This window comes from Dendropsophus ebraccatus, chromosome 11 (assembly GCF_027789765.1).
Source record: "Dendropsophus ebraccatus isolate aDenEbr1 chromosome 11, aDenEbr1.pat, whole genome shotgun sequence".
NCBI lineage: Eukaryota > Metazoa > Chordata > Amphibia > Anura > Hylidae > Dendropsophus > Dendropsophus ebraccatus.
In genome coordinates, this window is record NC_091464.1 from 99,083,528 (window position 1) to 99,371,885 (window position 288,358).

General features: G+C 49.9%; 2 protein-coding genes across 6 annotated transcripts; both read left to right on the forward strand.

Annotated features, from left to right (window-relative positions):
* The first annotated feature begins 30,797 nt into the window (after positions 1-30,797).
* Positions 30,798-164,894, forward strand: LOC138767448 (uncharacterized). Its single transcript, XM_069944950.1, has 7 exons — positions 30,798-31,086; positions 71,019-71,363; positions 119,522-119,791; positions 130,261-130,512; positions 139,197-139,448; positions 142,683-142,934; positions 163,228-164,894. The coding sequence occupies exons 1-7, from the start codon at positions 30,798-30,800 to the stop codon at positions 163,356-163,358; spliced, it is 1,791 nt and encodes a 596-aa protein (XP_069801051.1). The 3' UTR covers positions 163,359-164,894.
* A 9,910-nt stretch (positions 164,895-174,804) lies between these two features.
* On the forward strand, positions 174,805-265,999 carry LOC138767873 (uncharacterized). Of its 5 annotated transcripts, none has more exons than XM_069945722.1 (6): positions 174,805-174,861; positions 185,528-185,671; positions 189,808-190,164; positions 199,274-199,522; positions 249,065-249,316; positions 262,628-263,885. In XM_069945722.1, exons 2-6 carry the CDS (start codon positions 185,560-185,562, stop codon positions 262,738-262,740), a joined length of 1,083 nt encoding a protein of 360 aa, XP_069801823.1. In that variant the 5' UTR covers positions 174,805-174,861; positions 185,528-185,559; the 3' UTR covers positions 262,741-263,885. The 5 variants fall into 5 exon arrangements, with proteins under 5 accessions (XP_069801823.1, XP_069801825.1, XP_069801826.1 ...); XM_069945724.1 differs by lacking the exon at positions 262,628-263,885 and adding an exon at positions 259,809-260,580 and having other exon boundaries at positions 174,806-174,861; XM_069945725.1 differs by lacking the exon at positions 262,628-263,885 and adding an exon at positions 264,812-265,999 and having other exon boundaries at positions 174,808-174,861.
* The last annotated feature ends 22,359 nt before the right edge of the window (positions 266,000-288,358 follow it).

Below are 288,358 nucleotides of genomic sequence, written 5' to 3' on the forward strand. Positions count from 1 at the left end.
TTGATCTCACCTCCCATCCTGGCCTACCCTGACTATAGTCAGCCTTTTCATCTCTACACAGACGCCAGCTTCCAAGGCCTAGGGGCTGTCCTGTCTCAAGTCCAGGGTAATCAAGAAAGGGTTATTGCCTATGCCAGCCGAAGTTTAAGAGGCGCAGAAAAGAACGATAGCAACTACAGCTCATTCAAATTGGAGTTGCTTGCTTGTGGGCCGTTACTGAAAAATTGAAAGATTACCTTGCGGCTACACCGTTCACTGTCTATACTGATAACAACCCGCTAGCTCACCTCAATACCGTGTGGCTGGGCGCTCTGGAACAGCGTTGGGCCTCTAGGTTAGCCAACTTCAACTTCGAAATCAAGTATCGAAGCGGCAAGGCCAATGTGAATGCTGACCTGCTGTCTCGACTGCCTAGAGGTGAGGAAGCCCCAGAGGATGACGACTGGGAAGATGTAGAGATGCCCCCTTTTTATCAGACATTCGCTACCCAGAGTACTACCACGGTGGTCGAAGAGAGTGAGACGTCCCCTGACTCGGGCCCCTATCAAGATTTGTCCAGATGGAAGACCATCCAGAATGAATCTAGAGTCCTGGGAGAGATCTATGACATTTTGTCTACTGGGAGTGTCCCCATGAGAATCAAGAGGCCTTATCCAGACGTTGAACTGAGACGTCTCTGGAGACAGCGGAATCGGCTCTTCCTTCATAGGGACCTACTTCTAAGAAATTCGTTGGACCCCGTCTCTGGAGAACGATTCCATCAGATCTTGATTCCCTGGCGAGACGCCAAATTGGTGTTAGATGCCTACCATAACCGTTCCGGCCATTTCGGGGTCCATAAGACTAAAGCGACCATCCGTCAACGTTTCTATTGGATCGGAATGCGGGCTGACACTGAGAACTGGTGTGCTGAATGCCCCGCCTGTAAGGCCCGAGCTCCCTTGCATTCCATTGTGTCCCACCGGTCAAATCAGCCTTGGACCATGTGAAGTTGGCCCCGACAAGATGTGGATACACATATGCCCTGACCATGGTCGATCACTACTCCAAGTGGGTAGCCGTGGTATCCGTCCGAGACTTGACTGCGAGGACTACAGCCATCACTTTCTACAAAGAATATGTGAAACACTACGGCTGTCCTGAGTCCCTGCTCACAGACCGAGGCCCGGCTTTCGAATATGAACTCTTCCATGAGCTATGCACTTACCACGAGTGCAAGAAGCTTCGTATCACGGCCTATCACCCGCAAGGTAATGGTCTCTGTGAGAAAGTCAACCAGGTCTTCATCAACATGCTAAAAACAGCTTCGGTGGCAAAGCGGGTTGAATGACCTCACCTGTTGGATGAGCTGGTGGAAATCTATAACAACACCACCAATTGCTCTACTGGCTACTCTCCTTTCTATCTGATGTTTGGGCGCCAAGGTCAGCTTCCTCAAGACCGCACACTTGGAGTTCAAGTAACTGACACTGTCCACCCTCTGCCTGATACCGACTGGGTCCAAGAGCATCAGAGGAGGATTCAAGACGCCCGAGAGATAGTTGACCAGAGGATGGGAGAGGCCCACCAGCGTCAGGAAGATGCTTATAATCAGGGGGCACATGCCACACCACTAAGAGTCTGGCTCACTGCACCCACAAGTTGGAAAGTCTATGGGAGCCTGAACCCTATATCATTTCCGCTATTCCCTATCCGGAGACTGACGTGTATGAGGTCAAAAAGCCAGGTCTGGCCCCTCAAACTACACTGGAATAGGATAAAGCGCTGTGTGAGGGAGGATCTGCAAGACCTCACAGCATCCTGTCCAGCACCTGTACAGGCACCTCTGCCAGTCCCAGAGGCTCCATCTAAACCACCCTCTCTTGAGGATATGTTCCAAACTGAGCCATTCCTCATGGCCATTGGCTATCAGGGAGTTACTATGAACACTCCAGTCATTCCGCCTCCTGCGGCTCTGCATCCTGCGGTTCTTCCTCCTCAACCAGCTGCTGTCAATGATCCCCAATCTGTTCCAGAGCAAGCTGCTAATGGAGCCAACCTCATGCTGAGACGGTCTGAGCGCTCAACTCGGGGAACACTACCAATTCGCTATAGAGACCAAAGACCTTAACCCCTTAAGGACAGAGCCAATTTCGATTTTTGCGTTTTAGTTTTTTCCTCCTTGTGCTTAAAAGGTCATGGCACTTGCATTTTTCCACCTAGAAACCCACATGAGCCCTTATATTTTGCGTCACTAATTGTACTTTGCAATGACAGGCTGAATTTTTGCATAAAGTACACTGCAAAACCAGAAAAAAATTCAAAGTGTGGTGAAATTGAAAAAAAAAAGCATTTTGTTTATTTGGGGGAAATGTGTTTTTACGCCATTCGACCTGGGGTAAAACCATTGTCAACAAATATACGTCACTTAAAACCGCTCCATTCCCAGGCTTATAGCGCTTTTATCCTTTGGTCTATGGGGCTGTTTCAGGTGTCATTCTTTGCGCCATGATGTGTTCTTTCTATCGGTACCTTGATTGCGCATATACGACTTTTTGATCGCTTTTTATAAAATTTTTCAGGATTTGATGCAACCAAAAATGCGCAATTTTGCACTTTGGGATTTTTTGGGCGCTGGCGCCGTTTACCATGCGAGATCAGGAATGTGATTAATTAATAGTTCGGGCGATTACGCACGCGGCGATAGTAAATATGTTTATTTATTTGTTTACTTTTATTTAAAACCTGGGAAAAGGGGGGTGATTCAGACTTTTAGTGGGGGAGGGGGCTTTTTACTATTAACAACACTTTTTTTTTTTACTTCAACACTTATACTAGAAGCCCCCCTGGGGTTAGGGTTATTCCTCCCCTGGGGTTAGGGTTATTCTCCCCTGGGGTTAGGGTTATTCCTCCCCTAGGGGACTTCTAGTATAAGTGATCTGATCTCTCATAGAAATCTCTGCAGCATAGATATGCTGCAGAGATCCATGAGATCGGCACTGGTTTGCTTTCGGCTGCTGCAGCCGGAAGTAAACGAGTGCCGAGCCGGGGACGGTGCCATCTTGGAGCGGTCCCCGGCCGGCTTCAGAAACGGAGATCGCTCCTCCGGGATAACATCCCGGGGGAGCGATCTCCGCCACTAGACACCAAGGAACAGCTGAATCCGGTAATCGGATGCAGCTGTCATGTTTGACAGCTGCATCTGATTACTGTATTAGCGGGCACGGCGATCGGACCATGCCCGCTAATACCTACGGTCCCGGGCTACACGCGGCACCCGGGACCGCCGCGGTTCAGAGCGGGGTCGGTCGCCGCGCGGCCCCGCTCTGAACATCCTTACCGGCATCAGGGCGTAAATATACGGCCGATGTCGTTAAGGGGTTAAACTGTTCCTGTTTTGTTTGTTGTTCTCGTATGATTAAGAAGTTCTATGCAACGTTCAAGGTTCGCACCTGGTCCTCCTGACCAAGAACTTTGTCTATTACCCAGCTATGTGCTGATGGACACTCAGATTGTTGTATTGTTCTCTAGTGCCTGTCCCAGAGCCTTTACATGGACAATGGTGTATATTGCTTAAAGAGACTCTACCACACAGAGACACTTACCCAATTCTTCCTAAAGCACTTTCATACTTATGTGATTGTCAGAAGTTTGTTATTGCACTCTATTATTGCATTTCAGTATTCAAAAGTATATTTTCATATCAGTCTTATATATATTTCCTTCCTCTGAGTAAGCAGAAAAGTCATTTAGATAGTCTCAGAGTAAAGTGTGTCTTTTGAAAAAGTATATCTTCTTATCGAGTATATGTTCATGTCAGAGTCAGATGTTCTTCCTCCTCCTCTGAGTAAGAAGTCAGTATGTATCTATAGCCTCAGAGAAAGTCTATTTTCTAAAAAGTATATTTTCTAACGAGTGTATTTTCTCAGAGGGGTATTGTATTTCCTTCATATATTGTATTATGGTATTTTCAACTGGAAAGGTTATGGGAACCAGTATTATTTGATCCAGTACTCCTCAGGACGTCACAGTATTTGTGGTCTTCTGTGTTTTTCCCTTCCTTGTGTCTCCATTGTTTGTTTATCCCTGTCTTGTCCCAACACAGTAGTTGCTACACATAGTCATACTCAACACTTACATTTGTCCATACATATTGCACCTTGGATACCTTTTTCATGTGTTTGGCCTGAGGAGTGTTTGGGTTGCCTGATAGTTTGTATGTATGAGGGATCCCAAGTGTATGTTTGCTTTTGTTATTTTATTCTTTCTCTTCCAGGTGTCCAAGTCATTTCACACAGACACCCAAGGCAATACACAGGTCTTCACATTCTTTTTCCAGTAGGGCAACGTATTTCATTGGAAACCTACTGTCCAAACTGTCTGGAATTTGAGGGTCGCCCGCCAGCAGTTGAGTAGCCCTGACTTCCATGTCAGATGGTCCACGCACTAACTACCTGTAACCAGAGTATGTTAGGCACCCCTAGGTGAAGTCCTGCCACTTGGGTTTTCTTCCTCTTCATATTTTCTCTTGTCACCTGTGCCTTCTACATACTCACTCACACTAACATTCCTTCCTCTTGTCTTGTTGTCCTGGTCCTTTATGTTCATTCGGCCACATCTACCTCAACGTGTGGTTCGCCGAGGTCGGCTCATTTCTAGTAGGGAGGTATGCAGTGTCCCAGAACAGGCCCTCTTATCCTCACACTTTTATTATGACCATTCCTGTTCTGGAAAGCTATAATTTACTGCAAACTGCGTGTATTGTGTCACCCCTCTCAGTATTCAGGTCTGCTATTCCATTCATTTCTTGTATGCATATTCAGGTATCAGTGCCTTAGAATATTATGTCGCCCCCCCCCAGTGTTCAAGTATGGTACTTCTCATGTATATTTCTCTGTATGTGCCTAAAGGTGTGATGATGCAAAGGCTGGTGTATCACGTGACACTGTGCCCCTGCTTCCATGGTAACTCCAATGCCCATCGAGCTTTGGCTGGGGATACCATGTGACTTCCTGTTCTACCTCAGTCTTGTCTTCCACCTTCAGGGAGACAAGTGTGTCTGTCCTCTCTCCCTGCTAAGAGAGAGGTCTGCGTGTGCTCTGCTGCTCCAGTCCACTGGCTGTGTTCCTGTCTCAAGTCTCAAGATTCTCATCTATTCTCCAGAACTGGGTGCCGTTCTTCAGTCATTCCTCTCATCATCTTCTCTAATCATCAACAGCAAGTATTTCATTCAAGTCTCATTCCACCAAGCATCTTATCCTCAGTATCACTACTACTCCCATCATTCAGCACGCTACTCTCACAGCCTATTGCAGCATCACCCATTACTCTGCCTTATACCCGGTTGCATCCAGAGAGACTGTTACTACTAGTTACCACCGTTACAATAAATATACAACTACCGTTGTTTCTGAACCTTGGCATTGGTGTGATCATTGGTGCCCTGACTAAGGACAACGAAGAATCGCATGCCCAGTATTCCCGCATGGTCAGGAGCCCGGTATCCAGCTGTATCACCCTCGTGCCTACACCGTGACCACATTATCCTACAGCTGCCCCGGTTCCTGCCTGTTAGCACCATCTATACTGCGGAGTGGCCCCTAGGGGCCTGGGGCATCGCACATCCACCCTATTAGATAGCCGCTATGTAGACATCCCCCCTGTTAGATAGCCGCTATGTAGGCATCCCCCCTGTTAGATAGCCGCTATGTAGGCATCCCCCCTGTTAGATAGCCGCTATGTAGACATCCCCCCCGTTAGATAGCCGCTATGTAGACATCCCCCGTTAGATAGCCGCTATGTAGGCATCCCCCCTGTTAGATAGCCGCTATGTAGGCATCCCCCCTGTTAGATAGCCGCTATGTAGGCATCCCCCCTGTTAAATAGACGCTATGTAGGCATCCCCCCCGTTAGATAGCCGCTATGTAGGCATCCCCCCTGTTAGATAGCCGCTATGTAGGCATCCCCCCTGTTAAATAGCCCCTATGTGGTCATCCATTCTGTTAGTTAGCCGCTATGTAGACATCCCCCCTGTTAGATAGCCGCTATGTAGGCATCCCCCCTGTTGGATAGCCGCTATGTAGACATCCCCCCTGTTAGATAGCAGCTATGTAGACATCCCCTGTTAGATAGCTGCTATGTAGGCATCCATCCTGTTAGATAGCAGCTATGTAGACATCCCCTGTTAGATAGCTGCTATGTAGGCATCCATCCTGTTAGATAGCCGCTATGTAGGCATCCCCCCTGTTAGATAGCCGCTATGTGGGCATCCATTCTGTTAGTTAGCCGCTATGTAGACATCCCCCCTGTTAGATAGCCGCTATGTAGACATCCCCCCTGTTAGATAGCCGCTATGTAGGCATCCCCCCTGTTAGATAGCCGCTATGTAGACATCCCCCCCGTTAGATAGCCGCTATGTAGGCATGCCCCCTGTTAGATAGCTGCTATGTAGGCATCCCCCCTGTTAGATAGCCGCTATGTAGGCATCCCCCCTGTTAGATAGCCGCTATGTAGGCATCCCCCCTGTTAGATAGCCGCTATGTAGGCATCCCCCCTGTTAGATAGCCGCTATGTAGGCATCCCCCCTGTTAGATAGCCGCTATGTAGACATCCCCCCTGTTAGATAGCCGCTATGTAGGCATCCCCCCTGTTGGATAGCCGCTATGTAGACATCCCCCCTGTTAGATAGCAGCTATGTAGACATCCCCTGTTAGATAGCCGCTATGTAGGCATCCCCCCTGTTAAATAGCCCCTATGTGGGCATCCATTCTGTTAGTTAGCCGCTATGTAGACATCCCCCCTGTTAGATAGCCGCTATGTAGACATCCCCCCGTTAGATAGCGGCTATGTAGGCATCCCCCCTGTTAGATAGCGGCTATGTAGACATCCATCCTGTTAGATAGCTGCTATGTAGGCATCCCCCCTGTTGGATAGCCGCTATGTAGACATCCCCCCGTTAGATAGCCGCTATGTAGGCATCCCCCCTGTTAGATAGCCGCTATGTAGGCATCCCCCCTGTTAGATAGCCGCTATGTAGGCATCCCCCCTGTTAGATAGCACCCATGTAGACATCCCCTCTGTTAGCTAGCCCCTATGGCACTCCTCAGTTTAAGTTAAAGGGCTTTCACAGTTAAAGGGCATCACTTGTAGCACCCGGTGCTGATGCCAGAAGAGGGGTGTAAGACACATGCGGGCGTCCGGGGATGGAAGAACATCACACCAATATTGGTAATCTCCAGACGGATGTGAGATGGTTGGGAGGTATGGAACCACAGGGGCCGAGCTGACATCTGGTGGCTGTCAGGGGTCACTGCATCTTGGGTTATGTTGGTGGAAATTGTGATGACTATTACTGACTGACTCTCTGATGCTGTCGCCTGCACTGACAGTCCCAGATATCATATCCTAGATTTGTGGTTTACTGTACTGGAGGAGGAAATAATTATTGTTCAGCAGCTGCCCTGGCAAGACCCTGAAATTACCAGGAGTGACCACTAGATGGCAGAAGAACTTCAGAAATACTAGAATCAGGCAGCTGAGGAGCCAGGGATGACTCCAGCAGTGAATGATAGAGACAGGAATGGGGGCCCGGTGTATGATAGAGAGAGGAATGGGGGCCCGGTGTATGATAGAGATAGGAATGGGGGCCCGGTGTATGATAGAGATAGGAATGGGGGCCCGGTGTACGATAGAGACAGGAATAGGGGGCCTACTGTAGGGGCCGGGATGTGTGTGGGGGAGGTGTAGGGGCTGGGATGTGTGTGAGGGAGGTGTAGGGGCCGGGATGTGTGTGAGGGAGGTGTAGGGGCAGGGATGTGTGTAAGGATAGTGTAGGGGCCGGGATGTGTGTGAGGGCGGTGTAGGGGCCGGGATGTGTGTGAGGGCGGTGTAGGGGCCGGGATGTGTGTGAGGGCGGTGTAGGGGCCGGGATGTGTGTGAGGGCGGTGTAGGGGCCGGGATGTGTGTGAGGGAGGTGTAGGGGCCGGGATGTGTGTGAGGGCGGTGTAGGGGCCGGGATGTGTGTGAGGGCGGTGTAGGGGCCGGGATGTGTGTGAGGGAGGTGTAGGGGCCGGGATGTGTGTGAGGGCGGTGTAGGGGCCGGGATGTGTGTGAGGGAGGTGTAGGGGCCGGGATGTGTGTGAGGGAGGTGTAGGGGCCGGGATGTGTGTGAGGGCGGTGTAGGGGCCGGGATGTGTGTGAGGGCGGTGTAGGGGCTGGGATGTGTGTGAGGGAGGTGTAGGGGCCGGGATGTGTGTGAGGGCGGTGTAGGGGCTGGGATGTGTGTGAGGGAGGTGTAGGGGCCGGGATGTGTGTGAGGGCGGTGTAGGGGCCGGGATGTGTGTGAGGGCGGTGTAGGGGCCGGGATGTGTGTGAGGGCGGTGTAGGGGCTGGGATGTGTGTGAGGGAGGTGTAGGGGCCGGGATGTGTGTGAGGATAGTGTAGGGGCCGGGATGTGTGTGAGGGCGGTGTAGGGGCCGGGATGTGTGTGAGGGCGGTGTAGGGGCCGGGATGTGTGTGAGGGCGGTGTAGGGGCCGGGATGTGTGTGAGGATAGTGTAGGGGCCGGGATGTGTGTGAGGATAGTGTAGGGGCCGGGATGTGTGTGACGGTGGTGTAGGGGCCGGGATGTGTGTGAGGGCGGTGTAGGGGCCGGGATGTGTGTGAGGGAGGTGTAGGGGCCGGGATGTGTGTGAGGGCGGTGTAGGGGCCGGGATGTGTGTGAGGGAGGTGTAGGGGCCGGGATGTGTGTGAGGGGAGTGTAGGGGCCGGGATGTGTGTGAGGGGAGTGTAGGGGCCGGGATGTGTGTGAGGGGAGTGTAGGGGCCGGGATGTGTGTGAGGATAGTGTAGGGGCCGGGATGTGTGTAAGGATAGTGTAGGGGCCGGGATGTGTGTGAGGATAGTGTAGGGGCCGGGATGTGTGTGAGGGCGGTGTAGGGGCCGGGATGTGTTAGGGCGGTGTAGGGACCGGGATGTGTGTGAGGGCGGTGTAGGGGCCGGGATGTGTGTGAGGGAGGTGTAGGGGCCGGGATGTGTGTGAGGGAGGTGTAGGGGCCGGGATGTGTGTGAGGGAGGTGTAGGGGCCGGGATGTGTGTGAGGGGAGTGTAGGGGCCGGGATGTGTGTGAGGGGAGTGTAGGGGCCGGGATGTGTGTGAGGATAGTGTAGGGGCCGGGATGTGTGTGAGGGCGGTGTAGGGGCCGGGATGTGTGTGAGGGCGGTGTAGGGGCCGGGATGTGTGTGAGGGAGGTGTAGGGGCCGGGATGTGTGTGAGGGCGGTGTAGGGGCCGGGATGTGTGTGAGGGCGGTGTAGGGGCCGGGATGTGTGTGAGGATAGTGTAGGGGCCGGGATGTGTGTGAGGGAGGTGTAGGGGCAGGGATGTGTGTGAGGGAGGTGTAGGGGCCGGGATGTGTGTGAGGGAGGTGTAGGGGCCGGGATGTGTGTGAGGGCGGTGTAGGGGCCGGGAGGTGTGTGGGGGAGGTGTAGGGGCCGGGATGTGTGTGAGGAAGGTGTAGGGGCAGGGAGGTGTGTGGGGGAGGTGTAGGGGCCGGGATGTGTGTGAGGAAGGTGTAGGGGCAGGGATGTGTGTGAGGGCGGTGTAGGGGCCGGGATGTGTGTGAGGATAGTGTAGGGGTCGGGATGTGTGTGAGGGAGGTGTAGGGGCCGGGATGTGTATGAGGGCGGTGTAGGGGCCGGGAGGTGTATGGGGGAGGTGTAGGGGCCGGGATGTGTGTGAGGAAGGTGTAGGGGCAGGGATGTGTGTGAGGGCGGTGTAGGGGCCGGGATGTGTGTGAGGGGAGTGTAGGGGCCGGGATGTGTGTGAGGGCGGTGTAGGGGCCGGGATGTGTGTGAGGGGAGTGTAGGGGCCGGGATGTGTGTGAGGGCGGTGTAGGGGCCGGGATGTGTGTGAGGGCGGTGTAGGGGCCGGGATGTGTGTGAGGGCGGTGTAGGGGCCGGGATGTGTGTGAGGGCGGTGTAGGGGCTGGGATGTGTGTGAGGATAGTGTAGGGGCCGGGATGTGTGTGAGGATAGTGTAGGGGCCGGGATGTGTGTAAGGATAGTGTAGGGGCCGGGATGTGTGTGAGGGCGGTGTAGGGGCCGGGATGTGTGTGAGGGAGGTGTAGGGGCCGGGATGTGTGTGAGGGCGGTGTAGGGGCCGGGATGTGTGTGAGGATAGTGTAGGGGCCGGGATGTGTGTAAGGATAGTGTAGGGGCTGGGATGTGTGTGAGGGAGGTGTAGGGGCCGGGATGTGTGTGAGGGAGGTGTAGGGGCCGGGATGTGTGTGAGGGCGGTGTAGGGGCCGGGATGTGTGTGAGGGCGATGTAGGGGCTGAGATGTGTGTGAGGGGAGTGTAGGGGCTGGGCAGGGGCCCATGTCTAAGTAGTAACAGTACTCTGCCGGGAAAGGTGCTGTATATCGTGTACTGGGTGGGAGAATGCTCATAATCACATTTAGATATACTCTGGATACATGACCGCCTGCACAGTCTCGGAGACCGCCCTGTGTGAGGGCGGTGTAGGGGCCGGGATGTGTGTGAGGGAGGTGTAGGGCCGGGATGTGTGTGAGGGAGGTGTAGGGGCCGGGATGTGTGTGAGGATAGTGCGATGCCCTGGCCCCTGGGGGCCACTTCCGCAGTGCTGGTGTTATGAGCGGGCAATGACCGGGGCAGCTGCAGGGGTTATACTTGTCACGGTATAGGCCTGAGGGCGGCACAGCTGTAGAGCCGGTCTGTGGAATCTGCGGGTGATGATGGGCATGCGATTCTTCGCTGCACCTACTCAGGGCACCAGTTAGTGGACACCAATGCCAGGGTTCAGTAACAGCGGTTTTATTATAGATGAGGTAACTAGTAGCAACAGTTCTGTCCGGATGCAACCGGGTATATAGCAGGCTTTGACAAATAAGGCAGGAGTGGTGCTGCATAGGCTGTGAGAATACGTGCCGGATGATGGGAGTAGGAGTATGAGAGAAATAGCGTTGCTGGGTGGATTAGCTTGAGAATAATACTTGCTGTGAATCCTTGTAGCGATGAGGAGAGATAACAGAATGACACCCAGATGAGAGAGAAGACTCCGGACACTTGAGCAGGCAGATACAGCCGAAGACTTGAATATAGCAGAGCACTCGATCCACAACTCCTCTGAGGTAGGAGAGGGACGACACACACAACCTCCTTGCTCAGCAGCAAGGGGAAGACTAACTTGTTAGGAGGAAGTGGGAGGTCACATGGTTGCTCCTGGCCAGAGCTAGTCGGCCATTGGAGGAACCATGGTTACAGGTCACGTGATCAACAGCCTTGCATACCACTGTACAATGTAATAATACACAGGAATACATGAGAACACACATGAGAATGCACATTACTAGAGAATACTAGGGGAAAACCAGCAGCAGTTGCAGTGCAAACACTTACCAGAACAGGCATTGACACAGAAACAGAAATGGCCATAATAGGAGTAGTAGTCTGCATGTTCTGGGACACTGCATACCTCCCTAGCAAGTTTGAGCCGACCTCGCCGAATCTAGAAGGCAGCAAACATGAATAGACTGGACAATCAAACAACAGGAATGAATGATGAGAGTGAGTGTGATGAGGTGTGTGTTTCCCACGCCCAAGGCACAGGTGAGAAGAGAGAGAGGATGAGAAACCCTAGTGGCAGGACTTCACCTAGGGGTGCCTAACGTACTCTGGCGACCAGGTAGCTAGTGCGTGAACCATCTGACGTGTAAGCCAGGACAACTTAACTGCTGGTGGGTGACCCTCAATATTCCAGCCAGTTAGACAGTAGGTTTTCTGTTAAATGTGTTACCCTACTGGAGGAGAACGTGAAGACCTGTGTACTATCTTGGCGTGTTTGTGAAATGTCTTGGATACCTCAAAGAGAATAGAACAAAATAATAAAAGCAAGCATACATCTGGGCGCCCATGCATACGGGTCAATCATACAACACAATTACTCAATAGGCCAAACACACGAAAGGGTATAAAGGTGCAATATGTATGGACCAGTGTGAATGTTAAGTAAGACTATGTGTGATAACTACTGTGTTGGGACAAGACAGAGGTGAACAAATACTGGAAACAAAAGGAAAGGAAAAACAAAGGACAACAAATACTGCGAGGTCCTGAGGAGAACTGGCTCACATGAATCTGAATGAAACCTGAGAAAAATCTGAATGAAAATCTGAGGAAAATCTGCATACGAACTGGCTCAACTAAATCTTTCCAGCTATAGATATGATAATAATACACAATAATGAGACTGGATGAGAAAATACACTCCTACATAAACTGGACTTTCTCTGAGGTATATGTATACTGACTTCTCTTACTCAGAGGAGGAGCTATCTGACTCAGACACTGGAAAATATACTGTTTTACAAAAGAGGCACTCTACTCTGAGGCTATCTATGTAACCTTGTGCTTACTCAGAGGAGGAAATACAAAGACTTTGATAACACTGGAATACAATAGTAGAAAAAGTGCAATAATACCCTGTGTGGAACACACAATCACAGGAAAGTGCATTAGGAAGGAATGGATTAAGTGTCTCTGTTAGGTAGAGTCTCTTTTAGGCAATTAGAACATCGTCCATGTAAAAGGCTCTGGGACAGGCACTAGAGAACTTTTTGTTATGGTAAGTGTCCATCAGCTCATGGCTGGTTAGTACAGGGAACTTGGTCAGGAGGACCAGGCACGAACCTTGAACGTTGCATAGCAGGAACCTGAAACAATTAAACAGTTAGACAACAGAAACAGTTAAGGACTCATCTCTGAAGCGGAGTGGAGGAATTCCTCTGGTAGAGCGCTCAGACCGTCTCAGCAGAGGATCCTCTTCAACAGTGATTGGTGCAGGTACAGGTGGAAGATCACCCCCAGTGTCTGGTTGTAGAGATGGAGTTGTTGGAGGCACAATTGGAAGTGGAGGGGCCACTGGAATGTGTACAGGGACCGCTGGATAGCCTATGGCCATGAGGAACGGTTCAACTTGGAACATTTCTTCCAGAGAGAGAGGTTTAGCTGGAGCTGCTGGGGGAGCCGGAGGTGTGGATGCAGGTACCGGACACGGTACTGTAAGGCCCTGTAGGTCCTCCTTAGTGCAACGTTTTATCCTATTCCGGTGCATCGTCTGTGGGGCTAGCCCTGGTTTTTTTACTTCATACACATCAGTCTCTGGGTAAGGGATAGAAGAGATGACATAGGGCTCAGGCTCCCAAAGGCTTTCAAGTTTGTGAGAGCGATGATATTTCTTTAGCCAAACTTTATCTCCCACTTGTAGTGGTGTGGCATTCGCCCTTTGGTTGTAGGCATCCTCGCTGCTGAGCTTCCCCCATCCTCCGGTCAACAATTTCCTGGGCATCCTGGATTCTCCTCTGATGCTCCCGAACCCAGTCAGTTTCAGGTAGGGGGTTGAAGGTGTCAGGTGCTTGGACTCCAAGAGCACGGTCCTGAGGAAGTTGGCCTTGGCGGCCGAACATCAGGTAGAACGGGGAGTAGCCAGTGGAACAATGAGTGGTATTGTTATAGATCTCCACCAGTTCATCCAACAAGTGGGGCCACTCTACTCTCTTCGTCACTGAAGCCGTTCGGAGCATGTTGATAAAGACCTGGTTAACTTTTTCACACAGACCATTCCCTTGAGGGTGATAGGCCGTGGTACGGAGCTTCTTACATTCGTGGTAGGCACACAGCTCCTGGAAAAGTTGCGACTCGAAGGCCGGACCCCGGTCCGTCAGCAGAGTCTCTGGGCACCCATAGTGCTTTACATACTCCTTGTAAAAAGTAAGGGCGGTGGTCTTGGCGGTCAAGTCTCTGACAGGTACCACGACTACCCACTTGGAGTAATGGTCGACCATGGTGAGGGCGTAGGTATACCCGCATCTTGTAGGGGCCAGCTTCACATGGTCCAGGGCGACTAGCTGATTCGGCCGGTGGGAGATGATTGAATGCAAAGGGGCCCTGACCTCTCTTCCCCCAGCTTTGGAGATATTACAGGCAGGGCACTCAGCACACCAGTTCTCGATGTCAGCCCTCATCCCGATCCAGTAGAACCGCTGTCGGATAGTGGCCTCCGTCTTGTGTACCCCGAAATGACCGGACCGGTCATGGTAGGCATCTAGCACCATCTTAGCGTCTCGTCGGGGAATGAGGATCTGGTGGCACCTCTCCCCAGAGACCGGGTCAAGAGAGTTCCGCAGGATCAGTCCCTTCTGTAGGAAGAGCCTCTTTCTTTGCCTCCAGAGTCGCCTTAGCTCGACATCAGGATAGGGCCTCTTTATCCGCATGGGGACCCGACCATTAGAGAGGTAGTCATAGATCTCCCCCAGGACACGGGACTCTTCCTGGATGGTCTGCCACCTTGCCAAGTCTTGCGAGGCCCTAGGTGGAGGCGAAGGCGTTTCAGGCCTAGCTGCATCAATAGCACTCTGGGTAGCGAACCTTTGATAGAAGGGAGGCATTTCTACATCTTCCCAATCGCTGTCCTCTGGGGCCTCTTCGCCCTTGGGTAGTCGGGACAGGAGGTCTGCATTGACGTTAGCCTTGCCACTGCGGTACTTAATTTCAAACTGGAAATTGGCCAGTCGAGAAGCCCACCGCTGTTCCAGGGCGCCCAGCCGAGCAGTGTTGAGATGCGCCAACGGGTTGTTATCCGTATAGATGGTAACAGGGGTGGCAGCCAGGTAGTCCTTGAACTTTTCGGTGACGGCCCACACTAGGGCTAGTAACTCCAACTTGAAGGAGCTATAATTGTTGTCGTTCTTTTCAGCGCCCCGAAGACTCCGGCTGGCATAAGCTACAACTCTCTCTTGGCCATTTTGAACCTGGGACAGCACAGCTCCCAGGCCTTGGAAGCTGGCGTCCGTGTAGAGCCGGAAAGGAAGGTTATAGTCCGGGTAGGCCAGGATAGGAGGCGTAGTCAACAGGCGTTTCAGGGTTTGAAAGGCAACCTCCTGCCGTTCGGACCACTCGACGGGGAGCCGTCGGTTGTAGCTTTCTCGAGGGCAACCCCGGAGTAACTCATTGAGGGGCTCGGCCACTTGGGCAAAGTGGGGAATGAAGCGGCGGTAATAGCCGGCAAATCCCAGAAAACTTCTCACCTCCTTGACGGTCTTAGGGGTATCCCAGTGTTCCACAGCCGAGATCTTCTCTGGATCGGGTTGTATCCCCTCAGCACTCACAACATGCCCCAGATAGTTCACTTGGGGTTTGAGAAGGTGGCACTTGGAAGGCTTGATTTTCAGGCCGTGATCGATTAGGACCTGGAACACTTCAGCCAGATGATGGACGTGATCTTCGTAGGTACGTGAATAGACAATCACATCATCTAGGTAGAGCAGGACACTCTGAAAGTTGAGATGGCCGAGACACCTTTCCATCAACCGCTGGAAGGTAGTGGGGGCGTTGCACAGACCGAAGGGCATGCTGGTGAATTCAAAGAGCCCCATGGGGGTGGTGAAGGCCGTCTTCTCACGGTCTTCGGGTGCCATGGGCACCTGCCAGTACCCACTGGTGAGGTCCAAGGTGGAGAAGTAGGCGGCTGACCCCAAAGCAGCAATAGACTCTTCGATCCGGGGCAAAGGATAGGCATCCTTGTGGGTGATTGTGTTTATCTTCCTATAATCCACGCAGAACCGGATGTTACCGTCTTTCTTTTTCACAAGGACAATAGGGGCAGCCCATGGACTCTGACTTTCTTGGATAACGTTAGAGTCTTTCATCTCCTTGAGCAGTTTCTTGACCTGCTGATAGCTGGCAGGGGGGATTGGCCGATGTTTCTCTTTGATAGGCAAATGGTCCCCAGTGTTGATCCGATGCTGGACCAGATTGGTCTTCCCGAAATCGAGGGAGTGTTTGCTGAAGGCCTCGTGATACCTTTTGGCCACCTTGAGGATGCCGTGGAGGTATTCAAGTGGGGTATTGGCATCTCCAATATGGAGCTCGTCCCACCAAGGGGCGAGAGCCCTGTTTGAGTCCCTTTGAGTGCCACAGATGGATCTCTGATAGGCGATGGTCTCCTCACAGACGATGTCCTCAGGATCGAGTTGGTATAGCATGGCCACGGTGGTGAACTTGGGTAGGTCAGCTGGGGAGTCTCCAAGGTTCACCAGACGGACAGGGACCTGACCATTGGAGACGGTCACCAGGCTTCTAGCGGCCCTGACAAGAGGTTGCCCCTCAATTTCAATAGCATCCAGAAGGGCCACATAGTCAGCATTGTTAAGGCCCAGACGGACCCTGCACCAGATGAGGAACTCACTGTTAGCTGGGATGGTGATCGGACGAGCATCTCTAGTGTGGACACGGCAGATTTCTCCTCGAGGATTGGCAAACTTCCGCTGAGCGGTGAGCACTTTAATGGTCTTCTGGACGGCTTGCCTGTACTGAGGAGAAGCACAAGACATAGAGGCATTCAAGGCATCCAACACTTCAGTGAATACATGACGGATAATATTCATGCCTAATACCACGGTCCCACTATCTCCCTGAGCCTCAGTAACAATGATACCCTGACGTGCTAGCTCTTGCTTCCCTATGCAGACAGTGGGTTCCCAGTAACCTAGTTGCACAATAGGACGACCATTACTAGCAATAAGTTTCAGACGGTATTTCTCAACTGGACCTAGGGTTCTCAGATCCCAATGTTCTTCAAACACATGCCTCGGGATAGTGGTAACCTGGGAACCTGTATCTACCAGAGCCTCCAGGGGGACTCCGTCCACCCAGAGAGTCACATGCGGGCATTGTGAGAGGAACCTTGAGAACCACTGTGCTTCCTGCGGGCATGGATCTCGACCTCCTGGGTGTTGGCCCTCGGACCCAGGGGTAGCCCGTTTAACTGATAGCATTGGGAGCGGTAGTGTCCATGTCGCCTACAGTGGCGGCAATAGGGGCGCTCAGGGGATCTAAGTCTCTGTGGAGGAGGCCGATCGGGAACTGCATACTCAGGGCAGGGGTCCTGTGGTGGTGGAGGTGTTGGATAGGCCCCTTGTAGCCCCCTTAGGGCTTGGCAGAGAGAGTCAACCACTTGCGTAAGGAGAGCAGGGATCGCTGGTGAGCTAGCCGGGATAGACTGTTGGGCAGCTTGTATAGCGGAAACCGGCGGAACCATAGTGGGCACTGGAGGTGAGGGTATAGATCCCACCGGGTCTGGGCAATCTGAACCTGGAGTACAGCCGTCACAGGGATTGTCAATGCCAACCACCCTCAGAGCCAGAGTCTTGAAGTCCAGGAAAGGCATTGTAGGGTTTTGGGAAGCTAGCATACGCAATTGGCTCTGGATGAGTCTAGAGTCCACCCCCTCTATGAAGCGGTCAGTGATCATACTCTCCACAGCCGAGGGGTCTATGGTATCAACCTGTCTCAGGGCCCGGTAGGCAGATTGGAGTGCTAGTGCATAGTCTCTGAGGGTCTCACCTGGCCTTTGTCGTCTGTCATAAAACTTAAAGCGGACCTCCGTGGGTGACTGTACCTCAAATTCTTTACTCAGCCGGGCCAGGATCTGTTGTACATTAGCTTTCTCCGTAGCTGGCCATGACCGCACCTCCTCTGCAGCGGGACCCTCCAGTTGTCCTAGCAGCAACTGCACCTGCTGAGTGGGAGAGAGTGAGACAAGTTCAAGGGTGCGGGAAATTTTTTCCTTGAAATCAGCCAACGTGTGGGGTTCTCCTTTATAACAGGGAAGGTTGTTGGGCCCAATGAAGAACGGAACCGCTGCGGTAGCCATAGCAACGGGAGCCGCGGGTGGCGCCCGGGCCATCGGCGGACTGCCGGACCCGTCAGAGTCACTGTGATGGCCGGTGGACATGATGAGGGGTTCTGGTGCAAAGCGCCTGGAAGAAAGCAGAGGCGAGGAGAGCTTGCGGGAACAGCAGGCACCGATAGGCAGGGTGTCCGGGGCCGGGGAGGGATAGGCCGGAAGTCAGCACCAACACTTCCGGTGGTCCGGGCACAATCTCCTTCCTTCCTGCAACAGAGGCTTGGATACTGCAGGGCCGGGGCGGAGCTGGGGCGGAGCTTGAGCGGAGCGCGCGCGCGCAAAGACGGTGCGTCACCAGCTGACTTGACCCCTTAGCAGGCCACAGCGTGGCAATAGCAGAGTCTCTGAGGATGATGAGAGGTAGCAAATATGAACACCGCGGGGTGTACGTATCCTGTTCGTGACGCCAAAAATGCGATGCCCTGGCCCCTGGGGGCCACTTCCGCAGTGCTGGTGTTATGAGCGGGCAATGACTGGGGCAGCTGCAGGGGTTATACTTGTCACGGTATAGGCCTGAGGGCAGCACAGCTGTAGGGACGGTCTGTGGAATCTGCGGGTGATGATGGGCATGCGATTCTTCGCTGCACTTAGTCAGGGCACCAGTTAGTGGACACCAATGCCAGGGTTCAGTAACAGCGGTTTTATTATAGATGAGGTAACTAGTAGCAACAGTTCTGTCCGGATGCAACCGGGTATATAGCAGGCTTTGACAAATAAGGCAGGAGTGGTGCTGCATAGGCTGTGAGAATACGTGCCGGATGATGGGAGTAGGAGTATGAGAGAAATAGCGTTGCTGGGTGGATTAGCTTGAGAATAATACTTGCTGTGAATCCTTGTAGCGATGAGAAGAGATAACGGAATGACACCCAGATGAGAGAAAAGAATCCGGACACTTGAGCAGGCAGATACAGCCGAAGACTTGAATACAGCAGAGCACTCGATCCACAACTCCTCTGAGGCAGGAGAGGGACGACACACAACCTCCTTGCTCAGCAGCAAGGGGAAGACTAACTTGTTAGGAGGAAGTGGGAGGTCACATGGTTGCTCCTGGCCAGAGCTAGTCGGCCATTGGAGGAACCATGGTTACAGGTCACGTGATCAACAGCCTTGCATACCACTGTACAATGTAATAATACACAGGAATACATGAGAACACACATGAGAATGCACATTACTAGAGAATACCAGGGGAAAACCAGCAGCAGTTGCAGTGCAAACACTTACCAGAACAGGCATTGACACAGCAAGAGAAATGGCCATAATAGGAGTAGTAGTCTGCATGTTCTGGGACACTGCAATAGTGTAAGGGCCGGGATGTGTGTGAGGGAGGTGTAGGGGCTGGGATGTGTGTGAGGGAGGTGTAGGGGCCGGGATGTGTGTGAGGGCAGTGTAGGGGCCGGGATGTGTGTGAGGATAGTGTAGGGGCCGGGATGTGTGTGAGGATAGTGTAGGGGCCGGGATGTGTGTAAGGATAGTGTAGGGGCCGGGATGTGTGTGAGGGCGGTGTAGGGGCCGGGATGTGTGTGAGGGAGGTGTAGGGGCCGGGATGTGTGTGAAGGCGGTGTAGGGGCCGGGATGTGTGTGAGGGAGGTGTAGGGGCCGGGATGTGTGTGAGGGAGGTGTAGGGGCCGGGATGTGTGTGAGGGAGGTGTAGGGGCCGGGATGTGTGTGAGGGAGGTGTAGGGGCCGGGATGTGTGTGAGGGAGGTGTAGGGGCCGGGATGTGTGTGAGGGAGGTGTAGGGGCTGGGATGTGTGTGAGGGCGGTGTAGGGGCCGGGATGTGTGTGACGGTGGTGTAGGGGCTGGGATGTGTGTGAGGGCGGTGTAGGGGCCGGGATGTGTGTGAGGGCGGTGTAGGGGCTGGGATGTAAGTGCGGGCGGTGTAGGGGCCGGGATGTGTGTGAGGGCGGTGTAGGGGCCGTGATGTGTGTGAGGGCGGTGTAGGGGCTGGGATGTGTGTGAGGGGAGTGTAGGGGCTGGGCAGGGGCCCATGTCTATGTAGTAACAGTATTCTGCCGGAAAAGGTGCTGTATATCGTGTACTGGGTGGGAGAATGCTCATACTCACATTTAGATATACATGACCGCCTGCACAGTCTCGGAGACCGCCCTGTGTGGTAGTACAAGTCCTAGGTCTCTGTCTCTGGCTGGAGCTGACTAGTGAAGGTTTCCCCACGTAGTTAAGTGTAGTGTCAGTAAAGTACTCCAGCTTAGCGCACTTTTACTTTCCTCTTCCTTTCCTTTGGGGATGACTGTCCTGACTTAGAAGTTCCCTGGTGTAGACAAGGGTGGTTCTAGTTTCTGGGGACCTCATCTTTAGTGTCCAGCAGCAAAAAACTGCTGTAGTCTCTCACTACAACTGCAACTCTCCTGATTGGAGTAAAACCAAAACCCCCAACTGAACAGGAAGCCCCTTACCTTATATAGGGTCACGTGACAGGAAGTGCAAATGAGAGAGTGTAGTGGTGTACAGAGCATAGACACAGTTAACGAATAGAACATAGCTTAAAGGGAACCTGTCACCCTCCCCCCCCTAGTCTATGTGGTAAGGTTAAAGGGAACCTGTCTCCCCCTTTGCCCCGGGTAGTACTTACCCCATCTCGCCAAGTCCCTCTCCTGGAGCCGGTCCTGGGACAGAGATACCATTGTCGGAAGCCCGGCACACGCGCTGCATAGAAGAGTCCGATATCCATAGAGAATGAATTGAGCCGTAATTTTGTATGAGCGTCAGACTTATCTCTGCAGCGTGCGCTGGGCTTCAGACAAGGATATCTACGTCCCGGGACCAGCTCCAGGAGCAGGACTTGGCGAGATGGGGTAAGTATACAGGGCTCTAGCAGGGGGTCGGGCGTCTTTCACCCTGGCACGGGGGGTGACAGGTTCCCTTTAACCTTACCACATAGCCACATAGACTGCAGCCGTGCACAGGGGGAAGGAGACACCTAGTGGCTGCAGTGGAGATTGCAGCTGACATCACTTGGTGTCACACCTGTGAGAATTACTTTACCTGGGTTGTAGACGACTTGGGGAACCACCTGTGGTGGGACACTACACCTGCACCCACCACTTCTGCACCCGTTGTGGTGTCCTATCACGGGTGTTACTATTGGTTACACCCTTTATAAAAGCCTGTACTTATTGCTCACAAGTGGTAATAAGTAGTGATAAGGTTTCGCAACTAGATGTCACTGTCTTAGATGTATGTGTTTAGATGCTGAAGTATGCAAAGGGTTATTGTTTGTTCATATGTCACATGGATCTGTACACCAATGGAAATCTTTTCTTCTCCTCTCACCTCTCTTTTTACTTTCTCTATTGCACTCTTCACCCACTCACAGTGCACTTTAGATACGCTGAGGAAGGAAGTCACATGGGTAGAGGAAGTGTGTAAGTCTTACGTGTTGGACATTGTAGAGGAAGGACGCAAGCTAGACAGCTCTCTTACAGTGGTCCTCTCTGGGCCCTGGCCCTCTGCAGGTCCCCTTGCTTAGATCAGTCTTAGCTAGAACCCTGTATGGGTAGGAAGCAAGACCCAGCTCACCGTTTTAATTTAGTAACGCTACACGACACTAACATCCCGGCAGAGCACAGTACTACTTGGGCTGGGACTCTCACGACATCCTCCTTTCTGCTACTCTGCTTTTTTGTATTCTTCAACATGTTACTCAGTCAGCACGACTGTACTCCTCACTCTATTTCTATTGCAGATCTGGTTACTGCACATCAAGTGTCTTATCAAGTGCTTTATCAAGGGAACTGTCAAGTGTATTCTACCCTTTTAAAGAAAAGCTGTCTAACTTGCTGCACTCAAGTACCTTTCAAGTAAAACGAGATTATCTATGTTAAAGAGACTTTGTGATTCTTCATCTCACACAGACACAGTGTACACTACAGCCTTGGGACACTTCCCCTTTCTGTGGGTGGCAGTTCCGATAGTCCGGGAGGGTCACTACACCACTCTTGCCATCCATAACTACACTAACCCAAGGGACCCGGTAGCAGCCCGGCAGGACACTGACCACAGGGGAAAAGGGTACAACCGGCCTTCTAAGTTAAAAGCAGGCGTGCCCCCATACCTGTGTGCCCAACCGACACTGGCGTCACAAAGTATTATCTTAAGGTCCAGCTGTATCTCGGCCAACCACCTCCGGAGTGGCGTCACACATCACCATCTAGGGATGTTGTGTCCGATCCTCTGACACAACATCCCAGGGGGTCACCACACCATTACCTCTGCACCCCTCACCTCTGCACCCGTCACCTCTGTACCAGTCACCTCTGCATCCATCACCTCTGCACACATCCAGTACACAGTAGCCTGTCTCTCTTTTGGTCCTGATGCAAAAGCCTGTACTTATTGTAAGTAAGTGGTGATAAAGTAGTGATAAAGTTTCGCCACTAGATGTCGGTATTATAGGTATGTGTACTCAGTTGTTGCACAGCTCAAGTACGTAAAGGGTTATTGTTTATTTGTGTGTCACATGGATCTGTGAATCTATAGGACCAGTGGCGTAGCTACCATGGTTGCAGTGGTTACCGCTGCAACCTGGCCCGCCACCAGGGGGTGTCTGCGAGGCCTGGCTGATGCGGCTGCCAGGGGTGTTCCGTCCTATCCCCGGCATCGCACGCATCAGAGAGCTCACTGTGCACATGTGGCTGTGACTTCCGGCAAAGGGAGCGCATGTTAGAGACGCATGATGCGTGCAATGCCGGAAATAGGACGGAACACCCCCGGCAACCGCGCATCAGCCGTGGGACAGTCCAGGAGAGGAGAGGCTCGACGGGGGAGAGTGTTGTTAGGTGAGGTTTTTTTTTCTGCTTTGCCATCTAGGGGACAACATGGGAGGGGAGGAGGGGGGGGGCATCTATAAGGGGGAGCTATATAGGGGGTATCTATAAGGGGACTACATGGGAGGGGGCCATCTATAAGGGGAAGCTACATGGGGGCATCTCTAAGGGGACAACATGTCAGGGGGGCCATCTATAAGGGGACAAGATGGGAGGGAAGGAGGGGGGCATCTATAAGGGGGAGCTACATAGGTGGCATCTATAAGGGGACTACATGGGGGGCATCTATAAAGGGACAACATGGGAGGGGGGCATCTATAAGGGGACAACATAGGAGGGGGACATCTATAAAGGGAAAACATGGGAGGGGGCATCCATAAGGGGATGGGAGGGGGCATCCATAAGGGGATGAGAGGGGGGCTATCTATAAGGAGCCGACATGGGAGGGGGGCCATCTATAAGGGGGAGCTACATAGGGGGCATCTATAAGGGGACTACATGGAAGGGGGGCATCTATAAGGGGGAGCTACATAGGGGGCATCTATAAGAGGACAACATGAGAGGGCGGGCCATCTATAAGGGGACAACATGGGGGGAGGGCATCTATAAGGAGAGCTACATAGGGGACATCTATAAGGGGACAACATGGTAGGGGGGCATCTATAAAGGGGCAACATGAGAGGGGGGCATCTATAAGGGGACAACATGAGAGGGGGGGCATCTATAAAAAGACAACATGGGAGGGGGCATCTATAAGGGGACAGCATGGGAGGGGGGCCATCTATAAGGGGACAACATGGGAGGGGGGCCATCTATAAGGGGACAACATGGGAGGGGGTCATCTATAAGGGGAGTGACATAGGTGGCCATTTATAAGGGGGACAACATGGTGGCCATCTATAAGGGGGCAACATGGGGGCCATCTATATATAGGGGGACAACATCGTTTTGCATCTATAAGTGGGACAACATGGGGGGCATCTATAAGGGGGACAACATGGGGGGCCATCTATAAGGGGGGACAACACAGGTGGAGCCATCTATAAGGGGACTACACGGGGGGTATAATAGGAGATGCACAGTGGGGGGTATTTACTATAGGGGACCACATATGGGGCTGCACACTGGGCCATCTATATGGAAGACTGAACAAGGGGCCACCTATAAAGGTGGCTACACAGAGGGGGGCGAATACTATAGGGGGATCACATAGTGTCAGCCTACCTACTAAACGAGGGTGTAAAGGGGCCAATACAGATGTGCAGTGTGTAGAGAGATGAGGATGGTGCGGAGTGTGGAGCCTAATATGTCTTGCAGATTCTGTGCATTTGTGGCTCGGAGAAGTTCTCACAACGGCCCAGGGCAGATGGAGGGAAATGAAAAGGGAAGAACTCCTATGAAAGAAGACGTCCCCTGTGAGTCACTTGATATAACTGCACTGTGATGTATATGGAGTACAGAACCTGTGTACAGCTGGAGCAGCCTCTATATTACTGTATGAGGTGATAGTGATCTTTGTACAGTGGATGTTGTTCAGTAGCAGCGGTGGTGTTAGTCAGTATGTGGTGGTATTAGTCAGTATGTGGTGGTGTTGTTTGTTACTTGTTATCTGCTACTGTGTTTTATTGGTTGATGGTAGTGGTTGTGGTGTGGCGGTAATATTTCCCCGTTGGATACTGGTAATATTGATGTCAATAACAGAAAAAATAATAATAAAACAGCGCACTTTAGATACGCTGGAGATAGGAAGTCACATGGGTGACAGGAAGTGTAAGTCAGTCTTAGTCAGGTTCCTGTATGGTGAGGAAGCAAGACAAGACACAGCTCTCAGTTTCTCTTCAAGTCACTCTACACAACACTATGCAATGTTAGACCCCTTACAGGAGAGGACAAGTCAGAGATCATCTCAACCCACACCGTGGACTAGAAGAGTCATAGTGCAGGACAGTATCCACAACTGCAAAAACTAGGAACTGATCCGGTTAGAGCAAAGTTGCTTAGAGACTAGGAACTCTATCACACAGCGCGGTTGTCAGCAGGGAACCGTCAGCATTCCGCTCATCCCAGGTAGGTCTGGGGCCTTGTGTCACCCTCAAGGACGAGTCCCCCGACACTGGTAGGGCAACAGGTGGTTAATTCCGACCAAGTTCGATGCACAGGCACAAGTATTCTCTTTCAAGTCTTCTTATCTCTCTACCTCATCCTCCGACATCCCAGCAGAGCACAGTACTACTTGGGTTGGGACTCTCACGACATCCTCCTCTCTGCTCCTCTGATTCTTCTATATACAGCTCAACACACAACCCAGTAAGCGCGACTGTACTCTTTGCTATACTCCTAGCCTAGATCTGGATCCTGTATTATCAGGTATATTATCAAGTGTAACGTATCCTGTCAGTGCACAGCTGTATGTTCTGCTGCACAAAAGGACTTTCAGAGTAAACGAGAGATTATTTATGGTAAAGAGACTCTGTGATTCTTCGCCCCGCACCATCACAGTACACACAGTCCTTGGGACATTTCCCCTTTCTGTGGGTGGCAGTACCAATAGTCCGGGTGGGTCACTACTCCACTCCGGACCACCGTGATAACAACCCAAGGGACCCCGTAGCAGCCCGGCAGGACACTGACCACAGGGGAACAAGGTACAACCGACTTTCTAAAATAAAAGCAGGTGTGCCACTGTCACAACATAACATCACTGGGCTCGGCTGTATCTTGGCCAACCACCACAGGAGTTGCGTCATACTCTACTATCTGGCAATAAACCACACTGATCCCACTGCTGCCCTCTGCTGGTTGATACAGGACACAGGATAGTGGTGGCAGCAGCTACTGATGGGATGATGATGAGGGCCGTGTACCTAGGATCTCCCTGATATAAGGGAATAGAACAAAGTGTTACAATGGCCTCATCCTGCAGAAGATTATATGTAACAGAGGGGCAGGAAGTGCGGCCGCTCGATATCTTCTTCTTCCGCTTCTCACTTCTCTCTGTAACTTCCCCTTTCTGTTGTCAGTGAGAACAGCAGGAATATGTGGTCGCTGTGTGTCCTGTGTGTCCTGCTGTCCCCGGTACAAGGTACGTGATGACAGAGACCCCACCAGCATACATGTCCCGGTGTGTATAGGTATAGCCGTGTGTGTGTGTGTGTGTGTATATATATGTGTGGTGTATAAGAGTATGTATGGTGTGTATGGGTATGTTTATGTGTGTGAATGAGTATGTATATGTGTGTGTATGAGTATGTATATGTGTGTGTATGAGTATGTATATGTGTGTATGAGTATGCATGGTGTGTATAGGTATGTATATGTGTGTGTATGAGTATGTATATGTGTGTGTGTATGAGTATGTATATGTGTGTGTATGGGGTGTGTGTGAGTATGTATATGTATGGTGTGTATGAGTATGTATATGTGTGGTGTGTATGAGTATGTATATGTATGGTGTGTATGAGTATGTATATGTGTGGTGTGTATGAGTATGTATATGTATGGTGTGTAAGTATGTATATGTGTAGTGTGTATGTGTATGAGTATGTATGTGTAGTGTGTATGAGTATGTATATGTATGGAATAATGAGTAGGTATATGTGTATGTGTATGAGTATGTATATGTGTAGTGTGTATGTATATGTGTAGTGTGTATGAGTATGTATATGTATGGTATGTATGAGTATGTATGTGTAGTGTGTATAAGTATGTATATGTGTAGAGTGTATGAGTATGTTTATGTGTAAAGTGTATAAGTATGTATATGTATGGTATGTATGTATATGTGTAGTGAGTATGAGTATGTATGTGTGTGTGTGTATGAGTATGTATGTGTGTGTGTATGAGTATGTATATGTGTGTGTGTATGAGTATGTATATGTGTGTATGAGTATGTAAATGTGTAGTGTGTATGAGTATGTATATGTGTGGTGTGTATGAGTATGTATATGTGTGGTGTGTATGAGTATGTATATGTATATGTGTGGTGTGTATGAGTATGTATATGTGTGGTGTGTATGAGTATGTATATGTGTGGTGTGTATGAGTATGTGTTTATGAGTATGTATGTGTGTGTGTATGAGTATGTGTATATATATATGTGTGTGTATGAGTATGTATTTGTGCGTGTATGAGTATGTATATGTGTAGTGTGTATGAGTATGTGTATATATATATGTGTGTGTATGAGTATGTATGTGTGTGTGTATGAGTATGTGTATATATATATGTGTGTGTATGAGCATGTATATGTGTGTGTGTATGAGTATGTATATGTGTGGTGTGTATGAGTATGTATATCAATGGTGCGTATGAGTATGTATATGTGTAGTGTGTATATATATGTGTGTGTATTTGTGGTGTGTATGAGTATGTATTTGTGCGTGTATGAGTATGTATAGTTGTAGTGTGTATGAGTATGTACAGTGTGTGTATATGATTATGTATATGTAGAGTGGTGTCAGGTAGGGGGGTCTGGGAAGATAAAAGACAAGTGCAGCCCTAGAACTGATACCCGCCCTAGCTGACCCTACCTACTTGACACAACAGCTCTAAACAGCTGTGGACAACTGGGCGGCGTTCCCTATACTGTAGCAGGTGCAAACATAAAACAAGACAATACAAAAACTCACACAATAATAGAATGGTCAGCGGTTGGCAACGTACGGGAAGCTAAAGTACAAAATCAGAATCCATATAAGCGGGGTCGAGGTCACAAAAGCCAAAGGTCAGAATTCACAGAGTACACCCAGTCAGTCACAGGCGAGGGATGGACACCAGGGACGGACACTTATAGGGATCAGGAAGTAAGTGCTGACTGCTAACTGGCCATGTCAGCTGTCAGTCACAACCATTTTATTAGAAACACCTAATGCTGATCGAAGAAAAGCGCTGCAGCGCTAGAACCGCAGGCTGGCTGCCAGGGATGCCATCGCCGCACCCTAGCAACCGGCCCCGCTTGTCACTAAGGACGCTCCGGGCGAGCAGGTGTGTGTGTGGGGGGGTGGTCACAGGCTCTGGACAGACAGGTTTGGGCGGGTGCAGTCAGAGGCTCCGGGCGAGCAGGTGTGTGTGTGTGGGGGGGTGCAGTCAGAGGCTCCGGGCGAGCAGGTGTGTGTGTGGGGGGTGCAGTCAGAGGCTCCGGGCGAGCAGGTGTGTGTGTGGGGGGGGTGCAGTCAGAGGCTCCGGGCGAGCAGGTGTGTGTGTGGGGGGGTGCAGTCAGAGGCTCCGGTCGAGCAGGTGTGTGTGGGGGGGTCAGTCAGAGGCTCCGGGCGAGCAGGTGTGTGTGTGGGGGGTGCAGTCAGAGGCTCCGGGCGAGCAGGTGTGTGTGGGGGGGGTGCAGTCAGAGGCTCCGGGCGAGCAGGTGTGTGTGGGGGGGGGGGGGGGGGGGGGGTGCAGTCAGAGTCTCCGGGCGAAGCAGGTGGTGTGTGGGGGGGGGCAGTCAGAGGCTCCGGGCGAGCAGGTGTGTGTGTGGGGGTGCAGTCAGAGGCTCCGGGCGAGCAGGTGTGTGTGTGGGGGTGCAGTCAGAGGCTCCGGGCGAGCAGGTGTGTGTGGGGGGGTGCAGTCAGAGGCTCCGGGCGAGCAGGTGTGTGTGTGGGGGTGCAGTCAGAGGCTCCGGGCGAGCAGGTGTGTGTGTGGGGGGGGGGGTGCAGTCAGAGTCTCCGGGCGAGCAGGTGTGTGTGGGGGGTTGCAGTCAGAGGCTCCGGGCGAGCAGGTGTGTGTGGGGGGGTTGTGTGTGGGGGGGTGCAGTCAGAGGCTCCTGGCGAGCAGGTGTGTGTGTAGGGGGGGGGGGGTGCAGTCAGAGTCTCCGGGCGAGCAGGTGTGTGTGGGGGGGTGCAGGCAGAGGCTCCGGGCGAGCAGGTGTGTGGGGGGGGGGTGCGGTCAGAGTCTCCGGGCGAGCAGGTGTGTGTGGGGGGGTGCAGTCAGAGGCTCCGGGCGAGCAGGTGTGTGTGGGGGGTTGCAGTCAGAGGCTCCGGGCGAGCAGGTGTGTGTGGGGGGGGGGGTGCAGTCAGAGGCTCCGGGCAAGCAGGTGTGTGTGGGGGGGGGGTGCAGTCAGAGGCTCCGGGTGAGCAGGTGTGTGTGGGGGGGGTGCAGTCAGAGGCTCCGGGTGAGCAGGTGTGTGTGGGGGGGTGCAGTCAGAGGCTCCGGGCGAGCAGGTGTGTGTGGGGGGTGCAGTCAGAGGCTCCGGGTGAGCAGGTGTGTGTGGGGGGGTGCAGTCAGAGGCTCCGGGCGAGCAGGTGTGTGTGGGGGGGTGCAGTCAGAGGCTCCGGGCGAGCAGGTGTGTGTGGGGGGTGCAGTCAGAGGCTCCGGGCAAGCAGGTGTGTGTGTGTGTGCGGGGGGGTGCAGTCAGAGGCTCCGGGCGATCAGGTGTGTGTGTGTGTGGGGGGGGGGGGGTCACAGGCTCTGGACAGACAGGTTTGGGGTGGTGCGGTCAGAGTCTCCAGGCGAGCAGGTGTGTGTGTGTGTGCGGGTGCAGTCAGAGGCTCTGGGCGACCAGGTGTGTGTATGTGGGGGGGGTGCGGTCAGAAGCTCTAGACAGACAGGTGTGGGGTGGTGCGGTCAGAGTCTCCGGGCAGGGGGGTGGTGGTGCGGTCAAAGGCTCTGGGTGGGCAGGTGTGGGGGGAGCGGTCAGAGGCTCTGGGTGGGCAGGTGTGGGGGGAGCGGTCAGAGGCTCTGGGTGGGCAGGCGGGTATGGGGGGGGCAATCAGAGGCTCCGGGCATGCAGGTGTGTGTGTGTGGGGGTGCAGTCAGAGGCTCCGGGCGAGCAGGTGTGTGTGTGTGGGGGGGGTGGTCACAGGCTCTGGACAGACAGGTTTGGGGTAGTGCGGTCAGAGTCTCCGGGCGAGCAGGTGTGTGTGTGTGTGTGTATGTATGTGCAGTGTCCCAGAACAGGCTGTCTGTTTCTCACTTTAAGTTTACTTTTATTACTATAGCCATGCCTGTCCTGGAAACTATATGCACTGCAACGGTTTACTGTGTAGTCCCTATTACTCTCAGGTTCATGTGTATCTTGTGTGCATAACTATGTGCAATGTTATGCAAAGGCTGGTGATCACGTGATCGTGCCCCGTAACCATGGTTCCTTCAATGGCCGTCTAGTTTTGGCCAGGGGGTACCATATGACTTCCTCTTGCTGCGCAGTTCCGGCCCCTGCTCCCAAGCAAGGAGGTTGTGTGTGTGTGTGTCTCTCCTCACCTTCAGAAGAGTGGACTCGGTGCTCTGCTGTAACAGTTCCTGGCTGTCCGCCTGCTCAAGTGCCTGGAGTATCCTCTCATCTGGGTGTCGTTCCTGTTCTCTATCTCCTCATCAACTCAAGATATTCACCGCAAGTATTATAATCCAACCAGCCTCTCTATTCTTCTATCATTACTACTCCCATCATCCGGCACGCTTCACCTCAGCCTATGCAGCACCACCTTTGCTCTGTCTGTTCAAACCTGCTATATACCCAGTTGCATCCGGAAGAGACTGTTGCTACCAGTTACCTCAGTTACAATAAACTTGTAACCACCGCTGTTACTGAACCCTGGCATTGGTGTCCCTTATCTGGTGCCCTGACTAGGTACAGTGAAGAATCGCATGCCCAGTGTCCCGCATAGTACCGCAGACCGGTCCCTAGCTGTGCCACCCTCGTGCCAGTACCGTGACAACTCTATACCCTGCAGCTGCCCCGGTTCCTGCCTGCTAGTAACACCTGCACTGCAGAGTGGCCCCCACAGGTTAGGGCATCGCATTTTTGGCGTCACGAACAGGATACACCACGCGGTGTCGATCATTCTACTGTCTGCAAGCTACTTATCACCCCCCCCCCCCCCCCCCCAGAGACTTTGCTATTGCCGCGCTGCGGCCTATGAAGGGGTTAACCCAGTGGGCTGACGTATTGTCTCCCGCGCGCCACTCAAGTCCCGCCCCTGGCCCTGCATTGTTCCGGCCTCCGTTGCAGGGGGGTAGAAGATCATGACCGGACCGCCGGAAGCTCTGGACTCGACTTCCGCTCTCTCTCCCCAGGCCTGGTCGCCTTGTACCGCTGTGTCTACTGTTCCTACAGCCTCAACTCTATCATCGCTGCTCACCGCTGGGTCGCCTGCTGTCCCTGTGCACTCTCACCCTCCTGGCTGCGTTCTGGGTGCTCCAGCGGAACCTCACTCTCCTAAAGGCGCATTACCCCGCATTCCACCACCATGTCTACCGGCCACGGCAGTGACTCTGATGGGTCAGGCAGTCCGCCTGCAGCGCGTGCTACTCTCCCTGCTCCTGCCACTATAGTCACAGCAGCCATGCCGTTCTTCATCGGGCCCTCCAATCTCCCCAGCTATAAAGGGGAACCCCACACGTTGGCTGCTTTCAAGGAAAAGATATCACGCACCCTTGAACTTGTCTCACTCTCTCCCACCCAGCAGGTGCAGTTGCTGCTAGGACAACTTGAGGGTCCCGCTGCAGAGGAGATGCGATCATGGCCAGCTACGGAGAAGGCCGATGTGCAACAGATCCTGGCCCGGCTGAGTAAAGAGTTTGAGGTACAGTCACCCACAGAGGTCCGCCTTAAGTTCTACGACCGACGACCAGGTGAGACCCTAAGAGACTATGCCCTAGCACTCCAATCTGCCTACAGGGCCCTGAGAAAAGTTGACACCATAGACCCCTCGGCTGGGGAGAGTATGATCACTGACCGCTTCATAGAGGGGGTGGACTCTAGACTCATCCAGAGCCAACTGCGTATGCTAGCCGCCCAAAACTCTACCATGCCTTTCCTGGATTTTAAGACTCTGGCCCTAAGGGTGGTTGGCATTGATACTCCTTGCGCTGGCTGTATCCCAGGTCCGGATTCCCCAGAACCAGTTGGACCTACACCCTCACCTCCAGCCTCAGTGTTGGCCCCACCTGTTCCCGCTATCCAGGCTGCACAACAGCCTACCTTTGCTAATCCACCAGTGGCTCCTGACCTCCTCACTCAGGTAGTTGACTCTCTCTGCCAAGCCCTAAGTGGGCTACAAGGGGCCTTCCCTACCCCTTCACCACAGGACTCCTGTCCTGAGTATCCGAGTCCTGACAGGCCGCCACCACTAAGACTTTGAAACCCTGAACGACCCTATTGCAATCATTGTAGGCGGCATGGCCACTACCGGTCCCAGTGCTATCAGTTAAACAGGCTACCCCTGGGTCCGAGGTCCAACACCCAGGAGGTCGAGCTCCAGGCCCGCAGGAAGCGCAATGGTTCTCCAGGTTCCTTTCGCCATGCCCACATGTGACTTTCTGGGTGGATGGAGTACCCCTGGAAGCTCTGGTGGATACGGGTTCCCAGGTTACCACTTTTCCCCGACGTATTTTTGAGGAACATTGGGACCTAAAGGCCTTAGGCCCGGTTGAGAAGCACCGCCTGAAACTTATTGCCAGTAATGGTCGTCCTATTGTGCAACTAGGTTACTGGGAACCCACCATTTGTATAGGGGATCGAGAGCTAGCCCGTCAGGGTATCATTGTCACTGAAGCTCAGGGAGATAGTGGAACTGTTGTGTTAGGCATGAATGTTATCCGTCGTGGAAATCTGCTGTGTCCACACTAGAGATGCTCGCCCGATCACCATCCCAGGTAACAGTGAGTTCCCCATCTGGTGCAGGGTTCGCCCGGGTCTCGACAATGCAGACTATGCCGCTCTTCTGGATGCTATCGAGATTAAATGGCAACCTCTCGTCAGAGCTGCTAGGAGCCTGGTGACCGTCTCCAATGGTCAGGTCCCTGTACGTCTGGTGAACCTTGGAGACTCCTCCCCTCACCACCGTAGCCATGCTGTAGCCAGCCCTCGATCCTGAGGACATTGTCTGTGAAGAAACCATTGCCTATCAGAGGTCCATCTGTGGTACTCGAAGAGATGCAAACAGACCTCCTGTTCCTTGGTGGGATGAACTCCACATTGGCGATGCCAATACCCCACTTGAGTACCTTCACGGCATTCTTAAAGTGGCCAAACTGCACCACAAAGCCTTTAGCAAACACCCCCTCGACTTTGAAAAGACTAGCCTGGTTCAGCATTAAATCAACACTGGCGACGATTTGCCTATCAAGGAGAAGCATCGGCCAATCCCTCCTGCCAGCTATCAGCAGGTCAAGAAACTGCTCAGGGAGATGAGAGACTCTAATGTCATCCAAGAAAGTCAGAGTCCGTGGGCCGCCCTATTGTCCTCGTAGAAAAAAAAAAAGATGGCAACATCCGGTTCTGCGTGGATTATAGGAAGTTGAACACAATCACACGCAAGGATGCCTATCCTTTACCCCGGATTGAAGAGTCTATTGCCGCCCTGGGATCAACCGCCTACTTCTCCACCTTGGATCTCACCAGTGGGTATTGGCAAGTACCCATGGCACTGGAAGACCGCGAGAAGACGGCCTTCACCACCCCCATGGGGCTCTTTGAGTTCACCAGTATGCCCTTCGGTCTGTGCAACGCCCCTGCTACCTTCCAACAGTTGATGGAAAGATGTCTTGGTCACCTCAATTTCCAGAGCGTTCTGCTGTACTTAGACAATGTGATTGTCTATTCCCGTACCTACGAGGACCACATCCGTCATCTTGCTGAAGTGTTCCAGGTCCTCATCGATCACGGTCTGAAGATCAAAGCTTCTAAATGCCATCTCCTAGAAACCCCGGGTGAACTATTTGGGGCACGTTGTGAGCGCTGAGGGGATACGTCCTGACCCAGAAAAGATCTTGGCTGTGGAACCGTGAAGGAAGTTAGAAGTTTCCTCGGATTTGCTGGCTTTTACCTCCGCTTCATTCCCCACTTTGCGCAAGTGGCCGAGCCCCTCACCGAACTGCTTCGGGGATGTCCTCGGGAGAGCTACAATCGACGACTCCCCGTTGAGTGGACCGAATGACAGGAGAGTGCCTTCCAAACATTGAAACGTCTGTTGACCATGCCTCCCATCCTGGCCTATTCAGACTATAACCTTCCCTTCCGGCTCTACACCGATGCCAGTTTCCAAGGCCTTGGAGCTGTGTTATCCCAGGTCCAAGATGGTCAAGAGAGGGTTGTGGCCTACGCCAGCTGGAGCCTGCGGGGCGCTGAGAAGAATGACAACAACTATAGCTCCTTCAAGTTGGAGTTACTCGCCCTAGTGTGGGTCGTCACGGAGAAGTTCCAGGACTATCTCGCTGCTTCCCCTGTCACCATTTATACGGATAACAACCCGCTAGCACATCTCAACACTGCCCGGCTAGGCGCCCTGGAACAACGGTGGGCCTCTAGATTGGCCAATTTCAGATTCGAAATCAAATACCGCAGTGGCAAGGCTAACGTCAATGCTAACGTCAAGGCTAACGTCAATGCTAACGTCTATCAAAGGTTCGCTTCCCAGAGTGCTATCGAGGCCGCTAGGCCTGAAGCGTCCCCGTCTCCAACAGGGGCCCCCAAGACCTGGCCAGGTGTTCAAACTGTCCAGGAGGAGTCCAGAGTTCTAGGGGAGATCTATGACTACCTCTCCACCGGGCGGGTTCCCATGCGGATCAAGAGGCCTTACCCTGATGTTGAACTAAGGCGACTTTGGAGACAGAGAAAGAGACTGTTCCTACAGAAGGGACTAATCCTCTGGAACTCCCTCGACCCTGTCTCTGGAGAGAGGTGCCACCAGATCCTAATTCCCCGGAGAGATGCTAAGATGGTGCTCGACGCCTATCATGACCAGTCCGGTCATTTCTGGGTGCATAAAACGGAGGCCACCATCCGACAGCGGTTCTATTGGATTGGAATGAGAGCTGACATTCAGAACTGGTGTGCTGAGTGCCCTGCCTGTAACATCTTCAAGGCTGGGGGAAGAGAAGTCAGAGCCCCCTTGCATCCTATCAACTCCCACAGGCCTAATCAACTTGTTGCTCTAGACCATGTAAAGTTGGCCCCAATAAGATGCGGATACACCTATGCCCTAACCATGGTCGATCACTACTCCAAGTGGGTAGTCGTGGTACCTGTCAGAGACCTGACCGCTAAGACCACCGCTAGCACCTTCTGCAGGGAGTACGTAAAGCACTATGGATGTCCAGAGTCTTTGCTGACAGACATGGACCCGGCCTTCGAGTCACAACTGTTCCAGGAATTGTGTGCCTACCACGAGTGCAAGAAGCTCCGCACTACGGCCTATCACCCTCAAGGGAATGGCTTATGTGAGAAAATCAATCAAGTGTTCATCAATATGCTGCGGACGGCTTCAGTGACCAAAAGGGTAGAGTAGCCTCATCTACTTGATGAGCTGGTGGAGATCTACAACAATACCACCCATTGCTTCACGGGCTACTCCCCGTTCTACTTGATGTTTGGGCACCAGGGTCAACTCCCTCAGGACCGCGCCCTCGGGGTCCAAGCTCTTGACCTTCCGAACCCTCTGCCTGAGACCGACTGGGTTCAGGAGCATCAGAGAAGAATACAGGATGCGCGGGAAATTGTGGATCAAAGGATGGGAGAAGCTCATCAGGAGGAGGCCTATAATCGTAGTGCGACTGCTGCACCCCAACAAGTGGGGGATAAAGTCTGGCTAAAAAAGTATCATCGCTCTCATAAACTCGAAAGCCTCTGGGAGCCTGAGCCCTATGTTATCTCCTCGATCCCTCATCCAGAGACTGATGTCTATGAGGTTAAAAAGCCTGGTCTAGCTCCTCAGACTGTGCACCGAAATCGGATAAAGCGTTGTGCCAAGGAGGATCTACCAGGCCTTGCCGTGCCATGTCCAGTGTCTACGCCAGCAGCTCTGGCCATTCCAACAGCTCCACCTAAACTTCTCTCTCTGGAAGAAATGTTCCAATCCGAACCATTCCTCATGCCCATCGGCTATTCAGGGGTCCCGGTGCACGTTCCAGTTGTTCCCCCTCTTCCAATCATACCCTCAACAGCTCCACCTCCGCAGCCACGTATGGGAGAATCTCGTCACCCTGCACCCGAACCAGTCACTGTTGAAAATGCCCTTCCGCTGAGACGGTCTGAGCGCTCAACCAGAGGAATTCCACCGGCACGCTACAGAGAGCTAAGCCCTTAGAGGGTTATACTGTTTTTGTTGTTTGGTGTTCTGCTCTGTTCAGGTACTTGTGTGATTAAAGTTGCTGCAACGTTCATGGTTTGTGCCTGGTCCTTCTGACCAAGAACTTTGTCTATTAACCAGCTATGTGCTGATGGACACTCACATTACTAAAAAGTTTTCCAGTGCCTGTCCCAGAGCCTTTTACATGGATGATGGTCTTATTGCCTAAAAGAGACTCTACCTAACAGAGACACTTATCCAGTTCTTCCTAAAGCACTTTCATTATGTGATTATGTGATTGCCAGAAGGTTATTATTGCACTTATTTCTAGTATCATACTTCAGTGTTATCAAGGGGATAGCCTCAGAGTAGAGCGCCTCTTTTGAAAAAACAGTATATATTTTTCTGGTGTCAGAGTCAGATAGCTCCTCCTCTGAGTAAGAGAAGTTAGTTTATATACATCTCAGAGAAAGTATAGTTTTGTAGGAGTGCATTTTCTTATCAAGTCTTATGTTTTCCATTGCAGTATTATTATATCTACAACTGGGAAGATTATTTGAGCCAGTTTTCTTCAGATTTCTTCAGATCTATATGAGCCAGTTCACCTCAAGACCTCGCAGTATTTGCTGTATTTTGTCTTTCCCTTCCTTGTGTTTCCGGTGTTTGTTCACCTCTGTCTTGTCCCCACATAGTAGTTATCACACATAGTCATACCCAACAGTTACACTTGTCCATACACATCGCACCCTGGATACCTTTTCGTGTGTTCGGCCTATGGAGTGCTTGTGCGGTATGATTGAGTGGTGTGTATGAGGGTATCCAGATGTATGTTTGCTTTTATTATTTTCTTCTTTCTCTTTCAGGTGTCCAGGACACTTCACACAGACACCCAAGGTAATACACAGGTCTTCACAGTTCTTTCTCCAGTAGGGTAACACATTTCACTAAAAACCTACTATCTAACTGGCTGGAATATTGAGGGTCACCCACCAGCAGTTAAAGGGAACCAATCACTTAAAAAACGCATGTAAAGCAATGGGAATGTGCTGTAGCAGCACCCAGCACACTTCCCAAACCTGCTTTTATACCCCCCGTCCCTGCAATGTACAAGCCAAAAACATACTTTATAAACTCGGCGCCCTGTATGTAAATTACCCCCAAGTAGTCCTCTGGGCGGGGAGCTGCGGGCAAGTAGTCACGGTCCCTGGGCGTTCTGCAGTGCTAATCACGCCCCTCTGGGCGTGATTAGCCTGCATAATTGTGGCGGCGTCATCGGAGGCGCGCTGTCTCTAACGTTAGCACGCCTACGTTCTTGCTGTGCCGCTCATGCGCAGTACAGCGGGTCCGGTCTGCGCCGTACTGCGCAGGTGCAAAATAGCCTCGAACTCATTGCCGGATCTCCAGCAATGAGTTTGAGGCTTTCTGCACGTGCGCAGTACGGCGCAGACCGGACCCGCTGTACTGTGCATGAGCGGCACAGCAAGAACGTTTGTGGCTTGTACATTGCAGGGACGGGGGGTATAAAAGCATGTTTGGGAAGTGTGCTGGGTGCTGCTACAGCACATTCCCATAGCTTTACATGCGTTTTTTAAGTGATTGGTTCCCTTTAAGTTGTCCTGGCTTACATGTCAGATGGTTTACGCACTAACTACCTGTAACCAGAGTACGTTTGGCACCCCTAGGTGAAGTCCTGCCACTAGGGTTCTTCTTCTTCTTTACTCTCTCGGTTGTCACCTGTGCCTTGAGCGTGGGAAACACACACTTCAACACTCACAGTCACCATTCATTCCTGTTGTCTAATTGTCCAGTCCATTCATGTACCCCTCCAGATTCGCCGAGGTCGGCTCAAACTTGCTAGGGAGGTATGCAGTGTCCCAGAACAGGCTGTCTGTTTCTCACTTTAAGTTTACTTTTATTATTATAGCCATGCCTGTCCTGGAAACTATATGCACTGCAACGGTTTACTGTGTAGTCCCTATTACTCTCAGGTTCATGTGTATATCTTGTGTGCATAACTATGTGCAGTGGTATGCAAAGGCTGGTGATCACGTGACCATGCCCCGTAACCATGGTTCCTCCAATGGCCGTCTAGTTTTGGCCAGGGGGTACCATGTGACTTCCTCTTGCTGCGCAGTTCCGGCCCCTGCTCCCAAGCAAGGAGGTCGTGTGTGTGTGTCTCTCTTCACCTTCAGAAGAGTGGACTCGGTGCTCTGCTGTAACAGTTCCTGGCTGTCCGCCTGCTCAAGTGCCTGGAGTATCCTCTCATCTGGGTGTCGTTCCTGTTCTCTATCTCCTCATCAACTCAAGATATTCACCACAAGTACTCTTATCCACCCAGCCTCTCTATTCCTTTATCACTACTACTCCTATCATAATCGTACGCTTCACCTCAGCCTATGCAGCACCACCTTTGCTCTGTCTGTTCAAACCTGCTATATTCCCGGTTGCATCCGGAAGAGACTGTTGCTACCAGTTACCTCAGTTACAATAAAACTGTAACCACCGCTGTTACTGAACCCTGGCATTGGTGTCCCTTATCTGGTGCCCCGACTAGGTACAGCGAAGAATCGCATGCCCAGTGTCCCGCATAGTACCGCAGACCGGTCCCCAGCTGTGCCACCCTCGTGCCATTACCATGACAACTCTATACCCTGCAGCTGCCTGGTTCCTGCCTGATAGTAACACCTGCATTGCGGAGTGGCCCCCACGGGTCAGGGCATCGCAGGTGCAGTCAGAGGCTCCGGGCGACCAGGTGTGTGTGTGTGGGGGGGGGTGCGGTCAGAGGCTCTGGACAGACAGGTTTGGGGTGGTGCGGTCAGAGTCTCCGGACAGGGGGGTGGTGGTGTGGTTAGAGGCTCCGAGTGGGCAGGTGTGGGAAAAGCGGTCAGAGGCTCTGGGTGGGCAGGTGTGGGGGGAGCGGTCAGAGGCTCTGGGTAGGCAGGTGGGGGGGGTGCAGTCAGAGGCTCCAGGCAGGCAGGTGTGTGTGTGTGGGGGGGGGGGTCAGAAGGTCCGGGCGGGGGTTGGTGGTCAGAGGCTCCGGGCGGGCAGGTGTGTGTGTGGGGGTGGGGTCAGAGGCTCCAGATTGGGGGGGGGGGGGCTGCGGTTACAGATACAGATTCTGTAGAACTACAGGTCCTAGATAGCTGCTATCCATCCCCATCAGAAGCTCTGTAATGTGATATACTGTGATGTGGACAGAGAGTATTTGTAGAAGCACTGCATGATGGGAAATGTAGTTACCTGGCTGGCGCCATCTTGGCTTTTAAAAGAACTTGTAACTCAGTGTTAGGGCCACGGCGGCGTCCCGTGCTCCGGACCGCCGCCGCACCCTCTCTCCCGCATCTGCAGCAGCCGGTGTCCCTAGGCAGGGACCCGGCGCCGCTGTTGCTTCGGCCCCTCACCTCACCGCGCTCCTGTCCATCGCTGCGCCGGCCGGTGCGCGCGTCCCCGCCTCCTAGGGCGCGCGCGCGCCGGCTGTCTCAGGTTTAAAGGAACAGTGCACTCCTAATTGGCCTGTATGTCAATCACTCCTCTATAAGTTCCAGTCCAGCCCGCTTCCAGGTGTTGGAGCCTCTACATGCTTCCCATAGCGTTTGGCCCAGCTCCCTGTTGTTCCTGATTCCTGTCCGCTACCTGGTCCCTAGTCCTTGTTCCTGGTTCCTGCTCCTCTGTTATACTATTGCTCCTGTGTTCCGCCTGTCACCCGCGGTTACGCCTACAGGCCTCTGCCAGCACCATCTCCTGCCTACTACTCCTGCCACACCTCGCCTGCCGTCACTAGCAACCAAGCCAGGGGTAGCGACCTGGGGGTCGCCTGCCGCAGCAAGTCCGTCCCGCCTTGCGGCGGGCTCTGGTGAAAACCAGCGGCCCCTTAGACTCCGCTCCCTGGTGAGGTCAGTGCCATCGCTAGTGACGGTCCAGTGGATCCACTACTCCAGGCGTTACACTCAGGAACGGCGGCAGCTAGAAAGGCTGGAGATGGCTCAATACACTCAGGGGAGCTTGGTAAGTAAGACCAGCTAGGATTGGGAGCATTTAATTTTTAAGCTTTTGGGGACAATACCCTTTTAATGAATCCTGTGCAAGGGGGGCACTGCCAGACTCCGTGAGAGAAGCACATATCATATTATGAAGGAAGAAGGGGAAAGACCCTGAAGAGCTCAGTTCCTACCGTCCTATCTCATCACTAAACACTAACATACAATTATTTGCAGAAATATCTACCAGGAGGATGGGCAAAATGGTGACACAATTGGTTGGGGAGGAGCCGAGCGGCGTCATTCTGGGTTGAGTCGTGTGTGGTGACCGATCATGCTTGGCTATCTACAGGTGCTGATAACCCTTGACAACCCTTCCGGGTTGTTGTGAGTCCCTTGGGCTCTTGTCATGGCAACCTGGAGTGGCCACTGACCCACCCGGATTTTCAGTGCCACCACCCACAGAAGGGGGAAAATAACCCAAGGTGTGCGGTGGTGTGTGTGTAGGTGCGAGTGGAGATAGACAGAGTCCTGTGCATTTGATATGAAGATAAATCAACTTTGCTGTAAAGCTTTGTCAGGTTACAGCACACGTTTCACAGACAGTAGAAATCTTGACACACACTTGAGTGCTAGACTTAGTGCTTGAGGTAGGTGCTTGAGAAGAGCAGAAGAAGTAGTGCTTTGTAGAAAGTAGAGAGAAGAGGAGTTTGCCAGAGGAGGCCTTCACCCAATGTAGCCTTGTACTGTGCCGAAACCTTGGTAGATATCTTTAGTAGTTAAGTTATACTCGTACTCACGTTTAGACTGTGTCTGACCACCTTCTGCCCTACAGTTGCAAGCTACTTGTCCTGTCAAGGTAGCATGAGCCCCAGTCATGGTTATATGGGTGTAGCTAGGTGTCCTAGTTATCTGCACCACGCAGTAGGATACATAGACCTTTATTTTATGGTAGCTTTGTCCTACTGAGACCAGCTTCTCTTGTATCAGGAGTCTGTCCTGCACTTTTTAGACGTGTTCCTGGCGTGGGCTAGGGTGTTCCTTAGTGGCTACTCTCCCTTACTTGTGCTTAGCACTGCAAAGTGTAAGTAATAGTTTTTGTAGAAGAACTCTCTGTGAGAGCTAGGCTCTCCTGCATATGTTCAAACTGGAGACTAATCTGAACTGACCTGACTCACTTCCTCCCACACAGAGCTAAGTCCTCCTACAGGGTGTATAGAAAACAAGGACAGCGAGGATAGGTAGAAAAGAAAGAGCACCTTCTTGTGGTTGTTAGCACATAACACATGGTACACATAAACATTAACCCATTGCTTCCTTCAGCTGTGCATAGAAAGCAATAAAAATATAAGAAACACTCACCCCTCCCAGGTCTCTCTGATGGCTGCCAACTGTAATTTTCGTCTGGTATCCAAATCGTCAGCCGTCTACCATCTGCTAGTTCATGACCCGGGTGATTGTTCCCTCAGCCAGTGGTGTCTTATCCCAGTCACTGATTGGCTGAGCTGGCAATCCATCAGCTGGGTACACAATGATACAGCTATCAGTGAGACCTGGGAGCGGCACTTCCGGGTACAAGGACAGGTAAGTATACATTGTTTGTTATGTTTTCACACCCCCTGCCTGCCTATCATTTATTAGCTTAATGGGACTTATAAGAACCCCGAGGACGTCACTGCCCCCACCAAGCATAGAAAAGATTTCACATATATAATAACAGCTCCTGAGGAAGCAATAGACGCGAAACGTGCGTTGAGGGGGACCCGGTGGCAGTGGCAATTGTTTACATCTACATAGGTGAGCATTTATGATGTTAACTACTTCCTTGTTAGGAAGATGATATGAATAATCCCAGTAGGGGTGACAGCAAGATAGGGATAGCAACCCATGCATAGTATCTGAGTGCCCCCCCCCCCCCCCCACCCAGCGTTATCAGAATTGGAGCTCCCCCCCCCCCCCCCCAACCCAGCGTTATCAGAATTGGAGCTCCCCCCCCCCCCAACCCAGCATTATCAGAATTGGAGCTCCCCCCCCCCAACCCAGCATTATCAGAATTGGAGCTCCCCCCCCCCCCCCCCAACCCAGCATTATCAGAATTGGAGCTCCCCCCCCCCAACCCAGCATTATGAGAATTGGAGCTCCACCCACAGTATAATGCCCTGAAAATGCCCCCATACTGTATTAAGAGCCCCAATACATAAGTAAGTCACCTTATAACCTTGTAAAGATATCACCAATTAAACCGTTACATAATACCGCCACACCTCTCTCCAGAATCTGCCAGAGAAACATTTTAGGCTCCAACACATACAGTAGTAAGGTCCCCTGTACCCCTATATAGCAGTTACCCCCCTATGCACCCCTGCGATGCCCTGGCCCCTGGGGGCCACTTCCGCAGTGCTGGTGTTATGAGCGGGCAATGACCGGTGCAGCTGCAGGGGTTATACTTGTCACGGTATAGGCCTGAGGGCGGCACAGCTGTAGGGCCGGTCTGTGGAATCTGCGGGTGATGATGGGCATGCGATTCTTCGCTGCACTTAGTCAGGGCACCAGTTAGTGGACACCAATGCAAGGGTTCAGTAACAGCGGTTTTATTATAGATGAGGTAACTAGTAGTAACAGTTCTGTCCGGATGCAACCGGGTATATAGCAGGCTTTGACAAATAAGGCAGGAGTGGTGCTGCATAGGCTGTGAGAATACGTGCCGGATGATGGGAGTAGGAGTATGAGAGAAATAGCGTTGCTGGGTGGATTAGCTTGAGAATAATACTTGCTGTGAATCCTTGTAGCGATGATGAGAGATAACAGAATGACACCCAGATGAGAGAGAAGACTCCGGACACTTGAGCAGGCAGATACAGCCGAAGACTTGAACACAGCAGAGCACTCGATCCACACTTCTAGTGGTGAAGTGGGAGCTGCAAAGAAGAAGTCCAACTCCTCTGAGGTAGGAGAGAGATGACACACACCCTCCTTGCTTGGAAGCAGGGGGAAGACTAACTTGTTAGGAGGAAGTGGGAGGTCACATGGTTGCTCCTGGCCAGAGCTAGTCGGCCATTGGAGGAACCATAGTTACAGGGCACTGGCACGGTCACGTGATCAACAGCCTTGCATACCACTGTACAGTGTAATAATACACAGGAATACATGAGAATACACATGAGAATGCACATTACCAGAGAATACCAGGGGAAAACCAGCAGCAGTTGCAGTGCAAACACTTACCAGAACAGGCATGGACACAGCAATAGAAATGGCCATAATAGGAGTAGTAGTCCTTGCATGTTCTGGGACACTGCATACCTCCCTAGCAAGTTTGAGCCGACCTCGGCGAATCTAGAAGGCAGCAGACATGAATAGACTGGACAATCAAACAACAGGAATGAATGACGAGAGTGAGTGTGATGAGGTGTGTGTTTCCCACGCCCAAGGCACAGGTGAGAAGAGAGAGAGAATGAGAAACCCTAGTGGCAGGACTTCACCTAGGGGTGCCTAACGTACTCTGGCGACCAGGTAGTTAGTGCGTGAACCATCTGACGTGTAAGCCAGGACAACTTAACTGCTGGCGGGTGACCCTCCATATTCCAGCCAGTTAGACAGTAGGTTTTCTGTTAAACGTGTTACCCTTCTGGAGGAGAACGTGAAGACCTGTGTACTACCTTGGCGTGTCTGTATAGTGTATTGGGTACCTGGAAGAGAAAAGAACAAAATAATAAAAGCAAACATACATGGGGGCCCCTTACATATCGGTCAATCATACAACACAATTATCCAATAGGCCAAACACACGAAAAGATATCCAGGGTGCGATATGTATGGACAAGTGTGAAGGTTAGGTATGACTATGTGTGATTACTACTATGTTGGGACAAGATAGAGGTGAACAAATACTGGAAACAAAAGGAAGGGAAACACAAGGGACAACAAATACTGCGAGGTCTTGAGGAGAACTGGCTCACATGAATCTGAATGAAACCTGAGAGAAATCTGAATGAAAATCTGAGAAAAATCTACATACGAACTGGCTCAACTAAATCTTTCCAGCTATAGATACGATAATAATACACAATAATGAGACTGGATGAGAAAATACACTCCAACATAAACTGGACTTTCTCTGAGGTATATATATACTGACTTCTCTTACTCAGAGGAGGAGCTATCTGACTCTACTCTGAGGCAATCTATGTAACCTTGTGCTTACTCAGAGGAGGAAATACAAAGACTTTGATAACACTGGAATGCAATAGTAGAAAAAGTGCAATAATGAAATAAGTGCAATAATACCCTGTGTGGAACACACAATCACAGGAAAGTGCATTAGGAAGTAATGGGTTAAGTGTCTCTGTTAGGTAGAGTTTCTTTTAGGCAATTGGAACATCGTCCATGTAAAAGGCTCTGGGACAGGCACTAGAGAACCTTTTGTTATGGTAAGTGTCCATCAGCTCATGGCTGGTTAGTACAGGGAACTTGGTCAGGAGGACCAGGCACAAACCTTAAACGTTGCAGAAACTGGAACAAAACAGTTAAACAACAAAAACAGTTTAAGGACTCTGGTCTCTGTAGCGGAGTGGAGGAATTCCTCGGGTAGAGCGCTCAGACCGTCTCAGCGGAGGATCCTCTTCAACAGTGATTGGTGCAGGTACAGGTCGAAGATCACCCCCAGTGTCTGGTTGTAGAGATTGAGTTGTTGGAGGCACAATTGGAAGTGGAGGGGCCACTGGAATGTGTACAGGGACCGCTGGATAGCCTATGGGCATGAGGAACGGTTCAACTTGGAACATTTCTTCCAGAGAGAGAGGTTTAGCTGGAGCTGCTGGGGGAGCCGGAGGTGTGGATGCAGGTACCGGACACGGTACTGTATGGCCCTGTAGGTCCTCCTTAGTGCAACGTTTTATCCTATTTCGGTGCACCGTCTGTGGGGCTAGCCCTGGCTTTTTGACCTCATACACATCAGTCTCTGGGTAAGGGATAGAAGAGAAGACATAGGGCTCAGGCTCCCAAAGGCTTTCAAGTTTGTGAGAGCGATGATATTTCTTTAGCCAAACTTTATCTCCCACTTGTAGTGGTGTGGCATTCGCCCTTTGGTTGTAGGCATCCTCTTGGCGCTGCTGAGCTTCCCCCATCCTCCGGTCAACAATTTCCCGGGCATCCTGGATTCTCCTCTGATGCTCCCGAACCCAGTCAGTTTCAGGTAGGGGGTTGAAGGTGTCAGGAGCTTGGACTCCAAGAGCACGGTCCTGAGGAAGTTGACCTTGGCGGCCGAACATCAGGTAGAACGGGGAGTAGCCAGTGGAACAATGAGTGGTATTGTTATAGATCTCCACCAGTTCATCCAACAAGTGGGGCCACTCTACTCTCTTCGTCACTGAAGCCGTTCGGAGCATGTTGATAAAGACCTGGTTAACTTTTTCACACAGACCATTCCCTTGAGGGTGATAGGCCGTGGTACGGAGCTTCTTACATTCGTGGTAGGCACACAGATCCTGGAAAAGTTGCGACTCGAAGGCCGGACCCCGGTCCGTCAGCAGAGACTCTGGGCACCCATAGTGCTTTACATACTCCTTGTAAAAAGTAAGGGCGGTGGTCTTGGCGGTCAAGTCTCTGACAGGTACCACGACTACCCACTTGGAGTAATGGTCGACCATGGTGAGGGCGTAGGTATACCCGCATCTTGTAGGGGCCAGCTTCACATGGTCCAGGGCGACTAGCTGATTCGGCCGGTGGGAGGTGATTGGATGCAAAGGGGCCCTGACTTCTCTTCCCCCAGCTTTGGAGATATTACAGGCAGGGCACTCAGCACACCAGTTCTCGATGTCAGCCCTCATTCCGATCCAGTAGAACCGCTGTCGGATAGTGGCCTCCGTCTTGTGTACCCCGAAATGACCGGACCGATTATGGTAGGCATCTAGCACCATCTTAGCGTCTCGTCGGGGAATGAGGATCTGGTGGCACCTCTCCCCAGAGACCGGGTCAAGAGAGTTCCGCAGGATCAGTTCCTTCTGTAGGAAGAGCCTCTTTCTTTGCCTCCAGAGTCGCCTTAGTTCGACATCAGGATAGGGCCTCTTTATCCGCATGGGGACCCGACCATTAGAGAGGTAGTCATAGATCTCCCCCAGGACACGGGACTCTTCCTGGATGGTCTGCCACCTGGCCAAGTCTTGCGGGGCCCTAGGTGGAGGCGAAGGCGTTTCAGGCCTAGCTGCATCAATAGCACTCTGGGTAGCGAACCTTTGATAGAAGGGAGGCATTTCTACATCTTCCCAATCGCTGTCCTCTGGGGCCTCTTCGCCCTTGGGTAGTCGGGACAGGAGGTCTGCATTGACGTTAGCCTTGCCACTGCGGTACTTAATTTCAAACTGGAAATTGGCCATTCGAGAAGCCCACCGCTGTTCCAGGGCGCCCAGCCGAGCAGTGTTGAGATGCGCCAACGGGTTGTTATCCGTATAGATGGTAACAGGGGTGGCAGCCAGGTAGTCCTTGAACTTTTCGGTGACGGCCCACACTAGGGCTAGTAACTCCAACTTGAAGGAGCTATAATTGTTGTTGTTCTTTTCAGCGCCCCGAAGACTCCGGCTGGCATAAGCTACAACTCTCTCTTGGCCATCTTGAACCTGGGACAGCACAGCTCCCAGGCCTTGGAAGCTTGCGTCCTTGTAGAGCCGGAAAGGAAGGTTATAGTCCGGGTAGGCCAGGATAGGAGGCGTGGTCAACAGGCGTTTCAGGGTTTGAAAGGCAACCTCCTGCCGTTCGGACCACTCGATGGGGAGTCGTCGGTTGTAGCTTTCTCGAGGGCAACCCCGGAGTAACTCATTGAGGGGCTCGGCCACTTGGGCAAAGTGGGGAATGAAGCGGCGGTAATAGCCGGCAAATCCCAGAAAGCTTCTCACCTCCTTGACGGTCTTAGGGGTATCCCAGTGTTCCACAGCCGAGATCTTCTCTGGATTGGGTCGTATCCCCTCAGCACTCACAACATGCCCCAGATAGTTCACTTGCGGTTTGAGAAGGTGGCACTTGGAAGGCTTGATTTTCAGGCCGTGATCGATTAGGACCTGGAACACTTCATCCAGATGATGGACGTGATCTTCGTAGGTACGTGAATAGACAATCACATCATCCAGGTATAGCAGGACACTCTGAAAGTTGAGACGGCCGAGACACCTTTCCATCAACCGCTGGAAGGTAGCGGGGGCGTTGCACAGACTGAAGGGCATGCTGGTGAATTCAAAGAGCCCCATGGGGGTGGTGAAGGCCATCTTCTCACGGTCTTCGGGTGCCATGGGCACCTGCCAGTACCCACTGGTGAGGTCCAAGGTGGAGAAGTAGGCGGCTGACCCCAAAGCAGCAATAGACTCTTCGATCCGGGGCAAAGGATAGGCATCCTTGTGGGTGATTGTGTTTATCTTCCTATAATCCACGCAGAACCGGATGTTACCGTCTTTCTTTTTTACGAGGACAATAGGGGCAGCCCACGGACTCTGACTTTCTTGGATAACGTTAGAGTCTTTCATCTCCTTGAGCAGTTTCTTGACCTGCTGATAGCTGGCAGGAGGGATTGGCCGATGCTTCTCTTTGATAGGCAAATGGTCGCCAGTGTTGATCCGATGCTGGACCAGATTGGTCTTTCCGAAATCGAGGGAGTGTTTGCTGAAGGCCTCGAGATACCTTTTGGCCACCTTGCGGATGCCGTGGAGGCATTCAAGTGGGGTATTGGCATCGCCAATATGGAGTTCGTCCCACCAAGGGGCGGGAGCCCTGTTTGAGTCCCTTTGAGTGCCACGGATGGATCTCTGATAGCCGATGGTTTCCTCACAGACGATGTCCTCAGGATCGAGTTGGTATAGCATGGCCACGGTGGTGAACTTGGGTAGGTCAGCTGGGGAGTCTCCAAGGTTCACCAGACGGACAGGGACCTGACCATTGGGGACGGTCACCAGGCTTCAAGCGGCCCTGACAAGAGGTTGCCCCTCAATTTCAATAACATCCAGAAGGGCCACATAGTCAGCATTGTTGAGGCCCGGACGGACCCTGCACCAGATGAGGAACTCACTGTTAGCTGGGATGGGGATCGGACGAGCATCTCTAGTGCGGACACGGCAGATTTCCCCTCGAGGGTTGGCAAACCTCTGCTGAACGGTGAGCACTTTAATGGTCTTCTGGACGGCTTGCCTGTACTGAGGGGAAGCACGAGACATAGAAGCATTCAAGGCATCCAACACTTCAGTGAATACATGACGGATAATATTCATGCCTAATACCACGGTCCCACTATCTCCCTGAGCCTCAGTAACAATAATACCCTGACGTGCTAGCTCTCGATTACCTATACAGACAGTGGGTTCCCAGTAACCTAGTTGCACAATAGGACGACCATTACTAGCAATAAGTTGCAGACGGTATCTCTCAACTGGCCCTAAGGCCCTCAGGTCCCAATGTTCTTCAAACACATGTCTGGGAATAGTGGTAACCTGGGAACCTGTATCTATCAAAGCTTCCAGGGGGACTCCGTCCACCCAGAGAGTCACATGCGGGCATTGCGAGAGGAACCTTGAGAACCACTGTGCTTCCTGCGGGCCTGGAACTCGACCTCCTGGGTGTTGGCCCTCGGACCCAGGGGTAGCCCGTTTAACTGGTAGCACTTGGAGCGGTAGTGTCCATGTCGCCTACAATGTTTGCAATAAGGGCGCTCAGGGGATCTAGGTCTTGGTGGAGGAGGCCGATCGGGGCCCGAGTACTCTGAGCATGAGTCCTGCGGTGGAGGTGTAGGATAGGCCCCTTGTAGCCCCCTTAGGGCTTGACAGAGAGAGTCAACCACTTGAGTAAGGAGGTCGGGAGACACTGAGGAGTTAGCCGGGATAGACTGTTGTGTGGCCTGAATAGCGGAAACAGGTGGGGCCACAACTGACACAGGAGGTGAGGGGGTAAGTCCCACGGGCTCGGGAGTACTTGGACCCGTGGTGCAACCAGCACAGGGGGAGTCAATGCCAACCACCCGTAGAGCCAGAGTCTTGAAGTCCAGGAAAGGCATGGTAGGGTTTTGGGCAGCTAGCATACGCAGTTGGCTCTGGATGAGTCTGGAGTCCACCCCCTCTATGAAGCGGTCAGTGATTATGCTCTCCACAGCGCAGGGTCTATGGTGTCCACTTGTCTCAAAGCCCTGTAGGCAGATTGTAGGGCTAGTGCATAGTCTCTGAGAGTCTCACCTGGCCTCTGTCGTCGGTCGTAGAATTTAAGACGGACCTCCGTAGGGGACTGTACATCAAACTCCTTACTCAGCCGGGCCAGGATCTGTTGTACATCAGCCTTCTCCGTAGCGGGCCATGACCACACCTCCTCTGCAGCGGGTCCTTCAAGTTGTCCTAGCAGCAACTGCACCTGCTGAGGGGGTGAGAGTGAGACTAGTTCAAGGGTGCAGGAGATTTTTTCTTTAAATGCAGCCAGCGTGTGGGGTTCCCCTTTATAGCTGGGGAGATTGGCGAGCCCAATGAAGAACGGAACAGCTGCGGTAGCCATAGCAACAGGAGCCGCAGGCACAGCCCGGGCCATGGGCGGACTGCCGGACCTGTCGGAGTCGCTGTGGTGGCCGGTGGACATGCTGAGGAGTTCTGGGGTACTGTGTCGGGGAGAGAGCAGAGGTGGCGAGAGGCCGCAAAATCAGCAGACACCGACAGACAGGGTGTCCCGAACCGGATGTGGACAGGCCGGAAGTCAGATCCGGTGCTTCCGGCTGTCCGGCCACAATTTTCTTCCCCCCTGCAACAGAGGCTTGGAAGACGCAGGGCCGGGGGTGGGACTTGCACGAAGCGCGCACGTGGAGGCCGTACGTCACCAGCTGGCTTAACCCCTTAGTAGGCCGCAGCGTGGCAATGGCAGAGTCTTTTAAGGGGATAACAGTACAGTTCTGGGGGCACTGACAGTTGGCACAACACAGTCTGTATCCTGTTCGTGACGCCAAAAATGCAATGCCCTGGCCCCTGGGGGCCACTTCCACAGTGTTGGTGTTATGAGCGGACAATGACCGGGGCAGCTGCAGGGGTTATACTTGTCACGGTATAGGCCTGAGGGCGGCACAGCTGTAGGGCCGGTCTGTGGAATCTGCGGGTGATGATGGGCATGCGATTCTTCGCTGCACTTAGTCAGGGCACCAGTTAGTGGACACCAATGCCAGGGTTCAGTAACAGCGGTTTTATTATAGATGAGGTAACTAGTAGCAACAGTTCTGTCCGGATGCAACCGGGTATATAGCAGGCTCTGACAAATAAAGCAGGAGTGGTGCTGCATAGGCTGTGAGAATACGTGCCGGATGATGGGAGTAGGAGTATGAGAGAAATAGCGTTGCTGGGTGGATTAGCTTGAGAATAATACTTGCTGTGAATCCTTGTAGCGATGATGAGAGATAACAGAATGACACCCAGATGAGAGAGAAGACTCCGGACACTTGAGCAGGCAGATACAGCCGAAGACTTGAACACAGCAGAGCACTCGATCCACACTTCTAGTGGTGAAGTGGGAGCTGCAAAGAAGAAGTCCAACTCCTCTGAGGTAGGAGAGAGATGACACACACCCTCCTTGCTTGGAAGCAGGGGGAAGACTAACTTGTTAGGAGGAAGTGGGAGGTCACATGGTTGCTCCTGGCCAGAGCTAGTCGGCCATTGGAGGAACCATGGTTACAGGTCACGTGATCAACAGCCTTGCATACCACTGTACAATGTAATTATACAAAGGAATACATGAGAATACACATGAGAATGCACATTACCAGAGAATACTAGGGGAAAACCAGCAGCAGTTGCAGTGCAAACACTTACCAGAACAGGCATGGACACAGCAATAGAAATGGCCATAATAGGAGTAGTAGTCCTTGCGTGTTCTGGGACACTGCACCCCTATATAGTAGTTACCCCCCTCTGTGCCCCTATTTAGTAGTTACACCCAGGGGCGTAGCTAGAGGCTCATGGGCCCTGGTGCAAAAGTTTAACCTGGGCCCCAGGTTAAAGATGCACAAGACAAGGGAGGCACACTAGGGGCGGCTGTTCTTCTGCTGTAGCTCTGTCCCTCCTCCTCCTCCTCCTCCTCTCCGTCCACAGACACATTGGAAATTAGTGGCTGCCGCTTAATAAGTAAGGGTGCGTTTACACAGACAGATTTATCTGACAGATCTTTGAAGCCAAAACCAGGAACAGACTATGAACACGGATCAGGTCATAAAGGAAAGACTGGGATCTATCCTCTTTTCAAATCCATTCCTGGCTTTGGCTTCCAAAATCTGTCAGATAAATCTGTCTGTGTAAACGCACCCTAAGGCTATGTTCACACTATGTATGTGTGTGGCTGTATTTTTTATGCGGCTGTAAATGTGCGGATGAAACTCCGGCCGTGGGAAAAAATAGACATGCGGCTGAAAACATACGGTCATTTACTTGGAAATCTGGTTCAACTAAAAATTACAAATAAAATCTTAAGAAAGTGATGCAAACACCTCGGGATGCATCTGGGAAAGCAGAGAACACAGTTTACATGAATTGCTATTACCGGGGTTTGCGATCCTCTGCAGTAATGCCGATGTCTCTCATGGTTAATATATTAAAATAATAAAACACATTTTCGTTGTAATAAAGTCCCTTTCATTGTTCAATAATTAAATTTAAACGAATCCATCATTGTGCAATTAAATATACTGTTAAAATAAATATATATATAAATAAATGTATATTTATATTTATATTTATTTTTTAACAGTATATTTAATTGCACAATGATGGATTCGTTAGAATTAAATTATTGAACAACAAAACTGATTTTATTTCAACGAAAATGTGTTTTATTAATTAAATATTAATTAGTACAGGAAGCTCCATAAGCCGTTAATTCATATGCCGGCAATAGAGCTTTCTGTACTAATCATCACTTTACTTTAATGAAAACATCAAATGTTTCTTCTAATTATGTTATCACAATAGCATTATTAGAAGAAACATTTAGAATTATATGTGCGCTCAGCTAATTGGCTGATCGGCTGAGCGCACATATAATAAGCCGGTCCGCAGCACAGTGACTTCATTGTGCTGCGGACCAGCGAAGAGGACACATCGGGGTGAGTATAGAGCTCTCCCCACCCCCTCCCCAGCACTGCACCCCTCCCAGCAAGGAAGGGGGGTCACTTAACCCCTTCCTTGCTGGGATGGGTGCAGTCTGACATCAGTCTGGCCACCAAGGGGTTAAGGGGGATGCAATGCATCCTACCTTAACCCCTTGGGGGCCAGACTGTAAGCAGCGATCTGTAAAGATGCTGGATACTGTAAGGTGCACAACACCGCTCAAAATGATGGGTGTTGTGCTCCTGTTTGTGTGTTTTTTGTGTGTTTCTCCCTTTTTGTTTTTCAAATATCGGTATAATGGGGATTACGTCGGATTCCGTGGACTACGTCGATGACCAGCGGTTGTTTGGTGTTTTTTTTTTTATAAAATGGTCAATGAGAGGTGTGGGGGTGTTTTTATTTGAATAAAAAAATTTTAAACTTGTGTCTTGTCTTTATTTCTTTACTTTATAGACTTAGTAGTGGAAGCCGTCTATTAGACGGCTTCCACTACTAAGTTGGGGCCTAGTGTTAGCCGGTATAAAATGGCTAACACTAACCCCCCATTATTACCCCAGTACCCAATGCCACCAGGGGTACTGGGAAGAGCCGGGTGCCATTGGTCCCGGAGCGTCAAAATTGGCGCTCCTGGACCGGGCGGCAGCAGGCTGGTAAGATTTAGGCTGGGGAGGGCCTAAACCAATGGCTCTTCCCACCCTGGTGTTACCAGGCTGCTGTCGTATGGTTTTTAACCATGGTTATAAAAATAGGGGGGACCCTATGCGTTTTTTTTAAAAATAAATAATTAAAAAAAAATGCATAGGGTCCCCCCTATTTTTATAACCAGCCGGGTTAAAAACCAAACGACAGCAGCCTGGTAACAGCAGGGTGGGAAGAGCCATTGGTTTAGGCCCTCCCCAGCCTAAATCTTACCAGCCTGCTGCCGCCCGCTCCAGGAGTGCCAATTTTGACGCTCCGGGACCACTGGCACCCGGCTCTTCCCAGTACCCCTGGTGGCATTGGGTACTGGGGTAATAATGGGGGGTTAGTGTTAGCCATTTTATACCGGCTAACACTAGGCCCCGACTTAGTAATGGATTCCGTCTATTAGACGGCTTCCACTACTAAGTCTATAAAGTAAAGAAATAAAGACAAGACACAAGTTAAAAAATTTTTTTATTCAAATAAAAACACCCCCACACCCCTCATTGACCATTTTATTAAAAAAAAAACAACAAACAACCGCTGGTCATCGACGTAGTCCACGGAATCCGACGTAATCCACAGGATACCGATATCTGAAAAACAAAAAGGGAGAAACACACAAAAAACACACAAACAGGAGCACAACACCCATCATTGTGAGCGGTGTTGTGCACCTTACAGTATGCAGCATCTTTACAGATCGCTGCTTACAGTCATCCTCCCTTAACCCCTTGGGGGCCAGACTGATGTCAGACTGCACCCATCCCAGCAAGGAAGGGGTTAAGTGACCCCCCTTCCTTGTTGGGAGGGGTGCAGTGCTGGGGAGGGGGTGGGGAGAGCTCTATACTCACCCCGATGTTGTCTCTTCGCTGGTCCGCAGCACAATGAAGTCACTGTACTGCGGACCGGCTCATTATATGTGCGCTCAGCCGATCAGCCAATCAGCTGAGCGCACATATAATTCTAAATGTTTCTTCTAATAATACTATTGTGATAACATAATTAGAAGAAACATTTGATGTTATCATTAAAGTAAAGTGATGATTAGTACAGAAAGCTCTATTACCGGCAATATGAATTAACGGCTTACTGGAGCTTCCTGTACTAATTAATATTTAATTAATAAAACACATTTTTGTTGAAATAAAATCAGTTTCGTTGTTCAATAATTAAATTCTAACGAATCCATCATTGTGCAATTAAATATACTGTCAAAAAATAAATATATATATAAATATACATTTATTTATATATATATTTATTTTAACAGTATATTTAATTGCAAAATGATGGATTCGTTAGAATTAAATTATTGACCAACGAAACTGATTTTATTTCAACGAAAATGTGTTTTATTAATTTAATATATTAACTATTAGAGGCATCGGCATTCGGCATCATTGTACGTACGGACCGCCTGTCAATCCACGGCCGCATTTCCAGCCGCAAACAATGGTCTTGTTCATTTTTTACGGGTCCGTTTACGATCGGGCCGTAGATTCATACATAGTGTGCACTGTGCAGCCGTATATCGTATACTTTCCAGCGTACGCATGAACCACCAAAAATACCGCCGCACAATTACAGCCGCAAATACAGCCGCACAGTTACATAGTCTGAACCTAGTCTAAGGGTGCATTTACACAGAAAGATTTATCTGTCAGATCTTTGAAGCCAAAGCCAGGAACAGACTATAAACAGGAAACAGGTCATAAAGGAAAAATTTAGATTTCTCTTCTCTTCAAATCCATTCCTGGCTTTGGCTTCCAAAATCTGTCAGATAAATCTTTCTGTGTAAACGCACCCTTAGTGTGCTGCTGAGGCAGATAGTGACTCCCCTGCCCCAACTCTCCTCTCCTCCCCCCTCCTTACAGATGAAAATCTCCCCTGTGGGCCCCCCTTGATAATGGGCCGGGTCGCAAGTGTGACCTCTATAGCTACGCCACTGCTTACACCCCTCTGTGCTCCCACTTAATAATTATAGTGCTTGAAAATTCCTATATTGTAATCCCTATTCTTCTTCTTCTTCTTCCAGCCATTTTTCTGCGCGTAATACAGCCCGAACCGCTTTGCGCACAGACTCCGTTCAAACTGCGTTTCGAAGCCCTGTGAGGTGTGCTATCTATTTTTCGTTTCGATTGGATTTGTCGTTTTTAAGAAATTTACGTTTAAAGACCCCGAATTTCCCATAGAAAATAATGGCCCATTGGAAATAATGGCCACACTCTAACCGCTAACAGCCAATCACAGCACATATGCAAATAGCTGCAATATAGCAGCCAATAGGAACTCTAAGGTCTTGTCAGGCAACTTGATGGACATGTGTCTTTTTTCAACCGTATTAACTATGTAACTATGTAACTATGTAATGTATCACACCATCCACAGTCACATGTCCACTATTGGCCAATAGAAGATGTAATATATGGAAGGTCCTTAACGATTTTGTCTCACTGACATGAGTAAGATTGTCATGGTAACCGAGCAATGATCTTTACCATTATAAGTAGCAGAGGTCAGTCAGTAGAATAGCAGAGCTGAGGCAGCCATGTAGCAGGGACGGTACACAAGCCGCTCGTAAAGAGACAGTACCCAAGCCACTCTTAAAGGGACGGTACCCAAGACGCTCTTAAAGGGGCGGTACCCAAGCTGCTCTTAAAGGGACGGTACCCAAGACGCTCTTAAAAGGACGGTACCCAAGACGCTCTTAAAGCGGCGGTACCCTAGCAGCTCTTAAAGGGACGGTACCCAAGCCGCTGTGTAAGAGGAATTACATAAGTCGCTCTTACAGGGACAGTACAATAGGCGCTCTTAAAGGGACGGTAACCAAGTCACTCTTACAGGGACGGTACCCAAGTCGCTCTTAAAGGGATGGTACCCAAGTCGCTCTAAATGGGTCCCTTTAAGAGCGACGCGGGTCCCTTTAAGAGCGACCTGGGTCCCTTTAAGAGCGACCTGGGTCCCTTTAAGAGCAAAATATGTCCCTTTAAGAGCAAAATATGTCCCTTTAAGAGCAAAATATGTCCCTTTAAGAGCGACCTGGGTCCCTTTAAGAGCGAAATATGTCCCTTTAAGAGCAAAATGGGTCTCTTTAAGAGCGAAATGGGTCCCTTTAAGAGCGACCTGGGTCCCTTTAAGAGCGAATTGGGTCTCTTTAAGAGCGAAATGGGTCCCTTTAAGAGCGACCTGGATCCCTTTAAGAGCTAAATGGGTCTCTTTAACCCTTTAAGGACGGGGCCCATTTTCGTTTTTGCGTTTTCGGTTTTTCGGTTTGCATTTTTCCACCTAGAAACCCACATGAGCCCTTATTGTTTGCGTCACTAATTGTACTTTGCAATGACAGGCTGAATTTTTGCATTTGGTACACTGCGAAACCAGAAAAAAATTAAATGTGTGGTGAAATTGACAAAACAACCGCATTTCTTTTATTTGGGGGGACTGTGTTTTTACGCCATTCGCCCTGGAGTAAAACTGACTTGTTATGCATGTTCCTCAAGTCGTTACGATTACTATGATATATAACATGTATAACTTATATTGTATCTGATGGCCGGTAAAAAATTCAAACTATTGTTAACCAATATACATTCCTTACAATCGCTCCATTCCAGGCTTATAGCGCTTTTATCCTTTGGTCTATGGGGCTGTGTCAGGTGTCAGTTTTTGCGCCATGATGTGATCTTTCTATCGGTACCTTGATTGCGCATATACGACTTTTTGATCGTTTTTATTACATTTTTTCTGGATTTGATGCGACCAAAAATGCGCAATTTTGCACTTTGGGATTTTTTTTGCGCTGACGCTGTTTACCGTGCGAGATCAGGAATGTGATTAATTAATAGTTCGGGCGATTACGCACGCGGCGATAGCAAACATGTTTATGTATTTATTTACTTTTATTTAAAACCTGGGAAAAGGGGGGTGATTCAGACTTTTATTAGGGGAGGGGGCTTTTTACTATAAACAACACTTTTTTTTTTTTTACACATATACTAGAAGCCCCCCTGGGGTTGGGGTTATTCCTCCCCTGGGGTTGGGGTTATTCCCCCCCCTGGGGTTGGGGTTATTCCCCCCCTGGGGTTGGGGTTATTCCCCCCCTGGGGTTAGGGTTATTCCCCCCCTGGGGTTAGGGTTATTCCCCCCCTGCGATTAGGGTTATTCCCCCCTGGGATTAGGGTTATTCCCCCTAGGGGACTTCTAGTATATACACTTTGATCTCTCATTGAGATCTTTGCTGTATAGATATACAGCAAAGATCAATGAGATAGGCACTCGTTTGCTTTCGGCTGCTGCAGCCGGAAACAAACGAGTGCCGACGAGTGATGACGCCATCTTGGATGAGTCCCCGGCTGGCATCAGACAGGGATCTCCCCCACTAGACCCCAGGGAAAGGTTGCCTCCGGTAATCGGAGGCAGCTGTCAACTTTGACAGCTGCCTCCGATTAGCTAATTAGCGGGCACGGTGATCAGACTGACGATCAGACGGGTACGTCATATGTCCTTAAGAGGTTAAGAGCTAAATGGGTCCCTTTAAGAGCGACCTGGGTCCCTTTAAGAGCGAAATGGGTCCCATTAAGCGTGAAATTGGTCCCTTTAGGAGTGAAATTGGTCCCTTTAAGAGCGACCTGGGTGCCTTTAAGAGCGACCTAGGTCCCTTTAAGAGCCATCTGGGTCCCTTTAAGAGCAAAATATGTCCCTTTAAGAGCAACCTGGGTCCCTTTAAGAGCGACCTGGGTCCATTTAAGAGCCAAATGGGACCATTTAAGAGCGACCTGGGTCCCTTTAAGAGCGACCTGGGTCCCTTTAAGAGCGACCTGGGTCCCTTTAAGAGCGAAATGGGTCACTTTAAGAGTGAAATTGGTCCCTTTTGGAGCGACCTGGGTCCCTTTAAGAGCAAAATATGCCCCTTTAAGAGCAAAATGGGTCCCTTTAAGAACGACCTGGGTCCCTTTAAGAGTGAAATTGGTCCCTTTAAGAGTGAAATTGGTCCCTTTAAGAGTGAAATGGGTCCCTTTAAGAGTGAAATGGGTCCCTTTAAGAGCAACCTGGGTCCCTTTAAGAGCGACCTGGGTCCCTTTAAGAGCGATCTGGGTCCCTTTAAGAGCAAAATATGTCCCTTTAAAAGCGAAATGGTTCCTTTTAAGAGCAAAATATGTCCCTTTAAGAGCAAAATGTGTCCCTTTAAGAGCAACCTGGGTCCCTTTAAGAGCGACCTGGGTACCTTTAAGAGCGAAATGGGTCCCTTTAAGAGTGAAATGGGTCCCTTTAAGAGTGAAATTGGTTCCTTTAAGAGCGACCTGGGTCCCTTTAAGAGCAAAATATGCCCCTTTAAGAGCAAAAATGGGTCCCTTTAAGAGCGACCTGGGTCCCTTTAAGAGTGAAATTGGTCCCTTTAAGAGTGAAATGGGTCCATTTAAGAGCTACCTGGGTCCCTTTAAGAGCAACCTGGGTCCCTTTAAGAGCGACCTGGGTCCCTTTAAGAGCGACCTGGGTCCCTTTAAGAGCGACCTGGGTCCCTTTAAGAGCGATCTGGGTTGCTTTAATAGCGACCTGGGTCCCTTTAAGAGCGAAATATGTCCCTTTAAGAGCTAAATGGTTCCTTTTAAGAGCGACCTGGGTCCCTTTAAGAGAGAAATTGGTCCCTTTAAGAGTGAAATGGGTCCCTTTAAGAGCAACCTGGGTCCCTTTAACAGCGACCTGGGTCCCTTTAAGAGCGATCTGGGTCCCTTTAAGAGCGAAATATGTCCCTTTAAGAGCGAAATGGTTCCTTTTAAGAGCGAAATGGTTCCTTTTAAGAGCAAAAATATGTCCCTTTAAGAGCAAAATGTGTCCCTTTAAGAGCAACCTGGGTCCCTTTAAGAGCGACCTGGGTACCTTTAAGAGCTAAATGGGTCCCTTTAAGAGTGAAATGGGTCCCTTTAAGAGTGAAATTGGTCCCTTTAAGAGCGACCTGGGTCCCTTCAAGAGCAAAATATGCCCCTTTAAGAGCAAAATGGGTCCCTTTAAGAGCGACCTGGGTCCCTTTAAGAGTGAAATTGTTCCCTTTAAGAGTGAAATTGGTCCCTTTAAGAGTGAAATGGGTCCATTTAAGAGCAACCTGGTCCCTTTAAGAGCAACCTGGGTCCCTTTAAGAGCGACCTGGGTCCCTTTAAGAGCAACCTGGGTCCCTTTAAGAGCGACCTGGGTCCCTTTAAGAGCGATCTGGGTTGCTTTAATAGCGACCTGGGTCCCTTTAAGAGCGAAATATGTCCTTTAAAAGCGAAATGGTTCCATTTAAGAGCAAAATATGTCCCTTTAAGAGCAAAATGTGTCCCTTTAAGAGCAACCTGGGTCCCTTTAAGAGCGACCTGGGTACCTTTAAGAGCGAAATGGGTCCCTTTAAGAGTGAAATGGGTCCCTTTAAGAGTGAAATGGGTCCCTTTAAGAGCAACCTGGGTCCCTTTAAGAGCGACCTGGGTCCCTTTAAGAGCGATCTGGGTCCCTTTAAGAGCAAAATATGTCCCTTTAAAAGCGAAATGGTTCCTTTTAAGAGCAAAATATGTCCCTTTAAGAGCAAAATGTGTCCCTTTAAGAGCAACCTGGGTCCCTTTAAGAGCGACCTGGGTACCTTTAAGAGCGAAATGGGTCCCTTTAAGAGTGAAATGGGTCCCTTTAAGAGTGAAATTGGTTCCTTTAAGAGCGACCTGGGTCCCTTTAAGAGCAAAATATGCCCCTTTAAGAGCAAAATGGGTCCCTTTAAGAGCGACCTGGGTCCCTTTAAGAGTGAAATTGGTCCCTTTAAGAGTGAAATGGGTCCATTTAAGAGCAACCTGGGTCCCTTTAAGAGCAACCTGGGTCCCTTTAAGAGCGACCTGGGTCCCTTTAAGAGCGACCTGGGTCCCTTTAAGAGCGACCTGGGTCCCTTTAAGAGCGATCTGGGTTGCTTTAATAGCGACCTGGGTCCCTTTAAGAGCGAAATATGTCCCTTTAAGAGCTAAATGGTTCCTTTTAAGAGCGACCTGGGTCCCTTTAAGAGTGAAATTGGTCCCTTTAAGAGTGAAATGGGTCCCTTTAAGAGCAACCTGGGTCCCTTTAAAAGCGACCTGGGTCCCTTTAAGAGCGATCTGGGTCCCTTTAAGAGCGAAATATGTCCCTTTAAGAGCGAAATGGTTCCTTTTAAGAGCGAAATGGTTCCTTTTAAGAGCAAAATATGTCCCTTTAAGAGCAAAATGTGTCCCTTTAAGAGCAACCTGGGTCCCTTTAAGAGCGACCTGGGTACCTTTAAGAGCTAAATGGGTCCCTTTAAGAGTGAAATGGGTCCCTTTAAGAGTGAAATTGGTCCCTTTAAGAGCGACCTGGGTCCCTTCAAGAGCAAAATATGCCCCTTTAAGAGCAAAATGGGTCCCTTTAAGAGCGACCTGGGTCCCTTTAAGAGTGAAATTGTTCCCTTTAAGAGTGAAATTGGTCCCTTTAAGAGTGAAATGGGTCCATTTAAGAGCAACCTGGGTCCCTTTAAGAGCAACCTGGGTCCCTTTAAGAGCGACCTGGGTCCCTTTAAGAGCGACCTGGGTCCCTTTAAGAGCGACCTGGGTCCCTTTAAGAGCGATCTGGGTTGCTTTAATAGCGACCTGGGTCCCTTTAAGAGCGAAATATGTCCCTTTAAGAGCTAAATGGTTCCTTTTAAGAGCGACCTGGGTCCCTTTAAGAGTGAAATTGGTCCCTTTAAGAGTGAAATGGGTCCCTTTAAGAGCAACCTGGGTCCCTTTAAAAGCGACCTGGGTCCCTTTAAGAGCGATCTGGGTCCCTTTAAGAGCGAAATATGTCCCTTTAAGAGCGAAATGGTTCCTTTTAAGAGCGAAATGGTTCCTTTTAAGAGCAAAATATGTCCCTTTAAGAGCAAAATGTGTCCCTTTAAGAGCAACCTGGGTCCCTTTAAGAGCGACCTGGGTACCTTTAAGAGCTAAATGGGTCCCTTTAAGAGTGAAATGGGTCCCTTTAAGAGTGAAATTGGTCCCTTTAAGAGCGACCTGGGTCCCTTTAAGAGCAAAATATGCCCCTTTAAGAGCAAAATGGGTCCCTTTAAGAGCGACCTGGGTCCCTTTAAGAGTGAAATTGGTCCCTTTAAGAGTGAAATGGGTCCCTTTAAGAGCAACCTGGGTCCCTTTAAGAGCAAAATATGTCCCTTTAAGAGCAAAATGTGTCCCTTTAATAGCGACCTGGGTCCCTTTAAGAGCGAAATATGTCCCTTTAAGAGCGAAATATGTCCCTTTAAGAGCAAAATGTGTCCCTTTAAGAGCGACCTGGGTCCCTTTAAGAGCGATCTGGGTTCCTTTAATAGCGACCTGGGTCCCTTTAAGAGCGAAATGGTTCCTTTTAAGAGCACACAACCAAAGAAACTGCACAAATAATCTAGAAGTATAACAAATTCTTTATTTCCATATACATCATATACATAATATTAAAAACTCAAAATTTCCATGGGGAATGACACAGATAACACTAAGGCCAGAGGGGGAGAAAGATCTCAGTGTGGTAAACCAACCGAAAATATATATATATGCTGAAGTGCTATAGCGTAATATGTGCCAATTACAACGCTGCCATCTGGTGGTCACTAATAGTAAAGTACAGGCAGCGATGTTGAACTAGAACACCCTAACATAGAAGTGGACAGCTAAACCAGTACTATATAATCTATAGAGGAAAACAGGTACGTCATTTCTCAGCTGGCCACCAACTAACAGAGGAGCGCCAAAAGTAAAACGCCATATACAATTTCAGTTCATATGTGACCACACACCAGCGTCCAGGAACCGCACACACACTGAGAGCTTACCCCCGTCTGGCCCACAAGCCCAACGCACGTTTCGCTCACTTCATCAGGAGCTAGCTGGGTGAAATTGGTCCCTTTAAGAGTGAAATGGGTCCCTTTAGGAGCAACCCGGGTCCCTTTAAGAGCGACCCGGGTCCCTTTAAGAGCAACCCGGGTCCCTTTAAGAGCAACCTGGGTCCCTTTAAGAGCGACCTGGGTCCCTTTAAGAGCGACCTGGGTCCCTTTAAGAGCGACCTGGGTCCCTTTAAGAGCAAAATATGTCCCTTTAAGAGCAAAGTGGGTCCCTTTAAGAGCGACCTGGGTCCCTTTAAGAGCGAAATGGGTCCCTTTAAGAGCGAAATGGGTCCCTTTAAGAGCGACCTGGGTCCCTGTAAGAGCCAAATGGGTCCCTTTAAGAGTGAAATTGGTTCCTTTAAGAGCGACCTGGGTCCCTTTAAGAGCGACTCAGAGCGATCTGGGTTACTTTAAGAGTGAAATGGCTCCCTTTAAGAGCAACCTGGGTCCCTTTAGAAGCGATATGGGTCCCTTTAAGAGCGACCTTGGTCCCTTTAAGAGCACAATGGGTCCCTTTAAGAGCAACCTGGGTCCCTTTAAGAGCGACCTGGGGCCCTTTAAGAGCGAAATATGTCCCTTTAAAAGCAAAATGTGTCCCTTTAAGAGCACAATGGATCCTTTTAAGAGTGACCTGGGTCCCTTTAAGAGCGATCTGGGTACCTTTAAGAATGAAATTGGTCCCTTTAAGAGCGACCTGGGTCCCTTTAAGAGCGACCTGGGTCCCTTTAAGAGCGACCTGGGTCCCTTTAGGAGCGAAGGGACCTAGGTCGCTCTTAAAGCGACCCAGGTCGCTCCTAAAGAGACCCAAGTCGCTCTTAAAGGGACGGCACCCAGGATTAAAGTTTCTCTTAAAAGGATGTCACTGGTAAAGGGGCGCTCTGGAAGTCACTGGTAAAGGGGCGCTCTGGAAGTCACTGGTAAAGGGGCGCTCTGGAAGTCACTGGTAAAGGGGCGCTCTGGAAGTCACTGGTAAAGGGGCGCTCTGGAAGTCACTGGTAAGGGGGCGCTCTGGGAGTCACTGGTAAAGGGGCGCTCTGGAAGTCACTGGTAAAGGGTCACTCTGGAAGTCAGTAGTAAAGGGGCGCTCTGGAAGTCACTGGTAAAGGGGCGCTCTGGAAGTCACTGGTAAAGGGGCGCTCTGGAAGTCACTGGTAAAGGGGCGCTCTGGAAGTCACTGGTAAATGGGCGCTCTGGGAGTCACTGGTAAAGGGGCGCTCTGGAGGTCACTGGTAAAGGGGCGCTCTGGGAGTCATTGGTAAAGGGGCGCTCTGGGAGTCATTGGTAAAGGGGCGCTCTGGGAGTCACTGGTAAAGGGGCGCTCTGGGAGTCACTGGTAAAGGGGCGCTCTGGGAGTCACTGGTAAAGGGGCGCTCTGGGAGTCACTGGTAAAGGGGCGCTCTGGGAGTCACTGGTAAAGGGGCGCTCTGGGAGTCACTGGTAAAGGGGCGCTCTGGAAGTCACTGGTAAAGGGGCGCTCTTTTCAAGCACTATGTATTTCCCTGGAAATGCAAATCTAGTTAGGTATGCTCTGTGCCCCAATTTAGTAGTAAGGTCCAGTGGCGGATTATAATGTGGGCGGTTTGAGCGGCTGCCCGGGGCCCGAGGCTCCGGGGGGGCCCATGCCACGCCGCCCACATTATAATCCGCCACTGACTCTCTTGTACTGTCCCTTGGCTGATGTGCAGCTGCCGGGGTTGTCCCGTCCTGTCCCCGGCAGCGCGCATCAAAGAGCTCCCCGTGGGCCTGTGGCTGGGACTTCCGGCGCACGGGGAGCTCTCTGATGCGCGCGCTGCTGGGGATAGGACGGGACACCCCCGGCAGCCGCGCATCAGCCGGGGACAGACCAGGAGGCAAGAGGCTCGACGGGGGAACGGATGGCAGGTGAGTTGTGTTGTGGTTTTTTTTTTTGTGTGTTATCTGCTGACTGCTGTGCACAGAGGGGGAAGAGGGTGACCATCTATAAGGGGGGGAAGAGGGGGACCATCTATAAGGGGGGGGGGAAAGAGGGGGACCATCTATAAGGGGGGGAGAGGGTGACCATCTATAAGTGGGGGGAGAGGGTGACCATCTATAAGGGGGGGGGGGAAAGAGGGGGACCATCTATAAGGGGGGGGAAAGAGGGGGACCATCTATAAGGGGGGGAAGAGGGGGACCATCTATAAGGGGGGGGGGGGAAGAGGGGGACCATCTATAAGGGGGGGAAGAGGGGGACCATCTATAAGGGGGGGGGAAAGAGGGGGACCATCTATAAGGGGGGGAGAGGGTGACCATCTATAAGTGGGGGGAGAGGGTGACCATCTATAAGGGGGGGAGGGGGGACCATCTATAAGGGGGGGAAGAGGGGGACCATCTATAAGGGGGGGGAGAGGGGGACCATCTATAAGGGGGGGAAAGAGGGGGACCATCTATAAGGGGGGGAAAGAGGGGGACCATCTATAAGGGGGGGGAAGAGGAAAACCATCTATAAGTGGGGGGAGAGGGTGACCATCTATAAGGGGGGGGGAGGGGGACCATCTATAAGGGGGGGGAAGAGGGGGACCATCTATAAGGGGGGGAGAGGGTGACCATCTATAAGGGGGGGGGGAGGGGGACCATCTATAAGGGGGGGGGAAGAGGGGGACCATCTATAAGGGGGGGGGGAGAGGGTGACCATCTATAAGGGGGGGAAGAGGGGGACCATCTATAAGGGGGGGAAGAGGGGGACCATCTATAAGGGGGGGGGGAAGAGGGACCATCTATAAGAGGGGGGGGAGAGAGGGACCATCTATAAGGGGGGGGGAAGAGAGGGACCATCTATAAGGGGGGGGGGGAAGAGAGGGACCATCTATAAGGTGGGGGGGGGAAAGGGGGACCATCTATAAGGGGGGGAAAGAGGAAAACCATCTATAAGTGGGGGGGAAGAGGGGGACCATCTATAAGGGGGGAAAGAGGGGGACCATCTATAAGGGGGGGGGGAAGAGGGTTACCATCTATAAGGGGGGGAAGAGGGGGACCATCTATAAGGGGGGGGAGAGGGGGACCATCTATAAGGGGGGAAGAGGGGGGACCATCTATAAGAGGGGGAAGAGGGGGACCATCTATAAGAGGGGGGGAGAGAGGGACCATCTATAAGAGGGGGGGGGAGAGGGACCATCTATAAGGGGGGGGGAAGAGAGGGACCATCTATAAGGGGGGGGGGGAAGAGAGGGACCATCTATAAGGGGGGGGGGGAAGAGAGGGACCATCTATAAGGGGGGGGGAAGAGGGGGACCATCTATAAGGGGGGGGGGGGGAAGAGAGGGACCATCTATAAGGTGGGGGGGGGGAAAGGGGGACCATCTATAAGGGGGGGAAAGAGGAAAACCATCTATAAGTGGGGGGGGAGAGGGGGACCATCTATAAGAGGGGGAAGAGGGGGACCATCAATAAGAGGGGGGGAAGAGGAAGACCATCTATAAGGGGGGAAGAGAGGAAGACCATCTATAAGGGGGGGGGGAAGAGGGGGACCATCTATAAGGGGGGGAAGAGGGGGACCATCTATAAGGGGGTGGGGAAGAGGGGGACCATCTATAAGGGGGGGGGGGAGAGGGGGACCATCTATAAGGGGAGGGGGAAGAGGGGGACCATCTATAAGGGGGGGGGGAAGAGGGGGACCATCTATAAGGGGGGAAGAGGGGGGACCATCTATAAGGGAGGGGGAAGAGGGGGACCATCTATAAGGGGGGGGAAGAGGGGGACCATCTATAAAGGGGGGGGGGAAAGAGGGGGACCATCTATAAGGGGGGGAGAGGGGGACCATCTACAAGGGGGGGGAAGAGGGGGACAATCTATAAGGGGGGGAAGAGGGGGACCATCTATAAGGGGGGGAAGAGGGGGACCATCTATAAGGGGGGGAAAGAGGGGGACCACCTATAAGGGGGGGGGGAGAGGGGGACCATCTATAAGGGGGGGAGAGGGGGACCATCTATAAGGGGAGGGAAAGAGGGGGAACATCTATAAGGTGGGGGGGGGAAAGGGGGACCATCTATAAGGGGGGGAAAGAGGAAAACCATCTATAAGTGGGGGGGGAAGAGGGGGACCATCTATAAGAGGGGGAAGAGGGGGACCATCAATAAGAGGGGGGGGAAGAGGAAGACCATCTATAAGGGGGGAAGAGAGGAAGACCATCTATAAGGGGGGGGGGGGGAGAGGGGGACCATCTATAAGGGGGGGAAGAGGGGGACCATCTATAAGGGGGGGGGGAAAGAGGGGGACCATCTATAAGGGGGGGGGGAGAGGGGGACCATCTATAAGGGGAGGGGGAAGAGGGGGACCATCTATAAGGGGGGGGGAAGAGGGGGACCATCTATAAGGGGGGAAGAGGGGGACCATCTATAAGGGAGGGGAAGAGGGGGACCATCTATAAGGGGGGGGAAGAGGGGGACCATCTATAAAGGGGGGGGGGAAAGAGGGGGACCATCTATAAGGGGGGGAGAGGGGGACCATCTACAAGGGGGGGAAGAGGGGGACCATCTATAAGGGGGGGAAGAGGGGGACCATCTATAAGGGGGGGAAGAGGGGGACCATCTATAAGGGGGAAGAGGGGGACCATCTATAAGGGGGGGAAAGAGGGGGACCATCTATAAGGGGGGGGGGAGAGGGGACCATCTATAAGGGGGGAGAGGGGGACCATCTATAAGGGGAGGGAAAGAGGGGAACATCTATAAGGGTGGGGAAGAGGGGGACCATCTATAAGGGTGGGGGAAGAGGGGGACCATCTATAAGGGGGGGAAGAGGGGGACCATCTATAAGGGGGGGGAAGAGGGTTACCATCTATAAGGGGGGGGGGAGAGGGGGACCATCTATAAGGGGGGGGGAAGAGGGGGACCATCTATAAGGGGGGGGAGAGGGGGACCATCTATAAGGGGGGGAAGAGGGGGGACCATCTATAAGGGGGGGGGGAGAGGGGGACCATCTATAAGGAAGGGGAGAGGGGGACCATCTATAAGGGGGGGAAGAGGGGGACCATCTATAAGAGGGGGGGAGAGGGGGACCATCTATAAGGGGGGGGAAGAGGAAAACCATCTATAAGGGGGGGGGGAAAGAGGGGGACCATCTATAAGAGGGGGAAGAGGGGGACCATCAATAAGAGGGGGGGAAGATGAAGACCATCTATAAGGGGGGGGAAAGAGGGGGACCATCTATAAGGGGGGAAGAGAGGAAGACCATCTATAAGGGGGGGGGGAAGAGGGGGACCATCTATAAGGGGGGGAAGAGGGGGACCATCTATAAGGGGGGAAGAGGGGGACCATCTATAAGGGGGCGGGGAAGAGGGGGGCCATCTATAAGGGGGGGGGAGAGGGGGACCATCTATAAGGGGAGGGGAAAGAGGGGGACCATCTATAAGGGGGGGGAAAGAGGGGGACCATCTATAAGGGGGGAAGAGGGGGACCATCTATAAGGGGGGGAAAGAGGGGGACCATCTATAAGAGGGGGAAGAGGGGGACCATCAATAAGAGGGGGGGAAGAGGAAGACCATCTATAAGGGGGGAAGAGAGGAAGACCATCTATAAGGGGGGGGGGGAAGAGGGGGACCATCTATAAGGGGGGGAAGAGGGGGACCATCTATAAGGGGGTGGGGAAGAGGGGGACCATCTATAAGGGGGGGGGGAGAGGGGGACCATCTATAAGGGGAGGGGGAAGAGGGGGACCATCTATAAGGGGGGGGGAAGAGGGGGACCATCTATAAGGGGGGAAGAGGGGGACCATCTATAAGGGAGGGGGAAGAGGGGGACCATCTATAAGGGGGGGGAAGAGGGGGACCATCTATAAAGGGGGGGGGAAAGAGGGGGACCATCTATAAGGGGGGGAGAGGGGGACCATCTACAAGGGGGGGGAAGAGGGGGACCATCTATAAGGGGGGGAAGAGGGGGACCATCTATAAGGGGGGGAAGAGGGGGACCATCTATAAGGGGGGGGAAGAGGGGGACCATCTATAAGGGGGGGAAAGAGGGGGACCATCTATAAGGGGGGGGGGGAGAGGGGGACCATCTATAAGGGGGGGAGAGGGGGACCATCTATAAGGGGAGGGAAAGAGGGGGAACATCTATAAGGGTGGGGGAAGAGGGGGACCATCTATAAGGGTGGGGGAAGAGGGGGACCATCTATAAGGGGGGGAAGAGGGGGACCATCTATAAGGGGGGGGAGAGGGGGACCATCTATAAGGGGGGGAAGAGGGGGACCATCTATAAGGGGGGGAGAGGGGGACCATCTATAAGGGGGGGAAGAGGGGGACCATCTATAAGAGGGGGGGAGAGGGGGACCATCTATAAGGGGGGGGAAAGAGGGGGACCATCTATAAGGGGGGGGAAAGAGGGGGACCATCTATAAGGGGGGGAAAGAGGAAAACCATCTATAAGGGGGGGGGAAGAGGGGGACCATCTATAAGAGGGGGAAGAGGGGGACCATCTATAAGAGGGGGGGAGAGGGGGACCATCTATAAGGGGGGGGGGAAGAGGAAAACCATCTATAAGGGGGGGGGAAAGAGGGGGACCATCTATAAGAGGGGGAAGAGGGGGACCATCAATAAGAGGGGGGGAAGATGAAGACCATCTATAAGGGGGGGGGAAAGAGGGGGACCATCTGTAAGGGGGGGGGGGGAAGAGGGGGGACCATCTATAAGGGGGGAAGAGGGGGACCATCTATAAGGGGGCGGGAAGAGGGGGGCCATCTATAAGGGGGGGGGAGAGGGGGACCATCTATAAGGGGGAGGGGAAAGAGGGGGACCATCTATAAGGGGGGGGAAAGAGGGGACCATCTATAAGGGGGGAAGAGGGGGACCATCTATAAGGGGGGAAAGAGGGGGACCATCTATAAAGGGGGGGGGGAAAGAGGGGGACCATCTATAAGGGGGGGAAGAGGGGGACCATCTATAAGGGGGGGGAAGAGGGGGACCATCTATAAAGGGGGGGGAAAGAGGGGGACCATCTATAAGGGGGGGAGAGGGGGACCATCTACAAGGGGGGGAAGAGGGGGACCATCTATAAGGGGGGGAAGAGGGGGACCATCTATAAGGGGGGGGAAGAGGGGGACCATCTATAAGGGGGGGAAGAGGGGGACCATCTATAAGGGGGGGAAAGAGGGGGACCATCTATAAGGGGGGGGGAAAGAGGGGGACCATCTATAAGGGGGGGGGAAAGAGGGGGACCATCTATAAGGGGGGGGAAGAGGGTTACCATCTATAAGGGGGGGGGGAAAGAGGGGGACCATCTATAAGGGGGGGGAAGAGGGGGACCATCTATAAAGGGGGGGGAAAGAGGGGGACCATCTATAAGGGGGGGGAGAGGGGGACCATCTACAAGGGGGGGAAGAGGGGGACCATCTATAAGGGGGGGAAGAGGGGGACCATCTATAAGGGGGGGAAGAGGGGGACCATCTATAAGGGGGGGAAGAGGGGGACCATCTATAAGGGGGGGGAAAGAGGGGGACCATCTATAAGGGGGGGGGAAAGAGGGGGACCATCTATAAGGGGGGGGGGAAGAGGGGACCATCTATAGGGGGGGGAAGAGGGGGACCATCTATAAGGGGGGGGAAAGAGGGGGACCATCTATAAGGGGGGGGAAGAGGGGGACCATCTATAAGGGGGGGGAAGAGGGGGACCATCTATAAGGGGGGGGAAGAGGGGGACCATCTATAAGGGGGGGGGAGAGGGGGACCATCTATAAGGGGGGGTAGAGGGGGACCATCTATAAGGGGGGGTAGAGGGGGACCATCTATAAGGGGGAAGAGGGGGATCATCTATAAGGGAGGGGGAGAGGGGGACCATCTATAAGGGGGGGTAGAGGGGGACCATCTATAAGGGGGGGAAGAGGGGGACCATCTATAAGGGGGGGGGGGAAGAGGGGGACCATCTATAAGGGGGGGAGAGAGGGGGATTAGCCCCCTCCTCTCCTGACATCCTCTGTGCTGCTGTGACCTCTCCTATAAGATCAGCCCCTCCTCTCCTGACATCCTCTGTGCTGCTTGGACCTCTCCTATAGATCAGCACCCTCCTCTCCTGACATCCTCTGTGCTGCTGTGACCTCCCCAAAAGATCAGCACCCTCCTCTCCTCACATCCTCTGTGCTGCTTGGACCTCTCCTATAAATCAGCCCCCTCCTCTCCTGACATCCTCTGTGCAGCAAGGGACCAAACATTGTGTTTATTGGGGCCAACAGGGAGGGGAGGCAGGCAGTGTTTATTGGGGACAGCGTGGGGGGGGGGGGCAGTAGTGGAGTATAATGTGGGCGGATTGACCGGGGAGGGGGGGGCCAGGTTGGGTGGAAAGCCCGGGGCCCAGGGTACATTTAATAATATAGACCCCCTGTGTGCTGCCCCCAGTAGTATATATACTCACCTGTGTGCTCCCCCAGTAGTATATATCTGGGGGTTACTCACTCGCTGGGATCGCCATCTCCTGGGCCTGAGACGGTTGGCACATCACAAATTGCAGTCCAGTCAGTGCTGTACGCTTTATACTGACCAAAGTCACTTTATTTGTCTGTTCAAAACATAAGACAACAGCAACGTTTTGCAAATAAAATAAAACCTGGGCCGTCTAGCCACTGACTACACATTACAGCTTCCCTAGCTGACTATCTGAGCCTACTGCTCAACTTTACCAGGTACACTGGTCTCACCCAGACTTCTTGTCTGCAGCTCCCACAGGCCTAGCGCTGCCTGTGTTCTCCCACCCTGGGAGCCCTCACCTGGGAGCCCTCACCTGGGAGGAGCCATCACCTGGGAGCCATCACCTGGGAGCCCTCACCTGGGAGCCCTCACCTGGGAGCCCTCACCTGGGAGCCCTCACCTGGGAGCCATCACCTGGGAGTCCTCACCTGGGAGGAGCCATCACCTGGGAGCCATCACCTGGGAGGAGCCATCACCTGGGAGCCCTCACCTGGGAGCCCTCACCTGGGAGCCCTCACCTGGGAGCCCTCACCTGGGAGCCATCACCTGGGAGCCATCACCTGGGAGCCCTCACCTGGGAGCCCTCACCTGGGAGCCATCACCTGGGAGGAGCCATCACCTGGGAGCCATCACCTGGGAGGAGCCATCACCTGGGAGCCATCACCTGGGAGCCATCACCTGGGAGCCCTCACCTGGGAGCCCTCACCTGGGAGCCATCACCTGGGAGCCATCACCTGGGAGCCCTCACCTGGGAGCCATCACCTGGGAGCCCTCACCTGGGAGCCCTCACCTGGGAGCCATCACCTGGGAGCCCTCACCTGGGAAGCTCTGGAGTCTCTAATAGATCCACCAGGTGGTTTCAGAGCCTCATTAGCTCTAGGACTGGAGTGGAGTATCTCGACCAGGAGCTCCACCTGAACTCCAATTCCCACTCCAGAGGCATAGAACTGCCTCTTACAGCCCCACCATGCCACTATATATATATATATATATATATATATATATATATATACCCCCCATCTTTATATAACCCTGTAATATATATATATATATATATATATATATACCTGCCATCATTATGTAATCCTGTAATAATATATATACCTGCCATCATTATATAATCCTGTAATATAATATATATATATAATTTTATATATATATAAAAAGGAGAAAATTGGCCGCACATCTATGACTCTGTTCACACTGCAGGTTGCACGCTGCTCATGACATGGTACACTCTGTTTGATCAAATGGTTTGCCAAGATCCTCACTTTTTTATATTTACAGAGCAGGTGTTTGCGCTGGGAGGAGTATATACAGTAAGCCCTTGCACCTGTGGGTTGCTGCTGCACCTTCTGTTTTTTTGTATATATATATATATATATATATATATATATATATATATATATATACCCGGCATCATTATATAACCCTGCAATAGCATTGATGATTTCTGTATCTGCAGGACGGGACTCCAATGTGACTAAATTGCGGGAGATATTCAGCCGGTCGGGCTCCGATGTCCGTCTCTCCCCGAGATATAAGCTGACTATTGATGGTGCCGGTAATCGGTGCGATGAGTTCATCTGGAGTTATAATGGATCCTCACAGCTGATCCGACTTTCCAGAGGCAAGAAATGTAGAGAGCCAGAAAATGACTACAATCTATTCTCTAACTACAATGTATCCGAGGACGGACACCTGACCCTGATCAACGTCCCCAGGAACAACACCGGGATCTATACCGTTGAAGTGTTTGGCTCAGGAGGAGAGGCGCGGTTCACGGATATCTATACCCTCCATGTACAAGGTACAGCACACAGCTACTACTCAGCATCTCATCACTACACACCAGGAAGGATACAACACAACCTAAGGACTCTACCTGCTGGGATCATAAATCACGGCCGAGACTGCACTATTGGCAATAAGATTCTGCTCTTTTGTGTTTCTTGCTCTCATCTGAACTCTAACCTATACTTTCTGCTCCTGGTCTGCCGCCCCCGTCTGACTTCTGGTCACGTCTCAGGTCACCTTGTTATGTTCTGCTGATTCTGCGGCTGTCAGTTCTCCCTCTCTCCCTGCCAGTCAGTGGGCAATGTCATCAGGTGTCTGTGGTTGGAGATCAGGGGGCTGGCCAATCTCGTTCTGGACCAAACCCCTAACCCCCTATAAAACATCCCAAGTGTATTAACCCCTTTTTGGCTATTGAGTCTAGTTCACCCCTAGTAGCCCAGCTCTGTGACCTGTGCTCGGTACCTTGACTATTCTGCACTGACCATTTTCTACGTGACCTGACCATCCGCCTGCCTTTAATTCTTTGTACCTCTGCTGTCCTCTGGCTTTGACCCAGCTTTCTGACTCTGCTCTGTTGTGTTTGTCCTGTCTATGGTCAGTGTACCACCCTATTTAAGTTAGGGACTGTCCCAGTGGTTGTCCGCAGCCACCTAGGGCTGATTGTGGCAGGTAGGCAGGGATAGTGAGCAGGGACAGGAGCAGGGTCCACAGCCTGCATCTCACCCATCCCTTCCTTGATGTCCCTTCCAATGAAACAGCACTGGCTGGAACCAAATGGAAAAAAGTAGCGTGGCGTACACGCCTCACCAAACGGGACCCCTCCGTCCGGATACAATCCAACAAACTAGCAGGAAACAGCACCTCATGACAAACGAGATTCCTTTATTCACATCTAACACAATGTTTTGGCCAGTGCTCAGTCTTTCTCAAGCGATTGCCTCAAACGTCACCTTAGATGTGAATAAAGGAGTACTACTGTGCCCCCTACTGCTACTGTGCCCCTTCAGTGTAATGGCTGCGGTCCATGATCCTCCCTGGCAGCTTCTCAGGTGACCGGGACAAATTTGACAGGTTCAGGAAGTCCTGTCGTCTTTATTTCAAGGTGAACCATTTTGGATATAGTGATGTCCCTTTTATACGGTGATCCTCAGGCCTGGGCTCTGAAGCTTCCTTCCTCAGTGGGGGAGCCTGGATCGCTTCCTTCAGTCCTTGGGTGCCGTCTACGCCAAACCCGATCACGTCAGTCATGCCGAAACCCATCTTCTGACTATCCGTGAGGCTAAGCGGGTAGCAGAGGATTACTGCATGGAGTTTTGGAAGCAATGCATGGGGATGGGCTGGTGTGAGCTGACGCTGAATGCCCTATATACCAAGGGCTTTCAGAGGTTATCAAGGATGCCTGGGTTGGGCATCCCGAGTCACTGGAGCAGGCCATGGCGTTAGTGGTCAGAATTAACCGTAGACTTAAAAAGAGGCGAATAGAGAGAGTGTGTCCTGACTTGCCTAAACCATCTGTCATCTCTTTTCCTCAAAAAAAAATCTATCTTCAAATCCTGTGAGCGGAGAATTGCCTATGCAGCTTGAAGCCATTGATGCCAAGACCCAGCGTGCCCATTGACTCCAAAACAACTTGTGTTTGCACTGTGGTAAACCAGGTCACCGGGTCCATGAATCAATACCGCCATACTGTGACTGGATAACACCGCCACACCAGGCCTGACCAATACTGCCATACTGTGACTGGATAACACCGCCACACCAGGCCTGACCAATACTGCCATACTGTGACTGGATAACACCATCAGACCTGACCAATACCACCATACTGTGACTGGATAAAACCACCAGACCTGACCAATACCCCCATACTGTGACTGGATAACACTGTCATACCAGACATGACCAATACCACCATACTGTGACTGGATAATACTGACATACCAGACATGACCAATACCACCATACTGTGACTGGATAATACTGACATACCAGACCGGACCAATACCACCATACTGTGACTGGATAACACCGCCATACCAGATGTGACCGATGCCACCATACTGTGACTGGATAGCACCACTATACCAGACCTGACCAATACCGCCATACCGTGACTGGATAACAATGCCACACCAGACCTGACCAATACCACCATACTGTGACTGGATAACACCACCAGACCTGACCAATACCACCACACTGTGACTGGATAACACTGCCATACCAGACCTGACCACTACCACCATACTGTGACTGGATAACACTGCCATACACGACGTGACCAATACCGCCACACTGTGACTGGATAACACTGCCATACCAGACCTGACCAATACCGCCATACTGTGACTGGATAACACCCCCATACCAGACCTGACCAATACCACCATACTGTGACTGGATAACATCGCCATACCAGACCTGACCAATACCACCATACTGTGACTGGATAACATCGCCATACCAGACCTGATACCGCCATACTGTGACTGGACAACACCGCCATACCAGACCTGACCAATACCGCCATACTGTGACTGGATAACACTGTCATACCAGACCTGACCAATACCGCCATACTGTGACTGGACAACACCTCCATACCAGACCTGACCAATACCGCCATACTGTGACTGGACAACACTGCCATACCTCATAGCATAGTAAATGTGTCTTAAAAATAATGGTCTTTTAATTAGCCTAATAAACTCACCTGGTTGGGAGCAGAAGCGCAGCATCATACATTACCTGCAGGGCTTCTTCTCGGCGCTGTCTTCATCCCCGAGTCCCGCGCGCTCTATCTCCCGAATGGCCGGTCAGCTGACAGAGCGCTCAGCCAATCACAGGTCAGCTGACCGGCCATTCGGAAGATAGAGCGCGCGGGACCCAGGGATGAAGACAGCGCCGAGAAGACCTGCAGGTAACGTATGATGCTGCAAGGACATCGGTAACGATGTCCCTGCAGCCCTCGCTCAATGATCATCGGGCCGTGGAATAGGCCCAGTAAACGAGCGGCGATCTAGCAGATTGCTGGGGGGGCAGCTGGGGGGAAACAGATTGCTGAACTCAGGGAGACTGGCCAAACGACAACACTGCTGGCTGCTAGTGAAAGCGCTCAATGCAGTGAAGTCCTAGGTGCATTGCCCCCTGGAAAACATGAATATGCAAAAGAAGAACCCGTGGAGCCTCATTAAACAGTCTCAAAACCCAGGACTAGCCAGATATCCCTCCGGGAAGGACCCAGCCAAGCGGCAGCTCCTGTTAGGAAACCACCAAAACCACCATATTAAGTGGCCCTATAAGTCAATGTAATGACAAGGGATAAACCAAGGCTAGGTAACCATCCACATACAGCTGTTTCAGGGTGTTGCCCCTCATCAGTGTGGAGCAGGATTCTGGCTAGGTGGGAGCAATGCCTAGTAAAGCCATTAGAGAAACAGATTGCTGAACTCAGGGAGAACAGCCAAATGACAACACTGTCGGCTGCTAGTGAAAGCGCTCAGTGCAGTGAAATCCTAGGTGCATTGCCCCCTGGGAAACATGAATATGCAAAAGAAGAGCCCGTGGAGCCTCATTAAAGAGTCAGCTGGGGGGGCATCGCAGCATAGGAGGGAGAGGGGGTGACACTGGGGTGACTGTGAGCTGCAAGCCCCCCCCAGCTGACAGTTTCCCTCCCGCCAGGGGGTGTAGCAGGAGTATAATACCAGGAGGTGTAGCAGGAGTATAATGCCAGGAGGTGTAGCAGGAGTATAATGCCAGGAGGTGTAGCAGGAGTATAATGCCAGGAGGTGTAGCAGGAGTATAATGCCAGGAGGTGTAGCAGGAGTATAATGCCAGGAGGTGTAGCAGGAGTATAATGCCAGGAGGTGTAGCAGGAGTATAATACCAGAAGGTGTAGCAGTAGTATAATGCCAGGAGGTGAAGCAGGAGTATAATGCCCGGAGGTGAAGCAGGAGTAATGCCAGGAGGTGAAGCAGGAGTATAATACCAGGAGGTGTAGCAGGAGTATAATACCAGAAGGTGTAGCAGGAGTATAATGCCAGAAGGTGTAGCAGGAGTATAATGCCAGAAGGTGTAGCAGGAGTATAATGCCAGGAGGTGTAGCAGGAGTATAATACCAGAAGGTGTAGCAGGAGTATAATGCCAGGAGGTGTAGCAGGAGTATAATGCCCGGAGGTGAAGCAGGAGTATAATACCAGAAGGTGTAGCAGGAGTATAATGCCAGGAGGTGTAGCAGGAGTATAATGCCCGGAGGTGAAGCAGGAGTATAATGCCCGGAGGTGTAGCAGGAGTATAATACCAGAAGGTGTAGCAGGAGTATAATGCCAGGAGGTGTAGCAGGAGTATAATGCCCGGAGGTGAAGCAGGAGTATAATGCCAGGAGGTGAAGCAGGAGTATAATGCCCGGAGGTGTAGCAGGAGTATAATACCAGGAGGTGTAGCAGGAGTATAATGCCAGGAGGTGTAGCAGGAGTATAATAACAGGAGGTGTAATGACAAGGGATAAACCAAGGCTAGGTAACCATCCACATACAGCTGTTTCAGGGTGTTGCCACTCATCAGTGTGGAGCAGGATTCTGGCTAGGTGGGAGCAATGCCTAGTAAAGCCATTAGAGAAACAGATTGCTGAACTCAGGGAGAACAGCCAAATGACAACACTGTCGGCTGCTAGTGAAAGCGCTCAGTGCAGTGAAATCCTAGGTGCATTGCCCCCTGGGAAACATGAATATGCAAAAGAAGAGCCCGTGGAGCCTCATTAAAGAGTCAGCTGGGGGGGCATCGCAGCATAGGAGGGAGAGGGGGTGACACTGGGGTGACTGTGAGCTGCAAGCCCCCCCCAGCTGACAGTTTCCCTCCCGCCAGGGGGTGTAGCAGGAGTATAATACCAGGAGGTGTAGCAGGAGTATAATGCCAGGAGGTGTAGCAGGAGTATAATGCCAGGAGGTGTAGCAGGAGTATAATGCCAGGAGGTGTAGCAGGAGTATAATGCCAGGAGGTGTAGCAGGAGTATAATGCCCGGAGGTGTAGCAGGAGTATAATGCCAGGAGGTGTAGCAGGAGTATAATACCAGAAGGTGTAGCAGTAGTATAATGCCAGGAGGTGAAGCAGGAGTATAATGCCCGGAGGTGAAGCAGGAGTAATGCCAGGAGGTGAAGCAGGAGTATAATACCAGGAGGTGTAGCAGGAGTATAATACCAGAAGGTGTAGCAGGAGTATAATGCCAGAAGGTGTAGCAGGAGTATAATGCCAGAAGGTGTAGCAGGAGTATAATGCCAGGAGGTGTAGCAGGAGTATAATACCAGAAGGTGTAGCAGGAGTATAATGCCAGGAGGTGTAGCAGGAGTATAATGCCCGGAGGTGAAGCAGGAGTATAATACCAGAAGGTGTAGCAGGAGTATAATGCCAGGAGGTGTAGCAGGAGTATAATGCCCGGAGGTGAAGCAGGAGTATAATGCCCGGAGGTGTAGCAGGAGTATAATACCAGAAGGTGTAGCAGGAGTATAATGCCAGGAGGTGTAGCAGGAGTATAATGCCCGGAGGTGAAGCAGGAGTATAATGCCAGGAGGTGAAGCAGGAGTATAATGCCCGGAGGTGTAGCAGGAGTATAATACCAGGAGGTGTAGCAGGAGTATAATGCCAGGAGGTGTAGCAGGAGTATAATACCAGAAGGTGTAGCAGGAGTATGAAGGCAGGAGGTGAAGCAGGAGTATAATGCCCGGAGGTGAAGCAGGAGTATAATGCCAGGAGGTGTAGCAGTAGTATAATGCCCGGAGGTGTAGCAGGAGTATAATACCAGGAGGTGTAGCAGAAATAATGCCAGGAGGTGTAGCAGGAATAATGCCAGGAGGTGTAGCAGGAGTATAATACCAGGAGGTGTAGCAGGAGTATAATGCCAGGAGGTGAAGCAGGAGTATAATGCCAGGAGGTGTAGAAGGAGTATAATGCCAGGAGGTGAAGCAGGAGTATAATACAAGGAGGTGTAGCAACAGTATAATGCCAGGAGGTGTAGCAGGAGTATAATGCCAGGAGGTGTAGCAGTAGTATAATAACAGGAGGTGTAATGACAAGGGATAAACCAAGGCTAGGTAACCATCCACATACAGCTGTTTCAGGGTGTTGCCACTCATCAGTGTGGAGCAGGATTCTGGCTAGGTGGGAGCAATGCCTAGTAAAGCCATTAGAGAAACAGATTGCTGAACTCAGGGAGAACAGCCAAATGACAACACTGTCGGCTGCTAGTGAAAGCGCTCAGTGCAGTGAAATCCTAGGTGCATTGCCCCCTGGGAAACATGAATATGCAAAAGAAGAGCCCGTGGAGCCTCATTAAAGAGTCAGCTGGGGGGGCATCGCAGCATAGGAGGGAGAGGGGGTGACACTGGGGTGACTGTGAGCTGCAAGCCCCCCCCAGCTGACAGTTTCCCTCCCGCCAGGGGGTGTAGCAGGAGTATAATACCAGGAGGTGTAGCAGGAGTATAATGCCAGGAGGTGTAGCAGGAGTATAATGCCAGGAGGTGTAGCAGGAGTATAATGCCAGGAGGTGTAGCAGGAGTATAATGCCAGGAGGTGTAGCAGTAGTATAATGCCCGGAGGTGTAGCAGGAGTATAATGCCAGGAGGTGTAGCAGGAGTATAATACCAGAAGGTGTAGCAGTAGTATAATGCCAGGAGGTGAAGCAGGAGTATAATGCCCGGAGGTGAAGCAGGAGTAATGCCAGGAGGTGAAGCAGGAGTATAATACCAGGAGGTGTAGCAGGAGTATAATACCAGAAGGTGTAGCAGGAGTATAATGCCAGAAGGTGTAGCAGGAGTATAATGCCAGAAGGTGTAGCAGGAGTATAATGCCAGGAGGTGTAGCAGGAGTATAATACCAGAAGGTGTAGCAGGAGTATAATGCCAGGAGGTGTAGCAGGAGTATAATGCCCGGAGGTGAAGCAGGAGTATAATACCAGAAGGTGTAGCAGGAGTATAATGCCAGGAGGTGTAGCAGGAGTATAATGCCCGGAGGTGAAGCAGGAGTATAATACCAGGAGGTGTAGCAGGAGTAATTACAGGAGGTGTAGCAGGAGTATAATACCAGAAGGTGTAGCAGGAGTATAATGCCAGGAGGTGTAGCAGGAGTATAATGCCCGGAGGTGAAGCAGGAGTATAATGCCAGGAGGTGAAGCAGGAGTATAATGCCCGGAGGTGTAGCAGGAGTATAATACCAGGAGGTGTAGCAGGAGTATAATACCAGAAGGTGTAGCAGGAGTATGAAGGCAGGAGGTGAAGCAGGAGTATAATGCCCGGAGGTGAAGCAGGAGTATAATGCCAGGAGGTGTAGCAGTAGTATAATGCCCGGAGGTGTAGCAGGAGTATAATACCAGGAGGTGTAGCAGAAATAATGCCAGGAGGTGTAGCAGGAATAATGCCAGGAGGTGTAGCAGGAGTATAATACCAGGAGGTGTAGCAGGAGTATAATGCCAGGAGGTGAAGCAGGAGTATAATGCCAGGAGGTGTAGAAGGAGTATAATGCCAGGAGGTGAAGCAGGAGTATAATACAAGGAGGTGTAGCAACAGTATAATGCCAGGAGGTGTAGCAGGAGTATAATGCCAGGAGGTGTAGCAGTAGTATAATAACAGGAGGTGTAGCAGGAGTATAATGGCAGGAGGTGAAGCAGGAGTAATGCCAGGAGGTGAAGCAGCAGTATAATACCAGGAGGTGTAGCAGGAGTATAATACCAGGAGGTGTAGCAGGAGTATAATGCCAGGAGGTGTAGCAGGAGTATAATGCCCGGAGGTGAAGCAGGAGTATAATACCAGGAGGTGTAGCAGGAGTATAATACCAGGAGGTGTAGCAGGAGTATAATGCCAGGAGGTGTAGCAGGAGTATAATGCCAGGAGGTGTAGCAAGAGTTTAATGCCAGGAGGTGTAGCAGGAGTATAATGCCAGGAGGTGTAGCAGGAGTATAATGCCAGGAGGTGTAGCAGGAGTATAATGCCAGGAGGTGTAGCAGGAGTATAATACCAGAAGGTGTAGCAGCAGTATAATACCAGGAGGTGTAGCAGGAGTATAATGGCAGGAGGTAAAGCAGGAGTATAATGCCCGGAGGTGAAGCAGGAATAATGCCAGGAGGTGTAGCAGTAGTATAATGCCAGGAGGTGAAGCAGGAGTATAACACCAGGAAGTGTAGCAGGAATAATGCCAGGAGGTGTAGCAGGAGTATAATAACAAGAGGTGTAGCAACAGTATAATAACAAGAGGTGTAGCAACAGTATAATGCCAGGAGGTGAAGCAGGAATATAATGCCCGGAGGTGAAGCAGGAGTAATGCCAGGAGGTGTAGCAGGAGTATAATACCAGAAGGTGTAGCAGGAGTATAATACCAGGAGGTGTAGCAGGAGGATAATACCAGGAGGTGTAGCAGGAGTATAATGCCAGGAGGTGTAGCAGGAGTATAATGCCAGGAGGTGTAGCAGGAGTATAATGCCAGTAGGTGTAGCAGGAGTATAATACAAGGAGGAGTAGCAGGAATAATGCCAGGAGGTGTAGAAGGAGTATAATGCCAGGAGGTGTAGCAGGAGTATAATACCAGGAGGTGTAGCAGGAGTATAATACCAGGAGGTGTAGCAGGAGTATAATGCCAGGAGGTGTAGAAGGAGTATAATACAAGGAGGTGTAGCAGGAGTATAATACCAGGAGGTGTAGCAGGAGTATAATACCAGGAGGTGTAGCAGGAGTATAATACCAGGAGGTGTAGCAGGAGTATAATACCAGGAGGTGTAGCAGGAGTATAATGCCAGGAGGTGTAGAAGGAGTATAATACAAGGAGGAGTAGCAGGAATAATGCCAGGAGGTGTAGAAGGAGTATAATGCCAGGAGGTGTAGCAGGAGTATAATACCAGGAGGTGTAGCAGGAGTAATGCCAGGAGGTGTAGTAGGAGTATAATGCCAGGAGGTGTAGTAGGAGTATAATGCCAGGAGGTGTAGTAGGAGTATAATTCTACCTTTTGTAATGATGTCACTATTTACTATTGTCAGGGATTACTCCGCTCTGTGAGGGATTACTCCGCTCTGTCAGGGATTGGTCCGCTCTGTCAGGGATTGGTCCGCTCTGTCAGGGATTTGCGATGCCCTGGCCCCTGGGGGCCACTTCCGCAGTGCTGGTGTTATGAGCGGGCAATGACCGGGGCAGCTGCAGGGGTTATACTTGTCACGGTATAGGCCTGAGGGCGGCACAGCTGCAGGGCCGGTCTGTGGAATCTGCGGGTGATGATGGGCATGCGATTCTTCGCTGCACCAGTTAGTGGACACCAATGCCAGGGTTCAGTAACAGCGGTTTTATTATAGATGAGGTAACTAGTAGCAACAGTTCTGTCCGGATGCAACCGGGTATATAGCAGGCTCTGACAAATAAAGCAGGAGTGGTGCTGCATAGGCTGTGAGAATACGTGCCGGATGATGGGAGTAGGAGTATGAGAGAAATAGCGTTGCTGGGTGGATTAGCTTGAGAGTAATACTTGCTGTGAATCCTTGTAGCGATGAGGAGAGATAACGGAATGACACCCAGATGAGAGAGAAGAATCCGGTCACTTGAGCAGGCAGGTACAGCCGAAGACTTGAATACAGCAGCAGACTCAGTCACTCTTCTGAGGGAGAGGACAGAACAACACAACCTCCTTGCTTGAAAGCAGGGGCTGAACTGACTTGTCAGCAGGAAGTGGGAGGTCACATGGTTGCTCCTGGCCAGAGCTGGTCGGCCATTGGAGGAACCATGGTTACAGGTCACGTGATCAACAGCCTTGCATACCACTGTACAATGCAATAATACATAGGAATACATGAGAATACACATGAGAATGCACATTACCAGAGAATACCAGGGGAAAACCAGCAGCAGTTGCAGTGCAAACACTTACCAGAACAGACATGGACACAGCAAGAGAAATGGCCATAATAGGAGTAGTAGTCTGCATGTTCTGGGACACTGCAGATTACTCCGCTCTGTCAGGGATTACTCCGCTTTGTCAGGGATTGGTCCGCTCTGTCAGGGATTGGTCCGCTCTGTCAGGGATTGGTCCGCTCTGTCAGGGATTACTCCGCTCTGTCAGGGATTACTCCGCTTTGTCAGGGATTGGTCCGCTCTGTCAGGGATTGGTCCGCTCTGTCAGGGATTACTCCGCTCTGTCAGGGATTGGTCGGCTCTGTCAGGGATTGGTCCGCTCTGTCAGGGATTGGTCGGCTCTGTCAGGGATTACTCCGCTCTGTCAGGGATTGGTCGGCTCTGTCAGGGATTGGTCCGCTCTGTCAGGGATTGGTCCGCTCTGTCAGGGATTACTCCGCTTTGTCAGGGATTACTCCGCTCTGTCAGGGATTACTCCGCTCTGTCAGGGATTACTCCGCTCTGTCAGGGATTGGTCCGCTCTGTCAGGGATTGGTCGGCTCTGTCAGGGATTACTCCGCTCTGTCAGGGATTGGTCCGCTCTGTCAGGGATTACTCCGCTTTGTCAGGGATTACTCCGCTCTGTCAGGGCCGCTCTCTTTTACTTGCAGCTTCAGTTGCACAATCCTGCATTTACTGTGTAACCCACATGACGGGCAGGAAGCAAAACTAGGGGGGCGGGTACAATGATGGACCAAACAGGGAGAAGCACTGCATGATGGGAAATGTAGTTACCTGGCCAGTGCCATCTTGGCTACAGAAAGGCTTTTAGACAAACTTGTAACACAGAAATGATGGCGGCTAGAAAGGCGGGAGACGGCTCAAAATACTCAGGGGAGTTTGATGAGTAAGACAAGATATGTTTGGAAGCATTTTTTTTTAGCTCTTGGGTGGAATACCCCTTTAAGTGGCTCTAGAAGGCGTCATGTCTTGGAAGGGGGCGAAGCATCCCAATAGCATCTATACGGACCATAAAAACATCTTTAAACTGCTCAACGTCTTAATCCCAGGTCCTTCTACTTCTCCAGGTTTAACTGCGTCATCAACCAAAGCCAATGGTTTTTTACTGGCATCTGTGGCATCAAGTTCTTGGGCAAGAGGAGACTCCTCGTGACATCACTCCTCCTGAATACTTAGTTCCGGTAGTCACCTCGATTTTACAGAGTCTCTCTATCGTGATCGTGCCCGACAAGACATCAGTGCCACCTTCTGTAGTGACGATTCAACCTCTGTGCCAAAGACCCAGCTTTTGGTCTTAAGTCCGTTCCCGGTTTTATCATGTTCTTTGCTGTTGCCTCCTATGATCCGCCATGTTTCTTAGTTCTCCCTGCACTTACCTTGCTGTGATCCAGTCCATGTTTCTTAGTTCTCCCTGCACTTACTTTGCTGTGATCCAGTCCATGTTTCTTAGTTCTCCCTGCACTTTCCTTGCTGTGATCCGCCATGTTTCTTAGTTCTCCCTGCACTTACCTTGCTGTGATCCAGTCCATGTTTCTTAGTTCTCCCTGCACTTTCCTTGCTGTGATCCAGTCCATGTTTCTTAGTTCCGCCTGCACTTTCCTTGCTGGGATCCGTCATGTTTCTTAGTTCTCCCTTCTTTTACCTTGCTGTGATCCGCCATGTTTCTTAGTTCTCCCTTCTTTTACCTTGCTGTGATCCGCCATGTTTCTTAGTTCTCCCTGCACTTACCTTGCTGTGATCAGCCATGTTTCTTAGTTCTGCCTGCACTTACCTTGCTGTGATCCAGTCCATGTTTCTTAGTTCTCCGTGCACTTACCTTGCTGTGATCCAGTCCATGTTTCTTAGTTCTCCCTGCTTTTACCTTGCTGTGGTCTCTCACTAATGTCTCTGCTATGTTCTGATGGACAAGTCTCTTCTACCCTTGCTCTCTATGTTTCTCCTGCCTAACCTCTTTGTGTCCAGGACTTGGTCTCCCTTTTAGGCGTCTCTCTCCTTTCAGTCTGTGCTCTTGATAGCTTTTTCCAGCTAGTCTGTCAGCTAGATTCAGTCTTTAGCCTCTTCCCTTTTGGTTCTGTACCTCGCTTAGTCCTCGGTGCGCCTCGTTTAGTACTCAGTGTTTCTTGCTTAGTCCTCAGTGTTCCCTGTGTAGTCCTCGGTGCTCCTCGCTTAGTCTTCGGTGCTCCTCGCTTAGTCCTTGGTGTTCCTTGCTTCTATCTCGGGCTTTTGGTTCTCTGTTTACCTTGTTGCATCTCTGGCTTTTGTCCTCCGTTCCTCGTTGCCTTATTAGTCCTGTCCTGTGTGTCTTTGTGACTTTGCTTTGTCTACTGTCATTGTACCTTGTTCGCCTGTACTGTGTCTTGTCTGTCTTTTGCTTGTCTGTGTTTTGCACTTATTTGAGTGCAGAGACTGATACCCAGTTGCGGACGGTCAGTTAGGACCTGCACTGCAAGTAGGTAGGGACAGCGTGGGGGGGTGTTAGCCATAGGGACCCTTGCCCTGTGTCTCTTTGTTCCCCGGGGGCCCTGACAGTGAAATGGGGTCATGCTTCATTGGTCGCCGGCAGCCTATCCCCGACCGCACTTCAGCACATATCGCCCTGGACTTAGTCACCGACCTTCCTCCTTCAGCAGGTACGCAGCCATCTGGGTGGTTACAGACAGTCTCTTCCCGGCTTGCCTTCAGCTGTTTGTCTTGCTGGTCTTTTCCGCCAGCACATCTTCGCATGGACTGCCACAAGATATGGTTGCAAGCCAATCCAGAAGCTTCTAACGGCCTCCTCGCCTGTCAGTCACCGCCGCCCTGATCCGTGACTAGTCATAACCCAGGTGACTAGCTGCCAGCTCTCTCTGCCTCGCACAGCAGCATAAAAAAACTCTTTGCCGAGATGTGAAGTCACCGACAGGGGAACCCCAGACATGGTACGGGCACTCTTTACAGTATCCAATAGGTGCTGCCAGTGTAACAGGCCAGAGTATACCCCCAGCCCAAACTATACCCGGGGTTAAAATGGCCTAGGCTAGATTATACCCCGGGTATATTTTGGCCTAGGCTATTTTATACCCCGGGGTATATTTCGGCCTAGGCTAATTCATACCCCCTCATGCCATTTTATACCCCCATGAAATCAGCAGCACTGAGTGATAGACACAAGAAATACTTAATTTTTTTTACATTTTATTGGGGATTCGGCTTTGCCTGCTGAGTTAAGTGAGAAGCTACTGATGGAAATCTGACACATCTAATCACATAGGAGGAGATTTATCAAACATGGGGGGAGATTTATCAAACATGGTGTAAAGTGAAACTGGCTCAGTTGCACCTAACAACCAATCAGATTCCACCTTTCATTCCTCAGAGACACTTTGGAAAATGAGAGGTGGAATCTGATTGGCTGCTAGGGATAACTGAGCCAGTTTCACTTTACACCATGTTTGATAAATCTCCCCCATGGTGTTAAGTGAAACTGGCTCAGTTGCCCCTAGCAACCAATTCACCTTTCATTTTCTAAAGAGTCTGTAAGGAATGAAAGGTGGAATCTGATTGGTTGCCTCCCCCACAGGCCCTGTTCACACTGAGCAAGAACGTCGGAATTCCGCGTCGGAGCGCTCCGCTGCAGAATACCGCCGTGCTCAGTGTCTCACTGTGAGTGAAGGAGAGGGCGTGCGTGTGTCCGCTTCCTCCTGTCATTGTCCTGACATGTCATTTCTTTGAGCAGAGAGCGGCGGTAGCGGAGGAGCGCGCCCTCTCCTTCACTCAAAGCAGCACACTGAGCACGGCGGGATTACCGATGCAGAGCGCTACGCCGCGGAATTCCGACATTCTTGCTCAGTGTGAACGGGGTCATAGGGGACATTTATCATTATGGGGTTTTTTTTGCTAATAAGGAGATTTTGAGCACTTCATAAATACCTGTCCAGACTTATTAAGGGTTTTGCGCTATTTTACAGCAGTTTTCATTGCCTGCACCTTTTTTCAATGTATGCGGGGGGAGGGGGTTGTTTCATTAGATTTGTCAAGTGCAAATTTTCATTTTTTTTGCGCAAAATCCTACTCTAGCATAGCTTTGTAGCCAAGCTGTTTTAGACTGGGTTCACACTGTGTTTTTGTTGTCCATTTTTTTCCCCATTAGTTTTTTGCAAAATGGATAAGAAAAGAGGAAGTGTTTGTGTGCCTCCATTTTGATCAGTTTTTCCATTAATCGTTTTTTCCATTCCATAATAATAAAAAAAAACGGATAAAAATGCATCTTTTTTTTTTTTTTTTTTTTTTTTTTTAGCGTATGCAGATACTGTGGTTGACCACATTTTTGTGTACACAAAAAAAAAAATGTGTTTTGCTCCGTTTTTCAATCCATTTTTTTTATATTTTTTTTGCAAAAAAGGATTTAAAAAAAAAAAAAACAGGACTGCAAAAACCGCATAAATAGTGCAATAAATTTTGCAAGATGTATCAAGGCACTTGTGTCTAATGATAATTTTTGCGCAACAACCGTAAAATTTTGCACAGCCCATAAAAAACTTAACAAGAGGAAGCAGCTGTGTGTCCGAGTATGATAAAAAACAAAACAAAAAAAAAAAACACAATCTGCGCACTTTTCAACAAATAAGAGATAAAGTGAAAAAAAAACAGTGAAGTGATAACATTATGACCTGGAGGGATATATTCTGGCCTAGGCTATTTCCCAGCCCCCGGTATAGTATATATCCCTCCTGTATACTGTAGCCTGGGCTATGTTACACCCCCCGGTATAGTATATATCCCCTCCTGTATACTGTGGCCTGGGCTATGTTACATCCCCTGGTATAGAATATATCCCCTCCTGTATACTGTGGCCTGGGCTATGTTACACCCCCTGTATAGAATATACCTCTCCTGTATACTGTGGCCTGGGCTATGTTACACCCCCTGGTATAGAATATATCCCTCCTGTATACTGTGGCCTGGGCTATGTTACACCCCCGGTATAGAATATATCCCCTCCTGTATACTGCGGCCTGGGCTATGTTACACCCCCCCCGGTATAGAATATATCCCCTCCTGTATACTGTGGCCTGGGCTATGTTACATCCCCTGGTATAGAATATATCCCCTCCTGTATACTGTGGCCTGGGCTATGTTACATCCCCTGGTATAGAATATATCCCCTCCTGTATACTGTGGCCTGGGCTATGTTACACCCCCCGGTATAGAATATATCCCTCCTGTATACTGTGGCCTGGGCTATGTTACATCCCCTGGTATAGAATATATCCCTCCTGTATACTGTGGCCTGGGCTATGTTACACCCCCCGGTATAGAATATATCCCTCCTGTATACTGTGGCCTGGGCTATGTTACATCCCCTGGTATAGAATGTATCCCCTCCTGTATACTGTGGCCTGGGCTATGTTACACCCCCTGGTATAGAATATATCCCCTCCTGTATACTGTGGCCTGGGCTATGTTACACCCCCGGTATAGAATATATCCCTCCTGTATACTGTGGCCTGGGCTATGTTACATCCCCTGGTATAGAATGTATCCCCTCCTGTATACTGTGGCCTGGGCTATGTTACACCCCCCCCCCCCCCCCCCCCCCCCCCCCGGTATAGAATATATCCCCTCCTGTATACTGTGGCCTGGGCTATGTTACACCCCCTGGTATAGAATATATCCCCTCCTGTATACTGTGGCCTGGGCTATGTTACACCCCCTGGTATAGAATATATCCCCTCCTGTATACTGTGGCCTGGGCTATGTTACACCCCCTGGTATAGAATGTGGAAAATTGTATCTGAAATTTTCATTTCCTGTAGTCCGAAGGCAGCACACGATGGGTTAAATGACTCCGTCTACCCTGGACAGAAGAGGTTAAGAATGAACCCCCTAGCAATAAACATAATGAGATAATTAGTCAGCCAATGAACAGCATGCATGATCTATAAGGCATTGGATGAAACCACACCACTCTGTAATGTATGCAGCAATAAAGATTTATTAGGGGGGGAATTGTTGTGCTGCCTTCGGACTACAGGAAATGAAAATTTCAGGTACAATTTTCCACTTCCTGGACGTCCTCAGGCAGCACACGATGGGACATCCAAAGCAATAACAATTAAAGGGAGGGAGTATTAGACACAGCTCCTTGGATTACACTTCTTCCAAAGGCTGACCCCTCTGCAGACAGACTATCAAGTCTATAATGTCTGATGAAAGTGGATGACGAGGACCAAGTTGCCGCCTTGCATATTTCCTCAAGCGGCACCAGGCATCGTTCTGCCCAGGAGGCAGCTGTCGCCCTTGTTGAGTGAGCCTTCACTCCGATTGGTGACTGAAGTCCCTGGGCCTCATAACAAATCATAATGACGTCCTTGATCCACCTCGCCAAAGACGATTTGCTTGCTTTACGGCCTCTATTTGGGCCAGTGAAAAGAATAAAGAGGGATTCCGTCTCCCTGAATTCAGCTGTCCGCTCTAGGTACATGGAGAGGGCTCTTTTGACATCCAATAGATGTAGAGGTCCTTCTTTCGACAAATTTGGCAGGATTATCTCTTGGTTGATATTCGATGCTGAGGATACCTTTGGGAGGAACCCTGGCATGGTCCGCAGGACTACTGCATCTGGGAGGAACCTCAGGTATGGATCCCTGCAGGACAATGCTTGCATCTCACTTATTCTGCGGGCAGATGTTATCGCCACCAGGAACAATGTTTTGAATGACAACCACTTAATGTCCACAGACTGTAGCGGCTCAAACGGTTCCTTACTGAGCTGGCTTAGGACCACCGAGAGGTCCCATGATGGCACAGGGAGTCTATAGGCTGGTCTCAGCTTGTCAAGTGCCCTGAAGTATCTGGATATGAGGGGTACAGAGGAGAACAGGCCTTCCATGTGTGCATTTATGGCTGTCAGTTGCACCTTCAAGGTGTTCCTTTTAAGGCCCTTGTTAAAGGGAACCTGTCACCCCCCGTGCCGGGGTGACAGGCTCCCGACCCCCCGTTAGAGCCCCATATACTTACCTAATCCCGCCGGGTCCCGCTTCTGGAGGTGGTCGGGTGACGGAGATCTCAGCAGCTGCAGCCCGGCGCGCGCGCTGAGAGATGAGTCCAATGCTCATAGAGAATGACGGAGCGCTGGACTCTCCTGTCATTCTCTATGGGTGTTGGCAGTGGCGTAGCTACAGGGGTCGCAACGGTCGCAGTTGCGACCCGGCCCGCCGGCCAGGGGGGCCCGGCTGGGCCCCCCATGCCACCTTGCTGTGTCCCCGAAGCTGCTTGCAGTGGCGTAGCTACCACGGTCGCGGCGGTCGCCGCCGCGACCGGGCCGCTACCAAGGGGGGGCCCGCGAGGCCCCCCCTTGCCACTGCACTGCTCCCCTCCCACTCCCTCTTGTGACCGCAAGCAATGTTTTGCCTGCGATCACAAGAGGCGGCTGGGACGCCCCCCGGCTGACGTGCGGGGCTGGGAGCATCAGGTAGGCAAAAAGACAGGTCCCGCGAAGCTCCGCCCCCTCCGCGGGAAGCCCCGCCCCCTCCGCGAGAAGCCCGCCAGCGCGCGTGACTAGAAGACTAGAGGAACCATTCAGGTGAGTAAAGATTTTTTTGTTTTAAAGGACATGATGGGGGTGTAGTGGTATGATGGTGGAACAAGAGGATGATGGGGGGTATAGTGGTATGATGATGGAACAAGAGGATGATGGGGGGTGTAGTGGTATGATGATGGAACAAGAGGATGATGGGGGGTGTAGTGGTATGATGATGGAACAAGAGGATGATGAGGGTGTAGTGGTATGATGATGAGGGTGTAGTGGTATGATGATGGAACAAGAGGATGATGGGGGGTGTAGTGGTATGATGATGAGGGTGTAGTGGTATGATGATAGAACAAGAGGATGATGGGGGGTGTAGTGGTATGGTGGTGGAACAAGAGGATGATGGGGGCTGTAGTGGTATGGTGGTGGAACAAGAGGATGATGGGGGGTATAGTGGTATGATGATGGAACAAGAGGATGATAGGGGGTGTAGTGGTATGATGATGGAACAAGAGGATGATGGGGGGTGTAGTGGTATGATGATGGAACAAGAGGATGATGGGGGTGTAGTGGTATGATGAGGATGGAAAAGGAGGATGATGGGGGTGTAGTGGTATGATGAAGGAACAAAAGGATGATGGGGGGTGTAGTGGTATGATGAAGGAACAAAAGGATGATGGGGGGTGTAGTGGTATGATGATGAAACAAGAAGATGATGGGGGTGTAGTTGTATGATCATGGAACAAGAGGATGATGAGGGGTGTAGTGGTATGATGATGGGGGTGTAGTGGTATGATCATAGAACAAGAGGATGATGAGGGGTGTAGTGGTATGATGATGGGGGTGTAGTGGTATGATGATGAAACAAGAGGATGATGGGGGTGTAGTGGTATGATGATGATGGAACAAGAGGATGATGGGGGTGTAGTAGTATGATGATGAAACAAGAGGATGATGGAGGGTGTAGTGGTATGATGATGATGGAACAAGAGGATGATGGGGGGTGTAGTGGTATGATGATGATGGAACAAGAGGATGATGGGGGGTGTAGTGGTATGATGATGATGGAACAAGAGGATGATGGGGGTGTAGTGGTATGATGATGAAACAAGAGGATGATGGGGGTGTAGTGGTATGATGATGAAACAAGAGGATGATGGGGGTGTAGTGGTATGATGATGAAACAAGAGGATGATGGGGGTGTAGTGGTATGATGATGAAACAAGAGGATGATGGAGGTGTAGTGGTATGATGATGATGGAACAAGAGGATGATGGGGGGTGTAGTGGTATGATGATGATGGAACAAGAGGATGATGAAGGGTGTAGTGGTATGATGATGATGGAACAAGAGGATGATGAAGGGTGTAGTGGTATGATGATGAAGGAACAAGAGGATGATGAAGGGTGTAGTGGTATGATGATGGAGGGCAGGAGGATGAAAGGGGTAGTAGTATGGTGATGAAGGGGCAGGAGGAGGGGACAACATGGGGGGCATCTGTAAGGGGGATAAAATGGGGGGCCATCTATATGGGGGATAACATGGGGGGCATCTATATGGGGGATAACATGGGGGGGCATCTATAAGGGGGAAACATTGGGGGGCCATCTATAAGGTGGACTACATGGGGGCAGGGCCGGTTTTAGACTAAATGTGGCCCTGGGCAAAGTTAAAGGTGGGGCCCCATATGCTGAAATATTGTAGCAACAATTTAAGGTCCCCATACATTTTACACTTTTGTTGCTGGTACCTGTTGTTCCTGGTGGGTTCGGCCATCAGTGTAAGGTGTATGGGGCTCTCTGGACAGTCCTCTGACAGATGATATCAGTGGACATAGGGGGTCGAGCTTGATGGAAAATCAACGCCCAACCTCTTTGTTCTCAGAGAGATAAGCCGCCATCAGATCTGTATGGCTATGGCTTTCCCCTCTCATAGAGAACACAAGAACACTCAGATGTGCCAAATTTCTGTGTATGGGGAGGACTGGACGGATTGGGAGAGATAATTGTCAGCTGAAGGATTGTTCAGCCAGCAGTTATTGGAAGTGTACGGCCACTTTTAAGGCCGTATTACACTGCCTGATATTCCGCAGAAGCGAGCGCCAATCTGGTAGAATGGAGCTCGCTTAGAGAGCCTACTACATGGCTCTTTTATGATGTCTTTTACATGTCGGGACTGCCGCTACATGCCAGGACTGCCCCTACATGCCAGGACTGCCCCTACATGCCAGGACTGCCCCTACATGCCAGGACTGCCCCTACATGCCAGGACTGCCCCTACATGTCAGGACTGCCCCTACATGCCGGGACTGCCGCTACATTCTGGGACTGCCGCTACATGTCAGGACTGCCCCTACATTCTGGGACTGCCGCTACATGTCAGGACTGCCCCTACATGTCAGGACTGCCCCTACATGTCAGGACTGCCCCTACATGCCGGGACTGCCGCTACATGTCAGGACTGCCCCTACATTCTGGGACTGCCACTACATGGCGGGACTGCCGCTACATGCCGGGACTACCGCTACATGTCAGGACTGCCGCTACAAGTCAGGACTGCCGCTAGTGGTGTAAACACAAGAACTATTTATATGAATTGCTTTAAAAAAATAAAATAAAAAAATCACTATAATCAGGACCAAATATTACCTCCATACCGTTTATTAAGAAAACACACTATATATAGGCCAATATTACCACCATAAAGTGACCGCCCCATAATGACTCTATATACACTATATACAGACCAATATTACCACCATAGAGTGACCACCACATAATGACTCTATATACACTATATACAGACCAATATTACCACCATAGAGTGACCGCCCCATAATGACTTTATATACACTATATACAGACCAATATTACAGCCATAAAGTGACCGCCCCATAATGACTCTATATATACACTATATACAGACCAATATTACCGCCATAGAGTGACCACCGCATGACTCTATATACACTATATACAGACCAATATTACCGCCATAAAGTGACCGCCCCATAATGACTCTATATATACACTATATACAGACCAATATTACCGCCATACAGTGACCACCGCATGACTCTATATATGGACCAATATTACCGCTATAGACTGACCACTGTATAATGAATGACTATATACACTGTATACAGACCAATATTATGTGGCTGTCAGTCTATGGCTGTACTATTGGTCTGTATATAGTGTATATATAGAGTCATTATGTGGCGGTCAGTCTATGGCAGTAATATTGGTCTGTATATAGTGTATATATAGAGTCATTATGTGACAGTCAATCTATGGCAGTAATGACTCTATATATACACTATATACAGACCAATATTACCGCCACAGACTGACCACCACATAATAACTCTATATACACACTATATACAGACCAATATTAACACCATAGATTGACCACTGCATAATGACTCTGTATCCAGACCAATATTATGTGGCGATCACTCTATGGCGGTAATATTGGTCTGTATATAGTGTGTATAGAGTGATTATGTGGTCGTCATCCTATGGCGGTAATATTGGTCTGTATATAGTGTGTATAGAGTGATTATGTGGTGGTCACTGTATGGCGGTAATATTGGTCTCTATATAGAGTGATTATGTGGTGGTCACTGTATGGCGGTAATATTGGTCTCTATATAGTATGGCAGTAATGACTATATATACACTATATACAGACCAATATTAATGCCAAAGAGTGACCACTGCATAATGACACTATATACAGGCCAATATTACCGCCATAGAGTGACCGCCACATAACTCTATATACACACTATATACAGGCCAATATTACTGCCATAGACTGACCACCACATAATGACTATATATACACTATATACAGACCAATATTACCACCATAGAGTGACCACTGCATAATGACACTATATACAGGCCAATATTACCGCCATAGAGTGACCACCACCTAAGGACTGAATACCACCTTTTTTTTTTTCTCAATAAAATACATCGTATTGCCTTATATACATAGGAGCTGCAGCCAATCAGCGGCCTCCGTGGTCACCTGCAGCAATTACATAAGACTGATGAGGCCGGAGAATGGCGGCAGCTCCTATATACAGTCTATTCACTTCAACACTTGGAGTCAGCAGTGCTAACTCACACACTAATATATATATATATATATATATATATATATATATATATATATACACACACTCACACACCCATGAAAACACATTATACAGATACAAACCATCCAGTCCACACACTATACACAGGACATGTAACACACACTACATTCATCCATTATACACCTACATTCATACACATTACACACTACATATACAGTATACTTACCCCCTCTAGCATGCTGGGTGTAGTGGTGAATCCCCCTCATGTTCCTTGCAGCAGCAGGCTGTCATCCTCACCCGGCAGCCCTCTCCTCCATCGTCCCGACAGCTCCACACCAGAGCAGGAAGTCACGTGCAGTGAGAGGAGCTGGAGGGAGGGGGAGGGGGAGCAGAAACCAGCCCAGCGCAGCAGCCAGGAATCACTCCCAGACGCTGCAGGACGCTGTCTGTGCTCTCCTCTCCTACTGGAACTGCGGTAGGGGGCCCCTGGGAGATGGGGGCCCTGGGCATTTGCCCTGCTTGCCCCCCCCCTAACGCCGGCCCTGCATGGGGGGTGTATACAATAGGGCATGCACAGAGGGGGATATGTACTATAAGGGGATCACATAGTGTCAGGGCTAGCTACTAAATGAGGGTGTAAAGGGGCCAATACAGATGTGCAGTGTGTTTAGAGATGAGGATGGTGTCAGTGTGAGGAGACTAATATGTCTGTCTGGCAGATTCTGTGGATTCGTGGCTCAGACGTTCTCATAATGGCCCAGGGCAGATGGAGAAGAAGATGAAAAGGGAAGAACTCCGATCAGAGAAGACGTCCCCTGTGAGTCACTTGATATAACTGCACTGTAATGTATATGGTGTATAGAGCCTGTGTGGAGCTGCATCCACCTCTATATGACTGGATGAGGTGATATTGGTCTATGTACAGAGGATTATATTCAGTAGCAGTGGTGGTGTTAGTCAGTATGTGGTGGTATTAGTCAGTAGCAGCAGTGGTGTTAGTCAGTATGTGGTGGTATTAGTCAGTAGCAGCAGTGGTGTTAGTCAGTATGTGGTGGTATTATTTGTTGTTATCTGGTACTGTGTTTTATTGGATTTAGTATACTGGGTTTGGTCAGTAACAATATGGTGGTGATGGTTGTGGTGTGGCAGTAATATTTCCCCTTGTGTACTGGTAATATGGGTCTCAGTAAACAGGATTTGTTTAGTAACAGTATGGCGGTAATATGTACGGTGATAATATTTCCTGTATACTGGTATTATTGGTAATATCAGTCTTGAGATATATATCTACCAATAGCATCGAGAAAGGGGGGGGGGGGCCCAAGTTGACCTCTTGCACCAGGGCCCAAGAGACATTAGCTACGCCCCTGGGTGTTGGACTCATCTCTCAGCGCGCGCGCCGGGCTGCAGCAGCTGAGATCTCCGTCACCCGACCACCTCCAGAAGTGGGACCCGGTGGGATTAGGTAAGTATATGGGGCTCTAACGGGGGGTCGGGAGCCTGTCACCCCGGCACGGGGGGTGACAGGTTCCCTTTAAAGCCCTCAAAACTGTGCTGACTTCTTCCTTAGGCTTAGAGTTTGCTGTACACCAGCCCTGATACAAGTTCCACACTCTGGAATACGTTCTCTTTGTACTAGGTCTCCTGGATGCCAAGATGGTGTCTATTACCTCATCAGAAAGACCCCTGTTCCTCAGTGCGACCCTTTCACTCTCCATGCTGTTAACTGCAGCCTCTCCAGATGTGGGTGCGTTAGCCCTGACTGTAGCAGTAAGTCTTTGTGGAGAGGAAGTCTCCAGAACTCTCCTCCAGAGAGTCTCAATGCAGCAGGGAACCAAGCCCTCCGGGGCCAGTGGGGCAAGATGGCGATCGCCTCCACTCTCTCTTCCTGCAGCTTCCTCAGAACTCGGGGAATGAGTGGAAACGGAGGAAAGACATAAACTCCTTCTCCCAACTGGTCGCCAGTCCGTCCAGGGCTACAGGGTTCCCTGTTTTTGACAGGCTGCAGGATCTCTTGCATTTGGTGTTCTGTACTGTGGCCATGACATCCATGGAGGGCTGCCCCCATCTCCTCACCAGTTGTTTGAATACTCTGGGATTCAACTCCCATTCCCATGGCATAATGAGGTTCCTGCTGAGCCAGTCTGCCTGGAGATTCATTGAGCCTTTTATGTGGATGGCCGAGATCGATGTTACATTGTCCTCCACCCAGGCCATGAGACGGGCACACTCCTTCTCCAACACTAGGCTCTTTGTTCCACCCTGCTTGTTCAGGTAATAGACTGCTGTTAGGTTGTCTGATTGGACCTGGACTGGACGGTGCTGGAGATGATGTTGAAAGTGTTGTAGAGCCAACCTGACTGCCTTGAGTTCTTTGTGATTCGAGGATAGAGAACTCTCCTGAACTGACCATCTTCTCTGTACCCATTCTCTCCCGACATGGGCACCCCAACCGAAGTGGGACGCATCCGTAGTGACTACGGTAGGCAACTGGTGCGAGAGAGATCTGCCTCTTTGTAAATGTGAAGGTATCAGCCACCATTTCAGGTTCTTCTTCAGAGCTGGTAGAATAGGCATCTTCTTGTATAAGCAGAGATGGGAATTCCTCCCAGCTTTGAGCATCTCCCGCTGAAGCATTCTGAAGTGAGCCTTCGCCCATGGTACTGCATCTATAGAGGATGTGAGATGGCCCAGCACCCTCATGACCGTCCTGATACTGGCTTCCCTCTTGAGACAGAGAGATTGAACTTCCTGACGAATCTTCATGATTCTTTCTGGAAACAGACGAAGATTCATCTCCTGAGTGTCTATCACAAATCCCAGATACTGTATCTTTGTTGTGGGCACTAGATGTGATTTCTTTTGATTCACTAGAAACCCATGGCTGGTGAGGGTGTGCAGGGTTGTCTGAATATTGCTGAGCAGCATCTCTTTGGAGGGGGCTCTGAGGAGCCAGTCGTCTAAATACGGCGTCACTGATATTCCTTTCAGTCTCAGGGCTGCTGCTAGAACTACGGATATTTTCGTAAACACCCGTGGTGCGGATGTAATCCCGAGGGGAGACATGTAAATTGGAGATGCTGGGTCTGATGTTGGTACTGTACCGCCACTCTGAGATATTTTCTGTGTGCCTGCAGTATTGGCACATGGAGGTAAGCATCTTGAAGATCGATCTTTGCCATGTAATCCCCTTGTTGGATGTTCATTACAGCAGCCTGGATGGACTCCATTTTGCAGTGTTTTTTCAGGAAGAAGGTGTTGAGATATGTAAGATTTATCACCAGACGCCAGTCCCCTCCTTGCTTTGGGACTGCAAACACAGGTGAATAGACCCCTTGACCTTGTTGATCTAGCGGAACTTCTTCCTGTGCGTTTTTTAAGATGAACTGGTGTAGAAGAGATATGATGACAGGTTTTACATTTCTGTTGACCATATATCTTCTTGGTGGTATCTGCCGGAATTCTAAAGAGTACCCTCTTTTGACTGTTGTGGATACCCAGGAGTCGGAGGATGTCTGGGACCATTGTGTGGAAAACATCTGAAGTCTTGCTCCTACTGGCACAGGGGGACTGCTGGCGTCATAAATCAGAGCCTTTGGAGTTATAAGGCTTTTTCTTCCCAGAGTTTGTCTGCTGCTTGTTTTTAAATCTGTCCTGTCTGGCTGACGAAAAAACCTCTGCCTTTTTGGGGACCTTTTATACCGACCTTGGAACTTTCTGGTTGGTTTAGGTTTAGCGGCCCGAGGAAACGCTACCCCTTTATCTTCATTAAGGGACTTCAGAATGTCCTTCAGCTGTGGACCAAACAGGGATGAGGGGTGAAAAGGCAGGGAACAAAAGTTATTTTTGGATGGTAAATCCCCATCCCACTGTTTCAGCCAGAGGGCTCTTCTGGCCACATTAGACACAGCCATGTTTTTGGATGCAAATTTCAATGAATCCATGGAGGCGTCACATAGAAAGTCTACCACTGTTTTCATAGATGAGATGCTCTCAAACATTTCCTCTCTGCTGACGTTGTTCTCTAGGTCACTAGATAACTGGCTCAGCATTACCCGCAGTGCTCTGGCCGCTGGGATGGAAGCAGACGCCACTTTAGCTGAGCAGGAGGCTGCACTAAAGGATCGCTTTAACATAAAGTCCGCCTTACGATCCATGGCGTCAGGCAAGAGGGTGGATTCCTCAGAGGGGTACACTGACTTTTTGGACAACTTTGCGACTGGCAAGTCCACTTTAGGTGGTAAATCCCAGTCTGCCATAAACTCAGGGTTAAGCTTGTATATGGACTTAAACTTTGCCCCTGGGTCAAACCTTTTCTCTGGTTTGGACCAGTCCTTCTGCATCCAGTCTTTCATTATCAGGTGCACAGGAAGGAACTTATTTTTGCAGACTGGGAAATAAAACAATTGTTGTTTCTTTGCCAGACTCAAGCACCTCCTTAACTGAGTGTATAAGTCTGGGGATTCTGTCCTTATGTAAGAGGTATACTTCCTCCTCATCTGTATCTGACTGGGAGGATACATCAGAATCTGAGCCGCCCTCCTGTCCTGAGTGTCTGCGATGTTCTGCAGCAGCAGGGGCTCTATGGTGGGCAGGCTGGGATACAGCAGACCGCACTTCTCTGAATGTGTCCATTAGCTGCTCCTTAAACCGGGACAGAAATTCCCCTGAATCAGTGTGTGGGGGCTGAGCAGGCGGCAGACATGATGAGCAGGCGGCAGACATGATGGAGCAGGTGGCAGACATGATGGAGCAGGTGGCAGACATAATGAGCAGGTGCTTTGCTCCCAGGCATCAGGCAATGGTCGCTGACAAGAGGAACAAACAGCATGTTTAGACTTTCTCCTGCGCTTAGGTTCAGGACTCGCCATCTGCAACAGAATGGGAGAGGCTAAGCATCTGCTCATAGTGTATGTAATACATCTATAATGGTGACACACAGCACCAAACCCTCAGCTCTGAGGTACCCCACACCATGTACTGTAACTAAGGATACCCCCTGTAGCTAGCAGGCAGTAAGGCGCCCAGACACAGTGCCCCCTGACACCCGATACCTTCATCAGCTGAGGAGTCTGCTGTACTCACATAGCAATCCTCAGCTGCAAACGCCAGCTTTTAAAATGGCTGCAGCATCCCGGTGACATCACTTCCGGTTTCGGCACTTCCTGTGATGTCACTGCAGCCAGAGATACAGGAAGTTCTCCTCCTCCATACTGCCCACAGCCAAACGGCCACCAGGAGGAGAAGAGGAGTAGGGGGCAGACTGCACATAGACCCAAAGCAACCAAAAACCATAATTAATAAGCATAGCTGCCAGGAATAAAGACACAGACACCGATTTAACTTTTGCTGGGTGGTGATCGGCCACAGCTTTTAATTATTTCTCAAACCAAACCAATAACCGGGCACGTAGTGCCGAACTCTTAGACCGAGGGGTGTAAAGGGGTATGCCGGACGACAGACTCCTGCCGTGCAAGTCCGCCTTACTAACCCAACACGCCTGCTTAGCAGGTAATTTCCGCCAGCTGTGACTTATGTATAATTACAAAAAGAAAGCACAAAAAGAAACAAAACACCATGACAAACCAAGATCAAAAGGGAGGGCGGGTGGGCAAACCGGCTGCAGGTCAGTCCTGTGGAGACTGAGGGCAGGAAGAGGAAGTTCAGGTTCCTAAAGGCAGAGGGAGGGGCTAGAGCAAGGAGGGAATCCGGCCTATTGGCCACAGAGCTCATAGGAAACATACAGGAGCTGTGTCTGAGAGGGGTGTGGGGAGGAGTTACAGCCTCACAGGAACTGTTAACCCGAGTGCATGTGCAGTCAGTATGCACCCTCCATATCCAGTCAGGTGCCTTCCAGACAGAAGGAGGCCTAGGAAACCCAGAGGCGTCCCTTCTGTCCCATCCATCAGCAGTCCTGCCCAGCATCTACCCTGATAAACACCCGGACGATGCCAGGCATGTGGGACTGTGACTGGGTACGGCTTGGTAAACACCTAAGCATGACCCGGGCACCATACACATGGAGGTGGGGGAGAATCTAAGAGAAAAAGAGAGAAAAGTTACTAACACTATATACCTATATACATGGAAGTGATAGTAATATACATAAACCAGGTGGCTTCCTGACACAGCAGAAGCCCCGCCCCCTGACACAGCAGGAGCCCCGCCCCCTGACACAGCAGGAGCCCCGCCCTTCTGTCCATAGAGAAGAGAAAAAATTACAGAGTGGTGTGGTTTCATCCAATGCCTTATAGATCATGCATGCTGCTCATTGGTGACTAATTATCTCATTATGTTTATTGCTAGGGGGGTCATTCTTACCCTCTTCTGTCCAGGGTAGACGGAGTCATTTAACCCATCGTGTGCTGCCTGAGGACATCCAGGAAATATCCCCTCCTGTATACTCAGGGGTGATTCTAGCCTCTCTGCTGCCCGAGGCGAACTATAGAATGACGCCCCCCCCCCCCCCCCCCGTCAATCCGCCCACATTATAATCCACTACTGCCCCCTCCCTGCTGTCCCCAATAAACATAATGTTTGGTCCCTTGCTGCACAGAGGATGTCAGGAGAGGAGGGGGCTGACTTTATAGGAGAGGTCCCAGCAGCACAGAGGATGTCAGGAGAGGAGGGGGCTAATCCTATAGGAGAGGTCCCAGCAGCACAGAGGGTGTCAGGAGATGAGGGTGCTAATCCTATAGGAGAGGTCCCAGCAGCACAGAGGATGTCAGGAGAGGAGGGTGCTAATCCTATAGGAGAAGTCCCAGCAGCACAGAGGATGTCAGGAGAGGAGGGTGCTGATCTTTTAGGAGATGGTCCCCCTCTTCCCCCCTTATAGATGGTCCCCCTCTTCCCCCCCTTATAGATGGTCCCCCTCCCCCCCCTTATACATGGTCCCCCTCTCCCCCCTCCCTTATAGATGGTCCCCCTCTTCCCTCTCCCCCTCCCTTATAGATGGTCACCCTCCCCCCCTTAAACATGGTCCCCCTCTTCCCCCCCCTTATAGACGGTCCCCCTCCCTTATAGATGGTCCCCCCCTTATAGATGGTCCCCCTCTTTCCCCCCTCCCTTATAGATGGCCCCCCCTTATAGATGGTCCCCCTCTTTCCCCCCTCCCTTATAGATGGTCCCCCTCTTTCCCCCCTCCCTTATAGATGGTCCCCTTCCCCCCCCCCCCTATAGATGGTCCCCCTCTTCCCTCTCCCCCTCCCTTATAGATGGTCCCCCCCCTTATAGATGGTCCCCCTCCCTTATAGATGGTCCCCCTCTTTCCCCCCTCCCTTATAGATGGTCCCCTTCCCCCCCCTATAGATAGTCCCCCTCTTCCCTCTCCCCCTCCCTTATAGATGGCCCCCCCCCCTTATAGATGGCCCCCCCCTTATAGATGGTCCCCCTCTTTCCCCCCTCCCTTATAGATGGCCCCCCCCTTATAGATGGTCCCCCTCTTTCCCCCCTCCCTTATAGATGGTCCCCTTCCCCCCCCTATAGATGGTCCCCCTCTTCCCTCTCCCTTATAGATCGTCCCCCTCCCTTATAGATGGTCCCCCTCTTTCCCCCCTCCCTTATAGATGGTCCCCCTTCCCCCCCCCTATAGATAGTCCCCCTCTTCCCTCTCCCCCTCCCTTATAGATCGTCCCCCCCCCCTTATAGATGGTCCCCCTCTTTCCCCCCTCCCTTATAGATGGTCCCCTTCTCCCCCCTATAGATAGTCCCCCTCTTCCCTCTCCCCCTCCCTTATAGATGGTTTCCCCTTATAGATGGTCCCCCTCTTTCCCCCCTCCCTTATAGATGGCCCCCCCCTTATAGATGGTCCCCCTCTTTCCCCCCTCCCTTATAGATGGTCCCCTTCCCCCCCCTATAGATGGTCCCCCTTTTCCCTCTCCCTTATAGATGGTCCCCCCCCCTTATAGATCGTCCCCCTCCCTTATAGATGGTCCCCCTCTTTCCCCCCTCCCTTATAGATGGTCCCCTTCCCCCCCCTATAGATAGTCCCCCTCTTCCCTCTCCCCCTCCCTTATAGATCGTCCCCCCCCCTTATAGATGGTCCCCCTCTTTCCCCCCTCCCTTATAGATGGTCCCCTTCTCCCCCCTATAGATAGTCCCCCCTCTTCCCTCTCCCCCTCCCTTATAGATGGTTTCCCCTTATAGATGGTCCCCCTCTTTCCCCCCTCCCTTATAGATGGTCCCCCTCTTTCCCCCCCTCCCTTATAGATGGTCCCCCTCTTTCCCCCCTCCCTTATAGATGGTCCCCCCTCTTTCCCCCCTCCCTTATAGATCGTCCCCCTCTTTCCCCCCCTCCCTTATAGATGGTCCCCCTCTCCCCCCCCCCCCCCCCCCCCCCCTGCACAGCAGATAAAACAAAAAACAGCACACAACTCACCTGCCCTCCGTTCCCCCCGTCGAGCCTCTCTGGTCTTGTCCCGGGTGATGCGCGGCTGCCGGAGGTGTCCCGTCCTGTCCCCGGCAGCGCGCGCATCACAGATCTCCCCATGCGCCTGTGGCTGTGACTTCCGGCGCACGGGGAGCTCTCTGATGCGCGCGCTGCCGGGGACAGGATGGGACACCTCCGGCAGCCGCGCATCACCCGGGGGACTAAAGGCTGCATTCCCACGTTCCGTGATCCTGACGGATCACGGACGTGGAATGCATGTACTGGAGCCCCCCCGCCCCCGGGCAGTATCTGTAATGAGATGCTGGGAGCGGGGGGGACTGTATTCATAAGCGCCGCACTGTAGTATCAGCACGGCGCGGCTGATTTAGTACAGCGCGGCGCTTATGAATACAGTCCCCCCCGCTCACAGCATCTCATTACAGATACTGCCCGGGGGCGGGGGGGCTCCAGTACATGGTACAGTCAGTGGCGGATTATAATGTGGGCGGCCGCCGAACCGCTCATATTATAATCTGCCACTGAATGCCGCCCCCATGGTGACAGCTAGTGGCGCCGCCTGAGGCAGACGATTCAGGTCGCCTCATGATTGCGGCGCCCCGGTGTATACTGTAGCCTGGGCTATGTTACATCCCCCGGTATAGAATATATCCCCTCCTGTATACTGTAGCCTGGGCTATGTTACATCCCCTGGTATAGAATATATCCCTCCTGTATACTGTGGCCTGGGCTATGTTACACCCCCGGTATAGTATATATCCCCTCCTGTATACTGTGGCCTGGGCTATGTTACACCCCCTGGTATAGAATATATCCCCTCCTGTATACTGTGGCCTGGGCTATGTTACATCCCCTGGTATAGAATATATCCCTCCTGTATACTGTGGCCTGGGCTATGTTACACCCCCCGGTATAGAATATATCCCCTCCTGTATACTGTGGCCTAGGCTATGCTACATCCCCTGGTATAGAATCAGGGGCGTAGCTAGGGGTTCAGCCTAGGGGGGGCGAGTGAGTCTGAGTGGGCCCCCAACCTATTATGTTACCCATAGGGAACCTCAGTAGACCCCAAACAAATAGAGATGTAAGTAAAGTGCAGACACATCCAGTGACTCACAGGTGATGTCTTCTCTGATGAGAGTGGGTCAGGTTTCCTTTTCTTTTTCATTGTGAAGACTCTTCTAACCACAAATCATCACAGCAGTATCTGCCAGACAAACATCTTCAGCACCTTACTTTTACAGCACCTTTAACCACCTCTATACAAACTCTCCATCATAGTGCCCTTAAACAGTAACAGAGACTTCTTTGAAGACCAATCTGTAGTCATTTTTCCTTTTCTGTGCTTCTCTCTATACTTAGATCCCTTCTTTATGCCTGTATCTGTAGTTAGGATCCATCATTGTGTCCTCATCTGTAGTAAGACATCCTCTTCATGCCCCATCTGTAGTTGTGTTCCCTCTCTTTGCCCTCTGTAGTTAGCCCCCCCCCCTTATGCCCTCAACACTAGTTGGGCCCCCACTTTGTGCCTCCATCTGCAGTTAGCCTCCCCCTTTGTGCTAAATAAATGGTACCCCTTTGTCCTAATGAACTGTACCACCGCCCCCCTGTATAAACTGTGCCTCTTATGAACTGTTTTTATATTAAATAGTGCCACTGTCCCCGTATTATACTGTGCCCACAATGTAGTTTGTCACTGCCTACCTAATAAACTATATTACTACTGCCCTCCAATGTACTGTACCACTGCCCCCTGTAATGTACCGTACCACTGTCCTCTCTCATGTACTGTACCACTGTCCTCTAATGTACTGTACCACTGTCCTCTAATGTACTGTACCACTGTCCTCTAATGTACTGTACCACTGTCCTTCTAATGTACTGTACCACTGTCCTCTAATGTACTGTACCACTGTCCTCTAATGTACTGTACCACTGTCCTCTAATGTGCTGTACTGTACCACTGTCCTCTAATGTGCTGTACCACTGTCCTCTAATGTACTGTACCACTGTCCCCTCTAATGTACTGTACCACTGTCATCTCTAATGTACTGTACCACTGTCCTCTCTAATGTACTGTACCACTGTCCTCTCTAATGTACTGCACCACTGTCCTCTAATGTACTGTACCACTGTCCTCTAATGTACTGTACTGTACCACTGTCCTCTAATGTACTGTACCACTGTCCCCTCTAATGTACTGTACCACTGTCATCTCTAATGTACTGTACCACTGTCCTCTCTAATGTACTGTACCACTGTCCTCTCTAATGTACTGTACCACTGTCCTCTCTAATGTACTGTACCACTGTCCTCTAATGTGCTGTACTGTACCACTGTCCTCTAATGTACTGTACCACTGTCCCCTCTAATGTACTTTACTACTGACCTCCTAAATCATTGTTTTCCAACCAGTGTCTCCTCAGCTGTTCCTTAACTACAACCTCCATTATGTCAGGACATGATGGGAGTTCTAGTCTTGTAGCGACTGAAGGGTCACATGTTGGAGAACACTATACTAAATAAACCTCCCTGCTAAATTATGGTTTCCCTACCAGTGGCAAAACTACAACTCCCATTGTACCCTGGTGGCAGGACATGATGAGAGTTTTAGTTTGGTAACAGCTCAGGAGCCACTGTTAGGAAGCAATCATTTAGGGGTACAGTTTATTTAGTAAAGTATTCTCCAACATGTGACCCTCCTGCTGTTCCTAAACTACAATCCCCACTATCTCCTGGCAGAAGGGCATGATGGGAGCTGTAGTTTTGTCACAGGTTTGAGAACACTACTAAATAAACTCTACCTATGTGTATACACTCCAGCCGGGATTCCTCAGAAGGCAGTACTACATAAGTTCCGTAGAAATCACGGCCATTGTTACAACGGCCATGATTACTACGGAACTTACTGTATGTAGTGTGAACATAGCCTTAAACACTAAGTTTTACTTATCTCTTCTTACATCACATTACATACACCCAGGGACACACACACACATCCCATGCACCCTGGACACACACATCCCATGCACCCAGGGACACACACACACATCCCATACACCCAGGGACACACACACATCCCATGCACCCAGGACACACACATCTCATGCACCCAGGACACACACACATCCCATGCACCCAGGGACACACACATCCCATGCACCCAGGACACACACATCTCATGCACCCAGGACACACACACATCCCATGCACCCAGGGACACACACATCCCATGCACCCAGGACACACACATCTCATGCACCCAGGACACACACACATCCCATGCACCCAGGGACACACACATCCCATGCACCCAGGACACACACATCCCATGCACCCAGGGACACACACACACATCCCATACACCCAGGAACACACACACATCCCATGCACCCAGGACACACACATCTCATGCACCCAGGACACACACACATCCCATGCACCCAGGGACACACACATCCCATGCACCCAGGGACACACACATCCCATGCACCCAGGACACACACATCTCATGCACCCAGGACACACACACATCCCATGCACCCAGGGACACACACATCCCATGCACCCAGGACACACACATCCCATGCACCCAGGACACACACATCCCATGCACCCAGGACACACACATCTCATGCACCCAGGACACACACATCCCATGCACCCAGGGACACACACATCCCATGCACCCAGGACACACACATCCCATGCACCCAGGGACACACACATCCCATGCACCCAGGGACACACACATCCCATGCACCCAGGACACACACACATCTCATGCACCCAGGACACACACACATCCCATGCACCCAGGACACACACACATCTCATGCACCCAGGACACACACATCTCATGCACCCAGGACACACACACACCCCATGCACCCAGGACACACACACATCCCATGCACCCAGGGACACACACACACATCCCATGCACCCAGGGACACACACATCCCATGCACCCAGGACACACACATCTCATGCACCCAGGGACACACACACACATCCCATGCACCCAGGGACACACACATCCCATGCACCCAGGACACACACACATCCCATGCACCCAGGACACACACATCTCATGCACCCAGGACACACACACACACATCCCATGCACCCAGGACACACACACATCCCATGCACCCAGGACACACACATCACATGCACCCAGGACACACACACATCCCATGCACCCAGGACACACACACATCCCATGCACCCAGGACACACACACATCCCATGCACCCAGGACACACACACATCCCATGCACCCAGGACACACACACATCCCATGCACCCAGGACACACAGCACTTACTGTAATTGCAGGGAAGCTCTGAGGGGGCCATGTGGTGCAGTTCTCTGATCTTCTCCTCACAGTCGGACTCTGGGCCCCTCCTCTTCTTCTGTCCCGACATCCAGGAGAGCAGGAAGCAGCCGGAGGAGGTAGTGAGGGAGCGGGGGAGGGGCCCGGGCTGTGATGAGGGGGTCCTGTCTGTGTCTCTTCTGCCCTGGTATAGAGTGAGGAGACACACAGACAGGAAGCTGCAGTGTCTGCCCTGAGTGCAGCGGCCGCTACTTCCGGGCAGCCTTAAAGTGGCAGAGCAGCCTAATTAACATTCGGCCTCTGCGGCCCTTAAGTGTACTGGGGGGGACCGGACCGGGGGGCCCCCAGCCTTGGTGGGCCCGGGGGCGACCGCCCCCTTTGCCCCCCTCTAATTTCGCTACTGTATAGAATATATCCCTCCTGTATACTGTGGCCTGGGCTATGTTACACCCAGTGGCGGATTAAATGTACCCTGGGCCCCGGGCTGTCCACCCAACCTGGGCCCCCCCCCCCAGTCAATTCGCCCACATTATAATCTGCTACTGCGCCTCCCCCCCCCCCCCCCCACTGTCCCCAATAAACACTTCCTGCCTCCCCTCCCTGCTGACCCCAATAAACATAATGTTTGGTCCCTTGCTGCTACCCCCAGTAAGCATTGCCCACCCCACCTCCACTGCCCCCAATAAACATATCGCCACCTCACCTGGTCCCCTGATGTTGCCCCCCCCCAAGGTCACAGCAGCACAGAGGGTGTCAGGAGAGGAGGGTGCTGATCTTATAGGAGAGGTCCAAGTAGCACAGAGGATGTCAGGAGAAGAGGGTGCTGATCTTATAGGAGAGGTGCCAGCAGCACAGAGGATGTCAGGAGAGGAGGGTGCTGATCTATAGGGGAGGTCCCAGCAGCACAGAGGATGTCAGGAGAGGAGGGTGCTAATCCTATAGGAGATAGTCCCCCTTTATAGATGGTCTCCCTCTTTCCCCCTTATAGATGGGCCCCCTCTTTCCCCCTTATAGATGGGCCCCCTCTTTCCCCCTTATAGATGGGCCCCCTCTTTCCCCCTTATAGATGGTCCCCCTCTTTCCCCCCTTATAGATGGTCCCCCTCTTTCCCCCCTTATAGATGGTCCCCCTCTTCCCTCTCCCCCCTTATAGCTGGTCCTCCTTTCCCCCCTTATAGCTGGTCCCCCTCTTTCCCCCCTTATAGATGGTCCCCCTCTTTCCCCCCTTATAGATGGTCCCCCTCTTTCCCCCCTTATAGCTGGTCCCCCTCCCCCTCCCTTATAGATGGTCCCCCTCTTTCCCCCCTTATAGCTGGTCCCCCTCCCTTATAGATGGTCCCCCTCTATAGATTGTCCCCCTCTGTCCCCCCGTATAGATGGCCCCCTCTTTCCCCCCTTATAGATGGTCCCCCTCTTTCCCCCTCTATACATGGTCCCCCTCTTTCCCCCCTTTATAGATGGTCCCCCTCTTCCCCCCTTATAGATGGTCCCCCTCTTTCACCCTCTATAGATGGTCCCCCTCTTTCCCCCTTATAGATGGTCCCCCTCTTTCACCCTCTATAGATGGTCCCCCTCTTTCCCCCTTATAGATGGTCCCCCTCTTTCACCCTCTATAGATGGTCCCCCTCTTTCCCCCTTTATAGATGGTCCCCCTCTTTCCCCCTTTATAGATGGTCCCCCTCTTTCCCCCTTTATAGATGGTCCCCCTCTTTCCCCCTTTATAGATGGTCCCCCTCTTCCCCCCCTTATAGATGGTCCCCCTCTTCCCCCTTTATAGATGGTCCCCCTCTTTCCCCCTTTATAGATGGTCCCCCTCTTTCCCCCTTTATAGATGGTCCCCCTCTTTCCCCCTTTATAGATGGTCCCCCTCTTTCCCCCTTTATAGATGGTCCCCCTCTTTCCCCCTTTATAGATGGTCCCCCTCTTTCCCCCTTATAGATGGTCCCCCCTCTTTCCCCCCTTATAGATGGTCCCCCTCTTTCCCCCCTTATCAGGGGTGATTCTAGCCTCTCTGCTGCCCGAGGCGAACTATAGAATGACGCCCCCCCCCCCCCCCCCCCCCGGTCAATCCGCCCACATTATAATCCACTACTGCCCCCCACCCCCCCCCCCCCCCACTGCTGTCCCCAATAAACATAATGTTTGGTCCCTTGCTGCACAGAGGATGTCAGGAGAGGAGGGGGCTGACTTTATAGGAGAGGTCCCAGCAGCACAGAGGATGTCAGGAGAGGAGGGGGCTAATCCTATAGGAGAGGTCCCAGCAGCACAGAGGATGTCAGGAGATGAGGGTGCTAATCCTATAGGAGAGGTCCCAGCAGCACAGAGGATGTCAGGAGAGGAGGGTGCTAATCCTATAGGAGAAGTCCCAGCAGCACAGAGGATGTCAGGAGAGGAGGGTGCTGATCTTTTAGGAGATGGTCCCCCTCTTCCCCCCTTATAGATGGTCCCCCTCTTCCCCCCCTTATAGATGGTCCCCTCTCCCTTATAGATGGTCCCCCTCTCCCCCCCTTATAGATGGTCCCCCTCTCCCCCCTCCCTTATAGATGGTCCCCCTCTCCCCCCTCCCTTATAGATGGTCCCCCTCTCCCCCCTCCCTTATAGTTGGTCCCCCTCTTCCCTCTCTCCCCCCCCTTATAGATGGTCCCCCTCTCCCCCCCCCCTTATAGATGGTCCCCCTCTCCCCCCCCCCTTATAGATGGTCCCCCTCTTCCCTCTCCCCCCCTTATAGATGGTCCCCCTCTTTCCCCCCTCCCTTATAGATGGTCCCCTTCCCCCCCTATAGATGGTCCCCCTCTTCCCTCTCTTCCTCCCTTATAGATGGCCCCCCCCCTTATAGATCGTCCCCCTCTTTCCCCCCTCCCTTATAGATCGTCCCCTCTTTCCCCCCTCCCTTATAGATGGTCCCCCTCTTTCCCCCCTCCCTTATAGATGGTCCCCCTCTTTCCCCCCTCCCTTATAGATGGTCCCCTTCCCCCCCTACCTTATAGATGGTCCCCCTCTTTCCCCCCTCCCTTATAGATGGTCCCCTTCCCCCCCTACCTTATAGATGGTCCCCCTCTTTCCCCCCTCCCTTATAGATGGTCCCCTTCCCCCCCCTATAGATAGTCCCCCTCTTCCCTCTCCCCCTCCCTTATAGATGGTCCCCCCCCTTATAGATGGTCCCCCCTTATAGATCGTCCCCCTCTTTCCACCCTACCTTATAGATGGTCCCCCTCTCCCCCCCCCCCCCTGCACAGCAGATAAAACAAAAACAAAAAACAGCACACAACTCACCTACCCTCCGTTCCCCCGTCGAGCCTCTCTGGTCTGGTCCCGGCTGATGTGCGGCTGCCCGGGGTGTCCCGTCCTGTCCCCGGCAGCGCGCGCATCACAGAGCTCCCCGTGCGCCTGTGACTTCCGGCGCACAGGGAGCTCTCTGATGCGTGCGCTGCCGGGGACAGGACGGGACACCCCCGGCAGCCGCACATCACCCGGGGGACTAAGGCTGCATTCCCACGTTCCGTGATCCGTCTGCATGTACTGGAGCCCCCCCCGCGCCCGGGCAGTATCTGTAATGAGATGCTGTGAGCGGGGGGGACTGTATTCATAAGCGCCGCGCTGTAGTATCAGCACGGCGCGGCTGATTTAGTACAGCGGGGCGCTTATGAATACAGTCTCCCCCGCTCACAGCATCTCATTACAGATACTGCCCGGGCGCGGGGGGACTCCAGTACATGGTACAATCAGTGGCGGATTATAATGTGGGCGGCCGCCCGAACCGCCCATATTATAATCTGCCACTGAATGCCGCCAGAGCCGTTTTAATACATTGGTGGGCCCAGTGCACAGCCCTCAAGAGTGGCCCCCCCCCTTACCTTTCTGCACATTGTATAATGTACTGAATTTGCCCCCACACTGTATCAAGAGCCCCAATACATACAGTAGTTACCTTATAACACTATTTCCACCATTCAGTGATTACATATTACATAAAAACTGCACTAAACAAAACAGAAAGATATCACCATTGATACCATTACATAATACCGCCATACCATGACCCCTAACACTACAATCCTATAACAGAGTGCAGTTACATCCAGTGACTCACCGGGGGTGTTTTCTCCAATCAGAGTCTGTCACCTTTTCTTTTTCTCTCCATCCAGCCTGGGCCACCTTGAAGTCTTCTCCTGGCTGTGAATCTTCTCTCCAGAATCTGCCAGACAAATATTTTAGGCTCCAACACATCCAGTAGTTAGGTCCCTTGTACCCCTATACAGTAGTTACACCCCTCTGTACTCCTACATAGTTACACCCCTCTGTGCCTCCATAGTTTTAAGGTGTCCCTGTAGTATATAGACCCTCATGTGCTCCTCCAGTTATATACAGCCCTCCTGTGCGCTCCCCTATTAGTATATAGCCCCCCTGTGCACTCTCCCACAATAGTATATAGCCCCCCTGTGCTCTCCCACAATAGTATATAGCCCCCCTGTGCTCTCCCCCAATAGTATATAGTCCCCCTGTGCTCTCCAATAGTATATAGACCCCTATGCTCCTCCCACAATAGTATATAGCCCCCCTGTGCTCTCCCCCAATAGTATATAGCCCCCCTGTGCTCCCCCCAATAGTATATAGCCCCCTGTGCTCTCCCCAATAGTATATAGCCCCCCTGTGCTCTCCATAATATATAGCCCCCCTGTGCTCTCCCCCATAGTATATAGACCCCTGTGCTCCTCAATATGATATAGCTCCCTGTGCTCACCAATAGTATATACCTCCCCTGTGCTCCCCAATAGTATATAGTCCCCTGTGCTCCCCAATAGTATATAGCTCCCCAGTGCTCCCCCATAGTATATATTCCCCTGTGCTCCCCCATAGTATATAGCCCCTCTGTGCTCCCCAGTAGTATATAGCCCCCTGTGCTCCCCAGTAGTATATAGCCCCCTGTGCTCCCCAGTAGTATATAGCTCCCCTGTGCTCCCCAGTAGTATATAGCTCCCCTGTGCTCCCCAGTAGTATATAGCTCCCCTGTGCTCCCCCATAGTATATAGCTCCCCTGTGCTCCCCCATAGTATATAGCCCCCTGTGCTCCCCCATAGTATATAGCCCCCCTGTGCTCCCCCATAGTATATAGCCCCCTGTGCTCCCCCATAGTATATAGATTCCCTGTGCTCCCCATAGTATATAGACCCCTGTGCTCCCCAGTAGTATATAGTCCCCTGTGCTCTCCCATAGTATATAGGTCCCCTGTGCTCCCCATAGTATATAGCTCCCCTGTGCTCCCCCATAGTATATAGCCCCCTGTGCTCCCCCATAGTATATAGCTCCCCTGTGCTCCCCCATAGTATATAGCCCCCTAAGCTCCCCCATTGTATAAAGCTCCCTGTGCTCCCCAGTAGTATATAGCCCCCTGTGCTCCCCAGTAGTATATAGCTCCCTGTGCTCCCCCACAGTATATAGCTCCCCTGTGCTCCCCCATAGTATATAGCCCCCTGTGCTCCCCCATAGTAAATAGCCCCCTGTGCTCCCCAGTAGTATATAGCCCCCTGTGCTCCCCAGTAGTATATAGCTCCCCTGTGCTCCCCAGTAGTATATAGCTCCCCTGTGCTCCCCAGTAGTATATAGCCCCTGTGCTCCCCCATAGTATATAGCTCCCCTGTGCTCCCCCATAGTATATATTCCCCTGTGCTCCCCCATAGTATATAGACCCCTGTGCTCCCCAGTAGTATATAGCCCCTTGTGCTCCCCCATAGTATATAGCTTCCCTGTGCTCCCCATAGTATATAGCTCCCCTGTGCTCCCCCATAGTATATAGCCTCCTGTGCTCCCCCATAGTATATAGCCCCCTGTGCTCCCCCATAGTATATAGCCCCCCTGTGCTCCCCCATAGTATATAGCTCCCTGTGCTCCCCAGTAGTATATAGCCCCCTGTGCTCCCCCATAGTATATAGCCCCCTGTCCTCCCTATAGTATATAGCCCCGTCCTCCCCCATAGTATATAGCCCCCTGTGCCCCCCCATAGTATATAGCCCCCTGTGCCCCCCCTAAACCCCCCCCCCCCCCCGTAGTATATAGCTCCCCCTCCCATATAACATTGAAAAAAACAAACACTGTTACTCACCTAGGTCCACGCGTTCCTCTTCTCTTCCCTCCTGTGGCCGCACTTCCTGCAGTCACAAGAGGCTGCACTCCCCTTACCCTCGCGCCGACGCTCCAGTGACGTCGGCCGCTAGAGGGAGAGTGCGGCCTCTTGTGACCGCAGGAAGTGCGGCCACAAGAGTGACTGACAGGGAGGGAGCCAATGGCTCTCTCTCTGTCAGTGTCGCTGCTGCTGCAGCGCTGAAGCGCCGCAGCAGCGGCGGACGGGGGCAGCGGCAGACGGGGGGGCCCTGCAGGGGGCGCCATGGAGGGGTAAGTAGATTACCCATCCATGGCGCTCCCCCCTGACAGGCTGGTGGCCGGAGCCCTGTGCGACCGCATTGGTCGCACATAGCAACGGCCGGCCTGCTCGGGGGGGGGGCCCCTTTAACCAGTGGGCCCGGTGCACGTGCACCATGTGCCCTCTGGTTAAAGCGGCCCCGAATGCCGCCCCCATGAAGATAGCTGGTGGCGCCGCCTGAGGCAGACGACTCAGGTCGCCTCATCATTGCGGCGCCCCTGCCCCTTATAGCTGGTACCCCTCTTCCCCCCCCCTTATAGCTGGTCCCCCTCTTCCCCCCCCCCTTATAGCTGGTCCACCTCTCCCCCCCCCCCTTATAGCTGGTCCCCCTCTCCCCCCCCCCCCCCCCCCTTATAGCTGGTCCCCCTCTCCCCCCCCCTTATAGCTGGTCCCCCTCTTCCCCCCCCCCCTTATAGATGGTCCCCCTCTTCTCCCCTTTATAGAAGCCCCCCCAGTCAGTAAATAACACACAAATAACAAAATATAACTCACCTACCCTGCGTTCCCCCGTCGATCCTCTCTCCGTCTGCAGTCTCCGGCTGATGCGCGGCTGCCGGGGGTGTCCCGTCCTCTCCCCGGCAGCGCGCGCATCACACAGCTCCTAGTGCCGCCTGGGCCCTGACTTCCGGTACGTGCGCTCCCAGTACCGGAAGTCAGGGCCCCAGGCGGCACTAGGAGCTGTGTGATGCGCGCGCTGCCGGGGAGAGGACGGGACACCCCCGGCAGCCGCGCATCAGCCGGAGACTCTTGTGACCACAAGCGAAACAATGCTTGCGGTCACAAGAGTGCAGTGGTGAGGGGGCCTCCCGGGCTATGTTACACCCCCCTGGTATAGAATATATCCCTCCTGTATACTGTGGCCTGGGCTATGTTATACCCCCTGGTATAGAATATATCCCTCCTGTATACTGTGGCCTGGGCTATGTTACACCCCCTGGTATAGAATATATCCCCTCCTGTATACTGTGGCCTGGGCTATGTTACATCCCCCGGTATAGAATATATCCCCTCCTGTATACTGTGGCCTGGGCTATGTTACACCCCCCGGTATAGAATATATCCCCTCCTGTATACTGTGGCCTGGGCTATGTTACACCCCCCGGTATATAATATATCCCCTCCTGTATACTGTGGCCTGGGCTATGTTATACCCCCTGGTATAGAATATATCCCTCCTGTATACTGTGGCCTGGGCTATGTTACACCCCCTGGTATAGAATATATCCCCTCCTGTATACTGTGGCCTGGGCTATGTTACATCCCCGGTATAGAATATATCCCTCCTGTATACTGTGGCCTGGGCTATGTTACACCCCCTGGTATGGTATATATCCCTCCTGTATACTGTGGCCTGGGCTATGTTACATCCCCTGGTATAGTATATATCCCCTCCTGTATACTGTGGCCTGGGCTATGTTACACCCCCCGGTATAGAATATATCCCCTCCTGTATACTGTAGCCTGGGCTATGTTACACCCCCGGGATAGTATATATCCCCTCCTGTATACTGTAGCCTGGGCTATGTTACACCCCCGGTATAGAATATATCCCTCCTGTATACTGTAGCCTGGGCTATGTTACACCCCCCGGTATAGAATATATCCCCTCCTGTATACTGTGGCCTGGGCTATGTTACACCCCCCGGTATAGAATATATCCCCTCCTGTATACTGTGGCCTGGGCTATGTTACATCCCCCGGTATAGAATATATCCCTCCTGTATACTGTAGCCTGGGCTATGTTACACCCCCTGGTATAGAATATATCCCCTCCTGTATACTGTGGCCTGGGCTATGTTACATCCCCCGGTATAGAATATATCCCCTCCTGTATACTGTGGCCTGGGCTATGTTACACCCCCCTGGTATAGTATATATCCCTCCTGTATACTGTGGCCTGGGCTATGTTACACCCCCCGGTATAGAATATGTCCCCTCCTGTATACTGTGGCCTGGGCTATGTTACATCCCTGGTATAGAATATATCCCCTCCTGTATACTGTGGCCTGGGCTATGTTACATCCCCCGGTATAGTATATATCCCCTCCTGTATACTGTAGCCTGGGCTATGTTACACCCCCGGTATAGTATATATCCCCTCCTGTATACTGTAGCCTGGGCTATGTTACATCCCCCAGTATAGTATATATCCCCTCCTGTATACTGTAGCCTGGGCTATGTTACATCCCCCGGTATAGTATATATCCCCTCCTGTATACTGTAGCCTGGGCTATGTTACATCCCCTGGTATAGTATATATCCCTCCTGTATACTGTGGCCTGGGCTATGTTACACCCCCTGGTATAGAATATATCCCCTCCTGTATACTGTGGTCTGGGCTATGTTACACCCCCCGGTATAGAATATATCCCCTCCTGTATACTGTGGCCTGGGCTATGTTACATCCCCTGGTATAGAATATATCCCCTCCTGTATACTGTGGCCTGGGCTATGTTACACCCCCGGTATAGAATATATCCCTCCTGTATACTGTGGCCTGGGCTATGTTACATCCCCTGGTATAGTATATATCCCCTCCTGTATACTGTGGCCTGGGCTATGTTACACCCCCTGGTATAGAATATATCCCTCCTGTATACTGTGGCCTGGGCTATGTTACACCCCCTGGTATAGAATATATCCCTCCTGTATACTGTGGCCTGGGCTATGTTACATCCCCTGGTATAGAATATATCCCCTCCTGTATACTGTAGCCTGGGCTATCTTACACCCCCTGGTATAGAATATATCCCTCCTGTATACTGTGGCCTGGGCTATGTTACACCCCCCAGTATAGTATATATCCCTCCTGTATACTGTAGCCAGGGCTATGTTACACCCCCTGGTATAGTATATATCCCTCCTGTATACTGTAGCCTGAGCTATGTTACACCCCCTGGTATAGTATATATCCCCTCCTGTATACTGTGGCCTGGGCTATGTTACACCCCCTGGTATAGTATATATCCCTCCTGTATACTGTGGCCTAGGCTATGTTACATCCCCCGGTATAGAATATATCCCCTCCTGTATACTGTGGCCTGGGCTATGTTACATCCCCTGGTATAGAATATATCCCCTCCTGTATACTGTGGCCTGGGCTATGTTACACCCCCTGGTATAGTATATATCCCCTCCTGTATACTGTGGCCTGGGCTATGTTACACCCCCGGTATAGTATATATCCCCTCCTGTATACTGTGGCCTGGGCTATGTTACACCCCCTGGTATAGTATATATCCCCTCCTGTATACTGTGGCCTGGGCTATGTTACACCCCCCGGTATAGTATATATCCCCTCCTGTATACTGTGGCCTGGGCTATGTTACACCCCCTGGTATAGTATATATCCCCTCCTGTATACTGTGGCCTGGGCTATGTTACACCCCCTGGTATAGTATATATCCCCTCCTGTATACTGTGGCCTGGGCTATGTTACACCCCCCCGGTATAGAATATATCCCTCCTGTATACTGTAGCCTGGGCTATGTTACACCCCTTGGTATAGAATATATCCCCTCCTGTATACTGTGGCCTGGGCTATGTTACATCCCCTGGTATAGAATATATCCCCTCCTGTATACTGTGGCCTGGGCTATGTTACACCCCCTGGTATAGTATATATCCCCTCCTGTATACTGTGGCCTGGGCTATGTTACATCCCCTGGTATAGAATATATCCCCTCCTGTATACTCTGGCCTGGGCTATGTTACACCCCCCTGTATAGTATATATCCCTCCTGTATACTGTGGCCTGGGCTATGTTACACCCCCTGGTATAGTATATATCCCCTCCTGTATACTGTGGTCTGGGCTATGTTACACCCCCTGGTATATAATATATCCCCTCCTGTATACTGTAGCCTGGGCTATGTTACACCCCCCGGTATAGTATATATCCCTCCTGTATACTGTAGCCTGGGCTATGTTACACCCCCGGTATAGTATATATCCCCTCCTGTATACTGTGGCCTGGGCTATGTTACACCCCCGGTATAGAATATATCCCCTCCTGTATACTGTGGCCTGGGCTATGTTACACCCCCGGTATAGAATATATCCCCTCCTGTATACTGTGGCCTGGGCTATGTTACACCCCCTGGTATAGTATATATCCCCTCCTGTATACTGTGGCCTGGGCTATGTTTCCCCCCCCCGGTATAGAATATATCCCCTCCTGTATACTGTGGCCTGGGCTATGTTACATCCCCCGGTATAGTATATATCCCCTCCTGTATACTGTGGCCTGGGCTATGTTTCCCCCCCCCGGTATAGAATATATCCCTCCTGTATACTGTGGCCTAGGCTATGTTACACCCCCTGGTATATAATATATCCCCTCCTGTATACTGTAGCCTAGGCTATGTTACACCCCCTGGTATATAATATATCCCCACCTGTATACTGTAGCCTGGGCCAGAAATAAGAAAACCAGTGATAACTTGGAGGGATATAGTCTGGCAGGGTATATTGCGGCCTGGGCTAGACTGTCCCCAGGTTTATAGTATAGCCTAGCCTATATTACACCCCTGCAGGGCTGGCCTTAGGGGTGCACTGACAGGGCACTGTGCACTCCCAGCAGGAAGGGGGCGCCACCTGCGTCCCCCTGAGGCCATATATCGCCGGCACAGCAGCCTTGCTGAGTGTCAGCAAGGAGAAGCCTTCTCTCCCCCAGACATGTGACTGCAGCCTGGCTCCGCCCCCACAGCATCTCCCGCCTCACAGATGCCCATAACCCCGCCCCCTCTCCCACCGGACAGAGACATCAGCAATGTGATCCTCTGCTCTACCTCCTCCTCATGGGCAGAGACATCATCCACTGATCCTTCTGTGTGAGTATATGTATGTATTTGTCTGTGTGTTAGTGGAGTGTGTGTTAGTGCTCTGTGTGGTGTGTGTGGAATACAATAACAACTCCCAGCATGCTCCTGTGTGGTGTGAATATTCTGCAAAGGGCGCCATCTACCCTAAGGCCAGCCCTGCACTCCTGGGTATGAGAATATATGCCCTGGTGTATACTGTTGCCTGGGCCAGGGGTGAGAAAACCAGTGAAGTAATAACATTATGGCCCGGAGAGATATAGCCTGGCCTAGGATGTTTTACACCCCCAGGTATATAGTTTATCCCCGGGGTATACTGTGGCCTGGTTCAACATTAGATGGATATATTCTGGCCTGGATGGGTGTACTCTGGTCTTGGCTATTTTACACACCTGGTAGAGTTTGGCCTAGGCTATTTTATACCCCGGGGTATATTCTGCCCTGGGGGGGGGGGGGGGGTATAGTTTGGCCTAGGCTATGTTACACCCCAGGGTATAGTTTGGCCTAGGCTATTTTATACAGCGGGGTATACTCTGGCCTAGGCTATTTTATACAGCGGGGTATACCCTGGCCTAGGCCATTTTATACAGCGGGGTATATTCTGCCCTGGGGGCGTATAGTTTGGCCTAGGCTTTTTTATACAGCGGGGTATACTCTGGCCTAGGCCATTTTATACCCCGGGGTATATTCTGCCCTGGGGGGTATAGTTTGGCCTAGGCTATTTTATACCGGGTATAATCTGGACGGGGGTTAAACTGGCCTATTACACCCGGAACGTTATCAGCAAAATTGTGCTGATTTGTTCCCTTTAAATATGTTAGAGGACTAAATAAGTGTCAGGAGGGAAGAGGAGACAGTGAGAGGGGAGAGCAGAAGGCTCCTATATGGCTCCTTTGTCTTCATACATTTTGTTTTTTTCCCCTTGGTTCAGGGGCGTAGCTAGGGGTTCAGCCTAGGGGGGGCGAGGGAGTCTCAGTGGGCCCCCAACCGATTATGTTACCCATAGGGAACCTCAATAGATGACAATGCTTTCCGAATAATAAAGGGTATTTTCTACTTCATTATTCATAGTGAACAGGGACTGAGACCAGTGGGAAAGACTTTCTACATTTCACATATATAACTATGTAAAAATTACAGGGGTTATCCAGGATTGAAAAACGTAGCTGCCTTTTTCCAGAAACAGCGCCACTCTCCTCCAAAGCTTGGATGTGGTAGTGCAGCTCAGTTCCACTAAAAGACAATGGAACCAAGTTGTAGTACCACACACAACATAGAGGAAGCTGTGGCGCTGTTTCTGTTTTCTAATTAGCCATCCATCCGTTCTATCTCTTTATCTCATATTTATCTGTCTAATATCTATTGGGCAGCATGAGGACTACACCATAGCTGATGGTCAGTGACACCTGAAGGCTATACACGCAGTACCAATAGAGTAAATGTATAGTACAAATGCCGGGTAATAACAATAAATAGTCCCATGCAGTCTAAGGCAACTATACTAAATAACCAATATACAAAAAAGCCAGACTACTGCAACATAACTAAATGGAATAATGACTTTACTAATTCATAAAAACAGTAAATATATAGGAGAAATCAGCCATGATAGTAATGGTGTACAGGGTATATGAGAGCAGACAACTTATGCCTCCATGTAGTATTTAGACCCAATTTTAGCCCTCATATAGTTCGTAGGGTTCCTCTGTGCTCTCATATAATAAAAAGGCCACATCTATACACTAACACGGTAGATTATCCCCCCTTGTTCCTCCATAGATATACCCTCCCTGTGCACCCCCATATAGTAGTCAGGCCCCTCTGTACCTTCATATTGAAATGCAGCTTCTCTGTGCACCCATATAGCAGTTAGGCCTCTGTGCCCCAATATAGTTATTATTTCCCTCTGTTTCTTTGTAGTAGTAGTCAGGACCCTCTGTGCCTTCATATAGAAGTTATACTCCCCTCTGTGCATCTATCTAGTATTTAGACCTCTCTGTACAGGCAATCCCCCCCCCCCCCAAAGGTAGTATCCTTCATATATGCATCCTATCCTGCACCATCTCATGTAGGTAATCCCCCTGGTATGTATTCCCCATGCAGCCACCACCTTCCCCAGCAGTAATCTCCTTGGTAATCCTCCTGGGGGTTAGACACCCCCATTACTGTGAGTAGACTGCACCTCCAGATTAGTTACCCCCTCTTCAGTTAGCCAGCACATTCCATCCCCCATAGATGACATCCTTCCCAGAAGTTAGCCCCACCCACCTCGATAGGTCTCCTTCTTTATAACTAAGGGGAAAAAAGCCATACTTACCTCTGTGAGCGCACGAGTGACATCACCCATGTCCCTCAGCTCTAAGGGAGGGAACGGCCTCTTGTGGTCACAACAGTGATTGGCAGGGTGGAGAGCCAATGCTCTCCTCCCCTTGTCAATCACCCTGCTGCATTCAACTGTATGTTCTCCTAGCATAGAAGCGCATACAGCTAAATGGTCAGACACAACATTCGGTAGCCGTTTGGGCCCCCCAGGAGCATTGGTTGCTGGCCAGGGGCCACCTACAGCCAATAGACATTTGTTAAGTCTGTCTGCAAAAGCAATAGCTTTTGCAGATAGCATTAACTGGCAAAATCTTCAGCCGCCCCCTCTGCCCCCACCAAATTACGCTACTGCCTTGGTTTCTCATACATTGTGACTTTCTTTCAGATCCGGTGTCGGAGCTTCTCCTGAATGTTTCCTGTCTTCTGGGCGGTGGAGCCGACATCTTCTGCAGGACCATCAATGGGAGCGACCCCTGGTTTTCCATTATAGTAAATGGAGATGTGATACTGGAAAACGCTACCTCATCCAGTATTATGGGGAATGTCAGGGAGGTTCATGTTACTGTACCCCGGCCTGGACCGTGGGACATTACATGTTCTGTGAGGAACCGGGTCAGTGACCGTGAGATCAGCAAAACGGGAGAGAAGTGTCCAGGTGAGTGTCTCCTGCTCCAAATGAGCTCTCTTGCTCCAGCTGACTGTCTCTTGTTCCAGGTGACTGTCTCCTGCTCCAGGTGAGCGTCTCTTGCTCCAGGTGAGCGTCTGCTGCTCCAGGTGACTGTCTCCTGCTCCAGGTGACTGTCTCCTGCTCCAGGTGAGCGTCTGCTGCTCCAGGTGACTGTCTCCTGCTCCAGGTGAGCGTCTGCTGCTCCAGGTGACTGTCTCCTGCACCAGGTGACTGTCTCCTGCACCAGGTGACTGTCTCCTGCACCAGGTGACTGTCTCCTGCTCCAGGTGAGCGTCTGCTGCTCCAGGTGACTGTCTCCTTCACCAGGTGACTGTCTCCTTCACCAGGTGACTGTCTCCTGCACCAGGTGACTGTCTCTTGCTCCAGGTGACTGTCTCCTGCTCCAGGTGACTGTCTCCTGCTTCAGGTGAGCGTCTGCTGCTCCAGGTGACTGTCTCCTTCACCAGGTGACTGTCTCCTGCACCAGGTGACTGTCTCCTGCCCAGGTGACTGTCTCCTGCTCCAGGTGAGTGTCTCTTGCTCCAGGTGACTGTCTCCTGCTCCAGGTGACTGTCTCCAGGTCAGTGACTGCCAGCACTATAAGGATAGACCCCAGAGGGATCAGTCCGGGTAACTTCTGATCAAGTACAGAAGTTCTATGGCCGCCCCATGGTGTAGACCCCTGACATCTCTTGACTACTTCACTCCTCCTTCTTGTTTCTCTTCCCATACTGACTGTCACATCCCTCCCTCCTCAGCTCCAATGGCATATGTCCTAGGGGGAGTAATAACCTGCAGCAGCATATGTCCTAGGGGGAGGAATAATCTGCAGCATCATATGTCCTAGCGGAGTAATAACCTGCAGCAGAATATGTCCTAGGGGGAGTAATAACCTGCAGCATCATATGTCCTAGGGGAGTAATAACCTGCAGCAGCATATGTCCTAGGGGGAGTAATAACCTGCAGCATCATATGTCCTAAGGGGAGTAATAACCTGCAGCAGCATATGTCCTAGGGGGAGGAATAACCTGCAGCAGCATATGTCCTAGGGGGAGTAATAACCTGCAGCATCATATGTCCTAAGGGGTGTAATAACCTGCAGCAGCATATGTCCTAGGGGAGTAATAACCTGCAGCAGCATATGTCCTAGGGGGAGGAATAATCTGCAGCATCATATGTCCAAGGGGGAGTAATAACCTGCAGCAGCATCATATATCCTAGGGGGAGTAATAACCTGCAGCAGCATCATTTATCCTAGGGGAAGTAATAACCTGCAGCATCATGTGTCCTAGGGGGAGTAATAACCTGCAGCATCATATGTCCTAGGAGGAGTAATAACCCACAGCATCCTATGTCCTAGGGGGAGTAATAATCTGCAGCATCTTATATCCTAGGGGGAGTAATAACCTGCAGCATCATATGTCCTAGGGGGAGTAACAATCTGCAGCATCATATGTCCTAGGAGGAGTAATAACCTGCAGCATCATATGTCCTAGGAGGAGTAATAACCCGCAGCATCCTATGTACTAGGGGAAGTAATAATCTGCAGCATCATATGTCCTAGGGGGAGGAATAACCTGCAGCATCATATGTCCTAGGGGGAGTAATAACCTGCAGCATCATATGTCCTAGGGGGAGTAATAACCTGCAGCATCATGTGTCCTAGGGGAGGAACAACCTGCAGCATCATATGTCCTAGGGGGAGTAATAACCTGCAGCATCATATGTCCTAGGGGGAGTAATAACCTGCAGCAGCATATGTCCTAGGGGAGTAATAACCTGCAGCATCATATGTCCTAGGGGAGTAATAACCTGCAGCATCCTATGTCCTAGGGGGAGTAATAACCTGCAGCATCATGTGTCCTAGGGGGAGGAATAACCTGCAGCATCATATGTCCTAGCGGAGTAATAACCTGCAGCAGAATATGTCCTAGGGGGAGTAATAACCTGCAGCAGCATATGTCCTAGGGGAGGAATAACCTGCAGCATCATATGTCCTAGGGGAGGAATACCCTGCAGCATCATATGTCCTAGGGGAGAAATAACCTGCAGGCTTGGTGAGATGGATCACGTCACCCTCTGGGGATGGTGTAGTTATTATATCCCCAGTCATGTTCTTAAAGAAGTATTAACATTGAATTTAAGGGAAAACTACCTCCATAGGGAGGCGCCAGAGAACTGCTGCGCATATCCTCCTTACCGGAATTTTCATGAATGACCTGTAAGTCTCCGCTCCCCAGACGCTTCCTGTATCCTCTGAGACCCTCCATCTCCCCTCCATGCTTCCTGAACCCTCCAGGTGTTCCCCGTATCCTCTGAGACCCTCCATCTCCCCTCCATCCTTCCTGAACCCTCCAGGTGTTCCCCGTATCCTCTGAGACCCTCCATCTCCCCTCCATCCTTCCTGAACCCTCCAGGTGTTCCCCGTATTCTCTGAGACCCTCCATCTCCCCTCCATGCTTCCTGAACCCTCCAGGTGTTCCCTGTATTCTCTGAGACCCTCCATCTCCCCTCCATGCTTCCTGAACCCTCCAGGTGTTCCCTGTATTCTCTGAGACCCTCCATCTCCCCTCCATGCTTCCTGAACCCTCCAGGTGTTCCCCGTATCCTCTGAGACCCTCCATCTCCCCTCCATCCTTCCTGAACCCTCCAGGTGTTCCCCGTATCCTCTGAGACCCTCCATCTCCCCTCCATCCTTCCTGAACCCTCCAGGTGTTCCCCGTATTCTCTGAGACCCTCCATCTCCCCTCCATGCTTCCTGAACCCTCCAGGTGTTCCCCGTATCCTCTGAGACCCTCCATCTCCCCTCCATGCTTCCTGAACCCTCCAGGTGTTCCCTGTGTTCTCTGAGACCCTCCATCTCCCCTCCATCCTTCCTGAACCCTCCAGGTGTTCCCCGTGTCCTCTGAGACCCTCCATCTCCCCTCCATCCTTCCTGAACCCTCCAGGTGTTCCCAATATCCTCTGAGACCCTCCATCTCCCCTCCATCCTTCCTGAACCCTCCAGGTGTTCCCCGTATTCTCTGAGACCCTCCATCTCCCCTCCATCCTTCCTGAACCCTCCAGGTGTTCCCTGTATTCTCTAAGACCCTCCATCTCCCCTCCATCCTTCCTGAACCCTCCAGGTGTTCCCCGTATCCTCTGAGACCCTCCATCTCCCCTCCATGCTTCCTGAACCCTCCAGGTGTTCCCTGTGTTCTCTGAGACCCTCCATCTCCCCTCCATCCTTCCTGAACCCTCCAGGTGTTCCCCGTATCCTCTGAGACCCTCCATCTCCCTTCCATCCTTCCTGAACCCTCCAGGTGTTCCCCGTATCCTCTGAGACCCTCCATCTCCCCTCCATCCTTCCTGAACCCTCCAGGTGTTCCTTGTATTTTCTGAGACCCTCCATCTCCCCTCCATCCTTCCTGAACCCTCCAGGTGTTCCCCGTATCCTCTGAGACCCTCCATCTCCCCTCCATCCTTCCTGAACCCTCCAGGTGTTCCTTGTATTTTCTGAGACCCTCCATCCTTCCTGAACTCTCCAGGTGTTCCCCGTATCCTCTGAGACCCTCCATCTCCCCTCCATCCTTCCTGAACCCTCCAGGTGTTCCTTGTATTTTCTGATATGCAAAAGAACACTGCAGAGACACCATCACATGTCTCGACGTCAGTGAACTAGCCAGACCTTCCCTCCGGGAAGGAACAACCAAGCCAAAGGCGTTCTCCAGTTAAGGAGCCCACCTCAGCAAGGTATCCATCCACAGACAGCTGTTTCGGGGTTTTTGCCCCTCATCAGTGTGGAGTAGGTTTCTGGCTAGTGGGAGCAATGACTAGTAGGTGCATGCAAAAGGACGCTGGTTGACCTCAGGGAGATCAACCAAAACACCGCAGAGACACCATCACGTGTCTCAACGTCAGTGTATTCTAGAACATTGCCCCCTGGGAAATCAAATATGCAAAAGAACACTGCAGAGACACCATCACATGTCTCGACGTCAGTGAACTAGCCAGACCTTCCCTCCGGGAAGGAACAACCAAGCCAAAGGCGTTCTCCAGTTAAGGAGCCCACCTCAGCAAGGTATCCATCCACAGACAGCTGTTTCGGGGTTTTTGCCCCTCATCAGTGTGGAGTAGGTTTCTGGCTAGTGGGAGCAATGACTAGTAGGTGCATGCAAAAGGACGCTGGTTGACCTCAGGGAGATCAACCAAAACACCGCAGAGACACCATCACGTGTCTCAACGTCAGTGTATTCTAGAACATTGCCCCCTGGGAAATCAAATATGCAAAAGAACACTGCAGAGACACCATCACATGTCTCGACGTCAGTGAACTAGCCAGACCTTCCCTCCGGGAAGGAACAACCAAGCCAAAGGCGTTCTCCAGTTAAGGAGCCCACCTCAGCAAGGTATCCATCCACAGACAGCTGTTTCGGGGTTTTTGCCCCTCATCAGTGTGGAGCAGGATTCTGGCTAGGTGGGAGCAATGCCTAGTAGAGCCATAAAAGAAACAGATTGCTGAACTCAGGGAGACCAGCCAAACGGCAACACTGCCGGCTGCTAGTGAAAGCGCTCAGTGCAGTGAAGTCCTAGGTGCATTGCCCCCTGGGAAACATGAATATGCAAAAGAGGAGCCCGTGGAGCCTCATTGAAGAGTCTCAAAACACAGGACTATATTTGATTTCCCAGGGGGCAATGTTCTAGAATACACTGACGTTGAGACACGTGATGGTGTCTCTGCGGTGTTTTGGTTGATCTCCCTGAGGTCAACCAGCGTCCTTTTGCATGCACCTACTAGTCATTGCTCCCACTAGCCAGAAACCTACTCCACACTGATGAGGGGCAAAAACCCCGAAACAGCTGTCTGTGGATGGATACCTTGCTGAGGTGGGCTCCTTAACTGGAGAACGCCTTTGGCTTGGTTGTTCCTTCCCGGAGGGAAGGTCTGGCTAGTTCACTGACGTCGAGACATGTGATGGTGTCTCTGCAGTGTTCTTTTGCATATTTGATTTCCCAGGGGGCAATGTTCTAGAATACACTGACGTTGAGACACGTGATGGTGTCTCTGCGGTGTTTTGGTTGATCTCCCTGAGGTCAACCAGCGTCCTTTTGCATGCACCTACTAGTCATTGCTCCCACTAGCCAGAAACCTACTCCACACTGATGAGGGGCAAAAACCCCGAAACAGCTGTCTGTGGATGGATACCTTGCTGAGGTGGGCTCCTTAACTGGAGAACGCCTTTGGCTTGGTTGTTCCTTCCCGGAGGGAAGGTCTGGCTAGTTCACTGACGTCGAGACATGTGATGGTGTCTCTGCAGTGTTCTTTTGCATATTTGATTTCCCAGGGGGCAATGTTCTAGAATACACTGACGTTGAGACACGTGATGGTGTCTCTGCGGTGTTTTGGTTGATCTCCCTGAGGTCAACCAGCGTCCTTTTGCATGCACCTACTAGTCATTGCTCCCACTAGCCAGAAACCTACTCCACACTGATGAGGGGCAAAAACCCCGAAACAGCTGTCTGTGGATGGATACCTTGCTGAGGTGGGCTCCTTAACTGGAGAACGCCTTTGGCTTGGTTGTTCCTTCCCGGAGGGAAGGTCTGGCTAGTTCACTGACGTCGAGACATGTGATGGTGTCTCTGCAGTGTTCTTTTGCATATTTGATTTCCCAGGGGGCAATGTTCTAGAATACACTGACGTTGAGACACGTGATGGTGTCTCTGCGGTGTTTTGGTTGATCTCCCTGAGGTCAACCAGCGTCCTTTTGCATGCACCTACTAGTCATTGCTCCCACTAGCCAGAAACCTACTCCACACTGATGAGGGGCAAAAACCCCGAAACAGCTGTCTGTGGATGGATACCTTGCTGAGGTGGGCTCCTTAACTGGAGAACGCCTTTGGCTTGGTTGTTCCTTCCCGGAGGGAAGGTCTGGCTAGTTCACTGACGTCGAGACATGTGATGGTGTCTCTGCAGTGTTCTTTTGCATATTTGATTTCCCAGGGGGCAATGTTCTAGAATACACTGACGTTGAGACACGTGATGGTGTCTCTGCGGTGTTTTGGTTGATCTCCCTGAGGTCAACCAGCGTCCTTTTGCATGCACCTACTAGTCATTGCTCCCACTAGCCAGAAACCTACTCCACACTGATGAGGGGCAAAACCCCGAAACAGCTGTCTGTGGATGGATACCTTGCTGAGGTGGGCTCCTTAACTGGAGAACGCCTTTGGCTTGGTTGTTCCTTCCCGGAGGGAAGGTCTGGCTAGTTCACTGACGTCGAGACATGTGATGGTGTCTCTGCAGTGTTCTTTTGCATATTTGATTTCCCAGGGGGCAATGTTCTAGAATACACTGACGTTGAGACACGTGATGGTGTCTCTGCGGTGTTTTGGTTGATCTCCCTGAGGTCAACCAGCGTCCTTTTCCTTGTATTTTCTGAGACCCTCCTTCGTCTCTTGATCCTTTCTGAACCCTCCTGTCAGGATCCTCATATTTTACCATTTGACACTAGAGGCCGCCATTTCTAGTTTGTAAGAAATTGTGCTGTAGTTCCATACCTTACCACTGGATGCTGCTCTTTTGCCCTTGTTTTTGCCCTTTTCTAAAAAAGGGGTCAATATGGATGGTGTATGAAGTGTCGGATCCTCGGGGTAGGCGGGGACCACAGGAGCCAGAATGACGGCGCTTCACGGCTTCAGGTTTAATGAAGTAAAACGATGAATTTTAATGGTGTCATAAACAATGCGTTTCGAGGCATAAATTGCCCCTTTGGCAAGTAGGAGAGACATTATGAAACACTATGGATGGTGTGGCAGCCATCTTGCTTCATGTTTGGGCGTACATCTGACCATGAGCCAATGCAAACATTGCTTGAGTATTGTGACTTGTTCCAGTCTCCTGCTCCAGAGAACTGTTTTCTCCAGACTGTTCTACATTCTAGTTGGATTCTCCTTCTCTCCATTCTAGTTGGATTCTCCTTCTCTACATTCTAGTTGGATTCTCCTTCTCTCCATTCTAGTTGGATTCTCCTTCTCTCTATTCTAGTTGGATTCTCCTTATCTCCATTCTAGTTGGATTCTCCTTCTCTCCATTCTAGTTGGATTCTCCTTCTCTCCATTCTAGTTGGATTATCCTTATCTCCATTCTAGTTGGATTCTGCTTATCTTCATTGTAGTTGGATTCTCCTTATCTCCATTCTAGTTGGATTCTCCTTATCTCCATTCTAGTTGGATTCTCCTTATCTCTATTCTAGTTGGATTATCCTTCTCTCCATTCTAGTTGGATTCTCCTTCTCTCCATTCTAGTTGGATTCTGCTTATCTTCATTCTAGTTGGATTCTCCTTCTCTCTATTCTAGTTGGATTCTCCTTATCTCCATTCTAGTTGGATTCTCCTTCTCTCCATTCTAGTTGGATTCTCCTTATCTCCATTCTAGTTGGATTCTGCTTATCTTCATTCTAGTTGGATTCTCCTTCTCTCCATTCTAGTTGGATTCTGCTTATCTCCATTCTAGTTGGATTCTCCTTATCTCCATTCTAGTTGGATTATATTTATCTCCATTCTAGTTGGATTCTCCTTCTCTCCATTCTAGTTGGATTCTGCTTATCTTCATTCTAGTTGGATTCTCCTTCTCTCTATTCTAGTTGGATTCTCCTTATCTCCATTCTAGTTGGATTCTCCTTATCTCCATTCTAGTTGGATTATCTTTATCTCCATTCTAGTTGGATTATCCTTATCTCCATTTTAGTTGGATTATCCTTATCTCCATTCTAGTTGGATTCTCCTTATCTCCATTCTAGTTGGATTCTCCTTATCTCCATTCTAGTTGGATTATCTTTATCTCCATTCTAGTTGGATTCTCCTTATCTCCATTCTAGTTGGATTATCTTTATCTCCATTCTAGTTGGATTATCCTTATCTCCATTCTAGTTGGATTATCTTTATCTCCATTCTAGTTGGATTATCCTTATCTCCATTTTAGTTGGATTCTCCTTATCTCCATTCTAGTTGGATTCTCCTTATCTCCATTCTAGTTGGATTCTCCTTATCTCCATTCTAGTTGGATTATCCTTATCTCCATTTTAGTTGTATGCTCCTTATCTCCATTCTAGTTGGATTATCCTTATCTCCATTTTAGTTGGATTCTCCTTATCTCCATTTTAGTTGGATTCTCCTTATCTCCATTCTAGTTGGATTATCCGTATCTCCATACTAGTTGCCCTCTCCGGACATTCTCTTCAGTTTATCCTTGTGCTCGGCTCACTCCATCTGGCCATTGGATTCCAGCTGCGTACACCAGTATTGTGACACCTCCAGGCATTTACTATATCTTCGGAGCTCCTCCATCTCCCCTTGATCCTTCCTGAACCCTCCCAAGGGTTTTTCCGTATCTTCTGAGCCCCTCCTTCGTCCCTCCATCCCTCCTGAACCCTCCAGACATTTCCCATTTCTTCTGAGACCCTCCTTTGTCTCTTGTTCCTTCCTGAACCCTCCAGATATTTCCCATTTCTTCTGAGACCCTGCATTGTCCCTTCATGCTACCTGAACCCTCAAGGCGTTTCCCGTATCCTCTGAGACCCTCCATTGCCCCTCAGTTCTTCCTGAACCCTCCAGGTGTTTCCCATTTCTTCTGAGACCCCCCATTGCCCCTTGGTCCTTCCTGAACCCTCAAGGCGTTTCCCGTATCCTCTGAGACCCCCCATTGCCCCTCGGTCCTTCCTGAACCCTCTGGTAAGGGATGTGACCTTCACTGCACAGGCAGAGGGTCAGGACATGGGTAATGGTGACTCAGAGCAGAAGTCTCCAACCTGGGACTCTCCAGATATTTTGAGACTACAACTCCCAGCATTGTCTGTCAGCTGCAGACTCTCAGGGCATTTTAAGAGTCAAAGTGTTAGCTCTGAGGCCCACATGTGGTGTCCTACCATGGGTGTTACTTTTATATACACCCTTCGTAAAAGCCTGTACTTATTGTACTTATGTGGTGATGCAAGTAGTGATAAAGTTTCGCCATTAGATGTCGCTGTATTATATATGTGTGTTCAGATGCTGCAAGCTAAAGTGTGTAAAGGTTTATTATTTCTTTGTATGTCACATTGTATGTTCTTCTCTCCTATCAGCTCTCTCTTTACTTCTTCTATTGCACTCTTCACCCACTCACAGCGCACGTTAGTTACATTGAGGAAGGAAGTCACATGGGTAGAGGAAGTGTGTGTGTCTTTCGTGTTGGACATTGTTGTTGGACATTGTAGAGGAAGGACGCAAGCTAGACAGCTCTCTACAGTGGTCCTCTCTGGGCCCCTGTTCTCTGCCAGGTCCCTGTACCCTTAAGAGTTAGTCTTAGTTAGAACCCCATATGGGTAGGACGCAAGACAGCAAACAGTTTTCTTCTCAGTAACGCTACACAACACTAGGCAGTGTCAGCAGGGAATCCTCAGCATTCCGCTCACCCCAGGTAACAAGGTCTGGGGTCTTGTGTCACCCTCTAGGACGGTTTAGCCAAATCTAGTGGGCATAAGGTGGTGTGAAGTCTAACAAGTCAATACACAGGCACAAGTGTTCCTCTTCTCTCTTCATCCTTCAACATCTTAGCAGAGCACAGTACTACTTGGGTTGAGACTCTCACAACATCCTCCTCTTTGCTACTCTGCTTCTCCAGTGTCAGACTGGCCCACCAGAGGACCAGAGAATCCTCCGGTGGACCCCCAGCTTTAGAACCTGCACAAACACTGACTGACAGGCTGTTTCTCACTGGTTCTTCATTGGTGGGCCCCCAGAATCATTTCCTCTGGTGGGCCCCAGATACCCCAGTCTGACACTGTGCTTCTCTGTATCACTCAACAAGCTACTCAGTTAGCACGACTGTACTCTACACTGCATTCCTGTCGCAGATTCAGATGCTGTATTGTCAAGTATTTGTCTACAAGTGTTTTATCAAGAGAAACATCATAATTGTGTAATCTGCTGCACACAAGTACTTTTCTAGTAAAAACAAGCTTATTTATGGTAAAGAGACTCTGTGATCTTTCGCCTTACACCGACACAGCACACACCATAACCTTGGGACACTTCCTCTTTCTTTGGGTGGCAGTTCCTATAGTCAGGGAGGGTCACTACACCACTCTGGCCATTCGTGATCACACTAACCCAAGGGACCCCGTAGCAGTCCGGCAGGTCACTGACCACAGGGGGAAAAGGGTACAACCGGCCTTGTAAAATAAAAGCAGGCGTGCCCTCACACCTGTGTGCCCAACCGGCACTGGCGTCACAATATAACACCTCAAGATTCGGCTGTATCTCGGCCATCCACCACCAGAGTGGAGTCACACTTTAACATCTTGCAAGTGACCGGCCAATCCTCTGATATAACATCATCACCGGGGGCTCACACCACACACATACACTATGTTATGGTACTATGTACCCCCCCCCCCCCCCCCGGGGAGACCTATTTTCTCACCAGCTGTTGTTTTATCTTCTAGTTCCACTGTCCATGCCCATCCTGGAGGGCTCATGTCTCCATGATGGCAGCCGGGAGGTCATTTGCTCAGTGGAAAATGGAACGGATCCCGTCTTCTCTCTGTCTGTGAATGAGACATTGCTGGAGAATGTCAGAAAGGAAAAGAGAAGGGTTAATGTCACATTGTCGTCACCGGGACCATGGATGGTTCATTGTTCTGTGGGAAACAGCATTGGGGAGAAGATTAACATCACAACCTTCCTGGCTTGTCCAGGTGAGTAGTAACCCTGTCTATCCCATTACTGTATGTGTCCTATAAGCGGGGATCCCACCACTCCTAATCCTGAGTGGGGTGTACCCCTGGTGTGATATTATATTGGAGGAGCAGCCGGTCACTTGCCAGGTGTTGCAGTGTGACACCACTTCTATGATGGATGGCGGAGATACAGCCGGACCTTGGGATGTTGTCACGTGACGCCAGTGCCGGGTAGGCACACAGGTGTGATGGCACGCCTGCTTTTATTTTATCAGGTCGCTGTACTGTTTTCCCCTGTGGTCAGTGACCTGCTGGGCTGCTACTGGGTCCCTTTGGATAGTGTGATCACGGATGGCCAGAGTGGTGTAGTGACCCTCCCGGATAGTAGGACCCGCCACCCACAGAAAGGGGAAGTGTCCCAAGGTTGCGGTGTGTGCTGTGTCGGTGGTGAATAATCACAGAGTCTTGGAATATAGTTGAGTTGATTTACTATCTGTAAATGTGCAGCAGGTAATACAAGTTCAACAATACAAGGTTCCTGTAGATAAAGTCTCTGAGACACACTTGACAAAGTTCCAATAAACATTTGACAATAGAACGACCAGATCAGTAGTAGAAGTGCAGTGTAGGAGACAGTTGTGTTGGCTGAGTTATGTTGAGTAATACATGAAGTGGAGACATACATGAGAGGAGGATGCCAGGAGAGTCTCAAGCCATGTAGTACTGTGCTTTGCCGGAATGTTGGAGGATGAGGTAGAATACTTGTAAGAAAAATGAGAAGACTTTGACTTCATTCTTCACACCACCTTATGCCCACTAGACTCGGCTGAACCCTCCTAATGGGTGACACAGGCCCCAGACCTTGTTACCTGGGATGAGCGGAATGCTGAGGGTTCCCTACTGACCCGGATCAGTTCCTAGCTCTGTGGCTCTGGTATGGATACTGTCCTGCACTGTGAATTCCCCTTGTCCATAGCGTGGGTTGAGGTTGTCTCTGGTTTGTCCTCTCTTAAGAGGGGTTTAACAGTGCATAGTGCTTTGGAGTGTTACTAGTGAAGATAGCAGTGTGCTGTCTTGCGTCCTTCCCATGCGGGGTACTGACTAAAGGCCCTATTCTACCAACAGATCTGACGACAGATTGTCTGCCAAAGATTTGAAGCCAAACCCAGGAATGGATTTGAAAAGAGGAGAAATCCAGTCTTTCCTTTATGACCTGTTCTCTGATTATAGTCTGTTCCTGAGTTTGGCTTCAAATCTTTGGCAGATAATCTGTCGTCAGATCTGTTGGTGGAATAGGGCCTTAAGACTGAACTGCTCTTCCTGTCTCCTGTGTGACTCACTTCCTCCCCAGCGTGTATGGTGCTCTGTGAGTGGGTAAAAGAGTGCAACAGAAGAAGAAAGGAGGGAGATGAGAGGAAAGAAGAAAACAGAACACCTACTGGTCTACAGATTCTGGTCACACAAAAACAATAATCCTTTGCAATCCTTCAGCTATACAGCTCCCATAAACATATACATAATATATCTAGTGGCAAACTTTAGTACTACTTTCATCACAATAAGAATACAACAAGTACAGGCTTTTGCGAAGGGTGTATATAACTGCAACACCCCTAGTGGGACACCCCATGAGAGCAGCTCCTGTCTGTACGTGACCTCCACTGATTCTAAGAACTAGGGTCCTGTCTACATGTTACCTCCACTGATAAGAACTGGGGTCCTGTCTATATGTGACCTCCACTGATAACAACTGGGGTCCTGTCTATATGCATACCTCCCAACCGTCCCGGATTTCGCGGGACAGTCCCGTTTTCGGGGTTCGGTCCCGGAACGCCCCCCGTGTCCCGCATTATATGTGGCCCCAGCGAAAAAAACAATAAACCAGTAACTCACCTGTCCGCCGGTCCCAGCAGCTCCTCTCCCGGCAGAGCGCGCACTCACGTCATCCTCCGGGGCGGGCAGCGGGTTACAGAGACACTGACTGTGCCGGAAGTGACCTGCAGCCTCTGTCATGACTCACTTACGGTACAGTCAGTGACTCTGTACCCCGCTGCCCGCCCCGGAGGATGACGGGAGTGCGCGCTTCCGGGAGAGGAGCTGCTGGGACCAGCGGACAGGTGAGTTACTGGTTTATTGTTTTTTCCGCTGGGGCCACACAAATGGGAGGATTGGCTACTCAGTGGGGCGCTATATGGGGGGATTGGATAATATGTGGGGCACTATATGGGGGATTGGCTACTATGTGGGGCATATATGGGGCATTGGCTACTATATGGGGCACTATATGGGGGCATTGGATACTATGTGGGGCACTATATGGGGGCATTGGACACTATGTGGGGCATATATGGGGGATTGGACACTATGTGGGGGATTGGATTCTATGTGGGGCACTATATGGGGGCATTGGATACTATGTGGGGGATTGGACACTATGTGGGGCACTATGTGGGGGATTGGATACTATGTGGGGCACTATAATGGGGGATTGGATACTATATCGGGCATTTTTTGGGGGATTGGATACTGTATAGGGCACTATTCAGTCAGCAGCATGTGGTGACTGTAGGGGAGTGGCTATGGAGGGTTGATATGGGGGCGTGGCTATGGAGGGTCGCTATGGGGGTGTGGCTATGGGGACCGCGGCGCACATGTCCCTCTTTGCTCTTTGCAAAAGTTGGGAGGTATGCTATATGTGATCTGGAAGGCACCTGACTGGATATGGGGGCACACTGACTGCACATGCACCCTCCTCTTCTATTCCTTCCAAAACCCTGATTGTAGCAGCTGCCAGGAAAGGGTTAAAAGTTCCTGTGAGGCTGCAACTCCTCCCACGTCCTTCCACACCTCGGGGGTGTTTCCTGTGAGCTCTGTGGCCAATAGGCTGGTTTCCCTCCTTGCTCTAGCCCCTCCCCATCCCTTTAGTCACCTGAGCTTCCTCTTCCTGTTCTCAGTCTCCACAGGACTGACGTCCAGGCGTGTGTGGTTAGTAATGGAGCAGGAGTCTGTCGTCCGGCATATGGCTTTTACCCCTCGGTCTATGTGCCTGGTTATTGGTTTGGTTAAAGGAATAATAGTGCAGTTCTTTTATGGGTGCAGTACAACAAGGATATATGCGGTGGCCCAGGGTGCTGAGGGTGTTATGCAGCAGGTGGGCATTTGTCACGGTGGCAAGGAGTGGTGCTACCCACCCCTGGACACACAGGCACTGCGCTGGAAAAGGGTAGCACAAGGTGTGGGTGCAGGTGCAGCGACAAAGAATAGGACAGAGTCCGCCACTTAAAGGTGACTTATACTAAAAGCTTCAGTGCAATACTGGTAATAGTACTCAGAACTTGACGGGTGCAGGGGTCTGTAGTGTGTGAGGTAGAAGAGAGGTGGAAGTGTGACAAGTTAGGAAAAGGTGTGGGGACCGTCTTGGAGCCTTTGTCCAGGGTAGAACTCTACTTTGCCAGGATTAGTATGGAGAATAGAAGAGAGAACTTGTACTCACGTATAGATATGTGTAGGTATCTGATCGCCTTCTGCCCAACCAAATCAGACAGTACCAGGTTGGGTAATACAGCCCCAGGTCTTTACAACTGGGCCTAGCAGACTTCCCGAGACCTCCTAGGATAGCCGTGTGGAAGTCAGTAAGATACTTCGGCTTTTCCTGCACTTTGTCTTGCTGTAGATCAGTTCCTAGCTTTGGTAACTGTCCAGAGAATAGTGGAGATGGATCCCTGGCGCGGACAAGGTGGTCCCTAGAGGATGGTTGCCCCCTCCTTGAGCTTTAGCAATGCATCAGAAGGAAAATCTCTCCCATAAGAATAACTGTGGCTCAGTTTTTAGGTCCCTGACAGGGGCTATGGCCTAGGCCCGGCCCAAACATACTGACAAAAGCCCACCTACCAGGAACTAGCCAAGCTTTTATAGGGGTGACCAGGTCTAACAACCTATTGGTGGGGCTGTGTAAGGAACCTGCACCTGTGATTGGCCAAAACAGTAGACAAAACAGCGCAACAGTTAACCCTTTATATTGCAGCTGTGCTCCTACAAACAGACAGTCTAGGGGAAGTGAGACACCTAGTGGGGAAAAGAAAAACAGCAGCTCCATCTCCTTTGTGTGACACCTAACACAGTTATCTTTTACCTAGGTGACACAAGACTTAGAGGACCACATATACTGAGTCCGCAAGGTGCAAAAATATCATAGCTTGAGAATTGGCTGGCAATATGCCGTTAACACTTTGGGCACTCGACTCACTGCCTTAGCAGGTATACAGAGTTTAGAAGGGATCTCTTAGTTTTAGCAAAGTCTCTTTAGAAGTAGTTACTTGTAAGGTTAGAGTTGACTTGAGGACCAGGTGGGCTACCTTAAGGAGGACCTATCCAGACAGTAATGTGCTCAGCTGGAAGGGGCTCTAACTTTGGAGTTTGTGGTGCTAAACTTGTAGAAAATACCTGAATCCTCGGTTATGACTGATCTGCCTATTGCTGGTCGAGGGCACCGAGTGCCATCTTCCTAGACTCACAGACCAGGCACCCCACTGTAACTATGGCAGCACTAGCCTGGGCCCCCCCACCCCACTGTAACTATGGCAGCACTAGCCTGGGCCCCCCAGCCCACTGTAACTATGGCAGCACTAGCCTGGGCCCCCCCAGCCCACTGTAACTATGGCAGCACTAGCCTGGGCCCCCCCAGCCCACTGTAACTATGGCAGCACTAGCCTGCCGTTCATAGTACAGGACAGATAATGTCATGATGTCCTGATTTGTGCAAAATTGTCATAAAAAAAACTGTGATTTTTGCAAATCATTGCTGAAGTGTAGCTAGGAGACAGTACACCACTGAAAGTATAAGTCTTTTTGGGTGGTCATGGGCCCCCCAGGAGCTCAGGGCCCCAGGCTGCCGCCCCGAACGCCCCTAATATAATCCGCTACTGGTAGTAGCTGAGTTCTATCGCCACTGCCGCCGCTAATGCTGCTGCTGGGCGCAGTGGAGCCGCTCACTCTGCAGCTCTCATCCCCCTCCGCTCCCCCCTCCTCCTCCGGCCAAACTTTACTCTATGTGATCGCTGAATCCCCGCGCGGGATGGTACTCATTGACTTCTATATATAGTGCGCCCCTGCAGGCGATCCATTGTAATTACACCCCCGGTTCGTGACGTCATCTCTTTTTAGAGAATCTGAAGTCTCCCTGATCTACTAAATTAAGGGAAATAGCCATATATGTGCATTTCCCATAATTAATGTACATTAGAAATTTGTCTAACTTTCCGTAAGTAATAACATATTAAAAAATAGTTTTGGCCGGACTTCTCCTTTAAGGACCAGGCCAATTTCGTTTTTTGCGTTTTTGGTTTTTCCTCCTTGTGTATAAAAGGTCATAGCACTTGCAATTTTTCACCCAGAAACCCACATGAGCCCTTATTTTTTGTGTCACTAATTGTACTTTGCAATGACAGGCTGAATTTTTTCATAAAGTACACTGCAAAAGCAGGAAAAAATTCAATGTTCAGTGAAATTGAAAAAAAAAAACGCATTTCTTTTTATTTGGAGGGTTTTCGTTTTTAAGCCATTCCTCCTGGGGTAAAACTGACTTGTTATATATGTTCCTCAAGTCGTTACGATTACAATATAAAATAAAGATACAATAAAGATAATAATATACAATAAAGATTACGATATATAACATGTATAACTTTTCTTTTATCTGATGGCCTGTAAAAAATTCAAACCATTGTTAACAAATATATGTTCCTTAAAATCGCTCCATTCCCAGGCTTATAGCGCTTTTATCCTTTGGTCTATGGGGCTGTGTCAGGTGTCATTTTTTGCGCCACGATCTGTACTTTCTATCGGTACTTTGATTGCGCATATACGACTTTTTGATCACTTTTTATTACAATTTTTCTGTATTTGATGCGACCAAAAATGCAAAATTTAGCACTTTGGAATTTTTTTGCGCTTACACCGTTTACCGTACGAGATCAGGAATGTGATTAATTAATAGTTCGGGCAATTACGCACGCGGCGATAGCAAACATGTTTATTTATTTATATTTATAACATAGGAAAAGGGGGGTTGATTCTGACTTTTATTAGGGGAGGGGGCTTTTTAGTAATAACACTTTTTTTTTTCTTTTACTCTTATACTAGACGCCCCCCTGAGGTTGAGGTTATTCCCGCCGGAGATAGGGTTATTCCCCCCCCCCTGAGGTGTTGCCCCTCATCAGTGTGGGGCAGGATTCTGGCTAGGTGGGAGCAATGCCTAGTAGAGCCATAAAAGAAACAGATTGCTGAACTCAGGGAGACCAGCCAAACGGCAACACTGCCGGCTGCTAGTGAAAGCGCTCAGTGCAGTGAAGTCCTAGGTGCATTGCCCCCTGGGAAACATGAATATGCAAAAGAGGAGCCCGTGGAGCCTCATTGAAGAGTCTCAAAACACAGGACTAGCCAGATATCCCTCCGGGAAGGACTTATAGGGCCACTTAATATGGTGGTTTTGGTGGTTTCCTAACAGGAGCTGCCCCTTGGCTGGGTCCTTCCCGGAGGGATATCTGGCTAGTCCTGTGTTTTGAGACTCTTCAATGAGGCTCCACGGGCTCCTCTTTTGCATATTCATGTTTCCCAGGGGGCAATGCACCTAGGACTTCACTGCACTGAGCGCTTTCACTAGCAGCCGGCAGTGTTGCCGTTTGGCTGGTCTCCCTGAGTTCAGCAATCTGTTTCTTTTATGGCTCTACTAGGCATTGCTCCCACCTAGCCAGAATCCTGCTCCACACTGATGAGGGGCAACACCCCGAAACAGCTGTATGTGGATGGTTACCTAGCCTTGGTTTATCCCTTGTCATTACACTGACTTATAGGGCCACTTAATATGGTGGTTTTGGTGGTTTCCTAACAGGAGCTGCCCCTTGGCTGGGTCCTTCCCGGAGGGATATCTGGCTAGTCCTGTGGCTCCTCTTTTGTAAATTGGGTTGGGGATCTTACGACCTACCCCTCTCCACTCCTCTGAACTCTCTACTCTTTTCAGCACGTAACCAAGTCAGCACTGCTACTCTATTCACTACCTCAGTATCTCTCAGTACAGATCCAGTGAAAGCAAGTCTGTATCAGTCACATATTATTCACATGTATTACCCGAGACTTGCTAGTAAGTTTATTTATTCTTCTGGGACTCAGTAATTATTGCACCAACACCTACACACAAGCTACACCCTCCTTGGGTCATTTTCCCCTTTAGTGAGTGGCAGTACCGACAGTCCGGGTGGGTCATCTCTCCACTCCGGACCATCGTGATAAGCGCCCAAGGGACCCATCACAGCCCGGCAGGTCACCGACCACAGGGGAAGGGTATAGCCAGCCACTACACAAAGCATGTATACTGTGGTGGTATGCCCCCGGTGATGATGTTATATCAGAGGATCAGCCGGTCACTTGCTAGATGGTGAAGTGTGACGCCACTCTGGAGGCTGTTGGCCGTGATACAGTCGGACCTTAAGGTGTTAATTTGTGATGCCAGTGCCAGGTAAGCACACAGGTGTGATGGCATGCCTGCTTTTATTTGAGAAGGCCGGTTGTACCTTTTCCCCTGTGGTCAGTGTCCTGCCGGGCTGCTACGGGGTCCCTTGGGATAGTGTAGTCACAGATGGCCAGAGTGGTGTAGTGACCCTCCTGGACTATCGTAACTGCCACCCACAGAAAGGGGAAGTATCTCAAGGCAATATTGTACACTGTGTTGGTGTGGGGTGAAGAATCACAGAGTCTTGTTATCTTAAATAAGCTTGGCTTCACTTGAAGAGTACTTATGTGCAGCAGGTTATACAGCTTTACTTTGACAAGATAAGTTACACTTGATGGTTTCCCTGATAAGACACTTGATAGCGCAATAGACAGATCTGCGACAGGAATAGAGTGAGGAGTACAGTCGTGCTGACTGAGTAGCATGTTGAGAGATACAAGAAGCAGAGTAGCAGAGAGGAGGATGTCGTGAGAGTCTCAACCCAAGTAGTACTGTGCTCTGCCAGGATGTTGGAGGATGAGGTAGAAGAATACTTAGAAGAAGAAGAATACTTGTGCCCGTGTATTGACTAGATTTGGGGGACCCGTCCTAGAGGGTGACACAAGGCCCCAGACCTTGTTACCTAGGATGAGCGGAATGCTGAGGATTTCCGGCTGACAACCGCGCTGTGAGATAAAGTTCTTAGGCTTATCGCAACTTTGCTCTATCTGGACCAGTTCCTAGCTTCTGTGGCTTGTTGTGGATACTGTCCTGCTCTGTTACTTCTCTTAGTCCATGGTGTGGGTTGAGGTTATCTCTGACTTGTCCTCTCTTGAAAGGGGTTTAACAGTGCATAGTGTTGTGTACCGTTACTGAGAAAAAAACTGTTAACTGTGTCTTGTCTTGCATCCTACCCATACGGGGTTCTGACTAAGACTGATCTCTATATCTTTATATGTAGAGAGGTAAGTGGTCAGGTTCTCTATATGTGGTGTGGTGATTCTTTTACAATGACCTTCATCTTTCCTAGCGTTATGCTGACCTCTCTGATATCGGGTGTTCTCCGCTATATGAATGGTTGCAGCATGGGGTGTGATGGACAGTTAGATATGTCATCTCCAAACAATGGCTGGTGTGAGACTACAACTCCCAGCTTTTCACGTTAGTAGTAGGCTCATTGTTAGCCCCTCCTCAGCCGCTGTCTCTCTGTCTCCAGCTCCCCCATCAGCCCCTGTCCTGGAGGGCTCATGTCTCCATGATGGCAGCCGGGAGGTCTTCTGCTCGGTGGAGAATGGAACGGATCCCGTCTTCTCTCTGTCTGTGAATGAGACGTTGCTGGAGAATGTCAGAAAGGAAAAGAGAAGGGTTAATGTCACATTGACGTCACCGGGACCATGGATGGTTCATTGTTCTGTGAGGAACAACCTTGGGGGGAAGAATAACACCAGGAGATTCCCGGCTTGTGAAGGTAAGTGGATCTCTCCACCAGACAAAGTCCCAGGTATGATGAGATGTTGAGAGATGTAGTCCCAGGAATGATGAGAGCTGTAGTCCCAGGTATGATGAGATGATGAGAGCTGTAGTCCCAGGTATGATGAGAGCTGTAGTCACAGGTATGATGAGATGATGAGAGCTGTAGTCACAGGTATGATGAGATGATGAGAGCTGTAGTCACAGGTATGATGAGATGATGAGAGCTGTAGTCACAGGTATGATGAGATGATGATAGCTGTAGTCCCAGGAATGATGAGAGCTGTAGTCACAGGTATGATGAGAGATGTAGTTACAGGAATGATGAGAGCTGTAGTCCCAGGTATGATACACGGAGCTCAGGGTAATGGGGGCTTGTGGTACTCCCACCCATCACTACTTCTATGATGTAACTGATGTATCATGAGGATGACACCGCATCCAGGTAGAGCAGTGATTTTCAACCAGTGTGCCGCCACACATGGTCGGGTGTGCCGCGGGGACAGTTCCCCAAACTATGGTGCCCCTGTGTTTTGTTCCCCAGCAATGCACAGCGATCAGTGGTGGATTATAATGTGGGCTGCTGTCCGCCTCACCTACTGGCCGCCTGTAGCGCCCGGACGTGCTCCTCCTATGCAATCAGCGGAGACCGGGAGCGTGGTGCGCTGCGGCGGGCCATGATGCACGCATCCAATCAACGTGTGGGCTACAGCCCGCTGCAGCGCACCACGCTCCCGGTCTCCACTGATTGGAGGAGCACGTCCGGGCCCTACGGGCGGCCAGTAGGTGAGGCGGACAGCAGCGGCGAGCATCTCGGAGGAGGTGAGGAGGAAGGGGGGAGAGAAACCTGGGGATGGGGGAGAGAAACATGGGGGAGAAACTGGGGGAGAGACGGGGAGAGAAGCATGGGGGAGAGAAACCTGGGGATGGGGGAGAGAAGCACAGGAGAGAAGTAGGGGGGAGAAGTATGATGGAGAGAAGCACAGGAGAGAAGCAGGGGGGAGAAATATGGTGGAGAGAAGCATAGGAGAGAAGCACAGGAGAGAAGCAGGGGGAGAAGTATGGTGGAGAGAAGCACAGGAGAGATGCAGGGGGGAGAAGTATGGTGGAGAGAAGCACAGGAGAGAAGCATGGGGGAGAGAAGCACAGGAGAGAAGCAGGGGGGAGAAGTATGGTGGAGAGAAGCACAGGAGAGAAGCAGGGGGGAGAAGTATGGTGGAGAGAAGCACAGGAGAGAAGCATGGGGGAGAGAAGCAGGGAGGAGAAGTAAGGTGGAGAGAAGCACAGGAGAGAAGCAGGGGGGAGAGAAGCACAGGTGAGAAGCAGGGGGGAGAGAAGCACAGGAGAGAAGCAGGGGGGAGAGAAGTAGGGGGGAGAAGTATGGTGGACAGAAGCACAGGAGAGAAGCAGGGGGGAGAAGTATGGTGTAGAGAAGCACAGGAGAGAAGCATGGGGGAGAAAAGCACAGGAGAGAAGCAGGGGGGAGAAGTATGGTGTAGAGAAGCACAGGAGAGAAGCAGGGGGGAGAAGTATGGTGTAGAGAAGCACATGAGAGAAGCATGGGGGAGAGAAGCATGGGGAGAGAAGCAGGGGGAGAAGTATGGTGGAGAGAAGCACAGGAGAGAAGCAGGGAGGAGAAGTAAGGTGGAGAGAAGCAGGGGGGAGAGAAGCACAGGAGAAAAGTAGGGGGGAGAAGTATGGTGGACAGAAGCACAGGAGAGAAGCAGGGGGGAGAAGTATGGTGGAGAGAAGCAGGGGGGAGAAGTATGGTAGAGAGAAGCACAGGAGAGAAGCAGGGGGGAGAAGTATGGTGGAGAGAAGCACAGGAGAGAAGTAGGGGGGAGAAGTATGGTGGAGAGAAGCACGGGGGAGAGAAGCAGGGGGGAGAAGTATGGTGGACAGAAGCACAGGAGAGAAGCAGGGGGGAGAAGTATGGTGGAGAGAAGCAGGGGGGAGAAGTATGGTAGAGAGAAGCACAGGAGAGAAGCAGGGGGGAGAAGTATGGTGGAGAGAAGCACAGGAGAGAAGTAGGGGGGAGAAGTATGGTGGAGAGAAGCACGGGGGAGAGAAGCAGGGGGGAGAAGTATGGTAGAGAGAAGCACAGGAGAGAAGCAGGGGGGAGAAGTATGGTGGAGAGAAGCACAGGAGAGAAGTAGGGGGGAGAAGTATGGTGGAGAGAAGCACGGGGGAGAGAAGCAGGGGGGAGAAGTATGGTGGAGAGAAGCACAGGAGAGAAGCAGGGGGAGAAGAAAAAATGCCCAGGTTTCACACTGAGTGAGTATAAATACATTTAGAATCTATATTATTAACTATATGTATAATATGTACTGTTTTAGTGTCATTTTGTGCCACTTTGGTTGGTGGTGTGCCCCGGGATTTTTTAAGTATAAAAAGTGTGCCACGGCTCCAGAAAGGTTGAAAATCACTGAGGTAGAGGAATCCACTTCTATCGCTTCCTTTATCCCTGCACAGTATCGGGGGACGGTACACCGTACTTCTGGCTGATCAGCAATTGTGTACACCGGTCGGTAATTGTGCTGCTGTTTACCGTCCATTACATGGGGAAAACGACGGCCAATGATGGTTAAGCTTGTCAGTTACTATGGGTTACCAGGGCCCAGTCCAGTAACTTGTCCTCTCCTTACCAGCTTCTTCACAGATCGGTTACCATGGTAACTATGACGCGTATACTTGTACCAGGCATCTAAAGGGGATGTAAGGCTTGATAAGCTAGGCCACGCCTCCTCACACGGGCAAGGCTGGCATACGTGGTACATGCCAGGAGCACATCAATAATAAATCTCCCACAATGAGTATTACCTCGAAGCCTAGACAGTCACATAGATGGAAATATGTGCGCAAAGAAATGCACCAAAATGGTGAATATGTGAACGCGGCCTGAAGCTGGAGTGTGTGCTGATGTATCAGGACATGCCGAATCCCTGCACAGTCCCCGCTTCTATCCTGCACAGGGAACCTGCTGGTGCTACTGGGGCTGAGGCTCGCTCCACTTCATCCATCTTTAGTTATCAGTGTCTAGCTGTATTCACACTGGCTTATAATTAGAGGGCAAACTCCACCGAACCTCATCTAAACTCCACCTGAACAGGTGAGGATATGAGGACATCTGATGCATCGCTGGTAGGCTGACAAGCTGAAGGACGGTACCGGGCTCCTGGGGGCCCAAGACTATAAGGCAGAATACAAGTCATTTATTTATATGTCTCCGTAGTTCCTCTCTTCGTCCCCGTCATTAACGCCTCCTGTTACCACAATGGATCCACCAGAGTCATCTGCTTGGTAGAGGAAGGGAGCAATGCCACCTATCACTGGACGGTGAACGGGAAATTCTTTGTCTGGAACGCCGGTCCCGATCTCACTGTAAACTCCTCAGAATTTTTATCTGGTGCCATAAACATCAGCTGTTCTGCAGAGAACACTATCAGCAAGGAGCAGAGTAATGTCACCAGCATAAACTGCGGAGGTGAGTGAAGGGCAAACAGAGTTACTGATGTAAAGTAAACTCCCCTCTAACACCCTGTCCATGCTGTACTCCGTGTTCTCTCTTCTCTCCTCACATCATACTCCCCGTTCTCTGTTCTCAGATCTCTCACCCTGTCCATCACATGCACCCCGTTCCCTGTCCATCACATGCACCCCGTTCCCTGTCCATCACATGCACCCCGTTCCCTGTCCATCACATGCACCCCGTTCCCTGTCCATCACATGCACCCCGTTCCCTGTCCATCACATGCACCCCGTTCCCTGTCCATCACATGCACCCCGTTCCCTGTCCATCACATTCACCCTGTTCCCTGTCCATCACATGCACACTATTCCCTGTCCATCACATGCACCCCGTTCCCTGTCCATCACATGCACCCCATTCCCTGTCCATCACATGCACCCCGTTCCCTGTCCATCACATGTACCCCCCCCTGTCTATCACATGTACCCCGTTCCCTGTCCATCACATGTACCCCGTTCCCTGTCCATCACATGCACACTATTCCCTGTCCATCACATGCACCCTGTTCCCTGTCCATCACATGCACCCTGTTCCCTGTCCATCACATGCACCCTGTTCCCTGTCCATCACCTGCACCCCGTTCCCTGTCCATCACATGCACCCCGTTCCCTGTCCATCACATGCACCCCGTTCCCTGTCCATCACATTCACCCTGTTCCCTGTCCATCACATGCACACTATTCCCTGTCCATCACATGCACCCCGTTCCCTGTCCATCACATGTACCCCCCCCCCTGTCTATCACATGTACCCCGTTCCCTGTCCATCACATGTACCCCGTTCCCTGTCCATCACATGTACCCCGTTCCCTGTCCATCACATGCACACTATTCCCTGTCCATCACATGCACCCCGTTCCCTGTCCATCACATGTACCCCCCCCCCTGTCTATCACATGTACACCGTTCCCTGTCCATCACATGTACCCCGTTCCCTGTCCATCACATGTACCCCGTTCCCTGTCCATCACATGCACACTATTCCCTGTCCATCACATGCACCCTGTTCCCTGTCCATCACATGTACCCCGTTCCCTGTCCATCACATGTACACCGTTCCCTGTCCATCACATGTACCCCGTTCCCTGTCCATCACATGTACCCCGTTCCCTGTCCATCACATGCACACTATTCCCTGTCCATCACATGTACCCCGTTCCCTGTCCATCACATGCACCCCGTTCCCTGTCCATCACATGCACCCCGTTCCCTGTCCATCACATGCACACTATTCCCTGTCCATCACATGTACCCCGTTCCCTGTCCATCACATGTACCCCGTTCCCTGTCCATCACATGCACCCCGTTCCCTGTCCATCACATGCACCCCGTTCCCTGTCCATCACATGCACCCTGTTCCCTATCCATCACATGCACCCTGTTCCCTGTCCATCACATGCACCCTGTTCCCTGTCCATCACATGCACCCCGTTCCCTGTCCATCACATGTACCCCCCCCCCCCCCCCCCCTGTCTATCACATGTACACCGTTCCCTGTCCATCACATGTACCCCGTTCCCTGTCCATCACATGGCACCAATCACAGGCAGGGTTCGACAGACCCCTGTAGGAAGGACTTAGTTCCTGGTGGGAGGAGTTAGTCAGTCTGTACTCTGTATTCAGAGTGAGTCTCTGCTGAAGCTAAGCCAGGGCCTGGCTTTGGCAAGCCACACATTCTTCCTTATGAGCAACACAACCAAGATGCAATGCTAGTACCAAAGGAAGAGAAGACATACAGGGATCACCTTGTCCATGCCAAGAACCTCTTTAAACGTACAGGGCAGTTAACTCAGCAGTCACAGGAACTGGCCCCAATGGAACAAAGCTATGAAAAGTCTACGTATTCCACTGCGCAGTGCAGGATGACTGGAAAGTCTTAGAAGTCTGCTTAGCCCAAATAACAAGGCCTGGGTCTAGTACTACCCACCTAGGACAGGTAGCCTGCAACTAGGGGGTGGAAAGCGATCAGACTAGAGTCTATACGTGAGGACGAGTATTCTCTATATATATATCTCTTCTACACACCTCTATTGTTCCAGGCAAAGTACACTTCTACACTGGATAAGGCCCCTCAGGCAACTCCTCTCTCATCTACAAAGCTCTTTTCCTAAAAGCACCTTGTCTGGTCAAATACAAGCACCTAAGTAGCCTGCAAGCAGGGCTGTGGAGTCGGTAAGCCGCAGCTCCGACTGCAACTCTGACTTCGACTCCTGAATCTTATCAGGACTGACTGCGGACTCCGAGTCCAACTCCTGCTCCTTTATAAATGTCTGGTCATATACCAGGGGGTTATCTATCACACCGGCTCAGCAGCTTCTCCTAATGTCCTACATGATCCTGGGGCGACTTCTGAGGGAATATATACTGTATATACAGCAGCTTCTCCTGTGTGTGCAGCGGATGCAGCCAGTCTCCAGCCTCCATGTCCTGAACTACTCACAACTAGACTAGATGGAGCAGGTGGGCTTTTCCTGCTGACAGTCTTCTATGTTTCTAACTAAATACAGTAATACCTCGGTTTTCGAACGCTTTGGAACTAGAACTGCTTGGTATTCGAACGAAAATGTACCCAGAAGTAGTGTTTGGAATTCGAACTTTGCTTGGTTTTCAAACGTTTTTCGAACGTTTTTGGGAGCGAGGATGGTGGGTTGTACCTGGCGAGTTAAGCAGTGGTGAGGACTGCTGGAGTGCATATACAGTGCAGTAGTAGTACAGGCAGTGCACCACCATCTCCCATACATTACAGTGCTTGGATGGGGGGGGGACTCTATACAGTAAAGGATGGGTGAGGAGTTGGTGACTACTGGACTATAATTGCTGGTTCTGATGAACATTTCTTCTGTTTAATGTCCTGTACAGTATAGTGCTGTTCTGTACTGTACTGTAGGGATTATACGGAGCACTTATCAGTGTAATAAATGAGGATTGTAGGTAATTATTGGCGGCTGCTGGAACCAATTAATCACATTTACATTATTTCCTATGGGAAGACACTGCTCGGTTCTCAAACTGCCTTCCAGAACCAATTAAGTTCGAGAACCGAGGTACCACTGTATTCACCATACACAAAGAAACACTGCTAACAATGCCAGATACCTGTGATACAGAGGGGTCAGCCATAGTGATATAGAGGGGTCACACATAGTGATGTTGAGAGGCACTGTGGGGGCACGCAATAGCGCACACACACAGCCTGCTACAGCCATAGCATACACACACACACTCATACACACAGCCTGCTGCAGCCATAACACACACACACACCTGCAGCCATAGTGTGTACACACACACATACACACACACCTGCAGCCATAGAACACCGAAGAAAAACACACAATCTTCTCCCAGAGAGAAAACCCGGCACTGAGGACAGAGGTTACAGCTACACTCCTTATGTCTCCTCCTCCTCCTCTATATTACACAGGATATCTCCATATTACACTGCTGCTCATATACAGTCATCCAGCATCCAGGAAGAGAACAGCACAGATCTCCCCCCACACAATGGACTCTTCCAGCTCAGAAACAATAGCTCAGTGACCTATTAGAATGTTGCTCATAAAATATATTGATGAACAAAACTAAAAAAATTTATATCAAAACTCAATTCTAAATTTTTTAAAGATTCTTTTAAAGCTGGAGTTTTTTTCCGACTCCAGCCAAAACTAGCTCCGACTCCACGGCCCTGCCTGCAAGATTGTACTTTTGTATTGCACTGAACTGCGTTCCTACCAATGTGCTTTATTGTATTGCACTAAATTCTTCAAAGTTACATAGTTACATAGTTACATAGTTAATACGGTTGAAAAAAGACACATGTCCATCAAGTTCAACCAAGGAGGGGATGGATACAGGGAAGGGGGAGGGGTGATAGGTTCTATACATATGCATCTATATTATTTTGCTCTAAGAACTTGTCTAGCCCTGTTTTGAAGCCCTCTACTGTTTTTGCTGTGACCAGATTCTGTGGTAGACTGTTCCACAGATTCACTGTTCTCATGGTAAAGAAGGCTTGTCGCCTCCGGAGATTGAACCTTTTTTTCTCCAGGCGGAGGCAGCGCCCCCTTGTCTCTCCAGGCGGAGGCAGCGCCCCCTTGTCTCTCCAGGTGGAGGCAGCGCCCCCTTGTCTCTCCAGGCGGAGGCAGTGGCCCCTTGTCTCTCCAGGCGGAGGCAGTGGCCCCTTGTCTCTCCAGGCGGAGGCAGCGCCCCCTTGTCTCTCCAGGTGGAGGCAGTGCCCCCTTGTCTCTCCAGGTGGAGGCAGTGCCCCCTTGTCTCTCCAGGCGGAGGCAGCGCCCCCTTGTCTCTCCAGGCGGAGGCAGCGCCCCCTTGTCTCTCCAGGCGGAGGCAGCGCCCCCTTGTCTCTCCAGGCGGAGGCAGTGCCCCCTTGTCCTTTGAGGGGGTTTTACCTGGAACATCTTTTCCCCATATTTCTTGTAGGGGCCATTTATATATTTAAATAAGTTAATCATATCTCCCCTTAAACGTCTCTTCTCCAGACTAAACAAATGTAATTCTTTTAATCTCTTCTCATAACTAAGATGCTCCATTCCCCTTATTAGTTTAGTTGCCCGTCTTTGTACCCTCTCCAGCTCTAGAACGTCCTTTTTATGAATCGGATTCCAAAACTGGACGGAATACTCCAGATGAGGCCGCACCAAAGCTTTATAAAGCGGTAATATTATATCCCTGTCCCGAGAGTCCATGCCTGTTTTAATGCATGACAATATCCTGCTGGCCTTAGAAGCCACTGACTGACATTGTGTGCTGTTCTGTAGTCTATTATCTACAAGTACACCCAGATCCTTCTCCATCAGCGACTCTCCCAGAGTAACTCCCCCCAGGACATATGATGCATGCAGGTTATTAGTACCCAGGTGCATAACTTTACATTTATCCACATTGAACCTCATTTGCCAAGTGGACGCCCAAACACTCAGTGTGTCTAAGTCATCCTGTAACATCTGCACATCCTCCATAGACTGTACTGTACTACAAAGCCTGTAACATCTGCACATCCTCCATAGACTGTACTGTACTACAAAGCTTGGTGTCATCTGCAAAGATAGAAACATTGCTGTTAATTCCATTCTCAATATCATTAATAAACAAGTTAAACAGAAGAGGGCCCAGTACTGACCCTTGGGGTACACCACTTATTACCGGGGACCATTCGGAGTAGGAATCATTGACCACCACTCTCTGGGTACGATTATTAAGCCAGTTTTCAATCCAGTTACACATTAAATTTTCCAAACCGATAGACTTTAACTTACCCATCAGACGTCCATGAGGAACTGTGTCAAACGCTTCTGCAAAATCCAGGTACACGATATCCACAGCCGCGCCGCCATCCAGGCTTCTACTTACCTCTTCATAGAAACATATTAGGTTGGTTTGACAGCTTCTGTCCTTAGTATTATAAGTGATAACCAGCATGGTTTTACTATTAGCCACTACATATTCCTGGATGTAGTCCCTTATAAGCCCCTCAAATAGTTTCCCCACAATGGATGTTAAGCTTACGGGTCTGTAGTTACCTGGGGAAGTTCGAGAGCCCTTTTTGAAGATCGGCATTACATTTGCCTTACGCCAGTCCCTCGGCACAATACCAGTAAGCAAAGAATCACGGAATATTTCATACAAGGGTAGTGAAATTACAGAACTGAGTTCCCTAAGAACTCTGGGGTGCAATCCATCAGGCCCTGGAGCTTTGGTTACATTGAGTTTGTTTAATTTATCTTGGACCATATCTATAGTAAACCAGTTCAGTACATTACATGTGTTAGCAGCACTGGCCCCACCCACCTCAGTACTGGCCCCACCCACCTCAGTACTGGCCCCACCCACCACAGCTCCATCCTCTTTTGTATATACAGAACTGAAGAACCCATTAAGTAACTCAGCTTTCTCCTGATCCCCAGTTATTAATTCCCCGTCGCCATTATTTAGGGGTCCTACATGCTCTGACCTTGGTTTTTTTTGCATTAATATATTTGAAGAATTTTTTGGGGTTTCTTTTGCTTTCTATAGCTACCTGCCTTTCATTGTGAATTTTTGCTGCTTTTATTACATTTTTACAGGTTTTGTTGACTTCTTTGTAATGTTTAAATGCTACAGCTGACCCCTCTGATTTGTATTTTTTGAATCCCCCTTTTTCTCATTTATAGCCCTTCTAACCTCGGTTGTCGCCATGTGGGATTGGATTTTAACCGTTTATATTTGTTACCCATAGGAATATATTTGGCAGTACAGTTATTTAATGTGGATTTGAAGATTTCCCATTTATTAGCTGTATCCGTATGTGACAGCAGCCGCTCCCAGTCTATGCCCTGAAGTTCTGCCCTTAACCCAGGAAAATTGGCCCTTTTAAAATTAAGAGTTTTTGCCCTCCCAACATGTTTTTCTTTTCTACACTTTAAGCTAAAAGTCCCAATATTGTGGTGACTATTCCCCAGGTGTTCATGGACAGTGACATCCCCAACCAGCTCAGCGTTGTTAGAAATAACCAGATCCAACAAGGCATCACTTCTAGTCGGCTCCTCCACAAACTGGCCCAGAAAATTATCCTGCAGGAGGTTAAGAAATTCCCTCCCCGTTGTGGTTTTAGCTGAACCGTGACCCCAATCTATATCTGGGTAGTTGAGGTCCCCCATTACCACTACTGTTCCCTCCCGGGCAGCCCGCTTTATTTGTCTATTCAACTGGCCATCTACCTCCTCAGTAATGTTGGGGGGTCTATAGATTACACCAAGAATAATTTTTTCACTCTTTACCTCCTTCTGTAGTTCTACCCACAATGCTTCCACATCATCACAGTCATCTCCCACTACTGCATCTTTTACACTCACTTTAATATCATTTCTGACATACAGACATACTCCTCCTCCTGCCCGCCCTGTCCTTATACCATACAGACATACTCCTCCTCCTCCTGCCCGCCCTGTCCTTATACCATACAGACATACTCCTCCCCCTGCCCACCCTGTCCTTATACCATACAGACATACTCCTCCTCCTCCTGCCCGCCCTGTCCTTATACCATACAGACATACTCCTCCTCCTGCCCACCCTGTCCTTATACCATACAGACATACTCCTCCTCCCCTTCTGCCCACCCTGTCCTTATACCATACAGACATACTCCTCCTCCCCCTGCCCACCCTGTCCTTATACCATACAGACATACTCCTCCTCCCCCTGCCCGACCCTTCTCCTCCCTCCTCATTGTTCTGTCCCCTCTCTAACCTATCCACCACTATATTACACACTACATTGTCCTCCCTCCACATCCCTAGTTTAAAAACCCCTCCACCCCTTCTAGGATTCTCTCCCCCAGCACAGCGGACCCCCTTCCATTAAGATGCAAATTATCTGCGGAAAACAGATTGTACCCCAAAGTAATCCATTCTATCTTTATTCTAAGCGTTGGACTCACCACATGCACCACGTTCCCTTTACATTACATGCACCATGCTCCCTGTCCTTCTCTCTCCTCATACCATATCAATAAGTTGAGCTGAGGTCAAACACACAGGAGCCAACATGGTCACCCCCTTCCCCCACTAGCAAAATCTGGATATAGGAGCAGCTGAAGCATGGGGCAACGAGGCATGGACTGGACTGTGCTGGAGACATGTAACCTGAATGCTGTGTTAACCATTTGCATTGTGGAGAGGAGAAGTTTACATTTATTTCTAGCAAACCACGGAGTGTCCTCAAAATGGAGACTATACACCAGTACGCTATGGCCAAACAACACAGAGAGGCGGCCATGGAGATGAAAATGTGCTTAATTGAGAAACTGGCAAGGCAAGAAGAAGGGAATACCTGCAGAGGTAGAGTTATAAGGCAGTAGATACTGGTAGATATTGGTATAGCCAGGCGCGGATGGGCGATGGATAATGAAGTCCATAGTCGCGTGCTGCAGGAGGGAGAACAGGTGGCGGCAGCAAATACAGCTGGCTTAGATCTGGAGGCTTTATGGGCACTAGTACAAGCAGCTGGTACATTGTCCGGGACATCTCTAGACAAAAAGGCCACAAGTTCACAGACTCCTGGATGACATCCTGTTTAGACTCGTGCTTCAGGCAACTGTTAGAATTATATTATCTCAGTATATCTCAAGGAACAGCTGCCCAGAAACATCAGGATGGGGCAGAACAGGAGCTGAGGGAAAGAAGTTCTTCAGGAAGGTGGCCTCAGCTTGAGGAGACTCTTAGCATCAGCATCCAACACCTTTATCATTAGAGATTATCATTCAAGAAACTGGGGGTAAACTGTCTATAAAAATGAGCAATACCCAGGAGCTTGTGGATGTCAGGGAGGCCTCATGGGCCCGGCCACTTCAGGACAGTAGATGGTTTCCCTGGTCCATTTGTAGACCTCTCAATGACACATCCCTCTAGCTTCCATTATACTCCAGGCTGGCCTCTGGTCAGGGACGCTGACTTCTCCTTACATAGTATTAGTGTTGTAGACATCAAGCATTATCAGAAGGTAGATGACTGACACACTGATATCTCACGCCCTGATGGAACCAGCCAATCAGGTTCAATCGTTGCGCCATTCCCCTTGACAAATCATTGGACGTCTCTGCTCCACGTGACTGCAGCCAATCAGCAGCTGGCTTCACTGTACACCCCGGCCTCCCTGCGTTCTCCGGGTTGGCTGTCAATCAACAGTAAACCATGGGAGAGTTGGATAGAACATATTTTATGAGAATAGTGCTGTATATGTGTATGAGCATGGTGCTGGGGCCGTATATGTGTATGAGCATGATGCTGGTGCCATATATGTGTATGAGCATGGTGCTGGTGCTGTATATGTTTATGAGCATGGTGCTGGTGCCTTATATATGTGTATGAACATTGTGCTGGTGCCGTATATGTGTATGAGTATGGTGCTGGTACCATATATGTGTATGAGCATGGTGCTGGTGCTGTATATGTGTATGTACTAAACCAAACCCATGGACTCTGGGCCTCAGGTACAAAAACCCCTTAACAAAGAATAAACCCCCTCTATAAAATTAAACTTTTAATTGTCTACTGTAAAATAACGTGGATATGCTCACTATAATAGCCATGCTATCTATAATACTATCTTATAGAGTGGAGGTATACTCCTATCTCACTCCGACACGCCTACTATAGTCTGCAGTAGTAAACTAGATATTTTTTTTATAGCACGCGGTATATGATATTAAAAAACAGATATAGGCCCTCTCTCTAGATCTAGCCCCTGTAGTTGGGACACATCCCAATATTACCTTCAGGAGAGGTCCTAATCTCAAGGACATATTGGTGCATAGTCACCTACAGAGCCAATCTAGTCCACAGACGTGGCTAGAGAATAGTGTTAAAGGATTTTTTCCATGTGGCCACTTTGGTCTATGTAAATATATGCGTAAGACCAAAATTTTTTGTAATCCAGTGGACAACAAAAGATTCTAAGTGAGACAGTTCCTAAACTATAGTAGCAGAAATTTGGTGTATGTTGCGGAATACACATGCCCACGATTATATGTTGGGAAGACTACTCAGGCCTTAGACAGTGGTCACGTGACCTCGCTGGATCATATGACAGTGGCACGTGATCACAACTCAGCGGCGCCTTGGAGTGGTGTCACAGGTGCTAAAAGATGACGATGAGATGGGAATGGTTGGCTGCAGCCTCAGGTAATTTAGCGACCACAGTGACGTAATCAGGGAACATGTTGTTAGTAGGTAATGGGAGTTGGGATCACCATTGGATGACCTATTTGGGGCAAGATTAAAACATGGTTATTTATGGATACATATAAAAGGGAGCTAACATAGATGGCCAGTGCGGCCTATATTTCTCCTGATGACTTTGAATTAAAGGGGTTATCCAGCACTACAAAGGTTTCGCCCTACTTTCCCCCCTCTCTTGTCTCCAGATTGGGTGGGGTTTCAAGCTCAGTTCGATTGAAGTAAATGAGGGCCTACATCTGTTTTGTAATATCATATACCGCGTGCTATAAGAAAAATATCCACTAGTTTAGTACTGCAGACTATAGTAGGCGTGTAGGAGTGAGATAGGAGTATAGCTCCACTCTATAAAATAGTATTATAGATAGCATAGCTAATATAGTGAGCACGGAGGTGTAAGATTTTTAAACATTTGATCCACAATATTTTACAGTAGACAAAAGTTTTATTTTATAGAGAGGGGTCCATTCTTTATTAAGGGGTTTTTATACCCCGGGCCTAGTGCCCGTGGGTTTGGTTTAGTAATTATTGGTTGGTAACCCCGGACCTGCCTGTGAGAAGGGTGTGTGTTTAGTATATGGGTATGAGCATGGTGCTGATGCCGTATTATGTGTATGAGCATGGTGTTGGTGCCGTATATAGGTATGATCATGGTGCTGGTGCCGTATATGTGTATGAGCATGGTGCTGGTACCGTATATGTGTATGAGCATGTTGCTGGCACCGTATAGCATTGCAATTATCCTTTGTGAATAGAGTGCTTGTGCGGCCACCATGACCAGTGCTCCATACATTCTCTATGGGCCTGCTGATTGGTGAATTCAGAAGCGTTCAGCAGCTCCATGGAGAACGAATGATCCCCTGGCTGTTCATGCACACTCAGCACTTCATTTCCTATAGGGTGTGTGCATCCCCAGGTGGTCAGACTCTCATTGATCACCTTGTTATGCTTAATGCTATAGATAGAGGAAAAGAACCCAGATGAGAATACCCCATCAGGTGCTGCAGTTACTATAGTGGGGTAGTTGGGCTAACCTGTGATGCCAATTCTGTGGTGTACGGCCAGAGATGGTATAGTAAAGACGCCAGTGCTAGTCCAGCACACAGGTGTGACGTTGATACCTGCTTTGTATATGGCCAGTAGTGTTCCCCAGATGGTCAGTGACCTGCAGGTTTGTTGCGGGTCCCTTGGACTCTTCTCACAGTAGTCCTGAGTGGCAATTGTCCCACCCGGACTGTCGGTATCGCCACCCACAGAAAGGGGAAAAAAATAATCCAAGGTGTGCGGTGTTGTGTGTATAGGTACAGACAGAGGATGACATAGTCCTGTGTGTTTATATAAAACTATAATAGCTTTACTGTAGAACCTTGCAGGTCACACTACACGGTTTCACAAGTAATAAATCTTGACATGCTTGACCTTAGTGCTGGAGGTAGGTGCTTGAGAGAAGTGAGAGAGGTAGTTGCGCTAGTGCTTGTGGAGAGTAGTAGAGAGGAGTTTGCCAGAAGAGCGTTAACCCAGTGTTGTTGTGTACTCTGTCGGAACCTTGAGAGATATCGAGTGAAGTGTTACTCGTAATCACGTTTAGACTTTGCCCACTGGTAGCATAGAATACATCCCAGTAGGGTAGTATGAGCTCCAGCTGTAGTTATCTGAAAGTAGCTAGGTGTGCAAATCTTCCAGGTTACCTGCTCTGCGCAGTAGGACACGTAGACCTTTGTATACTGGTAGCTTTGTCCTACTAAAGCTAGTTCTTATCTTATTCAGAATACTGCCTTGCACTTTTGAGATGTGTTCCTGACCTGGGTCAGGGTGTTGCTTGGTGACCACTCTCCCATTTTGGTGCTTAGCACTGCATAGTGAAGATAGTAGTTGCTGTTAAAGAACCGTTAGTCTCTTGCTGCATCTGAGCACTTTGGGTAGCTAGACTCAATGGAACTGTCTCACTTCCTCCAACATGGAGCTAATGGTGGTTTTACACGGAGCGACAATTCGCACGATTAACGATTTAAATGAACAATGTATTTTTTTATAACGATCAGCGTTTAGACGGAACGATACATCGTACAGAAAAATCGTTATGCGATAGTTTTGCAATCGCTTAAGCCTATCTCACACATAGGTGAAATCGTTGAAAGACTGTTTACACGGAACGATCTGTGGATTTTTTGCGAACGATCAACGACGATTTGAGAACATGTTGAAAGATCAAAATGAACGATTTCTCGCTCGTCGGTTGATCGTTTGCTGCGTTTACACGTACGATTATCGTTCGAATTCGATCGTTATCGAGCAAATTCGAACGATAAATCGTTCAGTGTAAAACCACCATAACTCCTCCAGCGGGTGAGTGTGTAGAGTAAGAGTAGAGAGAATTGGTTCAGAAAGAGAGAGCACCTCCTAGTGGTCAGCATGTAACACATGGCACACATACAAACATTAACCCATTACCTCCTTCAGCTGTGCATAGAAATAAGTACATAAGCATATAAGAAACACTGACACCTAGTGGGGAAACGTTAGAATGCCCCATCCACCACTTAAAGTGTCACTGTCGTGAAATTTTTTTTGGCAGAAATCAGTAGTCCAGGCGATTTTAAGAAACTTTGTAATTGGGTTTATTATCCGAAAAATGCATTTTTATCATGAAAAAGCAGTTTGAAGCTCTCCCCCCTGTCTTCATTGTTCTCCTATGGAGAGAGCTAAAGAAAAGACCAAAACAGGACAACAAAAAGTTAATCTACAAATACCTCACGGGATATCTCCTGTGACAGTCACCAGTGACCTGTCTGAGCTCGGATTACAGCTGTCACCCAGCTCCGTGCCTGTAATCCTCTGTTATCTGCTTTCTGCTGCTGGCTAACTCCCTCCTTCCTCCTCCCCCCTCCCCTCTCCATAGAACAGACAGGGGACGTCTCCTGCAACAAGTCACAATTTTCAGATTTTTCAGAGTGGATGAAAAAGAGGAAGGAGGGGGGGACCTGGGAAAAGGCTTTTTACATGCAGATAATGGCAGATTTGGCTAATAAACCCAATTACAAAGTTTCTTAAAATCGCCTGGACTATTGATTTCTGCAAAAAAAAAAATACGACAGTGACTCTTTAACCTCTTAAGGACATAGGACGTATGCGTACGTCATATGTCCTCACTTGCACTTCAAAGCGGGGCCGCGCGGCGGCCCCGCTTTGAAGTGCCGCGATCCCGGGTGCCGCGAGTAGCCCGGGACCGCTGCTATTAGCGGGCACGGTCTGCTCGCCGTGCCCGCTAATTAGCTAATCGGAGGCAGCTGTCAAAGTTGACAGCTGCCTCCGATTACCGGAGGCAACGTTTCCCTGGGGTCTAGTGGGTAGTGGGGGAGATCGCTGCTCCGGGACCTTGTCCCGGAGGAGCGATCTCCGTTACTGATGCCGGCCGGGGACGCGTCCAAGATGGCGCCGTCCTCGGCTCGGCACTCGTTCGTTTTCGGCTGCAGCAGCCGAAAGCAAACGAGTGCCGATCTCATTGATCTCTGCAGCATATCTATGCTGCAGAGATCTCAATGAGAGATCACAGTGTATATACTAGAAGTCCCCAGGGGGAATAACCCTAACCCCAGGGGGGGAATAACCCTAACCCCAGGGGGGGAATAACCCTAACCCCAGGGGGAATAACCCTAACCCCAGGGGGGGAATAACCCTAACCCCAGGGGGGGAATAACCCTAACCCCAGGGGGGGAATAACCCTAACCCCAGGGGGGGAATAACCCTAACCCCAGGGGGGCTTCTAGTATATGTGTAAAAAAAAAAAAAAAAGTGTTGTTAATAGTAAAAAGCCCCCTCCCCTAATAAAAGTCTGAATCACCCCCCTTTTCCCAGGTTTTAAATAAAAGTAAACAAACAAATAAATAAATAAACATGTTTGGTATCGCCGCGTGCGTAATCGCCCGAACTATTAATTAATCACATTCCTGATCTCGCACGGTAAACGGCGTCAGCGCAAAAAAATCCCAAAGTGCAAAATTACGCATTTTTGGTCGCATCAAATCCAGAAAAAATGTAATAAAAAGCGATCAAAAAGTCGTATATGCGCAATCAAGGTACCGATAGAAAGATCACATCATGGCGCAAAAAATGACACCTCGCACAGCCCCATAGACCAAAGGATAAAAGCGCTATAAGCCTGGGAATGGAGCGATTTTAAGGAACGTATATTGGTTAACAACGGTTTGAATTTTTTACAGGCCATCAGATACAATATAAGTTATACATGTTATATATCGTTTTAATCGTAACGACTTGAGGAACATGCATAACAAGTCAGTTTTACCCCAGGGCGAATGGCGTAAAAACACATTTCCCCCAAATAAAAGAAATGCGTTTTTTTTTTCAATTTCACCACACTTTGAATTTTTTCCTGCTTTTGCAGTGTACTTTATGCAAAAATTCAGCCTGTCATTGCAAAGTACAATTAGTGACGCAAAAAATAAGGGCTCATGTGGGTTTCTAGGTGGAAAAATGCAAGTGCTATGACCTTTTAAACACAAGGAGGAAAAACCGAAAACGTAAAAACGAAAATGGGCCATGTCCTTAAAGGGTTAACCTGAAGTGAGAACTTTTTGACAAATGCATAGAAGAAGAGAAAAACACAATAGACCACGGCATCTAACGGCATCACACATTTCTGGGATATGAGGCTCCTCTAACCCAACCATTAGATTAAGCACTGATGTGTCCTTACACACAAAGTACCCGCTACACCTGGCATGGAGCACGTGTAAAAGAAGTGAATACAGCACAAACAAGTAATGGCTGTAAAATATGTCTCGGGAGGCTTCACAAGACTGCAAGAGACTTCTCTAAAGGGAAAGATAAAAGATGGTGAAGAGGAAGATGTGTGAGAGGTAGAGGAAGATCTGAACAAGTTCTAATGTACAATATACAGTATATCTGCAGCTACACCACATGTGATATGTGGGGAACAAGTCCAGGTGTATAATATATATCTGCAGCTACACCACATGTGATATGTGAGGAACGTGTCCTGGTGTATAATATATATCTGCAGCTACACCACATGTGATATGTAAGGAACGTGTCCTGGTGTATAATATATATCTGCAGCTACACCACATGTGATATGTGAGGAACGTGTCCTGGTGTATAATATATATCTGCAGCTACACCACATGTGATATGTGAGGAACAAGTCCTGGTGTATAATATATATCTGCAGCTACACCACATGTGATATGTGAGGAACGTGTCCTGGTGTATAATATATATCTGCAGCTACACCACATGTGATATGTGGGGAACAAGTCCTGGTGTATAATATATATCTGCAGCTACACCACATGTGATATGTGGGGAACAAGTCCTGGTGTATAATATATATCTGCAGCTACACCACATGTGATATGTGAGGAACAAGTCCTGGTGTATAATATATATCTGCAGCTACACCACATGTGATATGTGGGGAACAAGTCCTGGTGTATAATATATATCTGCAGCTACACCACATGTGATATGTGAGGAACGTGTCCTGGTGTATAATATATATCTGCAGCTACACCACATGTGATATGTGAGGAACGTGTCCTGGTGTATAATATATATCTGCAGCTACACCACATGTGATATGTGGGGAACAAGTCCTGGTGTATAATATATATCTGCAGCTACACCACATGTGATATGTGGGGAACAAGTCCTGGTGTATAATATATATCTGCAGCTACACCACATGTGATATGTGAGGTACGTGTCCTGGTGTATAATATATATCTGCAGCTACACCACATGTGATATGTGAGGAACGTGTCCTGGTGTATAATATATATCTGCAGCTACACCACATGTGATATGTGGGGAACAAGTCCTGGTGTATAATATATATCTGCAGCTACACCACATGTGATATGTGAGGTACGTGTCCTGGTGTATAATATATATCTGCAGCTACACCACATGTGATATGTGAGGTACGTGTCCTGGTGTATAATATATATCTGCAGCTACACCACATGTGATATGTGAGGAACGTGTCCTGGTGTATAATATATATCTGCAGCTACACCACATGTGATATGTGGGGAACAAGTCCTGGTGTATAATATATATCTGCAGCTACACCACATGTGATATGTGAGGTACGTGTCCTGGTGTATAATATATATCTGCAGCTACACCACATGTGATATGTGAGGAACGTGTCCTGGTGTATAATATATATCTGCAGCTACACCACATGTGATATGTGGGGAACAAGTCCTGGTGTATAATATATATCTGCAGCTACACCACATGTGATATGTGAGGTACGTGTCCTGGTGTATAATATATATCTGCAGCTACACCACATGTGATATGTGAGGAACGTGTCCTGGTGTATAATATATATCTGCAGCTACACCACATGTGATATGTGGGGAACAAGTCCTGGTGTATAATATATATCTGCAGCTACACCACATGTGATATGTGAGGAACGTGTCCTGGTGTATAATATATATCTGCAGCTACACCACATGTGATATGTGAGGAACATGTCCTGGTCTATAATATATATCTGCAGCTACACCACATGTGATATGTAAGGAACGTGTCCTGGTGTATAATATATATCTGCAGCTACACCACATGTGATATGTAAGGAACGTGTCCTGGTGTATAATATATATCTGCAGCTACACCACATATATTATAGACCAGGACACGTTCCTTACATATCACATGTGGTGTAGCTGCAGATATACTGTATATTATAGACCAGGTCACGTTCCTCACATATCACATGTGGTGTAGCTGCAGATATATTTTATACACCAGGACACGTTCCTCACATATCACATGTGGTGTAGCTGCAGATATATATTATACACCAGGACACGTTCCTCACATATCACATGTGGTGTAGCTGCAGATATATATTTTACACCTATACACCAGGACATGTTCCCCACATATCACATGTGGTGTAGCTGCAGATATATATTATAGACCAGGAAACGTACCGCACATATCTGCAGCTACACCACATGTGATATGTGAGGAACGTGACCTGGTCTATAATATATATCTGCAGCTACACCACATGTGATATGTGAGGAACGTGTCCTGGTCTATAATATATATCTGCAGCTACACCACATGTGATATGTGAGGAACGTGTCCTGGTGTATAATATATATCTGCAGCTACACCACATGTGATATGTGAGGAACGTGTGCTGGTGTATAATATATATCTGCAGCTACACCACATGTGATATGTGAGGAACAAGTCCTGGTGTATAATATATATCTGCAGCTACACCACATGTGATATGTGAGGAACGTGTCCTGGTGTATATTATATATCTGCAGCTACACCACATGTGATATGTGGGGAACAAGTCCTGGTGTATAATATATATCTGCAGCTACACCACATGTGATATGTGAGGTACGTGTCCTGGTGTATAATATATATCTGCAGCTACACCACATGTGATATGTGAGGTACGTGTCCTGGTGTATAATATATATCTGCAGCTACACCACATGTGATATGTGAGGAACGTGTCCTGGTGTATAATATATATCTGCAGCTACACCACATGTGATATGTGAGGAACGTGTCCTGGTGTATATTATATATCTGCAGCTACACCACATGTGATATGTGAGGAACGTGTCCTGGTCTATAATATATATGTTGTAACCTCCTGCGGTGGTATGGAGGGGGTACGGCCGGTCACTTGCCAGATGATAAGGCGTGACACCAGTTCTATTGTGGTTGGCCGAGACATAGACGAACCCTATGATGTTATGTTGTAGCGCCAGTGCCGGTTGCGCACACAGGTATGGTGGCACACCTGCTTTTATTTTAAAGGTCCAGTTATACTTTGTTCCCCTGCAGTCAGTGACCTGCTGAGTTGTTGCGGGGTCCCTTGGGCTGTTGTCACGGTGGTCCGGAGTGGAGCAGTGACCCTCCCAGACTGTTGGTACTGCCACCCACAGAAAGGGGAAATGTCCCAAGGAGAGTTCGTGTGCTGTGTTGGTGCGAAATACGGAATCACAGAGTATCTTTATCATAAATAAAATCTGTTTACTCTGAAGATACTTGTATGCAGCAGAACATACAGCTTTGCATTGACAGAATACTTTAGACTTGATAAGACACTTGATAGGTTAGGATTAGAGATGAGCGAACCGGGTTCGGGTTAGAGTCCATCCAAACCTGAACATTTGGCATTTGATTAGCGGTGGCTGCTGACCTTGAATAAAGCCCTAAGGCTATGTGGAAATCATGGATATAGTCATTGGCTGTATCCATGTTTTCCAGATAATCTTACAGCTTTATCCAAGTTCAGCAGTTCAGCAGCCCCAGCTAATCAAATGCCGATCGTTTGGGTTCGGATGGACTCGAACCCGGACCCGGTTCGCTCATCTCTATTTAGGATCCAGATTTGTAGTAAGAGTATAGAGAGTGGTACAGTCGTGCCGACTGGGTTGTGTGTTGAGAGGTACAAAGAAGAATCAGAGGAGCAGAGAGGAGGGTGTCATGAGAGTCACAACCCAAGTAGTACTGTGCTCTGCCGGGATGTTGGAGGATGAAATGGAGGTAGACTTGAGAGAGAATACTTGTGCCCGTGCATCGACTCTTGTCGGAATGAACCACCTATTGCCCTACCAGTGTCGGGGGACCTGTCCTAGTAGGTGACACAAGCCCCAGACCTTGTTACCTGGGATGAGCAGAATGCTGAGGGTTCCCTGCTGACAACCGCGCTGCGAGATAGAGGTCATAGGCTTCTAGCAACTTTGCTCTATCCGGAGCAGTTCCTAGATTTCTGCTTTTGTCAATACTGTCCTGCACTGTGACTCTCCTTGTCCACGGCGTGGGCTGAGATGATGTCTGACTTGTCCTCTCTAGTGAAGGGTTTAAAACTGCATAGTGTTGAGTAAAGTTAGGCGCGTCCTGTCTTTTTTTTTATTTATAAATTTTTATTTTTCCGGATTAAAGAGAAAAAAGAACATACAGTAATTACAATAATTTCCATCACTATTAATATACAAGTAATAATACATAGCGTAACATCCCAATCTTCAGCCCCCCCCCCCCCCCCAAACCCAGAGAACTCCGGACCCGTCTGCGCCCAGGCTGAGGCCGGAGCCTCCCCCCCCCCCCACACCCCTGGAAGTGAGAGGTATATATATAAGAGAAAAAAAAAAAAGAGGTTATAAGGATATTATGAATAAGTAAATAAATATATAAATAGTCAATTAGTTAATGACTCCCACTAGTTGACGTAATTTTCTTTACTCTTCATTCCAACTTCCCCATTTAAGCGAAAACTTTTTGAACGGCTCTTTGCTATTACCACAATGCATCCTTTCAATATTTTGTATCCTTGCTACATTTGTCAGCCAACACCCTTTAGTAGAGGGATCTGCCCTTATCCAATTTTTCAGATTCAACCATCTAGCAACAAAAAGTAAATTAGAAATTAAGTGTTTCTCCCTTTCTAACTGCATAGTACATCCAAGGATTATATAAAGAGCGTTATAGGGGATAACCACCCCAGTTCTGCTTGTTATGCAGTTTGTGAACCTGGGGGCAGCTCCACATCATATGAGTATAGTCTGCCTTCGGCAGATCACATCTTGGGCAACAAGCCCCTGGGTGTCTACCCATTCTAGCCATTATCTCTGGTGAATAATGTCATCTATTAACAATTTTAAGCCGACTTATGGTGCGTTTACACAGAGAGATTTATCTGACAGATTTTGAATCTTAATCTTTCCTTTATGACCTGTTCTCTGTTTCTTGTCTGTTCCTGGGTTTGGCTTGAAAAATCTGCCAGATAAATCTCTCTGTGTAATCGCACTATTATTTGGTGATTTTTATTAATTGACACCAGTTTCCAACTTGCCAATACGTTATCCCATTCTTCTTTGGATACAATTCCAATCTCCTTTTCCCAAGCTACTCTCTTTTTCTGGCCTGAGCATACCACGAAAGTATCTTTAAGGGATTTATACATTTGACAGGCGCGTCCTGTCTTACTTCCTCACTGTACAGGAACTTGACTAAGACTGCATACTAAGACTGGGGACCAGGCAGAGGGCCAGGGCCCAAATGAACCCAGTAGGGAGCATTCTAGCTTGTGTCCTTCCTCTACACTTCCTCTACCCACGTGACTTAACCCATTCACAGCACACCTTAAAGGGGCTGTAGATAGGAAAAGTGCATACAGAAGAAGTAAAATGTGACATATAAGCAAGGAATAACCCTTTCCATACTTCAGCCGTGCAGCAACTAAGTACATATACCTACAATAGCGACATCTTGTGGCGAAAATGTATTACTACTACATTACCACTTGCTTACAGAAAAGTACAGGCTTTTGTGAAGGGTCTAACCAATAGCAACACTCGTGGTGGGACACCACCTTGATAGTATAGACCACGTGTATAGGTGACGGTATGATCAGATCACATGTAGAGCTCATGTAAGTTTTTATCCTCTTTATGGCTTTGTCTTCCTGTTTTGCAGACTCCTCGGGATCCTCGTGTCTCACCTGTTTGCAGAAGTCTATAATCGGAGGGATGGTGGCGCTGTTTGTGACAACTTCTCCGCTCCTTATTGCCTGGTTTTACAACAGACACAACAAGAAGGAGGACTGAACAGGTGACCTTCTAAAATGGGGCAAATCACTCCCCATAGAACGTGTGGGGGATTGTGTCTGGCGTGGGGGTTCCCTTCTCCAGTGGACGGCCTCTCACTAGGTCTTCCCTGTCCTTAGGACCTTCTCATGTCTCCTCTTGGATTGTCCACATCCTGTTGCTCAGTAGCCTCCTGCTTAGCCGCTTATCTGCCTTTATGTGACTTCAGTGTGATGGATGAGAAGATGCTCTGTGAGATGAAGACGTCATTGACTGAGGCCTGGACATTGATGAGCGGACCTCTCCTCAGTGACCATGCCCCTCACCTTGACAGTCTGCGTCATCTCATCCAGGGTTTTCCTGCTCAATAAACATATTATGTAAGTTTTTGTTTCCTCCCAAATTCCCTGGAGATGTCATAAATGAAGACTTGTGGGAAACATTATCGGACTTCTGCCTCTGTTCTGTGTTTGGGGAAGATGACAGTCTGGGAATTTAGAGCACAATGGCTGCAGAAGGAAGAAGAAGGAAGACTCCTTTATATCACAAGTGATTAGAGATGAGTGAGTAGTGAAATATTCCAAAGTTCGAAATTTGATTCGAGTAGACCGCGATGCTCGACTATTCCATCAAATATCGAATCTCAATAATGTCTATGGGAAAAAAAGCTGGTGACCTCCAAGTGGTCGAATTTAGGCTTCCAAGTGCTTAACGCCACCTCAGATAATGATACCAACACCTCTGGGATGCAGCTGGGACAGCAAGGGAAGCATGCCTGGCTGCATCTCACAAGCCAAAGTCGCAGCACTATCACAGCCTCTCAGCTATACACTCCCAGTATACAGCCGTATAACGAACAATCCGCTGCAGAATACCGCCGTGCTCAGTGTCTCACTGTGAGTGAAGGAGAGGGCGTGCGTGTGTCCGCTTCCTCCTGTCATTGTCCTGACATGTCATTTCTTTGAGCAGAGAGCGGCGGTAGCGGAGGAGCGCGCCCTCTCCTTCACTCAAAGCAGCACACTGAGCACGGCGGGATTACCGATGCAGAGCGCTACGCCGCGGAATTCCGACATTCTTGCTCAGTGTGAATGGGGCCATAGGGGACATTTATCATTATGGGGTTTTTATGGCAGATAAGGAGATTTTGTGCACCTCATAAATACCTGTCCAAGATTTATTAAGGGTTTTGTGCTGTTTACATCAGTTTTCATTGCCTGCACCTTTTTTCAATGTATGCGGGGGGAGGGGGTTGTTCTATTAACTAGTTTTCTTTAGATTTCATTAGAAGTGCAAATTTTCATTTTTTTGCACAAAATCCTCCCCTAGCATAGCTTTGTAGCCAAGCTGTTTTAGACTGGGTTCACACAGTGTTATTGCAGTCCATTTTTTTCCCCATTAGTTTTTTGCTAAATGGATGAGAAATTTTGATCGGTTTTTCCATTCCATAATAAAAAACGGATAAAAATGCATCTTTTTTTTAGCGTACACAAATACTGTGGTTGACCGCATTTTTGTGTACACTAAAAAAAAATGCATTTTGATCCGTTTTTCAATCCATTTTTTTTTTTTGCAAAAAAGGATGAAAAAAACGGACTGCAAAAAACGCATAAATTGTGCAATAAATTTTGCAAGATGTATCAAGGCACTTGTGTCTAATGATTTTTGCGCAACAACCGTAAAATTTTGCACAGCCCATAAAAAACTTAACAAGAGGAAGCAGCTGTGTGTCCGAGTATGATAAAAAAAAAATCTGCGCACTTTTCAACAAATTAGAGATAAAGTAAAAAAACACAGTGAAGAGATAACATTATGGCCTGGAGGGATATATACTGGCCTGGGCTATGTTACATCCCCTGGTATAGTATATATCCCCTCCTGTATACTGTGGCCTGGGCTATGTTACATCCCCCGGTATAGAATATATCCCTCCTGTATACTGTGGCCTGGGCTATGTTACACCCCCGGTATATAATATATCCCCTCCTGTATACTGTGGCCTGGGCTATGTTACACCCCCCGGTATAGTATATATCCCCTCCTGTATACTGTGGCCTGGGCTATGTTACACCCCCTGGTATAGAATATATCCCCTCCTGTATACTGTAGCCTGGGCTATGTTACACCCCCAGGTATAGAATATATCCCCTCCTGTATACTGTGGCCTGGGCTATGTTACACCCCCTAGTATAGTATATATCCCTCCTGTATACTGTGGCCTGGGCTATGTTACACCCCCCGGTATAGTATATATCCCTCCTGTATACTGTAGCCTGGGCTATGTTACATCCCCCGGTATAGTATATATCCCCTCCTGTATACTGTGGCCTGGGCTATGTTACATCCCCTGGTATAGAATATATCCCTCCTGTATACTGTGGCCTGGGCTATGTTACACCCCCGGTATAGTATATATCCCCTCCTGTATACTGTGGCCTGGGCTATGTTACACCCCCTGGTATAGAATATATCCCCTCCTGTATACTGTGGCCTGGGCTATGTTACACCCCCCGGTATAGAATATATCCCCTCCTGTATACTGTGGCCTGGGCTATGTTACACCCCCTGGTATAGAATATATCCCCTCCTGTATACTGTGGCCTGGGCTATGTTACACCCCCCGGTATAGTATATATCCCTCCTGTATACTGTGGCCTGGGCTATGTTACATCCCCCGGTATAGAATATATCCCTCCTGTATACTGTGGCCTGGGCTATGTTACACCCCCTGGTATAGTATATATCCCCTCCTGTATACTGTGGCCTGGGCTATGTTACATCCCCCGGTATAGAATATATCCCTCCTGTATACTGTGGCCTGGGCTATGTTACATCCCCTGGTATAGTATATATCCCCTCCTGTATACTGTGGCCTGGGCTATGTTACACCCCCCCGGTATAGAATATATCTCCTCCTGTATACTGTGGCCTGGGCTATGTTACACCCCCCGGTATAGTATATATCCCCTCCTGTATACTGTGGCCTGGGCTATGTTACACCCCCCGATATAGAATATATACCCTCCTGTATACTGTGGCCTGGGCTATGTTACACCCCCTGGTATAGAATATATCCCTCCTGTATACTGTGGCCTGGGCTATGTTACATCCCCCGGTATAGAATATATCCCTCCTGTATACTGTGGCCTGGGCTATGTTACACCCCCTGGTATAGAATATATCCCCTCCTGTATACTGTGGCCTGGGCTATGTTACACCCCCTGGTATAGAATATATCCCCTCCTGTATACTGTGGCCTGGGCTATGTTACATCCCCTGGTATAGTATATATCCCCTCCTGTATACTGTGGCCTGGGCTATGTTACACCCCCCGATATAGAATATATCCCCTCCTGTATACTGTGGCCTGGGCTATGTTACACCCCCTGGTATAGAATATATCCTCTCCTGTATACTGTGGCCTGGGCTATGTTACACCCCCGGTATAGAATATATCCCTCCTGTATACTGTGGCCTGGGCTATGTTACACCCCCCCGGTATAGTATATATCCCCTCCTGTATACTGTGGCCTGGGCTATGTTACACCCCCCCGGTATAGTATATATCCCCTCCTGTATACTGTGGCCTGGGCTATGTTACACCCCCTAGTATAGTATATATCCCCTCCTGTATACTGTGGCCTGGGCTATGTTACATCCCCTGGTATAGAATATATCCCCTCCTGTATACTGTGGCCTGGGCTATGTTACATCCCCTGGTATAGAATATATCCCCTCCTGTATACTGTAGCCTGGGCTATGTTACACCCCCTGTATAGAATATATCCCTCCTGTATACTGTGGCCTGGGCTATGTTACATCCCCTGGTATAGTATATATCCCCTCCTGTATACTGTGGCCTGGGCTATGTTACACCCCCTAGTATAGTATATATCCCCTCCTGTATACTGTGGCCTGGGCTATGTTACATCCCCTGGTATAGTATATATCCCCTCCTGTATACTGTGGCCTGGGCTATGTTACACCCCCTAGTATAGTATATATCCCCTCCTGTATACTGTGGCCTGGGCTATGTTACATCCCCTGGTATAGAATATATCCCCTCCTGTATACTGTGGCCTGGGCTATGTTACATCCCCTAGTATAGTATATATCCCCTCCTGTATACTGTGGCCTGGGCTATGTTACACCCCCCCTCCCCCCGGTATAGTATATATCCCCTCCTGTATACTGTGGCCTGGGCTATGTTACATCCCCCCGGTATAGTATATATCCCTCCTGTATACTGTGGCCTGGGCTATGTTACACCCCCCTGTCTAGAATATATAACCTCCTGTATACTGTAGCCTGGGCTATGTTACACCCCCAGGTATAGAATATATCCCCTCCTGTATACTGTGGCCTGGGCTATGTTACATCCCCTGGTATATAATATATCCCTCCTGTATACTGTGGCCTGGGCTATGTTACACCCCCCGGTATAGTATATATCCCTCCTGTATACTGTGGCCTGGGCTATGTTACATCCCCCGGTATAGAATATATCCCTCCTGTATACTGTGGCCTGGGCTATGTTACACCCCCTGGTATAGAATATATCCCTCCTGTATACTGTGGCCTGGGCTATGTTACATCCCCGGTATAGTATATATCCCCTCCTGTATACTGTGGCCTGGGCTATGTTACACCCCCGGTATAGTATATATCCCCTCCTGTATACTGTGGCCTGGGCTATGTTACATCCCCTGGTATAGAATATATCCCTCCTGTATACTGTGGCCTGGGCTATGTTACATCCCCCGGTATAGTATATATCCCTCCTGTATACTGTGGCCTGGGCTATGTTACATCCCCCCGGTACAGAATATATCTCCTCCTGTATACTGTGGCCTGGGCTATGTTACACCCCCCGGTATAGTATATATCCCCTCCTGTATACTGTGGCCTGGGCTATGTTACACCCCCCCCGGTATAGAATATATCCCCTCCTGTATACTGTGGCCTGGGCTATGTTACATCCCCTGGTATAGAATATACCCCTCCTGTATACTGTGGCCTGGGCTATGTTACACCCCCCGGTATAGTATATATCCCCTCCTGTATACTGTGGCCTGGGCTATGTTACACTCCCCCGGTATAGAATATATCCCCTCCTGTATACTGTGGCCTGGGCTATGTTACACCCCCTGTATAGAATATATCCCTCCTGTATACTGTGGCCTGGGCTATGTTACACCCCCCTGTCTAGAATATATAACCTCCTGTATACTGTAGCCTGGGCTATGTTACACCCCCAGGTATAGAATATATCCCCTCCTGTATACTGTGGCCTGGGCTATGTTACATCCCCCGGTATAGTATATATCCCCTCCTGTATACTGTAGCCTGGGCTATGTTACACCCCCCGGTATAGTATATATCCCTCCTGTATACTGTGGCCTGGGCTATGTTACATCCCCCGGTATAGAATATATCCCTCCTGTATACTGTGGCCTGGGCTATGTTACACCCCCTGGTATAGAATATATCCCCTCCTGTATACTGTGGCCTGGGCTATGTTACATCCCCAGTATAGTATATATCCCCTCCTGTATACTGTGGCCTGGGCTATATTACACCCCCTGGTATAGTATATATCCCCTCCTGTATACTGTGGCCTGGGCTATGTTACATCCCCTGGTATAGAATATATCCCTCCTGTATACTGTGGCCTGGGCTATGTTACATCCCCCGGTATAGTATATATCCCTCCTGTATACTGTGGCCTGGGCTATGTTACACCCCCCCGGTACAGAATATATCTCCTCCTGTATACTGTGGCCTGGGCTATGTTACACCCCCCGGTATAGTATATATCCCCTCCTGTATACTGTGGCCTGGGCTATGTTACACCCCCCCCGGTATAGAATATATCCCCTCCTGTATACTGTAGCCTGGGCTATGTTACATCCCCCGGTATAGTATATATCCCCTCCTTTATACTGTGGCCTGGGCTATGTTACACCCCCTGGTATAGAATATATCCCCTCCTGTATACTGTGGCCTGGGCTATGTTACACCCCCTGGTATAGTATATATCCCTCCTGTATACTGTGGCCTGGGCTATGTTACACCCCTGGTATAGTATATATCCCTCCTGTATACTGTAGCCTGAGCTATGTTACATCCCCCGGTATAGAATATATCCCCTCCTGTATACTGTGGCCTGGGCTATGTTACACCCCCCTGGTATAGAATATATCCCCTCCTGTATACTGTGGCCTGGGCTATGTTACATCCCCCGGTATAGAATATATCCCCTCCTGTATACTGTGGCCTGGGCTATGTTACACCCCCGGTATAGAATATATCCCCTCCTGTATACTGTGGCCTGGGCTATGTTACACCCCCCGGTATAGAATATATCCCCTCCTGTATACTGTGGCCTGGGCTATGTTACACCCCCGGTATAGAATATATCCCCTCCTGTATACTGTGGCCTGGGCTATGTTACACCCCCTGGTATAGTATATACCCCCTCCTGTATACTGTGGCCTGGGCTATGTTACACCCCCCGGTATAGAATATATCCCCTCCTGTATACTGTGGCCTGGGCTATGTTACACCCCCAGGTATAGAATACATCCCCTGGTATAGAATATATCCCCTCCTGTATACTGTGGCCTGGGCTATGTTACACCCCCTGGTATAGAATATATCCCCTCCTGTATACTGTGGCCTGGGCTATGTTACACCCCCAGGTATAGAATACATCCCCTGGTATAGAATATATCCCCTCCTGTATACTGTGGCCTGGGCTATGTTACACCCCCTGGTATAGAATATATCCCCTCCTGTATACTGTGGCCTGGGCTATGTTACACCCCCCGGTATAGAATATATCCCTCCTGTATACTGTGGCCTGGGCTATGTTACATCCCCTGGTATAGAATATATCCCCTCCTGTATACTGTGGCCTGGGCTATGTTACACCCCCTGGTATAGAATATACCTCTCCTGTATACTGTGGCCTGGGCTATGTTACACCCCCCCCCGGTATAGAATATATCCCTCCTGTATACTGTGGCCTGGGCTATGTTACACCCCCTGGTATAGAATATATCCCTCCTGTATACTGTGGCCTGGGCTATGTTACATCCCCTGGTATAGTATATATCCCTCCTGTATACTGTGGCCTAGGCTATGTTACATCCCCCGGTATAGAATATATCCCCTCCTGTATACTGTGGCCTGGGCTATGTTACACCCCCTGGTATAGAATATATCCCCTCCTGTATACTGTGGCCTGGGCCAGAACTGAGAAAACCAGTGACATGATAACTTGGAGGGATATAGTCTGGCAGGGTATATTGTGGCCTGGGCTAGACTGTCCCCAGGTTTATAGTATGGCCTAGGCTATATTACACCCCTGGATGTAGAAATATATGCCCTGGTGTGTACTGTGTTCTGTCAGGGGTGAGAAAACCAGTAAAGTAATAACATTATGGCCCGGAGAGATATAGCCTGGCCTAGGATGTTTTACACCCCCAGGTATATAGTTTATCCCCGGGGTATACTGTGGCCTGATTCAACATTAGATGGATATATTCTGGCCTGGATGGGTGTACCCTGGTCTAGGCTATGTTACACCCCGGGGTATACTCTGTCCTGGGTTTAACTGGTCTGCTACACCGAATTAAAGTCAACAGGCCGATTTCCGGTTTTGTGGTGCGCAATTGGGGCGTGGCTGTGCGGCATGTTGAGTTGGAGGGTGGTCAGGAAGGGTTCTGGTTAAGGGATGGGGGGCATTTAAATGCGGTTTGGCATTTATCTCTAGGCCTTGGCATTGCAGGATGGAATTGAGAGGGCTTTGCCTTTGGGGGGTTACTTGCTGGCTTGAGGTGTCAAGGCCTACTCGCAGGTGGGGGGGGGAGTTCCTTGTAGTTGGAGGCCAAATTGATTGGGGGAAGGGGGGGGATCATTGTGGGGTATGACCCTCCTCCTCAATGATGATTAAGTAACTTTGGGGGTCTGGCGCCTTAAGGGCTCTCGCTGAAGGTGTAGCACCAGAGAGCAGAGGTTGGCTTGGGGGCATACATGGTTAAATGGGGTCTCCAAGTCTGGCTAGGCGGCTGGAGGCAAATTAATAATAACAATTATTAGTATTTTGAAGTGGGCGTCAGATTATGGGAACTATAAGGACCTCCTCTACGGCTATTGAAAACTGGGTTAGTTTTATAAAGGAAGTTTTACAAAAATGTTTTTTTGTGCAATAAATATTTTTTGAATTTTTCTGTATGTTTGAATTTAATAAACTTTGGCTGCTTTGGCCATATTTAGCCAAAAGAATGTGACTTTGTGTTTTCTTGTGGAGGGGGGAGGGGGGGATGACAATAGGGGAGGGGCAGGGGGTCCTTTGGCATTGTTGGGTGTGGCTTCCTGGGCCATACTCTACAATACCAAAGTCATGCTGTCTCTTCCTCTTTTCTATAGCTGCAATCTTCGGCCCAGTGTCCCACATACTTAATACTTGTAATTAACTTCTCCTTTACCACAACCACATGCTGTTCCCCTACCAGCTCCCTCTACCATATACCACAACCACATGCTGTTCCCCTACCAGCTCCCTCTACCATATACACATTAGAGTCATTCTCCACAATAGTCTGTATCTTATTAACCCAAAGCCATTTATTTCCTTCTCTCGCTCTCTTTGATCTTGCTCTGATATACAATAATATAGTCAGGCTCTATTAGTAACACTAAAAAAAAGGACGGAATCACTCCATAATGTGCTAAACTGACCGTAACAATTGTTCTAGTTTAGCTTGTGTATTTTTAATACTTACATTTAATTCTTTACAGAATAATACTTGTGATAGTATATATTATACACCCAGTGACTTACAGTATTCAGTGTCACTTAGACAACATTCATTTGGTAGAATGATAATATATCTACATCATTTCTCACCTTCGCTTGAACTGGCTTATTGCACTTCCTTATTTTCTTTTTACACTTAAACTCACTGGTCAACTTGATATGTAACATCACACAGAATAGGAACTTACAGTGCAACTTATATTTCCACATCTCACAGATATGGGAACTTCTCTAGATTAGACAAACTTCTTACTACAGAATACAGAGACAAAAGCAGTACACCGCTATATATGACTGTACACCGCTATATAGGACTGTATACCGCTATATAGGACTGTATACCGCTATATAGGACTGTATAATGTTAAATATCACTGTACACCGCTATATATCATTGTATACCGCTACATATGACTGTGTACTATCAGTTATAATAATATACTAAAAAGACTACATTTATCATATTCAAATATACCTAACAAAATGTTCTTAGCCCCTTCTGTTGAGCAGAATCTATTTCTTACAGCAAAAGTCTGTGCATTACTCCATTCTTTACTTTATTTTAATATTTATTACTAGACACCTTCTGCATTTCTTTAGGTTCTGAAGCGAGCGAGAGCATTATATATTGTGGCCACATGGTCTCTCTCCCCATTAGATGGGACACTCTGTAACCCGGTGACACGGGGGGACACTCTGTAACCTGGTGACACGGGGGGACACTCTGTAACCCGGTGACACGGGGGGACACTCTGTAACCCGGTGACACGGGGGGACACTCTGTAACCCGGTGACATGGGACAGGGAGAGTATACTAAGAGAGTGTGTACGATGAAGGGAATGTGTACGATGAAGGGAGTGTATACGGTAAGTCCTAGCACAATGTGAATAGTGGTATTGGAGTGCTGGCCATTTTCTGGGAGAATGAGTTGGAAGAGGACGGCACTCCCGCACAGTCCGCTCGCCGCTCTGGGTCACATGATGAGTCAGGCTCCTAATGTCAGTGTATGAGCCCAGCTGTTTTGACTGACACAGCGGGGAGTAAACTGTGCAGGAGCGCCATCCTCTCCCAGCTCATTCTCCCAATCGGTCTGAACACATAGACCCGGACCCACTAACATTTTTAAAGTGTTTTTGTGACATTTTGGACGGGTATACTTTAGTAATCCTATTTATCTACATCTTCATACTAATAGTAAGATCCCTAGTGGTCTAGAGTGGAGAAGAGATCAGTGTAATATCCTATTGATCTACAACTACATACTGACTAATAGTAAGATCCCTGGTGGTCTAGGGTGGAGAAGAGATCAGTGTAATATCCTATTGATCTACAACTACATACTGACTAATAGTAAGATCCCTGGTGGTCTAGGGTGGAGAAGAGATCAGTGTAATATCCTATTGATCTACAACTACATACTGACTAATAGTAAGATCCCTGGTGGTCTAGGGTGGAGAAGAGATCAGTGTAATATCCTATTGATCTACAACTACATACTGACTAATAGTAAGATCCCTGGTGGTCTAGGGTGGAGAAGAGATCAGTGTAATATCCTATTGATCTACAACTACATACTGACTAATAGTAAGATCCCTGGTGGTCTAGGGTGGAGAAGAGATCAGTGTAATATCCTATTGATCTACAACTACATACTGACTAATAGTAAGATCCCTGGTGGTCTAGGGTGGAGAAGAGATCAGTGTAATATCCTATTGATCTACAACTACATACTGACTAATAGTAAGATCCCTGGTGGTCTAGGGTGGAGAAGAGATCAGTGTAATATCCTATTGATCTACAACTACATACTGACTAATAGTAAGATCCCTGGTGGTCTAGGGTGGAGATGGACCCCACATAGCAGATGTGTGGTAACCCAGAGCAACTAATTTCTGCCTAAAGTAAGGTAAAATGAGGTGTCCCTAGGTTTGACTCTGTGGTGTGGTGTATTTTACTGCAGAAGCCTCTGTAGAGCCCTCCATTTTGTTTATTAGCTATCTCAGCTCAGCCACATCCATGTTCTAACATGTGCTTGTGTATTTCTTGTCTGTATACCAAGAGTTAACAAGAGATCTGTGAGGTAAGCCTTGTATCCTTGGTCACAAGACAGAACTCCTCTGATTGGGCCAAGAGATAACTTTTGCCCCAACTCCACCCTTCTCCAGGAAGGAGTGAGATTCCCTGGTTAGGACCAGTGTAGTGTGTAGTGTGTAGTGGGTAGTGTGTAGTGTGTAGTGGGTAGTGTGCAGTGGGTAGTGTGCAGTGGGTAGTGGGTAGTGTGTAGTGTGCAGTGGGTAGTGTGCAGTGGGTAGTGTGCAGTGGGTAGTGTGCAGTGGGTAGTGTGTAGTGGGTAGTGTGCAGTGGGTAGTGTGCAGTGTGCAGTGGGTAGTGTGTAGTGTGCAGTGGGTAGTGTGCAGTGGGTAGTGGGTAGTGTGCAGTGGGTAGTGTGTAGTGTGCAGTGGGTAGTGTGTAGTGTGCAGTGTGCAGTGGGTAGTGTGTAGTGTGCAGTGTGCAGTGTGCAGTGGGTAGTGTGCAGTGGGTAGTGTGTAGTGGGTAGTGGGTAGTGTGTAGTGTGCTTGGCTCTGCCAGGTGAAGTGACCACTGTTCTCAGTCCACCTTCAGGTCTGCAAAGCAGCATCTTTACTCCCAGAACTACTAGATTCCTTTGGTAGAGGAGCCTGGATCATCTGTTTGGTATACTGGTAAGTTCAGAGAAGTCCTCTGGCATTTAGGGATTCTATCCAGTAGATCACTTACTCTGGCACTGGTCCCAAAGTGTCCCACTCCAGTTCAAGCTACTGAGATATCTTCCTCTAATTTCTGCAATTCAGAAAACTTCAGTCATTAGGTCCACCCTGCTCCAGAGACCTTCTGCACAGGCCCGAGTGTATGTGAGACCCTCAGTGTATGTGAGACCCTCAGTGTATGTGAGACCCTCAGTGTATGTGAGACCCTCAGCTCTGCCTAACCTATTCCTCAGTAAGCTGCTCATAAAGATAGAAGAACTGAGAGGACCAGAGTTATTAGCTGCCTCAGAACCCCATTCCATCACTACACTGAAAGCTCCCACAGATCTCACCATTACCTCCTGGTGTTGGATCATCCTGACTGCAGATTGTCACCTTATGCAACTGTATGAACTGTACCAAAGTTTTACCTCAAGTAAAGTGCCTTATTGCTTCCATCCTACAAGTGTGTGGATGCAGTGTCCCAGAACAGGCTGTCTGTTTCTCACTTTAAGGGTACAAACACACACAGCAGATACGCAGCAGATACACAGCAGATTTGATACTATGTTCAGTTATTTAGATCTAATCTCCTGCATATCTGCTGCGTATCGCAGCAGTAAATACGCAGCGTATATGCCGTGTGTGTTTGTACCCTAAGTTTACTTTTATTACTATAGTCAGGGCCGATTCTAGCTTTTGTGCTGCCTGAGGCAAAAATTAAAAAATGGCGCCCCCCACCAAACGTAGAATCAATTGTTTATCAACTATTCCCATGTGAATACCACAGCTATCAGTAAACTTATTATTTTTTCAATGTGTATTATGATGTTATGCAGAATCTCATAACACACCTCAGCTGCTGCAGAACCTCATAACACACCTCAGCTGATGCAGAATCTCATAACACACCTTAGCTGCTGCAGAACCTCATAACACATCTCAGCTGCTGCAGAACCTTATGATACATCTCAGCTGCTGCAGAACCTTATCTTACACCTCAGCTGCTGCAGAACCTTATCTTACACCTCAGCTGCTGCAGAACCTCATCATACACCTCAGCTGCTGCAGAACCTCATCATACATCTCAGCTGCTGCAGAACATCATCATACACCTCAGCTGCTGCAGAACCTTATCCTACACCTCAGCTGCTGCAGAACCTCATCATACATCTCAGCTGCTGCAGAACATCATCATAAACCTCAGCTGCTGCAGAACATCATCATACACCTCAGCTGCTACAGAACCTCATGATACACCTCAGCTGCTGCAGAACATCATAAGCCCCTTACTTTATAAAGAACCTGGCATAATATTTAAGCTGAAATTGTTGTACTACAAGTTTCAGCGCAGAGAGGCTAAGGGCTGGATCCAGACAAGCTGTGCGCTTCATTACTAACTAGTCTGCACAGCATGGCAGCCTGCTGCTCCACGCTATTTAACAGTATAGTGTGGTATATGGCAGTATAGGGTATATATGGCAGCACATGTGGATGCATATGTACATTGTAGTATATTAGTGGAGGGGGTGGTATATAGTAGCACATATGGATATATATGTACACGGGGGGCCCCAGAGTACATATATATCCACATGTGCAGCCATATATACCACCCCCACCACTATGCCCCAGACTGCGGTATACACTGAGCATAGTAGTGGAAGAGGGGGCTGGAGTCCAGCACAGGCAGGAGGAGGAGGGACACACACTCACCAGATACAAGGCTGCTATGGGATCAGGAGCTGTCACAAAGACGGATGATGTGTCCTCTCTCCAGTGTGCACACACTCCTATCTGCACACTGCCCTGTCTGTACGGGCTCTGACTGAGATCCCTCACCCACACGGAGCACAACACAGTGACTGTAATCCCTGACATACAGGCCTGGCTCTGGCTCACACCTGGCTGGCTCCCTCGGGTCTGAGACCTTGATCCCCCTCCCCCAGCCCTAACCTACAATCACCGCCCTCAGCCTCCCCCTTGCCCTGGTTGTAATACTCACTACTGAGGACTGAGGAGGGATCAGCATGTGGAGCCGCTGTGGCCGGCCGTGCAGGCTCTTACCCAATCCTCAGGAAGACTGCCGGGTGACGTCACACATCAGAGAGACGTAGCCCGGCAGTTCCTGGGGAGGGCGGCAGGGGGCGGCCAGGGACTCAGCACTGATAGGAGATCGGGGGCTGCTGTCATTTTAGTGAAGTTACACTTCACTAAAATGACAGTGGCAAGGAAGATTGTGCCGCCCCCTGCAGGATCACAGGAGCTGCCGCCTGAGGCTGAAGCCTCAGTCTGCCTCATGGCAGAAGCGGGCCTGACTATAGTCATGTCTGTCCTGGAGACTATATGCACTGCAACTGTTTACTGTGTAGTCCCTATTACTCTCAGGTTCATGTGTATATCTTGTGTGCATAACTATGTGCAGTGGTATGCAAAGGCTGGTGATCACGTGACCGTGCCCCGTAACCATGGTTCCTCCAATGGCCGTCTAGTTTTGGCCAGGGGTACCATGTGACTTCCTCTTGCTGCGCAGTTCCGGCCCCTTCTCCCAAGCAAGGAGGTCGTGTGTGTGTGTCTCTCTTCACCTTCAGAAGAGTGGACTCGGTGCTCTGCTGTAACAGATCCTGGCTGTCCGCCTGCTCAAGTGCCTGGAGTATCCTCTCATATGGGTGTCGTTCCTGTTCTCCATCTCAACAACTCAAGATATTCACCACAAGTATTATAATCCAACCAGCCTGAGAGGAATGAGTTAATCCATCCAAAGTTTGAAAGAAAAATAAATCCTTTTCCATCCAAAGTTTGAAAGAAACAATAAGACTTTTTCTCATGGAACTTTCACTGAACTTGTTCAAGGATATACAGCTGGTCTCGAGATTATGGAACTCTCCTATGTGACTGAACCTGTTCCCAGCAGATAATAAATGTTATTCTATAATTCTCATAAGCAGATAACAAATGTTTTTTAGCATCCTTATGTATGTATCAACATCCTTATGTAAACAATTTATCTGTCAAAATATATCGTATAAAATATATAGTTATTAGTTAAAATATATAGTTATTAGTTTTTTGAAGTTGATGACGTATATAGTGTATGACTTTGCATTTTACATTCATATCCATTGGTTTTTTCTGTATAAACAAAGGTGGGTTCTCAGAGATAGTTGGAACATTGCTTACCTTAGAAAACTTCTGATATGACACTAGAAAGAATGTTTTGTCTCAAGAACTATTTCCCTCAGAGACATGTTTATCAGTGTTTAAGGACATTCTCAGAGGAAAGTTGCCTGTCTGTTACAGTGGGAATAATGTGAAAGTATCATTGCACAGAATGTGTTATTCTAACCTTTTTGACCTTTTTGAATAATAATAATGGATACTAATATAGATGCTATTGCGCATGACTGAATATCTAAATCACTAGCACCGCCTCATCTATGTCTTATTAGCATTTGTTACCACCCTATATTTTATCTGTCTATAAAATGTGATCACCATAATAAAACTGGGCCCATTTACACCAGACTTGTTTGCAAGATACGTTGTCTGTGTCTTCATTCTAAGTGCATGGTGTGGGAGAGGGGATCCGGACCCATTCTCCAACTTAATTAGGAGACAGCCAACAACAGCAGGCCTTCTTTGGGAAGGCACCTCGACACAGCCTCTCTATTCTTCTATCATTACTACTCCCATCATCCGGCATGCTTCACCTCAGCCTATGCAGCACCACCTTTGCTCTGTCTGGTTAACCCTGCTATATTCCCGGTTGCATCCCGAAGAGACTTTTGCTACCAGTTACCTCAGTTACAATAAACTTGTAACCACCGCTGTTACTGAGCCCTGGCATTGGTGTCCCTTATCTGGTGCCCGACTAGGTACAGCGAAGAATCGCATGCCCAGTGTCCCGCATAGTACCGCAGACCGGTCCCCAGCTGTGCCACCCTCGTGCCAGTACCGTGACAACTCTATACCCTGCAGCTGCCCCGGTTCCTGCCTGCTAGTAACACTTGCACTACGGAGTGGCCCCCACAGGTTAGGGCATCGCATGGATATTGCTTACTTCAAGGTACATATTACTTTGCAGACTGTGCACAGGAAACAGTAAACATAAACATAAGCCATCATCCCCACCGCCTGAAATAACGACAGACAACCTGCTTTACTTTTTTGCTGGGTGAAGATCGGCCACAGCTGATTTATTGAAACCACTTATAACTTCTTCAAACCGGGCACTTCGTGCCAACTTGCATATCTATTGCTACCGGTGCACCGACGGCGGACTCCCACCGTGCGCGTCCGGTCAGCTACCATCAACCAACTCCGCCAGCTGTGACTTAAGGAACCACTTATCTGATAACATGTTCAAATCGGCAAAAGACCGCCAACAAAGTTACTTAACCAACCCAGTTATAAAGAAAAGATGTCTCTCATCATTTTTTTTTTTTTTTTTTTTAAAACGTCTAACAAAAGTCAAGGGAGGGAGGGAGGGGAAACCACGCTAAGGAGAGCTTCCTTGAACTGAGCGGGACCGGAACCTCGGAGCTATAGGTAAGGGGCTGCGCCCGCCCCCCTTTTCTTCTGATTGGCCTTAATACGCGGGAACAGCTAACATAGGACAAGCGGTCCCGGGGGAGGGGGGAGTATGAAGGCTGGACACCCACAGTGTTAACCCTTTCAGGCGGTGGCAGACGCGGACGGAATACTGGAGATGGTGTCAGGGCCATACACAGTCAGAATGCACCCTCCCTAAGCAGTCGGGTGCCTAACAGACTGTGCACAGGAAACAGTAAACATAAACATAAGCCATCATCCCCACCGCCTGAAATAACGACAGACAACCTGCTTTACTTTTTTGCTGGGTGAAGATCGGCCACAGCTGATTTATTGAAACCACTTATAACTTCTTCAAACCGGGCACTTCGTGCCAACTTGCATATCTATTGCTACCGGTGCACCGACGGCGGACTCCCACCGTGCGCGTCCGGTCAGCTACCATCAACCAACTCCGCCACGGAGGAGACCATGTACCCCTACACTGGGCTCCGACCCCCACCCAGCAAATAAAGCGCCTGCTCAATTCCATCCTGCAGGCCTGAAAGAAAAATATCCGTGCCAATTTCGTTCAGATGCACCCCATCAGATGCCATGAGCCCCCTATTATCGCCCTCCAGTTGCCTGTGACGCACGACCACCCCAGCCCTGGAGCGAACAAACCGAGCCATCCTAGCATTCAGGGTACGCCTGGCCCTCTCCACCGCGTCGGGATCCCTAGCATACTGCCAGACCACCCGGGGCACGATCTCCGACCAGACCAAAACCAATTCCGGAAACAGCGGCCCGAATCGCTCAACATCCGCTCGCATCAGGGTCATTAGTTCCCCAACCTTCAGCTGGCACAGATCGTTGCCCCCCGCGTGGACTACCAGTATGACAGGGCCCGCCACGAGGCTGGCAACAGACATCACCTCAGGTAACACCTGGGACCACTGGAGGCCCTTAATCCCACGCCAATGAACAGCTATGCTCCTGAAGCCAAGATTCCGTCCGCCCGGCCGAATATCCGCTCTCTGACTCGCTCTGAAGACGTAAGAATGTCCGATTATCCATACCACAGGAGGGATCACACCTGGAAAAGAAAGAGTGTAAGTAATCACAACAATAACTCCGGGCGTATGTAACGCGCAAAACAGGCCGACCTCCATCTCCCAATTCTCATGATGTCCCCCTCCGGCAGACCCGCCCTTGCGGCCTCGGTGGCGGCTCCAATTCTAAACGAGTGAGTACCGAACTCCCTCGGGGAGTGACCTAGTGCCACCATAATTTTCTTAAAGAGCGACCGGAATTGAAAAACCGTCAGCGGGGACCTGTCCTCGTGCAGAAAAAATTGCTCTCCCGAAGCGCGACATTGCAAAAATTCGTCGACTAGGACCACCGGGCAAACTGAGCCAGCCACGGAACGCAACGTTAGCCACGCCCCTCGTCCGTAACAGTCCGTTTTTGACCGACGCACCCGAATCCTGACCGCGTCCGCGCCGCGCACTACATCTACTTGCAACAAACCACCCGATTTTAATTTGGAGGGAGGAAGAAGCTCCCCCACTCGCAGCGCCCCGAAAAAGGCAATGCCGAACGCTGCAGCAAATAGCGTTGCCTCATAGGAGGACTTACAGACCGCCGGACAAGCGGAGACTATCTGATCCAACAGCCGGTACGATATGGGCCTGCGCATATCAACCCGCCTATTCTCCTTTTGCCAACCCTTTAACGCCTGACGTATCAAAAAATTTTTAGTGACGTCCTCCCAACCCATCAGCTTGAAAAAGAATGAAATGCCGGACAGCCGACGCTGCGCAAGGGAGCCCGAGCCCCCGCCTCACGGAGCCGCAACAAGAATTCCACAGTAACCTCCAACCTGCTCGTGGAGCTGGATGATACCTCTCGCGCTCCCACCAGTGCACACCACTCCGCCCACGCCTTACCGTGATGACTCCAGGTGGCCGGCGTAACCGACGATGACACCAAGGACATTAATTGCTGACCACCAACTCCCACAGGTGGGCCGGGCATTGCATGCCCTCCTCGCTGGCTCCAGGGTGAAGGGCGCGGAACTCCTGCCAATGAAAACGCGAAAGAGCATCAGCCACCACATTATCTGCACCTGGAACATGACTGGCCCTGAAATATATGTTGAACTCTAAGCATTTCAAAACTAAATAACGAAGCAAACAAATCACGGGAAGGGAGGAGGAAGAAAGGGAATTAATGCACAAAACGACAGCCATATTATCGGACCAAAAGCAAATGTGTTTGCCGGCGAGTTGCGGGCCCCACAGGTCTACCGCCACAATGATGGGAAAGAGTTCCAATAGTGTCATGTTTTTGCAAAGGCCGGAATCCACCCAGTCCTGGGGCCAAGTCTCCGCGCACCACTCAGCACCAAAGACCGCCCCAAAACCAAGGGAGCCCGCCGCGTCCGTGAATAAAGCCAATTCCGTATTGGTCAGCCTCGAAGACCTAAGGCAAGTGCGGCCATTGTACTTAGACAAAAAAGTCTGCCAGACCAGTAAGTCGGCCTTAAGTGTACGAGTCAGACGAATACGGTGCGAGGGGGACCTCGCCCCTTTTGTTGCCATGGCTAGTCTCCTTGAAAAAATTCGCCCCATAGGCATGACACGGCAAGCAAAAACCAGTAAGCCTAAGAGAGACTGTAACTGTTTCAAGGTGACCTTCCGAACCCCCAAAAAACCATCAATCAGCCCACGCAGTCTGTCCAATTTGTCAAAGGGAAGACGAAAGACCATGTCCATAGAGTCAATCTCTATGCCTAAAAACGAAAGCCTGGTGACCGGGCCTTCCGTCTTCTCTGCAGACAACGGGACCCCGAACTTGGACATAAAAAATTGAAAAGTAGACAGCAGGAACTTACAGGCGTCGCTTCCCCCGGGGCCCACAAACAGGAAATCATCCAAATAGTGTATAGCCGAATCTAGGCCGGTCTCATATCGCACCACCCACTCCAAAAAGGAGCTGAAAATTTCAAAGTAGCGGCACGAAATAGAGCAGCCCATTGGCAAACACATGTCAAAATAGAAACCACCTTCCAAAAAACATCCCAGCAAATGATGGCACTCGGGATGAACGGGGAGCAATCGGAAGGCGGATTCTATGTCGGATTTGGACATCAACGCCCCCTTACCTGCTTTTCTCAGCAACATGACCGCCCGGTCGAAAGATACATAAGAGACCGATACATCATCTCCCGGAATGCCGTCGTTGACCGAGCAACCCTTGGGGTGCGAAAGATGATGTATGAGCCTAAATTTTCCAGGTTCCTTCTTGGGAACGACGCCCAGAGGCGACACCCTCAGATTGTGAAAAGGAGGGCGACTGAAAGGGCCCGACATCCGACCCAGCGAGACCTCCTTACCAACTTTTTCCCGGACTATGTCAGGATGATCACGGGCCGACTTTAGGTTGTCTGCAAACAAGGGGGAGCTGGAATAATTGAATGGGATGAAAAAACCAAACTGAAAACCACAACGCAACACCTCTGCCTCCCCTCTATTGGGATACCGATCGAGCCAAGGGGCCATCGCGACTACGCTCACCGGCGTCCTTGAGCTCGGGAGGGGCAGGCCTTGATACTGGCTTACCTGGGGGCTTGGGACAGCGCACAACTGTGTGGGAGCCTCCACATGCCGAGCATTCATGCCTGTATTTACAAAGCCCGGCGAACCTGCAGTGCCCCTCGTTAAAGAGCCAGCAGGCTCCCGGACGGCGCACGGCCACTGACCCGGGGGAGGATTGACCCGGTACAGTGGCCCCTCCCTGAAAGGGCGTTGGTTTCGGGGATAGCATGAGTCTCAGCCACACATCCGTGGCCTTGACCCCCCAGCCGATCTCCGGCTGAAGGGCCAACCGCCTACGAAAATCTTCATCATAGCGCCACCATGCGGTGCCGCCATGAGATTTGTACGCCCCATAGATGCTATCCATGTAAATAAACATCTCGGCACACCGTTCCGGATGCTTTTGGCCCATCACACAGCCCATGACCGCAAAGGCCTGCAGCCAATTGTTCATAGTTTTCGCTACTTTTGGCTTGGCTGCAAACCTGACGGTGTCCGATGGCTGTCGACGTTCCCTGTCAACGGTATGTTGGTCAATGGATACTAAAGACCATATATCTAAATACTGGTGCGACCAAATCCTTTCCCGTGTTTCACTGTCCAAGTGGGCCCCCAAAGGGCTAACGCCACAGAAAATGGCATCCTTGTGGATACCAGCAAGAGGAGGGGGGGGAGGCTTGGGAACTGGAACAGGGGAAGGATCAGCCGCTGGGACCGTCAACTTGCCCAGGATAGATTTCAATGCTGCAACCACCTCAGTGTCCCTCTTACCCGTACTCCAAGCACCCGCAAAATCAAACTCACCATCCGGAGAAGAAGTGGAGGCCAATGGAGGCACAGGCTGCTGAACCGATTGGATCACTGGCAAAGTTGGTGCGACCGGCACTGAAGGGGCGGGCACCTCAGGCACCAGGTTAGCCCTTCCACGGGAGGAAGATCCTCTGCTGTGACGTACCTCTGGCCGCTCGGACCTCTCGGAGACACTCGAATACCCATCGGAGGAAGATGGGGAACGCCACCTTGAGGATCTCGAGCGCCTGGAACTTCTGGACCTTCCAGAACGATGGCCGGAGCGCCGGTGATGGTAACCACGCGACTCACCGCGGCGGTGGCGCCGTGAGTCCTGTGATGAAGACGTGGAGTTGGACCTACTGCGTCGACGGCTCCGGTAACGCGTGGATCTGGACCTGGTGGAAGTAGCACCGCTCACAACGGACGAGGCCCTGGATACAGGCGGTCCATGTGCAGCGATCGCAGGAGGGGGTGCTAACGCCGCAGGAGCAGCGATGGTAGCGGGAGGGGGCTGGGCTTCTCTCAAAACGGGGGGGTTGTCCGCAAACAGATCCGGAGAGGTGACCAACCCTGTAGGGGGAACCTCCTCTGCAACGGCCCCCGCAGTCACCGACTCAGCAACGGGTTGGCGCGACGGAATGGGCGAACCGTCCGACCCTGATGACACGCTGGCCCTGCCACCCATGGTTTGCCAAGCTATATCGCCACCCAGGCTACAGGAGGGACCCGCGGAAGACAAAAACCCCGCAGCAGCCGCAAGGGGTCTGAGGGGGACAGCCGCTGAAGGCCGAATAGGTGACCGGGGGGAGGCTAAACGGGTTCTGGCCAGAGAAGGGGGCACTACTAAGGGACCGGAATCGGCGCCCTCTAACGCTGCGGACTGGGTTACTCCGCCGCCCGTACTCACAGCCGACGCAACTGTCCTCCGGGATCTCCCACGCGCCCGACCGGAAACAGGAAGTGCCGGGCTAGGACTCAGACGCTCTGGGGGGCGCACAGCGCGCGCCGATCTCCGACTCTCCGGACCACACAGGGGGGGATCTTGCATAACCGGAGGGGGACCAAACTCCGCTAGAAAGCTGCGGAGCCAGCCCTCACCCTCCGACTGGGCGCGCGCCCGCAGCGCGGCCCGCAGGTTCTCATCGGCCGCTGCCATGGACACAACACAAGGAAACCACGCTAAGGAGAGCTTCCTTGAACTGAGCGGGACCGGAACCTCGGATCTATAGGTAAGGGGCTGCACCCGCCCCCCTTTTCTTCTGATTGGCCTTAATACGCGGGAACAGCTAACATAGGACAAGCGGTCCCGGGGGAGGGGGGAGTATGAAGGCTGGACACCCACAGTGTTAACCCTTTCAGGCGGTGGCAGACGCGGACGGAATACTGGAGATGGTGTCAGGGCCATACACAGTCAGAATGCACCCTCCCTAAGCAGTCGGGTGCCTAACATCTCCTGTGTGTGCTGAGAGGCCGGGCCACCATAACACCCTCGGACCCCACCGTGAGAAGTAGGTTCCAAGTAGGCCCCAGTTGCACCATAACACCCAGCAACCCCTCACAGTTAAACCAGGATACTGCAGATGCTCTCTCCACCCCTGACCCCATGATTTAGAGATGGGGGGGGGGGGGGTATTTCTACCTATAATATTACACTGACGTATGTGAGAAGTTTCCACTGTTCATACCGTTCCCACAATGTCTTGTACTATGTACTATCACAGGCAATGTTCTCGGTAAACCACGTCCCCAGGAAATGGCCGGGCACTTCCTCTTTTCTGCAGTTGGCTCGGTCCCATCTCTACAGCCGGCCATGAAATCTGTGCTGCTTCTTCTCCGTCTCTGTCTTCTCATCCCTGGGATGAGCGGTGAGTAGTCGTTTATATCGCTGTTATATTCCTCAGCGCTGTACAGGGATTGTCACATCAGTCCCAGTCCTCAGCAGAACCCTCTCCCCATCTAATACCCACCAGGGCCAGGCTCATAGTGCACAACGTACAGATTGTGCCCACCTCGACCCCTCCATAACATACAGGATCCACATGCCTGTCCACCAGCCTTTAAGCTCCTCATCATTCCATATACTACCCGGCCCCCCCAGCTACAGCCAAGTTCACAACACGATGCTCACCATCCCATATACCTCCGGCCCTCCCAGATTTGCCCCTCGGGTGCAGCCAAGTTCACAACATGATTCTCACCATCACATATACACCCCCCCTCCCCCTGATGTACCCCCGGGTACGGCTAGGCTCACATAACTATTCTCACCATCACATATACACCCCCCCTCCCCCTGATGTACCCCCAGGTACGGCTAGGCTCACATAACTATTCTCACCATGACATATACACCCCCCCTCCCCCTGATGTACCCCCCGGGTACGGCTAGGCTCACATAACTATTCTCACCATGACATATACACCCCCCCCTCCCCCTGATGTACCCCCGGGTACGGCTAGGCTCACATAACTATTCTCACCATGACATATACACCCCCCCTCCCCCTGATGTACCCCCGGGTATGGCTAGGCTCACATAACTATTCTCACCATGACATATACACCCCCCCTCCCCCTGATGTACCCCCGGGTACGGATAGGTTCACAGCAAGATTCTGCGTCTCTCTGTATCAGTCATTGTCAGCCACGTTTTTGTGCATGTTACATGATAAAAAAACACAGATCAAAATGGATCCTTTTCTTTACATTTTGTAAGTCAACGGAAAACAGCTCAAAATATATCATACTACAGTGTCCGTTCTTACCAACTGTTCTTTCCCCATACAACGGATATATTAAACTGATAACAAAATCATGATGGGAACCTAGACTAGGGGCTACCTCATATCACCCGCTATACCCTGCAGTGTTATACAGTCATCTCCTAACACAGTATGAGGAATATGAGGAGTATGAGGAGAGGGGGGACACACGGCACTGTATGAGGAGAGAGGAGACACACGGCACTGTATGAGGAGAGGGGGGACACACGGCACTGTATGAGGAGAGAGGAGACACACGGCACTGTATGAGGAGAGGGGGGACACACAGTACTGTATGAGGAGAGAAGAGACACACGGCACTGTATGAGGAGAGAGGAGATACACGGCACTGTATGAGGAGAGAGGATACACACGGCACTGTATGAGGAGAGAGGATACACACGGCACTGTATGAGGAGAGAAGAGACACACGGCACTGTATGAGGAGAGTGGGGACACACAGCACTGTATGAGGAGAGAGGAGACACACGGCACTGTATGAGGAGAGGGGGGACACACAGTACTGTATGAGGAGAGAAGAGACACACGGCACTGTATGAGGAGAGAGGAGATACACGGCACTGTATGAGGAGAGAGGATACACACGGCACTGTATGAGGAGAGAGGATACACACGGCACTGTATGAGGAGAGAAGAGACACACGGCACTGTATGAGGAGAGTGGGGACACACAGCACTGTATGAGGAGAGAGGAGACACACGGCACTGTATGAGGAGAGAGGAGACACACGGCACTGTATGAGGAGAGAGGAGACACACGGCACTGTATGAGGAGAGAGGATACACACGGCACTGTATGAGGAGAGGGGGGACACACAGTACTGTATGAGGAGAGAGGGGGACACACGGCACTGTATGAGGAGAGAGGAGACACACAGCACTGTATGAGGAGAGGGGGGGACACACAGTACTGTATGAGGAGAGAAGAGACACACGGCACTGTATGAGGAGAGGGGGGGACACACAGCACTGTATGAGGAGAGGGGGGGACACACGGCACTGTATGAGGAGAGAGGAGACACACAGCACTGTATGAGGAGAGGGGGGGACACACAGTACTGTATGAGGAGAGGGGGGACACAGTACTGTATGAGGAGAGGGGGGGACACACAGCACTGTATGAGGAGAGGGGGGGACACACGGCACTGTATGAGGAGAGAGGAGACACACAGCACTGTATGAGGAGAGGGGGGGACACACAGTACTGTATGAGGAGAGAAGAGACACACGGCACTGTATGAGGAGAGAGGAGATACACGGCACTGTATGAGGAGAGAGGAGACACACGGCACTGTATGAGGAGAGAGGAGACACACGGCACTGTATGAGGAGAGGGGGGACACAGTACTGTATGAGGAGAGAGGAGACACACGGCACTGTATGAGGAGAGGGGAGACACACGGCACTGTATGAGGAGAGAGGAGACACACAGTACTGTATGAGGAGAGGGGAGACACACGGCACTGTATGAGGAGAGAGGACACACAGTACTGTATGAGGAGAGGGGAGACACACAGCACTGTATGAGGAGAGAGGAGACACACGGCACTGTATGAGGAGAGGGGGGACACACAGTACTGTATGAGGAGAGGGGGGACACTCAGCACTGTATGAGGAGAGGGGGGACACTCAGCACTGTATGAGGAGAGAGGAGACACAGTACTGTATGAGGAGAGGGGGGACACACAGCACTGTATGAGGAGAGAGGAGACACACAGTACTGTATGAGGAGAGGGGAGACACACAGCACTGTATGAGGAGAGAGGAGACACACGGCACTGTATGAGGAGAGAGGGGACACACAGCACTGTATGAGGAGAGGGGGGACACTCAGCACTGTATGAGGAGAGAGGAGACACACAGTACTGTATGAGGAGAGGGGGGACACACAGCACTGTATGAGGAGAGGGGGGGGACACGGCACTGTATGAGGAGAGGGGGGACACTCAGCACTGTATGAGGAGAGAGGAGACACACAGTACTGTATGAGGAGAGGGGGGACACACAGCACTGTATGAGGAGAGAGGAGACACACAGCACTGTATGAGGAGAAAGGAGACACAGCACTGTATGAGGAGAGGGGGGACAGTACTGTATGAGGAGAGAGGAGACACACGGCACTGTATGAGGAGAGAGGAGACACACGGCACTGTATGAGGAGAAAGGAGACACAGCACTGTATGAGGAGAGGGGGGACAGTACTGTATGAGGAGAGAGGAGACACACGGCACTGTATGAGGAGAGAGCAGACACACGGCACTGTATGAGGAGAGAGCAGACACACGGCACTGTATGAGGAGAGAGGAGACACACAGTACTGTATGAGGAGAGAGGAGACACACAATACTGTATGAGGAGAGGGGAGACACACAGCACTGTATGAGGAGAGAGGAGACACACAGCACTGTATGAGGAGAGAGGAGACACACGGCACTGTATGAGGAGAGGGGGGACACACAGCACTGTATGAGGAGAGAGGAGACACACAGCACTGTATGAGGAGAGAGGAGACACACGGCACTGTATGAGGAGAGGGGGGACACAGTACTGTATGAGGAGAGAGGAGACACACAGCACTGTATGAGGAGAGAGGAGACACACAGCACTGTATGAGGAGAGAGGAGACACACAGCACTGTATGAGGAGAGAGGAGACACAGTACTGTATGAGGAGAGGGGGGACACATGTCACTGTATGAGGAGAGAGGAGACACACAGCACTGTATGAGGAGAAAGGAGACACAGCACTGTGTGAGGAGAGGGGGGACACAGTACTGTATGAGGAGAGAGGAGACACACGGCACTGTATGAGGAGAGAGGAGACACATGGCACTGTATGAGGAGAGGGGGGACACACAGCACTGTATGAGGAGAGAGGAGACACACAGCACTGTATGAGGAGAGAGGAGACACACAGCACTGTATGAGGAGAGAGGAGACACACGGCACTGTATGAGGAGAGGGGGGAAACAGCACTGTATGAGGAGAGGGGGGACACAGCACTGTATGAGGAGAGAGGGGACACAGCACTGTATGAGGAGAGGGGGGACACAGCACTGTATGAGGAGAGAGGAGACACCATTGGTTGCTAGTCCCTCCGCAATGGTCACTGTGGTGGATCAGGGAATCTGTTCTCTCCCTCATCTGATCCCTTCCGCCCTCATAGATTATAATGTGCTGTAGATTATATCCGTATGTTGTTTGTTTCTTCCCTTTCAGCCATTGACGTCTTTGCAGCCACTGGAGACACCATGATGCTTCCCCTGCACACAAGGCTGCAGTATACGAGCGGGGGGATATGTAATAGGTATGAATGGATGTATAAGGGACGGTATGAGCGATACCTGAGACGCCTGGCGGGTGTAGACGATAAATGTGGGAGACGAGAGTGTGATCAAGAGGCAAGACCGCGCTGCTCCTTGTCCAATAATGGAAGCCTACAGCTGTACCAGGTGACGGATGAAGATGCCGGAGAATACACTATCACCACCTTTGGCCTCGACAATGCCAAGCCCACTTCCTCAGAGACCATCATCCTCCACATCATGGGTGAGTCCATCATCCTCCACACCACGGGTGAGTCCATCATCCTCCACACCACGGGTGAGTCCATCATCCTCCACACCACGGGTGAGTCCATCATCCTCCACACCACGGGTGAGTCCATCATCCTCCACACCACGGGTGAGTCCATCATCCTCCACACCACGGGCGAGTCCATCATCCTCCACACCACATGAGTCCATCATAATAATAATAATATTTATTTGTATAGCGCCAACAGATCCTGCAGCGCTTATTTAAATATATAAATACAATTCAAGTTATACTTAAATTATCCAATGACACGAGAACGTACAGACTAGGAGGACTGGGGGGGGGGACACGAGAGCGTACAGACTAAGAGCACTGGGGGTGGGACACGAGAGCGTACAGACTAGGAGGACTGGGGGGGGGGGGGACAAGAGCATACAGACTAGGAGGACTGGGGGGGGGACAAGAGCGTACAGACTAGGAGGACTGGGAGTAACACGAGAGCGTACAGACTAGGAGGACTGGGGGTGGGACACGAGAGCGTACAGACTAGGAGGACTGGGGGGGGGGACACGAGAGCGTACAGACTAAGAGCACTGGGGGTGGGACACGAGAGCGTACAGACTAGGAGGACTGGGGGGGGGGACAAGAGCATACAGACTAGGAGGACTGGGGGGGGGGACAAGAGCGTACAGACTAGGAGGACTGGGGGTGGGACCCGAGAGCGTACAGACTAGGAGGACTGGGGGTGGGACACAAGAGCGTACAGACTAGGAGGACTGGGGGGACACGAGAGCGTACAGACTAGGAGGACTGGGGGTGGGACACAAGAGCGTACAAACTAGGAGGACTGGGGGTTGGACACGAGAGTGTACAGACTAGGAGGACTGGGGGTGGGACACAAGAGCGTACAGATTAGGAGGACTGGGGGTGGGACAAGAGCGTACAGGCTAGGAGGACTGGGGTTGGGACACGAGAGCGTACAGACTAGGAGGACTGGGGGGGGGACAAGACCGTACAGACTAGGAGGACTGGGGGGGACACGAGAGCGTACAGACTAGGAGGACTGGGGGTGGGACACAAGAGCGTACAGATTAGGAGGACTGGGGGGGGACACGAGAGCGTACAGACTAGGAGGACTGGGGGGGGGGACAAGACCGTACAGACTAGGAGGACTGGGGGGGACACGAGAGCGTACAGATTAGGAGGACTGGGGGGGACACAAGAGCGTAGAGGGACAGAAGACTGATCCCTGGGGAACCCCAACAGAGGTAAGGGAGAAGAAGTAAAGCCAGAGAAGGATACACTGAAGGAACGGTCAGAGAGGTGGGAAAAAAACAGGAGAGAACAGAGTCCTTGAGACCAAGAGAGCGGAGCATGGAGAGGAGGAGCTGGGGGGCTACAGTGTCACATACAGATAGAGCGGAGCATGGAGAGGAGGAGCTGGGGGGCTACAGTGTCACATACAGATAGAGCGGAGCATGGAGAGGAGGAGCTGGGGGGCTACAGTGTCACATACAGATAGAGCGGAGCATGGAGAGGAGGAGCTGGGGGGCTACAGTGTCACATACAGATAGAGCGGAGCATGGAGAGGAGGAGCTGGGGGCTACAGTGTCACATACAGATAGAGCGGAGCATGGAGAGGAGGAGCTGGGGGGCTACAGTGTCACATACTACAGATAGAGCGGAGCATGGAGAGGAGGAGCTGGGGGGCTACAGTGTCACATACTACAGATAGAGTGGAGCATGGAGAGGAGGAGCTGGGGGGCTACAGTGTCACATACTACAGATAGAGCGGAGCATGGAGAGGAGAAGCTGGGGGGCTACAGTGTCACATACAGATAGAGCGGAGCATGGAGAGGAGGAGCTGGTGGGCTACAGTGTCACATACTACAGATAGAGCGGAGCATGGAGAGGAGGAGCTGGGGGGCTACAGTGTCACATACAGATAGAGCGGAGCGTGGAGAGGAGGAGCTGGGGGGCTACAGTGTCACATACAGATAGAGCGGAGCATGGAGAGGGGGAGCTGGGGGGCTACAGTGTCACATACTACAGATAGAGCGGAGCATGGAGAGGAGGAGCCGGGGGGCTACAGTGTCACATACAGATAGAGCGGAGCATAGAGAGGAGGAGCTGGGGGGGCTACAGTGTCACATACAGATAGAGCAGAGCATGGAGAGGAGGAGCTGGGGGCTACAGTGTCACATACAGATAGAGCGGAGCATGGAGAGGAGGAGCTGGGGGGCTACAGTGTCACATACTACAGATAGAGCGGAGCATGGAGAGGAGGCGCTGGGGGGCTACAGTGTCACATACTACAGATAGAGCGGAGCATGGAGAGGAGGAGCTGGGGGGCTACAGTGTCACCTAAAGATAGAGCGGAGCATGGAGAGGAGGAGCTGGGGGTCTACAGTGTCACATACAGATAGAGCGGAGCATGGAGAGGAGGAGCTGGGGGGCTACAGTGTCACATACAGATAGAGCGGAGCATGGAGAGGAGGAGCTGGGGGCTACAGTGTCACATACAGATAGAGCGGAGCATGGAGAGGAGGAGCTGGGGGGCTACAGTGTCACATACAGATAGAGCGGAGCATGGAGAGGAGGAGCTGGGGGGCTACAGTGTCACATACTACAGATAGAGCGGAGCATGGAGAGGGGAGCTGGGGGGCTACAGTGTCACATACAGATAGAGCGGAGCGTGGAGAGGAGGAGCTGGGGGTCTACAGTGTCACATACTACAGATAGAGCGGAGCATGGAAAGGAGGAGCTGGGGGTCTACAGTGTCACATACAGATAGAGCGGAGCATGGAGAGGAGGAGCTGGGGGGCTACAGTGTCACATACAGATAGAGCGGAGCATGGAGAGGAGGAGCTGGGGGGCTACAGTGTCACATACAGATAGAGCGGAGCATGGAGAGGAGGAGCTGGGGGCTACAGTGTCACATACAGATAGAGCGGAGCATGGAGAGGAGGAGCTGGGGGGCTACAGTGTCACATACTACAGATAGAGCGGAGCATGGAGAGGAGGAGCTGGGGGTCTACAGTGTCACATACTACAGATAGAGCGGAGCATGGAGAGGAGGAGCTGGGGGGCTACAGTGTCACATACAGATAGAGCGCAGCATGGAGAGGAGGAGATGGGGGGCTACAGTGTCACATACTACAGATAGAGCGGAGCATGGAGAGGAGGAGCTGGGGGGGCTACAGTGTCACATACAGATAGAGCGGAGCATGGAGAGGAGGAGCTGGGGGCTACAGTGTCACATACTACAGATAGAGCGGAGCATGGAGAGGAGGAGCTGGGGGGCTACAGTGTCACATACTACAGATAGAGCGGAGCATGGAGAGGAGGAGCTGGGGGGCTACAGTGTCACATACTACAGATAGAGCGGAGCATGGAGAGGAGGAGCTGGGGGGCTACAGTGTCACATACAGATAGAGCGGAGCATGGAGAGGAGGAGCCGGGGGGCTACAGTGTCACATACAGATAGAGCGGAGCATAGAGAGGAGGAGCTGGGGGGCTACAGTGTCACATACTACAGATAGAGCGGAGCATGGAGAGGGGGAGCTGGGGGGCTACAGTGTCACATACAGATAGAGCGGAGCATGGAGAGGAGGAGCTGGGGGGCTACAGTGTCACATACAGATAGAGCGGAGCATGGAGAGGAGGAGCTGGGGGGCTACAGTGTCACATACAGATAGAGCGGAGCATAGAGAGGAGGAGCTGGGGGCTACAGTGTCACATACAGATAGAGCGGAGCATGGAGAGGAGGAGCTGGGGGGCTACAGTGTCACATACTACAGATAGAGCGGAGCATGGAGAGGAGGAGCTGGGGGGCTACAGTGTCACATACAGATAGAGCGGAGCATGGAGAGGAGGAGCTGGGGGGCTACAGTGTCACATACAGATAGAGCGGAGCATGGAGAGGAGGAGCTGGGGGGCTACAGTGTCACATACTACAGATAGAGCGGAGCATGGAGAGGAGGAGCTGGGGGGCTACAGTGTCACATACAGATAGAGCGGAGCATGGAGAGGAGGAGCTGGGGGGCTACAGTGTCACATACAGATAGAGCGGAGCATGGAGAGGAGGAGCTGGGGGGCTACAGTGTCACATACTACAGATAGAGCGGAGCATGGAGAGGAGGAGCTGGGGGGCTACAGTGTCACATACTACAGATAGAGCGGAGCATGGAGAGGAGGAGCTGGGGGGCTACAGTGTCACATACAGATAGAGCGGAGCACGGAGAGGGGGTGCTGGGGGGCTACAGTGTCACATACAGATAGAGCGGAGCATGGAGAGGAGGAGCTGGGGGGCTACAGTGTCACATACAGAGAGCGGAGCATGGAGAGGAGGAGCTGGGGGGCTACAGTGTCACATACAAATAGAGCGGAGCATGGAGAGGAGGAGCTGGGGGGCTACAGTGTCACATACAGATAGAGCGGAGCATGGAGAGGAGGAGCTGGGGGGCTACAGTGTCACATACAGATAGAGCGGAGCACGGAGAGGAGGAGCTGGGGGGCTACAGTGTCACATACTACAGATAGAGCGGAGCATGGAGAGGAGGAGCTGGGGGGCTACAGTGTCACATACTACAGATAGAGCTGAGCATGGAGAGGAGGAGCTGGGGGGCTACAGTGTCACATACAGATAGAGCGGAGCATGGAGAGGAGGAGCTGGGGGGCTACAGTGTCACATACTACAGATAGAGCGGAGCATGGAGAGGAGGAGCTGGGGGGCTACAGTGTCACATACTACAGATAGAGCGGAGCATGGAGAGGAGGAGCTGGGGGGCTACAGTGTCACATACTACAGATAGAGCGGAGCATGGAGAGGAGGAGCTGGGGGCTACAGTGTCACATACTACAGATAGAGCGGAGCATGGTGAGGAGGAGCGGGGGGCTACAGTGTCACATACAGATAGAGCGGAGCATGGAGAGGGGGAGCTGGGGGGCTACAGTGTCACATACAGATAGAGCGGAGCATGGAGAGGAGGAGCTGGGGGGGCTACAGTGTCACATACTACAGATAGAGCGGAGCATGGAGAGGAGGAGCTGGGGGGCTACAGTGTCACATAGTACAGTTTCAGTGGAGTGAAGGGGTCGGAAGCCAGACTGTAGAGGGTCAAGGAGAGCGTTATCAGAGAGATAGCAGGTTAGGCGAGAGTAGACAAGATGTTCCAGGAGCTTAGAGATGAAGGGGAGATTGGAGACAGGTGGATAGTTGGCTGGACAGGACGGGTCTAGAGATGGTTTTTTCAGTAGCGGTGTAATTACAGAGTGTTTGAATGAGGAGGGAAAGATACCAGAGGAGAGGGAGAGGGTGAGTATATTAGTGAGGTGAGTAGTGACAGCGGGAGAGAGGGACTGGAGGAGGTGTGAGGGAATAGGGTCACTAGGGCAGGTAGTAGGACGAGAGAGAGGAGGAGAGGGGATGGGATCTATGGGAGATTGGATGGGATCTAGAGGAGACGGGATCGGATCTACAGGAGAGGGGATGAGATCTGATGTCAGAGCGGATGGTGTCAATTTTGGATTTGAATCAGGCGGCCAGGTGTTCAGGGCAGAGGTCAGTGATGGGTGTCTGAACTTTGGGCTTGAGAAGAGAATTAAAGGTGTCGAAAAGGCGTTTTGGATTGTTTGACAGTGAAGAGATGAGGGAGGTGAAATAAGATTGTTTGGCGAGGTGAAGGGCAGAGTAATAAGATTTGAGGGTTAATTTGTATGAATAAAATCTGGTGAGGTTCTAGATTTCCTCCACAGACGTTCAGCCGGCCTAGAGCACCGCTGAAGAAAGCAAATTCTCGGTATCTGTGGCGGGGTGTGCGGAGAGTAGCGGGAGCTAAAGAGTCTAGGGTAGTTTTCAGGGTGTTGTGGTAGTGTTGTGTGACCATGTTTGGGCAGGTGAGGGATGAGATTGGGGACAGTGCAGACTGTAGGGAGTCTATGAGTTGGTGGGTGTTGATGCCACGCAGATTTCTGTATATGTATAGAGAAGGGCTGTCAGTTGTCAGGGGGCAGTTGTTAGTAATTGGGAAAGAGAGGAGGTTGTGGTCGAACAACTCTGAGGGATCATTTGAGAAGTTGTAGATTGAAAAGGAATGAAGAATTCCTCCACATCACTGGTGAGTCCATCATCCTCCACATCACTGGTGAGTCCATCATCCTCCACATCACTGGTGAGTCCATCATCCTCCACATCACTGGTGAGTCCATCATCCTCCACATCACTGGTGAGTCCATCATCCTCCACATCACTGGTGAGTCCATCATCCTCCACATCACTGGTGAGTCCATCATCCTCCACATCACTGGTGAGTCCATCATCCTCCACATCACTGGTGAGTCCATCATCCTCCACATCACTGGTGAGTCCATCATCCTCCACATCACTGGTGAGTCCATCATCCTCCACATCACTGGTGAGTCCATCATCCTCCACATCACTGGTGAGTCCATCATCTACTAATGTGACTCCATCAGAATTTGGGCTGAAATAATGGCGTCTGTCATTCCAATGATATCAATGCATTGCTCCAGCAAAAACTTTTATTACAGTATTGTATTGCCCCCAAAAGTTATACAAATCCCCAATATACACTTATTATGGGAAATGCTTATAAAGTGCTTCTTTCCCTGCACTTACTACTGCATCAAGGCTTCACTTCCTGGATAACATGGTGATGTTACTTCCTGGATAACATGGTGATGTTACTTCCTGGATAACATGGTGATGTCACGGCTCCCAGAGCTCTGCGGGCTGTCGCTGCTGGAGAGGATGACGGCAGGGGGACACTGAGGGACACGGCACTGGAGGGACACTGAGAATCCCTCTGCCATCATCCTCTCCAGCAGCCACAGCCTGCACAGCTCTGGGAGTCGGGTCGTGACATCACCATGTTATCCAGGAAGTGACATCACCATGTTATCCAGGAAGTGAAGCCTTGATGCAGTAGTATAAGCATTTCCCATAATAAGTGTATATTGGGGATTTGTATAACTTTTGGGGGGCAATACAATACTGTAATAAAAGTTTTCGCCGAAGTTCTCCTTTAATTATATTGTTGCAATAACAGATGTCTTGTTAAATAGAAACGGTGTCCGCCTTTTCTCTTTTTTTGAAGTTGTGTGAACATTGCCATACACTGATTTTATCCTAGGCCCGGTTTGAATACCCCACATGATAACCCAAGGTGATCAAGCAGTATCAACTTCAGCTTTATCTGCAACACTTTGGGGACAGTCCTTGAAAGCTGAAGGACTTCCTAAGAGAAAACACTTGTAGAATGTTTGGTCACCCTAGAGGTAGAAAGGTTGTGGACTCACAGTGGTTGTTGTCCCTCTTAAGGGTCTTAGCAGGGCATAATCCTGCATGCGGAAACTGGTGAAGAAACCGGCTTATAGCACCCCTCCTCCTCTCTACCACAGCTACTAAGCTGCAAACCAGAAACTAGCAGGGAGGGTTATAGGAGTGACTAGAACTTGTCCCTCATTGGTGGAGAAACTGTGGGGCAACCTAACATCCCATCGGTGGGAACTTTCTAGAAGAGGCCTCTGATAGTCCAGGAGGATGGGATGTGGTTGCTGACCATACTCAGGCACTATAACACAGCATTCATACATACTTGCTGGTGGCATTTTGTGGCCAAAAGTGAGTAGTAAAAGGGACATAAAACACATCTACACTTGGGGATGGGAGGGTGATATACTGTACAACACATCTACAGCTACCATTTAAGCTGTGTGGGCGGTCTTAGGCTGCAACTGGATAGGCCAGAGCCCAGTGCTTTGCAGTAGAGAAAGTAGAAAAGAGGGGTTGTCAGAGGAGCCTTGTCCAATGTAGAATTGTAGTCTGTCTGGAACAGTAGAGGTGTATAGAAGAAAAATAGAGAATACTCATCTCACCGATAACCTATAGTCTGACTGCCTTCTGCCCCCTAGTTGCGGGCTACCCGTATCTGAGCTAAGAAGACTCCAGAGAATTCCCAGTTGTTGTACACTGCGCAGCAGAATATGTAGACTTTCCGTAGCTTTGTTCCACTGGGGTCAGTTCCCTTGGACAGGTAACTGCCCTGCATGGTTTAGAGGTTCCTGGCATTGACAAGGTGTTCCCTGTGTGGCTTCTCTCCCCCTGTAGAGTTCTAGCACTGCATAGCAGTTCTGTTGCTCATAAGGAAGAACTGTGGCTGCTTAGTTGTGTCCCTGTTAGACTCACTCCAGACAACAACCAACTACAACTACCCTGACTCCCCCCACCGCGAACTAAGTCCTAACTACAGGGATCCATCCTGTCTAGAGATGAGCGAATCAGCATTTGATTAGTGGCGGCTGCTGAACTTGGGTAAAGCTCTAAGGTTGTCTGGAAAACATGGATACAGCCAATGACTATATCCATGATTTCCACATAGCCTTAGGGCTTTATCCAAGTTCAGCAGCCACCACTTATCAAATGCCGAAAGTTCGGGTTCGGATGGACTCGAGCATGCTCCAGGTTCGCTCATCTCTAATCCTGTCCTGTAGAAACAAAGAACAAAAAGAAAGGCAGAGCGCCTCATAGAGTAGTACCTCTGGATTGAAATAATGGTCTAACACATGTAAAAAATCACTGCTCACCTTTTGGGGTTGTGGAAGCAGAGCCACAACACCCAACAGCACATGTAATGGTGTGTCCAACACACCTCCCAGGGATTGGGGTAGCAGCAGTCTTCACAACAGGTCTAAACCGGGCTCCTTGTGCAAGGACCCGTGGAGTCAGGTAAAACCAAAAGGTGCCAAAAATGACAAAAAAATGACCTGGAGATTGCGCTCACCACCAAACAACGTAGTAGAAACCGATGTTCACATAAAACACTATTTATTCGCGGGGGCTGCTGAAGTTGCATAAAGCCCTATGTGGTGTGCCCTATACCCTATATATCTATCCTGCACCTATAATGTGTGGGATCACCGGCCTTGGCTGCTATATACAGAGGCCAGATATCTGCGGCTTCCCCCGTCCATTGGTTTGTAGGATTATAATCCCGTACGAAGCCGAATTCTTCGGAGAAGTCACAGCGGTCCTGGCCCCTTCTACTAGGATGCATTGTATGTGGGAGATGACCCATACCTCCTCCATGATGTCTCGGTAACCCCTGCCTGTCTCTTGGCTCCCCAGATGGTGTCTCACAGCCGGACCTCCGTCTCCAATGTCGCCCTAATAATCAGACTGTGGTTTCCTGCCGGACTGAAAATGGGACAAACATTTCGACCTCCATAACGGTGAACGGGAAATTATTGCTGGAAAGGTCGGGATGTGACGGGGAGGAGAACCTCTCCAATGTGTCCGCACCCTGGAACATCAGCTGCTCCGCGGCCAACAAGGTCAGCCGGAGAACCATCACCCTCTGGAGCCAAACCTGTCCTGGTGAGTACCCTGTACACCCAGCAGCCATAACATAAAGGGGTCCTCCAGGCTTAGCTGAACATGGTGGCTTTCATCTAGAAGCAGCGCCTCGCCTCTGCTCAGTATGGGTGCAGTACTGCAGATCAGTCCTAGTAAAGTGAATGAAGCTGAAGTGTAATACTACACACAACCTGAGCACAACAGTAGTGCTGTTTTGAACTAAAGTAGCTGTGTTATCATACCATTGCAAGGCGGCCTGAAAACCTGGGGGTTATTGAAAGCATGAGACCGGTCACAATGGGGGGCGGGGTGGGTTATTAGATGAATGTGACCAGTCATGGAGGAGGGGAGCTTATTAGAAGCATGTGACCTATCATGACGGGGGGGGGGGGGGGGGGGGTGGTGGTATTAGAAGCATGTGACCAGTAATGACTGGGGGGGGGGTTATTAGAAGCATGTGACCAGTAATGATGGCAGTGAGCGGTGGGGGTATTAGAAGCATATGACCAGTCATGACAGGGGTGGGGGTGGGTCTATTAGAAGCATGTGACCAGTCATGACGGCAGTGAGGGGTGGGGGGATTAGAAGCATGTGGCCAGTAATGACTGGGAGGGGGGGGTGTTATTAGAAGCATGTGACCAGTCATGACAGGGGTGGGGGTGGGTCTATTAGAAGCATGTGACCAGTAATGACTCAGGGGGGGGGGAGGTGTTATTAGAAGCATGTGACCTATTATGACGGGGGGGGGGGTCTATTAGAAGCATGTGACCAGTCATGACGGCAGCGAGGGGTGGGGGTATTAGAAGCATGTGACCAGTAATGACCGGGGGGGGGGGGGGGGGGGGGTTGTGTTATTAGAAGATTAGAAGCATGTGACCTGTCATGACAGGGGTGGGTGTATTAGAAGCATGTGACCAGTCATGACGGCAGTGAGGGGTGGGGATATTAGAAGCATGTGACCAGTAATGACCGGGGGGGGGGGGGGGTTGTGTTATTAGAAGATTAGAAGCATGTGACCTGTCATGACAGGGGTGGGGGTGGGTGTATTAGAAGCATGTGACCAGTCATGACGGCAGTGAGGGGTGGGGATATTAGAAGCATGTGACCAGTAATGACTGGGGGGGGGTGTTATTAGAAGCATGTGACCAGTCATGACAGGGGTGGGTCTATTAGAAGCATGTGACCAGTAATAACAGGGGGGGGGGGGGGAGGTATTAGAAGCAAGCATAGTTGCAACCAACAGTCCTGACAAGGCAGTCCCCGCAAGTTAATGTCCCGTTGTAGCAGGCCAGATTAACCCCCGTCCAGATTATACCCGGGTATAAAATAGCCTAGGCCGAAGTATACCCCGGGGTATAAAATAGCCTAGGCCGGAGTATACCCCGGGGTATAAAATAGCCTAGGCCGGAGTATACCCCGAGGTATAAAATAGCCTAGGCCGGAGTTTTCCCCGGGGTATAAAATAGCCTAGGCCAGAGTATACCCCGCTGTATAAAATAGCCTAGGCCGGAGTATACCCCGCTGTATAAAATAGCCTAGGCCGGAGTATACCCCGCTGTATAAAATAGCCTAGGCCGGAGTGTACCCCTGGGGATAAAATAGCCTAGGCCGGAGTGTACCCCTGGGGATAAAGTAGCCTAGGCCAGAGTATACCCCGCTGTATAAAATAGCCTAGGCCAGAGTATACCCCGAGGTATAAAATAGCCTAGGCCAGAGTATACCCCGCTGTATAAAATAGCCTAGGCCAGAGTATACCCCGCTGTATAAAATAGCCTAGGCCAGAGTATACCCGGGTATAAAATAGCCTAGACCAAACTATACCCCTGGGCACAGTCGGACTGGGGTACCTTGGGCCCACCAGGGAATATTTTGTTCTAGGGGCCCACCCTACATACACCAGATATACCCAGCACCAAACCTTTCACATTACTATAGTGACTTTGCACAGTGCTGTGTATGTGACCGGCAATGCTCGCTAACTGTTAGTAACTGGTCAGACACTCACCTTTCTTGAAAGGTGAAGTCCCATGAAACTAACTGGGGGATTATATGTCATCCTTAAGCTGCTAAATAGGGATACAGACCTCCTGCTCAGGGGCCCACCAATGGGTAGGGCCCACCGGGGGATTCCCCTGCTCCCCTGTGGCCCAGTCCAAGCCTGCCCCGGGGTGTAACATAGCCTAGACCAGAGTACACCCATCCAGGCCAGAATATATCCATCTAATGTCGAACCAGGCCACAGTATACCCCGGGGGATAAACTATATACCTGGGGGTGTAAAACATCCTAGGCCAGGCTATATCTCTCCGGGCCATAATGTTATTACTTCACTGGTTTTCTTACCCCTGACAGAACACAGTATACACCAGGGCATATATTTCTACATCCAGGGGTGTAATATAGCCTAGGCCATACTATAAACCTGGGGACAGTCTAGCCCAGGCCGCAATATACCCTGCCAGACTATATTGCGATGCCCTGGCCCCTGGGGGCCACTTCCGCAGTGCTGGTGTTATGAGCGGGCAATGACCGGGGCAGCTGCAGGGGTTATACTTGTCACGGTATAGGCCTGAGGGCGGCACAGCTGTAGGGCCGGTCTGTGGAATCTGCGGGTGATGATGGGCATGCGATTCCTCGCTGCACCTAGTCAGGGCACCAGTTAGTGGACACCAATGCCAGGGTTCAGTAACAGCGGTTTTATTATAGATGAGGTAACTAGTAGCAACAGTTCTGTCCGGATGCAACCGGGTATATAGCAGGCTTTGACAAATAAAGTAGGAGTGGTGCTGCATAGGCTGTGAGAATACGTGCCGGATGATGGGAGTAGGAGTATGAGAGAAATAGCGTTGCTGGGTGGATTAGCTTGAGAAGAATACTTGCTGTGAATCCTTGTAGCGATGAGGAGAGATAACGGAATGACACCCAGATGAGAGAGAAGACTCCGGACACTTGAGCAGACAGATACAGCCGAAGACTTGAATACAGCAGAGCACTCGATCCACAACTCCTCTGAGGCAGGAGAGGGACGACACACACAACCTCCTTGCTTGGAAGCAGGGGGAAGACCACCCTGTTAGGAGGAAGTGGGAGGTCACATGGTTGCTCCTGGCCAGAGCTAGTCGGCCATTGGAGGAACCATGGTTACAGGTCACGTGATCAACAGCCTTGCATACTACTGTACACTGTAATAATACACAGGAATACATGAGAATACACATGAGAATGCACATTACTAGAGAATACTAGGGGAAAACCAGCAGCAGTTGCAGTGCAAACACTCACCAGAACAGGCATGGACACAGCAAGAGAAATGGCCATAATAGGAGTAGTAGTCTGCATGTTCTGGGACACTGCAATATCCCTCCAAGTTATCATGTCACTGGTTTTAACAGTTCTGGCCCAGGCTACAGTATACAGGAGGGGATATATACTATACCAGGGGATGTAACATAGCCCAGGCCACAGTATACAGGAGGGGATATATTCTATACCAGGGGATGTAACATAGCCCAGGCCACAGTATACCCCAGGGGATATATTCTATACCAGGGGATGTAACATAGCCCAGGCCACAGTATACAGGAGGGGATATATTCTATACCAGGGGGTGTAACATAGCCCAGGCCACAGTATACAGGAGGGGATATATTCTATACCAGGGGATGTAACATAGCCCAGGCCACAGTATACAGGAGGGGATATATTCTATACCAGGGGATGTAACATAGCCCAGGCCACAGTATACCCCAGGGGATATATTCTATACCAGGGGATGTAACATAGCCCAGGCCACAGTATACAGGAGGGGATATATTCTATACCAGGGGGTGTAACATAGCCCAGGCCACAGTATACAGGAGGGGATATATTCTATACCAGGGGGTGTAACATAGCCCAGGCTACAGTATACAGGAGGGGATATATTCTATACCAGGGGTGTAACATAGCCCAGGCCACAGTATACAGGAGGGGATATATTCTATACCGGGGGGTGTAACATAGCCCAGGCCACAGTATACAGGAGGGGATATATACTATACCGGGGGGTGTAACATAGCCCAGGCCACAGTATACAGGAGGGGATATATTCTATACCGGGGGGTGTAACATAGCCCAGGCCACAGTATACAGGAGGGATATATTCTATACCGGGGGGTGTAACATAGCCCAGGCCACAGTATACAGGAGGGGATATATTCTATACCAGGGGGTGTAACATAGCCCAGGCCACAGTATACACCAGGGGATATATTCTATACCGGGGGGTGTAACATAGCCCAGGCCACAGTATACAGGAGGGGATATATTATATACCGGGGGATGTAACATAGCCCAGGCTACAGTATACAGGAGGGGATATATTATATACCAGGGGATGTAGCATAGCCCAGGCCACAGTATACAGGAGGGGATATATTCTATACCGGGGGGTGTAACATAGCCCAGGCCACAGTATACAGGAGGGGATATATACTATACCAGGGGGTGTAACATAGCCCAGGCCACAGTATACAGGAGGGGATATATTCTATACCGGGGGGTGTAACATAGCCCAGGCCACAGTATACAGGAGGGGATATATCCTATACCAGGGGGTGTAACATAGCCCAGGCCAGTATATATCCCTCCAGGCCATAATGTTATCTCTTCACTAGTTTTTTCACTTTATCTCTAATTTGTTGAAAAGTGCGCAGATGTTTTTTAATCATACTCGGACACACAGCTGCTTCCTCTTGTTGGGATATACAGTACAGTGCTTACATGGAGCTGACAGTAGATGGCGCTGTCCCATCAGCTTACATTGAGCTGACAGTAGGTGGCGCTGTCCCATCAGCTTACATGGAACTGACAGTAGGTGGCGCTGTCCCATCAGCTTACATAGAGCTGACAGTAGGTGGCGCTGTCCTATCACTGCATCAACTGCACTATTTAAGCAGGAGGAGGTTTTTATGGGCTGTGCAAAATTTTACGGTTGTTGCGCAAAAATCATCATTAGACGCAAGTGCCTGGATACATCCTGCAACATTTATTGCACAATTTACGTGTTGTTTGCAGTCCGTTTTTTTTCATCCGTTTTTGTACCGAAAAAAAATGGATTGAAAAAAGGATCAAAACGCATCTTTTTTTAGTGTACACAAAAATGCGGTCCACCACAGTTTTTTATTATGGAATGGAAAAACTGATTAATGGAAAAACTGATCAAAATGGAGGCACACAAACACTTCCTTTTTTTCTCATCCATTTAGCAAAAAACTAATGGGAAAAAAATGGACTGCAATAACAGTGTAAAAATTTCCTTATTAGCCAAAACAACCCAAAAAACATAATGATAAATGTCTCCACATGTGGGGCGGGATTCCGCGGCTCAGTTGCCCTTAGAAACCAATCAGATTCCACCTTTCATTTTCCAAAGAGTCTGTGAGGAATGAAAAGGGGAATCCAGTTTCACTTTACTCCATGTCTGATAAATCTCCTCCCATGTTTAATAAATCTCCTCCCATGTTTGATAAATCTCCTCCCATGTTTAATAAATCTCCTCCCATGTTTGATAAATCTCCTCCCATGTTTGATAAATCTCCTCCCATGTTTGATAAATCTCCTCCCATGTTTGATAAATCTCCTCCCATGTTTGATAAATCTCCTCCCATTTTTGATAAATCTCCTCCCATGTCTGATAAATCTCCTCCCATGTCTGATAAATCTCCTCCCATGTCTGATAAGTCTCCTCCCATGTTTGATAAGTCTCCTCCTATGTGATTAGATGTGTAAGATTTCCATCAGCAGCTTCTCACCTAACTCAGCAGACAAAGCCGAATCCCCAATAACATGTTGAAGAATAAAGTATTTCTTGTGTATATCACTCAATGCTGCTGATTTCATGGGGGTATAAAATGGCCTGAGGGGGTACGAATTGGCCTAGGCCGAAATATACCCGGGGTATAATCTAGCCTAGGCCATTTTAACCCCGGGTATAGTCTGGGCTGGGGGGTATACTCTGGCCTGTTACACCGGGTATGTCCTGGCAAGCCCCGCCCCCGTGATGTCATGACCCTCCCCTGTAAGGGCCCCCAATGCAAACTATAAGCCAGGGGTCCTCAACTGGCGGAGCGCGGAGGCCAGCTGTCCGGACCCCTGCTGCAGCTCAGTATACCTATATACTGAGCTGCGCCGTGCCCTGCACAGTAACTATGAGCGCTCGTAAGGAGTTCTCATAGTTTTTTTTTTCTCATAAGAATAGTTTATTACATTTTCATAGTACAAAATCATGTTAAAACCTCAATGATCCACATCCTACCCCATACCATCTCCATCAGCTAAATATACCCGGTCTAGTTCATTACCATCCATTATAAACCATAACCAAACAGCAATATGATCCGGAGGGGATTTCACCAGGGGGCTCAATCCATCCCTTTACCAGGAACTATCTAAAATCTTCCCCTTACCAACAGTCTCATAGTTACCATGCAGCAGCACTAACAGAGAGGGGGCCATTGGCAGTGATTGTCAGTCACCCCTCACTGGCCGCAGTGGTGACAAGAGGCCGCTCTCTGCCTCTGGTGCAGGCGCTGGCGCCAGGACAAGGGGAGAGCGGCCACTTGTGACTGCTGCAATGCGGCCACAGGAGGGAAGAGAAGAGGAGACGCCCGGACCCAGGTGAGTATATGTGTTTTTTTTTTGTTTTTTTTAATGTTAAATGCCATATAGGAGGGGAAGCACAGGAGGGCTATATAATTATGGGAGCCAACAGCGTGGGTCTATATACTACTGGGGGAGCGCACAGGGGGGCTTTATACCACTGGGAGAGCGCACAGGGGGGCTATATACTACTGGGGAGAGCGCACAGGGGTCTATATACTACTAGGGGAGCAACAGGGGGGCTATATACTACTGGGAGAGCACACAGGGGTCTATATACTACTGGGGGAGCAAAAGGGGGGCTATATACTTCTGGGGGAGCGCACAGAGGTCTAGATACTAGGGGAGAGCACACAGGGGGGGGCTATATATTACTGGGGGAGAGCACACGGGGGCTATATACTACTGGGGGAGAGCACAAGGTTTCTATATACTACTGGGGGAGAGCACAGGGGGGCTATATGGGAGGGGGAGCGCGCACAGGGGGTCTATATAATACTGGGAGCGCGCACAGGGGGGCTATATACTATTGGGGGAGAGGCCAGGGGGGTATATACTACTGTGGGAGAGAACAGGGTGCTATATACTATTGGGGGAGAGCTCAGGGGGCTATACACTACTGGGGGAGAGCACAGGGGAGCTATATACTACTGGGGGAGAGCACAGGGAGGCTATACATGTAACGCCTGGAGTAGTGGATCCACTGGACCGGCACCAGCGCTGGCACAAACCTCACCAGGGATGCGGAGTCTAAGGGGCCGCTGGTTTTCACCAGAGCCCGCCGCAAGGCGGGATGGACTTGCTGCGGCAGGCGACCCCCAGGTCGCTACCCCTGGCTTGGTTGCTGGTGACGGCAGGCGAGGCGTGGCAGGAGCAGTAGGCAGGAGATGGCACTGGCAAAGGTCTGCAGGTGAGAGCGCACGTGACAGGCTGAACGCAGGAACAGATGGAGTGACAGGGAAACAGGAACCAGGAACAGGGACTAGGGACCGGGTAACGGATAGGACTCAGGAACAGGGACTGGGACCAGGTAACAGATAGGACTCAGGAACAACAGGGGGCTGGGCCAAACGCTATGGGAAGCATGTAGAGGCTCCAACCCCTGTAGTGGGGCAGGGCTGGAACTTATAGGGAGTGATTGTGTGCATGGACCAATTAGGAGCGCACTGCCCCTTTAAACCTGGGACAGCCGGCGCGCGCGCGCCCTAGGAGGCGGGGACGCGCGCGCCGGCCGGCACAGCGACGGACGGGAGCGTGGAGAGGTGAGGCGCCCGCCGGGGCTGAAGAAACAGCAGCGCCGGGTCCCTGCCTATGGACACCGGCTGCTGCATGGCTCAGAGGGAGGTCGCGGCGGCGGCCCGGAGCACGGGACGCCGCCGCGGCCGTGACAGTACCCCCCCCCTTTGGCCTCCCCCTCTTTCTAGCCTGTAGGAACCTTTTGATGAGATCTTGGTCCAGGATGTTAGCCTCGGGTTCCCAGGACCTCTCCTCAGGACCAAATCCCCTCCAGTCCACCAGGAAGAACCGTCTCCCTCTGACAGTTTTCATGGCCAGAATGTCTTTGACAATGTAGACGTCGTCAGAGACGGCTTGTGGGGCAGAGAAGGAAGACTTATCGGAGAACCGGTTGAGGACCACTGGCTTTAAGAGGGAGACGTGGAAGGCATTCGGAATCCGCATCGTGGGGGGTAGGCGGAGTTTGTAGGTGACAGGGTTGAGGCGCTTTAGCACCGAGAAAGGACCGAGGAATCGAGGACCCAACTTGTAGCTGGGAATCTTGAGTCGGACATATTTGGCCGAGAGCCAGACTTTGTCACCTGGGAGAAAATTTGTGGCGGGTCTTCTTCTCTTATCCGCCTGATTCTTCATGCGGTCAGATGCCTTGCGTAGAGATTGTCGAGCCTGTTCCCAGATTGACTGCAGGTCAGATAACAACTCCTCCACGGCTGGGACCTCAGAAGATGGAGAGAGAGGCAGAGGAGGACGAGGGTGACGTCCATAGACCACAAAGAAGGGTGACTTGCCTGTAGAACTCGAGTCCAGATGGTTGTAGGAGAACTCTGCCCATGGAAGCAGACTGGACCAGTTGTCCTGGCGAGCGGAGACGAAATGTCGAAGATAACTGCCAAGAACCTGATTGACCCTCTCCACTTGCCCATTGGTCTGGGGATGGTAGGCCGATGAGAAGTCCAGCTTCACTTGGAGTTGAGAGCAGAGGCTGCAGGAGGTGATGACTGCTGAGCTGTGGTATGCTGCTGTACGGCTGCAGTCAGTTGTTGGATCAGCTGTGACTGTTGCTGGATCTGTTGAGCCTGTAGGGCGACCACTCGGGCCACTTCGCGGATATCAGGCACCTCGCCGGGATCCATGGTTGGAGCCTACTGTAACGCCTGGAGTAGTGGATCCACTGGACCGGCACCAGCGCTGGCACAAACCTCACCAGGGATGCGGAGTCTAAGGGGCCGCTGGTTTTCACCAGAGCCCGCCGCAAGGCGGGATGGACTTGCTGCGGCAGGCGACCCCCAGGTCGCTACCCCTGGCTTGGTTGCTGGTGACGGCAGGCGAGGCGTGGCAGGAGCAGTAGGCAGGAGATGGCACTGGCAAAGGTCTGCAGGTGAGAGCGCACGTGACAGGCTGAACGCAGGAACAGATGGAGTGACAGGGAAACAGGAACCAGGAACAGGGACTAGGGACCGGGTAACGGATAGGACTCAGGAACAGGGACTGGGACCAGGTAACAGATAGGACTCAGGAACAACAGGGGGCTGGGCCAAACGCTATGGGAAGCATGTAGAGGCTCCAACCCCTGTAGTGGGGCAGGGCTGGAACTTATAGGGAGTGATTGTGTGCATGGACCAATTAGGAGCGCACTGCCCCTTTAAACCTGGGACAGCCGGCGCGCGCGCGCCCGAGGAGGCGGGGACGCGCGCGCCGGCCGGCACAGCGACGGACGGGAGCGGGGAGAGGTGAGGCGCCCGCCGGGGCTGAAGAAACAGCAGCGCCGGGTCCCTGCCTATGGACACCGGCTGCTGCATGGCTCAGAGGGAGGTCGCGGCGGCGGCCCGGAGCACGGGACGCCGCCGCGGCCGTGACAATACACTACTGGGGGAGCGAACAGGGGGGCTATATACTACTGGGGGAGCGCACAGGGGGGCTATATACCACTGGGGGAGCGCACAGGCGGGCTATATACTACTGTGGGAGCACTCAGGGATCTATATACTACTGGGGGAGAGACAGGGGGGCTATATACTACTGGGGGAGCACACAGGGGTCTATATACTACTGGGGGAGCAAAAGGGGGTCTATATACTACTGGGGGAGCGCACAGAGGGGCTATATAGTACTGGGGGAGAGCACACAGGGGGGGCTATATACTACTGGGGGAGTGCACAGGAGTCTATATACTACTGGGAGAGCAACAGGGGGGCTAAATATTACTGGGGGCAGTCACCCCCTTTTTACATAATGTCAATGTGCCGGTTAGAGAGAAAAAATCCAGTTTTCCTTACCTTATCTGATGTGGGATCCCAGCCGCAGTGTACACACAACATATACGCTCCGGCCGGGATCCCAAACGGGGCCGCAAATAACTGACAGGTCAGTTTTCTGCGGCCAGAATTCAGTGAATTCCGCCCGCAGAAAGCCCTGTCAGTTCACACAGTGAAGCGAGCGGCTCCGGCCGCTCGCTTCACTGTGTGCTATGGGAAGCTCTGATGCGGGCGCATGCTGATGCGCCCGCATCAGAGCTCTGCGGCCGGACGGATCATCCGGCCGGTACTTAAGTACCGGCCACGATGATCCGGGCACAGACCGGCCATTCCGTGACCCGGCCGGGGTCACGGAACGGCCGGTCTGATACATTGTGTGAACATAGCCTTATACTGGTGGTATACTGAGGGGCCCACATGGGGGATTATATACCAGTCTCACACCTCACTGTATTATACTGGTGTATACTAAGGAGCCACATGAGGGGGTTATATACCAGTATATACCAGTCACACCTCACTGTATTATACTGGTGGTATACTGAGGGCCACATGGGGGATTATATACCAGTATATACCAGTCACACCTCACTGTATTATACTGGTGTATACTGAGGGGCCCACATGGGGGATTATATACCAGTCTCACACCTCACTGTATTATACTGGTGGTATACTGAGGGCCCACATGAGGGGATTATATACCAGTATATACCAGTCACACCTCACTGTATTATACTGGTGTATACTGAGGGGCCACATGGGGGATTATATACCAGTATATACCAGTCACACCTCACTGTATTATACTGGTGGTATACTAAGGAGCCACATGAGGGGGTCATATACCAGTATATACCAGTCACACCTCACTGTATTATACTGGTGGTATACTGAGGGCCACATGGGGGATTATATACCAGTATATACCAGTCACACCTCACTGTATTATACTGGTGGTATACTAAGGAGCCACATGAGGGGGTCATATACCAGTATATACCAGTCACACCTCACTGTATTATACTGGTGGTATACTGAGAAGCCAAATGAGGGGGATTATATACCAGTACATACCAGTCACACCACACTGTATTATACTGGTGTATACTGAGGGGCCACATGGGGGGGGGGGGGGGATTATATACCAGTATATACCAGTCACACCTCACTGTATTATACTGGTGTATACTGAGGAGCCACATGAGGGGGTTATATACCAGTATATACTAGTCACACCACACTGTATTATACTGGTGGTATACTGAGGGGCCCACATGGGGATTATATACCAGTATATACCAGTCACACCTCACTGTATTATACTGGTGGTATACTGAGGAGCCACATAAGGGGGGGTTATATACCAGTATATACCAGTCACACCTCACTGTATTATACTGGTGGTGTACTGAGGGGCCCACATGAGGGGATTATATACCAGTATATACCAGTCACACCTCACTGTATTCTACTGGTGGTGTACTAAGGGGCCACATGAGGGGATTATATACCAGTATATACCAGTCACACCTCACTGTATTATACTGGTGGTATACTGAGGGGCCCACATGGGGATTATATACCAGTATATACCAGTCACACCTCACTGTATTATACTGGTGGTGTACTGAGTGGATTATATACCAGTATATACCAGTCACACCTCACTGTATTATACTGGTGGTATACTGAGGGGCCCACATGAGGGGGATTATATACCAGTATATACCAGTCACACCTCACTGTATTATACTGGTGGTATACTGAGGGGCCCACATGAGGGGGATTATATACCAGTATATACCAGTCACATCACACTGTATTATACTGGTGGTGTACTGAGTGGATTATATACCAGTATATACCAGTCACACCTCACTGTATTATACTGGTGGTATACTAAGGAGCCCACATGAGGGGGATTATATACCAGTATATACCAGTCACACCTCTCTGTATTATACTGGTGGTATACTGAAAGGACACATGGGGAATTATATACCAGTATATACCAGTCACACCTCACTGTATTATACTGGTGGTATACTGAGGAGCCCACATGAGGGGGATTATTTACCAGTATATACCAGTCACACCTCACTGTATTATACTGGTGGTATACTGAGGTGCCACATGAGGGGATTATATACCAGTATATACCAGTCACACCTCACAGTATTATACTGGTGTATACTGAGGGCCCACATGAGGGGATTATATACCAGTATATACCAGTCACACCTCACTGTATTATACTGGTGGTATACTGGGGGGCCCACATGAGGGGATTATATACCAGTATATACCAGTCACACCTCACTGTATTATACTGGTGGTATACTGAGGAGCCCACATGAGGGGGATTATATACCAGTATATACCAGTCACACCTCACTGTATTATACTGGTGGTATACTGGGGGGCCCACATGAGGGGATTATATACCAGTATATACCAGTCACACCTCACTGTATTATACTGGTGGTATACTGAGGAGCCCACATGAGGGGGATTATATACCAGTATATACCAGTCACACCTCACTGTATTATACTGGTGGTATACTGAGGGGCCACATGGGGGATTATATACCAGTATATACCAGTCACACCTCACTGTATTATACTGGTGGTATACTGAGGGGCCACATGGGGGATTATATACCAGTATATACCAGTCACACCTCACTGTATTATACTGGTGTATACTGAGGAGCCCACATGAGGGGATTATATACCAGTATATACCAGTCACACCTCACTGTATTATACTGGTGGTATACTGAGGGGGCCACATGAGGGGATTATATACCAGTATATACCAGTCACACCTCACTGTATTATACTGGTGTATACTGAGGAGCCCACATGAGGGGATTATATACCAGTATATACCAGTCACACCTCACTGTATTATACTGGTGGTATACTGAGGGGGCCACATGAGGGGATTATATACCAGTATACACCAGTCACACCTCACTGTATTATACTGGTGGTGTACTGAGGGGGCCACATGAGGGGATTATATACCAGTATATACCAGTCACACCTCACTGTATTATACTGGTGGTATACTGAGGGGATTATATACCAGTATATACCAGTCACACCTCACTGTATTATACTGGTGTATACTGAGGAGCCCACATGAGGGGATTATATACCAGTATATACCAGTCACACCTCACTGTATTATACTGGTGGTATACTGAGGGCCACATGAGGGATTATATACCAGTATATACCAGTCACACCTCACTGTATTATACTGGTATTATACTGAGGAGCCCACATGAGGGATTATATACCAGTATATACCAGTAACATCACACTGTATTATACTGGTGGTATACTGAGGGCCCACATGAGGGGATTATATACCAGTATACACCAGTCACACCTCACTGTATTATACTGGTGGTATACTGAGGAGCCCACATGAGGGATTATATACCAGTATATACCAGTAACATCACACTGTATTATACTGGTGGTATACTGAGGGGATTATATACCATACCTCCCAACTTTTGCAAAGAGCAAAGAGGGACATGTGCGCCGCGGTCCCCATAGCCACGCCCCCATAGCGACCCTCCATAGCCACGCCCCCATAGCAACCCTCCATAGCCACTCCCCTACAGTCACCACATGCTGCTGACTGAATAGTGCCTTATATAGTATCCAATCCCCCCAAAAATGCCCTATATAGTATCCAATCCCCCATTATAGTGCCCCACATAGTATCCAATGCCCCCACATATGCCCCACATAGTATCCAATGCCCCCATATATGCCCCACATAGTATCCAATCCCGCACATAGTGCCCCACATAGTGTCCAATCCCCCACATAGTGCCCCACATAGTGTCCAATCCCCCACATAGAATCCAATCCCCCATATAGTGCCCCACATAGTATCCAATCCCCCACATAGTGCCCCACATAGTGTCCAATCCCCCACATAGAATCCAATCCCCCATAGAGTGCCCCACATAGTAGCTAATGCCCCAATATAGTGCCCCACATATTATTCAAATTCCCCATATAGAGCCCCACATAGTAGCCAATGCCCCCATATAGTGCCCCACATAGTAGCCAATCCCCATATAGTGCCCCACATAGTAGCCAATGCCCCCATATAGTGCCCCACATAGTAGCCAATGCCCCCATATAGAGCCCCACATAGTAGCCTATGCCCCCATATAGTGCCCCACATAGTAGCCAATGCCCCCATATAGTGCCCCACATAGTAGCCAATGCCCCCATATATGCCCACATAGTAGCCAATCCCCCCATATAGTGCCCCACATAGTAGCCAATCCCCATATAGTGCCCCACATAGTAGCCAATCCCTCCATATAGTGCCCCACATAGTAGCCAATCCCCCATAGAGTGCCCACATAGTAGCCAAAGCCCCATAGAGTGCCCACATAGTAGCCAATGCCCCCATATATGCCCCACATAGTAGCCAATCCCCCATATATGCCCACATAGTAGCCAATCCCCCATATATGCCCCACATAGTAGCCAATTCCCCATATATGCCCCACATAGTAGCCAATCCCCCATATATGCCCCATAGTAGCCAATCCCCCATATATGCCCCATAGTAGCCAATCCCCCATATAGTGCCCCACATAGTAGCCAATCCCCCATATAGTGCCCCACATAGTAGCCAATCCCCCATATAGTGCCCCACATAGTAGCCAATGCCCCCATATAGCGCCCCACAGAGTAACCAATACCTCCCATTATATGTGGCCCCAGCGGAAAAAAACAAAAAAACAGTAACTCACCTGTCCTCCGGTCCCAGCAGCTCCTCTCCCGGCAGAGCGCGCACTCCCGTCATCCTCCGGGGCGGGCAGCGGGGTACAGAGTCACGGACTGTGCCGGAAGTGACCTGCAGCCTCTATATGAATTACTTCCGGTACTGTCAGTGACTCTGTACCCCGCTGCCCGCTCCGGAGGATGACGGGAGTGCGCGCTCTGCCGGGAGAGGAGCTGCTGGGACCGGAGGACAGGTGAGTTACTGGTTTATTGTTTTTTTCTCTGGGGCCACATATATTGCGGGACACGGGGGGCCGTTCCGGGACCGCGGGACAGCACCCCGAAAACGGGACTGTCCCGCGAAATCCGGGACGGTTGGGAGGTATGTATTATATACCAGTATATACCAGTCACATCTCACTGTATTATACTGGTGGTATACTGAGGGCCACATGGGGGATTATATACCAGTATATACCAGTCACACCTCACTGTATTATACTGGTGTATACTGAGGAGCCCACATGAGGGGATTATATACCAGTCACACCTCACTGTATTATACTGGTGTATACTGAGGGCCCACATGAGGGGATTATATACCAGTATATACCAGTCACACCTCACTGTATTATACTGGTAGTATACTGAGGGGCCACATGAGGGATTATATACCAGTATATACACCAGTCACATCACACTGTATTATACTGGTGTATACTGAGGGGCCACATGAGGGGGATTATATACCAGTATATACCAGTCACACCTCACTGTATTATACTGGTGGTATACTGAGGGGCCACATGGGGGATTATATACCAGTTACACCACACTGTATTATACTGGTGTATACTGAGGGGCCCACATGGGGATTATATACCAGTATATACCAGTCACACCTCACTGTATTATACTGGTAGTATACTGAGGGGCCACATGGGGGGATTATATACCAGTATATACCAGTCACACCTCACTGTATTATACTGGTGGTATACTGAGGGCCACATGAGGGATTATATACCAGTATATACCAGTCACACCTCACTGTATTATACTGGTGGTATACTGAGGGGCCACATGGGGGATTATATACCAGTATATACCAGTCACACCACACTGTATTATACTGGTGGTATACTGAGGGCCACATGGGGGATTATATACCCGTATATACCAGTCTCACCTCACTGTATTATACTGGTGGTATACTGAGGAGCCCACATGAGGGGATTATATACCAGTATACAGGGGCGTAGCTAATGTCTCTTGGGCCCTGGTGCAAGAGGTCAACTTGGGCCCCCCCCCCCCCTTACCACATACTGACTAACACAACCGCTGCTACTGAATAAAATCCTCTGTACATAGACCAATATCACCTCATCCAGTCATATAGAGGTGGCCCCAGCTCTACACAGGCTCTATACACCATATACATTACAGTGCAGTTATATCAGGTGACTCACAGGGGACGTCTTCTCTGATCGGAGTTCTTCCCTTTTCATCTTCTCCATCTGCCCTGGGCCAATATGAGAACTTTTTGGAGCCACGAATCCACAGAATCTGCCAGACAGACATATTAGGCTCCTCACACTGACACCATCCTCATCTCTCTACACACTGCACATCTGTATTGGCCCCTTTACACCCTCATTTAGTGGGTAGCCTGACTCTATGTGACTCCCTTATAGTACATATCCCCCTATTGTATACACCCCCTGTGTAGTCCACCTTATAGATGGCCCCCCAATGTTTCCCCCTTATAGATGGCCCCCTGTGTTGTCCCTATTATAGATGCCCCCCATGTTATCCCCCATATAGATTGCCCCCATGTTATCAACCATATAGATGCCCCCCATTTTATCCCCCTTACAGATGCCCCCCATGTTGTCCCCTCCTCCTGCCCCTCCATCATCATACTACTACCCCTTTCATCCTCCTGCCCCTCTATCATCATACTACAACCACCTCCACCATAATACTACTACCCCTTCATCCTCCTGCCCCTCCATCATCATACCACTTCACCCCTCATCATCCTCTTGTTCCATCATCATCATACCACTACATCCTCATCATCCTCTTGTTCCATCATCATCATACCACTACATCCTCATCATCCTCTTGTTCCATCATCATCATACCACTACATCCTCATCATCCTCTTGTTCCTTCATCATCATACCACTACACCCCCCATCATCCTCTTGTTCCATCATCATCATCATCATCATACCACTACATCCTCATCATCTTCTTGTTCCATCATCATACCACTACACCCCTCATCATCCTCTTGTTCCTTCATAATCCTCTTGTTCCTTCATCATCATCATCATCATACCACTACACCCCTCATCATCCTCTTGTTCCATCATCATGATACCACTACACCCCTCATCATCCTCTTGTTCCATCATCATACCACTACACCCCCATCATCCTCTTGTTCCATCATCATCATACCACTACATTCCCATCATCCTCTTGTTCCATCATCATCATACCACTACACCCCTCATCATCCTCTTGTTCCATCATCATACCACTACATCCCCATCATCCTCGTTCCATCATCATCATACCACTACACCCCTCATCATCCTCTTGTTCCATCATCATCATACCACTACACCCCCCATCATCCTCTTGTTCCATCATCATACCACTACACCCCTCATCATCCTCTTGTTCCATCATCATACCACTACACCCCCATCATCCTCTTGTTCCATCATCATCATCATCATCATACCACTACACCCCATCATCCTCTTGTTCCTTCATCATCATACCACTACACCCCCATCATCCTCTTGTTCCATCATCATCATACCACTACATCCTCATCATCCTCTTGTTCCATCATCATCATCTTACTACTACACCCCCATCATCCTCTTGTTCCATCATCATACTACTATACCCCCATCATCCTCTTGTTCCATCATCATCATACCACTACACCCCTCATCCTCCTCTTGTTCCATCATCATACCAGTACACCCCCATCATCCTCTTGTTCCATCATCATCATACCACTACACCCCCATCATCCTCTTGTTCCATCATCATCATACTACTATACCCCCATCATCCTCTTGTTCCATCATCATCATACCACTACACCCCTCATCCTCCTCTTGTTCCATCATCATACCAGTACACCCCCATCATCCTCTTGTTCCATCATCATCATACCACTACACCCCCATCATCCTCTTGTTCCATCATCATCATACCACTACACCCCCATCATCCCCTTAAAAACAAAAAAATCTATACTCACCTGCATGATTTCCAGGTCACACGCGCTGGCGGGCTTCCCCCGACGGGAGGCGGGGCTTAGCGCGGAGGGGGCGGAGCTTCGCGGGACCTGTTTTTTTTTCTTAACGCGATGCTCCCTGCGCTGGAAGTACTCCCCCCCCCCCCCCCCCCCCCCCCCCCCCGCCACACACAGAGCTCCCTGGGGGCCGCAAGACAGCCGGGGGCCCCTGCCTCTTGTGATCGCAAGCAAAACATTGCTTGCGGTCACAAGAGGGAGTGGGAGGCGGTGCAGTGGTAAGGGGGGGCCTCGCGGGCCCCCCTTGGTAGCGGCCCGGTCGCAGCGGCGACCCCTGCGACCGCGGTCGCTACGCCACTGCCAGTTTATACCAGTCACACCTCACTGTATTATACTGGTGTATACTGAGGGGCCACATGAGGGTATTATATACCAGTATATACCAGTCACACCTCACTGTATTATACTGGTGTATACTGAGGGGCCCACATGAGGGGATTATATACCAGTATATACCAGTCACACCTCACTGTATTATACTGGTGGTATACAGAGGAGCCCACATGAGGGGATTATATACCAGTATATACCAGTCACACCTCACTGTATTATACTGGTGGTGTACTAAGGGGCCACATGAGGGGATTATATACCAGTATATACCAGTCACACCTCACTGTATTATACTGGTGGTATACTGAGGGGCCACATGAGGGGATTATATACCAGTATATACCAGCAGCCTCACTGTATTATACTGGTGGTATACTGAGGGCCCACATGAGGGGATTATATACCAGTATATACCAGTCACACCTCACTGTATTATACTGGTGGTATACTGAGGGGGCCACATGAGGGGGATTATATACCAGTATATACCAGCAGCCTCACTGTATTATACTGGTGGTATACTGAGGGGGCCACATGAGGGGATTATATACCAGTCACACCCAGTGTCGGATTAAATGTGCCCTGGGCCCCGGGCTGTCCACCCAACCTGGGCCCCTAACCCCCCCCCCCCCCCCCCATAAACATATTGCAGTTACACCCAGTGACTCACCGGGGGCGTCTTCTCCGATCAGAGTCTGTCACCTTTTCTTTTTCTCTCCATCCAGCCTGGGCCACCTTGAAGTCTTCTCCTGGCTGTGAATCTTCTCTCCAGAATCTGCCAGACAAATATTTTAGGCTTCAACACATACAGTAGTTAGGTCCCTTGTACCCCTATATAGTAGTTACACCCCTCCGTACCCCTATCTGGTTACACCCCTCTGTGCATCCATAGTTTTTAGGTGTCCCTGTAGTACATAGACCCTTGTGTGCTCCTCCAGTTATATACAACCCTCCTGTGCGCTCCCCTATTAGTATATAGACCCCCCGTGTGTTCCCCCAGTAGTGTATAGCCCCCCTGTGCGCTCCCCCAGAAGTATATAGCCCCCCTGTGCACTCTCCCCAGTAGTATATAGCCCACCTGTGCGCTCTCCCCAGTAGTATATAGCCCCCCTGTGTGCTCTCCCCAGTAGTATATAGCCCCCCTGTGCGCTCCCCCAATAATATATAGCAACCCTGTGCGCTCTTCCAATAGTATATAGACCCCCTGTGCTCTCCCCCAATAGTATATAGCCCCCTTCCTGTGCTCTCCCCCAGTAGTATATAGCCCCCCGTGCACTCCCTCAGCAATATATAACCCCCCTGTGCTCTCCTCAATAGTATAAAGCCCCCCTGTGCTCTCCCCCCAATAGTATATAGACCCCCTGTGCTCTCCCCCAATAGTATATAGCCCCCTTGCTGTGCTCTCCCCCAGTAGTATATAGCCCCCCGTGCACTCCCTCAGCAATATATAACCCCCCTGTGCTCTCCTCAATAGTATAAAGCCCCCCTGTGCTCTCCCCCCAATAGTATACAGCCCCCTGTGCTCTCCCCAATAGTAAATAGCCCTTCTGTGGTCTCCCCAATAGTATATAGCCCCCCTGTGCTCTCTAACAATAGTATATAGACCCCCTGTGCTCTTACCCAATAGTATATAGCCCCCTTACTGTGCTCTCCTCCAATAGTATATAGTCCCCCTTTGCTCTCCCCAATAGTATATGGCCCCCTGTGATCTCCCCCAATAGTATATAGCCCCCCCTGTGCTCTCCCCAATAGTATATGGCCCCCTGTGCTCTCCCCCCAATAGTATATGCCCCCCTGTGCTCTCCCCAATAGTATATAGCCCCCCTGTGCTCTCCCCAATAGTATATAGCCCCCCTGTGCTCTGCCCAATAGTATATAGCCCCCCCTGTGATCTCCCCAATAGTATATAGCCCCCCTGTGTTCTCCCTAATAGTATATAGCCCCCCATGATCTCCCTAATAGTATATAGCCCCCTTTGCTCTCCCCAATAGTATATGCCCCCCTGTGCTCCCCCCCAATAGTATATGCCCCCCTGTGCTCTCCCCAATAGTATATAGCCCCCCTGTGCTCTCCCCAATAGTATATAGCCCCCCTGTGCTCTGCCCAATAGTATATAGCCCCCTGTGATCTCCCAAATAGTATATAGCCCCCCTGTGCTCTGCCCAATAGTATATAGCCCCCCTGTGATCTCCCCCCAATAGTATATAGCCCCCTGTGCTCTCCCCAATAGTATATGGCCCCCTGTGCTCTCCCCCCAATAGTATATGCCCCCTGTGCTCTCCCCAATAGTATATAGCCCCCCTGTGCTCTGCCCAATAGTGTATAGCCCCCCTGTGCTCTGCCCAATAGTAAATAGCCCCCCTGTGCTCTGCCCAATAGTAAATAGCCCCCCTGTGATCTCCCCAATAGTATATAGCCCCCCTGTGCTCTCCCCAATAGTATATAGCCCCCCTGTGCTCTCTAACAATAGTATATAGTCTCCCTGTGCTCCCCCCAACAGTATATAGCCCCCTGTGCTCTCCCCCAATAGTATATAGCCCCCTTGCTGTGCTCTCCCCCCAAAAGTATATAGCCCCCTTGCTGCGCCCTCTCCTCAATAGTATATAGCCCCCTTGCTGTGCTCCCCTCCCCCCATATAACATTAAAAAAACAAACAGTTATACTCACCTGGGTCCATGCGTTCCTTTCTCTTCTCTTCCCCCTTGTGGCCGCACTGCAGTGGTCACAAGAGGCTGCACTCCCCTTACCCTCGCGCCGACGCTCTGGTGACGTCGGGCGCCAGAGGGAGAGGGCGGCATCTTGTGACCACAGAAAGTGCGGCCACAAGAGTGACTGACAGGGAGGGAGCCAATGGCGCAGCAGCGGGCGGGGGGCCTGAAGGGGATGCACACCGCAGCAGGCGTAGCACATCACTCAGGGGCCCGCTGGGCCCCAAAAGTGATGTGCTGCCGTGTAGCATCCTTCATACCAATAATGTGGGTGGCGGCGGCAGCATGGGCCCCCCCAGAGCCTTGGGCCCCAGGCGGCCACCCAAACCGCCCACATTATAATGTGCCACTGGTCAAACCACACTGTACTATACTGGTGGTATACTGAGGAGCCCACATGAGGGGATTATATACCAGTCACACCACACTGTATTATACTGGTGGTATACAGAGGGACCCACATGAGGGGATTATATACCAGTATATACCAGTCTCACCTCACTGTATTATACTGGTGGTATACTGAGGAGCCCACATGAGGGGATTATATACCAGTATATACCAGTCACACCTCACTGTATTATACTGGTGGTATACTGAGGAGCCACATGAGAGGATTATATACCAGTATATACCAGTCACACCTCACTGTATTATACTGGTGTATACTGAGGGCCCACATGAGGGGATTATATACCAGTATATACCAGTCACACCTCACTGTATTATACTGGTAGTATACTGAGGGCAGGCCCGCTTCTGCCATGAGGCGGAATGAGCCTTCCGCCTCAGGCGGCAGAATTTGCGGTCCGGCAGGGGGCGGCATTATGTCCCCCCTGCTGTCATTTTTGTTAAGTATCACTTAACAAAAATGACAGCGGCCGCTCACCTGTCCCGTCGCCCGCGCTCTCCACATCCTGTCTGGTCCCGCGACGTCACTCTGCAGCTGTCACGGACCTCCAGGCTGTGGTGAGTGCCCGGGGTCGGTGGGGGACGCGCTGGGGTGATCAGGTCGCGCGGGACCGCCCCGCGCGACCCGATCACCCCACTCACTCACCACAGCCTGGAGGTCCGTGACAGCTGCAGAGTGACGTCGCGGGACCTGACGGGATGTGGAGACAGCGGAGAGCGCGGGCCGGCTGCGGTGTGGGACAGGTGAGTAGATGGCGGCGGCGGCGGCGGGGGGGGGGGGCGGCGGCGGAGGGGATGTGCGGGCGGTCCGGGGGGATGTCGGCTATCACTCGGGGCGGCCGCCTGAGGTTTGCCTCGGGCGGCAGAAACCCTTGAATCGGCCCTGACTGAGGGGCCACATGAGGGGGATTATATACCAGTATATACCAGTCACATCACACTGTATTATACTGGTGTATACTGAGGAGCCCACATGAGGGGATTATATACCAGTATATACCAGTCACACCTCACTGTATTATACTGGTGTATACTGAGGAGCCCACATGAGGGGATTATATACCAGTATATACCAGTCACACCTCACTGTATTATACTGGTGGTATACTGAGGGGCCACATGGGGGATTATATACCAGTATATACCAGTCACACCTCACTGTATTATACTGGTGGTGTACTGAGTGGATTATATACCAGTATATACCAGTAACACCTCACTGTATTATACTGGTGGTATACAGAGGAGCCCACATGAGGGATTATATACCAGTATATACCAGTCACACCACACTGTATTATACTGGTGGTATACTGAGGGCCCACATGAGGGGATTATATACCAGTATATACCAGTCACACCTCACTGTATTACACTGGTGTATACTGAGGAGCCACATGAGGGGATTATATACCAGTATATACCAGTCACACCTCACTGTATTATACTGGTGGTATACAGAGGAGCCCACATGAGGGGATTATATACCAGTATATACCAGTCACACCTCACTGTATTATACTGGTGGTATACTGAGGGCCCACATGAGGGGATTATATACCAGTATATACCAGTCACACCTCACTGTATTATACTGGTGGTATACTGAGGGGCCACATGAGGGGATTATATACCAGTATACACCAGTCACATCACACTGTATTATACTGGTAGTATACTGAGGGGCCACATGAGGGGGATTACATACCAGTATATACCAGTCACATCACACTGTATTATACTGGTGTATACTGAGGAGCCCACATGAGGGGATTATATACCAGTATATACCAGTCACACCTCACTGTATTATACTGGTGGTATACTGAGGGGCCACATAAAGGAGGTAAAGCCCCAGTCACCCCCTAGTCTGCCCCAGCTACATCCAGTCTGCTCCAGTTACCAAGGTTTCATGGGACTCCTAGCTACACCCCTGCCCCTCATCTATTCCTGTACTACTACTACACCCCTCATCTATTCCTGTACTACTACTACACCCCTCATCTATTCCTGTACTACTACTACACCCCTCATCTATTCCTGTACTACTACTACACCCCTCATCTATTCCTGTACTACTACTACACCCCTCATCTATTCCTGTACTACTACTACACCCCTCATCTATACCTGTACTACTATTACTACACCCCTCATCTATTCCTGTACTACTACTACACCCCTCATCTATACCTGTACTACTACTACACACCTCATTTATTCCTGTACTACTACGACACACCTCATCTGTTTCTGTACTACTAATACTACACCCCTCATCTTTTCCTGTACTACTACTACACCCCTCATCTATTCCTGTACTACTACTACACCCCTCATCCTTTTGTGTTGTTCTGACAGTAAAGTTCTAACTAGAAAATTCTAAAAAAAAAACCAACACAGGTGACAAGCCACACCTCGTAAACCACACCCACAATAGGCCACACCCACCGACAGCCCACCTACTGTGCTGGGGCCTGCCTCTGAGGGTAGTAGTAGGTGGTAGTACTGGGTAGGACCCGGGTATCTTGAAGTTGAGACTGGTCAGGACTGGACCGGAATCTGTCTCTGGAACAGGGGAGCGAATCACCCTGAGTTGCGGCCTTGCTTGGAAGCAGCAGAGCACGTTCTCTCTCCTGGAGGTGGAGGAGAGAACAACACAACCTTCTCCCTTGAGGGTAGAGAGAAGACTACACAACCTTATCCCTTGAGGGTAGAGAGAAGACTACTGAGGTCGAGAGGAAGTGACTAACTGACCCCAGCCAAAAGCTCGACAGCTATTGGGGTTACTAAGGCAGCAGGGGAAGTCACATGACACTAGGCCAGTTGCATCATCACACCACTAAATAACAGGCAAATAAATATGCATAGAGAAATATGAGAAATACCAGACTTGAACACTGGGGGGCGACATAACACAACCAGTTTGCAGTGGCCATTAACCCTTTCCAGTACAGGAACAAGTGAAATACTGATATACACAGCAATACACAGGGATATAGAGGAAAAACCTTCTGTACTGGGACACTGCACTACTATAAGCCACACCCCTTGTTGTCAATGCTAAAGTGGACCTGGAAAAAAATTTCAAATGTTGGCAACTTTGAGCATGTGACCAGACATGACTGTGTGGGGGTGCGTGCAGGCCCGCTTCTGCCATGAGGCGGAATGAGCCTTCCGCCTCAGGCGGCAGATTTTGCGGTCCGGCAGGGGGCGGCATTATGTCCCCCCTGCTGTCATTTTTGTTAAGTATCAATTAACTTAACTCACTGCTCACCTGTCCCGTTGCCTGCGCTCTCCACATCCCGTCAGGTCCCGCGATGTCACCCTGCAGCTGTCACGGACCTCCAGGCTGTGGTGAGTGCCCGGGGTCGGTGGGGGACGCGCTGGGGTGATCGGGTCGCACGGGGCCGCCCTGCGCGACCCGATCACCCCACTCACTCACCACAGCCTGGAGGTCCGTGACAGCTGCAGAGTGACATCGCGGGACCTGACGGGATGTGGAGACAGTGGAGAGCGCGGGCCGGCTGCGGCGTGGGACAGGTGAGCGGCTGGCTGCGGGGGGGGGGATGCCGGCCATCACTCGGGGCGGCCGCCTGAGGTTTGCCTCAGGCGGCAGAAACCCCAGAATCGGCCCTGGGTGCGTGTATACAACAAGATGCCACAAGAGGGTATTTCGATGTTGAAAAGGTGTTGTATGGCGCCCAAGTATGATTGCCAGCCGCATCCCTTCCTCCTGGCCTATCAGAGGCCTCTTCTAGAAAGTTCCCACCGATGGGATTACGAGTTGCCCCACAGTTCCTCCACCATTGAGGGACACATTCTGGTCTCTCCTATAACCCTCCCGGCTAGGAAGGGATGCTAAAAGCCGATGCGTAATCCTGCACGTGACCTTGCGGTAACCCAAGGCAGTTAAGTGGTATTTGCTAGGGCAGGTGGTGGCAGCTGGGGCAGTTGGTGGCAGCTGGGGCAGGTGGTGACAGCTGGGGCAGGTGGTGGCAGCTGGGGCAAGTGGTGTTAGCTAGGGCAGGTGGTGGCAGCTGGGGTAGGTGGTGATAGCTAGGCAGGTGGTATTAGCTAGGGCAGGTGGTGGCAGCTGGGGCAGGTGGTGGCAGCTGGGGCAAGTGGTGTTAGCCAGGTATGTGGTATTAGCTAGGGCAGATGGTGGCAGCTGGGGCTGGTGGTGGTAGCTTGGCAGGTGGTGGCAGCTGGGGCAAGTGGTGTTAGCTAGGGCAGGTGGTGGCAGCTGGGGCAAGTGGTGTTAGCTAGGGCAGTTGGTGGCAGCTGGGGCAGGTGGTGACAGCTGGGGCAGGTGGTGGCAGCTGGGGGAAGGGGTGTTAGCTGGGGCAGGTGGTGATAGCTAGGCAGGTGGTATTAGCTAGGGCAGGTGGTGGCAGCTGGGGCCGGTGGTGGTAGCTAGGCAGGTGGTATTAGCTAGGGCAGGTGGTGGCAGCTAGGCAGGTGGTATTAGCTAGGGCAGGTGGTGGCAGCTGGGGCAGGTGGTGGCAGCTGGGGCAAGTGGTGTTAGCTAGGCAGGTGGTATTAACTAGGGCAGGTGGTGGCAGCTGGGGCCGGTGGTGGTAGCTAGGCAGGTGGTATTAGCTAGGGCAGGTAGTGGCAGCTAGGCAGGTGGTATTAGCTAGGGCAGGTGGTGGCAGCTGGGGCAAGTGGTGTTAGCTAGGCAGGTGGTGGCAGCTGGGGCAGGTGATGATATCTAGGCAGGTGGTATTAGCTAGGGCAGGTGAGGGCAGCTCGGGCAGGTGGTGGTAGCTAGGCAGGTGGTATAAGCTAGGGCAGGTGGTGGTAGCTAGGGCAGGTGGTGGCAGCTAGGGCAGGTGGTATTAGCTAGGGCAGGTGGTGGCAGCTGGGGCAGGTGGTGGTAGCAGCTAGGCAGGTGGTATTAGCTAGGGCAGGTGGTGGCAGCTGGGGCAGGTGGTGGTCGATACGAAGGTGGTATTAGCTAGGGCAGGTGGTGGTAGCTAGGCAGGTGGTATTAGCTAGGGCAGGTAGTGGCAGCTAGGCAGGTGGTATTAGCTAGGGCAGGTGGTGGCAGCTGGGGCAAGTGGTGTTAGCTAGGCAGGTGGTGGCAGCTGGGGCAGGTGATGATATCTAGGCAGGTGGTATTAGCTAGGGCAGGTGGTGGCAGCTCGGGCAGGTGGTGGTAGCTAGGCAGGTGGTATAAGCTAGGGCAGGTGGTGGCAGCTAGGGCAGGTGGTCGCAGCTAGGGCAGGTGGTATTAGCTAGGGCAGGTGGTGGCAGCTGGGGCAGGTGGTGGTAGCAGCTAGGCAGGTGGTATTAGCTAGGGCAGGTGGTGGCAGCTGGGGCAGGTGGTGGTAGATAGGAAGGTGGTATTAGCTAGGACAGGTGGTGGTAGCTGGGGGTAGCTAGGGCAGGTGGTGACAGGTGGTGGTAGCTAGGCAGATGGTATTAGCTAGGGCAGGTGGTGGTAGCTAGGGTAGGTTCAGATGTAGGTGCAAATCTAGATGTAGGTGCAGATGTATGTGTAGGTGCAGGTGCTGATGTATGTGAAGGTGCAGGTGCAGATGTATGTGTAGGTGCAGATGTATGTGTAGGTGCAGATGTATGTGTAGGTGCAGATGTATTTGTAGGTGTAGGTACAGATGTATGTGTAGGTGCAGGTGCAGATGTATGTGTAGGTGCAGATGTATTTGTAGGTGTAGGTGCAGATGTATGTGTAGGTGCAGGTGCAGATGTATGTGTAGGTGCAGATGTATGTGTAGGTGCAGGTGCAGATGTATGTGTAGGTGCAGATGTATGTGTAGGTGCAGGTGCAGATGTATGTGTAGGTGCAGATGTATTTGTAGGTGTAGGTGCAGATGTATGTGTAGGTGCAGGTGCAGATGTATGTGTAGGTGCAGATGTATGTGTAGGTGCAGGTGCAGATGTATGTGTAGGTGCAGATGTATGTGTAGATGCAGGTGCAGATGTATGTGTAGGTGCAGATGTATTTGTAGGTGCAGGTGCAGATGTATGTGTAGGTGCAGATGTATTTGTAGGTGTAGGTGCAGATGTATGTGTAGGTGCAGACGCAGATGTATGTGTAGGTGCAGACGTATGTGTAGGTGCAGGTGCAGATGTATGTGTAGGTGCAGGTGCAGATGTATGTGAAGGTGCAGATGTATGTGTAGGTGCAGATGTATGTGTAGTTGCAGGTGCAGATGTATGTGTAGGTGCAGATGTATGTGTAGGTGCAGGTGTAGGTGCAGGTGCAGATGTATGTGTAGGTGCAGATGTATGTGTATGTGTAGGTGCAGATGTATGTGTAGGTGTAGGTGCAGGTGCAGATGTATGTACAGGTGCAGATGTATGTGTATTTGCAGATGTAGGTGCAGGTGCAGATGTATGTGTAGGTGCAGGTGTAGGTGCAGATGTATGTGTAGGTGCAGGTGCAGATGTATGTGTAGGTGCAGGTGTATGTGTAGGTGCAGATGTATGTGTAGGTGCAGGTGCAGATGTATGTGTAGGTGCAGATGTATGTGTAGGTGCAGGTGCAGATGTATGTGTAGGTGCAGGTGTATGTGTAGGTGCAGATGTATGTGTAGGTGCAGGTGCAGATGTATGTGTAGGTGCAGGTGTAGGTGCAGATGTATGTGTAGGTGCAGATGTATGTGTAGTTGCAGGTGCAGATGTATGTGTAGGTGCAGATGTAGGTGCAGGTGTAGGTGCAGATGTATGTGTAGGTGCAGATGTATGTGTAGGTGCAGGTGCAGATGTATGTGTAGGTGCAGATGTATGTGTATGTGTAGGTGCAGGTACAGATGTATGTGTAGGTGTAGGTGCAGGTGCATATGTATGTACAGGTGCAGATGTATGTGTATTTGCAGATGTAGGTGCAGGTGCAGATGTATGTGTAGGTGCAGATGTATGTGTAGGTGCAGATGTATGTGTAGTTGCAGGTGCAGATGTATGTGTAGGTGCAGATGTATGTGTAGGTGCAGGTGTAGGTGCAGATGTATGTGTAGGTGCAGATGTATGTGTAGGTGCAGGTGCAGATGTATGTGTAGGTGCAGATGTATGTGTATGTGTAGGTGCAGGTGCAGATGTATGTGTAGGTGCAGATGTATGTGTAGGTGCAGGTGAAGATCTATGTATAGGTGCAGATGTATGTGTAGTTGCAAATGTATGTACAGGTGCAGATGTATGTGTAGGTGCAGATGTATGTGTAGGTGCAGATGTATGTGTAGGTGCAGGTGTATGTGCAGGTGCAGATGTATGTGTAGTTGCAGATGTATGTGCAGGTGCAGATGTATGTGTAGGTGTAGATGTATGTGCAGGTGCAGATGTATGTGTAGGTGCAGGTGCCGATGTATGTGTAGGTGTAGGGGCAGGTGTAGGTGCAGATGTATGTGTAGGTGTAAATGTATGTGTAGGTGCAGGTGCAGATGTATGTTTAGGTGCAGGTGTAGGTGCAGATGTATGTGTAGGTATAGATGCAGATATAGGTGCAGATGTATGTGTAGGTGCAGGTGAAGATCTATGTATGGGTGCAGATGTATGTGTAGGTGCAGGTGCAGATGTATGTGTAGGTGCAGATGTATGTGTAGGTGCAGATGTATGTGCAGGTGCAGGTGTAGGTGCAGATGTATGTGTAGGTGCAGATTTATGTGTATGTGTAGGCGCAGATGTATGTGTAGTTGCAGATGTATGTGTAAGTGCAGGTGTATGTGTAGGTGCAGATGTAGGTGCAGGTGCAGATGTATGTGTAGGTGCAGATGTAGGTGCAGGTGCAGATGTATGTGTAGGTACAGATGTATGTGTAGATGTAGGTGGAGATGTATGTGTAGGTGTAGGTGCAGATGTATGTGTATGTGCACATGTTTGTGTAGGTGCAGATGTATGTGTATGTGTAGGTGTAGGTGTAGGAAGTGCAACGAAGTCTAACTTAGACTTAAACAGGAGCAAATTTACTTGTAACTTCTTAAAGGTGCGGTACAGTCCCTTTCAATAAGGTGCAGAAGATACAGGCATAGGTTACTGACTGAGATCCCTTGAAGTGAGCTGGGTGCTTGAAATACTTTTACACTTAAGAACCACTGCCACCAGCAGGTATGCTCTATAGGAGACTGCCACCCGCAGGTATGCTTTATAGGAGACTGCCACCCGCAGGTATGCTTTATAGGAGACTGCCACCCGCAGGTATGCTCTATAGGAGACTGCCACCTGCAGGTATACTCTATAGGAGACTGCCACCCGCAGGTATGCTGTATAGAAGACTGCCACCTGCAGGTATACTCTATAGGAGACTGCCACCCACAGGTATGCTGTATAGGAGACTGCCACCCGCAGGTATACTCTATAGGAGACTGCCACCCGCAGGTATGCTCTATAGGAGACTGCCACCTGCAGGTATACTCTATAGGAGACTGCCACCCGCAGTTATGCTCTATAGGAGACTGCCACCCGCAGGTATGCTCTATAGGAGACTGCCATCCGCAGGTATGCTGGATAGAAAACTCCTGCAAGCAGGTATGCTCTATAGGAGACTGCCACCTGCAGGTATGCTCTATAGGAGACTGCCACCTGCAGGTATACTCTATAGGAGACTGCCACCCGCAGGTATACTCTATAGGAGACTGCCACCCGCAGGTATACTCTATAGGAGACTGCCACCCGCAGGTATGCTCTATAGGAGACTGCCACCCGCAGGTATGCTCTATAGGAGACTGCCACCCGCAGGTATACTCTATAGGAGACTGCCACCCGCAGGTATACTCTATAGGAGACTGCCACCCGCAGGTATGCTCTATAGGAGACTGCCACCTGCAGGTATACTCTATAGGAGACTGCCACCCGCAGTTATGCTCTATAGGAGACTGCCACCCGCAGGTATGCTCTATAGGAGACTGCCATCCGCAGGTATGCTGGATAGAAAACTCAGGCAAGCAGGTATGCTCTATAGGAGACTGCCACCTGCAGGTATGCTCTATAGGAGACTGCCACCTGCAGGTATGCTCTATAGGAGACTGCCACCTGCAGGTATACTCTATAGGAGACTGCCACCCGCAGGTATACTCTATAGGAGACTGCCACCCGCAGGTATGCTCTATAGGAGACTGCCACCCGCAGGTATGCTCTATAGGAGACTGCCACCCGCAGGTATGCTGTATAGGAGACTGCCACCCGCAGGTTTGCTCGATAGGAGACTGCCACCCGCAGGTATGCTGTATAGAAGACTCCTGCAAGCAGGTATGCTCTATAGGAGACTGCCACCCGCAGGTATGCTCTATAGGAGACTGCCACCTGCAGGTATGCTCTATAGGAGACTGCCACCCGCAGGTATGCTCTATAGGAGACTGCCACCCGCAGGTGTGCTCTATAGGAGACTGCCTCCCACAGGTATGCTCTATAGGAGACTGCCACCCGCAGGTATGCTCTATAGGAGACTGCCACCTGCAGGTATGCTGTATAGAAGACTGCCACCCACAGGTATGCTGTATAGAAGACTCCTACCAGCAGGTATGCTCTATAGGAGACTGCCACCCACAGGTATGCTCTGTAGGAAAAATAACCCAAGGTGTGCGGCAAGTGTGTATAGGGGCTGGTGCAGATAGTCCCGTGCATTTGATATAAAAAAATATAACAATTTTACTGAGGAACTTTGGTAGGATAACAGTACGCGCTCTGTAGACAGTAATAATCTTAACACACACTTGAGTGCTGACGTAGTGCTTGAGGGTAGGTGCTTGGAAAGAGTAAAAGTAGTAGTAGTGCTTTGTAGAGTTAGGGGACATGGAAGAACACCCGTCATGAATTCCGTAGCGTGCTCTTGCTCGCACACTCTGGCGATCGTGCGCATTTCTGCCCATGCCATAGACTCCATTCTATGGTCAGGCGTATTCCACCATCCGTCCAAAGAATGAACCTATTCATTCTTTGGACGTGGTGGAATCCACCTGTAGTGAAGTGATACTCATACTCACGTTAAGACTCACGTGTCTGACCGCCTTCTGCCCCCTGGTATCATAGAACCCATCCCAGGTGAGTAGCATGAGCCCCAGTCGTTTGTTATCTGCGTGTCCAAGACTGTGCAGTAAGATACGTAGACCTTTTTATTACGGTAGCTTTGTCCTACTGAGATCAACTCCTATTGTTTCAGGAGCCTGTCCTGCACTTTTTAGAGGAGTTCCTGGCATGATTTAGGGTGGTCCTTGGTGGCTACTCTCCCCTTTTTTAGTTTAGCACTGCATTGTGAAAGTAGTTGCTTGTACAAAGAATAACGTCTTTTGCTGCATCAAAAGCCAGGCCCTGGCTTAACTACAGCAGGAACTTGGTTTTGTGTATTCTCTCTCTGAAAACTGGACTGAAGACTGAACCCACTTCCTCCACCAATGTAACTCCTCCTACAGGGGTACTATGTAAACCCTCCTGTGAGTGGTGGGGCAGAGTGTCCAGAGAGAGAAGGTAAGGAAAAAGGAAAAATTGCCAAACTCCTTGGAAACACCAGCGCTGTCTCCACAAAGTCATGGGACCAAAGTTTTTAGGTGAAAGCAATATGAAGCGTTTATTTCAGATAGCACAAATATAACGCGTTTCCAGAGCCTAAGCTCTAGGGATGAGCAAACCGAACGGTTACGAAGCAGATTCGTTACAAACTTTGCAAAAAGTTCGGTTCGGTACCGAACCGAACTTTCAAAAAGTTTGTGACGAAGTTCGTTAAAATCGCAACGGTGTCGCAAAACTGTACTTTAATCAGAGAATAGAACAGGCTACAAGGGATTATTACTCCTATAATCCTTTGTATCCTGTTATTATGTGAATATCAAGGTGTGTGACGTCACTCCAGGAACAGGAAGTGCTTGAGCGGCCATGCTCTTTCTCATTGTGTGTCTAGACTGCAGAGAGAGAGGAGGTGTACGTTAGGCAGAGAGGGAAAACACATAGATTACATATCCAAAAAACTGGATAAGTATAGGGAGAGATAGAGAAGGAGTATATATTGTTTGTGAGCGAAGCCGGAGAGAGGAAGATAAAAAAAAAAAAATCGCAAGATCCAGGGAAAGCTTGATAAGCCCATACATAGTGAAAGAGGCTGAGAAATCAAGAGTTAGGTAGAGAGAGGAGAGATAGGCATCTAACTCAAAAATTGTGATATCTAGGGAGAGATAGGGAGATAAAAGAAAGAAATAGGGAGAGAAAAGTGAGAAGAGTCACTCAGGAGTCAGGACACGTAGCATTGAACCAGCTACTGTTCCGTGACAGAGAGGAGACGCTAGACGTTTGTTTGAGATCAGCTGTTGTAGGTGACGCTAAGTCAGCGCCTCACAAAAGCTGTCCGTTTGTGCTCTGCTGGTTGTCGTCAAACCCCTCTAGCCAGCCGCAACCAAAAAAGTTTAAAAAAAAACCTTCAAAAATTTTTAAAAAAAGTTTGTTTGTTTGTTTATGATCAGCTGTTCTATTTGAGGCGAAGTCAGCGCCCCACAAAAGCTGTCCGTTTGTGCTCTGCTGGTTGCCGTCGAACCCATTTAGCCACCCGAAACCAAAAAAGTTAAAAAAAATTTTTTTAAAAATTGTTTTTTTGGAATAACCTGTAAATTTCTGCTGGGTGCCTCCAACCAGCCAGCGGTTCTAGATTGGCTTACCCAATCCTCCACTTCCACCGCCCAAAGCTCCCAAACAAGGTCGGCTGGATCATCCGACACCACCCTTACATGGGACGGTCAGCGACAGGCCTCTGCCCCATCCCCTGTTATTAATATGCCACTCACCTCTGGGGCACCTTCTGCCAGGGAACTGTTGGCAAATCTTGATCTGCCTTTGGATTCTCTACCACTTTTTAGTGATGATGATGAGGAGGAGGTAGTAGTCCCCCAAAGGCAGCAGGTGGAACGTGCAGAGACTGCAGAGGAGGTGGTGGCTGTAAGCCAGGGAGGGGCATCCAGTGCCACACCTGAGATCCTGTGTTCCCCGAGGAAGCCGGGGTTGGCGAAACGATCGTAGGGACAGTCGTGACCCACATAGTGAATATGGGTGAGTGGTAAATACTATGGAGATTTGTATTGTCTGTAGATAATTATATAGTCTTTTAATAATATGGTGGCTATGTTTACATATCTCTGACACTGAAGTAGACATTTTCCAACACTCGCAATTTGGTAAATTATTCATCTCATGTGGGTTATTTTATACATGTAATTTTATTATTGAGTGGTTATTTTAAAGTATATATATATATATATATATATATATATATATATATATATATATATATTTTATGTAATATTTGATTTTTAATCATGTTGTGTTATGTATCATGGTAAATAAATTTTGATATTATTCAGACTTTATGCCCATAGTTGTTGTTGTGTATCCTTTGGCAGCCGGTGGAACTGCAGAGGAGGTGGTGACTGTAAGCCAGGGAGGGGCACACCTGAGATCCTGTCCCAGCCCCTGGAGGAAAGTAGCAGTGGTGGTGAAGATGATGTCGCCGATCGGACATGGCGCCCCCAAGCACCATTATCCTCAGCGTCATCAGGGGGGAAAGTGAGGTGCTACCGAAGCAGCAACATCCTACTGGTGCAAGGAATCAAAGCACAAGAGGGAGGGGTAGAAGACAACCTACCAGGCAGAGTCCCTTACCTCCAAGCCTTGGTCCTGAGAGGGGACCCTCAGGCAGCAGTGGCAGCCAACAGGCCGCAAGACCCCCCGTAGCTGGCAGCAAACCACGGTCCTCTGTCGTCTGGCAGTTCTTTCGCCTGGGGACAGATAAGCACATGGCTCTGTGCCTGCTGTGCAATGAGAGGGTCAGTCGTGGCAGGGGTGATAATCTTGGGACAACATCCATGAGGAAGCACATGGAAAGGCAACACCAACAGGCCTGGAAAAACCGTGACCCCAATACCACCTCCTGTCAGGATGCACCATACACTGCAGATCCCATCATGCAGCATCCTGTCACTGCAACTCAGGCCTTGTCAGCCTCAGTTGCCAGCAGCAGCACAGTCTCACTGCCATTTACACCCCTAATGAGGCAGCAATCCCTGACCGAGTCCATGGGCAAACGTCAGGTGTACTCCAGCAGCCATCCCATGGCACAGAAACTGGCCGGACACCTGGTTAAGCTGCTGGTGCTTCAGTCCCTGCCATTTAATCTTGTGGACTCCCAGCCTTTCAGGGATTTCATGGCGTGTTCACACCCCAGATGGCAAGTCCCCAGCCGCCACTACTTCTCGAGCAAAGCTGTCCCATCACTGCACAGTTATGTGAAGAGAAAGGTTGGCGACTCATTAGGACTCTCGGTGTCCAAGACCGTGCACCTGAGTGCTGATGTCTGGTCCTCTAATTATGGGCAAGGCCAGTACATGTCCGTTACTGCCCATTGGGTCAACATCCTCCCAGGAGACCATCAGGAAGTTGGCCCATTCTTGCCACTGTCACCTCCACGGTGCTTTAGGGGGCCAGCAGCGGGTAGCACAAGTTCTGCCTCCACTACCACTGCAGTCCAACCTGACCCAGTGTCTTACCACCGATGTCAGGCCCACCGCTCTCAGGCTGTCCTCCATTTGGTTAGCCTGGGTCAACGAAGCCACAGTGGGCAGGAGCTCCTCCGGACCATCAGGGAGGAGATAGCTGAATGGCTGACCCCACGTCGACTAACGGTAGGAAGTGTTGTAGCGGACAACAGGAGGAACATTGTCTCTGCAGTTCAGCGGGGAGGGCTGACTCATACACCTTGTATGGCACATGTGATCAACCTCATAGTGCACAGGTTTCTCCGATCATTTCATGCACTACATGACCTTCTGAGGATGTCACGTAGAGTGTGCAAACATTTCAGCCACTCCTACGCTGCCAGGAACACCATGCTCAGAATCCAGAGACAGCGCGGTATGCCCCAACATTGGCTAATCTGCGACGTGCCAACCTGCTGGAATTCTGCCCTCCATATGCTCGACCGCCTGTACGAGCAAAGGTCAGCTGTAACAGACTACCTCATGGGGCAATCAGGCAGCTTCACGCCACACTGCGACTTCCAAGTAACACACTGGCAGTTAATGCGGGAAGTCTGCCAATTGTTGATCCCTTTTGAGGAAGCGACTCTCTTTGTGAGCAGGCAGGACTATGGGATCAACGACATCATCCCACTCCTCCATGTTCTGGAAAGTGCGCTGAGAAACATCATCAGCGAGGATTCCCAGGCCACAACTCCAAGGCTGAACATCGCCTTGAGCCCAGAGCTGGATGAAGTGCAGATGGAGGTTGAGGAGGAGGAAGATGTCTACGCCCAGCCATTCCGCACACCGCCACCTGGCTTCTCTGCCTCTCCATCACAGGAGGAGATGGAGGATGAGGTGGTAGAGGAAGAGGAGGAAGACCCCAGCAGACCCTGGAGCTACACCGAGGACAGTGGAGAGGAGAGGCGGTCATTGTCCTTGGTGCAGATGGCAAGGTGTTTGCGGGAGTGTCTGCGGTACGATAACCGGATTGTGGACATCCGCCAGAGGGACCAATACTAGATGGCCACCCTGTTGGACCCTTGCTTCCGCCGCAAAATGGCAGAATTCTTCCCGCCATCACAGAGGGAGGCTAAACTGGTGTACTACAGGGACATGCTCACCAGCCAGTTGGTCTCAACTTACCTGCGAGACCAGCCAGGTTCCCAGACAACATCCTCTGGGGGGGAACCAGCGCGCTCCACTCCCACCACCACTAGTGGAGGCGTCAGAAGTCGCTACAGCCTGCAAGCCCTCATGAGCGATTTCATGCAGCCAGCTGGTGAAGAAAGGACACAGCACCGGACTCATGGCGTGGACCAGCATGAGCTCAGCCACCAGGTCACTGCCTACCTTGATTCTACCCTGCCCCAAAGTGTCACCGACCCCGTGCAGTACTGGGCAGAAAAACTGGAGATTTGGCCTCAACTGGCAGAGTTTGCCTTGGCTCTGCTATCCTGCCCAGCCAGTAGTGTGGCGTCAGAGAGGGTATTTAGTGCGGCGGGTAACATCGTAACACGAGGCTCTCTTGCCACAGTGTGGAGATGCTCACTTTTGTTAAGATGAATCGTGCCTGGATTACATCGGATTATACCACCCCCCTGCCTGATGTGAATGACTAAGTCATCAGTCACTTGTTTTGCATGGCAATCCGTGTGTCCAAGAAATTGACCTTGATATCCTAAATATGTGCCCAACGTAAAAATCCGTAATTTAATTTATTAAGTAATGTTCCCCCCTTAGACCCTAAATTTTTTAAAAAAATCACCTTAAAAATTCCCAACTTAATTCAGATACATTTGAAATAACAGATCCCCATTTCCAAATTTGATGCCCATGGTGTGTTGGCCATTTAACATCTCCACACCAGATTAATGCCTTGCACCAGTGCACCGTCCAACCCATACCCCAAGAACAGTAGCAACCCTAAAATAATCCCCATGTTTATGCTTCAAAAAGTGTGGATTTCACCTTTTGTGAACTATAACCGTGGGGTTTTATCCCTGGCACCAGTGCCAAGGAACACTACTCACCGTTTTGTGAGCGGGTACTAACTGTTCTTAAGGTATTTTGTGGATATCATGAGAGTAGTGAAATCTTGCACCGCAAATCCCGATGGGTTTCTTCTGTGTGGAAATTATTTCACGCCTCTCATGCAGTCACGCGTGGAATAAGGCTGTCTATGGGGTATATATCACGGAGGCTGCTGTCCTTCAACTGTGATATAAAAAAACACCAAAGTTAGTTACAGCAACAAACTGTTGCTGAAAGGCCGGTTATCTTGCCTTATTTACGGGGGCCTTTACAATGGGAGGCTTTTTTGTGGTTCCCTGCTGGCTAAAATCCACACACATCGTTGGCTGATTTTATGCCACCTTCAGTACTATGGGGCTGGGCAGCAAATACCTTAAAAATTCCCAACTTAATTCAGATACATTTGAAATAACAGATCCCCATTTCCAAATTTGATGCCCATGGTGTGTTGGCCATTTAACATCTCCACACCAGATTAATGCCTTGCACCAGTGCACCGTCCAACCCATACCCCAAGAACAGTAGCAACCCTAAAATAATCCCCATGTTTATGCTTCAAAAAGTGTGGATTTCACCTTTTGTGAACTATAACCGTGGGGTTTTATCCCTGGCACCAGTGCCAAGAAACACTACTCACCGTTTTGTGAGCGGGTACTAACTGTTCTTGAGGTATTTTGTGGATATCATGAGTAGTGAAATCTTGCACCGCAAATCCCGATGGGTTTCTTCAGCGCAGAACTGCGTATGTCCGGCCGGCACCCTAGTACTGAATGCCATTTGGTGAACGCTATAAAAAGGCCCTGTGGATTTTACTCAGCAGACCCGCAGCCACATGTGAAGGTACCCATAGGGTGAGGTTTTTTGGGAGTGACAAAAGCGAGGGTCGGAGGTCACTCCCATACCTCGTCAGGGGTTTTTCCCCTACCCACTTTAAAAGATGAGTCCAGGCAGTCAATAACTTTCTGTACCCTTACTTGACCCAGAAACTTATTAATTGACCAGACTTATCCTTTAAGCCAGCTGGTGACAGCACTTAAAAAACACAAAAGCAAACATCCATTGTATTGGACGCTACACCCGGTTAGGACATCAAACTGGTGTTAAGAAAAAAATATATATATATGTGTGTATCGCCAACAGCCATAGGCCCAGATCCAACAGGTTTGACACCAGAGTAGTTGCGTCAATTTATAAAGCAAGTGCCAGTGAGGTGTCAATTTAATGAAAATTGGACACGTATTTTTGGATAATGGTACTGGGGTAAAGCCTTCTTGAATCTGTGCCTTTTTAAATGTCCTTTTTTCACCTCATGCATTCTGAGGGTGAGGTTCTCTGTCTATTTATCCGTATCCTGCTAGACTAGGTGTAATGTTAGAGGGGGTGTTTTTTAACGCTGACTGTCCTGTGCTGAACTCTACATTAACATGTTGTCATGTTTAAAGAATGATTTTTACACACATGCATATCCTTAGCTTCAAACTTTAGTTGTCTGTACTAGGTCCTTTTGGGTCCAAAAGAATACTACTCCTACTAGTGCCCCCACAGTCAATTGTTTATTTGGAAACATACTGGGTGAAAGCTGCCTTCTCAACGTGTCTGTTTGTAACAGTACTAGCCTGAGAGCCATCAACTGCTGCCTTCTCCTGGTCCTCAACTGGTCTGTTTTAAATAATACTGACATGGAATCAATCAAATGCTGCCTCCTCCTCCTACTCAAGTAGCCTCAATAATACTGGCCTGGAATTGATCAACTGCTGCCTCCTTCAGCTGCTCAAGTAGTCTGTTTTTAATTATACTGGGCTGGAATCGATCAACTGCTGCCTCCTCGTCCTCAGTTAGCCTCTCCTCCATAATACTGGCCTTGAATAGATAAACTGCTGCTGCCTCCTCCTCAAGTAGCCTCTCCTCGATAATCCTGGCCTGGAATCAATCAACCGCTGCCTCCTCCTGCTGCTCAAGTAGTCTGTTTTTAATTATACTGGCCTGTAATCGATCAACTGCTGCCTCATCCTCCTCAAGTAGCCTCTCCTCGATAATACTGGCCTGGAATCAATCAACTGCTGACTCCTCCTGCTGCTCAAGTAGTCTGTTTTTAAGTATACTGGCCTGGAATCGATCAACTGCTGCCTCATCCTCCTCAATTAGCCTCTCCTCAATAATACTGGCCTGGAATCGATCAACTGCTGCATCCTCCACCTCAAGTAGCCTCTCCTCGATAATCCTGGCCTGGAATCAATCAACTGCTGCCTCCTCCTGCTGCTCAAGTAGTCTGTTTTGAAGTATACTGGCCTGGAATCGATCAACTGCTGCCTCATCCTCCTCAATTAGCCTCTCCTCGAATATACTGGCCTGGAATCAATCAACTGCTGCCTCCTCCTGCTCTTCTAGTAGTCTGCTTTTAATTATACTGGCCTGGAATCGATCAACTGCTGCCTGCTCCTCATCAAGTAGCCTCTCCTCGATAATACTGGCCTGGAATCGATCAACTGCTGCCTGCTCCTCATCAATTAGCCTCTCCTTGATAATCCTGGCCTGGAATCGATCAACTGCTGCCTCATCCTCCTCAAGTAGCCTCTCCTCAATAATACTGACCTGGAATCGATCAACTGCTGCCTCATCCTCCTCAAGTAGCCTCTCCTGGATAAGACTGGCCTGGAATCGATAAACTACTGCTGCCTCCTCCTCCTCAAGTAGCCTCTCCTCAATAATACTGGCCTGGAATCGATCAACTGCTGCCTGCTCCTCATCAAGTAGCCTCTCCTTGATAATAAATGTGAAGGAAAAAGTGATTGGCTCACCACGCAGCTGCAAACTTCGGGTAATAAAACCCACTGCACTCCAATTATATGGAGCGATATACTCACAGAGTCGATATGACTTCAGAATTCTTTTTAATTTTCTTCTATGAATAGATGCAGCATACACAAAAGAGTTACATGCTCACAGCTGATGTGACTCTCAAACCCGGACGCCCAAGTACGTCCTCCTCGCGGACTTTTCTGAGGATGCCGACTCCTCCTTCTCATGCGCAAGGACGTAAGGAAGAGGGCGGGATTATAACGAATCAACATTTAACCCTGTAAGTATCACTAGTCAGTAGTATAACATATAATATCACACAATGCTACAAATTCATTATAATACGCATGATAATTGGGTGAAACTGAAGGTAATAACTATACGTGCTAGATGTTTACAGAAATGCACTAAAACTGCACACTTCATTGAGTCCGTTAGGACTCAATGTTTCTAATTTGGAAATCCAATACGTCTCACAACGGAGTAACCGCTTGCGGTTCTCCTCTCTGTATGCACACAGCTCAACCTGCTCCACAATTTGCCATCGTAAATCACAGATATTATGTCGATTTTCAGAAAAGTGTCTCGCAACGGTCGTCTCACCGAACGTTCTCTGCTCCTCCTTTACTTTACTATCATGTTTAATGCCAAATCTACGTATAGCTGTCTTATGTTCGTTCAGACGGATTTTTATCGGGCAACTCGTCTGCCCGACGTACCCAAGTCCACAAGGACATTTAAGAAGATACACCATGTTCTTGTCATTACAAGTAAAAAAGCCCTTCATTGGATATTTGGTCCCTTTCCTAGGATGGCTGATATACTCTCCTTTTATGATAGCACTACAATGTTGGCAAGATAGGCAACTAAATGTGCCTTTACGTCTGCTGGCTAAAAATGTCTGTTTAGAAATCTTTTTCTTGGCTATATCCCCTCTGATCAATTTGTTACCCACTGATTTATTTTTTCTATAGCAGAAGATCGGGTTCTCTCTAAAGATATTACTATACTTCGGGTCACTTTTTAATAAGCCCCAATGCTTCAAAACACATTTCCTGATAATATCAGCATGTCGATCGTAAGTGGTACAAAATACCAATTTTTCTTTTTTATCTGTTCTAACACGTTTTTTTCTTAAATCGTCTCTCTGTAACCTGATGAAAAAACGTATCGGAGATTACCTGGTGATCCCACGATGCGGTTTAAGATAGAGGTGGATTCCTTCATTAATGAAGGTGTGATAAGCGGCGTCATTCAGCAAAAAACAGCTGATGCTTTATATGTTGAGACCCCCCGTGTCCCTATTCTGTATCTCCTGCCTAAAATACACAAGGACTGCAGCAGCCCACCCGGGCGGCCTATTGTTTCTGGCTCCGGGTCGCTGCTGCAGTCCTTGTCAGTATATGTGGATCCCTTTTTGCAGGAAATTGTGAAGAAATTAGACAGGTGTCTTCTGGATACATGCCATTTTCTCAATGTGATGGAGCAAACAAATAGTAAAGATGTTACTTATCTCTGCACACTTGATGTGCAGAGTTTATATACCAACATTCCGCAAGATGAGGGTATGGCATGTATCAGAGAACAACTAAATAAAAATACCAAATTGAGTAATAACATGATTAACTTTCTTATGGGATTGTTAGAACTCGTCCTAAGTAGGAATTATTTTAGATTTGATGATGACTTTTTTCTACAGACCCATGGCGTTTCTATGGGGTCGTCGGTAGCTCCAAGCTTGGCGAATATCTTTATGCATGCCTTTGAGGAGAGGTTTGTCGTCCCGGTCATGCCCACGTCGTCCATGTGGCTGAGGTACGTGGATGACGTGTGCCTGCTCTGGACGTCGGACGAGACTTCCTTGTTGGCATTCGTAGAGACTTTGAATAAATGTCACGAATCCATAAAATTCACATTGGAATATAGCAGGAATAATATCCATTTCTTGGATGTAGAGATCATAAAACAGGAGACGGGGTTTGAGACAACAATGTTCTCTAAACCCACCGATCGTAATAATTTGTTACATCGAGAGAGTCAACATGCCCCCCATGTCTTCAAAAGCTTACCAAAATCGCAGTTTATAAGAGCGAGGCGTATAGCCAGTACTGAGAAGGAGTATAAGAAAAATGCTGAGAAGATTAAGGCGAAGTTTGAAGAGAGGGGTTATAATAAGAAGGAGGTGGAAAGAACAGAAAAAGAGGTGGGAAGGTTACAGAGAGACGATTTAAGAAAAAAACGTGTTAGAACAGATAAAAAAGAAAAATTGGTATTTTGTACCACTTACGAGCGACATGCTGATATTATCAGGAAATGTGTTTTGAAGCTTTGGGGCTTATTAAAAAGTGACCCGAAGTATAGTAATATCTTTAGAGAGAACCCGATCTTCTGCTATAGAAAAAATAAATCAGTGGGTAACAAATTAGAAAAAAGTAGTAGGCTCTCTAGAAGAGGGAAAAATAGTCTATATAAACTGGTATAGAATGTATGTTTAGATTGTGGCAATATAGGCCATACAAATGAAAAGGATCTAAATAATCATTAAACGTTTAATCCGTGTCTAGAGATACACTTCTATATAGAACATAAACAATACAATACCACAATAATCAAATGCAGCTAAAATGTACTCACTATGTCAATATAACCATATGTGATAAGATTAAAAGTATACATACGTTAAATATAGATGAAAATATAAGTTAAAAAATAAAGGAGAAAAAAATAAAAAATAAAAAATGAAAAAATATAAAATATGAAATATAAAATATAAGTTGTCAAAATGAGCCCTGTGGTATTTGACTGCGCCGGGCCCAGCGCAGTCACTCCACTTAAATGAATATACAGATGATCCCGATTATTATTTCATGTCAGCAGTATAACGTTCATGCAATCTCCACTATAGAAAGTTAGTTGTAGTCTGTCTTGCGAGTTCTATATATTATATAGGTTAGTGCAATATAGACGTCTTAGGAAGGCTCCGTAGTGATAAATGGTTGTGGTACGGGCCGTGGTCTTTACAATCTTTTGGATGATAATATATGCATATAGGGTAGATTGGTACTAAGATAGTGGTGGTGGAAAAATCCACCCCTCACCCTTCCGAGGACGGCTCTCACGGATCGATGAAGTGGTCGCAGTGATCCGACCATGTATGGACTCGGTCTCTCCGGGGTCTGCACTCCTGTGCTCTAAGTTAGCACGATGTTCTGTCTCTCGTGGAGTCTCCGTTACAGCAACTGCCGGTCAGTGAGCGCGCACTCTTTCCAACCGACGTTTGAAATGGATGCCGCGGAGAGTGCGGCTCCGATTCGGGATCTCTTAAGCAAAACTTGTGTATAAATAAATGGCTCTGTTATCCTATGTTCTTTAGGACGCGTTTCAGGAGGGCTACTTGCTCCTTTCTTCAGCAAAAGAATTTTGGATAACTATCCTGTTACTGTGTATTTTAGGCAGGAGATACAGAATAGGGACACGGGGGGTCTCAACATATAAAGCATCAGCTGTTTTTTGCTGAATGACGCCGCTTATCACACCTTCATTAATGAAGGAATCCACCTCTATCTTAAACCGCATCGTGGGATCACCAGGTAATCTCCGATTATTATTATAATGAATTTGTAGCATTGTGTGATATTATATGTTATACTACTGACTAGTTTAAGGAGGGTCTCCGTCGGCGCGGTTTTAATGCTCTTTGTTAATTTCTTTTTTTTTTAAAAGTTGTACCAATAAAAACGCATATATTTTTAAGGAGCTGTGAAACATCCCTTGTTTTTTGACACTATTCACACGGGTGACGGCCCGCAACATTTTTCACGCGCTCCTGCCTCCCGGGGAACTGCATGATATCACAACCACGAGTTGCCTAAAGGGTGAGCTGAAGTCTCCTTCCTTTGTTATACATTCAACTGACTAGTGATACTTACAGGGTTAAATGTTGATTCGTTATAATCCCGCCCTCTTCCTTACGTCCTTGCGCATGAGGAAGGAGGAGTCGGCATCCTCCGAAACGTCCGCGAGGAGGACGTACTTGGGCGTCCGGGTTTGAGAGTCACATCAGCTGTGAGCATGTAACTCTTTTGTGTATGCTGCATCTATTCATAGAAGAAAATTAAAAAGAATTCTGAAGTCATATCGACTCTGTGAGTATATTGCTCCATATAATTGGAGTGCAGTGGGTTTTATTACCCGAAGTTTGCAGCTGCGTGGTGAGCCAATCACTTTTTTCTTCACATTTATTGTATATATTGGACTGCTTGTCCGGACTGGTGGAGTTCGGAAGTGTGGAGGGTGCTCATGAGCATTGTAGTGCGTGCTATTTTTGTTGAATTGCCTCTCCTTGATAATCCTGGCCTGGAATCGATTAACTGCTGCCTCATCCTCCTCAAGTAGCCTCTCCTCAATAATACTGGCCTGGAATCGATCAACTGCTGCCTTATCCTCCTCAAGTAGCCTCTCCTGGATAAGACTGGCCTGGAATCGATAAACTGCTGCTGCCTCCTCCTCCTCCTCCTCAAGTAGCCTCTCCTCAATAATACTGGCCTGGAATCGATCAACTGCTGCCTGCTCCTCATCAAGTAGCCTCTCCTTGATAATCCTGGCCTGGAATCGATCAACTGCTGCCTCAGTCTCCTCAAGTAGCCTCTCCTCAATAATACTGGCCTGAAATCGATCAACTGCTGCCTCATCCTCCTCAAGTAGCCTCTCCTCGATAAGACTGGCCTGGAATCGATAAACTGCTGCTGCCTCCTCCTCCTCCTCCTCCTCAAGTAGTCTCTCCTCAATAATAGTGGCCTGGAATCGATCAACTGCTGCCTCCTGCTCCTGAAGTAGTCTGTTTTTAATAATACTGGCCAGGAATCGATCAACTGCTGCCTCCTCCTCTTATAGCCTCTCCTCGATAATACTGGCCTGGAATCAATCAACTGCTGCCTCCTCCTGCTCTTCTAGTAGTTTCTTTTTAATTATACTGGCCTGGAATCGATCAACTGCTGCCTCCTCCTGCTCTTCTAGTAGTCTCTTTTTAATTATACTGGCCTGGAATCGATCAACTGCTGCCTGCTCCTCATCAAGTAGCCTCTCTTTGATAATCCTGGCCTGGAATCGATCAACTGCTGCCTGCTCCTCATCAAGTAGCCTCTCCTTGATAATTCTGGCCTGGAATCGATCAACTTCTGCCTGCTCCTCATCAAGTAGCCTCTCCTTGATAATTCTGGCCTGGAATCGATCAACTTCTGCCTCCTCCTCCTCAAGTAGCCTCTCCTTAATAATACTGGCCTGGAATCGATCAAATGCTGCCTCCTGCTCCTGAAGTAGTCTGTTTTTAATAATCCTGGCCTGGAATAGATCAACTGCTGCCTCATCCTCCTTAAGTAACCTCTCCTCAATAATACTGGCCTGGAATCGATCAACTGCTGCCTCATACTCCTCAAGTAGCCTCTCCTCAATAATACTGGCCTGGAATCGATCAACTGCTGCCTCATCCTCCTCAAGTAGCCTCTCCTCGATAAGACTGGCCTGGAATCGAAAAACTGCTGCTGCCTCCTCCTCAAGTAGCCTCTCCTCGATAAGACTGGCCTGGAATCGATAAACTGCTGCTGCCTCCTCCTCCTCCTCCTCAAGTAGCCTCTCCTCAATAATACTGGCCTGGAATCGATCAACTGCTGCCTCCTGCTCCTGAAGTAGTCTGTTTTTAATAATACTGGCCTGGACTTGATTAACTGCTGCCTCCTCCTCATATAGCCTCTCCTCGATAATACTGGCCTGGAATCAATCAACCCCTGCCTCCTCCTGCTCTTCTAGTAGTCTCTTTTTAATTATACTGGCCTGGAATCTATAAACTGCTGCCTGCTCCTCATCAAGCAGCCTCTCCTTGATAATCCTGGCCTGGAATCGATCAACTGCTGCCTGTTCCTCATCAAGTAGCCTCTCCTTGATAATCCTGGCCTGGAATCGATCAACTGCTGCCTCATCCTCCTCAAGTAGCCTCTCCTCAATAATACTGCCCTGGAATAGATCAACTGCTGCCTCATCCTCCTCAAGTAGCCTCTCCTCAATAATACTGGCCTGGAATCGATCAACTGCTGCCTCATCCTCCTCAAGTAGCCTCTCCTCAATAATACTGCCCTGGAATAGATCAACTGCTGCCTCATCCTCCTCAAGTAGCCTCTCCTGGATAATACTGGCCTGGAATCGATAAACTGCTGCTGCCTCTTCCTCCTCCTCCTCCTCCTCCTCCTCAAGTAGCCTCTCCTCAATAATACTGGCCTGGAATCGATCAACTGCTGCCTCCTGCTCCTGAAGTAGTCTGTTTTTAATAATACTGGCCTGGAATCGATCAACTGCTGCCTCCTCCTCATCAAGTAGCCTCTCCTCGATAATACTGGCCTGGAATCAATCAACTGCTGCTGCCTCCTCCTGCTCTTCTAGTAGTCTGTTTTTAATTATACTGGCCTGGAAATGATCAACTGCTGCCTGCTCCTCATCAAGTAGCCTCTCCTTGATAATCCTGGCCTGGAATTGATCAACTGCTGCCTCATCCTCCTCAAGTAGCCTCTCCTTGATAATACTGGCCTGGAATCGATCAACTGCTGCCTCATCCTCCTCAAGTAGCCTCTCTTCTCGATAAGACTGGCCTGGACTCAATCAACTGCTGCCTCCTCCTCCTCAATTAGCCTCTCCTCCATAATACTGGCCTGGAATCGATCAACTGCTGCCTCCTCCTCATATAGCCTCTCCTCGATAATACTGGCCTGGAATCGATCAACTGCTGCCTCATCCTCCTCAAGTAGCCTCTCCTCAATAATACTGGCCTGGAATTGATCAACTGCTGCCTCATCCTCCTCAAGTAGCCTCTCCTCCATAATACTGGCCTAGAATCAATCAACTGCTGCCTCCTCCTGCTGCTCAACTTGTCTCTTCTCAACAATACTGGACTGAGAGGCGAGCAATCTACTGCTGCCTCCTCCTGGTTTTCGACTTGTCTCTTCTCAACAATACTGGCCTGGGTGCAATCAAGTGCTGCTGCATCCTCCTTGTAAACTTTTTTTTCCAATATTTTTTTTCACTATTTTGGCACTTTTATTCACTATATTTTATTAATTTTATTCCTATTATTATTATTTTTTTTCTCATTATTTTTGGAAAAAAATTTTCCCACGTTTTTCATTGTAATAGCAACTGCAACTAAATGAAACTATACCCTATCACACTCCCACTATTGTAGCTGCAATTATTCAGCCGTTAGAGCAAGGTTCGTTTTCAGTTCGGTTTGGACCGATCCGAAATTCACGAAAGTTCGCTGGATCGAACCGAACCTTTCAAAAGTTTGCTCATCTCTACTAAGCTCTCTTCATCAGATACAGTACATACTTGCACTGTATCTGATGTGAAGACAGCGCTGGTGTTTCCAAGGATTTTGGCAATTTTTCCTTTTTCCTTTCCTGCAATTTTACACGGGCCCCCACTTAGGGAGCATCCCGGCGTGCTACTCCATACTAGCTTGCAGTCTCCAGCACCAGGACCATTCGGACTCTACATCGGTACCCCATTTCAGGGGTGATATGCATTAAGCCCAAGTGGCAACAAGGTGAGCCCCCTACTAATCTCACCTTCCCTCTTCCTTACTGTACGGTATCACACGAGGCGCCTGTTTTCTTTTTCCTCTACTATTTAGAGAGAGAAGGAGAAGAGGATAAGTCAGACAAGAAAGAGCACCTGTGAGTTGTCAGCATATAACACATAACACAGAAAACTTAACCCATAACCTTCCTTCAGCTCTGCATAGAAATAATTCATATAAATATATATAACAGTGACATCTAGTAGGGAAACGGAATACTTCATCCACTATTTAACCTGAGTGCGAACTTTAGGACAGGTGCATAAAAGAACACTAATAGTGGGACAACAATTTATAGGAGACTGTCACCCGGAGGTATGCTCTATAGGAGACTGTCACCCGCAGGTATGCTGTATAGGAGACTGTCACCCGGAGGTATGCTGTATAGGAGACTGTCACCCGCAGGTATGCTCTATAGGAGACTGTCACCCGCAGGTATGCTGTATAGGAGACTGTCACCCGGAGGTATGCTCTATAGGAGACTGTCACCCGGAGGTATGCTGTATAGGAGACTGTCACCCGCAGGTATGCTCTATAGGAGACTGCCACCCGCAGGTATGCTGTATAGGAGACTGTCACCCGGAGGTATGCTCTATAGGAGACTGTCACCCGCAGGTATGCTCTATAGGAGACTGCCACCCGCAGGTATGCTCTATAGGAGACTGCCACCCGCAGGTATACTCTATAGGAGACTGCCACCCGCAGGTATGCTCTATAGGAGACTGCCACCCGCAGGTATGCTCTATAGGAGACTGTCACCCGCAGGTATGCTCTATAGGAGACTGTCACCCGCAGGTGTGCTGTATAGGAGACTGCCACCCGCAGGTATACTCTATAGGAGACTGCCACCTGCAGGTATACTCTATAGGAGACTGTCACCCGCAGGTATGCTCTATAGGAGACTGCCACCCGCAGGTATGCTGTATAGGAGACTGTCACCCGCAGGTATGCTGTATAGGAGACTGTCACCCGCAGGTATGCTCTATAGGAGACTGCCACCCGCAGGTATGCTCTATAGGAGACTGCCACCCGCAGGTATACTCTATAGGAGACTGCCACCTGCAGGTATACTCTATAGGAGACTGCCACCCGCAGGTATGCTCTATAGGAGACTGCCACCCGCAGGTATGCTGTATAGGAGACTGTCACCCGCAGGTATGCTGTATAGGAGACTGTCACCCGCAGGTATGCTGTATAGGAGACTGTCACCCGCAGGTATGCTCTATAGGAGACTGCCACTTGCAGTTATGGTCTATAGGAGACTGCCACCCGCAGGTATACTCTATAGGAGACTGCCACCCGCAGGTATGCTCTATAGGAGACTGCCACCCGCAGGTATGCTCTATAGGAGACTGTCACCCGCAGGTATGCTGTATAGGAGACTGCCACCCGCAGGTATGCTCTATAGGAGACTGCCACCCGCAGGTATGCTGTATAGGAGACTGTCACCTGCAGGTATGCTGTATAGGAGACAGTGACATCTAGTGGTGGGAGTGCAAACTGTTACCTTCATCCCAGAGCACATACACATATCGATACCAACCTACCCCTGACAGATACAGCAGTGGCAAACCCGCTGTGGTACACTGCAGTCTCTTACAACAGTAGGTAGTATTCTCCAAACTGTAAGTACAGGTTTCTTCTAGCGGGTTTCATAGTAGGGAGTCAGCCTCCAGATCTCAATCCACTCCATCATCTGTGGGATCCACGGAGGCTGCACCTCTCACAGGACTATAGGGGAAGGGGGGACACAACAGGGCTATGGGGTTGGGGGGGGGTGAATACATCACAGGGATATGGGGTTTGGGGGGGGGATGGGGAGAGAACACATTACAAGGCTATGGAGGGCGCACCCCACATCTTCCAGCATCTGACACCACACTATGGGGAAGGCAGCTCATACATCTCTGATACCTGTCAGGGTCTCTTCTCCATCTCTCCTTTGTTTTCTTTAGATCCTCTCTCGGACCCCCGTCTGGAGATCACCTGCCCTTCAGATGGATGTGTTCGGGTCTCCTGTATGACAAGTGCCTTGGCGTCTTCCTTCTCCTGGTTTGTAGATGGAAATCTTGTACAACCCTCATCATCATGGAATGTTACGGAGAATGTAATGTCTGGATGTCCCAGAGTCCCTATGAACATCAGCTGCTCCGCCAGGAACTTTGTCAGTGAAGTCCACACTCCAGTGACCACAGTGTCATGTTCAGGTAAGGGGGTCAGGGTGGGGACATGACCTCCCGATCTCATGGGGAAATCTGTCAGATCCATTGAGGTCACATCTTCCATCTTCCATTATCTGATATCCCCTGATACCGCAGGAAACTCGGCAGCGGGTGAAGGCTTAATCTTCCGGTTCCCGTTACATCACACACACTTATTACAGTGCATTCAGCCATAGTTACACTCTAACGCCATCTAGTGGTAGTGCTAGGTAGAACATTACAGAAGTTTCTAGCAAAAGGGTGGGTTCATACTACGGAATTCTCACGGACAATGTCCGCGGAATTCTGCAGTATGTCCGTGCGCCTTTCTGCCGGCTCCATAGACACCATTCTATGGGCCGGCGTACTCCGCTATCCACCGAAAGAACTGACATGTGACCAGTTTTGGGGTGGTTCATATGCTACCTGTGTTTTAACCCTGCTGTTCTGTTTGGCCAAAAATGACTGAATTTGAAATTTGATATTTTTTTAAAGGGAACCTGTCACCCCCCGTGCCGGGGTGACAGGTTCCCGACCCCCCGTTAGAGCCCCCTATACTCACCTGATCCCGCCGGGTCCCGCTTCTGGATGCGGTCCGGTGACGGAGATCCCAGCCGCTGCAGCCCGGCGCGCGCGCTGAGAGATGAGTCCAACGCTCATAGAGAATGACGGAGTGCTGGACTCTCCTGTCATTCTCTATGAGCGCTGGACTCTCCTGTCATTCTCTATGGGTGTTGGACTCATCTCTCAGTGTGCGCGCCGGGCTGCAGCGGCTGAGATCTTCATCACCCGACCGGATCCAGAAGCGGGACCCAGCGGGATCAGGTGAGTATAGGGGGCTCTAACGGGGGGTCGGGAGCCTGTCACCCCGGCACGGGGGGTGACAGGTTCCCTTTAAATATTCATTATGCAGTTCTGAAACTTGTGGTTCATTGACTTTTCCTCATTTGAGGGGTTCTTACTAATAGCAGTTTTTATTTCTTTATTTGTTGTTTACTTTTTGCTCCACGTCTTTTTTTACTCTTGTACTGTTTGGTCAAAAATGGCCGATAGCCTTTTATACTAATCTCCAGCCATTTTGTGAAGCTATAATCTCATTTTGGTCAATAAGTAACTGAGACAACAGAAAGCCGGACATGATGTTATATTACAATGCTGCTAAAGGGGCAGATGATACTCTAGAGCAGTGATGGCTAACCTTGACACTCCAGCTGTTGCAAAACTACAATTCCCATCATTCCTGAACAACCAAAGATATGGCTTTGGCTCTCCAGGCATGATGGGCGTTGTAGTTTTGCAACAGCTGGTGTGTCAAGGTTAGCCATCACTGCTCTAGATCAACTCATAGGCACTTACACCTGTAAACACAAAACTAATCGGTGGCCAATGGTTGTTTTTTTTACGATATTCTTGATGTGTTGGTGTACAATGTATTTGTGTTATGGCGCTTAAATAGATCCAAATTGGAAGAAAAATAAACTGTAAAAAAGAAGAATGGGAACTTTTTTTTAGAGGAATTGGGAAAATCACTTGTTCCCTGTCATCCTGTTAGCCTCACAACGGATGGGGTGTCTCCGCCCCTGTGGACTTGCAGGACGATAGGAATTTTAATGAATTAACACTTTAACTCCACCCCCTTAGTCTATATAGCTCCCCCGGCCCCTCATACCTCAGTTTTTATTTCGTCCTTCTGGTTGCAGGCTTAGGACGTGTGCTAGATGGAGGTCCGGGTGGTAGCGCCCTGATCTCTCTCTGGCTATAGCAGAAGATGTGCGGCGCGTTCGCCGTCTCCCAGGGCTCGTGCGCGGCGGACCTGTCTCCTGTGATGGGAGCCACCATTTTGTCGGAGTCCATCTCCGATATAACCGCCGCTCTGGCTGCAGGATTTCGGGTTCTACCTTCTATGGTGTTAAGGGATCGCCCCTCCAGGAGTCCCTGGATAGTTGTGGCAGTCTTTCTCTTGGCCATATGATAACGAATATGGGGGCGGGGCTAACTTTTGGCGCCAATTGCGGCCATTTTAGCCGGCCAGGAACGCCGTATTCTTGCTGTCAGTCCATCCTAAGGGAACAGACTACAGCTTTAGTGAGTCACTGGGTGCTTACAGCAGGAAAGACTATCTTGCCAGGATCTAAGGTAATGTCACTCGGAATCTCTCTCTTTGCTTGCTTGGATAATTTTAATAAGGATTTCTACAGATGTCTTCCAGAGAAGGATCAAAGGACACCTCTTCAGGGAGGAAGTCAACCAACAAGCGCAGAAATCCAACTAAGTGGTCTTAGACGCTTCACTAATGTGCCTACTAGGTATATATTCTGATATACATAGGTATATATGTGTTTTTCATAGAGAAACAGTTACCTGATGGATGGGAGTATCTGAAATGTCAGGACTGTAGATCCCAACCTCCAGACAGAGGAGAACCGGATGTACAAGATGTTGTGGTCTGGGTCAAGGACTATGTCGCACAGTCTGTGGGCGGACTCAGACAGTCTATAGAGGATCTAAAGAGTTCATTTCAGCGTCAGTAGTTACATTAATGAACATATAATATTTGAAAGATTCACTATCATACTTACCTTCTCCTCCTTCCCGCAGAAAGTCATAAAAGACCCAGAAGAGGGAGATCACCGATGGGAACTGAGTATAGTGTAATCGACGAAGTGAGATCTTCGGACGATGATGATGATGATGTTGACCCTAAAGCTATGCGATTCTACTTCCCGGTAGAGAAGGGGTCTAAACTTATTAGGGCAGTTAGGGCCCAGAATCAGCCTGAGGAGGATGGTGAGATGATCAAGAGTGAATGGCAGAAGCCTGAGAAGGCTCCTGTTATTTCTAGGAGGTTTAAAAATCTCTTTGTCTTGCCAGAGGAGAAGTCCAGTTCCAAGGTTCATCCTCCTAAGGTCGATGTGGCAATCGCCAAGATTTCTAAAAGAACCTTAGTCCCAGCTGAGGATGGGTCCAGCCTGAAGGACCCTATGGATCGCCGGATGGAGGTGTCCTATAAGAGGGCATATTCTGCAGCTTCTGCGCAGATCTCAGTAGCAAATTCTTCTTATGAAGTTGGTCGTGCGCTCAGAAAATGGCTGATGAAGGTGCAGGATAACATTGAGAACGGGACCAGGAGAGACGACATATTATCTTCATTTAAAGAGATTAATATGGGGATAGATTTTCTTTGCGACGCCGCATCTCAGCAAGTGAGACTTGCTGCAAGATCTATGGCATTGGCTACGGCAGGCCTTAGAGCCCTATGGCTCCGACCCTGGCAGGGTGACTGTCCTTCAAAGTTTTTTCTTTGTAATTTGGAGTATGTCCCAGGAAGGTTGTTTGGGGAAGAATTGGATAAGCTGATGCTAGGTCTTTCAGACAAACAAGGGAAATCCCTTCCCTACACTCCCTACGACTTTTCGTAAACAGTTCAGGAAGGATAGAACCCCCCAGAGGGTCAGGCAGTACCGCTATTCTACAAAGGGCAGAGGTGCTTATTCCAATAAGAAGGGTCCATCAAGAAGTCAGATTTTTGACGGTACAGGTATTCCGGTAGGAGGTCGTTTAATTTTCTTTTCAGAAGAGTGGGAATCCAAGATTACAGATCCTTGGGTTCTTGGGTTACTCCCTGTCCTTGGAAGATCTTCCTCCAGAAAGATTTTTGATTTCTCTTCCCCCTTCACCTCCCAGGGGAGTTATTTTAGAGGAAGAAATCCAGTCTTTAATTTTGAAAGCAGCTCTAGAAGAGCTGCCCCCGGAAGAGTGCGGAAGAGGAGGAGTGTACTCACCAGTTTTCTTGGTCCCTAAGCCTTCAGGCAAATGGAGATTAATAATCGACATCAGATATTTGAATCAGTTCATCAGAAAGAAGAAATTCAGGAAGGATACAATCAGGTCAGTCCAGTATGTCCTCCTCAAAGGGGATTTTTTTGCTTCCCTAGACCTGCAGGATGCTTATTTTCACATCCCTATTTGGCCTCCTTACCGGAAATATCTGAGAATAGCTGTACAAATCAACAAAGAGCTGCGTCATCTACAGCTCAAAGTCCTACCCTTCGGTATAACCACAGCTCCCTTTGTATTCACCATGGTGGTATCCTCGGTGGTGGCGGAACTTCGTCTACAGGGGATCAGAGTTATCCCGTTCTAGACAATTGGCTCATCATGGCGGCCACGGCAGACCTCCTGAGCACGCAAATCACCAGAGTCCTTCAGTTTCTGCAGTCGTTGGGATGGATCATCAACAGAGAAAAGTCGGAACTTCTTCCATCAACAACCAAAACCTTTTTAGGTTTCGTCATCGATACAGTCCAGATGATGATTTTCCTTTCTCCCCAACGGAAGATGAGGATCTACAGAGAGTGCGAGTTTCTGTCAGCCCACAGGCCGGTTCCAATAAGAACATTAATCCGTTTTCTAGGACTTCTGTCCTCTTCGGCAGATGCGGTACCCTGGGCACTCTGGCATATGAGGACCATCCAGCTCCAGATGCTAAAATCATGGGACAGAGACCTAGCTACTCTGGATACCAAAATAATTCTCTCTTACGAGAGCAGGAAATCCCTTCTGTGGTGGAAGAATCTCAAAGACAGCAGGAACATAGAGGAGCCTCAGTGGAACATACTTACCACAGACGCATCAGGAACAGCCTGGGGGGCATACCTAGGAGAGTTACAGGTTTCAGGACATTGGATGCCGGAGGAATGTCTACTATCTTCGAATGTTCGAGAATTGAGAGCAATCATCAATGCCCTCTGTCATTTTTCTCCCCTACTTCTTCAGGCGGCTGTTAAGATACAGACAGACAACATCGCGTGCGTTTGTTACGTAAACAAACAGGGAGGCATCAGGTCCAATTCTCTTCTGAACGAAGTAGAGAGGATCTTCACCTGGGCAGAGGGGAGGATAACCAGGTTATCCGCAACCCACATAAAAGGGGAACAGAACATCTTGGCAGATCGCCTCAGCAGAGGTTTAACAGTACCAGGGGAATGGTGTCTTCACCCGAGAATATTCAGCCAGATAGTGGAGAAGTGGGGTCTTCCTCAGATCGATCTGATGGCGACAAGGAACAACACGAGACTTCCAGTTTTCTGTTCCCTGTACAGCAGCGACAACGCAGTAGTAGTGGATGCGATGACCATACAATGGAAATTCGACCTGGCATACATCTTTCCACCTGTATCCATGATACCGAGGGTATTAATGAAAATTAGGCAGGATAAAGCATCCATAATAGCCATAATGCCGTTTTGGCTGAAACGAGCCTTGTTTCCCATGCTGAAGTTGATGAGCCAGGGGAACTATTGGAGGTTACCTCTTTGGCCGGATCTGATAACACAGGACAGTCAGAGATGCAACAGCCTCAAAGCGTTCAACTTAACAGCATGGAGGTTAGAGGGCCCATATTGAGACCTGCAGGGTTCTCTAGTAGGGTGTTGGAAACTCTCTCTCACTCTAGGAGTGAGGCGACTAATAAATCTTATGAGAGGATTCGGAAAATCTTCCACACCTGGGCAATCCGGAAGAACGTCGATCCAGGATCTCCTTCCATTCCTCAATTTCTGGACTTTTTACAGGAAGGATTTGATAAGGGATTAAGACCAAGCTCCATTAGAGTCTAGATAGCTGCCTTGTCCGCCTGTCTCGGAAGGAAGTTTCTCCAGATACAGGAAGTCAAAGATTTTGTCAGAGCCATAGAAAGACTAAGACCTTCACTAATTAGACCGGTTTCACCGTGGGATCTTGGACTGGTTTTTAGACAACTGTGTTTATAGCCCTTTGAGCCTCTGCAAGAGGTAGATCTGAAGTTCCTAACATTGAAGGCAACCTTCTTGCTGGCAATAACATCAGCCAAAAGGGTAGGAGAACTACAGGCGTTAGGGTCCGCAGAACCCTATACATCTTTTCTTCCGGACAATGTTATTCTACGTCTGTTACCTTCGTTCAGACCCAAAGTGCCATCTTTTACCAACTTAAATCAGTCCATTTTTTTTACCAGTGTTCTCTCCAATGTCGGAGGAAGAAGATTCGAATTTTGCATCTTGAGACGTAGTCAGAGCCATTAAGATTTATCTGGCTAAAACAGCTGACTTTAGGAAGGAGGAGAATCTCTTTATTTTATATCAAGGAAGATTCAGAGGCAAGAAAGCCTCCAAACCATCCCTGTCAAGATGGATTTGTGACTGCATTAAAATTTGTTACGAGGAAGCGAAAATTATTATGTTAATTTGTTTTCCCGAAGACCCATTGGCATCACAACATTGGGGTATTATCGCCCCTGCGAGCCCCTGGGACGAAGGAATATTTAACCCCTTAAGGTCAAAGCCTATTTTCGTTTTTGCGCTTTTGCTTATTCCATTTTAAGTTTAAAAGTCCACAGCGCTTGCATTTTTTCACCTAGAGACGTATATGAGCGCTTATTTTTTGCGAAACCAATTGTACTTTGCAATGACAGGCATTATTTTTCCATAACATATGCTGCGAAACCGGAAAAAAATCATTTGCGCTGTCAAATTGAAAAAAAAACGAATTTGTTTTGATTTCGGGGAGTTTTGCATTTACGCCGTCCGTCCTATGGTAAAACTGACTTGTTATGCATGTTCCTCAAGTCGTTACGATTACTATGATATATAACATGTATAACCTATTGTATCTGATGGCCTGTAAAAAATTCAAACCATTGTTAACAAATATACGTTCCTTAAAATCGCTCCATTCCCAGGCTTATAGCGCTTTTATCCTTTGGTCTATGGGGCTGTGTGAGGTGTCAGTTTTTGCGCCATGATGTGATCTTTCTATCGGTACCTTAATTGCGCATATACAACTTTTTGATCGTTTTTTATTACATTTTTTCTGGATTTGATGCGACCAAAAATGCGCAATTTTGCACTTTGGAATTTTTTTGCGCTGACGCCGTTTACCGTGCGAGATCAGGAATGTGATTAATTAATAGTTCGGGCAATTACGTGTGCGGCGATACTAAATATGTTTATTTATTTGTTTATTTATTAATTTATATTTATAAAATGGGAAAAGGGGGGTGATTTGGACTTTTATTAGGGGAGGGGATTTTTTATTAATAAAAACACTTTTTTACTTTTTTTTTTTTTACTGTAACTAGAAGCCCCCCTGGGGGACTTGTATATAGACAGCACTGATCTCTCATAGAGATCAATGCTGTGTATATACACAGCAAAGATCGATTAGATCGGTCATAGATTACTATGGCCTGCTGCAGGCCATAGCAATCTATTGCCGAGCCGGGATCAGCGTCATTCCGACGCTGAGGCCCGGCACGGGCAGAAGAACGGATCTCCCCCCCGCGATGCGATCGCGGGGGGGAGATCCGTCCCACTAGACACCAGGGACGTGAGGTCTGAAGTCTGAGGCTTAATTAGCCGGCGCGGCAACGGGACCCGCGCCGGCTAATAGAGGCACTGCCCGGCTGCATGTGTCAGCCGGGATCAGCGCCGTTCAGAGCGGGGTCCCGCCGAGTGAACACCCCGAGTGGCACCATGACGTATCAGATACGTCATGGGTCGCTAAGGGGTTAATGAATACTTAAAGTAAACTTTTTAATCTTTATTACTCCTCCCCCAGGAAGTATAAATAGACTCCACCTCCCCACACACCCCAGTCAATTATAAAGAACATAACACAGGGAGGGTGTCTTGTGATGCCAATGGGTCTTAGGGAAAACAAATTAACATAATAATTTTCGCTTCCCTATCGTCCCATTGGCATCACAACATTGGGGAACTAGCAAGAATGCTCCTCAATGGGTAGGTTCTCGATTATAGCTGCAGACAATACTGATCTTGCAAACGTTGTTCTTGTAGCACAAGACACGTCCAACCGATAATGTTTCACAAAAGTCGAAAGGGAAGACCAGGTCGCTGCCTGACAAATCTCCTCCAAGGGCATAGCGGCACGTTCAGCCCAGCTAGAGGCTACTGCCCTGGTCGATCCAGCTGATATTATCAAAAGCCTTTTCGGCGTCAATTGCCAACAGACCTGGAGAGTGGCTGGAACGACCCACCAGACTGGGCCGCTAGTACCGTTCTTATATTAGTGACACCAGAACGTCCTTTTATAAAGCCAACTTGATGGCTGCCTATTAGTGATGGTAGGATGTCTGCCAATCTATTGGTCATAATCTTTGCCAACAATTTTAGGTCTACATTTATTAAAGAGATTGGCCTGTATGAATTAGGAGATGTCGGATCCTTCCCCTGTTTGTGTAGTATTTTGATATATGCAGTATCTCCTGAGGGGAGCATGTGATGGTCAGTCAGAATAGTTTGGAAAGTAGAAAGAAGAGTGGGGGAGATGACAGAAGACATAGATTTATAAAATTCCGCACTATAGCCGTCAGGGCCTGGAGCTTTGTTATTTTTAAGTGTAGAGATAGTGGCAGTAATTTCCTCCAATGTGACTGGGGCGTTGAGAGAATCAAGAGAAGGTAGAGTTAATGACTCTAGAAAGTTCTTACCAGCAGCCAGATCAAGCCTATCTTTGGAATATAGTGAGCGGTAAAATTGTTGTAAAAGTTGTGATATGACTTTAGGATCTTTTTGTATATTACCCGCTGTATCTCTGAGAGCAGGGATATGTGTAGTAGGTCTACGTCCTTTAGCAAGGTTAGCTAACATTTTCCCTGATTTATTACCATTGATCTCTATATATAGCATTGAGTTTTTCCTGTGCAATTTGGAAAGCTTGTCTAGCTGCTGTCCATTTAGATTTATTGTCATCTGTAGGGGAAGACAGGAAAAGAGTGTATGTAGAGCGCAGATCTTGGGAAAGTTAAAGATAGTTTTTACGTGCTTCACGTTTCTGGGCAGCCACATAAGAAATTATTTGGCCCCTTAGAACGGCTTTTGCAGTCTCCCAGAAAAGTATTGGGGATTGTGTATGTTCAGCATTGTTAGAATAAAAGTCTGACCACCATTTTTTTAATAGTTTGATAAATGATTCATCATTAGGTAAATGAGAAGGAAATCTCCAAATAATATCGGATCCCTTCTGAAAAATATCTCTTAATTGTAAACTAACAGGGGAGTGATCCGAAATGACTATATCATGAATTTCAGAGTCTTCTACTCTGCCAAGAGAGTCCGGTGACACTAAACAGTAGTCTATACTTGACCAGGCCGTTTGGGAGTGAGAGTAAAAAGAGTATTCTCTACCATCTGGGTGTAGATGACGCCAAGAATCAGATAGGGAGGTAGAATTAAGGAAATTGGATAAAATATTATCTGATGAAGTATGTACAGTAGGGGTCTTAGTTCTTTTTCTATCTTCAGTTGTATTAGAACAGTATTTAGGTCTCCACCAACTATTTTAAGATTATTGTCATCTTGCAGAATGAGGTTTTCCAATTTTTTAAAAAAATCAGGTCTCTGAGTGTTGGGACCATAAACGTTATATATGCTATATTTGCCTGCTGGAGTATCATCTTGATATTGAGATAATACCGTACAAATACCGGCTAAATTTTTATGTGTAAGAATAACTACCCCGCCTTTACGGTTAATAGCTGGTGAACCATAAACTGCACCCACCCAAAAACGTTTGAGTCTGAAATAATCCGATTCAGTTAAATGTATTTCTTGCAATAATACTATATCGGCCCTAAGTCTCTTAAGGTGTTTCAGTATAGAAGTCCTCTTAGATGGGGAACGTAGTCCCTTAACATTCCAAGTGATTAATTTCATACAATATTATTAGAAGAGGAGGTGTTAAGAAGAGACCCTGGAAGCACAATAACATAGTGGGTAACCCTGTCAGGCAGAAAAAGAGGATAGCATGTAGCATTTTCAGACAAACTAAAGGTGATATACCTAAGAATAAAACAGTTAACAATATAAACTAAGCGAATAAAGTGAGATGTGGACTTCACTTTTTTCGTATTGTCCAATGTTCGGAGCATTCGCAAACTCCGCATTATGGAGAAGAAATAAAGAGAAAGAAATAACTGGTGGAGAGGTCACATCAACCTCCGCTCCACTAAATGAGTCTATATTAAAATTAAAGACATACACATCCCTACCCTCCTGAGAAATGTGTGAGTTGTCACAGGGAAGCAAATAAATAAAATAAAATAAAAGGGAGAGCCAGTATATAATGATTAGTACTTAAAGAAGTTGTACTTAAACCTAAAACCATACAAGGTGGAATTATACATATACATACATATACATGCACAGACACATATACATATATATACATATACATACATACATAAATACATACTTACACACAGACACACACACCACCAAATGCATTACTACCTAGACTAAAGAAAATAATAATGTAGTAACAAGGTGTCCCTAATATAGTATTTAGTCAACATATATAGGACTTAATAGAGAAAAAATACTCAGTTTTAATGAGCAGCATAGCGTCCAACAGAATAGAGATGGCGTTCATAATCATTCCATTTTGTCTACCGTGTCAGTAGGACCATCCAAACGTCGTCTCTTGTGCTTGTCTTGAATAGGTGGAGTGAGACCCTTTACATCTTTAAGGGAAGAAATGGCTTCCTCAGGAGAACTGTAAAGAGAGGCTGAACCATCCGATCTGAAAACTTTCAGTATGGCAGGATACAGAAGAGCAAATCGTATTTGATTTTTCACCAATGTCGAGCAGATGTGTGCGAAAGCTTTACGTTTTTGAACCACTGCTGCGGAGTAGTCATTAAACATGAGGATTTTGTGGCCACGAATTGCAACATCAACTGTAGATTTTTTAAAGCTTTGTAAAATGTTGTTTTTATCATTATAGTTCAGATACTTGACAATCACTTGTCTGGGTTTCTGTTCTTTTTTATTTGCATCTTGCTTTTGTTTGGCTGGTGGGGGTCCCACACGGTGCGCTCTTTCCACAGTAATGTGACCTGGGATACCCAAGGCTTGGGGAATTTCTAGAGAACATATAGCATGTAATTGCACGGCTGGAATGGATTCAGGTAAACCTATAATACGTAAATTGTTGCGCCTAGAGCGGTTCTCTAGATCATCAGTCTTTGTTTGCAATGAAGCTGTGACATTCATATTCTGTTGTAGTTATAGAATGTATTTCATCTTCTAGCAGGCTGACTCTCTCCTGAAGGTCAGTAATCTGTGAGGTATGCCTTGCTATATCTCCCTGTATGGTTGCTAGGGAGGAAACTATAGTGGCCTTAAGAGAGGATTTTATGTCATTTAATATCATCTTGGACACTTGAATTGCCAGTGCCTTGCAAGACATATTTAGTCCTGGTATTATGGTGTCACAGAGGTCCGGCCCTGGGGTTTGTGAGGTGTTTCCTCTGTGTGTGCCTCAGCAGCAGCACCTCGTGTGGGCGCCATCTTAGGTGTCCCTGTGACAGAGCTGTGAGGTAATGAAGGAGGGCTTATGGGGAGGTGTATAACTGCTTCCCCGCTTAATGAAGTGGTGCCTCCGACTCCTCGGCACTTAGAGAAGTCAGAGATGTGGTCCGGCAGGGCCAGTAATGTCAGGAGTCAGAGCGGGGAGCGATATTATGAGCGGAGGGTGGAGAAGCTCACTCACACTGCTGCCATCCCATACGCGCCGGAACCGGAAGTCATTGTTAACCTTTTTTTGTGTTGCAGCAAGTAAAAGAACACTGGGTCACTTACACACTGCAGTACATAAGGGGTTAAGCAAAATGACACAGGAGGCTCTTACCTTCCCTGTGCAGGGCCCCTTCCCTCCAAGGGCCCCATAGCAAGCGCCTTCCCTGCCTCTATGGAAGCTTCGCCACTGTGTAGCTAGGTGTCCAAGATTTCCCACTTACCTGCACTGTGCAGTAGAATATGCGATGGGGCGACCCGCTGGGGGTAGTAGTTGTTGGTACTGGTAGGTAGGACCCGGGTTGCCACTTGCCAGATGTTATGTCACAGTTCTGGCACTAGGGGAGGTGACTAACCCACAGGGACCTGACCATGCGGGCACCAATAACTAGACCAATGCCAGGGATCAGAAACAACGGGAGTTGTGCTTTTATTGTAACGGCAAACGCTAATAATAACAGTCTCTGGATGTAACCAGCGATAAGCAGGAGAGGAGATGGGTGATGTTGCAATAGGCCGCAGTGTGATAGTGTCCCTTTGGTTGAGAGAAATCCTAACAGAGGATGGGAGTAGTAGTTCCCTAAGAATGATGCTGGGTATGACGATACTGAGGAGAATACTTGCTGTTAGCGATGAGATGAAGATAGCGACTTGAGAAATGTACCCAGATCTTGAGGTGAAGTAAGGATCTTGAGGATGAGACTGGTCTGGACTGGACCGCAATATGTTTCTGAGGAGCAGCAGAGAACACGTCCTTCCCCCTTGAAGGTAGAGGAAGAACACACACCTAGAAGGGAAGTGACTAACTGACCCCGGCAAAAAGCTAAACGGCTATTGGGGTTGCTAGGCAGCCAGGGAAAGTCACGTGACACTAGGCTGTTTGCATCACCACACCATGTGACAAGCACAGAAAAATATGCAAATTAACATACATAGGAGAATATGAGGAATACAGAGGATGATACCAAACTTGAACACTGGGGGGCAACATAAGTTGAGCTCTTTGCAGTGGCCATTAACCCTTTCCAGTACAAGAACAAATGGAATACAGATATATATATATATATATATATATATATATATATATATATATATATATATGGAGAAGAACCTTTTGTACTGGGACACTGCAAATACGTAGACCTTCTTTCTTCAGGAGTCTGTCCTGCACTTTTTAGACACATTCCTGGGGTGGGCTAGGGTGGTCCTTGGTGGCAGAAAAGAAAGAGCACCTCCTAGTGTTCAGCACATAACACATGACATAGAGAACTTTACCCATTACCTTCCTTCAGCTGTCCAATAGTAGTAATACATATACATATATAAAACAGTGACACCTAGTGGGGAAACTACATACTTCATCCACCACTTGTTTAACCTGAGTGAGAACTTTAGGGCAAGTGCATAAGAGAAACGCTAGTGGTGGGACACCTTACATGGACCTCTCAGTGTTGACCTGAGACCTGATTCACATTGTTTCACATGTTTAGACCTGCATCCTGTGATAGGAAACTGCATTACAGAATAGAACCAGGAGGGGCGCTAGACATAACATACATACAGTACAGATACTCACTGCATAGATTACCTCAGCCAGTAACCACCCATAAAGACTACTAGAATGGTTCAAGCTTTAGTACTTCAGGGTAGACAGGGAGATTAAAACCCTTGGGAGGAATATGTTGCCCCCCGGGGACATTCATCCAGAATCATCTGTCTCAGGAGTCTCTGCTTTGTCTTCCAGCTTCTCACCAGGCCATCCCAATTTTCCGTAAGATCCTGCTGTACGCCCATTACAATGTTCTGCTGATATGTATGATGAGAGACATGATGATCTCTAACCCCAACACACCGTGATGAGAGAAGAAGACGCCTCTACAGCACCATGTCCGCTTTCTCACCTCACCTTCTCCCCCTGTTTTCATTGCGTTATCTGCTTTATAGATTGGTAAATCATAGAAGTCTGGTCATGAAGTTACCAAGAACCTACAGCTAATATGGCGGCTCTTCCTGTTCCCATAGTGACTCGGGATTTCCTGATACAACCTCATATGTTAATGTGTAATAAGCCCCGCCTATCTTCTCAACTGTTCCCCGCCACCCGTGCTGCTCCAGCCTTTGGCCATCCTCCACCTGTGCCGCTCTGGCCTTTGGCCACCCTCCACCTGTGTCGCTCTGGCCTTTGGCCACCCTCCACCTGTGCCGCTCTGGCCTTTGGCCACCCTCCACCTGTGTCGCTCTGGCCTTTGGCCATCCTTCACCTGGGCCGCTTCCGGACTTTGGCCACCCTCCACCTGTGCCACTTCAGCCTTTGGCCACCCTCCACCTGTGCTGCTCAGGCCTTTGGCCATCCTCCACCTGTGCAGCTCTGGCCTTTGGCCATCCTTCACCTGTGCTGCTCCGATCTTGGGCCATCCTCCACCCGTACCGCTTCGGCCTTTGGCCACCCTCCACCTGTGCCGCTCCGGCCTTTGGCCATCCTCCACCTGTGCCGCTCTGGCCTTTGGCCACCATCCACCTGTGCTGCTCCGGCCTTAAGCCACCCCCCATCTGTGCAGCTCCGGCCTTTGGCCATTCTTCACCTGTGCCGCTCTGGCCTTTTGCCACCCTCCACCTATGTCCCTCCGGCTTTTGGCCACCCTCCACCTTTGCCGCTTTGGCCTTTAGCTACCCTCCACCTGTGTTGCTCCGGCTTTTGGCCATCCTTCACCTGTGCTGCTTCCGGCCTTTGGCCACCCTCCACCCGTGCCGCTTCGCCCGTTGGCCACCCTCCACCTGTGCCGCTCCGGCTTTTGGCCATCCTTTACCTGTGCCGCTCTGGCCTTTGGCTGTCCAGACATGATGGAGGTTGTAGTTGTGCTCCAGCTGGAATGGCCCAGGTTGAGGGAACGCTCTGTGCTTGGATTCGTTTCACCTTCATTGCTTGTCTGCGGTGCTCTGGCTTCTCTGCCTCTGACCCTGAGCTGAGGATTTGTGTCACATGACAAGGAACTCGCAGTGAGATCGCTTCTTATATACAAGGTCTATAGTTTACACATCAGTTGTATCTCCCCCAACATCGATGAAGAGTCGGGAGACCATCTTGACTGATTCATCTAAGTCATTGGGTTTGGTAGACATTCTCCTGATGCAATGGGCACTTCCTGATGGGTGACATTGGTATTGTGGCACCTTCCATCACCAGTAGTATTACAGAGAACAGAGGGGCACATGGGGCGCACGAGTAGCCGTATACTACAAAATCATATGGACTCTCGATTCTGAGTACATGGAGTCGCATCATGATCCTGTCTGAGACTGTGCCGTTATCATGATCCTGGCGATGACCGGGCCGTTATCATGATCCCGGAGATGATTGGGCTGTTATCGTGATCCTGGCGTTGACCGGGCCATTATCGTGATCCTTGAGATGACCGGGCCGTTATCATGATCCTTGAGATGACCGGGCCGTAATCATGATCCTGGCAATGTCCATGCCGTAATCATGATCCTGGCGATGACCGAGCTGTTATCATGATCCTAAAGGAAGATCCCGGCACTCACCAAATTCTTTAGTGTACTTTTATTGTGGTATCACATTATACAGGTACATGCAAGGAGGACGTGAGCACGAGCTGATGAAGGCCACAAGCCGAAACACCGCGTCCTCCTTGCATGTACCCGTATGATTTGATACCACAATAAAAGTACACTAAAGAGTTTGGTGAGTGCCGGGATCTTTCTTTACTATCTGCTGGGACTATAGCCTAACACGAGCACCACCTCTACTGCAGAGTGACATCTTATTCCTATATCATGTTATCATGATCCTGGCGGTGACCGGGCTAGACACTGGTGTATTATTATGTATCGGGGCCAGTAATAAAGCTGTACCGTGGATCACTGTGTGCTCCTTATTTACTGCAGCTCCCTAATATTATTTCCCCAGCAGGTTGAAGTGGTGGTGCTGGCATCACCCCTGGATGGAGGTCGGCAGTAATCCATAGCTGCCCCAACATCATAGTCCCGTCTTACATGAAATGACTGAGGGTAGAAGCAAGAAGAGAACCAGAGCCAGAAGGAGGGGCATTACATAGCTGACATGACACCTGGAGGAAGACAATGCTAGACAGGAAAACCAATGAGCTGGAAGAACCTCCGCCCCCCCCCCCCCATATATCACAGTGCCGCCACCCCAGGACTCCTCATAGACCCTACATCCAGTTCCGCTCCCCCATATATCACAGTGCCACCACCCCAAGACTCCTTATAGACCCTACATCAAGCTCCCCTCCTCCACATATGACTGTACCACCACCCGAGGACTCCTCATAGACCCTACATCATGCCCCCTCCCCTATATATCACAATGCCACCACCCTAAGACTCCTTGTAGACCCTACATCAAGCTCCCCTCCTCCATATTTGACAGTACCACTGCAGTGTCCCAGAACACGCAAGGACTACTACTCCTATTATGGCCATTTCTATTGCTGTGTCAATGCCTGTTCTGGTAAGTGTTTGCACTGCAACTGCTGCTGGTTTTCCCCTGGTATTCTCTGGTAATGTGCATTCTCATGTGTATTCTCATGTATTCCTGTGTATTATTACATTGTACAGTGGTATGCAAGGCTGTTGATCACGTGACCGTGCCAGTGCCCTGTAACCATGGTTCCTCCAATGGCCGACTAGCTCTGGCCAGGAGCAACCATGTGACCTCCCACTTCCTCCTAACAAGTTAGTCTTCCCTCTGCTTCCAAGCAAGGAGGATGTGTGTCGTCTCTCTCCTACCTCAGAGGAGTTGGACTTCTTCTTTGCAGCTCCCACTTCACCACTAGAAGTGTGGATCGAGTGCTCTGCAGTATTCAAGTCTTCGGCTGTATCTGCCTGCTCAAGTGTCCGGAGTCTTCTCTCTCATCTGGGTGTCATTCTGTTATCTCTCATCATCGCTACAAGGATTCACAGCAAGTATTATTCTCAAGCTAATCCACCCAGCAACGCTATTTCTCTCATACTCCTACTCCCATCATCCGGCACGTATTCTCACAGCCTATGCAGCACCACTCCTGCTTTATTTGTCAAAGCCTGCTATATACCCGGTTGCATCCGGACAGAACTGTTGCTACTAGTTACTTCATCTATAATAAAACCGCTGTTACTGAACCCTGGCATTGGTGTCCACTAACTGGTGCCCTGACTAAGTGCAGCGAAGAATCGCATGCCCATCATCACCCGCAGATTCCACAGACCGGCCCTACAGCTGTGCCGCCCTCAGGCCTATACCGTGACAAGTATAACCCCTGCAGCTGCCCCGATCATTGCCCGCTCATAACACCAGCACTGCGGAAGTGGCCCCCCACCACCACCCCAAGACTCCTTATAGACCCTACATCATGCCACCTCCCCCATATATCACAGTGCCACCACCCCAGGACTCCTCATAGACCCTACATCCAGCTCCCACCCCCATATATCACAGTGCCACCAACCCAGGACTCATAGACCCTACATCCAGCTTCCCTTTCCCATATATTACAGTGCCACCACCCCAAGACTCATTATAGACCCTACATCATGCCACCTCCCCCATATATGACAGTGCCACCACCCCAGGACTTCTCATAGACCCTACATCCAGCCCCTTTCCCCATATATCACAGTGCCACCAACCCAGGACTCCTCATAGACCCTACATCCAGCCCCCTCCCCCATATATCACAGTGCTACTGTGGTGCACTACTGTGAGGCTTGACCGGTCACTTGCCAGATGGTGAAGTGTGACGCCACTACTGTAGTGCTTGGTCGGAGTATAACTTAGCCAGGTATTAGGTTGTTGTGACACCACTACCAGTTGGGCACACAGTTATGATGGCACACCTGCTTTTATTTTAGATAGGCTGGTTATACCCTTTCCCCCGTAGTCGGTAAACTGCAGGGATATGAGGGGGTCGCTTGGGCGCTTATCACGGTGGTCTGGATTTGAGCTATGACCGACCCGGACTAATGGTACCGTCACCCACAGAAAGGGGAGATGACCCAAGGAAGGCGCTATTATTGTGTAGGTGCTGAGCTAAGAATCACTGAGTCTCGTTGCAATAAATAAACTCTTCTTTACTGCAGGAACACTTGATACAGGAATACAATAGACTTCTGACTTGTCAGACAAGACTTGTGCTGAGAGCTTGAGAGGTAGAATAGCCGTGCTGGCTTGGTTGCATGCTAAGAAGTTGAGTAAGTTCAGAGAAGTAGAGAAGAGGATGTTGAGAAAGTCCCAACCCAATGTAGTACTGTGCTCTGCTGGAACTGTAGAGTTAGAATAAGTAGAATACTTGTGAGTAGATAGGATACTTGTGAGTAGATTTGCCTTGATATGGCACTTTATACTTGATAGACCAGATCTGAACTGAGAGTGGAAGAGGAGATACAGCCATGCTGGCTAGGGTGCATGCTGAGAGGTAGAAGAAGTAGAATACTTGAAAGTAGAAAGAATTCTTGTGCCCGTGTTTTGACTCCTTGGTCTTTGCACCACCCATTGCTCATCAGTGTCGAGCGACCTGTCCTAGAGGGTGTTACAAGCCCCAGACCTTATTACCTGGGATGAGCAGAGTGTTCAGAGTTCTGTGGTTACACCCGTGCTGCAAGATAGAGTGCCTAGGCTTATAGCAACTTTGCTCTATCCAGATCAATTCCTCTTTCTTCAGGATACTGTCCTGCACCTTTAGACTGGTTCTTGGCATGGGCTGGGATGATTCCTGACTTGTCCTCTCTGAGAGTGTCTAGCACTGCATAGTGTGTAGAAGTGCTGCTTTCAAGAAAAGTGTCCTTGCTTCCCATGTGCGTCTGTTCACTACCACACCTTAGACTACACTGGACTTGTCCTCTAATAGGGGACCTGGCATAAGCCAGGGCCCAACTTGACTGCTGTATGGACTTCCTCTCCCCATGTGGCTACCTCCTACAGGGGATGTAATACCTGCTGTGAGTGGGTGAGAAGAGAGTGTAAGAGAAGAAAGGAGAATAGAGATAGACAGAGAAGAGGGAAGAGCTCTCATTGGTGCACAGATCCCAAACAGCAAAAACCCCTGTAGTACTACAGCTGTGCAATCCATAGGTACAAGATATACATACTAGCGACATCTACGACTACATCACCACCTACACTTGGAGTACAAACTTTTGTAAAGGGTGCATCGACTAGCAACACCCGTGGTGGGACACCCCCCAACCCCCAGGACTCCTAATAGACTCTACATCCAAGACCCCCCCATACATCACAGTGCCACCACCCCAGGACTCCTTATAGACACTACATCTAGCCGCTCCCCCCCCCATATATCACAGTATCACCACTCCAGGACTCTTTATAGACCCTACATACAGCCCCCTCCCCATATGTCACAGTGTCGCCAACCCAGGACTCCTTATAGACCCTACATCCAGCTCCCCTCCCCCATATAGCACAGTGCCACCACCCCAGTACTCCTAATAGACCCTACATTCAGCTCCCCTCCCCCATATATCACAGTGCCACAATAACCCGAGGACTCCTCATAGACCCTACATCCAGCCCCCTCATCCATATATCAGAGTGCCGTCACCCCAGGACTCTTTATTGACCCTACATCCAGCCCCTTCCCCATATATCATAGTAACACCACCCCAGGACTCCTTATAGACCCTTCATCATGGCTACTCCCCCATATATCACAGTGCCACCACCCCAGGATTCCTTATAAACCCTTCATCATGGCCACTCCCCCATATATCACAGTGCCGCCACCACAGGACTCCTCATAGATCCTACATCCAGCCCCCCCTCCCTCATATATCACAGTGCTGCCAACCCAGGACTCCTAATAGACCCGACATAAGCCCCCTTCACAATATATCACAGTGCCGCCATCCCTGTCCTCCTAATGGACCCTACATACAGCCCACTCCCTCATATATCACAGTGCCACCACCCCTGGACTCCTAATAGACCCCACATACAGCCCCCTCCCCTATATTTTACAGCGTCTCCACCCCTGGACTCCTGATAGACTCCTCTGCTCCATATATCACAGTGCTGCCCCCTGGCGGAACCTAAAGACTCAAAGCTGTTTCCGGGAGGACACCTGATGGTGAGAGACACTCTCCTCTGCATTTCCGGCGCAGCCATTTTGGAGAAGGCCAACGCTCATGGATGTCCCCTGCGCTTCACCGGAAGTGATGACTCCGCCCTGAGTTGCGTTAAGATAGTGAGCTGAGAGTAACAAGTTATCGATGCTGCATGGGAGCCCTGGCCCACTGGTCAGCGGCGGCTGCAAACAGAACAGCGACTACAGCAGCCCAAGTCCCCGTAACTCCTCCGGCGACACAGACGACCCCCTGAGCGAATGCCTCTGGGGGAGAATCCAGCTTCTTCAGGATCCGGGACCCCGATCAAGACAGTGACGTATACTTAGACTTCTCCGTCGTCAACAAGGAAGAGTACATGGCGGATGCCGTCTTTGATGACTAGACTAAGTGGCTATCCCAGCGCAACCTGCTAGCTTTAAAAGGGTAGTGCGGCGGTAAGAAATTATTCACTAAATAATACACATTACAAAGTTATACAACTTTGTAATGTATGTTATGTTAGTGAATGGCCCCCTTTCCTGTGTTCACCCCCACCCCGGAAGTGTAGTGCTCTATACTCACCTAATTCGTGTTGACCCCCGTCCGCCATCTTGTAACAATGATGTCATCTTTGGGCGGCCGGCCGAACTGCTTCGACTGTCCCTTGTGCCGGCGGGATGGTCGGAGCTGTTCGGCCTGCCGCCCGAAGATGACATCATTGTCACAAGATGGCGGATGGGGATTGACACGAATCAGGTGAGTATAGAGCACTACACTTCCAGGTCTAGCGTGGGTGGGGGGAAACACAGGGAAGGGGGCCATTCACTAAAATAACACACATTACAAAGTTGTATAACTTTGTAATGTGTGTTATTTAGTGAATAATTGCTTACCGCCTGATAAGGCTAGATGATGTGATTTTACCTACTTGCATCGTACCTATAGGACTACACCTATATATACTGTATACTGCCCTCTGAATTAGGAGATGATCAGAGCGTGATCAGAGGGTGACAGAGAGATGGTCTGAAGAAGGAAAGGAATGCTGGCAGCATGTCAATGAGCACAGCTCCTTGAAAATTATCATTTGTAGTCACAATACACAAGGAGAAGAGAGACAGTAATCTATGAAAAATTTATGGAAAATAACAAATTGTGCTACCTTGACTGCGCCGTACAGGAAACTGCTACCATTTATGGACTGGCCTACCAGAGTGTGACATGTATGTGTCTTGTGACTTGGAACCCCGCCTGCATTGAATGTTTACATATCTCATACCAATACACTACGCATGAGTAGTACCGCCCAATATTCTGACTATAAAATGTGATTACCATAATAAAACTTGTTACATAATAAAACTTGTTACACATAACAAAGTGACGAGTTGGTAATACTGCAGGTTACAGCTCTAGATAAACTTGAAACCATCCTATACCTGGGTAGTTGACTTTTCTCCATAGAGACGGGTCAAAATCTAAATTTATACTTATCATTTTGGCTGGGCAGGCAGGGACTCTTGCAAACTAGAACACAGATCTGACGGGATGTGAGGATTTATCCGTCATCGGGCGCACAGATATATCTGGCCAGGTAAGAAAGACTTCCTTTCTTACGTACTTTCTGTGCCTCAAGGGAGCGGATCTAATTAGATCCCGTCACCTGCGTTCTCTATATGTCTGTAATGCTGGGTCTAATTTGTTAGACAAAGAATTATGTAACCCAGGATAGGACAGGGTTAAAGTGTTGCATTGCCGTCGCAAACTGTTGTGTGATTGAGATAAGCTGTTGCTGTATTTATGCTGAATTAAGGAAAGGGATTGCCGAACATGATCACTTCTACCTCCTTTTGGGGAGGCTGTGACTATTGCTTAACCCTTGTAATACAGGATAACATCGAGAACAGCTGTAAGGTCACAGACAGTAGGCACTAGTGATGAGCGAGTACTAAAATGCTTGGGTGCTCGTTACCCGAGACGAGTATTTCCCGATACTCGAGTGCTCGTTTCGAGTAACGAACCCCATTGAAGTCAATGGGAGACTCAAGCTTTTTTGCAGGAGACTTAAGTTCAGTAGAGAGAAGGTCGTGTGAAAACCTGTCAACCTCAGAAATTGATGGAAGCACAACGGAAATGGACAGGAAACAGCAGGGGCAGCATGTATGCATGCCTCTGAGGCTGCCTAATGGCACCATTATGCCTAATTCTGTGCAACAGCCTGGTTAAAACAGAGGTAGGCATATGGACCACCCAAAAACACCTGACACAGCATGGCAGTGAGAACACAGGGAACCATTAGCATATGACGAAACATCCCAAAATTTAGCCTGACACAGCATGGCGGTAAGGACAGAGTAAACATGGTAGAAGCGGTAGCCAATGAGCCTTCCAAAAATTATACCAGACACAGCATGGCATTGAGCACACAGAGAACCATTAAAAGTGAGTGAGGAAGCAAATGAGCCTCCCAAAAATTAGGCCAGACACAGCATGGCATTGAGCACACAGAGAACTCCCAGGAGCAGCAGTAGCCAACATGTATGCCAGTGAAGGCCCAGCAGTAGTCAACATGAATGCCAGTAAAGACCCAGCAGTAGTCAACATAGATGCCAGTTAAGGCCCAGCAGTAGCCAACATGGAGGCAAGGGCAGGCACAGCAGTAGTCAGCAGTAGTCAACATGGTTGCCAGTTAAGGCCCAGCAGTAGTCAACATGGATGCCAGTTAAGGCCCAGCTGTAGCCAACATGGAGGCAAGGGCAGGCACAGCAGTAGTCAGCAGTAGTCAACATGGTTGCCAGTTAAGGCCCAGCAGTAGCCAACATGGAGGCAAGGGCAGGCACAGCAGTAGTCAGCAGTAGTCAACATGGATGCCAGTAAAGGCCCAGCAGTAGTCAACATGGAGGCAAGGGCAAGCACAGCAGTAGTCAACATGAATGCCAGTAAAGGCTCAGCAGTAGTCAACATAGATGCCAGTTAAGGCCAAGCAGTAGCCAACATGGAGGCAAGGGCAGGCACAGCAGTAGTCAACATGAATGCCAGTAAAGGCCAAGCAGTAGTCGACTAGGGGTGGTGAGGCCCCGGCCATGGCTAGACCAAAAAAGAAAATAATAAAACAGCTGGCTGGTTGGCGGGGGCGTGATCAGCGGGCAGACGTAATATGACGTCAGAGCATGGCAGTAAGAACACAGAGAACAATTAAAAGTGAGTGAGGAAGCAAGTGAGCCTCCCAAAAATTAGGCCAGACACAGCATGGCATTGAGCACACAGAGAACCATTAAAAGTGAGTGAGGAAGCAAGTGAGCCTCCCAAAAATTAGGCCAGACACTGCATGGCACTGAGCAAACAGAGAACCATTAAAAGTGAGTGAGGAAGCTAGTGAGCCCACCCAAAAATTGGAGTGAGTCCAGGGGCTGGGATATTTAGTGGACATGAACCCGGGTGCTTACAGCTAACTGGCTAGGCCAGCTGTCAGTAACCAATCAAGGGTACACCTGATGCCTCTCGACCAGGGGTGGTGAGACCCTGGCCATGGCTAGACAAAAAAATAATAATAATAAAACAGCTGGCTGGTTGGCCGGGGCGCGATCAACCAGTAACCCTCGTAACCAGTCCCGCTCCTCTGCAGACGTAGTGTGACACAGAGAACCATTAGAAGTGAGAGAGGAAACAATTGAGCCTCCCAATAATTAGGCCAGACCCTGCATGGTGGAAAAAGACTTGGCAGTTGTCTGAGAATTGAAGGAAGAGAAGGAACAGGAGGAGGAGGAGAGGAGATACCAAGAATCTTCATGTTGACCTGCTTTCCCCGGGTGGACATCATCAGTCGCCTCTTCCAACCCCGCTTGCAAGTCCCCACTCTCATCACCCACTGACTGCATGAGCTGCATAGTTTGGGCATCAGGACAGATCGACTGCTCCGGTTGCTCTGACTCAGGGAAGGGTCCAGAAAAGAGTTCCTGGGAGCATTGTGGTGGTGGTGGATCTGATTCCCTTAATTCCTTGGAGGGGCCAGGCTGTGGGGAAGGAGGCTGAGCAAATGGAGCAAGGGTTCCACTCCCTTGGGTAGTGTGGGTGGACTGCGTGGAAGACTGGGTGGTGGATACGTTTCTGGACACATTATCCACTATCCATGTGATCACCTGTTCACACTGCTGCGGTTTCAATAACAGTCTACCTTGAGACCCTGTAAGTTGGGCAAAGAAGCTAGGGAGTGGACGTCTGCGGTGTGACACTGCTACCTTCTTAACAGGTGCTGCTTTGTCACCCTGCCCTGAAGCACGGCCTGCGGCAACCACATGACTTGGAAGCCCATGCCCTCGACCCTTACCCCTGGGGTTCACCATTTTATGGACACTGTACAGTATGGAACTTAGATAGGCCTTGCGTATGAAATACAGAAATCTGGAAAAATACTTGTAGTACCCACTGGTTTGGAGGGGCTGTACGGTACAATCTGGTACTGGCTGGACCTAGACACACGCTGGGATACCCCCTTACAATGAGCAGTGAAGTTCTATGCGGGTGTACTACAAATCCCAGCAATACAATGTAGTACAGCAGGACCAACAGCCCTAAAATCAAAAAATATTACACTGAGCACTTCTTAGGGGTGTGTGTGCAACACCTAATGTCCCCTTTCTGCCAGCAGCCGGTCACCACAGTGTGCTGGTTAAATTGCGGTAGCAGCACTGCAACTCCCAGCCAGCAGTCTGTAGTAATAGTATTAAAAAACGCTCTTAAGCCCTGAAAAGGTCTGTTTGTTTGTATTGCTGGTATATACCCAGCCTACTGATACGCTAAATCCTACACTGACACTCTCCCTGACCAGCAGCAGCTCTCTCCCTGATCTCTCACAGCATGCGTCTGAAGCGAGCACTGCCGGCGCCGAGTTTTATATGGCAGGGTCATCTGATCTGGCCAACCAATCGCTGCTATCGACATGTATGGGTCCCACGTGATCGCAGGATGTACCAAAGAGTCACCAGAGAGCCGCTACAGCTACTACAGTCACTACAGCCAGTCCCAGAGCTACACCACCACCAGAGAAGGTTGTCAGGTGGAAACCGCTACAGCTACTACAGCCAGTCCCAGAGCTACACTGCCACCAGAGAAGGTTGTCAGGAGGAGAGACACCTCAGCTACTACAGTCACTACAGCCAGTCCCAGAGCTCCACCACCACCAGAGAAGGTTGTCAGGAGGAGAGCCACCTCAGCTACTACAGTCCCTACAGCCCCTCCTGCTGCAGCTGTCACAGAAGTGCGCACAGTCTCTCAGGTCACTTATAACCAGGGGCTGGCTGGCAAATTTTAGCCCGGGGGGCAAGCACACAGCACTGGCCCATGAGTAGCGGGCTAGCGGCCCATCCTTCAAGGACCACTCTAGGCCCTCACTTATTACGCTCCCCACATCAGTGCAGGGAAGGTAGATGCCACCCACTCCAATACTTCCTCCAGTAGCACTGTTCTCACACTTCGGATAACACATTCAGCCCTTCCAGTCATTTGTAAACAGGGAATTCCTACTGCTCGCTGTGACGGGGTCGGGGATCTCTTTACTGTATAAGTATATGGGACGGCTCAGCACTGACACGGAACCATAGTCCCATAGACTTACATTGACAAGGTGACTTCTGGCCCCTTCACACAGAGCAGTAGGAATTCCCTGTCACAAATGACCAGAAGGGAAGGAGACGTTACCCGAACTGTTGGAACATCGCCGCTGGCAGAAGTACAGACCTGGGGTGCCATCTACCGTCCCTGCACTGATGTGGGGAGGGTAATAATAGGTAAGGGCTGGAGTGCTCCTTAAAGGGAACCAATTAGCACAATTGTGATGATATGGTTTTCAGCTGCACAGTATAGATATAGTATGCAGCTCCCCGAGGCCACCAGCCACTGAGTATAAGATGGTGGGAAAGCTGGGTGACCATATTATACTGAGTGAAAGATATTGGGAAAGCTGGGTGACCTCCAACATACTGACTACTATACAATATGCTCCAAAATACTCAACAAAATGTGCGTATTGTTCTGTATGCGTGTATATTGTTCTGTATGGGTGTATATTGTTCTGTATAGGTGCGTGTTGTTCTGTATGGGTGTATATTGTTCTGTATAGGTGCGTGTTGTTCTGTATGGGTGTATATTGTTCTGTATGGGTGCGTGTTGTTCTGTATGGGTGTATATTGTTCTGTATGGGTGTATATTGTTCTGTATGGGTGTATATTGTTCTGTATGGGTGTATATTGTTCTGTATGGGTGCGTATTGTTCTGTATGGGTGTATATTGTTCTGTATGGGTGCGTATTGTTCTGTATGGGTGTATATTGTTCTGTATGGGTGTAAATTGTTCTGTATAGGTGCGTGTTGTTCTGTATGGGTGTATATTGTTCTGTATGGGTGCGTGTTGTTCTGTATGGGTATATATTGTTCTGTATGGGTGTATATTGTTCTGTATGGGTGCGTGTTGTTCTGTATGGGTGTATATTGTTCTGTATGGGTGTATATTGTTCTGTATGGGTGCGTATTGTTCTGTATGGGTGTATATTGCACTGTATGGGTGTATATTCTGTATGGGTGCGTATTGTTCTGTATGGTTCTGTATGGGTGCGTGTTGTTCTGTATGTGTGTATATTGTTCTGTATGGTTCTGTATGGGTGTATATTGTTCTGTATGGGTGCGTATTGTTCTGTATGGGTGTATATTGCACTGTATGGGTGTATATTCTGTATGGGTGCGTATTGTTCTGTATGGGTGTATATTGTTCTGTATGGGTGTATATTGTTCTGTATGGGTGCGTGTTGTTCTGTATGGGTGCGTATTGTTCTGTATGGGTGTATATTGTTCTGTATAGGTGCGTGTCGTTCTGTATGGGTGTATATTGTTCTGTATGGGTGCGTGTTGTTCTGTATGGGTGTATATTGTTCTGTATGGGTGTATATTGTTCTGTATGGGTGTGTGTTGTTCTGTATGGGTGTATATTGTTCTGTATGGGTGCGTGTTGTTCTGTATGGGTGCGTTTTGTTCTGTATGGTTCTGTATGACCGTATATTGTTCTCTGAGTGTGTATCATTCTGTGTGTGGGGGCACAGCAGTCTGAAGTGTGTGTGTGTGTGTGGGGGGGGGGGGGGGGGGGGGGGGGCAAAGCAGCCTGAAAGGGGGGGAGGGGCACAGCAGCCTGAAGGGGAGAACACAGCAGTCTGGGGGGAAGGCTCACACAGCAGCCTTAGGAGGTACATATCAACTACAGGTGCAGAGGGGCAATGCAGCCTGTGGAAGAGGGTGCATCTATAGGGGGTAAAGGGCAGCAGCTACAAGGGGTTGGGGGAACAGATGCTATTGTGTGTGTGTTTGCCTCTGTCAGCCCAGCCCAGCAGACAGCCCTCTCCTCTCTGTCCCGACCTCCCTCCTATCTCCTGCATTTATAGCTGCTGAGCAGAGAGCAGGACACGAGGGGGATGGTCAGGGAGCAGGAGCCTGGAGCTGGAGGTTAGCAGCCGGCCTCCTCCTCTCCACACTGTGTAATACAGGAAGTCCCGGGCCAGGAGGAACATGGGACGGTACACAGGGGGCGGGGCTTAACGGGGGCAGGGAGCAGCTTCAGCTGCCACTGGCATCACAGACCGGCCCTGCAGCACAGGCAGAGAGGAGAGCGCTGGGGCGGTAAGCAGCCTCAGCGCGGCCCTGTAATATCCTGGGGAAGGCCGGCCCGGGGGGCAGATGCCACCCTGCCCCCCGGCCCAGCTCGCCCCTGCTTATAACGTTGCTGCGACCTCAACCCCAACTCCAGTGACCACTACCGCTCCCTCCACCATGGAAGAGACCTGCCTCTATTGCAAAAGGAGTGGACACAGAAGACTTCCTCAGGCGAGCCTACAAACAAATCTCCTGACACTCACACAAAGGACGCTCTGCTGTTGAGCAAGTAACAAGATGGACGCTCTGCTGAGCCTAAGTTGAGCCATGTTGGCTCCCCAGAGTTTTATGTGTCCCCTAGTTAGTAACATCCCTGTTCAATATCCTGCACCTGGCCTAGCCGTGATCCCCATTCCTACATCCATCCCATCCCCTACATCCCCCCCCCCCATTTATCACAGTGCCACCACATCAGGACTCTTTATATGCCCTACATCCAGCCCCCTCCACCCCAGGACTCTTCATATTCCCTACATCCAGCTCCCTCCACCCCAGGACTCCTTATAGACACGCCCCATTGTTGTGTTTTTTCTTTCACAGTCCTCCCAACCAAAACTCCTCATGATCAGATTGTCCTACTCCAGGTCTCCCTGACCACCACTAATACAGTGAGGACCTAGGACAGGCCTGGAGCTCCCCACAGGTTGATGACCCCACTAATTAATAACATATAAAGGAGGACAGAGACGCAGGCAGAGAAGGTCAGGAGGAGCCTCTGTTATCCTCTGCAACACGTTCTCCTCCATTCCTTAGGACTAACAATGAAAAAAAGATCATTATATGGGATTAATATCAGAAGGGTCCAGACCAGCAAGACGAAAACCACCCGGCCACCGCCCACACCCCACTCCCACAAAGTGTTAAAGGGAAATGAGAGGGGGGGTGTGGCCTGGACGCGAGCGCGAGCGGGTGCATGTAGGAGCCGCTCCGGCACTGCTTCATCCTGCCGCAAGATAACGACACCAAACTTACCCATCGGGTGTAGGAAGGTCTGCCAGCCCGGATCGCCGCAACATGCCCGCAAAAAAAGCGCCGGTTGCAGTGGATAAGCTGTTTTTCCGGCCAGGAAAACGAGATGGCGGCCGCACGCCTCAGCAGCAGCATGGAGAAGGGGAGAGCCCGTCTGCCAGGTCAGAGCAAGCAGAAACACAGGAGGGGGATGGAGCGGAGCCCACGCTGAGAGAAGTTACTGAGAGGCTGCTCACTGCTATCTCCTCATGCAAAGCCTCCCTCACAGGCAAGTTAGATGAGGTGAAAATTGATGTGGGGCTTATCAGGCAAGATATGCAGTCTATGAGAGAAAGAATCAAAGAGACTGAAAACAGACTGTCTGATGTGGAGGATAGATATGCTCCTGTCCCCGCTGCCCTGGCCTCCCTAGAGAAAGCTGCTGACATGTGGAAACAAGACTAACAGGACTGCAACCACTACCCCACCAAACCTTTATCGTCCCATAATAACGACAACAAGCATGTTCACTTTTATGGGCGGTAGAAAAGGCCACAGCTTTATTTTATGTCGTAACTCTCTTTAACCGTTTAACTGTTTAACTGCCGATTAACTTCCAGACTGGAGGTTCTCCCCCAGGGTATGCCAGCCGCCGATCCCGACGGGCACATCCGCCTTCACACCTCTTGGGTAACTTGAAATAAACCGCCAACAGCTGTGACTTGCAGAGCACTTTTAACAAAAGAAACATGTGTTACAAACATCAATCACATAGGGCGGGAGGGAGGGACGTCCTCGCTGTCCAGGCAGGAAGAGGATAAGACCGGGAGGAAACCACACTATGCCTCCCACCACCTGCCTCTGATTGGCCCGCCAGCTCCCACCCCTAATACTTCCATCCTATCCCCAGCGGCTAAAGGGGAGGGGAGGAGCAACAACCTAACTGGGACGATTAACCCCTAACTAACTGGCAAAAACCTCCTGCCACCCTGTTAGTCCTTGTGCCACCTCCTTAAACAGCTCGTAGCCCACATGACTAACAGGACTGCAACCACTACCCCACCAAACCTTTATCGTCCCATAATAACGACAACAAGCATGTTCACTTTTATGGGCGGTAGAAAAGGCCACAGCTTTATTTTATGTCGTAACTCTCTTTAACCGTTTAACTGTTTAACTGCCGATTAACTTCCAGACTGGAGGTTCTCCCCCAGGGTATGCCAGCCGCCGATCCCGACGGGCACATCCGCCTTCACACCTCTTGGGTAACTTGAAATAAACCGCCAAGGAGCAGCGAGGCTACCCCTAGACCTGGCTGCGACCCCCACCCAGGATGAAGAGGGCTTGCTCTACGCCGTCTTGCAACCCAGCCAGAAATATGTCTAACCCAATGTCATTGAGATGCACACCATCCGGGCCCATCAACCTTCTATTATCCCCCTCCAGCTGCCTGTGTCTCACTACCACTCCCGCTCTAGAGCGGACGAAGCGTGATGTGCGAGCATTTACCGTCCTGCGTGCCTTTTCGACCGCCCCTGCGTCTCTCGCCCCTTGCCATTGGACCCGAGGAATAATTTCTGACCAAACGATAACTACCTGCTTGAAAAAACTGGGGATTCTTTCAATGTCCGCTCGTATAATAGTAAGCAAATCGGCTAACCGTAAAAAACACAGGTCATTTCCTCCCGCATGTATCACCAAAACCACCGGCTCCATGGCGGCTCGACCAATCTCCATCGCATGAGTCAGGACCTCAGACCAACGAAGACCTTTTACCCCGTTCCAGTAAGCATCCACCGAATGAAATCCCAGCGACTTTCCTCCTGGACGAATCGCCGCCCTCCTAGCCGCATGCCAAATGAACGAGTGTCCTATAAACCACACGGCCGGACGCCTAGGATCTGAAAAGAAAAATCATTCCAGCAATTCGGGTCTAATGTATGTTGCATAACATGCGGATCTCCATCTTCCAATGCGCTGAACCTGAGCCTCAGACATGCCTGCTCTAGCCGCTTCGGTGGCGGCCCCTATTCTAAATGAGTGTGTTCCATAATTAGCAGGGTTGACCCCTGCCAGGCCCAGCAGTCTCTTAAGCAAAGCCTGAAACTGGTAGCGGGTGAGTGGGAGACCATTCTGGTGTACTAAGAAATTGACGCCCGAAGAGCGGGCAGCCATGTAACGTGTAACGATCGATACAGGGCAGAAGGGGCCAGTGACTGGGAATATGGTTAACCAGGCGCCCTTCCCATATATGTCAGTTTTAGAGCGTTGGATTCTGACCTTAATGGCATTGTTGGCCGCTAGGACGTCTACAGACTGCAAGCCGCCCAAGCGGTAGGCCGATGGGGCTACCAACTCACCTACCCTGAGCGCCCCGTAAAATGCCAGGCAAAATGCTGCTGTAATAAGGAATTGTTCGTACTTGGACTTACAAGTCAGCTCAACATGTGATAACAGCTGATTTAGCAGGGTGTGAGAGATAGGGAATCTAGGGGGTCGTTTGACGTGTTGCTTCTGCCAGCCCTTAAGGGCTTGCCTAATCATAAAATTATTGGTGACGTTTGGCCAGCCCCTGAGCTTAAAATGAAAACCGACACCCGCCATTCTGCGTTTAGCCGCTATGCTGGATAAACCACGCTGTTTTAGAGACATGAGATATGAAATGGTGACGGATAATCTAACCTGATCGCTTGTATCGACTTCGTGATCTGTGACCAACTTACACCACTCGGTCCACGCCTTACCATAGCCATCCCATGTCGCCGGTGTCACTGAAGATCGTATCAAGGGCATGAGTCTAGTATCGGTAAGGCCCACAGATGTGAGGGGCAAGCAACACCTTCCTGAGCTGCATCCGGGCGCAGCATGCGAAAATCCTGCCAATTGAAGCGAGATAATGCATCAGCTACCACATTACTTTTCCCAGGAACGTGTTGGGACCGAAAAGAGATGTTGTGTTGCAGACACTTTAATACCAGGAACCTCAACAATGCTAGGACCGGCGGAGAGGAGGAGGTCAATTTGTTTATGCAGTGGACAACACTCATGTTGTCTGTCCAGAAACAAATCTGACGGTTGGCGATTTTATCGCCCCACATTTCCATGGCTACAATTATCGGGAATAATTCTAATAGAGTCAGGTTGCTGCAGAAGCCATGGTCTCGCCATTGGGCTGGCCAAGGCTCCGCGCACCACTCCTGCCCCAGGATAGCTCCGAACCCGCATGAACCGGCTGCGTCTGTGAACAGCTGTAATTCAGAATTTGTGACCTCAGAAGCCTGGACATATGTATGGCCGTTGTACGTGGACAAGAAAACCTGCCATACTTGTAGATCGGCTTTTAGGGGGCTGGTAAGACGTATATAGTGTGTCGGCAGGCGCACCCCTTTGGTGGCTAGGGACAAGCGCCTGGAGAAGGCTCGACCCATAGGCATGACTCTGCATGCAAAGACTAATAGTCCCAGAAGGGACTGCATTTGTTTCAGCGTCACTTTTTTAACTGAAAGAAAGCCGTTCACCAGGGCAGACAGCTTTTCTAGCTTGTCACATGGAAGTCTGAAAACCATTTGTACGGAGTCTAATTCTATACCTAGGAAGGAAAGAGATGTTGTTGGGCCTTCGGTCTTGTCCAATGCAATTGGAACCCCGAACTTTTTCATAAAGAATAAGAAAGTGGACAGCAAAAATTGACAAATATTACCATCTCCCGGGGCAACGAAGAGGAAATCATCAAGGTAATGTATTATAGCGTTGCTGCCCGCCTCGTATCGTACCACCCACTCCAGGAATGAGCTGAATAGCTCAAAGTAGTGGCAGGATATGGAGCAGCCCATAGGCAGGCAGGCGTCATAATAAATTAGCCCATCCAACTGAAAACCCAGGAGGTGATAACATTCAGGATGAACCGGGAGAAGTCTGAAGGCTGATTTAATATCTGATTTTGCTAGTAGGGCTCCAGAACCGGCTGCCCTCAGTAGAGATACAGCCCTATCAAAGGAGACGTAGGACACTGAGGCGTCTTCCTTTGAAATACCATCATTTACCGAATCCCCTTTGGGATGCGATAAATGATGTATCAATCTAAATTTTCCCGGATCTTTCTTCGGGACAATGCCTAATGGAGATACCCTAAGATTGGGAAAAGGGGGATCATTGAATGGGCCCTCCATTCTGCCCAGCTCAATCTCTTGTTCTATTTTATTTTTCAACACTTGTGGATATTGTTTCGCTGACTTCAGGTTATCTGACCATGTAGGGAGCATTGATAATGTGAATGGTATAAAGAAACCCTCAGAGAAACCGTTAAATAGTGTGTTTGATGTTTGCCTATTGGGATACCTGTTTAGCCATGGGGCCATCTCTAATACGTTCACCGGGGTTCTGTCCCTCGGGAGCAGTGATCTGCCGGGCTGATGGTTTAGTTTGACGTGGGCATCTGGATGCTGAGTGTGGGGCCCCGCATACAGAGCACTCATGTTTGAACTTACAGAGACCGAAGAATCTGCAGTGTCCCTCATTGAAAAGCCAACAGGTACCTGGTCTCCTGACGGCCACTGCCCCAGGGGCGTTTTGAGAAGCAGCGGCCCCTGACTGAAAGGGGGGGTACTTTTGTGACATCATGAGCCTGATCCAAAGGTCGGTTGCTTTAACGCCCCAACCAATCTCAGGCTGCAGTGCAAGGCGGCGACGGAATTCCTCATCATATTTCCACCATGCACTGCCGCCATAAGACTTAAAAGCCGTGTACACTGAATCTTGATAAATGAACAGCTCTGAGCATCGTTCAGGATGTTTTTCGCCCATGACACAACCGAGGACAGCGAAAGCCTGAAGCCAGTTATTAATGGTTTTTGCCACCCTCGGTTTACGGTCAAAAACCCGTTCAGTGGCAAAACGTCTTTCTCTGTCCACTGTGCTGAGGTCCACGGTGATCAGAGACCATATGTCTATGTACTGGTTCAGCCATATCTTTTCTTTTAACTCCTCAGTGAGGTGGGACCCTAGGGGGTTAATACCACAAAATAACGCTTCCTTATAGACACTGGCCTTATTCGATTTCGGAAGTGAGGGTTGTGGAAGGGGGGGTTGATCTACCTTGGTGTGTTCTAATTTTTGCAACAGGGCCTTAAGGGCCGGGATAACCGTGTCACCACTACTCCCCTCCCCCCATGCCTTAACGAAATCAAACTCACCGGGAGCACCGCTCGATGATCCTGGAGCTTCTGGAACCATGGAAGTGGAACTCGAACTCTCTGCTACAGGCACCAGACTTGGTACTGTGGCTGGATCCGGAAATACCTGAGGTGGACAGGGTGTTGACTGAACAACGGGAGGGGGCACCGCGCTGGCCTGACTGGCCCCGCGAAGCGACCTACTGGCCGAGACTCTAGGCTCCTGCCTCTTGCTAAATCTCTGGGACTCTCTGTATCTGTCCCTAGAAGTACTACGGGATGAGGATCCCGACGATGATGGGGAGCGCCACCTTGAGGATCGAGACCTTCTACTTCTGTCGCTCCTCCTTGACTCCCTAGAATAACGGCGGGAGAGGTGGCGGCGGTGGGAGGATGGCCTGTGGCGTCTACGCCTATATGAGCCATGTGAGGAGTGAGAGGATGAACGGCTGCGGCTCCGCCCTCCTGAAGCGGCGTGCTTATGGTGAGAACGCCTCGCGACAGGCAGCCGCTCCTCTAGGGAGGCCTGGTCAACGCTGGGCGGCATCAGAGACTGGGCCATGGCTGTAGCAAGGGGGGCAGGGATTGCGAGTACTGCAGAGTTTGTGTCAATCTCATTTGCAGCTGTGCTGGCAGCAGCCATATTAGGACTGTGAGGAAGATCAGATGCAGCTACAGGTGCTTGCTGCACAGCACTAGCAGCAGGAGTCGTTATGGGAGCTGGCATTTCTCCTGTGGGGTCCTGTGAGCTAGAGCTAGAAGCTGCCTGTGAATTTCCCATGCTGAGGGAACTCTGGGAGGCCAAGCTAGCGGTGAGGACTGCCTGAGAGGAAAGTGATGAGATACCGGGAGAGCAGGGAGCAATGGTGCCTGAGCATGGTGGTTGGGGAGCGCGGGAAAGGGGCGGAGCCACGGGAAAAGGCGCGCTACTCGCTATTGGTCCCCCTCGTCTTACTGAATGCTGAGCCCCTCCTCCTCCCGTACGGCTATGCCGCTGCGGCGGGGGGCTCGGGCTCAAACGGTTCGGTGGGCGGATGCGCCGTGCGGACCGCCTGCCACCGACCGCTGCAAGTGCCGGGTGATCGGCGCTTACGGCGTCTCCCAGCCCCGACACTAAGCGGGACAGGAAACCCGTGTCGCCCTGGATGTGGGACCGCAGCGCGGCGATGAGGTTAGCCTCATCAGCCATACTCACATGCGAATCTTCTCCTCAAGCCGCACGTCCGACGTCCTCGCTGTCCAGGCAGGAAGAGGATAAGACCGGGAGGAAACCACACTATGCCTCCCACCACCTGCCTCTGATTGGCCCGCCAGCTCCCACCCCTAATACTTCCATCCTATCCCCAGCGGCTAAAGGGGAGGGGAGGAGCAACAACCTAACTGGGACGATTAACCCCTAACTAACTGGCAAAAACCTCCTGCCACCCTGTTAGTCCTTGTGCCACCTCCTTAAACAGCTCGTAGCCCACATAAATCTGATGATCTGGAAAACAGGCTGAGGAGAAATAATTTAAGAATTCTAGGTCTCCCTGAAAGAGCTGAGGGCTCAGATACAGTCGCCTTCACTGAAAAATGGTTGCTGGACTTATTTCCTGATGCAAACTTTTCTAAAGCTTTTGCAGTGGAGCGTGCACATAGGGTGCCTGCGAGACCAGGGCCACCAGGGGCGCCACCGCGGCCATTCCTAGCTCGCCTACTCAATAGTACAGATAGAGATGTGGTTCTCCGATTGGCCCGCCAGCAGCAGAATATAACCTACAACGAGGCCCCGGTGTCCATTTTTCCTGACTTTTCCGCTGAATTGCAAAAGAAGAGAGCGACATTTGTGGCTGTTAAGCGTAAGATGAGAGAATTGAATATTGCTTACTCCATGGCTTATCCAGCACGGCTGAGAGTAGTAGATGGAGGTCGCTCCGTGTTCTTTGTGGATCCAAGGGAGGCGGAAGAGTGGGTCTCCAAACGGCATGGGGCGGCTCGCCGAGACAGGGACAGAGGACCGAGTCCGGACTAAGATCGAGTGTGCTGGTGGATGTGCCCTACAGACTGTGCAATTGTGCCTTATTCTCATAGGCTCCTGGGATCCGATTTTGATACTGTATGTGTAATAATGGAGAGCCACGTTCTGGTTGCAAGACAAATATGGCTATTACCCCCATGACTGACCCCAATTATATAACAGTTCATGTTAGACGTTCTGTGTTCAAGGGGGTGGCGTCGACTGGCGACAATTGGGGGATTAAGATATACACAGTGTTGTTTTTTCGCTGATTTTGACATGTTTATAAGTGCGGGGGATCTTCCCCATAATCTCTATGCCGCTGTTATCCATCGCAAGTGGCATCATGGCACGGTTGCACCAGAGCTGTAACTGTGTCATCGGAGTTCAGTTATGCTATCTCATTTATAGCCCTGTTGGCTATTTCATTGTTTGGCCACTAGATGGCACTTGACTTTGGCATTGTAGAGCCCGGCCGTAACCCTGCTCCACAATCTCAAAGCAGACCGACCATCATACCCTTCCCCGACTTGCCATACCAGCCCCCCGCCCAGAGTTACCCACCCCACTCCCCACGTGCCACCCGACTACCACTTCCCGACTGCCCCAAACCAGAAATTGGACACCGACACCAGGATTGGATAAATCTGGCCACAGCAGCCAATGTTTATTAACAAATAACAAACACCAAATATTAAAACATACCTTTAATAAAATACTTTGAAATATACATTCTCAAACAAAGCAAGGAAGGTCCTTGAAGCTACAAAGACTGGCGCCCCAAGTTAGGGAACTTTAAACTCTACCACCACTATCCTGCCCCAGCCGTCCACCTCCCGGCTCGGAGGCTCCAAGCCAAACTTTTGGCTACCACACTTCCCTAACTCTCGGTTGATACACCATAAGAGAGCCCAAAATTGCGCCAGCCGAGCACACAGATGTTACCATAATCGAGATGGGAGGAGTCATCCCCTGTGATGCCCCGTCCCATCCCTCACCAATTTACCACCAACTTCAAGGACCTCCCCCGCCAACACGAGCAGGCCTTGACACCTCATGCCGCCTGCGAGTTGCCCCACACCACTAGCGCCCTCTCAATCCCCTCCTGAAGGCCCAATGCCCACAGGTCCGAACCCACAGCATTCAGATGGACCCCATCATCCAACCAATAAGCCCCACTACCATTCTCCAAATCCACATGCCGCACGGCCAAACCCCCATTCCGAACCACAAAAGCCGACACAGCCCGATTCACCTTTATGCGAGCCTTATTCAAGCGCTCAACCGACCTAGCCGTTCGCCAGCACGACCGAGGCACAATTTCGGACCAGACTACAATCAAACCCGGAAACTGCACCCACAGCCGCAACAGATCATGCCGTATGTCTCTCATCAATTCCCGTATCGGGCGGATACCCAAATCATTTCCCCCCGCGTGAATGACCAAGACGTCGGGGGCACGGTCCAGGACTACAAAACGATGCACCTCAGAGAGAACTCTGTTCCAGACCATACCTCCGAGGCCCAGCCACCGCACGACCGCAGCATCCCTGGGAAACCCGAGCTGCCTGCCGTCTGGCCGGATATCCGCCCGCCGAGCCCCCCTAGACACGAAAGAATGGCCCAATATCCACACCAAGCAGGGGGCGCCACCTGAAACGACAACCACAACAAAAACAACAGGTCACCAACACGCAGCAAACAAAAAACACCCCCAGCCCCCTGCCAGCAACATCCCTTCCTTACACCAACCCCCCCCCCCCCTCCAACCAAAAAACTCACACGAGCAACTACGGACGAACATAGGATCGATACCTGCTCGACTCCCACCTCCCAATGCGCCGGACCACACCAGCGTCCAACCCCCAACCGGCTGCTTCCGTAGCCGCCCCAATCCTGAAGGAGTGGGGGGCAAAACGGGCGCTATCCAACCCCACGACCTCCAAACACCGCCGAAAAACAGCCGTGAATTGATATCGGGAAAGGGGGCCCCCGTCACCATGACACAACAACTGCGACCCCCCTCCCTCCGGGCGCACCCGCAAATATTCCCCTAGACAACGAACCGGACACATAACTGCCCCTGCACCGCGCCCAATCCGACACGCCTTCCCCTGCCCAGCTGATCCGTCTTAGACTTCCTCAGCCAAAACTCCAATCGATCAGGATAGAGGACCACATCTTCCCTCTGCAAACCCCCAGCCACCTTTTTACTAGGGGCCACCAGCTCACCCACCCGCATAGCCCCAAAAAACGCCAGGGAAAACGCCACCCTAAACAAAACAGCCTCAAAAGGCGAGTCACAAACCCCATCAAGAATCCCACCCAAACGCTCCAACAACAAAAAGGAAACAGGTCTACGAGAATCCCGCGACACCCTACCCCGCCGGAAGCCTCTAAGCGCTTGTCCCACCACAAAATCCTTAGTGATATCCCTCATCCTACGCAGCTTAAACCCGAACGCAAGCCCCGACACAACTCTATTCAGTTTCGCCACCGACCAACCCTCACTCGCCACATGTCCCAACCAGCAAAGCAAAGCCACCACCCTCTCATCATCACTATCCCCAGCACCCACGGACTGCACCCATTCCGACCACAAACCCCAAGCCGCCTCATAAGCTGCCCACGTACCCGCCGACAAGGAATTACGGATCAATCCCCCTGCCGCTCGAAGGCCAGTCTCCACAGGTGCCCCGGGCATGCCATCCCCTCGGCCTCCGCTCCGGGCGCCAGCTGACGAAAACGGTCGAACTGCAACCGAGAAAGAGAGTCGGCTATTGAATTCATAACACCTGGAACATGAACAGCCACCACCCACGCATTCAACCTCAGGCATTCCAACACCAATTGCCGCAGCAAACGGATCACCGGAGGTGATGAGGCCGTCAAATTATTGATAGCCATGACCACCGCCATGTTGTCACAATGAAAACGCACTTTCCGGTCCCGAAAACTGTCTCCCCACAGGGACACAGCCACCAGAATCGGGAAGAGCTCCAAAAAGGCAAGATTCCGCAACAACCCCACCTCCTCCCATTCCGGCGGCCACACTCCCGCGCACCACTGTCCCCGGCAGAAAGCGCCAAACCCAGCGCTCCCAGCCGCGTCCGTGTACAACTCACAGTCCGCATTCTCCACCACTCCCGTCAGCATGATGGATCGCCCATTATATCGCTCCAGAAAACTATCCCAAACAGCCAGGTCATCCCTATGCTCCCTGGTCAGCCGCACAAAGTGGTGCGCCGCCCGCAACGACTGCAGGTCCCTGAGCGTGATCTTTTTGAGGCCACGCGCCCTTCTCACCTCATGCCTCAAGGACAGCAGCTTGTCCTCCGGCAGCCGACATTCCATTTTTTCGGAATCCAGAGTGATTCCCAAAAAATTCAGGGACGTTGCCGGCCCCTCCGTTTTATCCGGGGCCAGCGGAACCCCAAAGGACCTAGCCACCCATTCCACCGTACCCAACAGCGTGCGACACACAGGGGAGCCAGCCGGACCGATGCACAAGAAGTCGTCCAGGTAGTGTATAACAGACTTCAACCCCGCTCGGTCCCTCACCACCCACTCCAGGAACGAACTAAACG

What these genes read in the sequence shown, in the direction of transcription:
- LOC138767448 (XM_069944950.1), top strand. Translation starts at nt 30,798, where the DNA reads ATGCCGTTCTTCATCGGGCCCTCCAATCTCCCCAGCTATAAAGGGGAA. An exon ending in GTTCTACGACCGACGACCAG is followed by an intron (nt 31,087 to 71,018) that starts GTGAGACCCTAA and finishes CTGTATCTGCAG; the next exon opens with GACGGGACTCCAATGTGACT. An exon ending in CTATACCCTCCATGTACAAG is followed by an intron (nt 71,364 to 119,521) that starts GTACAGCACACA and finishes ACTTTCTTTCAG; the next exon opens with ATCCGGTGTCGGAGCTTCTC.
- LOC138767873 (XM_069945722.1), top strand. Translation starts at nt 185,560, where the DNA reads ATGGCCGGGCACTTCCTCTTTTCTGCAGTTGGCTCGGTCCCATCTCTA. An exon ending in TCTCATCCCTGGGATGAGCG is followed by an intron (nt 185,672 to 189,807) that starts GTGAGTAGTCGT and finishes CTTCCCTTTCAG; the next exon opens with CCATTGACGTCTTTGCAGCC. An exon ending in CTGGAGCCAAACCTGTCCTG is followed by an intron (nt 199,523 to 249,064) that starts GTGAGTACCCTG and finishes TGTTTTCTTTAG; the next exon opens with ATCCTCTCTCGGACCCCCGT.